This window comes from Aythya marila (genome assembly GCF_965140915.1).
Source record: "Aythya marila genome assembly, chromosome: 4".
NCBI lineage: Eukaryota > Metazoa > Chordata > Aves > Anseriformes > Anatidae > Aythya > Aythya marila.
Genome location: NC_139045.1, coordinates 47,291,910 through 47,580,267, shown reverse-complemented (window position 1 = coordinate 47,580,267; position 288,358 = coordinate 47,291,910). Strand labels below are relative to the sequence as shown.

Below are 288,358 nucleotides of genomic sequence, written 5' to 3'. Positions count from 1 at the left end.
GCTGAATAATGCAAGTATATTTAGAGGGGGGTTATGCTTAATGCTGCTCATTCTGTTGAAACTTGAAACACAAATACAGGACATCAGGCGTCATCGTTCTGTAGAGGTAAGTATCCTCAACTGCTACAGAACTAGAGAGCAGTGATAAGAGATATCCTGAGCATTGTGTTCAAATGGCTATTAACTGGGATAAAATGTCATAGAATGGTAGACTTGCTCATTGACATGAATACTTGCTCATACTTTAGTTTCCTTGATACTGTAATAAAGACCTTACTACTGTTTTCTAAGCTTTGTAGTGCCCTAGACTGTCTGTGCAACAGTTACCACTTTCAGGTATATGGCAGTGACTCCTAGAAATGGCATTCCAGCTGCTGTCTCCTTCTAAGCATTTACCTCCTTTAATACCAGATTATACCCAATCACAGATTTAAAACCTGAAAGCATGGCTGCACATCTTCCTCATAGTAGGTCTGGGGCTAGTCAAAAGAATATGTGATCCTTATTCCCTACATATCTGGCAAATTAAGTACGATAGTGCATGGACAACTGATGGGAATGCTGCTGAAATTAGTTGTCGTCTTCTCTTTGCTTGGCATTTGGTATTGTCATATCCAGTCTTCCATTTATAGCCATGAGATTTAAAATCCACAGTTTGATTAGTTAAGTTAATACTCATCAGAAATGCTGGAATGGCAGGTTGTAGGCAAACTATTTGTATTTAATATTTGCAGTACTAGCTGTAATGCTAAGGGCTTTGTGCAAATTAACAGTGAGTTATGACCATCAAGGGGTTGAAATTAAGTCCCAGATATTCTAAAAATAAAATAAGATGATCTTTCCCATGCTTCTGAAAAACATTTATGTTCTGCTTTAAAAATTACTCCAAAAATTAAGTGCTTCCAGAGGTGTTGACTTTTCTTTTAATGTAGGTTTGAGCTATTTACTCAGTACTGTTATTTGAGCTGTTATTGGATGAATAAATGCTCTTTTTCTATCTGTAAAGGTCATAGTTATTTAGTCTACCATACAAGTCAAGAGAAATATTTCAATTCCAGTGTTACCTTCTAGATGACTTGAGGTGTATCTAAAACCAGTATTCCTGCATTGGCATTCACTGGTGAATGCAAGGTTTATACCACTTTACAACAGGAGCATTTTCTCTGCTCTGTACCCTCTAGAACCTTGAACTGGGCCTTCCACAGCTCTGCTTTGGTCAAGTGATGTTTCTAGTTGACCTTAGAGTCATATTGTACAACATTTCATCCAGTTGGATTGGTGCTCACAAACGGAATGTTACCAGTGGCAGGCTTGCCTTGGAATCCTTTGTGTGGCACTTACAGTCAGGCACTGACTCTCTCAGATGAGACTATTGTCTTTGATTTTCTGGTTGGTGCTTGCAAAGCACTGAAAGGGGCTTATTTGTCTAGGCACCACCTTATGAAGGAAGGCCAGTTCTCACTTCAGAAACATGATTTAATGGTTACTTTCCATTGTGTGTTTTGCTGGGCTTACACAACAGGCCATAGTTGCTCAGATTAATATATGGTTTTCTGAAATGATAGCAAAATGGTCCAAGATAGATAAAGTAAATGGGATATGGTATCTAGGGGAAACTGAAAGGAAGCTTTTTTTTTTTTTTTTTTTTTTTTTTTTCCAGAAGGGGAATAGGAAGTGTAGGTGAGGGCTAGCACCAGAGAACTCAAAGATTAGCATAGGAAGAAAAAAACGAAACTTTACTCATGAAAAACTCACACTTAGATGTGTGAAACAAAGGCAACCTGATGAGGTTTGTGTTCCTCAGCTGTCCTAGCTAATTACAAGCCTATGAAATGTACTCACAGCATAAACAGTTTTTTTTCAACAGATTAGACCTAATTCATGTTAAACAGCTAATGGTTGAGGATTACGTGTTTCTCCAAATGGCAATTACTGTTACCACAGAAACTAACCTTTGCTGGAACTTTTTTCTTGATAAAAATATAGAAATAAGATTGGCAGAAAAGAATCCGAGCAATGGAAGACAAAAGTAAAACATGCTTGAACAGAAACAAGTAAGTAAAGCTTCAATACCAGTTGTTCTTCTAAAACAGTTTTTGTAATGAACTAAAAGGCCATTTTCTTGCCTCTAAATGGCCTGTGTATGCTACCTGAAGAAAATGTGTAGAAAGCACCAGACAGGAAGATGGCTTTTTAGATCTACCCTTTGATTCTAATGACACCTGCTAGGTCTGTGATCCCTGAAGAACAAAGATGCATCTTAAACTACTGATTTCTTTGTTCACCCTTTGTTTAGCTCAGTGATGTACTAAACGTCAAATTATAGGAAAGCTCTATTTCCTGCTATAATGGCAAGTGACATGCAGAGGAAGCTGTATACTGCTGTTTTGTTTACAATCTTAAACTCATGTGTTTTTTTGTAACTCCAGATCATCCATCAAGCTTGCATTTTATAGATTTTTAGTTTAAAACTCCTTAAACTTCAAAATATTTTTTTTTTTGTGCAAATAAGTTCTTGGTTAGTTTCCAGACATATTTGGCTACTGTCTAGACTTGCTTAAAAGGTGCCTTGCCAGAAGAATGAAAGTTAGACCAATAGACATGACTGGGATGCAAGTGTGGTTACAGCAAAGTGGTTGCTTTCTGATATGTTTTCCAGAGGGCTGGTCCAGTGCTGTGTCTTCTTACTTTCTTTCCACTGATGTCTTACTTTTCCAGTATTCAACCTGGCTGGCACAGATATTCAAGTACTAGTTCAGTCTGGTAAAAGGTTGAGGGTCTTGCAAGATAAGATAGTAGTAACTTCAGCCCCATCCATCAATAACATTTGAGTAAGAGGTAGAAAATCCCACTCCTGCTGTAGTCAAATTGTCTGGATTTACTTATTGGCTGTGCAGGAATTCATGCTGCAGACGAAGTCCAGCCCTTGGGTTAGCCACACTACACAGCTCCTTTCCAGACAGCAAGGCTTTTTTCCCAAACGTTGTTCTCTGCCTCCTTAACCTGATAAGATCTCCAAAGTCCCAGATGCTGTTTTTGTGGTCTTAAACTCATCCAGTATCCTGTTCTGAATATCACTGTTGCAGCTTAATAAAGTCAAATTCAGTGCTTACTGTGAGTGATTTCTTGTGTAATAAAACAAACTCCCTTACTTGAAATTTATGTTCCTGTACATATACTTCAATGCTTTCAGTATACTTTGTTTTCACCAGAGGTGGGATTAAAAACAACCCTTTCTAATTGAGAATAAATGCATTAACCCTGGTTATCAGAGTGAAGTTTCTACTAAGAATCTCTTTCCTTTCTATTTCCTAGGATGGATAGAAACTAGTATTATTCCGGTCTGTCAAAATGGCTAATCTGAGCTGTTGAACTATCTCAGTTCTTGGGTAACTGGTAAAATATCAGCTCAAGGGCTGCTGGGAGTAGAAGAGACCAAAAATACATAAGGAAGACATGACTATTTTTGACAATACAGCAGCGCGATAAATGAGTCTGTAGTTCACTACATCAAGTGAAACAGGATAAGTAAATGAGAGTCAAAGGATGATTTAATAGTGCTTTTTTTTTTTTTTTTTTTTTTTTGGTATGTACTAGGGTTAGGACCACATGGTCATTTAATCTGTGTTAGGAAAGCAGCTCTGCTTCTGGCAAGTTCAGCACTGAACAAAGGCAGCAGCTTTCAGAAAAGGTGTAATTTAGGGTGCTCACCAGTCTCCTTAGTATTGTACAAAAAGCTAAACCTTGGGAACATTACAAGCACTAAGCATAAGGACATGTTTTGCTTGTCAGCTGCTTCTTCTTCCCAGAGCAATTTTTCCTGTTTGTGCTGTTTTTATTGGCGTTAGAGTTAAGGTTTAATTCCAAAACAGCAAGGAGCATAAATAATCTTTGGGTTCTTATCCTCACTCAATCCAGTGAAAGCATTCACGTAATGGAAGGCATTTACAAGCCACTGCATTCACAATTTATATTGTTCTTCCCGTGCTGTTACTTAACTGATTCTGGAGGTGGTGATACATTTTTATCTGTTTCTTTTAACCACCCCCCAGCCAAAAAAAATTAAAAAATAATAAAAAAATAAAAATAAAAATAAAAATAAAAATAAAAATAAAAATAAAAATAAAAATAAAAATAAAAATAAAAATAAAAATAATGGTGTGGTAGCTGCCCAAGTTCTCCAGTAAAAATCTCAGGCTCCTTTTTTATTAGCTATTACCAGCGCACAATGAAAAAAAAAGATGGCAAGCTAAAATGATTATGGTGAGATACATGTAGTTGCTGGTGTGCAAATCAGACCTCCAATGCATTGTCTTAGCGTGTCATATTGGGTGATTAGATGTATTAGTTCTATTAGGGCATAATATTAGAGGAGACATAAGGAAAGAGTTCAAGAATGTTAATAGATAGGTGTTTTTCCCCGATTACTCCATGTTGGTATAAGAAGAAAGCATGAGTATGTTCAGTCTGACTGGGTTAGTAATGCGATGTTTTGAAAATGTGCCCTATTAAATGTGTCTAGGGCAGAATCATTGCCCTTGTTTTGATTAATACTTTTCTCCTTTATTCATGGGCCTTAGCATCCTAATTTACAGAGACAAGCAAAGAACTACTTCAGTAAAATAGCTAATTTGATCACAACACAGTGATGAATCAATTTAATGAAGCAAAGAGCATCCAGCTTTAGAGAAGTCCTTATAGAAAATAAGTGCCAATAACAGGCCTGGTTTACATGCATTTCATATATTTTTTTTTTTTTTCTGTTATCAGTTGGGCTGGAGGGACATGATTAGCCTCTTATTATTGTATAAGTTGATGTTGTTAAACTAGTCCAAAATTTCTGAAAGGCTAATCATGAACACTCTTTTTCAAACAGGAATGGCAATTTCAACTTTGTATTAAAAAAGCTCTTTGTGTTTGCTGTCCTGTATTAGCATCCAAATAAGTTTGTACTGTGTTTACCCAAGATAAATATGAGCATTTGCCTTAACTGCACAAATCAGACATGTTGATGTAGAGTTAGCATGGACTGACAAGACATCACTATATTTCTGTTTTCTGAAACATCTTGAAATCTTTCTTTGTCATGCTTTTGAGATATTTCTTTTCATGGTTCCTCCTCCTATACTCCATGTAGCTAGATTCCATTGGAGGTATTTTCCTTGTATTTTCTGCTTGCTCTTGTGGTCTTGCATGTTTGAGGCAGGAAAGGTTCAATCCAAAAAGTCTGGGACATTTCTTAAATGCATTGGTTGTAAAGACATACATCATCACCATCAGTCTCACTGAGAGAGTGTTTTTGTTCCATTATTGCTAAATGACATGATGACATGGAAGCCCCCTGACTGAACAATCTCTGCAGAAGGAGGTGAAAATACTTGCAGTGTGGTGGTTCTTGCACTGGTCTGTGACCAATAGGCAGAAATCAAATGTGTATGTTTTCAAAGGCTTGACAGCATCTACAGAAAGAGTTTTGTTTGGCTTTGTGTTTATGTTTTACTAGAGAGAGGACTTGCACATGACAAAGTTAAATTTGTGATTAAGTGTTGAAACAGTTTTACAGAAAAGTGTGCTTTGCTCATTAAGTCGAGACAAATTTATGGATGTGATGTCTTGTGCATGTTTGTAGCTTAGAAACAGAGGGATAGACCCTTTGTTCTTACAAATGATTGTAACATCATTATTTTAATGGAGTCAAGATCATTTATGTGAGCTGATCAGTCTCAAAATGTATTCACTGGAACTGTACCACCACCCCAAATGAGCATTTCTCTCCTCTTCCATTCCCATCTTGCTTGCACTACTGTTTGCATTTTGAGTTTCTCTGCTGTTTCCCTTCCCCACCTACAGCTGAGTATTGAAAAAAGACTACAAATTGCATAAAACTTACCGTACGTCTTGTTCCAAACCATCACCTGGAGGATGATTTAGAGACCTCAGAAAGAGCAGCATCATGGACACACTGAGAGTAATGAGATCAGAGCTGCATTGTTCTTTGCATTTTGATTGAGACTGCTCATTTATGGATGAAGGATTCAGCAGTAACAGAATTTGCACGACAGTTTTCCTGACTGTATCATTTCTGCCCGGAAGATGACACTGAGTGGAAAGCTTTCAAGGACAAAATGACTTCAGAACTTTTCTGAATATTTTATGTGAGAAAAAAAAAGTAGGAGTTAAAATTAGGTAATATTACACTGAACGATATGTCCAGAACATTAAGAAACAGTCTTTGTTCTTCCTGTCAGTAGTACCTGTTTGCATAGTAGCAGGACTTTGCTTCCTCTTTGTGAATGCTCAACATGTGGCTATTTTGACCATGTTCCATATATATGTACCTATTTATAATGGCACTATACCTGCTGGGATGATGTAGAAATTTTACCTAATTGTTTTTTCATTCTTCAGCAGACCCAATTTGGCCTGAGATGAAGTCTGCATTGCGTCAGTTTCACAGAGTGATTCTTTTCAGTTTCTTGGTGGGTGTTTAGGTCAGATTAAGTTAAGTAGGAAGCACAGATTTTTCACTTTTTTTTTTTTTTTTTTTTTTTTTCCCAAGTGAATTGAAACTTTGGGATTATGGAAGTCTGAGTTATTTATACATGTAAGTGGTGAAAAATCTGCATCCCCTATTCCTGCAAAAGTTTATCATTGGAGATATTACTGTTGAACACAAATTTTTACAAGTTGGTTTGGTGTCCTGCGCGTGCTCAGTTTCAGCACCTCAGCTGCAGATATCAGCAAAACATTAGGTAGTATTATACATAGCAGACTTTGCACGGAGTTCATTAACTTTAGATTGGATTTGTCAGCTCCTGCTACGTTACAAGCTTGAGCTGAGCATGGTAGTTGGAACATAAGTGTCTATCATTGGTCTTTGCAAAGTTAATTAATTTTTTTAATTAGCTAATCTGACAAATTAATTTAACGTGTTGTTTTCATTTGATTTATGCTGTTTTAAACAAGTTGATATTCTGGTGTTTATTATCTAAATATTTCTGCAAGCTTTTAATGTTTTCTTCTATGAATAGCTTATGTCATGCCATGACTACTTTGATTATGGGGTCAGGTAGAGATACGTGAAATTATTTTTGATTATTTTGACTCTTCCTAGATGGAAGTAGGACACTATCTCACTCCTCACAATAATCACTCAAGGCAAAGCAAGTAACTCAGTGCTAGCAGAGTTGTCCAAATAATTACAGTGCTCGAGCGACTTAAGTATTAATAATAACCCTGTCACCGCTTGACTGCAAAGAGTTGATCCTACAGTTTGAGGCTTTTGAGGAAAGAAAGGAACAGAAGCTAACCAAGGGAGAAAGAAAATGAATGCCCTGAAACTGTGAAAGGTGGTGTGCAGTCAGGGCTCTAATAAGAAACAAGATAGCAAATATAGCGATCTCATTAAAATCATCAATTACCTCCCACCAGTCTCTTGGCGCTGCCATTCTACTTGCAATTTTGCCATCTGCTTCCTTTGAGCAGGAAAAAACAGTTATCTCTTCCTATCCTTCAGAGGTGGGGAAGGGAAGGAAGGATTTTCGCTAAGCCATTTCTCCACTTCCCCTGATTTTGTGACTTTCACCCTGCCACACCAAAGCATTTAGAAGCAACTTGGGAATAATTGCCCAGCTCTGGTGTCACTGCAGTATTTCTGTTAATTCAGTGCAGTCAATGGATCTCTGGATCACCCAAGGGTGTTTGTTAATTTGTAAGTTTAGGAAGTTATTGTCAAAAATGTAATGAGTTAAATCTCTATGTTTTCCAGGGCCAACAAGAAAATCATGGTTTCTCTGATCTTTCTGTGAAACATGGTAACTTCATATTAGAGAATTACTGTTATTCTTACATTCAATATTTTTGTTTGTTTGTTTGTTTTCAGATACACCAACTAATTGAAATGGAAGAAGTGTTCTTCCTCATTGTTCAGTCTTTCAATTATATGATTTACTATGAAGATTCTTGTGTGAAAAAGTCCATGTTTTCTTTACGAGGCATTGTTGGCATGGCTCTCTGGTGGTATGGTAAGAAATGTGCTTCCGGCCAAAAGCTCTCACAATAGCTGCTGCTTCTTCATTTGTTGCACTTACTTGGTCGTAGTAACATTAAAATAATGAGAAAAAAAAATTAATCTGAATGTTGGCACGAACCTCTTTCTCCACTAAGTGTTTCTGTTTATTCTAAAGCCTTACAAGAGAACAGTTGGAACACTATTGCAAGCATGATTTGCGTGTTCTAAAATCAAGAACTGAAGGTTTCCATTACTGTTACTTCTTGTAATGCCTGTAGTGTTCAGAGAGACTCTGGGTCATGCCAAGGTCCCATCTACTCTGTCATCACTTTATCTTGTTTTAGAATTGGGCTTAGTGGCTGTGAGCCCTAGAGCTTGGGTGTGCTGTCCTCCAGTACCTCTTGCACAGTCAAATGATGTTATGTAATTTGGGGCAGATTATGATGTGCAAGTACCTTGCTTAACTGTAGAAATCTGGATTTCAGTTTAGAATTTGGGGTTTGGAAACAGTACACTACAAAACCTGAATGACTCTAGCAACGACTGCCTACATATAATAGCAACAGCTATTTATTATTTAAGATTTTACTGCAGCTATGGGCAGAAAAGGCAAGTAAAGTCAAGGCTTTGGATTAGGAATTCTGAAAACAAGGACTGGATGACCACTTAATTGTTTATGAGTGTGTATTTTAAGTCTTGCAGGACTGGGAAAAAGACTCTTCCAGTTACTGAGTTGTAACGAGAATTGTTGCAGTTTGGAGCTATCTTGTTATTTTAAAGGTATAATGATAGAAAATTTTCAAGGATATTTCAAGAGCTCCATTTCTAGCTGGATCTTGCTCAAATTGCAGCAATCAGTTGAGGGTTTTTATCAGTAAAGCTTAATGCTTTCTGGTCAGCTTTCTGGTTAGCATGTTCTGAAGAGCAGGGACCACAAAGTTCTTGCTTTTTCCAAGGCTGAGATGAGGGCTTGTAAAAGTAACAAAATTGTTATTGCTTTTTTCTGGGTACATGTTAGACATCTTGATGAAAGTGCAGCAAGCTTCCTGGTGGGGTTTGCTGTTACTAAAAGATAGCATTTGCTCTAGTAGAGCTTTCAAAGCTACAGTGCTAAACATGGGGCTCCCTGTTTTCTATTTTGCTGGGGGTATTTCAGAACTTTTCTCTTTTTAATTAAATACCTGGGTCACACTTGGAATCAGAAATAGGTTTCATGGTAAGCAGAACTGAAGAACTTTGTTGCTAAATGTTGCAGGAGCTATGCCGTTAAGGTGAAGTAGTAGCTGCAGAGGCAGATGGTTTCTGATATTTTTTCTTGGTTATCACTGGGATGTTGTTAGTGCAGGATTTTAGTTTAGAGATTTCTTCTGGTTTCAGGCTATACAGGCTGAAGTGCCTTGGTTGCGGCAGCCTGTAAAGCCAAAGGATAACACTTAACAAAGTGGTCTTTATTATAATTAATTTGGTACAATCTCTTGGACCATCTTTAAGGTCACAGGACTGCAGGTATGCATAGAGATTGGTGTTAGGTTTTTCCTCTTTCTGAAATGAGATGGAACTGAATGTTTCAGGTGGGCTGTGTGCAGACTGGCCAAGTTGGTTAAAGGATATTAGTTTAAAGGACAGGGTTAGGTTTTATTTCAGGAACTGAGGAACCTTGCTTAGGCACAGAAAAGCTTCCACTAGAAATATGTAGATATTGTGGGCTCAGTGTTTATATTTAAGTGGTGAAAGGTTTGTGTTGATAGAATTGACTGTGCTGTAATTAAAACTGAATCAGGTAAGGGTTAAGGTTTAACTTGAAATTTAAGGTTTGGGTCCACATGCTGATTTGGACCAGAATTAGGATGAGTGGCATTAACCACACCGTTATTTTGTAAGTCAGAAAAACAGCGGCAACAAAATTAGGAAATAATAGAGGCTTTCAACATTTGAGACCAAGGAGAGACATTGCTTCTCATTTGACATAAGACATGATAAACATGTCTGTCATAGGCTAGACTCCAGCTAATGTACGATAACTCCCTGGCACAGAGGGATCAGTTCCCTTCTTCCTTTGTATTGTTGTGCTGCATGGACTGTGCATGGTATGCCTTAACTGCCAGGTTGACGTTTACACTCTTTCCAAACTGTACAAACTGTAGGATTTGTACAGATGTTCTTCCCCCCTTTTTATTTCCTTTTTATTTATTTGTTTTTTCCCTCCTTATTCTGGGAAGGATAAGGATGAGAATTTGTTTCGTGTCTGCTGGATTCAGTCAGAGATTGCTTTTTAATGGAGAAGCTGAGTCAAGGATGGACAGCTGCATTTTGTTACATCCTGAGATTTTCTCCCTCACCCTGAGATTTCCTCCTGACGTGTAGTTGCTGTGGAGGAGGATGTTTGCATCTGAGCAAACAGGACATAAACCTGGACATTGCGTGGGTGTTGCTGGCATTTTTCTCTGCTATTTTGTCATCTGTGGGCAATTTGCTCTGGAAGAAAAAAAAAAAAAAAAAAAAAAAAAAAAGGGGACTGCTGAGAAATAAAGAAGTTAAAAACAGTTATCGGGAAAAGAAAAAAAAAAAATAAATCAGGTGTTCTCAGAGGAAAACTGAACCAGTCTGAAACAAAGAATTTCTGTCCCCTATACAGATTTCTTCACAATTATGTATTTTTTTGAGAGGCAAATTTCAGATCTGTTTATGTTAAAGAGAATTGGGAAGAAGGGTTGGTTGCAAAGTAAAAAAATTCTCTGCTACTGAGCAGTGGATTTGGGCAATATTCTCAACATCCAAGTCCTCTTCTAAATGTGGTTCCAAATTATACTTTTCAGCACTAGCACCCAAACCCACAAGGTTTTTTTTGTCTTTCGTGGAAGACTTGCAAGAGTCAGGCAAAGTGTTTGAGCTGTAACTTCCATCATACCACACTTCTTTTTAATTGTGTACTTCTTAATTGTGAGCCAGGGTTGCTGATGGGCTCCTAAATGGAATTAAATGCCCCAGAATGAGTCTGCATTCTTTTCATATCTGCAATTCCTCCACAGGAAAAGCTGCTAGTAAAATTCTGCAGGGAATGAAGAGAACAAATCTTTAAATTTTCCTATCTGGAAAAGAGGACGAAACGTAAGGCTTCCTGTGTCATTAAATTGGATACTTCAGGATTTCCTCTTGTCACACTTAGCATCCACCTTAGGCAGTTTGCTTTAACAAGCTCTGGAAACCCTAAAATTGAGGTGGAAATAGCAATTATGTCCAGAAGTGGAAGTTAACATATTCCCTGATTATCATTAGATTTGCTTTTAAAGTTCACCAGCTTAAACAACACTGGGGAAAAAATGCAGGGGAAATCTTCTTAAGTTCAGTTAAATATTTGAAGAAAGAAAATCCCATTTTTTTTATGCTTGATATACAAGGAAATGGAAATATATGTCCTCTCACGCTTAGAATGTTTATTTTCACCGTCCCAGAAAAGGCATCAATTGAATGCATTAATGTGAATTGACTGGGTGATTTATTAACTGCACTGGCCTGCAACCAGACCAGTTTTTCCCCCTGTTACAGGTTACATTAGGCATTGGGTCAGTCTTGGTTGTAACCTGGGCAGTCTGGCAAGATGTGCTCAACTCCTACTGCGGATGTGCTTCTCATCCCCACCTCAGACTGACAAATGAGCCCTCTCCCGTTGATCTGAGTAGTCCTGGACTTGCCCTTTATGCTGCTCATTTCTGGGGACCTTCGGTCAATGTGAAGTGGTCAGGGCATAACTCTCTGACTGTGCCTCTGTCTGCCACCTGAGCCAGTAAGCAGTGACGCAGCTGTGGCTTCCTCTGCATCTAGAGGTATTGTGGGCACATATCTAAGGGATGTTCTTCAGTGCATCAGCTAACACAGTAAAATGAAGTGAAACACACTGAAAAATGCAGATACTGACTTCTCTTTCTGAGCCATTAAAGAAATTTCTGTAGATGAGACTAGTAAGGAAGTGGCAAATGTTGAAAGAAAGATAGCTGCTGCTGTGGCAGGGCAGAAGGTGCAAGCTAGTATTGGTAAGTATCTAATAAAGGTACATATCAGATAACTTTGGTCAGAGCTAGGCTGAAACATGCATACTTCTTGCGATTCATGTTCCTAGCAATTATCAGTAATGATGTGTTGAAGCGCTATATTTTTCCCTTACAACTTTTCAATTTTAATTGTACAAGTACAGAAAAGGAAAATATTTATACTCAAGTAGCTGTCAGGTTCCTCTTGACTACTGTGTTAGAAGTCAAATGTCTGCTCTACAGGAATGGGCATAGTAGATGGTGTGGCAATTACTGTGTCAGCTGAGGTGCTAGAAACCAGCTGATGATCTGCTTTTCCAGATTTAATGTTTTTTCTCAGGGCATCTTTCAAGATGTCACTTTGAAGACATTGCACAATTACTGTTATCAAACCATTTATCTGTTTCTTAATGTGTGTGTTGATGCCTGGAAGCACAAGAACCTAATGCTTCCTATATTTAAAACAAAAACTGGCAGAGAATGTTGTAATAGAAGAAAGATGCTAGGAATCCAAGTGACAAAGCAAAACAGTGGAGAGAAAGAGCCCAAATGATTTGAAGGTAGCTGTGCAGAATTTGGCTTTTTATTCCTTTGGGTAAAGGAGCATTCTGGTGCTGTCCCCAAACCAGCAAGGGATGTGTATAGTGTACCTTGTTCTGCCTTGTTCTTACAGAAGGCAGAAAATGATTGGGATGAAAAAATAGACCGTGTTCTTGTTGCAGTCTCTATCTGATGTTGGGCAAGTTGTGCTAATATTGTAGGTGTTCAGTGAAGACCCACTTGCATTTGCTAGATGCCTGAGCAAATATTCTGAGGTCTGAATGACAGCTGTGGAGGACAGTCACAGCTGAAAGCTAGTGGATATGCTCTGTCTAAACTACTAAAAGAGCAGTAACAAGTTCTCCAAAGAAAAAGCACAGACACTTCACTCTGGATGCTGAAATAAGTGTGTTTATCAAATACCTTATATATGTATGTATATCTAATATCTCAAAGCTACCACTGTGCTTTGGCTCCTAAACTATAAAATATTTTTATGAACATGAAATGATTAATGATTATGGACCAGCTGGATGGTGTGGTGCTCATGCTATCAGAAAGATGGCAAGAAAATGGACACCTCAATATTCAAAGCAGATTTTGTAATGGTGGGCAGAAAAGCAGACCTGATGCCATGTACTGCAAAAATTACTATTAGGAAAAGAATATATATATATATATATAATATATATATTTATATATATATATTAAAGAGAAATATTCTGTGCACTGAACATGGCAAAGAAAATAACCCAGATTTGTGACATCAAGTAGGATTATGGTACATATAAAGAGAGGCCATACTGAAGTATTAGGGGTGGTCCACTTGTAACCTTCCCTGATTTTTCTGACTTTGTGTGATTCCAACAAAATTAGGAAAGAGTATGTTGTACTCTGAGTGCCAGTTAGGTATGAGCAAACCACCATTTGCAGATGAAACCTTTCCCCTGAATTATGGGATAATAAATGTAGCTAGATGCACCCTGTAACAGATTTTGCTACAAATAGAGATGCTGTTCTTTCTATTCCCAGATCTGCTTATTAATTACAGGTGTATTTCCTTTCCCTGTGCTCCTTATCATCTTATTTTTGACTGATGATCTGTGGAGACTTCATATGCATGAGTCCATGTGTCAGGAAGGAGAAGGTTTTGCCATAGCCAGGTACGTGAACTTATTTTCCCTACTTTCTGAGCACATCCAGGAAGTGTTCTTTTCACTGTGGGAGGATCACTGTGGGACAACTACTCCTTCTCTACGTTGACAAAATAAGTCAAAGCCCATCCCTGATGTCTAAACAAGCCTGAGATTTAACCAGAAAACCTACCAACTATTAATCCTGGGGAGATGAGAACCTGATTTCAAACACCACAAATGGTATAGAATAGCAGTCTTGAGTGCAGGGCAGAACTCCTAAGGCACAAGTATTCCATACACTGAGGACTGCAACCCATGAGCTGTTTGGAGGGTGGGGAAATATTTCAGTTTTCCTTTGAAAGAAAGTTGATGACTTGAGCCTTGAGATCTTGAAGGTGGTGGTTGGATGAGTTCAAGGTAAACTTGGCCTAGAAACCTTGTCAGAAGCTGAACAGAGGCTGCAGTAATCCCTATTTTGGAGGTCATTGCTACAGTGCAGGGAACTACACTGCTACAGTACATGGGAAATTCCTTGTACTGCCTTCCTTCTTAGTGTTTTCTCAGACCTAAATATTCACCAGCCAATGCTGTCCAGAGTGAGATTTATATACTCAGTAATTTGCTGTTGAGAGTGTCATACATTCTTTTGAGTAAAGCTAGCTCTCATTAACTTCGCTGAAAATCAAGCCCATTTATGTATATATATATATAATATTTTTTCTTAAGCATTTACCTTAAGGTCTAATGTAGAATGTCATTACGAGAATTACAGTATCATGTCCATCAGTTTGAAAAATGTATTGTGTAGAAATTTTCTTTCTTTTAATTGCTTGATGTTGAAATAGAAAATATATATAATCTCTCACAGATCTGAACCTTTGGGCTATTGTGCACAAAAGGAGCACAAAAGCATTAGTACACATTCGGAGCAAATGAAAATTTCATTATTCAAAGTATAGGCTTTCTGTGGGGCCTCTTACTGAGGAGATAAATATTTAGATCATTTGTGAGGAAAGTAGCAAAAAAGAGTACAGAACATATATTTGATTTGCAGGGTAAGGAAGTAGGCTTGTTAAAACTGTGCTGATTTATGTGCTTGCTTATTTTTTGCAAATGAGTTGGTCTGAACTGCCTGGGAAGACACTACAGAGGGTATCAGTCTTGCAGCTCAGCCCTGGCTGTCATTACAGGAACACCTACAGATCAGCTACTCAGCAGTGCCCAGGCTGAGTTGCAGAAACCGCTTCCCAGGCAGTGGGAGGGTAATTATGTTTCCAGCTGAGGCAAAAACTCCAGCCGAGATCAGTGCCCCTTCTGCATATTCTTAGATATGAGAGATGTCACAGTGGCACTGCATGTCCGCAAGCTTGAAAAGAGCCCCTGATTCAAGGAGCTGGCAGCTCAAGGAAACAAAACAGGTTGGTGTGTGAATCGCTGGCCCAGGCTGACACAGGCAACACGAAGGGTAGGGAGTTGAAGCAAGACGTTGCAGCTTGCCTGCCCATCATACTCCATCTTCCAGTGACCAGGGGATTGTAACCTATGAATGCATCCTGCATGCCATGACTGTTCCTGTAAACAAGGCTGAGACAAGTCATGCTTTTCACAGCGAGGACGAGTTTTCATCATTCTTTAGACCACATGGGATTGAAACATGTTGCATAGATGAGGAAAGCACCAAGCGCAAAATCACTTACTGTTCAAGATATGACACCTCTGGTTAAACTGCTCTCTCATGTTGGAAGAAGGTTCCAGGTTTTGCATGTGAATCAGCAGACTGAGCTGACTTTGTGTGCAGAAGTGCAATGTATGGAGTCCCATCTCCTTTCCTGTGTGCATGTGTGGTACAAGGCTTCCCTGTGATACTGTTGGGCTGGTGCTGAACAGCCCAGATCATGAGAAGACACTTTTCAAAAAGCAGCTATAGAATGTAGCAGGGACCGCAGAGGTGATGAATAATACTGGGGGTATTTTCCACTGAAATATTCTTTCCACTCTTGTGTTCCTTCTTTTTTTTCCTGCCCTTTTGAGAAGGCTTTATCATTGGAGTTGAATGCCCTGTACATTTTGTTGATGTTCTGGCATGGATATCAGTGTGTACACATTAGTATCTAGTGCTTGAGTTCTCCAACAGTAAAACTGAGATGATTATCTCTACTTTTCCCAAGTACCATTCTGAAGAACTTTAAGAATTTGAATGCACCTTGCTGGAAAACAAAACAAAATAAGCAAACAAAAAATAAACAAACAACAACAACAACAACAACAAAAAGCCTTGTAATTGTCAAGTGGTGACTTTCAGCCTGTGGTTTCTGGATACCCAAAGGTTTTTGAGATCTTTGTGCCTGCTTTGTGCCTGCTTCATGAAAGGTAGCTAAGGAAAGGCAGCGTCTTGTCAGTAGGGTTAATTTGACATTAAGAGCGAGGCACCTACACGGTTCAACATGTTTGGACTTAGTCAAGGAAGCATATGATGGATACACCTTTGAATTTGATTATGTATCTTGTGTGCACTTTCATGCATGAAAATTACTCTCTTAGTAATACTCTCTGTAGTAATACTTGGTGCAGAATCATTTTCGTGTTAGTAAGGCTAGTGTGATTATGTACATGTTATAGTGGAAATTTTGGCCAATGAGAAGCCTGGGCTTTTATGGACAACAGAAGAATAAAAGGTACACCAGGGAGGATGGGAAGTATGTACAAAGGCAGGAATGGACAGAGTAAGAGGGGTTCTGAACCCTCAAGGTTTGTGCACACAGGACAGGGTCTCTGGGCTGCCCATTATTTACATAGGCCACAGGTGCTTTGCAAAAGTGTATGTGCATGTGTGTTTGCCTTTGGGAAGACAATAAAGCAGCTGTCTACTGACAGTCCCATGCCTGAGTGCATAATGACCCTTTCAGGCCCCTACTCTGTGCCTGGCAGTGGCTAGTTCCACTTGCACGAGAGGAAAAGCTGTGAACTCAACTGTAGAGAACCGCAGGCCACCTTTCTCACAATGGCATGATCTTCCGCCCCCACAGAACCCAGGGAAGGCTAACCACATAAAGGCAGTGACTTGTGATATGATACAATTAGAGCTGGCTTTTCACCTTTGCTGATGTAACTGTTGTGATGGGGATTTGACTGCTTGTTTAAGAAAAGTTTCTGTGTGACAGTATTTCTCAGTGCTGTCAGTATTACAGCAGGTTGACTATCACGTACCAAGAGTTCCACTGGGGGTAGTTGGCTGACAATAAGCAGTGAGTAAAAGCAATGAAAAATTTCATAATGTTTTCCGTGTGTCTTTTGGAAATGGGGAACCCAGAAGGACTCACAGTTTCAGTGTTCAGGACCAGTTCTCATCAGCTCCCCTCACAAATAGTGTAGCTCTCTCGGGATAAAGAATGTGACTTTAGCTACAAAACAATCTTTGTGAAAAATTATGTACCATTTATTCAGTACTTTAGAAAGACTATTAAGCGTTGAGTTGTTGAATTCACATTAGTGTTGTAGTACATGGTTCTGAGTAACAGCATCTGTTTGATTTTCTACTTTGCACTGCTAACATGCTCAGCATGTTTCTCATTAATGGATTTTCTTTTCTTTTTCTAGCTGTACTTACATTCTTATTTGCCCACCATGCATGACAAGTTTATAAACCACCCACAGGGTGTTGAAGGAATTGACTCCTTTTTTTCCTCTTTCTTCATAGGGCTTTTTGTGAGCTTTTGGGGCTTGTTAGGTAATGTGGTTTTACCTTTGTGAGGAAATTGTCTTTGGTAACTTTTCCCACATACAGGTGAGCTGTGTGAGCTGATAAAATTAGCATACAGAGGAAAATATGCCACAGGTCCACAGTTTCTAGCCTGACTGCTGCACGGAATTCACAGAACAATGGAAAAAAAATCACAGAGGGAAAATTGAGAGCAGTGGGAAGAAGAGCTTTGAGCTTCCCATGATGTTTTATAGCGCCAGTAATGCCCAGATGTGAAGAGAGAGCCTCAGGGTTGTGTCTGCATGGGGGTCAGCAAAGCGGCTCTGGCAGAGACAAAATAACAGCTCTCATCTGAGACAATACGGACCTTATTCCTTGCAGGAGTTCGTGCAGTGTGGAGGCAACTGTAAAGAGCCTAGTGGAAGGATGTGCTCATGTCGTGCTTCCTTTTTCTGGTGAGAAATGCAGCCTTCCTGCAGCCTCTGTGCTCCTGCTGAGCCTGGTACCATATTTCACAGGGCAGTCACAGCATCTCCAGAAATTAACCACCTCTCTGCTCTCCGGGCAGTGTGTTACTAATGCTGTGATGCTTCCCAGCAATGGGCACAGCACCAGTTCCTGTCTGCACAGCTGATTTCCTAAGGCTCAGCTTGCTGAAGAGTACCCTGGTGCAAGGTGACTTGAGAACTAGTTTTAGAGTTGGGTGGCATCTCCTCTCACCTGAGAAGAAGAACCTCATGCTTGGTCCATCTGTGTCTCTCTCTGTCCCTGTCATTTTCCTTTTCTCCACATTGTTTGTTTAGCAACCCCGAGTGATGCATCTGCTGGCCAAACTCCAAAGCATTTTGAAAATCCATTGGAAATCCAGCTTATCCATGTGTAAATATACCAGTGTGTGAGAGTGGTAAAGGGAAGACAGCATGATTTTCTCCAAGTCTTAACCCTGACAGATCAGTATCTTTTTTTTTCCCGTGTTGCTCACTTTAAAAAAAAAAAAGTGAAGATTTCTCATGTGCTATGTCACATAATCCTATCTGCCAAGAACTTTGCCTCATAACAGTAGCAGCTATAAATGCATAGGAAATAAGTGCTGCAGATCTTGTCAGAGAAACCTCTCCTGATCTGTTAAAGAAAGATAGGTCTGTGAGGCAGATAATTAAAAGCCTGTTCTGGTGTCCAAGGTAGGCAATGGGAAGGCTTAACTGTTCATTAGAACTTTAACATCTACCGTTAAGTCTGTAGAGCAGCAAAATGTATTGTATTTTGTGATTTTTGACTTGGAGCTAAAGGATTTTTTTTTTTTTAAACCAGTCTTCACAGATCATGTGAGGCTTCCAAAAGTCTACTACAAGGCAAAACTCCTTTTGCCAGCTCGTTTTTTTTTGTGCTTGTGGGACAAAGAATAAAATGAAATGGGCCATATTGATATGCCTACTTCAGTGACTATAGGGACAGTTAAATATACAATTGATTTTAACTGTGTATTTCTAAGCAGTTTAAGAATGGAAAGCTTACTGCATCCTGCTCTGCAATTATTATATTTTTCCAGATAGCTGATGTGTCAGGAATGAGATGGACTCAATTTTAAGGCTTCAGGTTGATCTTAGCCACAAGGTATTCTGCTATTCAGAAGCCTGTGTGGAATCTAAGTCATATCTGGCATGACTTTACTGACTCATGTAGATTTAAAGCAGGCATTAGTTGGCCTCCAAGCATTTTAAAGCAGATAGGAGGACATCAGACTGAAGATATTGTGATAAAGCACATTAATATGTATATATAGCTCCAGTGCTTTAATTTTCCTTCCCTGAAAAATGCTTCTGTCTTTTCCACTTTATTTCATCCTATCTCTGTTTCTATGGATGTCAACAGCACAGTGCAATATAGGCAGAAATATCATATGTATACAATTTTGATGGGAGGAATTGTGATGAAGTTTACAAGCCAGTGGCATATAATACAGTCACAAGTCCAGTGTTTGGCATTCCTTCCCTGGTGCTTTTACCGGCAGAAAATACATAATCCACATACAAGCTTCTGTAATTGCAGGAAAGAGGACAGCAGTATGCTGTAACGTCTTTGAGTATCTTAGTACTCTGTGTCTGTTACCCTTACTGACACCATGAAGTCTGACTAGTCTAGCCTTTAAAAGTGCAAGTAACTGATGAAACTTCACTATCCTTTAAAGAAAGTCAACACTTCAAAGTCTGCTTTAGGAGACGCGGGGAACCTGTTTAATCAGAGATACTATCTTAACACTTCTTGAGTAAGAACATATTACATGCTTTGTTTTTCTCTGCCTTGTGAATCTGAAATACCCAGACTATTTCCAGAGCTGTTTTTCACCCTCTGATGACGTGAATCAAGGTGGTAGAAATATTCCCTTTTCCCTCTTTCGGAGTTTCAGTTTAAGAAGTTAACTGGTTATTCATCAAATTCAAATCCAATGGACTGAATGAGGGTACTGTATACACAGTAACTTAGCTTGTTGCTCATGCATAGATTTAAAAAATGAAGGCCATACTGCGTATTATGCCTAAATTGCTTTCTCATTGCTAAAGATGAAGCTGACGTTTTACTAAAATGAAGCTGATCATGCTACAGTTTTACACCATGCTCTCCTTTATGGTCAGGGTGTTGTCTACCACTCTGCTTACAAAATATTGTAGAAGAATATAACCTATTATTTCACAAGAAGGATTGGTGCATCTGTCTAATTTAATTAGATACATCCTGCACCCATTTACTCAGCTGAGATTTTCTGTTCGCAACTCTGGATGTGGTTATTTTGAAGAGCAGCAAAAGAAGTCATGATTATGCCCTTCTGGCCTGGAATGCTGTTCTTTGAGGATAAGGGACAGCATGATATTTAAGACCTCGGGAAACTTAAATGCTGTGTGTTCTCTGCTCACACTGCTTAGTACTTTCTTACTCAGAGACAAACTGAGTTGCTGTCACTGCAAATGCCATGCCACCTCATGTTTGGGGAGTTGTTTACTTCTTGCATCTATTCACAGCCTGCAATACAAGCCTACATTTATCCCTTCTATACTGTTTGAAAATGTACTTTTAAATGCATCATATGTGTGAATATTCTTATTTTTTCAGACAGGACTGAGCGTTGTTGAAAATTTAGCCTCATCAGATTAAAAGTTTGAATGAATAGTCACCAAAAAAAAAAATCCCTGTCAAACTTTGGTGCTTTCATGCACCACTTCACAGTCTTTGTTTTCTATTTGGGATTCTCATCTATTTGTAATGCAGAATTTTAACTTCTAAATTTAGTCCAACAAATCACAAAGGCTATTAAATTAATGTTTATTCTTTACTTTCAATCATGATTACTTAATTTCTCTTTAAGAAAACCAAATTACACAGACAGTTTGAAAGGGAGACCAGAATTCTGTTTTGAGAAGATAGTGTTGACAGATCAGCCTGCATGTGCAACCTAAGTATTGCAATATCCACATAGGCTATGAAAACGACTAGCCAAATATTATTAGATGAAGCAGTATTTATTCACTGAAAGAGGTTTTCTGACTTGCAAGTAAATCACCAAATATCAGAGTTTTGCTTCAAGTCTTTCCACAGTTTTCTGATGATTGTTTGGATTATTTTGAAAGTATAAATAGCTGGCTTCTTTTCCTAACTGATGTTTTAAATTTTTGCAGAATGAGAAGTGTGAAAATGGGGAAAAACATGATTGTCATTTACAAATACTAATAAGATCAGCAGATTAGTAGCACAACCATGGGCCAAGATGATTTGAGAATATATTTTCCCCTTTGTAACAAATTGGAATTAAAATGTGGTTTACCTTCTCAGAAATCAGCCAGGCAAAACACTGAGAAAAACAGCAAGTCCTTCCCTAGAGAGAATCATTCAAATCATCAATTTGTAACAAAATACCTGAGTTTTAACGAAACATGCATAATGAATTAGGCAAAATAATTGCCCAGTTCTAGGAACAAAGAGTCTGCCAAATAATATATATGTGGAGTTGGAATTTATGTAGAGAATTAATCTCAGTACAAGCAAATGGACTTTTTCATTTTTCCCCATTAATCTGCCAGTATCTTGCAGACAAATAAACTCTTTTTCAAGTATGACTATGCTTTTTAACCTGAGATGTTTCCTTTTCATATTGACCCACAAAATCCACTACTGTAAGTAAATGTAAGACATGAACTTTCTGCTTATACACGATAAGCATGTTAAAATCTTGATTTAGTTCACAGAAAAAAAAAAAAAAAAAAAAAGAAGAAGAAGAAGAAAAGAAAAACAAAACAAAACAAAACACCATTTTGACAAAATTTTCCTGCATTTCAGTTTTTGTTCAAGACAGCAAATTCAGAGAATAAAATATTTTATTTTTTTTTATGGCTAGAGAAACACTTTTGACCATGCAGTTTGTCTTTGTCTGTATAGGCTGCATAACTTTATCTCAAGGCTGTATGACTTAATCATAATTTAATCATTCATTTATCAGCCCTAGTGGTGTCTGATTGAGCTAAATTGGAGCATGGCTTGAAAAGCTGTGGAGGAACAGCCTCTCTGGAGGGGCTGAAGTAAAGCAGAGCAAACTGCCAAGACTGTGAGTTGCCAGGGAGCTGAAGGCAATCAGGCAGTGGGTAAAATTGACCAGGGACTTGGCTCCCAGTTTGAGGCATTGGCTGGGCTGGGCAGGTAGGTATTTTTTTAGTTTCTTGTAAAAATCCATAATTTTGACTGAAGTATTTGCATGTCAGCATCAAATTCAGCCACCAAAACCTGTTATGGCTTGTGTCCAGCAGTTATTATTCCTATAACAAAAATCAAACACAAGTGATTTGGGTAGAATAACTTTAAAATGTAAAATCACCTCTTTTTTTCTTTTTACTTCTTTTTTTTTCTTTCTTTCTTTTTTTTTTTTTTTTCTTTTTTTCTTTTTCCTTCTTTTGGATAATGAAATTCCCTCTCTGCTCTCTGAAAATGTGCTATGTTCTTGCTGCACGTGACCACCAGTCTGCTCAGCTGCAGTTCTTTAAACTACTGTGTGTGATGGTAAGTCACGTTGGGTGTGAGATAGGTTGCAGAGCCAGCTCTACCACCTCCTCACTGCTGAAAAGGCATAAAACATCTCAAAGACAAAATTTTATTGCTATTTTTGTCCTCTTCTTGACCATGGAATTACCTGAGTAGATGTCTGGGCAGTGGTAGCTAGGGGCACGTAGAGGTGCTTCTTGCTGCATAGACATTGACAAGCATCAGAGCCATAAAGTAATACGTATGGCACCAAAATCCTAGCTTAACTCCCTCCCCCCATTGCCTTTGAATGTACAGGCATTTCCTTATGTCATTTTACCTGCTGCATCAATTTCCACAGCTCCTAGCTTGTGGTTTGCCTTACACTTGTCTTTCCTCTTCTTCTATTCATTTAATGCAAATTTTAGCAAGCCAATTATTTTTAGCCAGTCTGACTTTCTTTCCTGAAAATGGACTTGTGCTTTTGGGTAGCGAGTTGAGTGTTTGTAAGTGACTATTACCATTACTTTCCTGTTTTCTTTTTTGAAACAGGTACAATTAAAACAGTAATATCTCTAGTATGTGTCTGGACTTCAGTATATGAAGATCTTGAATGTTGTGGCATATGCATGAAGGTTATTCAGGCTGTGAAACGTTCTTATGTATCTTTTACTGTGAAAAATATCCTTGATGAGTACTTTCTGTGTATGTCTTTGGGGGTGTCATTTTTCATTTGTTTTTTGTTGTTTGCCTTGAATTTTGGAAAGGATGCAGCTCTTCTGCCTGAGTTGCCCACTTTATTGGATCCTTTCCATAATCCCAAGCTCTTTCTGTGAAATCAGCTTCACTCTATCTGTACTTTATAAGACTAAGTGGCAGGGTTTCCATCAGAATGCCTCACTCATTTTCTTTGGTCTGTGTGTTTGGTGAAAAGTTCTTTGTTTAAATGAAATACAATCTATCACAGAAATGAAGTTCTGTCATGTACCATGTACTAGTAACCCCCTGTCTCTTGATTGGTTTTGTCTGATTTGCTGCTGGTAGGTATCTATTTGTTCCAATGAAACAGAAGTCAGCTTTGAAAGTAGTGAGCAAAATGAGTCAGAGCAGGTTTCAATAAAAACAGCTCATTATTATTTGGATTTTGTCCTATGCATAAAGAAACAGGATATAGCCAATAGCCTGCCCTGCTGGGTCTTTTTGCCTTTTGGCCTCTGAAATGCAACGGCTGCAGAGATGACTGGTGTCAGCTAATGAGCTTTACTCGCAGTCAGAGCTCAAATGGGAAAGAGAATTTGCTTTTTGCACCCGTGAGATTGTGTTTGGATCCATGCATGCACATACACGAGGTCTTTTGCTGGCAGGACATTTGGACATGAATGTGCATGTGTTATTATGTTGGTAACTGACTATAATGAGTAACTATTTGACATTTAGTTTTTAATAGGTTATTGTGATGGCAAACAGCTGCAAGAAAGATACAGAAGTGCACACAGCACTTGTCTAGCTGAAACACCATAGAGCTTATTATCAATATTCTTCCAGGTATGTGAGTGGTTCCTAGCCAGGACAAAGTTGCTGTTTCTTTCCTCCTTCTGTCCTGCACTATAATGCTTGGTGTGTAAATTTGTTGACTGTTACAGATTCCTCTAGCATTAAAGGAAATACCTAAATACATAAATGGACTGTCACCTGAATGTTTATGGAGGTAGGATGGTAGATTGTAATGTCTGTTTCGGAGAAGACACCTGTGCAGCATGTAACTGAATCTTGACAGAGATAGATCCTAACAAGAGCTATCGCATTACTAATCTTCATTTAATAAAAAGGCCTAAGCTTTTCTAAAAGCTTATTATCTGGGTACGTTAAGTGACATGGCTTGTATCTTCTTTTTGTCATCATACTCTCTGTAGCAATTGTGTGACAATTGCATATGTTGTTGGCTATGAGGACTGTTTTTGAGAAAGGGGTTTAAAAATCAATAAGGGCAGCTTACAAAGCCAGGCTTCAGTGGAATATGTTTTTCTTTTGAGGTTAAGAACTTGTAAAGATATAGATATTGTCCAATGATCACTTAAAGCAGAACTTTTAAATTTTAATTAAGGAAACAAAAGCAAGCAATGCAAAAGCAAACAGAATACAGTGATAGCCTCACCAGGGATTTTAAGACATTTATTAATGCATAATTTGCTTTACTCCCTTGATATTCTGCTGTTTTGGGATCATTTAATTTTAATGACCTGTTTTTTTCATGATTCCACAGTTGTGTTTACTTTTCTTGTCAGTTTAATTCTACAAATTAGTTTTGTTTGTTTTAATTTTATTTTTTAACAGCAGCTTATTTTCTATAACATTGTCTGTACCTTATGGCTCAAATTTTATCTGTTTGCTTTGTATTCTCAGCAGAATGGGAAAGCAGTGAACACTTAAGTGGAGCACCATGAATTTCTTGATTATGTTTCCAGATTTACAGGGTGTTTGGTAAGTGGTTTTGAACCATCTTATTACAAATGCCCATGACAGGTTCTATTTATGTTTTAAATGAGACATACAATGAAATATTCAGGTTTTGGAAGTAGACAAAATGGTCCTTTAATTCTTAGCAGTATAGTGATGAGTCAAATATTAATTAATATTGACAGTATTAATATTAATTAATATTAACAGTACATATACAGACATCACACATGATACCTTTTACTAGGCAACATACAGATGCCTAATGAGAAACAGCCCTTGCACCCAAAAGATCGCAATGGAAGGCAACAGGTAAATAGTGAAGAGAATACCAGAGGTATAAAGCCCAAAGCAGCACATCGGTGTAGTCTGTCCTGAGTGTGCAGAAAGGAGAAATATTGAGAAATCTTGTTTGTTTCTACTTGAAAAATGAAGAAGCACTGTGTTCTTTTTATTTGCCTTTTGGATTTTGAGCTCTTAAATGTGCTTTTGGAACTTCATCCAGATCCAGGAAAAGTGCAAAGCAGAATGTTTTTATTTCGAGTGTAAGAGATGTGGCATATTAAGGATTGAGGATTGACGTGGTGTATCACTCCTCCCACATCTATTGTTACTTGTCTGTTACTGTGGAGCAATGACAGTGCTGCTGAAAAACAATACATGTGCGCACCAAACAAACGGCAAACGGTGTGAGTTGCCATCTGTGGCATCTGCTGGTGTCTGATGCTCCTGCAGTCCCCTGGGCAAAAGAAATGAAAGTTGTTCTCTCAGCAGAATTTTGCTGTCAATCTGTACAACTGTACCTTTTAAGCTAAAGAAAGCAGTCAGTACCAGCTTCATGGAAACCTTTGTTACTGCCCATCTTTGTGGAAGGTCTAGAGTATGGGATAGAAGAACATTTCTAATACTGCATGAAGCAGTTTGTTACAGATGAGGACTGAAGAAAATGGCCAAAAATGCAGTTGGAGCCCTTGGCTGAACTATGGGGAGAGATGTTTTCCTTTCGTTTATGGAGCCAGGGTGCTGACAGCTTTAGAAGCACATGCCCAGAGAGATGAAACATTCATTATTTTCTCAGTGGAGAGGGGAGAAAAGAGGAAAAATAAAAGCAGACCCCAAGAGTGCTACCAAGTAGGAGATTAGAGTTATTTCTATGTGTCATCTGCTAGTCTGGCACATGTGGTTGAAGACTTGATTTCTTGTTAATCAAATAGCCAGGAAGGGCTGATAGCAGTTATCAGGTCCTGAACACCTGTAAGCATTGTCTAGTAGATCGGAGCAGAAATACTTCTCTGGAGGATTTTGTTCAGTCCTCAGAAAAGGCAAGTTTCTTTAAGCTCTTCTAAAGGTCTCTCTTCACCATGGCAGTCCCTGTCTGAAAATCTGGAAGAGCCCTGGTGTTGAGCAATGGTTTGGGAATGAGGCCTGGGGAGGAGACACAAGGTGCTTCACCTTTGGTGAACTCCTTGCTTCACCCCAACCGTCCTCTTCTACAGCATGTCCAGAGGGCAGAAGGAGGGAGTGTATGGTGAGGGGAAAAGAGGGGTTGCATGGGAACCAAAACTTAGGGGATTGTTAACAAATGGGAATTACTTCTAGGCAGTGCTGGGTAAGAGAGGGATGTGTATCATGCTACTGGCTGTTTGGTGACAACCAGAATAATTTGCTATCAATAGAACAGCCAGTGATCCTCTGTTTAGACTCCAACAGCTGTTGGAAAGCTCAGTATTTGCATACTGAGAGTGTTTGTTAAACCACAGCACAGAAAGGGTAAACCACATATGCTTACTGGCTTTCAGAAATTTCTCTATTAAAACTGTGAAGAGATAGCATAGAGGTAGGAAATCTTTGTTCCTCTTTTTATTCTCCACATTCACAGAAAATATCTCTAAGGTCATCTTCAAGACTGTAGGCTCTAAGCAAGCTCCCTGCCGACAGAGTGGCAAATAATCAGTTTTTGTAGTTTTCAGTCATTTTTTTCTGGTTCTCAACTGCTGCAGCAGATTCAGACCAGAGTGCTATACAGTGTTTAAATGCCAGAATGTATACAGTGTTTAGTTCTGTTTAATTCAAAATGATATAACAAACATTTTGATTCATCCCTGGAAACTGAAGTTTTCCTAATGCTAAGCCTAAAGTACACTGTCATGAGAAAGCAGGAGGCTAGAGAATTGTGATCACGGCTGCTATTTCCATGCCTTGCTCATCTGAGAAGTTATGGGTTGACAGATGTGGTATCTTTTCCCAGTCATTAGGGACTTTTCTTTCTCTCGATACAGAGTGATTTCTATAATTCACATACAAAATAAGGAAGGTGGTGGACTGTTTTTTTTTACTCTCATGCAAGTTGTCAGCTCAGATTTCCTTATCTCTGGCTATACAGCTACTTTATGAGCCATCATCACCAATGTGCTCTGTGCAACTGAGCACCTGCAAGCAGTATATGGGAGTTATTTAGTAGCTTTTTAGTATTAGTATCAGTTTATTTTCTGAAGAACAGTCCACAGAGTTTCACGTTCAATCAGATTGATGGCTGTATCAGAGGAAAGCAGTTGAGGCATGGTAAAGAAGAAAAGTTCTCAGGTGAAAGATAGGCCAGGAGGATTCTGCCACAGGCTTGCAACCACTTTGTACCATTCACCCAATGTTGGCAATGGAAATTAAAATATTCTCTCTGGCACAATCAGCACAGACAGAGGACTTGGCTGTAGCAGTTAGAGACAGCCACAAGGAGTAATTTCCTTAAGCTGAGTACCACTTATGGTCAAGATGAGCACGCCCGTCACTGATGGACAGAGAACTCACTAAATGAGTTGTCTGCTAAAGGAATCCTGAAGTGAGAACATCAGAGGAGCTTTCAGAAGACAGGTCTTCCTTTCTGTCTAGCATACCACCACAGACAAGTGAAAACTGCAGGAACTGTAACTGACAGAACCAGTTTGCTGTCACTGAAGATGGCAAGAAGAGGGGAAAGAATATTGCAATCAGTTATAGACTCACAGGCTGCAAATCCTGCCATTGCAGAAGTGGAATGGAAGAAGTTCTGGCTTCAGTTGCAGTGGTGATGTTGGACTTCTATTCCTGTGAAGGACAGTATAGTGTGAATTCATGTCAAGATTTTCAAAAGCAACTTGTGGGTAGGCAGTCTCCACAGTTTAAGAGCCTGCTGCAAGTATCTAAACCAATGCTGAGGGAAAAAAACACCTAAGCATGTTTAACAGTTAAAATTAAAAAAAAAAAAATAAATAATGGGTTTGCACTGTCATGGATGTGAACTTCTTCATCATGAATCATGTCAATAAAACTGTGGCAAATTCATGTTTACAGGACTCAGAATTTGGCAATTACAGAGCAATTTCTTAAAGAGGTGTAAAGAGTTTTCTTCACCATTCTATTTGATTTAGCAGACTTTACCTAGAAAACTGCTAATGTGACAGAAATTCCTTGGCCTTTTTATGTAATTCAGTACTTGAGATGTGATTTATTCTACAATAATCTGTGTCATTTGATATGTAATATCACACAGTTTAGGAAGAAAATAATATCCATTACTATGCACAATGGACTATGGAGAATCATGTTTGATCCAGTAAGTACACTTCAGTCTTGCTTGGTTTTCTCTAGTGTGTTATCAAAATTAGCAGTAAATCTACTTTCATATGAATGCTGAGAAGAAGGAGAAATGTATTACATTGCTTTTGGACTGCATTTGGATCCTGAGTTCTTGAGGTTCATGAAGACTGCCTACAATTTCATTTTTGGATGGGAATGGAAAAAGGTTTTGGTAGCATCTATTTTCTTTCTTTTTTACTTGCATGGACTGTTGAAAAATATACTTGGTGTCTTAGCTCCCAGTTTTCCTATATCCTCTCTTTGAAGTCTTTCCTGTCTTTTTGACTTTTTCCATAACCAAATGGAGTTTCTTGTTTGCAGTTACAGGGTCTTTAACTGCAGCCTACCTCGTCACAGACCTGTGTCATTACAGTTTTCTCAACACTTCCAGCCTCACCTCTTGTGCTTCTTTCATATTTTCAAGCTGTTTGGTTTACACTTTGTAAATATGAACATCTGCCAAATGCCTTCCCTCTGCAAAACATCTTATCCCAGAAACCATTTCCCTCTTTTATGCTTAATGCCAGTCCCTTTGTGCTCAGTTGCTTGTGTTATCTTCTGCATTGTTTCCTGTTCTTTATTCTTCATCCTGTCTTCATTTTGAAGTTAATGTCCCAATAGAGGTGAGTCACTACAAATAGGAGAGCTGAAATCCATCAAGTCCAAACCTGCCAACTCCTTCCATTATGGCAAAGCAAGGCTCACTAAACTGTACCTGATCTCACCCACTGGGGTAGGACTTTAGACTCTAATGTGTGTGCATTCATTTAGACTTGTCTCAGCTTTCTGCCTGTTATATATCTCTGCGTACATGCAGAAATTTAAGGTTAGCTTAGCCATTCCTTTTCTATACCCTCCTCCCCCCCAAAATAAATACGTTTTTTACAGATCTTGAAAGCCGATATCATCTTTTGCTTGAATGCTCGTCTCTCTGTGAAAGACATTTAAGATTTTAATATTTCTCAGGAAACAAATGTGTCCAGTGTAACCTATTTACAGTGATTTCCTTCATATCATAGTCTTTTTACTTCAAAAAAATAAAGCACTATAAAACATAATCACCCCAGTACAGTTTATACTTGGTTCCTTTTTCTTTTACTTCACAGATATGAGCAGGGGCAGAGCTGCACCAGAACAGAGGCAAGCCATGACACAAGGATGATGGCAGGGGAGGACCTCCCTGACAGGGGCACAACCCCATGCCAGCAATCAAGAAGAGCAGAGCTGGTCCAGTCCAGGGTCAGCCACAAACTGGAGACCTCCAGAGCAGCCTATAGCAATGAGGGAGGTCTGAAGTCAAGCCAAGAGGCCAAACCAGTGAAGCAAGGTCAGCAAAGCCAGGTATGACATAGCACAACTTCAGCACTGCTCAGACAGAGGCCTGGGCCTGAATTTACATGTGATTTCAGAGTGATTAGTTTGAGGTCGTTTGTACCTCACAAAATGCCACTAGGTTTTGGGAGGGAGGATTTCTTGTGTTTCTGTAGGGACATTATTACCCTGATCACACTTCATCTTTTTCATTAAAATAGAAACTGAGGCAATACAATATGTTTAGTATTTTATGCATACCTCTGTCATCTACTTACTTCTGTAAGGTACCTCTGATTCCAATCCAGTGCTTGTGTTAACATGACCTTTTTCCCATTCTGTGTAATTTCTTTTTAATGACAATAGAGGGCTCTTAACACAACCAATTTTGATTTCATATTATGTATCATAGGGAATGTTTTCTTTTGAACCTGTACTACCATCTCTTCCAGTAATTACTAAATCCCTTATACTTCTTTATTCCTGTATTTTTCCAAAGAGATGTTTTGAGTTCTACCTGTTTGTTGAGGTTTTGTTGAATATGAATGCAGTACAAATGTTTGTTCTGTGGAAGGATTCCCACTACTGGGGATCTAAGTTCAAATATCAGCAGTTTATTATTCTGTCTAAAGGGTCATACCCATGGAATTATAGAGGAAGAGAAATAAACTTAATAGTCTCAGTTTCTAGAGCCTGGATAGCAGTACCAAATTTGGTGACAACTTTGTTTTATAGCGGGTTTACTATGGCATATTACACATCTAGTTAGTATATAAAAATCAAGTAAAAACGCATAGATCTTAATAATAATTTAAAAAAACGCCATTCATTTGAACAAGTCAGTCCATTTGCACTCAGACTCTACTGTTTAAATGCTATCAGGCCCAAATTTAGGTGAAGAAATATATTTACAGATTTTAGTTAGGGATTTGGATTGGATGACTTGGATTTCCAAGTTATTTAACAATATTTGAGGCACTTAGCTAAAAGCAGAGTAGTACAAGAAGAAGCATGGATGGAATTTAGGCTCAAAAAGATGATGAATATGTGGGGATTGTAAGTGAGTAGGAATAATGTGTTCAGGAACAGGTTTTCATACCCTACATGCAGGGTGTAAAAACACACTAGACTCTGGAAACTCAGTACCTTACTTGTGACAAAAGATAATTGATTTTAACTCATTTTGAAAGTGGAAGGCGTATACTTATTTGTTTTTCATTGATTAAATTATAACTGTATCAGTAGTGCTTTGAGGTCTGTGGTCTTCTGAGCTGTGGGTTGTAACTCACAAATGCTTCTGGTTCCAAGGACAGCGAATTGCAAAGACAAGCAAGTACTGCCAAGATCTCTGTACTGATCTTATATAATAAAAATAAGAGCGTAACTAAGTACCAGATACTCTTGCTTTTGAATCAGTCACTTAGTGCTGATGAAAAAGTCAATTGGGTATGTCCTGAAAAGTCTGCTTGTGAGCATTCTGGGCATGTACAGTAGAAGAAGAAGAAACCTAGGTCTGCTCCTGCATTTATTGAAATAAATCAGTTGTTAGAACACCTCTTGCCTTGAACAGATATAAAAAAGACTTGGAGAGGGTTAAGGTAGGTCAGATTCTAAACCTGTCCTAAATAGCTGCTAATGTGGGCTTTCCTGTGTTCACAAAATGAGAGGAAATAAGAGCATCTCTTGAATACAACTCAGAATGGTAAGCCTTGGATTTTTATGGTTAAACTCTCAGCTACCAATTGAAGGTACCTTGATGTCTAAATGGCTGTATGGTTTTGAATCACATAACCAAATAGGTGGACTTCTCACTATTGCTACTGGAATCACAACAACAAAAAAGAAAGAGAGGAAAAAACAGTAAATGAAATAATTATCTAATCGTGGCAAGAATCATCAGGAATCTGGAGGATGAGATCTCTTCAGTGACATTGGATTACAATTATGCATTTTAATTAGAGGAAATGGGGAAAACGTTGATGGCTGTATTTTCAACTACGAAGTGTACTCCTAGCAAAATTGGAATACCTCATGAAATCCTGTCAGCTTGTACAAATTTCTCTGCCTTTTCTCTATATCCTTTCAGTTCCTCCCCCACAGGCTAATTACTTCATAAGGAACTGTTTGCAGAATGAAATGTTGCTTTTAAAAATACATTTTTTCTTTCACCATTTTGCATTTTATGTTATGCATAGTTCAGTGTCAGTGGGATGTTTTTGTTGCAGCATTCAGAGAACATTCTGAAATTCAGATTTAAAAAAGTAAACTTTATAGTTTATAAAAAACTTTAAAGACTATAAGTCTTTAAAGCTTAACTTCTGCTTTTAGCACAGGTGCGTGTCTAGGGAAGGCAAACCATTAAATGGATTATACTTCAGCATCCTTGCATAAAAGTGAAATGCTAAGGCTGTCTTGAGAATCACCACCTTGAGCCAGACAAACACCTGGGGACATTTTTATGCCTTCCTGGCATTTATTTTGAGCACGTTTTTCAGTGGGATGAATGCAAGCATACACATATATAAATATATTCTCAACAGTTTGATGAATCATTCAGAAGCACATGAAGATACAGGTTAGAAGGGACCTCTGGAAGTCATTTGATCCTTAGCTTTAATCAGAAAACATCTTTGGCAAAAGCTTTTGGGGAAAGAAAAAAAATACTGCAAAAAGAAATTGTCTCAATTATTAGCATATTAAATGTCACTCTACAACCAACACATGACATGACCTGCATGTCATGAAGCAGCCAACAGGGTTTATCCATTTAATTTGATTTTTAAAGAGCACAGTTTTACATGACAAAATACATGATTCAAATTGTATTTCTTTTTGCGGTGAAACAATATATCTTTCAGAGATTTGGTAGTTGTTCAGATCTAGAACCCAAAAGCAGAACAGATTATATTATCAGACCCTGGATATTTTTCACCAGAAATCTCTGCATTTGAATCGCATATATATGAGCTGTGCCATAAGCAAATGACAGTCCAGATAGAGCCGTATATGGTTTAGCTTTTTGCATAAGAATGGGGAGACATAGCTATAAACTTCAGGAATCCAGACAAGCCAAACTTGGACAGGTAAAATGGGTCTCATTTTCTTAATGTACAAGTGAAGGAAAAAGGACTGGATGGAAGAGATGCAGGAGCTGTGGAATACCTAGGATTCCATAAACCCTTTGTAATAGGGTTTTCAACAGAGCACAGCAGGGCAAGGCATCCATATTTTATTAGATCCTTTGAAAACGCCAGCCTAGCTATAACGCATTGTAAACAAAAAACTGCAAAATCAGAGTTCTTGCTGTGGCTTTTTCACACATTACTTCTTGGATATTTTCCTTATTTTATGGTAGCTCAAAAAGGTACAAAGTTTGTGGCAGCACACCTTGAGAAGTTGTCAGTTTTCCTTGACTCTGTAAATCTGTCAGGATTGGAAAGGTACTCCAGTTTACTTGAAGGACTGCAGTTAGATGAACAAGGATGCCTCCTAAGCACTAGGAAATGACCTTACTTGGTAATTGGTACCCAGAAATCCTCACAGGCTAACACACGGTGATGATCTAATCTTGTGGCAGATCTGCGAAGGCTGATCCTTCCCCTAACCTGCATGCCTCCTCGATTTCAGGAGCCTCACTGAGATGCTTCTGGGGTTCCTTTTGTATGTGTCGAGCTCTGTCAGACTGAAGAGGCCCTAACACCATTTTCTCTCCTGCTACTATTAAGTATGATTTATACCCCCCAAATGATAAACAAAACCAAATTGAGATAACCATAAAAAACATAACACAAATGCCATTTTTCATCATTTATTTCTCAAATTTTCACTCCTATTTATTTCCCAAGCTGCAACAACAATTAATATCACAGAATTAACAAGAAGGAAGGAACCAGAAAAGTGAGTGAAGAGAATGTGACTGAAGATGCTTTTGCCATTTGGAAGGGACTGGTTGGTGTTCAGAAAGTCCAAGTGGAAGTAATATGAGTACAACCATGTTGCAGGAAGCACGGCCGAAAGCACGACAGACACCAGTAGAGTCAGATCATGCTCCATTTTATTGCCCGAATAGCCTAACTTTTATAGAGAACTTAACAGGGGTGGACAGTGTTTCACACAAGATTATTGGTCAAAAGCACTCAGACAAACAGCTACAAGAAAACAACCCCACCTGCAAGAAAACAACCCCCTTGTGATTAGCAGTCACATAGACCTTGTCCTTGAGGCCAGCTACTGGTAACAATATTTTCCTGAATTCCTCAATTGGGCGATGTGGGAACACTGTCATGGGAACTTCTCATAGTTGCCCTGGTAGCTTGGTTTGCTCAGCTACAGCAAGCCATGGGATTTTTGCTGTTTCAAGAAATCCCTCAACACAACCACATGAAGACCTAGGAACAGGTAAGCTAGGTTCAAAATTTCAGACTGTATCTCCAATACTTGAGTTACTAAGTGTAATGGAATAACAAATTGACAAGTTCTAGAAACAGGCTTATGCTTCACCGAAGCACCTAAAAGCATAGTACCAAGAGTCCATTGCTAAACAGAAACAGAGTACAGTAAATCAGTAAGTGGATTTATTGGATTAGTTTGGCTTTTAGTGGAGGACTTTTTTTATAAATTTCATTAGGAGGTGTTTTGGCCTACAGATAAACATATTTCTTAATGCAACAGTAAATAAATATATTCTAAGGGAATAGTTTGGTCTGGGTGCCGCGAGGACCAGGTGCTCCCCACAGAGGCTGAGGGGTGTTGTGGGGCTGGCAGGGCAGGCTTCTCACCAGCCAGGGCCTTTCCCACTGCCCCCAGTCAGGGAGCTGGATGTGAAGCCAGGTTTGGCTGCGAGTCCATGTCATCAGAGAAGTTTATGGTAATGAGGCAGGTCTGAGATCAGGCTGGGAAGTCAGTCTGCAGGTTGGGGTTAGTGCCTGGACTGCTCGGGCCCATGCTAGGCCCAGGCAGTGCTGCGATGCAGTGAGTGCCATGGTTTCAGTGAAGGATGAACACTGGCAGTGTCAGAGCAGCTCCTGGTGTTGGCTGTGGTGTCCCCACATCTGTCTGAGAGCCTTTCTTCAGGGTCACCATTAGGAAGGGGGATGCCTTTGGCTGCATGGCTTGGAGCTGTCCTGAGCCCCAGCAGTCAAAACCCAAGGAAGGGGCATGTGCTCAGGGCCCTGCCAAGTCTCATGATCCCCACCGCTATCCAGCTCCATGGTCTAGCTGGATGCTACACTAGCAGTGATATTTTTGTTGTCTGATATCAGAAGAAAGTTGTAGACATTAGTAACAACTAGCCTTACAAGCTGAAATGTTACCATAAATATTGTTCAAACAACTCCGTTTTGGCCACTCTGAGAAATTCATAGAAGCAAATGAAGGAATGTTCTCCTCTCCATTGGTGAGTGTGGTATAATTGTGTCAGGGTACTGGGTATTGGTGGTATAATTGTGTCAGGGTACATAATTACATAGTTCTCTTTTTCCCTTACTTTGCAATAAAGGGAAGGTAATCCCATTTTAATCAGGTCTTTGCTGCAGCTCAGTTCAAGAGTGGTGAGTCATCACTCACTGCAGGGGGGTTGTCCCTGGCTTAAGCTGTTGACAAAGAAGGCTGAATTTTGCTTTCTTCTTGTATTAAAGTTCAGGTAGTATGCAAGTTGCTTATCTTTTTCCAAACAGAAACACCTTGACATTTTTTATTTTGTTAGAAATCCCTTACAAAACAGGAATTTCACATCCCAGTAAAGAAATTCTGCTAGGCATGAGTCTTTTAGAGAGTTCATAGCATGTTTCACTTAATCTCATCATTGCAGGGCTCTTCGAGATCCTCCATCATCAAATCTTGCTGGTTATTCATCCAATTTCCTTTCCGAACTGGCTTCCCCTCCACTTTAGCATGTTGACAATCTTGATCCTGGGGTGTCTGGTAGGTGGCAGCTGGCAAAATGGCATTGCTTTGGCCTCGCTGGGAATAGATGTCCCTGTGAATGATCTTCCTAGAGCAGAGCTGAAATTTAAAGGCTGCCTGAAAGCCTCTGCGAAAGTTTTCATTAAAGAAACCATAGATGATGGGGTTGATGCTGCTGTTGAAAAAAGCCAGCCAGTGAGCAAAAGGATAGATATAAATGTTGATGATCTGCAACTGGACATCTGACAGGTTGGCGTAGTCTGAGAGCATCATCAGAGTCCACAGGGGAAGCCAAGACAGGGTGAAAAGCAAAGCTACGATAATGAGCATTTTGATGACTTTTTGTTTCTTCTTAGACACGCTGTGTCGCTGCTCCTGGCTGTGCTTTCCCACTGTGGGCATTGCTGTGTTAAAGAGAGCAATGCCTATCCTAGCATACATGATAACAATGAGCAACAGGGGAGCAAGATAGATGTTGGCAAACAGAACCGTTGTATAGATCTTTCTCATTCCTGCATTAGGCCAGTTCTCCCGGCACCAATATACAGGGCGGGTTTCATTGCCATAGCCAAGGATCACCCTGAAATGCTTCTCTTCTTGTACCTGCAACATGACTGCAGAAGGACACATGATTGTGATGGCCAGAATCCAGATGACTGTTATAATAATGATTGCAGTTGAGATGGTCAGCTTCTGTTTAAATGGATAAACAATGCATCGAAACCTGCAGCAAAGACACCCAGGGGCATATATGGAGAAGATGTTTAGAGAAAGCTTAATTAAACAGGCAAATAAATTGTTTAAAAATCGCTTTTTTTTTTTTTTTAGAAGTATGGGTGGAATCATCCTGCATAAACCAGTGGAGTTGCATTTAATTGTTCCATTTAAGTATTTTGTTGAGAAAAACAATCTAAAAAAAAAAAAAAGTCAAATTTATTGTTAAAATTTCTTTGCTATGATCTGTCTCCTTATCAGCCTGCTGCTGCTGCTTCAGGTAACTGTGGCAGCAGGTACCAGTGCTTCTGTTATCTTTTCTATTAGCTTAGTAGCTGGGGAGCTAACCAACTCTAGGCAGCCAGGTATAGCCCAGGCGTACCATTTTTAAGAGATACCTGTTGAGGAACAAATTGCTGTGACTGCTCTTTAGACTTTGGCACACTTTTTTATTTATTTTTTTTACTTTTCTTTTCTAGATTTAGGAGCTAAACCAATTTAATCTATTGCAGGGTTGCATGAATTAATGAATCCACCTCAGTATGATTGTGTGGCCTGAGGAAGATGGAAGTGACAGTTTGCCATTTCTGCATCATCTTACCTGTCTACAGCAATTGCAACCAGAGTGAAGACAGAGGCAGAGACAGAGATTCCTTGGACCATCCCACTCATCTTGCAAACCATGCTCCCAAATGGCCATCCTGGAAGGAAACAGGCTATTGAAATTGCCTCCATTTCATTGCAGCACTTTTCTTATATGCATAAAAGGAAATTTTTGCCCCAGAACTAATATATTTATTTTGCTTTGGCAGGACATAGTAGGAGTTAGTGAGTCAAAAGTTATGTAAAAAAATGCTTTGCCAGATGCCTAGGTAAGTTTCTGATGTCCCAAAAAGCAGCAAAACAATATGTTGCTTTTCAACATCACATTAAAACAGGATGTCAAGATAAGAAAGGGGCTTGACCACTACAGTTGATTGCTCTCTTCATGTGGCTCATTGTATCCACTGAGTCTTCCTAACATATAACCTAGTTGTGGGATAATCCATTGCTAAAGATCCTGGTTGTGGAAATCAGCAAGGACAGCCCCCGTCAGAAGGTGTGTTAGAAGTTTGTCTTCCTCACCTGTTCCATCCCCTAACTTGAAATGCCTATGGAACTCCCTCAGAAATGGTAGCATGCAAGTGGGGCTACTGATTTCTCAGTTTAAGGTGAGCTTCGTGCTTTGTCACTAAACACGTTGCATAGTGAACCCCTTGAGCCCAACCTGCAAAATGAAGGCTTCACATTTCCCCCTAGCTTTCTCACTGGGGTTTCTATTCTGAATGCCAGGGACAGAATAAAAGAGCAATTTGTATTGGTCACTGTCACATGCACTTAACACTTGGGTTCCTCAGGGAGGACTCAGAAATTAAGGCAAATACCCCTCAAGCCCTTTTTGCTATATGGTGTGAACTGGCATACCTGCAATGATGTTGTCCAGGAGGGTGGTGGGCATACAGAAGATTCCCACTAGTAAATCACTGACAGCCAGGTTTAAGATGAAAAGATTTGTGACTGTACGCATGTGTTTACTCCGCAGAACAATATAGCAAACCACTCCGTTGCCAACCATACAAAGCAGGAAGATTAAGAGGTATGAGATGATGAAGACAGCTGCCACTGAAGGCTGATGAAGGTAGAAGTCCACGTAGGAGACGTTGCCTTCAAAGTAGAGGTACTTGTATGTCCCATTATAACTCAGCAGGTGAGGCCAATCAAATGAAGAATTTAAGTCCATTTTCTTACTCATGTTGTAATGTTCCTAGAAAGATATTTTCGAAAAGGTCATTATAGTATGTTTGAAATGGATTTGAGGAAATGTGACTACTTTGGAAATGCAGTGTGCTGAAATTCATGCAAAGCTGTATGTATACTCATCTCTCTGCACCTTACTTTAATGGTCCACGTTCTGCATCCCCATCTTCCCCAGATACTATTAGTTTGATTTTTACAATGCAGGCATATAAAAATGAACAGTAAGACTATTAAAGTTTTGTTTTTTTGTTTTTTTTTTTTGTTTTTTTTTTGTTTTTTTTTTTTTTCTTTCTGCAATCTCCATAAATGAAGTCCTTCCCTTCACAAAGAAGAAGAAAGCCAGACAGGATGTAAACAAGCCTATTGTGATGTGTCAAGTAAACAAAGAAACAACCTAAGCAGTTTATTTTAAGGAGAAAAAAAAAATCAGAATTCTTGAGAAATCCATTTATTCAACAGCTTGAGTAATCTAATGCTTAGGGGACAGTGAGGCTGCTGAGCCATTAAGAACAGTAATTAAATTAAAGCTTTCAGAAGGCACCAACTTTCTGCCTGAATGGTGGCAGGTGGATGATCTGGTCCGCATGGTGGCGGAGCTCAAGGAGGAGGTGGAGAGGTTGAGGGCCATCAGGGAGTATGAGCGGGAGATAGACTTCTGGAGTAACTCCCTGCAGGGCCTCAAGGGGAGGTGCCGAGGTGAGACTCCCCAAATGGGGGCGGACCCCCTGCCCTGTCCCCGTCGGGCAGAGGGAGGGGATCTGGGAGCTGAGGAGGAATGGAGACAGGTCCCTGCTCGACATCGCAGGCGATGCTCTCCCCTTCCGGCCCCACCTTCCCAGGTGCCCTTACACAACAGGTTTGAGGCCCTGGAGCTCGACAGACCAGTAGCTGAGGAAGAGGTAGCAAGTGTTCCCAGGAGGATGCCTGGGGCGAGGAGGTCGACTCCGCGCCTCAGGACTGCCTCCACAAAGAAAGACAGGAGGGTTATTGTTGTTGGTGACTCGATTCTTAGGGGAACAGAGGGCCCTATTTGTCGGCCTGACCCTACCCGTAGGGAAGTCTGCTGTCTCCCTGGGGCCAGGGTCAGGGACGTTGCCAGGAAGCTTCCTAACCTGGTACGCCCCTCTGATTATTACCCCCTTTTGATAGTCCAGGCGGGCAGTGATAACATCGAAGAGAGAAGCCTCAAGGCTATCAAAAGGGACTTTAGGGGAATGGGTCGGTTAGTGGATGGAGCGGGAGTGCAGGTGGTGTTTTCGTCCATCCCTATGGTGGCAGGGAGGGGTTCAGAGAGGACACGGAAAGCCCACCTGTTAAACACGTGGCTCCGGGGCTGGTGCCAACGCAGAAATTTTGGGTTTTTTGATCATGGGGCACTTTACTCAGCACCTGGCCTGATGGCCGCAGACGGGTCCCTATCTTTTAGGGGAAAAAGGATCCTGGGCCAGGAACTGGCAGGGCTCATTGAGAGGGCTTTAAACTAGGTAGGGCTGAGGCTAGGATTGTTGGGGCTGTGCCAGGGGGAACAATGGCAAGGCCGGAGGATAAGGCAATGGCCCAGCTGAAGTGCATCTACACCAATGCACGCAGCATGGGTAACAAACAGGAGGAGCTGGAAGCCATCGTGCGGCAGGCAGGCTACGACTTGGTTGCCATCACGGAGACGTGGTGGGACCAGTCTCATGACTGGAGTGCTGCAATGCCTGGCTATAAGCTCTATAGAAGGGACAGGCAGCATAGAAGGGGTGGTGGTGTGGCTCTCTATATTAGAGAGTCTTTCGAGGTTGTAGAACTCGAGGTTGGGAATGACAAGGTCGAGTCCCTTTGGGTTAGGATCGGCAGGGACAATAAGGCTAGTGTCCTGGTCGGGGTCTGCTATAGACCGCCGAACCAGGATGAGGAGATGGATGAGGAATTCTACAGGCAGCTGACAGAGGTTGCAAAATCATCAGCTCTTGTACTCGTGGGGGACTTCAACTTCCCCGACATATCCTGGAAGCACAACACAGCCCTGAGAAAGCAGTCTAGGAGGTTTCTGGAGAGCGTGGAAGATAGCTTCCTGACGCAGCTGGTTAGTGAGCCTACCAGGGGAGGTGCCCCGCTAGACCTTCTCTTCACAAACAGAGAAGGACTGGTGGAGGACGTGATCATCGGGAGCTGTCTCGGGCAGAGTGACCACGCAATGGTGGAGTTCACTATTCTTGGCGAGGCCAGGAAGGGGACCAGTAAAACCGCTGTATTGGACTTTCGGAGGGCTGACTTTGAACTGCTCAGGACACTGGTTGGTGGAGTCCCTTGGGAGGCGGTTCTGAAGGGCAGAGGGGTCCAGGAAGGCTGGGCGCTCTTCAAGAGGGAAGTCTTAATGGCGCAGGAACGGTCTGTTCCCACGTGCCCAAAGACGAGCTGGCGGGGAAGAAGACCGGCCTGGCTCAACAGAGAATTGTGGCTTGATCTTAGGAGGAAAAAGAGGGTTTATAAGCTTTGGAAAAGTGGGCAGGCCACTAAGGAGGACTTTAAAGAAGTAGCGAGGCTGTGCAGGGACAAAATTAGGAAGGCCAAAGCTCATCTGGAGCTCAATCTGGCTACTGCCGTTAAAGATAACAAAAAACGTTTCTATAAATACATCAACACAAAAAGGAGGACTAAGGAGAATCTCCATCCTTTACTGGATGCGGGGGGAAACTTAGTTACAAGAGATGAGGAAAAGGCGGAGGTGCTCAATGACTTCTTTGCCTCAGTCTTTAGCGGCAATACCGGTTGTTCTCTGGATACTCAGTACCCTGAGCTGGTGGAAGGGGATGGGGAGCAGGAAGTGGCCCTCATTATCCATGAAGAACTGGTTGGTGACCTGCTACGGCACTTAGATGTGCACAAGTCGATGGGGCCGGATGGGATCCACCCAAGGGTACTGAGGGAACTCGCAGAGGAGCTGGCCAAGCCACTGTCCATCATTTATCAACAGTCCTGGCTATCGGGGGAGGTCCCAATCGACTGGCGGCTAGCAAACGTGACGCCCATCTACAAGAAGGGCCGGAGGGCAGACCCGGGAAACTACAGGCCTGTCAGTTTGACCTCAGTGCCAGGGAAGCTCATGGAGCAGATCCTCCTGAGAGTCATCATGCAGCACTTGAAGGGGAAGCAGGCGATCAGGCCCAGTCAGCATGGCTTTATGAAAGGCAGGTCATGCCTGACGAACCTGATCTCCTTCTATGACAGAGTGACGCGCTGGGTGGATGAGGGAAAGGCTGTGGATGTGGTCTACCTTGACTTCAGCAAGGCTTTTGACACCGTCTCCCACAGCATTCTCCTCAAGAAACTGGCTGCTCTTGGCTTGGACTGGCGCACGCTTCGTTGGGTTAGAAACTGGCTGGATAGCCGGGCCCAAAGAGTCGTGGTGAATGGAGCCAAGTCCAGTTGGAGGCCAGTCACTAGTGGCGTCCCCCAGGGCTCGGTGCTGGGGCCGGTCCTCTTTAATATCTTCATCGATGATCTGGACGAGGGCATCGAGTGCACCCTCAGTAAGTTTGCAGATGACACCAAGTTAGGTGCGTGTGTCGATCTGCTTGAGGGTAGGAAAGCTCTGCAGGAGGATCTGGATAGGCTGCACCAATGGGCTGAGGTCAACTGCATGAAGTTCAACAAGGCCAAGTGCCGGGTCCTGCACCTGGGGCGCAATAACCCCAAGCAGAGCTACAGACTGGGAGAGGAATGGTTGGAAAGCTGCCAGGCAGAGAAGGACCTGGGAGTGATGGTGGACAGTCGGCTGAATATGAGCCAGCAGTGTGCTCAGGTGGCCAAGAAGGCCAACGGCATCCTGGCTTGTATCAGGAACAGCGTGACCAGCAGGGCTAGGGAGGTGATCGTCCCCCTGTACTCAGCTCTGGTGAGGCCGCACCTCGAGTACTGTGTTCAGTTTTGGGCCCCTCGCTACAAGAAGGACATGGAGGTGCTTGAGCGGGTGCAGAGAAGGGCGACGAAGCTGGTGAGGGGCCTGGAGAACAAGTCCTACGAGGAGCGGCTGAGGGAGCTGGGCTTGTTCAGCCTGGAGAAGAGGAGGCTCAGGGGCGACCTTATCGCTCTTTTTAGGTACCTCAAGGGAGGCTGTAGCGAGGTGGGGGTTGGCCTGTTCTCCCACGTGCCTGGTGACAGGACGAGGGGGAATGGGTTTAAGTTGAGCCAGGGGAGTTTTAGGCTAGATGTTAGGAAGAACTTCTTCACTGAAAGGGTTGTGAGGCATTGGAACAGGCTGCCCAGGGAAGTGGTGGAGTCACCATCCCTGGAAGTCTTCAAAAGACGTTTAGATGTAGAGCTTAGGGATATGGTTTAGTGGAGGGCTGTTAGCGTTAGGTTGAAGGTTGGACTCGATGACCTTGAGGTCTCTTCCAACCTAGAAATTCTGTGATTCTGTGATTCTGTGATTCTGTAATGTATCCAAACCCAATCCCATTTAACTGAAAAGAAGATGTTTATGTGTACAACTGATATTAGGCCACAAGTGATTTTGCTTTCCTGCTTACAATCTATGTAGATCAGGAGAAAAGTTGGGAAACACAGAATACTACTGTGCTTAAAATGTACTGAAGCATAAGATCTGTTTTCTAGCTCTGTTGCTGAATTTGTATGATTTGGGGGAATTCATTATCTCTTCATGTTGTGGTTTAATCATTAAAAAGCCTGGGTAATACTTTTCCCACATTAGGTATTCACTCTGTAAAGAAAATATCTTATTAGATTCGAGTATTACATTGCAGTTGGCAAAATCTACAGGCTTTTTCTTGGAGACACTTATTTTGAGGTCTGAACTCTCTTGAAATTGGTATCTTCTCTGTTTCAAGCCATAAGTATCTATATCTTTTGTGTTGTAGTAGCAATGTTTTTACTGGTGGGATGGTTCAAAAATAAGGGGTACAAGACTGCTTGGTATTGGTGCAAGAATCACTTTATCAGATACAGAATTTGTGTGCCTTGAACTTACTAACTTCCAAACATAACTCACTGAACTTAACTTTGTAGGCTACAAACTATTTTCTTGCCTTGTAAAACCTATAGCTCTACATGACACTGCACCAAAATTCTAAATCAAGTCTTAACCATGGCAAACTTTTAATGTGTTTATTATATATATGGCATAGAAATTGTATCAGCCTCCAGTAACAAGTCAGCACTGGCTTCTTGATGTTTACAGTTGTCACCAGGTAACATAACTTGCAAGAAGCATTTGAATATATTTTTCCATATTTATTTTATCTGCCAGATGGAGACTTTGAAACTTAGGTAAAGGGAGCAGGGAAAATGATCACGTTTCCATCTGCTGATGGCTTTTGGATGGCACTTAATTAAAATGGGTTCTGGGGTTATGTTTCTTAAATAGGTGTATTTATATAGATACCTAAAGGGGCAGAAGGAAGGAACTGTCCCTGACTTAAAAGAATAGCAAAACTAACTCCTGGCAAAAGGCACCAAATTAATGTGTGGGAGCAGGTAAGTTCAGAACACTTCCCAAAGTCTTCAGTATAAATGGCATTTAAATTGAGGCACAAGGATCCAAATCCTGATGAGGTTGTACATAAGGGAAGCAAAGTGCTGACTTTATCTCTTTTCTTATGAAAGAAAATTCAGAGCTGGCCCTTTTTTGTGCAACTATGGTTTCAGCTGCCTCCCCAGATTCCAAACGCTGAAGGTGGTTTTCCAGTATTTATGGAGTAACAAAAGAAGGTGATGTTCTGCTGTCATTTCTAGTAAAGCAGCCCTCTCCCCAGAAAAAGAAAATGAGTGTTAGGTAATGTTGCCAAAAAGATGGGATATTTTTCTTCATTCTTCTTGCTGGGTTTTACTTAAGACTTTCTAATTAAGATTCTGTCTCTGCCTGTTTTTCCCTGGTATATTTATTCACATCTGTTTGCCAGGACAGTATTGCAGTTTTTGTGTGTTTTTTTTTTTTTTTTTTAAATATATATTTTGCTTGTCAATGAAATTCAGCCACATCAAAACCTCTGTAAGTGCTTTACTTCCAGTAGCAAATGCAGTGAAAAAAAAATATTTATTCTGGTATGCCCCATGTTTGGAACAAACAGAGTAGTGGAAAAACAACAACAACAACAACAACAACAACAAACCACAACAATTTTATCGTATCTTCTGTCTTTTTAGAAGTCAGTAACAATACAATGCTTACAGTGGGTCTGTATTTTTATATATTCTTTATATATTTTAACAAATCAGTATATAGAAACTAGTCATACTAGTTGTGTGTTCTCTTTGGCTGCTCTTATGCAGAAAGACTGTATTTTTGATTTTTTTTTTTTAAATTTCAAAATAGTTTCAAAACAAATGAAAATATTTTTATTCAAATATTTAACGTACCTGATGTTTTAACTAGCCAGAGATCAGAGTCAGCTACTGTAGAAGGTTTATTAATGTCAATTTTATTATTCACTTAAGAAAGCAGTTACTAATGAATTTGCATACAAACATGCCCAAGATGAACAGTGAGAGCAGAATTCAAAAATAAACATTAGGCAATAGCTTACACCATTCATTTAGTCACAGATTTGGAGCTGTGCTTTATAAATCTCAGGAGATGCTATGTCACTGAAATCCCATTTAAAGCTCAGCATCTCTTGTGCTCCCTTTTGGCTCCCGACAAGAAATAGATTTATTGTTGCTCACTTTGCTCCTCTACCCCAGACAGCTTCTTAGGGTAGTAAAGTGCAGGAGGCCAAGCTCTCCGTACCCAGGGAGATGATGGAGATGACAGTCTGGATGAGAGGCAGTGGTTATAATATGTGCTTCCTTCACCAGGAAAGGCAGTGGAGTGACCTTTCTGCTTGGCATGGCTATTCTGGGTGAGGCCCAAACACGTACCGGCAATCTAAAATGCCAGCATTTGGCCTGTAGCTCTAAGTCATTTATAAGGCTGCCATCAACGGTATTAATCAAGTTAAAAATGCAAGGGTTCTTGGGTTCAGCCACTGTTATCCAATGTCCATTGCTGAGAATAAGTAAGAGTTTGGTTTAACAGTGGAGGTGTAATAGTTACGGAGCAGACGGTGCCATAATCTGACACTTGGTATTTGTTTGGAGCAAACAAAGCAACAGATGAAGGTCCTGTAGACTAATTGCTCCGTTTCACATAGTAAATACAAAAGTGTGAGAAAATGGGAGTTCTACTCTACACGGAGCAAGCACGAGACTAGTAGGTGTCACACACAGCTTTTGGGTTTGGCAAACAGTAGCTATCCAATCTCAACCAAAAGTTTGGAAACAGTCAGGCCCCTTGTCAATTCCCATCTAACAAAAATAGATGTGTGTTTGGCTTCTTTATTTTGTTGTTTTCTCTGAGGTTCTTTGGTCTTGGGAATGCAAAACCTTGAGGGTCATTCCTATGCAGTGGCAGGATTTTAATGAATTCAATTGAATTCCGTTCATTAATACAACTGAAATTATCCCTTTTCATATTAAAAGCATAATTTTAGAATACTTTACATATTAATTATTCTTTGGATGCTTTTCATGGATTTGGTCTCTTTTTGACAATGTGTTTATAAAGCAACCACTTTCAATCTTTTCAGTAAGGAACTCTGGAATAGTTTTTGTTTGTAACTGGTGAACGAGAAATTGCAAACAACCTCAAGGCACAATTGGAGTTGTGCCTATTTGTCTTACAGAGACTGATTACACAAATGAAACTTTGTACCACTGAAGCTGTACCAAATACAATGAACTTTCCATACAAATACTGTGTCTTACAGGAGATGGCAAAATACACAAATTTTTATTATATTCAAGCTGAGGGGGATAGGATTGGCTGAAAGAAGAAATGAAGGTAGTGCATTGTGTTTTAACAAGCTAAACAGACAGTGATAAATAATTGAGCGAGGTACAGAAGATAGCAGCACAAGTCATCTAAGAAAAGGGAAAAAGTAATGTAATGCATAAATATCATATGATGATAAATAAAAGCAATTTGCTTCCACATGGTAATTTGATAAGGGCACGGCCTCAGTACTTTATTTAATACGCCAGAGGAAAATCTGCAAAAAAATAAAGCAAGAGCCTCAACTATTGAAAAACTGCCCACGCATTGTTTTTAAAACATGCTAGAGTGATAACACTAGTGAAATGTCAATAACGTCCATAGACAAATATGCAGGATTAAGTCTGTGCAACCAGGAGAGTCTTATGCCATCAAATATGGAAAATTAATTTTCCTGTGTAACAATAACAATTCAAGGTAATTATGAAGTCAGTGTAATTACTTTTATGTTGACCACACAAGAATTCTGGCAACCATGGGAGCCAGCCAATACTGTTTCACTTCTGTGTACAACCATTTGTTTCTGTTATCCTAATTTGTGCATGTGTGAAATCTCATCACAGAATCCTCTGAGGGCTTAGAAGAGGAAAAAATGATAAGGAAACACTGAAGAACTTAAAGACAGACATTATGGAAAAAGAAAATGTACTGCGGTAAGTGCTAAAAAAAAGTGTTGTGTCTTTGTCCAGAGCTATACACTTAGTGATGGGTTAACTGCAGAAATTTCCTGGAGACCTTTTTCCTGGAAAATGAGAGCATCTCTGTTCTGCTGAAAAATGAGAAAGTCCTTTCAAAATACAGACACTGTGGGATGGCCAAAAAAAAAAAAAAAAAAAGCAAAAAAAAAAAAAGCACCTCATTCTATAAACACATTGAAAACAAAGGTAAGACTAGTGCACAGATTATCCTATACCTCAGTGGATCAGAAGTGTTACTGACAGAAGTCCAAACTGTTCTTGCCTATAAAAAACATGAGAAGGCCAATTATGGACATTATTAGTAGTGAGAATGGCAAATGGTCATAAAATCTTTGCCTTTACGACAAAAGATGTTTGGAGTAGGGGGAAAGACACCTATCAAGGCAATAGCAAGGAACAAGGTCTAATCGCCAACCAGTCACTTTGGCTGCATGTTACCATTTCATATGGAAAAAAGCCTAAGTTCAAAAAGCTGTTCAACAAGGGTAACTTACAGAGCAGTATTCAGTGAAGGAAAAAAAAAAAGTGAACAACCAGTTGCATGTCAATACTAGGTACAAGGATCTATGGTTTGTAGGAAGTTACTAGCTGAAAGTCAGGCAGTAGCAGCATGATACTGTAAAACAAGTACTCTATAGAGCATAAGTGTGACAATAGGTGACTAAACACAGGATTCCTTTGGTGTTGTTGATTACCTATGGCTCACTTGATCTGTTGCATGTAGATTTGGTCAATTTAATTCAATGCAGACTTGGACCAAGTGGAGGAAGTCTGGAAGAAAGCTACATAAAAGATCGAGGGGCTCAAAAGTACAACAGAGTGAAACAGTGGAAGTTATAGGGCCATTTCATCTAAAGAAAAATATTTACAAAGGGATATCACCACATCGTTTCATTTTATTAATGGCTTCAGAAGCACTTCATAGCATCTTACATTTCAAAAAGGTTGGATGTGAAGGGCATGAATCTGCAATACATTGTAAGCACGACTCGTCTTTCCCTTCTCTTTCGAAAGGAAGAAGTCCTCAACAACTGACCAAGTTCCAGCATGCAACGGGCAAAGCGCAGAAACTGTTCCCGATAAAACAGAGCATCTGGATTTGCCAAGTTAAATGGCACAAGTGTCTTTATCAAGAAAAGATTTCATTACAGAGTACAATTATTTTCTTGGAACTTGTTACAAAGTATGTTTTAACTTGATATTGCACTTAATGTCATTTTCCTCTACAAGCAGAAACGCTTAGTCTGTACTAATTCATAAATACCTTAGTCTTAATTCATAAATACCCTTAGAGTTTGTACATGCAATTCCAAATAGAGTCCTCTGGAAGTTAACATTTCCTTAACTTTTTCATACATCTTAATTTCACAGTCATTTGTACAAAATACATATGATTTTATCTCAAATTACATACTGAGTATGTCACAAGGAAAGGGCAGGCTTTCAGCTAAGAAAAAAGCTGTGATAGAGAAGACTAAAACCACCAAGTTACAGAAAATTAATTGAATCTTACTGCCATATACTTCCAAATGAGAAATTTGTTTCTCGTTGCATAAGTGGACAATTCCTGGGAGACATATCAAGCTTGAGATTGCATGCAGAGCTCTAATGAATGGGCTTGAACTGTCTGTCTTCTCCTAACAGTCATCTGGGAAATCTGAGTTGGGACCAAAGGAAATATTTTGTCAAAGATTTATTGGGTTTGCTGTTTTTTTTTCCTTAGTGTTGTTTTTCATCTTACTTTTTCTTGCCCTAATTACAAAGAGCAATGCTACCAGTAGGAGTGCCGTAATAGACAAAACTTAATTGCCAATTACTCATCCACTTAGGCAAGGATTATAAAACCCTTTGCCGAAAACCCAAATTCAAATGCAAATCAAAAGGATGGTATAGCAGGTGAGGCATTCACAGCAAGTTTGTTGTGTGTCTTGAGCACATCAAATTTTCACTTTTTCAAGTTTCTAGCATTCAAATACTGCACAGCTTAAATAAAATTACTTTTTCATTGCCACACTAAATGAAGAATATGAATGCTGAAAATCTGCCATAGGAAAGCCTTGCTCTAACCAACCATTTTCTGCCTTTTGCTATAAGGTGACCTAAGGCACCCATGTGCATTCCCTTTAAAAAATTCCCTTTACTTGTGACTTCCACCACTTTGCCCAGAAAGATTCCAGATGTGAAGTTCCCAGTTAGAGTACAGGTCAAACCTGGGATAAAAGCTGGTCAGTTAACTTGTTTGGCTTTTTTATCCATCATGAAGCTGCATGCCATGCCACGCAGGAGATAACAGGGACTCTTAGGATAAACACAGATACGGTGACAGGGCTTTTGTGTTAGCTGATATGGTTCTTGGTTACACAGTAAAATGTGATCACTTAATGCTTTGATAGCAAAGGCACACAGAGAAAGTATTTTCTGTGTACATGTTATATTTGATGGCTGTACATTACTTGTCCATCAATTCACGTATGGTAGAGTTTAGTTGAGCTAAGTTTAACTATTGCTTCTCATATCTCTGTTGCTTAATGCTTAGTCAGCCTTTAAGGTTCGGAGTTTGTAGTGTTTCCTCTTGATGTCTCACAGGCTGTTTTACATTTGAACTAAAACCTCAGCCAACTGTTCCCCAAAACAAGATTAAAGAAAGATTTCCCTCGTGTAGGCACATTTATCCAGCCACTTTATTAAGAAGTCTAGCAAGTCCTGAGATATATTAGCTCCCTTATACTTGGAAATGACTTTTGTCATTTTCTCAACTGTTCCCTTAAGACCACTCATATCCCCAGTCTCAGTCTTGAATTTATTTGCAGCCTCTTTGCAACTAAGGAGTCTTTTTACCCTTAGTCCTCTCCACTATCAGCAGGATGAGAAAAAAGGTTGACACTACCACTACTGTCAGCAGCACAGGAGAAAAAAAAAAAAATCAGGTAAGCACTCATTAAGTAAACTGCAGGGAAGCCACATAACCCATTCAGTACAGGACATAGCTTGCTTAGGATAAACACGACTTATGCCCAAGCCCTACATTGATAGCTAGGGAGTCAGAAGCCTAGCACATATGGGAGAGAATATGCCTAAGAGATGCAAAATAACTAATTGAAAGCTATCAGTTTGTATTGAGGCCAAGTTAAAGCACACACTTGGTGTGTTTTCTGTTATGCCATGATAGCATTCTCATCCTCTTGATGCAGTGTTATACAGAAAACAAGGATTTTAAAAATAGACCTTTGTAAGTTCCTGCAGTTTACCTGGTGCTTAGTACAAACACCTCTCTCACTCAAGAGATGACCCCTTCAGAGGAGTTCCCACCACCCCCAGCTGTTATCTAGGACTACCAAGAGGGGTGTTGGACTTACTATATGAATGGAATGAAGGTAATTCAAATCATGACTGCAGAAAGCAAGAAGTGTACACACTCCTTACCTTTGGTCAGAGACGTGCATTTAGTAGAGACATAATGAGATTCTCATTAAATTCAGTGGGTCTTTGGGGCTCTTAACAGAAAGTGCTGCAGAAAAAGACTAATATAGCAAGAGCAACATTCTCTGTGATCACCAGTGCACACATAGCAACCAAGTGCAGTTGTGTTAACAGTGTTGTGACAACAGGTAGCAAGCCTTTCTGATTGATCTCTTCTCCTTAGCTAAGAAGAACTGATCAGAGCTGTCCACTGCTCCTGCAAGTCAAACATAACATGCTTGGTGCCACCTGAATATTCCCCTCACAACTTGCTCTATTTGCCACATTTTTGTTAAGACATTACTTGAACTTAGAAGAGGGAAATAAGTCCCTCAAACACACTGGTAGAGAAGCTTTTGATAAAATAAAACTATTTTAAGTCCTCCTGAGGTCTAAGCAGCTTCCCATCCATGACGGGAAATTGGCTACGGAACCCAGTAAAAGTAGCCTGAACCAGTCTGAGCTCTTTCACTGGAAAGAGACTCCTGTGAACACTTAACAGTGAGTGTTTTAAATTAAGCTATACTAACAGATGAATACTCACCTCTAGGCTTTTTGCAATACTATGTTGCTACTGTCAGGAGATGTGCCTCCTAAATAACCAACTGTCAGGCACAGCAGCTGACTTATAACATCCCCAGACCTTCCATATGGGCTGAATGGTAAGCACAAGGCTGAATCATCTCATCTTATGTGCTGGTTGAGGCCTATTCTTTGCTCCTTCAGCCTATCAAATTCCTTATTTCCCAGCTCATAACAGAGTGACTGTGTTGCAGTTGAAAGACAGAGGTTCTAGTTCTGCCTCACATTTGATTATGAAATTATGAACTGTGTCCAAAACATCGTGTTTGATGATGTGGGGCTTGACATACCAGCACAGAGCAATCTTCCCTATTTCCGAGCATACAGCTTTCTCCAGTTGACAGTGTGCTTCCTAGATGTATTGAAGGCAGATTTCTCTTGCAGCCAAGTTTCACTGGTCCATGCAATGACATGGTACTCAAAGTGAAGCCTTTGGCCAGTAAAAAGGTTAACTACGCAGTTCAGTAGTCTAAGAAATGAAAAGCAATTTGTTCTACAAGTTTTTCAGCTGTCCATGTCCAATACTACTTTTTCCTGATGAGTTTTTCTGCTGATACATTGTAGTAAAAAAAACTCAGGATCTGATTGACAGCTGACAAGTTCCTCTTCCTCTAGCAAACAATGTAAAAAGCAGTGTTAAGTCACAAACCCTTACTCTGTGCAAACAAATTAAGAGGTTTAAGCTCAAAAATAGTGCTTGGGGCAGCTTTCTAAAGTGCTGTGTTGAATCCAAAGATACAAGCTTTTAAAACTAAACAGGATAGTGCTTATTATAAAACAAAAGCCTTGGACAATAGAAGTTAGCCATATTTATTACATCAGCTCATACCTGGCTTGTTGTAAGACACAGCTTGAAAAGATGCAAAAGGCACTTTTTTAAAAACGTATGTACTTTCCCATAAAATTAGTTTCTAGCTGGAATTTTAGAAGTGGAATGAAGCATCTTATCCTTCTCCACCTGCTTTATTCCCACCCAAGAACATGTGAGCTGCCAGTCAGCAGTCTGAACAAAAGCAATACTAATACAAATAGCACATCATCTTGGTGCCCTGCCCCGTATTATATCTGTACTTATTTTAAAAAACAAGCAAGAGCTGTAATTGATTTAAATCTCCTTTTGCATAGATGTGCTGTTGCATGATATAAGGTAGATATGAAAGCACACAGAGCCCTGTATCGGGAATATATTCCTTTCTTCCCTGTAGCTGAAAGACCTATCTAAATACAATACTCATGTAGGTGGTCTAATTAGTCTACCTGCAACAAACACATAGTTCATTTACAAATCTGCAGAACAGGCAAGAATTGAAGTCATCCTACACCTTCTCAGTGCCAACAGTTGGCTTTCAGTTAGCAAACCAACACATACGTCTTACCAGTTACTGTGAATAGTCACTGATAGATTAAACACCTGAATCATTCAGTGACTTGCTCTAATCCTTTGAATCCATTTATTCCTTCAAACACCACACAGTAAATTGCCTCAGTGAAAATAGGTACCAGAAACCACCAACAGATATACCTAATCCAAGTTAATCATGCAGGTGATTGGAGCTCCCCCTTTGAGCTCTAAAACTGTTGATTACGTTTTGCAACTGTACTGAGGACTCCATCAGAATTAGCTTGAGCTCACAGACAGAGTCCTCTCTACCTCTTAAAATAATTTTATCTGAGGAGTGATAACTGAAACTGAAATATAACAATTGCTTCTGCTTCACAAAAGAATAAATTGATCCTGTAAAAAGGCAGAGTTAAAAAAAAAAAAAAAAAAAAGATTCCCTCCCCCTGCCAAAGACTGAGTTTTCCATATCCTTTTGCACACTTGATGTTCACTCTGAATGCAGTTACACTGGTAGCACTAACAGCAGTGCAGCATGGACAAGTGCAGGTAGAACAACCAGAAAACTTGCTCCAAAATACTATAGCAGGCATGCAGCAACTTCATTCACAGCAAAGTAATTGTACCTGATTCCTGGCATCGAGAGCGACTAGACTCAGCACAGCAATTGTGAGCTAGCAGCACTGACAATTGCCCTGTGAAATATTTTCAGCCCTTTAAAACTGTCAGATATAGCCGGTCAGGGAAAATAACAGGTCCAGTTATACAAATGGCTTTAACTGCTGACCTTCTTCCCCAGGGGTGCTGTTAGTGGGAGCAGGCTTTTCTCCATAAAGCCCCAGAGCTGTGCACAAGGATTAAGTGGCTGCCACATGTAGGTATACACTTCCAGCAGCAGCTACACAGATGCTCCCCCTGCCCAGCCATCCCTGCTGGGGGTGGTGTGGGCATCCCCCACCTCCCTTTTGAGGCACAGAGCTGTTGGTGTCAGATCTCCACTGTCAAGCTCTGTACTCCAGCGTCCCAGTGCTGACCAGTACAAACTGCTCAGGATGGCTGCATCACCCTCCCTGGCACCAACTGAGGCAGGCACCACCAGCAGCCCCACGCAGCCCATGCCCCGTCCCCACCTCAGGCAGCAGCATCAGCGTTCCCCTGCACACACACACAAGACCTGTTGCTCCCACAGCGCTGGCAGCTCCACCTCAGCTCCCAGCTGAGCAGAGGGGAACATCCCAGCCCGAGTCCCAGCCAGCCCCCTGCCCAGGATCCCCCACTTACAGCAGGGAAAGCTCTGCAGCAGCCACCGGTGCAGAGCTGCGAGGAGAAAGGCTGCAGCCTCACAGCAGAGAGGGAACAGCCCCGGCAGTGCCTGGCAGATGCAGGGAGGAGGCAGAGAGAGAAGGAGGGACTGGAGAGAACAGCCCAAAGCCAGGCTGCTGAGCCCTGGGGCCAGGGGGCTGTCACCTGCAGCCATCGCTACCCCGGGGCAGTGAGGGTGCCTGCTTGGCACGTCAGGGCTGTGCTTCTTTATAGAGCCTCCTCCTGGTTTTTTTTAGGCATCATTTCCACTTGGAAAGCCCTTTAGCAGAGCTGGGGCTAACAATTGTCTCCCCAGGAGAGACCTAACTCTACCACCCCCAGCTATCACACCTGATGGGGCAGCAGCAATCTCTGAGCCATCTCTGATGCACTGAGCGCTCCTCAGCACAGCACCACACAGGCTCCTGTTCTACATGCTGAGCTCCAACATCTAGACCAACATCCCTCCTGAGATAAGGCAGGGTTAGCTTTTAAATCAAGAGTGGGAAACTGCGGGAAAGAATAACCTGTACTGTCCTGGTCAAACTAGTTGGGACATGGACTTTGGATTACAGTTTTTAGCTTTACTTCTTGCATTCCCTTCCCTGGGAAACTGAACTGCCCTTGAGCCCCATAGCCAAAGTGCCAGTACTTATCTCCCTGGGGCCACCACAGCTGCCTTCTTCCTTGGGAGTCCAAAGTAAGTCACAGGAAGGCCAAGGAGTGCTCTGATCTAGCACATAGAGCAAGAAATCCACCTCCAGGGTTCTGGCTTAGCCTTGGGGTAAAGGCCCTTACTCTGCTGTTAACTTTCAGGGGGTTCCTGGAGTGCCACACTATGGGGACAGGTAATAGAAAGGTGCCCTTTACACTGTACTCAGCTGAAGTGGATAATAGAAGCCTTGCCAGAGATCTGGAAAATAATGATCACTACTAAAATTCATTACCAAAATAAAAGTAGAACACTTCTGAGATCAATCACAATGACAAAAACTATCAGGCATGTTTTGAAATGAACATGTCCCAACCTTATTTACATAAGCTATCAGAAAGGAAGTAAGTATTCAGTGACATACTAACATGTACTTAACTAACAGAGACAGAACATACCAAAACTGGTCTGCAAAATAATAAAAAATAAAGGAAGGCTAAATCTAAGGACAAAAAGAAAAGCAGTGCTTCCACCACCATGGGTAGCCCCAAAGCACCCGCACAAGGACTCAAGTCAGCCCAACAACACTGCTCAGACCAAGGCAGAAAAGAAGAACAGCACTACAACATCCCTGCTACCAGGGCAGAAGAGCACTCACAGCACACTCCCTACTACAGTAAGAAGCCAGACCCCCCTCAGCCAAAGCTTAAATACAGCACTGGGACCAATGGGGAGGTGTGTGTGGGCAGCGGCGGCCCCAGGTGAGGCCGTCAGGGTGAAGGCCTGGATCAGCAGCCACAACCCAGCAGCTCTGACATCTCCCTGGTGGCTTCCTGGCAGTGCATGGGTGACACAAGCTGGAAGCATGCTTGGGACCGAAGGATGAGGTGGAAACATCATCCCAGTTTAGGAAGGGTCAAAGCGTCCTCTGTGCAGTGATGCACAGTGAAGGCGAGCAGCAAGAAACGCGTGTGTTAAATGTGCTGCTGACACCCTGCACATGGTGGTCTTTGTGATACACGCCGTAAGATCTCTGTGGTAAGTTCAGTCCTCTTTTCTTTCCTGATGGTAGGAAAGCACAGGCTACGGACTGAATGCTCACCACCTGACTTGCTTGCTTTCCCTCAAGGCAATCAACAACAGTTGAAATGAGAAGGGACCATTTCATGCAGTAAGTGGGGACAGCTGGTCAAGGAAGACCCTTTTTCAGCTTTTCCAGATCCCAGGCCCACCTCAAGCTCCAGGCTGACGCGATTTGCAGCCAGTGACATAGTTGGCTGCAGCAGAAATGAGAAGGTCTCTGAGAAGTTTGCCTGGCAATGGGAGCATCAGTCTCACACTCAGGTGTTTATGTTTTACTATATGCCTCAGGATAGATATCTCATGAGGCTTGTGACTGTTGAGGAGTCCCATCTAACCTGAGGAAGAAAATAATTCCCCTGAAATTTGAAAGACCTCTTTCTAAAGAAGCCTGTTCCACCAGGAAAAAAAAATAGAAGCATCCCTCTTCAGCTGTGAGTGCTGTTTTGTGTGTGTGTGTAACTCAGATGTGCCACTCTCAGGTTGGTGTCCCTGAGAGGTGCTCACACGCGATGGTGTGAATATTTGCTGTCTGTTCCTCAGAGTGGCTCACGAAGGGTTGATGCATTGCAGAGCTACCTTATGATCTAATTTCTTCTCCTAATCTGAAAACCTTTGTGTTGTTAAGGGGAAGTTGCCATGCAGGACACAAAGTATGCTTGGGTTTGCAGTTACTGAGGTGGCTTTGTTTTTGCTGGTCCTGAAGCAGCCTGGGACATTGCTGTTGCATGGGATGTGGTTGCAGATGCTCTTGATATCCTTAGAGGATAATTGTCTTCCCTTCTTGGGATATTAGAGCAATGGTTCCCAAAATAAATCCAGCTCAGGGTAAGTGCTGTTTTTTTTTTTTTTTTTTTGTTTTTGTTTTTTCCCAATACCAGTGTGTGCACACACACTTCAGCTCTTCAGCTGGGGTGCTTTTGGTCTACCACCAGACCCATTAGAGGGGGTTGCCTGTCCCCTCCAGCACAGTGTCCCAGGCATGTATGCAATCAGTGCGTGTTGTGTGAGGGATGGCTGAGAGGATGGGATGTCACTGGCAGATGAAATCATAAAAATGGTTACAGGCTTCATACTGAGCGTGAGGCCATGATTTAAGTTATAGCAGAGATTTGTGACTGCTTAGTCTGGGAGCTCATCGGGAAGAAATGTCAGGAAGTAAGGAAGCTCAGGGATTACAAACCCACCAAAAGCAGGAGTGATTATTAACTCAGCAGGATCTTAGGACAACATGACAGGAAGTATTTCTGATAGAGGTGGTGGCTTTGAGAGTTCCCCAGGATATTAGAAAGGACTTGAGGTGGGATAGTGTGTATTACTCAAAACTCACACATCCAGGAAAGGTGAATTTAAAGTCAAACTCACAGAGGTATTGCTGAAGGACTGAATGAGGACACTCTTTGTAGGAGAGAAACTGTAAGGAGCTCCCTGTTGTGCAGACTGTATGGCACATGCCGAGGCACAATCCCAGTTTTCTGTGTTCTTCAGTCTCAGAAGGAAAGAATGGGAAACACAGTGAAGATATTTACCTGCAAGAAAATATTGAAAAAGTACATGTTGGGTATAAGCTGGCAATGAGCAAATTTAGTAGGAAATTGGAAGTCTTTTCCATGGGAAAAACAGAAGCCAAAAGTACCCGAAGTGAGACTCTTGGGAAGCCGTCGTGGCACGGGGATATTTGGTGGGTGTCAGCAAACAGACTCTGACCTGTACAGGTGAAAAAGAGCTCGTAGTGGAAAGGTTTGTTTGAATGATATTTCAAAACCTGGAATGGCCGGCTCTTAAACTCTGTATGGCCTCACTGCCCTTTCTCTCCATCTTTTATTAGATGAGAATTTGCAAGGAAACTCTAAGGGGGATGACGTGGTACATGTAGCAAAGTGAGTCCAGAAGTTCAGGCAGGCTCAGCGGTGCGTGTACACGTGTGTTCAGGATGTAAGATGTGGGGCTATTTCAGAACAGCTGAGTTCGATCTGAGAGCCTTTAGACCTTCAGCATTTTACTTCATTACCCTGTTGTGACATTATGCTGGACGGCCTTGAAAAAAGGATTTGAGCTATAGGGATTTCAGTAGACAGTAGATTTCAGCTACTGTCTCAGAGGTGTGCAGACCTGGATGCTTCTAAGCATGTGTCAACATGTAGCATTAAAAAAAGCAGCCAGGCTGTTAAGGTGTTAGGTGTTCCTTCATTCCTGCCTTTGTGTCTTGCAACAAAAGATGCTTTATTTGCTCATCAAGGCTTAGAGGGGAATGACCACATTGAGGTTTTACACATAACCCCACTTCAAGCAGACCAACACTAGTCTGTAGGTTGTACATCTTTCTCTTGTTTGCAGAATGGATGCATCCTTCTCTGAGGGATGTGTCTTGTTCTCCCTTAGTCAGTACAAAACTTGACAAAAATTCAAGGCCAGAAACGGGCAGCACCTGGAGACTCCCTCTGTGGGGACACCCCCGTGGGTTCTAGCTGTGATCTGTTGGTGGGCCGTCGGCAATCGCTGCTTGGCAGCTTCAGGTGGTGGCAATTAATTTGAAACCTGATTCCTGTCCCCCCTGCAGGAAGATGAGCAGAAGCAGCCAGGTCTGGAGCTCCCGCAGGAGTTGTTGGAGTCCCCTGGGAGGAGCAGGAGGCCCTGGTGCTCCCAAGCATTGAATGAAATGCCTTGGTGGTTACTTTTTCTTGCCATGGTGCTGCTGCTGTGTTGCCCAGCTGCAGGCTGGTGCCAGCATAGCCCCAAGGGCATAGCCACAGTGTGGGGCTGGGGCAGCCGCCCCTTTGTGGTCCACTGGGCTTCGGGTCCTCCACGGCCCCAGAGGTGTCCCTAGCACAGCCCCTGCAGTGGGCCAGGCCCTGCTCACTGCTCTCTTCACATGCAGGTTTTGGCACGGATCCTCTCAGCTCCTGTGGGTGGATCAGGAGGCGCTGCTTGGCTTGTGGGGGCTGGCAGCTCCCAGCAGAAGCCAGGAGCTCCTGTCCTTTGCAGCCTGCTACAGCCATAAAGATGCTGCAGAGGGCTTGTGGGGGCTGGCAGCTCCCAGCAGAAGCCAGGAGCTCCTGTCCTTTGCAGCCTGCTACAGCCATAAAGATGCTGCAGAGGCCTTGTGCACCTTCCTGCCCAGTGTATGAGCCCTTCGTGATGCTGCAATCTAGCCAGGGGCTCTTGGCTCGGCTCTGTGCTGCAGGAGGGCATGGAACGGGAGGGAAGGGGACCGTGTCCCTGGGCCTGGCCCCAGAACTTGAAGGTTTCCCTGGGGCTGGCACCTGCCTGGTGGAGAGGGGCCTGAGTACTGTCCCCCCAGTACCTTCCTTCGGGGTCTTTCTTCTCCCAGAACAAACACTGTGTTTGTTTCTTCTTCACAGCTTTCAGAGCTGGCTGTGGGATGGACGGACACCCAGATGGCTGGGGCCTCTTGTGGGCACTGCTCATTGCTCTTTTGTGCTGTTAACTTTGCTGATCAGATGGGTTTTTGCACCAGAATCCCCTCTCATCCGCTCTTCTAAGTAAAACAGGGCTTTTCTGTTCCCCTGCTCTCATTCCTCCCTCCTTTCTCGTGTGTGGTGTGCTGCAGGGCCGTGGGGCAGGAGCTTCTCCCTCAGAGGCTGCACGGAGCACGGCTTCTGCCCTGAGCATCTCCAGCTCCGGGTACTTACAGTCCATGCTTGTGGAAGCGCTCTGGGCTGTGGACAAGGTCGTAAATCAATTGCTGTCATAACCAAAATATTAATATTGAATGTCCTAGTTGTGCACTGTATGGATATTGACAAATAAATTTGTGTTTATTGATCAGCTCACCCTGGGCAAGTGCAGCTCACTGTGCCTCTGGTTCCTGGACAGCTCCAGCCCTGGAACCCCAGCTCATGGAAGTCTCCAGCCCTGGGTGTCTCCTGGATGTCTCCAGGTAATTACAGCTTGTGCTTGTTACAACAGCCTGGGCTTTAGGCCAGTTTGTTAATCAATCGGTAATGCGATTGTGAGAATTTAATTTCATGGTGGTACGCTGCCTAGGTATTGACTAATTGGTTTTCATTTTATTTATTGGTTAATTAGCCCTGGACATATCTGTCTCCCTGTATCTCCCCCTTGTGGATGGCTCCAGCTTGTTAGCAGCTCCAGCAGGCTTTCTGCTGTAGATAAATAAACACAGCTCATACTTGTTAGCCCAATCTGGGCTTTAGATGAGGTCATATATCAATCACTTTTGTAACTTGAATATTAATATTGAATGGTGCAGTTGTGCTTTGTACAGAGATGGATTAACCTAGTTTGTATTGATCTGTTAGTCCTGGACATGGCTACAGTTGGTGGACATGTCCAGCCCTTGATGTGTTCAGTTTGTGCTTGTTGCAACAAGGGCTTTAGACAAGGTTGTAAATCAATCACTGTCACAGCTTTAACACTGCACGTGTTGTGTTTGTATGGTGTAAAGTACAGGCTTTGGTATATGGTTTGTGTTTTTTCTTCAATGAGCTTTTTGTGTCTACAGTTCATGGATGGCTCCAGCCCTGGTTGTCTCCCAGATATTTTCAGCTTGTTCCAGGTTCCAGCTTGATATCTTCTAGCTGTCTCCAGCTTGTTGCTGTTTCCAGCCCCATATCTCTTGGATCTTTCCAGCCCTTGAAGTCTCCTGGCTATCTCCAGCTTGTTTCTGGCTCAAGCTCTTTAGAACTTGTGCTTGTTTATTATTATTATTTTTTAAGTGCTCTTTTGACAAAGCTATAAATCAACAAGTCATAATTTGAATACTAATATGAACTGTCATAGTTTTCCAGAAATTGCCTAAATATTGCACAATTAAGGGGGTAACCATTCTGCATGGGGTACAATGAATGAGCAGTGGAAAGGGAAAGGCACCATTTTGCCCAGAGACTATTTTGAACACTTCGGCCTGGTGTGTGCTAGCATCCCAGACTTTGGGGACTGCCACGACTGGACCCCCCCCTCCATACACCCAACCCACCCCCCTCCCAAGTCTCCTCCAACCCACCCTCGAAGCCCCCCAGCCCCTGGGGTGTAAAGTTTGCCCCAGAAACAGCCGACATGGTCTCCCTTCCTGAGCCCAACCACACAGAAACTGGTCCATGCTGCACACTCCAAACCGAATCACCCGTTCTCCATCTCTGAGCCCCACAACCGGCCAAACGAGGCCGTTCTGAGCCCCCCAGCCATGGCACTGGGTTGGTGCATTGGGAACACGGAGGTGGGCCTGTGACAAAGGCTGGCACATACCCAGCACTGTGCCTCTAAGCCCCCGACCAGCCCAATGGGCCCTGTCCCCACCCCACATATGGGACTCTGGCTCTGTGATGTAGGCACCAGGGGGACTGTGGGGGGCTGCAGGGACCCCCACACCCCAGCTCCCACCTGCATGCATCTGCCCTGCCTGCATGGCTGGCCCCAGAACAGCTGACATGGGCTCCAGCCCTAAGCCCAACCTACAGCAGCTGTGCTCTGTGCCCAGCCCCAAACACACAGCTTGGTCTGTTTCTCTGAGCACCAAAACAACCGAAATGGACCTGGTTCTGAATCCCCAAAATGTGTGATTTCGCTTTCGTTCTCAATACCACGCAGCATCACACTGAGCCTGTTACAAAGGTTCGAGAAGGCACAACTTGGTCTCCATTTTGAGTCAAAAAATGATCCTGGTTTGAAGCCCCTAAAAGACAGTACTTAGTTTTCAAATTTGATCCCCAAAACAGGCCAAATGAGCCTGGTTCTGAGTCCCCAAAATGTAGCATTTAGCCTTCATTTGCAAGTTCCCATTGAGCCTGCTATAAAGGCTGAAGGGTGCACAACTAGTCTCCACTTTGAGCCAACAAATGATCCTGTTTCGAAGCTCCCAACAAATAGGACTTAGTCTCCATTTCTGAGCCCCCACGAAGTAGGACTTAGTCTTTTTTTTCAGTCCCCTGCAGCAGCTCTCTGAGCCTGTTATAAAGGCTGCAGAATGCATGACTTAGTCTCCATTTTGAACCACCAAGTGAGTCTGGTTTGAGGCCTCCAACATGTCGGACTTAGTCTTCATTTCTGAGCCTCAAAACTGGCCAAATGAACCTAGTTCTGAGTCTCAGGAAAGGAGGACTTAGTCTTTTTTTTTTCAAGGCCACACCTGCCACCACCACCCCCCCTCCCACAGGCCCCACTGTGAGCCTGTTATAAAGGCTGAATGATTTGTGACGGAGCCTCCATTTTGAGTCCCAACAGTGGCCAAATGAGCCTGGTTCTGAGTTCCCCAAAAATGTAGGACTTAGTTTTTGGTTTTGAGCTTCCACTGAGCCTTTTGCAAAGGCTGAAGACTACACAATTTTTGTCTCCATTTTGAGTGCCAAGGGTGGTTGATAGAGCCTGTTTTTGAGTCCTTCAGAAACACGTGCAACTTAAATTTCCATTTCAAGCCCTAAATTAACCAGTTTTGAAGCCCCCAAACCACAGGACTTGGTCTGTTTCTGAGCCTCCAAAGCAGCAAAATAGCCTGGATCTGAACCCCAAAAACGTAGGGCTTAGTCTCTATCTCCAAGCCCCCACAGCAGCCTGTGAGCCTGCTGCAAAGGCTGAGAGCTGTGGGGGCTAAGCCGCCATTTTGAGCCTTTTTCAGTTGAAACTGTATTTCTGGCAGTGCGAGGCATCGGTTGGAGGCATGCTGGGAAACACTTCCTTCCTTCAGGAGCTGAGACACCTCAACCTGAAGGAGAACTCATGCCTCTTTAATCTGCTGCTGCTACTTTAATTGTAATTGACTTAATCACACCACAGTTCATTCTGATTCAGGTACAGGATGTGATTTCTCTCTCAGAAAAGTCTTACAAAATTGAAATGCTCGTTGGGGGAAAAAACAGAAACCTACCTGGAGAGATGGAGGGACCTGGGGTTAGAAATACAAGGCAGGCTGAGCTAATTCAGCTCCTCAGACATTCAGCTGAAAACATTTCCAGCTTCTCCTGCCCATTTTTCTGAGCAGCCCTAGCAAACTTCAAAACAAACACAAATATAGGGCTTGTCTCTGGTATGTGTACTTGCAAAATGTAATTTCAAAGCTAAATACTGACATCTTACCTTATTTTTTTTTTCCCCCAGCTGAACATCCAGAAAGTATGTTGTCTTTAAAGAGTGAAGGATTATCCTCATTCGTAGTTCCAACATCCAATGTCCCTGCAGGCATGGTCTGTGCTCCTGTGCTCATTGTGACTGATCATCAAATACTGACAAGGCTTTCAGGTAGAATTTAAACCAGAAGTGTCATTCTACACATTTAGGAGCAGTCACCCCCAGTAACAATAGTGCCAGTTCTTTTTGAAACCATTTCTCCAGAAAGAAAAACTGGGATTCTTTCCTCAGTGTCTTCACAATATTAGGAAGATTTTCATTTCTTGTTCTTTTAAGTGTGATTTGGGTGCTTTATGAAAGTTAATATATGTCTTTAAAAGTAATGGATAGTCTGTAAGCAATATCTCAATACTTGTATGACAACTAAACATGTTAGTGAGGATACAGGCACACAGTGCAGAGCAATCGTATTTTATTGTAGCATTTGAAAGGGAACCTCCATCCAGTATCACAGGCTGCACTAATTACATGTTGATTTCATAGTTGTTTTCACCTGCATGTACCATGCCTTCCTTACAAACCAACCCACAGTGCCACATCAGCAGGTAAGATCTAACAGTTCTTCTTCTTCTTATATATTATTATTATATTATAAGATAATATTATTATCTTATTATTATATATTATAATACCTTATTATTTCTGCTTTGAGGGAGTGATGCAAAGGCAAATGTAAAGGTATTGACCCTTCATACATGTGGTCAAGGGGAATAAACACCTCACAAGGACAGGCTAACCACAAACTGCAGAGGACGTGTGATCCAGCAGCCTGGCAAGTGGGAATCGTGGTCTTTTGAAGTGTCACAGTTCTGAACAAGTAACGCCTCAGTACGTTTTTCTTCCACTAGTTTGTGGCATGGCAGTCACAGAGCAGTCTCCATGAAAAGGAAATATGCTGATTTGTATTCTGGAGAAATCCTCTAAATTGATCGAAACCGACTGCTCAGTCACTAGTCCTGTTCTCTCCTAGATCATTTAAGCAAGTCAGCTTGTCCCAGAATAGGAATTTGCTGTAACTCATTGCAGATGGAGTTCAAATGTGGCACTGTGTGACAGGAACATGCCAGAGTTCATGGAATTGATTCAAAGGAGAAAGCAGCCAGCAGCAGACCTGTTATTATTCACCTTTCTTCTTTTGTGTTCCAGTTTGGTCGATGCAACATTCAATTTCGCACCCACTATGAACTTCCCTTTCCCAATGAGGGCTGGCACCTCATCCCTCACAATGTCAGATCCTCTGCTTGATCCTTGCTGCTCCATCCTCAGGGAGATCACAGCCTCGTAGTGCCTCTCTGTTCTATCCCCCAGTGCATATATCTTGGAGAGGAAGAATATTTATTATGTTCTTGGGCACTTACTGTACAACATCATAGCTTATTTGTGTGTCCAGCTTGCTGGCTGCCTGCATGGGGCAATAAGAGGGGATGAACGCATCTGAACACTCCACGGAGCTCAGCAGAAATGGAATGTGTAGAGGATGAGATGAGGGTGTGTGTCCTCAGGAGGACAGGCTGGAGGAAGGTCTCAAGAAGAGGTCAGGAGATAGCCAGAGCTGTAAAAGGCATTTTGTAGCACCCAAAAAGGAAAGGCTAAGGCTCCTGTACATCCATTTTTGGCCTTAAACGTGCTTTTCATTTCACGTCCGAGAATCCTTTATGTGCCTGTGACTGCAGAGGCCTGGGGGAGCTGCATATATGTATCTGAAAGTTTACTTTTAATAGCATTGCTTTTAGTTTCTCCTTGATGGCGACTTGTTCCCCTTCCTAAGTGCATCAAGAGTCTTTGGAAACATTTGAAAGTGTTTAATATATTCTGAATGGCAGGGGAGATTAAGCAAGCCACTCAGGACTTTCAAAATGTGTTTACTTTGACTCAGAAAGCACTCTGACTTTAAAGAAATTTCCTCTTCTGTTGTCAGTGATTTTTAGTAGTACCCTTTTCCCAAGTCACAGGAACCTGAAAGTGTGTCAAATATAACTGCCAGAGAAAGACATGGTGAAGGCAGTTGCTTTTCCTCAGAAAAGAAGCATGAACTTCCACAGTGGGCACTGAAATACCTTGAGCCACTTGCACTGAGGTAAAATTTGTGGAGTACATAGTATAAAACAACTGTGCAATGAGAACTCAGTTCTGCATGTTCAGTTTTGTTAATTGTAAATAACAGAAATTTTGTAACAGGTTGTGAGGACACAACACATGGAGCAGAAAGACCATCAGGGAACAAACCACCTGATGCTTTCTTTGCTCATAGAGTTGTTCTTTAAAGAAGAACTAATCTTTGAGAAGGACTATCTCGAAGCATTCCTTTTTAACCACAGCCAGAATGAAGATGTTCCTAGTGCCTGTTCCTAGGAACTAGGTTTCTGAGGAACTAAAAGGGCAGCTTCAACCTGTGGCTTGAAGTTGAGTCTTAGAGTTGGGCTGTCTTTGAGTTTTTGTGTGAAGAGTCCTAAGTGTCTCCTAGAGGTGCTCTTGTCTGGGCTCTGGCAATCTGGCAGTGGCTTGGGACAAACTGAGCATAGGAAGCCCTGTGTATTACTTGCCTTAAACTCTGCAGAGCTGGTAAAGTAATTTGGGATTGGTGCAAGAATGTGAGAGTTCCTCTTGTACCCTGCTGAGGGCAACCATAGTGTAGAAGACTTGCTGTTTGGGTACAGGACCCAAGTAATGTGAAACACCCCAAATGTATATCGTTTACTTAAGTAAGCAATGAGAATTTGATTTCAGGAGCATCTGTGTAATCATCCTTATCTCAACCATATGTAATCTGAACATTCAATGCAAAGCAGTCATCCTGAAATGAGCTGAGACTTCCCCACAGAGTAAGTCACTTTTCTTCCTTTGTGTGTGTGTACACAGATTGATCACCCCTCTGATTTCAAAGGTGTTTCTCCTTTTACTTACAATGTGAAGCAAGGGTAAAATAACAGACTGAAATATCCTGCATTGAACCCCACAGAAAAGGTACATCTGTGAAATGAATACCAGGTGTCAAACAGAAAAGGCTTCTACTCTTTCTGAAGTGCTGCCTGCCTCTTCTTTGACAGTATCTCAGGCATTATATCTCCACTACTGTCATGTGTTCTGGTGTGTGGCTCCCACTGACCCCTTTGTAACCCATACACCCTGGTTTGAAATTTGGCTCAGCATGAGGGCAGCCAAATTCTTTTAAAATTGTGAGCAACTCTGTGTGCTGTAAGCATCACTGATGTGTGGGTTTTTGGCTCGACCCCCAAGGAAACAGTTTGTGGAAAAGCCTGAGAAGCCCCCCCCCGCCCTGGACTAATTGATGCATCTCTCAGTGAAATGCACAGCATCTGTGTGGGCTGAAAAAAATGGGACAAGAATAAAATGCAGTCTCCTCCCCCATTTTTTTTTTTTTTTAATCAAGTTTACTTGAGTACTGTGTGCAGTTCTGGGCACCACGGTACGAAAAGGACATTAAACTGTTGGAGAGTGTCCAGAGGAGGGCGACAAAGATGGTGAAGGGCCGAGAGGGGAAAAGGTATGAGGAGCAGCTGAGGTCACACTTATAGGCTTGGGGCATCAACCACCTCTCTGGGAAGTCTATTCTAGTGTTTGACAACGTTAGTGGTAAATAAATTTGTCCTAATGTCCAGTCTGAACCTCCTCTGGTGCAGCTTTGTGCCATTCCTGTGCATCCTGTTATCAGTTAGCAGGGAGAAGAGCACCTCCCTCTCTGCTTCACCTTCTCAGGAAGTTGTGGAGAGCAATGAGGTCATGAAAACAAGTGGCTTAAGAAGCCAGTTTCTCTGGTGTCTATGTAGAGATGAAGATCTCCCTTATCAAACTAGTTTTACTCTAGAAGTTCTACTTTGGATTTGCTTTTCTTGAAAATGGGCAACTGGAAATGGAGAAAAATGTTCATAAGTCTCTTAGGACAATCCCAAAATGACCTACTTCAAGCAGTGAAACCAGAGCATGGGGTACTATGAAGACAAGGCAGCTTTCCTTCCTTAACCTTCAGTGTGATGCTGTTGGACTATGTGCCTGCCCACAGATACAAAAACCCATGGAGCATCCCCACTTGCCCCTGTATCACACCATCTGCTGGTCACAGAGAAGTTGTGACGTTAGGTAATGCTAACTATACATGGAAGCCTGTACTTGTCAAGTGAGAAACAGCAATTATATCAAAGGATGCGTTCTTGCAGATATATGGTATCAAAACTGCTTAAAGGCAGATGGACCAGAAGGCTAGAACATGCACCTGTACTAAAATAACATGGGTGAGGTTTTTGTTTTGTTTTGTTTTTTAAGCCTTCAGTGGCTGGCTGCTGAAGTCCTCTCATCTACTCAGAAAACATTTCTAGCTAAAGGAGAGGAGAGCAGATGCCTCCTGTTCAGCAGATGCAGAATCTCTTAGATACCATTCCTCATAAAGCAAAGCCCAGGGTGTTACATGTTCCTGAGAAAAGTGTTGGAGCTGCTATCCGGACATATACACACGTACCAGGAAGACTCTGGATCACAGAATATTCACTCCTTCCTTTCCCCCAATTTCCCTACTTATTCCTCCGCAATGGTAAAAACAGGACATATTTTTAAAAATCAAAATTGTAAATCTTTTTCAATTTTTAATTTTCAAGGGAGTGAAGCTTTGGGATGTAAGTGTTCCTTCATTTTGCAAAAGGCAAACTAATGAAAAAAAAAAAAAGACCCTTCCATATGAAGCAAACCAAAGAAAGATTTGTTATGTTAAAGATTTTATTGCTACGTGCTCCCCAATACAACAAACAGGATCAGTAGTGTACACTTTAATGAAAGTGAAATTAGCTTGGTAGAAAAGAAAGCAAAAAGGTACAAGGATTATCTACACCCACACTGTATATATGTAGAAGATAAAGACAGAGAAAGAATTTGACATTTGGGAAATTTCCAAGGAATAAAACACACCCTATTTGTCTGTTTGAGGCTCAGGGATTGTCTGCACAATCTGTTTAATACTAATTTCTTTGACCTTCAAAAGCCTTGCAGAAAGGTAGCAGCAATTCTTTAGAGGTGTTGGGTCAATACTTTAGTGGATTAGATTATGCACATCACAATACAAGATGCGTCTTGCATGGCGACCCTATACTCCCCTGAACAGGATTCATCTACTTAAAAGTTTCATTTACCTTAGAAGTCTTCTGACAACAGTTTTCATCCTTACTTAATCGTAGCGATTCTGCATAATCACTACAGAAGTTTATTTCCAGAATTTAGCCTTTGGAGTCCTACTATTTTATAGGATGTTAGAGGTTCACAATCACTGTCCTTATAAATGGGTCAATCATGAGGACCTTTTATGGGGAGCCAAAAATTGCACATGAATCTTTCATAGCCTATTTAGAAATTAAAGATGCCTGTAACAAAAAAAAAAATAATAAAATGTCATAAGACTTTTTTTTTTTTTTTAAAGAATAAGATCAACAATTTCTCTACAGTAGTTTAGTTAGCTTAAATTTCTGTTCTATCCGTATGACATAGCATGTACAGGTATCTAGTTACATCTCTCTATTTTATCTTGGCAAAAAGAATAGTCAACTCCCCTTAGTGTAAATATTTAGTACATAAAATACTATCAAGAATTCAACTTTTAATAAATATCTTTAGTTCTCAATCCTATATACAAGTACTTTACAGCAACACACAGGAGAGAGTGTGATTGGGTGGACTGTGAACAAGATGGTTATTGACATAAATTACTAGTACATTATTGCAGTCAGATGCATTGTGGTTGTGGAGATTTTGAGGTGAACCATGCTGAAAAATAAATATCTCTCTCACCTTTAAATCAATGCTTCCAGTAGGCAAAAAAAAAAATCTATTTTAAGTCTTGCCACAGCTATTTCTTATTAGTGCCTATTCTACCACTGTGATGCTTTTTCAGCTTCATAAAAAACAACCGGATCATCTGGAAAACACAACTCATTTTTGACTTGTGAATATTACAGTACTTACAGTATATACATGGTTTCCTACACTGGTCTGACCTCGTAGGCAAAAGGAGACCAAAGGGACAGCACTGCTACTCCTAAACTGAAGCAGTGCCTGCTCAGCATGGGCCATGGGTGTCAGTGTTCATTTCACAGGCACATACAATTGTTTTCCCAACCTGTGACTAGAATTACACTAAAATTTCTAAATCTACTTTTAATGGGCAGGTGGCAATAAGTAGACTCATACCTTGAGGATCACACTTTTTTTCCCCCTATTTCAAAAGAAAGCATCACATTGTTGACATTAATAAAAACCAAACTCTTTCCTAGTTTCAGTAGATGTAATTCATATGAAAATGGAACTCCTCCTTTTATGACAATGCTGCTTAAAAAATCAACTTATGGAATGTAAATAAGGCAGTACTCAATGGCAGGCACCTAGCAATTGTCCAGAATGTAACATAGGTAAACAGTTGTCTGACAGCACAAAACTCTTAAAAATAATACTGATTTTCTGCAATATACAGTATTTACACAACAGCTGCAAATTTGCTCATACAATATCCATTTATATAGATAAATTAGCAAAACAAGTCTTATGGATTCGGTTGTTCCATTGCAAAAGTATTTTGTATAGTGTAAACGTTTGGTACCTCTTGTAGTGGGGCGTTTTCTATATGTGTTTAAAAACAAAAATAATGAGGTGAGTGCTGACATCAGGGCCGCTTTCCCTGTACTAGAACTTGACCAATGCCCTCAGCAACTTTTGCTCACTGTTAGGAATATTCTTTGGTGCTTTCCTCCAACGCATTCACGCTACCCAGATGACGCAGGATGGGAGGAGGATGGGAGCGACTAGAAAGTGAACCAGCACTTCTTGTTCTTTGTATTTACAAGGAAATGAGTTGATGATCTGCAGCGTCCTGCTCGTGGAAAGCAGCATGCACCATAGTGTCCAGAAGTAAAGAACTGAAACACAAAGCCAAACAAAGCCTCTTTCTGCTACTATCCTCCACGTGGCATTCACATTCATCTTTCCACAGTGGAGGACCTCGAAGGCCATCTCTTGTCAACCTGCTTCTCACCCTTCCGTGAGGTTCTCAATGAAGAAGGAGCACCCACCATGGTGTTATTAAGTGGCACCACAGGAACTGCTGCTGCCAAAGCAAGGGCGTTACGAGGGCCAAGACTGCTGCTGTTGGCAGGTGGCTGGTGTAGCAAAGCAAACAGCCTAGAAGTCTTGCTTGCCTCAGGAACTCTCCATCGCGGAAACTCAGCCCCTTTAGGCTTAGTGTTTGATGGGGAGATGCGTGTATCTGTGTCCTCTTCTGCAAAGCGAAGCCTGCCAAGAGAACTTCGCCCAGGCAGGAGCTCTGCATAGCGGGGCACTGACGGCGTTGGCATCACCAAAGCCCTAGGCAGGTCACTGTGATCGAACAGCGCTTCCTCTTCAGTCTCAGCAGCCTCGGTAAGGAATGGAGGTGGGAGGGTGCTGCTGCGCTTGCTGCAGGACTCACAGCAGAGCTTGTTGTAGCCAGGGATGGAACAGTACCGTGCAAGCACTTCCATCTGACAGAAGATAGATTTGTCTCCCATACAGGGTTCATCTGCAAAACAAATCCAATGCTGATTACAAACCCAGCACCGAAGAGTGCCTGGACGGAATTTAGATGGGCATTGATAAAGTTCTGCCCATGTTTCCAAAATGATGGGCTAGTCTGGTTATTGACATAAATTACTAGTACATTATTGCAGTCAGATGCATTGTGGTTGTGGAGATTTTGAGGTGAACCATGCTGAAAAATAAATATCTCTCTCACCTTTAAATCAACCCCATCCCCTAAAACTAACCCAACCCCTTCAAAGAGGCCTAGCTGGGAACAACAACAACAAAAAAAAATCATTGTTCACTCCGAAAATGCTGGATTCTGTGCACACCAGTCATGAGGAGAGGAAAGTCATGCTCTATTTCTGGAGGGCCACAGACAGCAATTTCCAATGATAACCTAATAACTCCCAAATACCCTACACTAGTTGTCATTCTACCCAGCCCAACTCACCTTCCCTTCTAGCCTAAGGACATTGCATATCAACAACATTAAAAACAATTAAATTTTCCCTTAAATAAATCCCAAGCAGTAACTCCTGGAGATGCCTTTTATATGATCTATTAAAATAAAATGTTAGATACATTTCTTAGTTTTTCAGTGTCCTAAACATAACTAGAGAACCAATGGAAAGCTCTTAACAGAAGTTCAGATGCCTTCAAGTTGTGCGTGGCATTCCTTTCAGCCAGAGGAAAAGATTTTAAAGAAGTCAAAGATGTACTGGAGGGTCTCAAAAATGTCAATGTTTCTTTGAGCGTTTGCTGGATATTTGTATTTGACACATAGAAATGCAGTGGTCATTGCAAGAATATGAAAAAGGAAAAATAAGGCTTTTATATTTAGCTAAGAGCACATCTGTATCCGGTCTTTTAAATGTACAAATTTTATGTTCTTAACCTGTTGTACCAGTACCTAAATCTGGTGCTGAGGCTCTAGCAGCAGTTCAGAAGCAGACCAGGAACATAGGAATGTGTAATACGTCACAGGACAGAAAACCAGCACTGAGGACAAGTGAGTTGCTCAGTGCATCCAGTAACTATTCAAATACCTTTGGAAGAGACCAGCAAAACAAAACATTCCCATTAACAGAATTTTCCTAAGATATCACAGTTTACTTGAAATAGTATTGATGGATTTTACTTAAAATAGAAGCATGCAAAATTATAATGTAAAAGGCCAAAAGCTAACCCCAACGATTGAGAGTATCTGTTCCATGTCTAGTCCTCAATTCATAGTTAGCAATTATGGAGTCAACATTTTAACGAGCAACAGATGCCATGTTTTGCCACTTATTAAGCTCTGAAATTAAATTAGCTTTCTGTCCTGTGATATTTTCTCACTGGTGTACAGATGCTGTCTCACCACATGTCAACAGTACGTTAGGCAACCGAGTTTTCCTATTTCAAAATATTAACTGTAGCCCAACCCCTCAATCAGTGTAAATCAGCTTAATTCCACTGAATTCAGTAAAATTACACACATCAGTGGGTTCGCGGGATGTTGTTTATAAATAGCAAATTATATGACTTCAGCACGTAATATAATTTTTTTCCTTGCTCCTAGTCCTGATGTGCTTCCTTGGACGGGTGTTTATTGGTTCTTGACAAACCTAGCATTAAATCTGCAGCTTTGCCTGGGAACGTATGTAGTCCATGGAGGCACTATAAGACTATTTTCAGCAGGAATTAGCATGGGAAATTCAAGGGCTGTATTCATAATTCATCTAAACTAGAAAAACTAATATTGAAACACAAATCTTTGCATCATATGTAAAGTAATAATTATGCCTTCATGGAAATGAAAGCACCTTATCTGGAAAATTATGGCAGTCACCTTATTAACGCACTGTGATTTATATCAATATGTAAGTGAAAGCAAACATTATGACCTAAAATGACAAACAAATCAAAAATTATTTTTGCCATTCCATAAATGCATCTTATTTAGTCCTGTTCTCTCATGGCTATTTTTTCTGGTATTGGTTTGCAATGGTTTAGATTTTGTGACTCACATGGTAGTGCAAAGATTTGGTTTTATACTTATCTACTTTCCGTAAATACAATCTTGGAGCTAGATACTCACATAATCCATTTTTTTTTAATTTTATTATTTTTTAGGTTAATTCTGCACAACCTAGTCAACCATTTCCTATTCAGTACTGAAGTGCTTGTATCCTTCTGCTGATGTTCACGGTAAAAATTCTCCTTTTCACAATTTGTTACTTGCTTCACGGTAGCTAAGAGTAGAAGACACAAGAAAGTGTATCGGCTCCCTAGGGAATTTTTAGAAGATGAAACTACTAGAATAGAATTTAAATTAACTCAAATTTTTCACATTAGATTCTAGATTTGACATATCTCTTAAAAAAGGCATCACCTTGACTGTACATCCAATGGGATGTTTGCTGACAGCATCCCATTGAGAAATCTTGCTTTGAGCTGGAAGTTGGTATTTAGGCTCTAAAATTTAAAACAGGAGGTGGGTACTTCTGCATGCATACCATATCACATCTGGCAAAGTAGGGCTTCCTCAAACAGAGTTCTTACATGAAGCTCATCAATTCGTGTCAGTACCACAAGATCAGTTTTTTAATTTGGGACAGATAAAAAGGAAATTTGATGGTAACATTTGCACAGCCACAGAAACATGACTGCTGCTCAGATTACTGCTATGGACCTGAAGAGTAAAATCTTGCCTCCTTTTTCCTTCTAGTCATAGAGAGTTAAGAAGAGTAAGTGAAATATCTATGGGAGGTGTCCTCATTTTTCTACACTACAAAACTCAGCTCCACTGAGGAAGAGCTGGTGACTCTTCTGTATGCAGACATGTTTTTTCATGAAATGAAAAAGAAAAGCTTTAACATAACATAAAAGGAATCACTCCAGCTATGAAAAATGTCCATCCCAGCTCCATTAAGATGAAATTCTCAGCAACTGTGCATTTATACGGTAAATCACTGGTCAAAAACACGTAATATAGACTAATGTTTTGCTAAGTCTAAAGCCCTGAAAATCAAAATAATAATCCAGGCTATACAGACTTAAAAATAAAGGTCTACCACACATTACATAAAGGGTTTATCTACATAAATGTTACAGAACACTATTTATATATTAGCTGCATTCCCCCAAAACATAGAGTGTGGTAGAAACCACATCAGAAGAGTGTGGCAAAAAAGATAGACTACTTGGTCTGAAAGAATACTGGCAGCTACTTAGTGCAGAGGTTGAAAATCCCAGTGCTTGGTAAAAGTTATGGCCCTAATCCCTGAGCAAAGTAGAGAGGTTTGTGCTCAAAGAGAAGAGTCTGGCTGAGGAACAAAATGCACAGGGCCCCTGTGGTTTTTTCAAAAGGATGAAGGACTTGGCTGGATGCAGCTGTACATGCCCTTGTAGTTAGCAGCATTTTCATAAAGCCCACATTGTGCTGTAGGTTTGCTACAGCAAGGCCAGGTAGATCATTGCATTTCCCTGGCCATTACTTCTTTTTTTAACAGCTATTGCAATGTGTGCTATGTCCTCTCTCTTGAGGAAATGAACCTAGGGCTTCAGAACCCTGTAAAGCACCCCCAGTGCCTACATGTGACCACAGAAATCCTTCATTCACCAGGGCATGTGAGATGGGGTCCATATTAAGTATCCAAAAAAATAAAAATAAAATAAGTATTAACCAAGATGATTCAACTGCAATTTGTAGAGGGTCTGTACAAGACCATCTATTGCTTACATTCCATATTAGTGAATCCTAGGTGTTGCAGGTCAGTGGCACTGAGTATTGCTGTGGGAGAACATAATACTCACATGGAGAAAAAAGACTGCATGATACTTAATTTTGAATGGCTGGAATTTAACAGTCTGTTACAGAAAATCCCAGGTGATACTTAAAGAACAAATTCTTTAAGCTAATGCTTAAAGCACAAGATCAAATTTACCTGAATAGTTTTTGAAGATGTAACCTTTATTTATTTTAGTTTCGGAAATGTTTCTATCACCAGTGAATAATCAGTCCTTAATAAAATTTGTTTCTAAAGTCACAGATAGTGATTTGCTCCCACCTAGTGGACCCACCATTTCTTAACAGTTCATCGCTCTGAGAATTATTTTCTCCTGAGTTCCTTCACTAGCAATAGCAGCAGAGAAAAAGAGCAAAGTAGAAACTTTTACCAGACTTGTGGCAAGCAGTTAAATTCAATCTGTGGGAGAGCATACTGCATGTTCTAAGAACTCGTACTCTAAAGAGTTACTAAATTACTAAATACTAATTACTAAAGAATTTTTTTCTACCAGCCAGTGGTCAGAGTATTAGGACTATCATGAGAGATTGAAAAAAACGAATAAATTGTATTATATTTTCATTTCCTTTCAATTGGCAGGGTTGTAAAACTCTTCCTGTGATCTAAAGGTCAAGCAGGGTCTTCTTTGGATTGACCTTCACCTTTGGCCCAATTTTTGCAAATGCAACTTAGGCTAACATATCTAAATGCCCTTATTTCAGCATGTTTACAAGAGAGAATAACCCTGGTGTGTGAGAAACACCAAACCCCCTGGAGTTAAGGTATCAATAATAGTCTGGACAACAGGGTGCCTCTAGCTGGAAAACAGCAGGGCAATCTCGAGTGAATGATGCATTATCTAGAATGCAAGAAGTGAATGGTGTTGTGTGGTTGTCACCTGACAGTGTAGGGTCTTTAAAATATGGCACAGTACAAACTTGGTGTGTACACTATGTCATTATAAGCATGGGCTCTGCCTTGTCTTCGAAACCTGTACATGGAAAGTTCACCAAGTAAAACTAAAGCTTTAGGTAGGATTAAATACAGGTCTAGTATTTTTCATTGGAATTTAATGAGTATGAAAAGTCTTAACCATCTCTATCCCAGAAAACTGTTATGCCCTGACATGCTGCCCTGAGACAGGGACTGTTACCCTCATCTGATGCAGTCATATTAAGCTGTTTGCTTACCATTACAGGGAGCGAGTTTACAAGTCCTCACTGATTCTGGCTTTTCTCCATCACAGTGGTCACCAGCACGGCATATGATCTGCCGGGTCTCAGTGCCCTCCCCACAAGTCACAGAACACTATGAGACAGACACAAGACAATTCAGGATATTTCACAGCAACATGCAATAGTTAATGTGTATAAAATAGCCCAAGGCTGTCTTTCACATTAGGCTATACATTCCAGTAGCTTGTTTTGAAAGCAGGCTTTAGTGAAGGGTGGCATAATGGAAAAATAAGCAAAGAAAGAGGATGGTATTTTCTGCAGTTCTTCCTTTCTGTAATGTTAAATTTATTATTAGAGCATATTATGAATTTTTCTACTTCGTCTTCTTATAGCCAATTCCTGATCTTGACAGTATAACAGAAAGAGAACACAAAGGGCATGGAATTCTAACTCAGTACCTGCTGAGTTAGCTGTAAAGTTCAGCTGTTTGTTCCAAAGACATCACAACAATACTGACAATTGCAGAAACTTTGAGATTCTACCACAGTCCAAGTTGGTCAAACAAACAAACAAACAAAAAAACCTATCTATAAAGCTGTCCTCAGAGTTAGGGAAATACAAAGTTGGAAAGTTGGAGAAAAACAAAATTTCAATATTTGTTTTGCAGGATTGTATATCTAATATTGTGGATGTTTTCCATGTTGGTTTCTAGGATGGCATTATCTGCTGCCAAATTTCATGTCTTGGAGAACTCTGACAAAGTGCAGTCAGGAGCTTTCACCCCAGGCCCAGCTCTGACATTGGAGGCACGAGGTGTTAGCAGAGGTATGGTATTTGCTCATGACTGCTGCTCACCTACCTCAGACCAGGGTCCAGCCTTCCACTGTGCGGGGCACGGTACACGGTTGCACGGCCTGCGACTCTCAGGGCGATCTCCACTGCAGTACTTGAAGTGGACAGAGCGATTTGCGCCATCATGGAGGGGTTGAATGCAACGCACAGTACGGATCTGGTAGCCTGAATTCCCACAGGTTTTTGTGCAGTATTCCCACTCATCTGCTGACCACCTGGAGTGTAAAAAGAACAAGATGCCATCAGAACTTTTACCCATTATCCAAACTGCTGCCAGCTCAGGCAGCCCTTAGCATGCAATTTTTTTTGGTGGTGAAACCACTCAGGTCAGTAACCAGTCTTACACAGACAGGAAAAACATCCAGAACACAGGAACTCCAATCTAGATAGCTATCGGATAGCATCCCAAATCTAACATGGGTTGATTTCCAAACCTACCACAGAAGGCAATCGTTTGTATCTTATCTCTAAGACACACTTACAGAGGCTGTGTGCATTCCTGAAGATTGCACATTCTACGAATGGGCTTTGGCTTTTTACTGGCTTCACAGAAGCTGCGATGAACCATTTTGTTATCACTTTTCCTGCGGCACCCGTATTTGGTATACTGGAACCCTGGAATATATTTCAGAAAAGTCAGGAAAAACAGGTTCTTGTTAGATTTTTTTGACTTAAATATAAGTTTTATGTTCTATTAAATGGTTTTACATGACATATATTTACAAGGTATTTAAACATGCTCACAGTTTGTTCAGTTTTCAAGCACTACATTGTTGCAGAGTGCTCTGTGAATGTTGTTTAAAACATGGCACTAGGGTAGGTTTTCAAGGCCAAAAGGGACTGTTAAGACCCTTTAGTCTAACCTCTGCATTGCACATACAGATTTTGGCAAAGAGACAGTAGAAATTACCTCCTTATTGTCAAGTGGCAGGTCACTGACTAACAAGGGAATAAATCCATGTCCCAAATCTTATTTTAGTGTTCTTGCTGCTGGATGACATCACCCACTCATTTGCTGTACAAAAGTCTTAAAGTGACTTAGAAATTTACATTCCCCGTTATTTGTATAGGAGTAGTGTGCATTCCATAAGTAAAGTGAACACTCAGTAGCATAAATGGCTGGGTTTGTACATCCAAAGAGGCTTTGGGTGCTGCATTTAAACACCTAAAAAGGACTTTTCTTTCTAGGCTGAAGCATTACACTTTTGAATAATCAGACACTTAAGATATTTTAAGATTGGCCACCCCAAATAACAAATAACAAGCTGTTTTTAAAAAGGAAGCCCAAGATTTTTAAAGCATTCACTTCCCCCACCTTCTACTCTTCTACTTTTGGTAATTTGTCATTTATTACTAGAATGTGCTACATCATCTGTTTACCTCCACCACAGGGTTTGGAGCACTGCGACCAACTCTTTAATGCCCACTCAAAAGTATCTATTTCCTCCTGTAGGACGTTGTTGCTGTTGATAGTTGGCACTGAATCCTCGTGAATGATGTATTTATAAGTCAGGCTAGATCTTGTGTCATTCTCCCGAGGAATGATCTATTAATAATCAAATGCAAACAGTGGTAGAAAACCAGAGCCATTATTTATTCTGTAGTGTAAAGAAACTATGGCCTTTTAAGGACACGTGGAAACTGCTGGTTAGCTAATTGGAAAAAAAAAAAAAAAGTAAAAGTCTTCTTTTATCTTCACAGTTAGAGCTAACAATAGTAAAATCAACAGAGAGCTGTTTAAAATGAGATGCCTTTCTAAACTAGCTTTCTAGGCTGGCCAAGTAGGACACCATCATCTGGGATGAAACGATGCAGTGGCCCAGTCATCTGCTTGGCAGGAGACCAGGGTTGGTCTCAAATACTGTTTGACGTGCAGTGACTTTTTTTGTCCACTGAAAGTGTCCCGTTGAAGTCAGAGACCACAATATTTGGCTTGTGACTGATACTTTACCACTGCATGAACAGGCAGCAGTTTACAAGGGAGGGTAACAGCTAGTGAGGAAAGGATTTCAGCCTGCCAGCTGACTCCTCAGCATATGTCTTTCTGACAGGCGTTAACACAGCAAAGTTTGTCTCAGCACAATCTCTGTGCTGACTGTGCACTTTTACAAAAGACAAAACCACCATGTTCCCACTGCTTGACATACAACCTACCAGCACAACCACTGCATCATGCAAAGGCCCATCAGTGTGAAGAGTTTCTATGTCATCTTCTATGTTGTATTCCCACTCCACGCCCAGGTCGATGAAAGATCGGGATCTGGCTTCCTCCCCTTTCCCATTCAGAATATAGTGTCCTGTAGCCTGGTTCTTAATTGCTGAAAGGATTGAAAAGAGTGGCAGTCGTGCCTTCCATCATAGCGTCTGCAATCGTAGTGGCTTATGTGAAACTTGATCGGAGATATTACAGAAAGCTTTTTACAAAAAACATACAAACAAACACTAGGAAATGCTATAGATGCATTCTCAGAAAAAGGCCCTCCAAGACCATCTCATTTAGCCTCCAAATTCCACTCTGATGATAGACACATTTGCATGTTTGATTCAATTTTAGACCTCCTTATCCATATGAGTTAGATACAGATACAGAGCTAGAGATGGACTGAAAAACTTCTTCCTGTGTAATAATACGCACATTTTCCATATTGGTTTAGTTCCCAGGAAGCACGGGTAGTAGCAAGAAACTCAGGTCAAATCTTCAGAGTTTCCCTTCCTCCACATTTGCATAAGACCAAACCAGCATCACTGGGAATACACACCTCAGGAGACTCTAAGTGCATTCCTTATATTCCTCGGGTTATAAAAATGACAGCTTTTTTCTGTATTTCACTGTCTTTTGCGTATGTATTTAAGAACCAGATGCTAAAATCAGTAAGCAAAGAGCTGAGGCATTTGAACTCCTGGGAAACTTACTGGTTTTGGGTTCCTGCAACACACCTTGGAAGTCATGTAGTGTGCAGGTTATTATTGTGCTCTGATGACAAGCCATTACATCAGAAATCTGAGAGGTGGGCTCTCATTTTTTCTTTTGCAGATCACCATAGAACATGATAAAATATATGCAGAAATCTCACATGTTCCTATGATTAATGAAACTACTTACTGCCAAATCAAAGCTATCCCCTGAAAGGTATGAGCAGGCTGTGCTTGGTCCACACAAATATCTTGGACCTCAAAACCCAGGAGTTTTTCTCTGACATTAGCACAGCCAAAACTATTGTCTCTTCTTTTTATTTTTTATTCTTTTTTCTTCTTCTTTTTTTTTTTTTTTTGGTAACTGACTTAACTTTGCCTAAAGAGTTTAAAATTCGGACAGTGCCTTCGCACAAAAAGAGCTGGCTAAAAGAATGTTAGAAACAATGAATGATCTCACCCCTCTAGTGTAAGCTAAAACTCCCTTAAGCATTAGGAAGTGGTAAGTAGCAAGACACAAGCTGATTAACAACAATATGGTATTTCTTACATAAGAAAAATCTCAAATGAAAGGGACTGCAATTATATGACAAGTTCTCCAGTCTTTCTTTCCATTAAAAATGCTGTTGCTTACAATCTGCAGCAAATAAGAATAATTAAAGATAGTGAATTTCATTCACAAAACAGAATGCATCTTTTTTTTCTTTTTTTTTTTTTTTTTTTACTCTGGCAGCGCCTGTTTAAATTTGAGCGATGACAGTCTTTTATTAGTAAGCATGCAAATTGGATCAGTTTAATATTTTGAAGAATTCAGATGAGAATTAAATTTGATTGCTAAGCTTATGCTGTTGAACTCAGTCCTCAACATGCAATTCTGAATGCACATATTTACCCTAAATACTTTAATTTGGTTATCTCATTTCTCAGGTTCTTTTGCATGACTGCCCCATGCTTCTCATCATGCCTCAAAGCCAAACCTGAGGAGAGAAACACTTACCAAGAAAGTGAGGAGAAGCCTCGTCTTCTTGGATAAACACATGTCGAGCACCAGGAGGGATATCAAACATCTTAAGGTACCCTTTGGCATGTGTAGTAGTCAATGGAGAAAGCAGAGGAGGAAATAAAAAGTAATAGCCATGGTTAGGAGCGCTCTACATCATCCAGCTTCTACTTGCAGAAGAGGGCATCCATCAACTGAGAAGCAGTGCCACAGAGAAACTGATCAAATAGTTTTGTAACATGTTTGGCAAGACTTCCTTGTGCTTTTCCTCTTTCAGGGAGAAAAGAGAAACCAGTTACAAATCTATTTGTCGCTGGATTAGCTACTCTCCTATAGGCCATAATGATTAACAATTCAGGCAAAAATATGTTTCCTATGTTTCTGAGCATACAAAGGAGAAAAACAAGATTATTTTTTTTTCCAGATCACCCATCAGCCAGACTGTTAGATTTGAATTTATTTACTGTACTGTTACATGTTTATGTCTTAAGTGTGCCTATTTACTTCTGAGACATCAACGACTCTGAAGAAAGTTGGATGTAGTACAGAGTGTATTATTGCTACACTTAAGGAAGGCCTTGTCTATGTGGAAGTTCATTACTGACAACTGTGAAATGTAAAATGAATCAATTCAAGTATTACTGCTGAGGTGAAAGGGCTGAACTCAACTCTCTATAGCTAAGAGTATGAAACAGTTCCCAAAGACAAGAATTCCTATTTTCAATTTTAATTATTTATCAGTCCAAACCACAAGTAATTAGTGTGATGTTAAACACGTACTACGGTAATTTAGGAAGACTAAAATCTGTCTTCAGAACCCGTCAACAGGCACTTCTATTTAAAGTTTTAAAGAAGAGCTACACAGGTACCAAAGTGAATGTATAATTAATTGGATGTAAGGATGTGAAACTCTGAGTTCATAGCATTTTCATATTCCTCTATTTTCCCTATAACACCTGCATATTTAATTATGATAAATCTTCTTGGATCCATTTTTAAAGAGCTGAATAAGTTTTTCCTCTGATTTGTACTCCACAATCCAATTTCCTGCTACCAAAGCAGTGTAGATGTGACAAGACTTGTAGTATTTGTGCATTGCAAACAGAAGATTTAGCATTTAAGTAACTGTTTCATCTGAGGGATTCTAAGACTAACCAATAAATGTGTAGTTTGCCATGCGTCTGACATAGTACTGCTGCTTGGATAACCAAAGAAAAGAAAATGAAGAACTATGAGTGTGTAAAATCATGGTCTTGGCTGATGAGTGAATGCAAAAGCAGCATTTGCTGACTTTTTTACTGACCATTTTTTGAGCATATGAAACAAAACTTTTGCCTGATTTTGTGTTATCTATCAACATCTAGATGAAGATGAGAACTATAGCAAGAACTCTCGAGTTGCCATGGATGTCGCTCTTTCTGCAAGCACATGGAACTTACCCAGAGTATTTTTAGACTCCTTTGTTTCAGAAAGGGAAATATTGCGAGCTCCTTTGGGCAATGTAAATGCTCCTCTTGTCTTCCCTTAAATAGAACGTCTGTAATTAGTGTTATGGGAGCCAAGCCCTGTTATTTCATTGACTACATTGTCAGCCAGATGGTCTTAACAAATATAAAGTAGAACTTACGTTCTGTGTTCAAAGGCATTTAAAGCAGTATTAGACACATCTAGCAAATTTTAATAGTCAATGAAAATTAGACCAGTGAAAATTCAGATAGGTGATTTTAAGTTGGATACTTGCAGATTTCATTTTCCAGAAACTTGAATTCTTTTTGGCATCTCTTGCTTAAATGTTTTCCTGTTGGAAGAGGTCAATTAGTCCTTTTAATGACTAGATTGCCAAAGTTACCATAAAACAATAAACATTTCACAAACACTTTCATCACTTTCATTAACATTTGGAAGTGGCTGATCAACAGCAGTCTTTCCTGAACCATATCCTAGCACTGTCTGTCACTTTGAATTGTAGTGCTTTCCAGGCACTGAGAACATTGTGAAAACATCCAGTCACACACTATCACCCCATAAGACAATGCAGTATTACTCAGGGCCCCCAGGCAAAAATGCTGAGACAGAGCATGATGAGGTCAATAGAACATTTTGCCCTCTGCTGGCCTCTCATTTGCCCTGTTATCTCCCAGGCAGTAAGCCAAACCACAGGCGTAGGTACACTGACTGCAAGCTGTGAGCTGCAAACCACTGCTATAGAAAATAGAAACCAGACTCATTAGAGAAAGCTCTTCCTGGACTGGATCCGAAGTTGTGACACGAATATTCCCTCTGCCCCCCAAACTACATTTTCATTTTTCTTAGTGAAAAAGATTAGAAACACACTTATAAGGCTGAGCACTTATTTCTCCTGATTACAGGAGGTGTTTTGTTTTGTTTTCAGAAAAGCATAGTAACTCCCAGCTCAAGAAATACACAGGTCTATACATGAGGCTTAAGTTATAGTCTTAAATTTGAGTAATTCTTACATTATTCTGTGTCTAATGCATCAGTCCCCCTGTCATCCCTTTCAGAAAGGTTCTCTACTGGCTCGGATAATTACAATCAGTAACCTTTTTCCAGTTGGTTTGTAATAATTACTAAGTATTTTCTGCAGAATATTTCATATATTTTATTTCCATTCACACAATAACTTGTCTTTGTCCAAGTTTAGTTTGGTTGCTCACTTACTGTCCAAAATTAGTTACCAATGCTGCAGCAATGCTTTCTTCATTGCAGCAGTTACCAGCCTCTGAACTGTTAAAGAAGATATTCACACTATCTGTCCCTAAGTCTTTCTCCACTCTGTCTTAAAGCACTTAGTTCTATCAAACAGGTATTACTGAAATAGCACCAAGTCATACATACTCATATCCCTGAGTAGCTTCCCTACACTGAAATAAAAGCAATAATAGGAAAGTCCTGAAATGCAAAATATTCTCAGCAAAATATACAAGATAATGCTGCCCTGGCTTAACAAATAACTGACTAAATATAAATTTCCGAGGAAGTCCAAGGAGATCTTAAATAATTATTGATGAGATGTGCTGCAATGTACTCCAGTCTAGTCTGAGCATTTTAACCAGCACATTCTTAGTTCAGAGCTGACAGAATGCTTTTATATGTTTCACTGGATGTCAGTTATACAACTCAAAAGATGACAGAAATGAGGGTTTCTTCCAAAATATTTTTATATTTGGTTCAGAATTAAGTTGAGCTTATTTTTCATTTGTTTATTTAACTAAAAGTCTGTAATTCGTGATGACTAATTTGATATGAGGATCTATATATTCGTATGCAAACAAGTTCTTAAAACTTGAGTTTAGGTTTGAGAATAAAAACTTGTGAAAAGCTTCAAAGGGAAAAAAAGTATTTCCTCTAGTCATCCTACATACAAAGTATGTTACACTTAGCATCAAGTAAAGTACCTTGATTTCTTCTGAATTGCACTGTTAAGAAGAATAGTTCATTTTTGTTTGGCAGAACTCGGTGTATCCCCACTTAACACAAACATTGTCTGTTTGGGCTTCAGCATTTACAAAGAACTAAACATGTTCTGCCTGGTGAGTGTTTCTGGATACACCAGACTTTCAAACTTTCTTCTAATTAGTCCTTCAAAAGACAGAAACATTCCAGTGTTTTAAAAGTTTAAAAGAACTAAATTTATAGGCAAGAAAATGCTATTCCTACCAAGCTTTTTGGGAGTGCGGGTAAAGGTTCCTTTCACAGTTCGGCAATGAGAGTTATCTCCGCCACAGACACCACACTTATCTTCAGCCTTATTGGAGCCAATTTCCTTGTCACAACCCACCTTCTGCAGAAAGAAGAGCAAAAAGAGACATGGCTTTATTGTAGGCTGTAAGTTTTTGTCATAGAGGGAGCAATCTCAAAATCAATGCATTCAGGAACTTGCCACCCAACACTGATCTATTTTATTTAAACACAAATTACTTGAAAACCTGGTGCCGCATGATGGTTTCCTAGGTGAAGAACAAGAACTGATTGTCATGTTATATCCACTCTACGTCAAGACTAGGAAAGATGGGAAAGATGGAAAAAAATATCTTTTCAGACAGGAAACTTAAGTGTAAATGAGGCAAATGAAACCATTAGTTGAAGAAAAGCGGAGTATTTGCATGGAACAGATTCATGCCACTGCTCTAATTTAATTTAAATTTCAAGTAATAATGAGGAATGTGATGCTGCAAATATTTAATTTCAAAACATCTGCAAAGTCTATCTCTGCACTATTTACAGAGTTCTGATTGCTGCTAAACAGAGTTGTTAGGTAACAGCACAGTTCAAATTCAGTGATGGTCTTGGGAAGGTGCCACTCACCACACATTCTCCACGAACACAAATGCTGTAGGGATCTTTATAGGAACAGCGAGTCCCATCATGTGCCAGCTGTTTCATATAAGCAACATCTCCTGTTTCTTTGGATTGGCAGTACAGGTGGCATCTCTTATTAGCTGCATAGCAGAGAAACAGAAGTAACTGCATAAGTTAACAGAAACCCAGATGAGCTTCAGAAAAACATCCCACTAAAGGCAGACAGAGAATAAGACAGAAAGGACCTTAAACAGACAGATGTGGGGAAAAACACACAGCAAGTTGCTTTTCTCTGAACTATGGGCCTATCGCTTTGAGATATTCTCAAAGAAATCAGTTCCCTTCCAAAGAGGCTCCTAGAATTGCATTCTCCAATACTCCGCATGTAGCTTCCACTTTGATCTTATTGGGAACAGGGCTGAATTTAGGAAATGATATCATATGAAAAGAACAGAGGGTATGGGTCTTTTAACTTTCTTTAGCCTTTTTGGAAGATACCAGCTGAATGTCGCTATCTGAATCTGACTCCCTAGACAAGCATATAAAGGGTTTCTCTGGAGATACCTGAGGAAAAAATGTCAGCAACTCAAAGCAGCTCTGAAACACCTTTCAGTGAGCTAAGAAACTTTGTGCTTGAGCTGTCCTCATTACTCAACGTAGTTACTGGGTTCAATTAGAGTTAGGAGTGAAGAATCAGGCTCTGGCTGCTGGACCCATACAAGAGTGGGAAAATACTACGAAAGGACTTCTCCAGTAGTGCCATTAGAACAAAATACTACTTCTGGTGCAAATTACTAGTAGTGGTAGCATTCATGTTTTGCACTCAAACAGACAAACAGCTGCATGGGAGAGAGGGCAGGAAGAGTCTTTCAGGACCTGAGCACAGCTTTCTACACTTGGCCCCAACAGTCATGGGCATTAAATGCAATGAGCACCCATCAACTATTCCAGCAGCTGCAAGCCTCAGCTTTCACACTGTGTTCTCACTAGGAAGAGGATGAAAGTTAGGGGAAGCTACCTGGGCTAGGGTTGGAGAAAGTACAGAAGTTTCAAAAATTTCTTTCTGGGCCATTCTTTTTTCCCACTTTTTAGTCTCAGCTATGCTCGCTCTTACCCCAGCTATTTCCAGTCTCTGCATGGTGACTGGAACGAGACTGCCACAAGCTCTGCAAGATTTGAGGACTGACTTGTAATAAACACAGAAAAACAGAACTTACAGTCGGGGTGTTCGTATGGCAGCCAGTGGTGTTTGCTGTTCTGATACTCAAAGTGGGAGTTGCGTTGCTGACACTGCTGCGCTCTGAAGTCCTCAAAGTGCTTTGGACACTCTTCTGTATTGCAGAGTTGAAACTCAAAATTGACACCAGCACAATCTTCACCTCCATTAATTGGCCTGTGAGGAGAAAACATTCAAGAGATTCTAAAACCCTCTGAACATTACTTCTTTTTTTTTCCTTCTACCTTAAAGTGAAATTCACACTCAATTGTAAGTAACAATTCAAAAAAAAAGGGAGTGTGAACTGACAGAAATGGAAACAGAGCAGTTACACTGCACGGATATGCACTTGCAATGTAACCTCCATGTTTGCCCAAACATCCCAAAGGCACGTGCTGAAATGCAGTAGCAATGCATGTGCACATGTATGCTGCCAATTGTTGATTTACAATTAGGGATCATCTAACAGTTTATCCTGCAGCTTGCTGAGCTTGCACACTATGTTCTCTTCACTCTTACACATCAGCTAAATCCTTCACGGGATGTTTTTCCACAGGCTTTCCTCTGGAAATTCTTGAATTCTCCAAAAATGATCCTGGCTCCCTGCAAAAAGCCATGTTTCAAGGGGCTTGAACAGAATGTGAAGTTTGGCAGACTCCATCCCAAAACATAAATGCCATTTCAGCCAACACCTACAATGATTACCAATCAATGTAACTACCACCAAGACAGAAGACCTACATTGGATTGTTGCACTGGCGTGTTCGGAAACGAACTCCAGTTCCACAGGTTCGTGAACAGGATCCGAATTTTGTCCAGGGTCCCCAGTTGCCATCCTGCTTCAACTGGTTAGCATTCTTCCACATGCAGTGACCTTTGTAGCACCACTGAGAGAAATAGGGCAAGGAAAACAGAAACCAAAACAAATGTATAATCACAGTAATGTTAAAAGTCCGCAGAGGTGAGCTCATGGGGCTAAGAAGGGATGCCTCAGAAAACAGATGGCAAACAGAGACTTTCCTGGGGACAAAGTGGGTGAGGGTCTCTGTACTCTGGGCCCTGCAGTGCCTGATCCCCCTCCTCAATAAGCAGCACTGCCACACCTGAGCCTGTATCCTTTCACCGGCAGATGCACAAAACATGTTATACTCTTTTCACTTGATTTAAATAATTCTTTGCTTCGTTTGAGTTGCTGCCATCTTTTTAAAGGAATTTTCATGTTCTCACTATTGTATCACAGGATGAAGTTCTTGATGAGGATTAGTAGTTTTTTTATTTTACTTTTTTTCCTAATACTGGTCAAATAAAACACTCATGCAAATAAGCTGGAACAGAGGGCTAGTCACTGGGCAGGGTATTTTTTTGCTGCTGGCTAGGGCATATCCAGATAGTATAAGTGGCTCTGTTTTACAAGGAATTTGTTAAACAAACATTTGCTTGAGTATAATTGTATAATTAAAAATGAATTAGAACCAGGACATTCACTAATGGGGATATTAAAAGGCAAAAATAAAAACTAATCCTAAGTCTACACAAACATTTACCCACAGGATGTCTGGACCACAAACACTAAGAAGAGTTTGGGATTAAATACTCCTGTCCTACAGTGACAGCATCATTTGCTGCCAGGGATTCTTAATGGTGCTTTATGGGCACTTTGCAGATGGGAGAAGAATCAGAAAAAAAAACAAAAAAAAAAAAACCATAACTAAAAGGCCACAGTAGAGGATGGGAGTGGGCTACACCTGAACTAAGGGCTAAGTGTCCTCAACCTCCAAGATTTAGTCTGTATTACAACCAGATTTGAACAGTTCACAGAACACCACAGTGGGAAAGCACAGCTCCTGCTTTTCCCTTCCTCTGGCTCCACCCAGGGGATGCTGGCCTATTTCCTATTTTCCCTTCGACCCGAATGAATGCAGTTGATTTTATTACTTTTACTACAAACACAGCAAAAATACAGTACTCACTTTCCCAGGGGCACATTCTGTCCCATCGAGTGGAGGCCCTTTCTTAGTCTTACAGAAGTACGGGTTATCTGGATGGCTGCACCACAACTGCTTGCATGGGTCAAACGTTCGGAACTGAAATGGAGAACATTTATGAGATGAAACTCAAAATTAGGTTACTGATACGTTTTGGATAAGGGTTCAATATCTACTACAGCTATCAGTAAGTAAAGTGTCTTCAGAAAGGGAACGGTAGTGCTTATTCCCTGCATCCCCTGGTCCTGAACTGGTAAGAAGATGGAAGGAGGAGGCCTCCAAAGTGGGAGGAAGATGATTTTTTTCCCTTCTTCCTCGGGATCACAGGCTTCATGCCACAAGTCTGTGTCTTGTTGACTGTGCTGCTGTCTACCTGACCATTAAACCAAATGACTCAGATGACTAGGTTTCACCCATAAATCTCTCTCTCCTCCTTGTATATCTGTTTAAACTACTACATTAACTGCTCTTCAACTGTGAGAAAATGCATATTTTGCAGCTATTACATAAGGCCAAACACCAACTTGCTGAACGAATGTTTGTCTTCACAATGACTGCCCTGGACATACCGCTGTGCACATTTTATAGCCAACACCAAAATCAAAGCGGCACTGTTCATCCATGGAATAATTGATGCCTGGCAGCTCAGGAAGCTTGGGCCAATCGTGTTCAAAAGGGTCATCGAGAAGACAGTCATAGGAGCTGTGGAAAAATGCACAGGAAAAAAATGCAAGAAAATAATAATTACTTTTTAAATCAGTAAGATTAAAGTATTTTTTCTTAGATGTCAATATTGGCAATATTCCTTTAACCTGTTTTCTGTCCTATTTATATATGGATATTATTCTCTGAAGTGCAGACAGTCCCTTATGTAAAAACACTGCCTTGCACAACGTGACTGGGCACTGGATGGGAAGATCCAACAGCAAAATCCCCACATTTGCTAGTGGAGCAGCATCTTAGTTCAGTACATATGGAATTTGTGCTTTATTTTCCTGTCACCAGAGGCAGAAAACAAACACTTCCAGTTCTTAGTGCCAAAATCTCTCAGTGTGCTCTGTTTCTCAGTATGCTCCTGCACGAGTCCAAAAACAAGGCCTAACACAAAGCCTGCTGGAGTCAACGGGAGCCTTTCCACTGACTTCATGGGGCTTTGAAGCAGGACAGTAGTCTGAGAACAGGCCCTGAAATCTATGGTATACTGCTGTTGCAGTGAGTCACAAGGAAGCCTACTGGAATGCCTTTGAATGCTGAATCCCTGTCTGGAAGCAGAGAGCAGCCCCCATCAGAGGATCCCATTCCGCAGTATCAGAAGCCCCCGTATCAGTGTGTTTATAACAAGGGGCTTCGCAGACAGAGGTCCCATTTATGACAGCTGTGTCTGCTCCTGGTGGGCCTCTCTTCTTTGCCATCTAATGGAGGGCCCCCCACTGGCCCCACATCCCAGGGAACTGCATAGACTTCTGTTCCCTTTAGTAAAACAACTAGATGAGTGCTGACAGGTCCTTACTGTATGTATCTTTTGAGTTCTTGGCCGCTGCATCTGGACCAGTGGTAACGATGAAAGGCAGCCTGCACCAAGGGAGCCATAACGCTCCCCATTGCTGTCTCATCCCCACATCTGTTCCCTTGACCATCGTGCTCCATTCCTAGTCTGAAACAAAGGATGGGTATAAGAGCTCCAGTAGTTTCTGCTTTGCAAATGGTAAAACAGCTGTAAAGAAAACAGTTTCTCATGCACACGTAATCATTCAAAATGAAATTGTTCTCTGCGTTCTAAAGATAGCACCTGCATTTCAAACAGATCTTCTTCTTCTATGAGGACTCGCTGAATACTCTTCCGTTTATACTTCATTTTATTTGTTAATACCAGAAATGAACTACTAGATGGTGATTTCTGCTTCCATTTCAGATAAAGGAAAACAACACTTCTGCTATTAGATATCAGTTCATTCAGACATTGAACTGTTTGTGTTAGTATACTCACTTATCTAAAGCACCTATTTATACTTAGAACTAATGTGGTTATCATGTTGCACATCCAAAGAGCTAATTAGGTTAACACATTAAATTTTGAAGTGTGTATCTGGTGCAGCTTAACATGGAAATGACTTGGTCATCTCAAATTCGTCTAAGTTCCTCCTATATTATTTCAACACTGGCAGAAAAAAAAAAACACAACAGTGAACTGAACAAGTACCTGCACTAATTAAGGAAGACAAAAAAGCAGAACCTCAGTGCTTGACATTAATTCACCCAGCAGCTAACAGAGATCTTTGCTTGATCAGTTATTCCCATTTTATCATTCTTTACAAAGTGCCAAATGAACACATTAGTACAGACCTTTTAAAATTAAACCAATTCAAATAAAAAGAAGATGGAACACCATTTTGCTGGTAATCTAATTCTATAATTTAGACTTACACGTGACCAGTTTCATGAGCAACAACAAAAGCTGACGAAAAGCCATCTTCATGGTTGAGAGTGCAGCTTCGAACCGGGTGACACATGCCAGTAACAGGAGCATACCCTATTGAGAGAAACCATGTCTGATTCTTTTACCCATTACATTTATTTTAAACTAGACACCTCAATAAATTTATTACCTTAGAAGAACCTAGAATTCTTTTTCTTTGTCAATTTTTCCTCTGTCTTTGCAATTACTGTCTGCAATTATTGTCTCTGCAATTACTGACAAACTAGGTTTGGTTCTGCAAATTATCTGGATTACTTCACGTACTCATGCTCTTATCACCAAAAATGTACAGGATTCCTGTTCAATTAAACATTAGAGCATTAGGCTGTTTTGATTGGTTGGTTGGTTGGTAGTTTTTTTGTTTGTTTGTTTGCATGTGTTCATAGTAGTACCTTCATTTGCATTCTGCTTCGTGCATATTGCGTACCTTTTCCTCAGTAAAAGATGAGATCTTTCTGAAGACAGGGAATTCTGCCTAACATCTCATCCTAACCAGTTTCACTCCAGGCATGCTAGTCCAGATCTGAGGGCAGACTCAGCACCCTTGCCTCATCCTGAAAGGTGAAGTGACTGAACACAGACATTTAAGACATCTCCAGCTGGACAGCCAGAACACGGTACATTTTTCATAAAACTATGTGGAGAAGCAGAAATGTACGTCAAACAGTAAGGGTTCACCAGCATAAAACTGAAAAGCCTTCTTGCTAAAGGGCATTTCTGACTGAAAACATGTCACTCTTACCATGTGCTAAGCAAAGACTGGTAAACTTTGGACATTTGACCTGAACGTACTACTGGTACCATATTAAATTATATATACTACGCTGCTTCTCCATGACTGGATAATGAATTGTGGCCTTTTCTTCTGAGACAAGTTGCAGGATTTGAGTCAAAGGCACAGAAGATAGGCACAGCAAGCACTAAAGGGGACTGTGGTAGCTGGCAGAAGGAATGGAACCAAAGAACCATTTGCAGCGCTGGAGCTGGGCATGTGGCTGAGGCACCAGGAGGAGCTGCAGGATTTCATTATGACAATCTCTGTGGACTGACACAGCGAACATGAGAGAGGAAGCAGAACTGCTAGTGGGCTTGTGGAAACTGAGGCATTAAAGACAGAGGGCCTGTTTGACTGTCTAATACTGCGTTTATTGTGGTGGAGGCCATTACACTTAGCTGGACAGCTTTGTTTCAGAAATTGCTCAATTTTCTAATCCTCTTTTCCACCTGCAAGCAAAGTAAGAAGCATACAAAACCACAATGTCTCAGTTAAGAGGAACCCTTGGTCCTACCGCAGACCACAGCACAAGTGATGAAACTGCTTGTTTGGTTTGGATAAATCATTACGAGGTGCATATTCTGCACTGTAACTATGTAAAAAACAAGGAAATAAAAAAGGGACCAGTTTGCAGAGCTGCACAGAACAGCAACATTTCAGAAGCCTCACCCTGACTTCTATTTTTCTGCACTGACAAGTCACACTGAATTTCTTTCCCATTATCCTTAGTTCCTTGAGTCATAAGGACTAATGCAGTATCAAACTATCTGGTACACTGTTGTAACAAAATAAAAGCAAAGTGGAATGCAAAGTGTATTGAGAGTTCCTAATATTCCCTGCATGCATTCACAAAACCACAAATTGTTTGATGAAAGTAAACAGCTATTTACTTACATCTGTAAGGTAAGAAACGCCTGCTGCTGCAGTTAGGTATAAACAGCAAGGTCTACCATGGCAAGGACTACTTGATTTTGAAAAAGTATGTAAAATGAAATAGAGGAAATAATTTCTCTCCAGAACACAGTAATGAGTACATGCTTACATGCTATGTGGGCCTTTCCTAAAGTTAGGATAGGAAACTGAAAGTTACTGAGTACATGCTTTCCTGAACAGGACCAAGTTTCAATATATAGTTTTAAAATGGAACACTTAAGTACTTGCTGAGCCAATGCCAATATTCCTTATTGTCTCAAGATCATATAATAATGCAATTTTATTATTTTTTTCTCCTTTTTTTTTTGGACAGGCACTAGACAAAGAAAAAAAAAAAAAGAAACAACAACAAAGCAAACCAAAAAAAAAAAAAAAAAAAAAAGCAAAAAAAAAAAAAAAAAGCTCCAGGTCAGCAGTGTTACCTTGCATACCAGCAGGCCCAAAATCTTGCCTGGTCAAAAAGATGGCATGATCGTGGTGCTCCGAATGATTGGGGTCTGACTTCTGCTGCTGATACGCCCAGCGACAAACATTTTCCAGACTTCTCGAGGGATTTCCCCTTTCAATCAAGCTAATGGACTGAAAAAGAAACACATTAGATCCGGGAGCTCCTAAAGGTAGGAAATTCAGGCAAGTTTTGATTTTCTTGGAGCACCAAACAGGTTTCTATTTCTTCTTCCCTATTTCCCTATCACTCTAACTAATGGTAGTCCTCTATCCTATGAGAAAAGACAAAACAAACAAAACAACAACAACAAAAAACAAGTACAGCTGGACATTGATCTATAACACAGAACTGATATTCCTTCTTGGCCTCATTGTCTTTGATCCCCAGGCAGAGCCAAAGGGGTGTGCATATGTAATAGTGCATCTTTAGGATATTTTTTGAGGACAATATAATGAGTATTTACATCATCTACAAACTAATGGCCTTTCTGTGTATGGCCTGTAACGTGCAGGAGAAAAACACAACATGATGTTAGCATTGAATAAGGACATTTTTATTTCCTTTGTTGGGACTTGCTTACATTCTTGACTGCCAGAAGACAACATGACTCGTTTGAGTTAAATGAGAGCACAGTGACAACATACACAGCCTGTACGGAGGAAGTGAATAATATAAACACAGAGGACAATGCCTCACAACTGGTGCAAAACCCTGTAGCGCCAGCAAATCTGTACTGATTAACACAGATTAACCATCTGGTTCTGTGAGATTTTTGCTACAGAGCATGCTTACAAGCTCAGTAGTTGAAAAGGAAGTGACCAAATTTAATTACAAGACCAACATCATATTGGTCTTTTGCCTTGCCCAAGTTCAAGGTCTAAGTTAAGTGGAAGGGATATGCAGCAGTAGCACTAAACAGCACTAGCAGTTTTCTCTCATCCTGAACAACTTAACAAGCATTTGTTTGAAAACTCTCTGAATGTATTTTACCAACAAAATAACATTGTTGTACAAGTACTATCCAGGGCAAAAAGCAGGGGAGTGTGCTATGACCCAGTAAAAGGAGTGTACACAACGAGAAAAGGAGATGGTTTCCCTAGCAGCCTGCTTGCAGGTGTGGCACCAGCAAGTTGTATTGGTCAGTCAAGATGATTGCTTCTACTAAACTGACTTCACTACCTAAGGTAATTCTTCCTGAGGGTAGAATTCAGGTTGCAAGCCCAAGCAGGCTGAGCTCTGCCAGGAGTGGGGCTGCAGTGGGTCAAGGTGCTCCCCACCTCCTCTCAGCCCATCCTTCAATAGCATCATCAGGGGCACATCAGCAGGACAGATCCAATCACTGCAACCTTGCATTTAAATTTAAACACAGATACTTAGTGACATTACAAAAGGAATACACTGGAAAAGTGTTCCACCTGACTGAATCTATCTAATATGACAAATATTTGGTTGCTGCAGTCTTTCAGCTTCTATGTGATAAATCAGCTGCAAAGTGACTCTGCAGCCGGTTGTGCACCTGCGTTACAGAAGGGACACCAATAATCAATCTCAGGTATAAGGGCACAAGCATATTTAGCACATGCCAAACAGGGAAGGCAGTTCTCTGCAACCAGTGGTTCAGTAGACCTCTGTCTCTGCACTTGTTCACATAGTTCCCATGGACTATGGTTACAAAGAAGGTAAATGTGAAGAACTGGGTCAGAGGCTTGCTTACCTTTGCGTACCCCAACATGATCATTCGGACCAATACAACATTTATATGAACACCCAGGGATTCATCATGGTAAATTTCATTCACCTGAGAAAATAAAAGGAAAACTTGAAAAAATCACCAATGATAGGGAATCTTCCAAGGCCATGTATCTGTCATTTCAAGTGCTTATATTACTACAGTCTTCTCAGAGAAGGATTCAAGACTGAAATCGTTTCCATGCAGTAAGAAATGTAGGCTACCCTTCCCGTCATCATATACCCCCTCACTGAGAAGTTTCTGAAGCATGTTTCAAGACTCCTCTCAAATATAATGGCCTTTGGAGCAGGGCCAATTGAAGAGTTGTTTGGGAAAAGAGAGAACTCAAACCCTGAAAATACTTATCTCAACACTCAATTTCACTTGTTTGATAAACATAATGAGGGAAATTAAGCTATTCCTGAAAGCAAGGTTATAGCAATGTGTTCATAGTCACTGAGGGATTTAAAAGCAGATAAGAGTTTGTTTTAACAACAGATAAAGCCATCACCATCCAGCCCGCATGGTCACCACCTCTGCTATGCCATCTGGCCACTGTAACTCTGGATGAATTCCCAATCCTGTTTCTATTTGCTTCGTCAACCATTTGTCTCTCTTCAATCAGTTTAAACACATGGGATGAGTATTTTAGTGGGAAGAATGAGAGCATATTTTTCATTTTGTAAAAGACTCTGCTGCCAGTAGCTCTCACTCAAGGAAATATGCCATTAACTTGAGCATAGGTTTGTCCTCAGAAAATACTTGAGGATTTGACTTTGAGCCATTTTTGCATTCTGAAGCTCTGGAATATTCAGACAATGACACGATCAATGAGGCTCCATTTCTGCACACATGTAGGCATGTGTTTAGCTTTAAAGATTTGAATAATACTCCTGATTCTAAATCAGTCTTAAAATTAATGGGCAAAGTGTTTCCAAATCCCAGAAATGCTTTGGAAGTTCTCATCTGAAAGTTTTACAGTCAACAGCGTTGCCAGAGACATAAACCCTGTAGTATACCTCACAGAGTAATGATATCTCCAAATACGCTTGATTTGTGCAAGTCAACACATTCCATTTAAAAAGTTCACCAACTGCATGAAAGCATGTAACATTTATGGGACCTGGAAAGACTTAGTACAATAAAAACAACTGCTAGCCTGAGAAAACACCCATACATAAGACAACCTCATGAGACATCAAAACTTATCCTCAAGGGCTGCAGAAAACACACAGGAAAGAGCAAAATTAAAAGCTCACAAGGTTCCCCCACAAAAAAGTCCATGGCACTGCACCAAACTAGGTTTGCAGAGGTCTACAATAAGACCTGTACACATCATTTAAAGACAGAATTTTGCTTTCAATGTTTTCAGTCTGGTTTCCAAATTAAATAAAGATTATACAGTAATTTCCTGTTAGTTCTAGTGTCTCAATAAATTTTGGCCCTTTCCAGTAACAGTTGCAAATAAAGATCTCAAAGAAATCAAATATGTAGAAGTTTCTGAAAATAAGCAGCTGATTGGAAATAACAATGCTAGTCCTGCTCCTATGGAAGCAAAGGCTGCATATCCTTTATCACACACACATGTGGAAGCCCAGATGATGCACAAGCACAGGAGCTCCTGATTTCTTCTAGCATGAGAGAAGCTTATATCCCATTAGAGAGCACAGCCATAGGACAGAAATCCAGAGGTAACATGGCAGTTCCACTGCTCCCTGAACAGATGAAATTTTTCACTGTGTTGTTTTGAAGACTTTAAGAAGCAGCTAATACTCATGCCCTATTTTTTAAAGATAAATTAGTACAAATGTAACCACATAATTTTAAAAAGAGTATTTGTAGATTTTTTTTTTTTTTTTTTTTTTTTAAAAAAAAAAGAAACAGAATTGTGCAGATGGGCCAGAAATTGTTCTTCTTGAGGACCTTCTTTGTGCCTGGGAAGGTGAGAAATGTCCTTACACCAGAGTATAAATTAGGGGACAAAAACATCTGCAGTTCATCACTGAAGTTACTTATTTCCATCAAAACAAAATAAATATTATATGATGGGTAATTGGTGAAAAATAAATACCACTGTTCAGAGTAAGGATGGTATATTTGAGCAGTATTTAGAGGTTATTTTTTTTTTAGTCATGCTAAACAGAACTTTCCCCTTCCCCTCAGGGAAAAAGGTCATTCTGAGTTGTCCAGACTGTGGGACCTGGCACAATGACTTCAGTCCATGGTTTTAAAAAATGCAATCCCTTTTAGGACCAACCAAGAACAGACTGTCAGCAGGATAGTTTTACAAGAAATGAGCACATAACTTAGACTGCCTGCCTTGTGAAGCAATTATACCAAAGTTCAATTATTCATCTCATATTTTCTCCTCAGTAATGCAATATTGTTGCTCCCACCAAAGTTTATGTCAGAAAAACGTTTACAATTTCCCTTGTGCCAAGAAGCAACAAGCTCCCCAGGAGTTACTTTCATAGAGACGTAAAGGGTCCAGGAATTGACCTGAAGATTCAAGTTTTCTTCAAGATTTCTCCACGACACCTTTTGTTTTACACCTCTCCCTGTGGACTGCTTCAGAAGGGTCCACCACAGGATTCCCATGAGGAAGCAGCAAGTTCATATATACTCTTGTGACCTAGATACAGGAAATTTTGGAAACCTGCAACCTTGCTAGAAGGCCACAAATCAAAATAAGCGCTGAAAAGTGTCAGTGTAGACTGCAGCACTTTCAGATTGTTGTAATTGCATCTACACTGTGGTTATACTGGCAAAACAAATTACATTCCAAGGTACTGGTACTGGTACAAAATGCATATATAAATCACGCCCCAGGAAACTCGATTTGTCTGATGTGAACTTGGGAAACACATCACAGATGTCCAACTGGCCATTCAGCCTCTGGTGTAGTATTTATGAGAAAAAAAAAACAGTTAGACTGAATTCAACAGTAATATACACATCAAGAAGTAAATCAGCGCTCTCACTGGGACAGCAGTGACAGCTGGAAGACTCCACATACAAAGTGGGTTAGTATCTGTTTACTGAGTGGATAAATAATTATTCAAGCAGACAAAATAAATGCACCTGGCAATGAACCCTACAGCTGCAGCAGAGAGCACTGGAAAAGGAAGATAACCACAAACCAAGGGACTTGAGGGTTTCTGTGGAAACTCACCTATGTTGACACAGTACCTGTGTCATGGGTGACCCCACATTCCCAAACTGATGTACTCATAAAACAGCAAAGGTGAAATTAAAGACACACCCGAGCCAGACTGTGCTCCCTAAAAGAAATGTGTCTGGATTCTTACTTGACACAGAAATTGCTGCCTCTTGACCTACAGCCAACCAATATTCCCTGGTTACATTGGGTGATTCCTCTGAGTACCTCCTGCAGCACAAGCTCATTCAAGGTAGCTGGCCTTTCAAATTTGGGACAGACAGAAAGCTGCAGCTGCACAGCAGCTTTTGTGCAGGTACCTGTGTGACATGATTTAGGTGTTCTTGCTCCAGCAGGGGGACTGGACTAGCTGATCTTTCAAGGTCCCTTCCAATCCCTAATATTCTGAGATTCTGTGATACCATGCAGTTCCTTTTTGGGGTTGCCCATGGACTGACCTCCATGGTCTGCAGGTGGGGGCTGTAAGCTAATCCACAGCAATCTGCTGGTATTTTCCTGCCTCTGCTCACTCACAGCAAGCTCTTCTCTGCTTACAACAGATCTTTCATTTGACTGTCCTTGGGTTTTGGAGACTGTAAAGCCTCAGTGACTCTGTTTCTGCCTTGATTAAACTACTTACATTTTTAACTTGTGCAGAGGAAAGTGCGTTTTTTTTTATTAGCATTCTAAACTGAAGGAGAGTCGAGTATTTATGAATGTAATGATCAATACCATCATCTGCTGTACTGTTTGCATCACTGGAAAGAAAATGTCTTGAAAATAAAGTCCATATTGGTCTACAGACCATCCACAGGTACAAACCACTAGATGAAAAGGCAAGGAATGAGCTGAGCTCTTTTGGTACACTTTTGCATGCCATTATACTTTAAATTAGATTAAAACTAACAAACTAATCATGCCATTATACTTTAAATTAGATTAAAACTAACAAACTAATAATACATAGAAGAAGTGAGTATGTAATGGTTGCATTCTATAGAAATAGCTCTCTAGCTAGTAACCTTGACACACACTGAGGTAAGTTAGAACCCTGCTGAAACTGTTTCTGTTAACGCTCATGGTTCTAGGACTAGAAGGTGTGGGACTTTGAAAGAGGCTGTCTTAGCCTCTTTAGTCCTGTAATAATGGGAGAGGGCCTGAGACATTCTCAAAGCCACCCAATTTAGCTCCACAGTGTGTAACCCAACAGCTGGATGTCAAACAAGAGCAAGGACTCTCAAACTCCTAAGAAAATGTCAGTATCTACAAAACAGGCTATTTGCCCATAAAGAATATCCTTCAGTGCTCACCATGATGTGGAAATGTGAGGAAATAAAGTAGAGAGATTCTTCTGAACTGTGCCTCTCTAGCACACCTGTTTTCCAAAGAAAGCCAGATTGGGAGATGACAGTTCAAAGGTTTCAAATGAGAGAACAGAAGCTGCCTCCTCCCCGTTCTCCTCTTCCAACTCAACACCCAACCCACAGCCTGGTCAGCAGTGAGACTCCTGCTGTGAGATTTTTGTAGGTATCCAGGTTCTACAAACACTCAGATGCGTAGGTCTGCAATACAAATAAGCCTCCTGGAATGTCACTCAGCAAAGGCAAAAGAATGGGCAGGAACAGTGATCAACTTGGGCTTTTCTGGCAACCTTTCCCTTATGATTATTTTCCCAGACTTTATTTTGTATAACATTTTTCTTCTCATTTCTTGTTTTCCCTGTGTGCTGTTTAAGTCTTGTAACAAAGTTGTTAAAATCTTGACAGAAATGACTAGATAGTCATTACATCTAAAAATGGTAACAGTCTTTACTGTAATTGAACTACAGCTTCTCATGGATGCAGTGTTTCAGCTTGCACCTGCTCTGTATGACACATACTCCAGTAGATGGAGCCATTGATGTATAAGAAAAGCATTTCAGTTCAGTTTATCAGTTCAGCTGTTTACAAAGCTAAATGATTTAAGAGTAAAAAGCCAATATTCTGAAATCCTCCTTAATGAAGTTTTACCACAGACAGGAAAAACAATTGAACAGATTATTTTCTGGAATTCATCTCCTCCCAACAATGCAGTGCTTTGATACATGCAAAGAACAAACATAAAGACAATGCTTTATAATACTTCAGCAATCAACAACTAGAATTATTAACTAGAATTAATTAGTTGGCCAACAACTAGAATTAAGACACAGGGGAGATGCCAACTTCAAAATACAATACTCAATGATTGCTTATTTCAAGATTCCTTTCCCAGTAAAAGAAAGATAAGACAATTGCTCAAAAATCATGTTTGTGTTGATATTCCATGAGATATCTGGTAAAAAAACACAATTCCCTGCAAAGTACTGTATCAAGGATATTTTGTTGCTCACAGGAATCATAACTTTTCATCTCAAACTTTCTGGATTCAAGTGTTAACTTACTTCCACGTTTGCCAAAAGTGCATTAACTCCCATTTCACATTCTTCAGCAATATAAATTATCTGTGCAGTTTAGCGTAGTCACAAGTTACTGCTCAGGGAAAATCTGGAATTAGCATTTCTGAAATGCTGCGAGTAAGAACAGTCCAGCAGATCTGCACAGAAAAATGCTGCAGATTACCTGCTACTTGATGCATGCTGTATTCAGTTGCCAGCATTAGCTCTTGTTTCCACACTGAACTGCAAAAAAAAGAATGAGCCCTGATCTGACTTTTCTCCTTTATCTGAGATAATAACATCCAGGCAAGTGATCATGTTAGAAATTAGAGAAAGTCAGAAGAGATCTCTCAATTAATGTGTTTGGGCCCCACTTCTAGCCAGACTGAATGAGAAAGACACTAAAATTCATGGTTATCCTATTTCTATTTTAAAAAATCTAAGTGAGATAAAGTGGATAGATCAAAAGCTGCAGGTATAGTGTGTGCATGGAGAACTATGGCAGAAGGTTTAGACATACCTGGCACTGTCTCCCTGATGAAGTTAATCATAAAGCTCCTATTGACTTCAGAAGTGAGCACTAAGCAGTCCTGACATTCACCTCCTTGAAATACTATTTGCACCAGAACTGAAATTAAATGTGGACATTTTTTCTGTGCTCAATTAGCAGTGTTAATGGGCAACAATCTAGAAGTATTATTTAGGAAGAAGGTGGTACCACAAACCTGCAGTGCTCTGTGGGTAGTGATTGCCAAAAGCAGAAGTCTGTCAAGCAGCTTGCAATTTGAGAATGAATGATGCATAAAGTATCACTCTACTAGCTAATTTTGGTTTATTCTCAAGAAGAAAAAATGGAATGGAAAGATGTAAATATTGACAAGTTCAAACGTGCATAGAACCCCCGAGTATAACCTGGTGTCTCTGTGTTATCTTTCTGGTCTAAATACTTTAATCCAGGGAAACTTTGTCTTAAGTAACCACCAAGGGAATAACAAAGGTCACTTTCCTAATACAGGAGACCTTGAATTTCAGATCTAACAAAACCAATGTTAAAACCCTCCAGCTTACAAAGATATGGCCTGGCTCTGGAGGGATCCACTGATTCAAGGGAGGCTGCCTGGCTCTGGGGCATGACTAGGGTGGGGGAACAAAAGGAGAGAGGGAGGAAGGAGAGCAAGGGGACAGTCTCGGTCCTGCAGTACCCCATTTCCCACTCCTCTGCCCATCTTTGCTCTATTTGCTTTCCCCCTGCAGATTCTCCAAGGGATGCACAACTGGGGATTATGAATGGTGCCAGTGCTATAGCAGGGTTTGGGAAACAGAGCCTAGAACCCCTCACATGCTCCTGGTAAAGGTGAGAACAAGAAAATAAATGTCAGTTGTGTCACCTCAAGAATTCAGCTGAAACTGCTCAGTACTGGCCAGGCCACAGAGCTAACAAAAACAACTCCAGGGCAATGACATTCTCTCAAGTGGGTGATTTAGCCATCAGCCCTTCTGGAAAGCAGGCTGTAAGTAACTTCAACAGTTTATGTTGTGAGATAATGGTACAGCGTCACCTACAAGCTAGACACCACACTAGATTTTTTTGTTTTGGAGTAGATGAGCCCACTGGGGCTTCTGACTTCCAGCTCTGTCCCTTAACAGCTGTTTTAGATGCATCTCTGATGCTGGCTTTTCCTCCCTGTTTCTAAAGCCAGAAGTACACATAAATATTGAATACAGGGAAACATTTCAGGCATTTCTTTAGCTGAAACTGAACCTCTGGCTCTGGAGCTCCCTGTGACATCTCAAGACCATGCAGTTCTTGGTTCTCAGCAAGCCACCTCTGGCACAGAGAGCAGTGTAGTTGTGTCAGCATGGCACTGCGCTCAGGATAACCAGTTGTGGCACAGGGTTGAATGAATGCAATTAATACTGCTTTTTTGCACTTGAGCTAAATAGTGTTACCTTTGCTGCCTGTGCATACTATTTTGAAGCTGATCTGGAGCTAATCTTGCACATACTGCATTACATATGGCAAAACAGCCCTTAATTTCCCTGCTTGGGAAGGCAAGTTAGACTCAGCAAGTTACCATCAGCCTTGCAAAATCCCCAAGAATGCTAGTAACATCACAAATTGTCTTCCTCCTCCCTTCCTATTTCTAGGAATAGTAAAAGATACAAGTTCAAATATGCAAAGTTCAGACCTTGAAACTTAACACTGCTAAATCCAAACCTAAACAATCTGAACCCAAAAGTCGGGTTCATTTATGTCATGCAAATTCAGCTGTGCTGAATTGTATCTGTTGATGTCAGCAGTGCAGCACTGGACTGCAACAGCTGCAGTCCGAGTGGCTGATGATCTTCTAGGAACAAGCAAAGGCTTGCTCATGTGCTTTCTAATTCCCTCAAGCCTAAAAAAGAAGCTTCTGCTAGCAACAAAGACACACAGTTACTAGACACGCATTCACAGCCACCAAAGCCTTGCTGTCAATTTCCTTCTGTCTCAGCGGTAATCCACAGAGCAGCCCAGGTTCAGCGGCTTGTTTCTCCTCAAAGATCTTAACACTCAGCTTCCTAACACACCCGAGTCAAAAGCCTTCTGTGTGCATGTCAGGGGAATGGAGGAAGTTATGATTGAATGCCTTGGGCTCCAAAACCAAATGCACAGACACTACTCAACAGACCCTTTTCATCAAATCAAGATTCTACAGCATCCATTTGCTTATTGTTAGAGAGCAACTCCTTATGCATGCTGAAATACCACTAAAACACTTAAGCTCCCAATTAGAGAAACAGTAGGAAAGGCGTCAGTCTGAACAAAGCGCCAGGTTGTAAACTTAGCAGACTGAATTCTGTTTTTCTGTTACAATGTGTGTGTTATGTCTGGAGTTTCTTATTCTAGATTTATAGCAGAGTATAATTCTATACAGAGTTGTTACAGTTCTACACAGAGTTTCACTGGAAAAGATATCAGCTGGTTTAAATTCTTACCAAGGAGATTTTTTTTTCCTGTCAAATTCTATGGATTAGATTTTTAAATTGCTAGTCGTCATTTTGGGAGCTCAAAAGGTGGAGCAGATTTTCAAAGGTGCTCTTGGAAAACTGAGACAGGACTGTGACAGGTGCCTGGTGTTGAGAACTGTTTTTTAAATGCACCTGGCTCTAAACATCTAAAAGGTAAATGGGGTCTTAATAACAGCGTAACTATAGGAACACTCCGATCCTGGCCCTACACTTCCTCCCCAGTATTTGAGAGATTTCCTCTGCACCTAGGCAGCACAGTTTTTCACACATGTAGGATTTGTGTTGTTGGCAGCACAGTTCATTATGAAGAGAGAGCTTATTTAGATGACTGAGGAGCTTATAAAGGGAGCCAAGAGACATTCTCTAGATACTGCAGTTCATTTTCAGTCTGAAACACAAGAGGTAACATTTTCAGCCTCAGCTTTCCATGCTTCAGCAGCAGCAATATGACACAACCATTGCATAGTGCACTAAAATAGGAGCTGTAAAGCTGCTCAAGGCAGGACATATTACAATACAAGCCATGTGAATCAAAGCTTGGACCAAACGGAGAGGGCATGGGAGAGAAGTAACGCCTTGACTATTCTGAGTGCAGTGTTATCATTTCTCTTTTACACGAGGTCTACTGCGAAGGTAGTGTCCAAGTCTAGCATACAGTGCAGAGTCTTGCCACTTGCTTTCTAATCACTTCATATTGTCACCGATCTCACCTCTTTCATGAACTTGTTAGGAGGAGATTTTCCCCTGGCCTGATTAGTGCAATGGGGTTGAGCATGTTATCCCGACAATCACCAGTCATCCCTCACATAATTCAGGCTTAAAAGAACTAAGTGAGAGGGTGAACCTCAGTTACTCTTTTTATGTGCAAGAACCAAAGAGAAGCTTCACTGCCTGCCATGGCAGTCAAAATAGTATTAAGTTTGGAGCAATTAAATAAATAGCAGAAAATGTGTAAGAAAAAATTTATCAGCACTAGCATATGAACTAACCATAAAACAAGGAATGAAGGCCAAATTCACGTTGGCTGTACCTCCTGAAGTGGAATGATGTGTACTCAGGAGAGGTGAGATTGTTCTTTTTTGATAAGGGAGAGTAGGTTTTTCTGATGCTTTGCACTAGTGAAAGGATTTAATTCTCTAATTCAGGAATGATGGTGGCTGGTGTGACGCAGAGGAAAGAGGATTTGTATGCCTTAAGAAATCATTTTGAAGTGACTTCCAGAAATAAAACGGTGAGTGAAAAAAACCCACATTGATTAATTTATATATTGATCAAATCATTATTAATTGTAAACCTGGTTTCCAAATCCTGTCTTTATCTTTTCTTCTTTCCTGGAAAACCTTATGACCCTCATAGCTTCTAAGATGGATTCATACACATCTGACATTGACATGCATTAAGGAAAGGCCAGCTGTTGCAAGGGATTACACATCTCCCTTTATATTCATTTCATACATATATATTTTAGATTTCCTAAGATGGAAAAAACAGAAAACATGAAAGCTTGAGCAATTCTAGTGTTCAGTTACGGTATACTACGTGACTTCTAATGTACAATGTGAACTGTGCTCTTCTGTATTGTGCATTTCCATAGAATCTGATAGTATCTTGCCACTAATTTTACAGCCTGAGATGTATATCTAGACAAAAAAATATTGCTAACTATAGGATTCACTATAAAAGAGTTCTGTGAGTTTGTTTCTTTAGATTTTATTTGGAGTTTCTATTCATATTGCCACAGCATTTAAGCAAAAGACTTAACTAGAGGGTTTGCTTTCTTTTTAAAGTGACATTTATTATTTAGAACAGTTCCTTGTTCTGCATGTTTATTCTTTAACCAGGTTTTCCTTCAAAACCGTGCTGCAGCAGAAGCTAGGAATTATTAAGGATATTAGAAGACCTCTTTCTTCCCACTGGTTTTCAACTATATCCTCTCACTGTATAAGTACAGTAGGAATAGACTCATGTCCAGAAGTCCTAATCCAGGTCTTTCACACAAAGTCCCCCTGAAACCAATGGCAATTTGTCAGACAAGTACATCTTTGCTATAGTTTTGTTGACTTTGAGTCAACAGGATAATTAAAGGTAAAAACCTTCAAAAACTTTAAAATAGTTTTGCAAGTTTACACTACTACTTTTTGAACTAGTAGTATTAGCAGAAGCAACAGCACTGTTAGTACAGTGATATGTGTAAGTTGACATATTCCAATTTAAAATCTTTTACTACTGTAAAATCATTTAAGTATTATACAAAGACCTAGTAGTAGATCTTTTTAAACAAAAAGTTTGCAGAACCTTCCTGCGTGAATAATCTCTCCTGGCAACACCTCCCCCACAAAGGCAATCTCATAGGATGCCAAAACTCTAATCCCCAAGGCATCTCCTGAAGAAATGGAGCCCAAACGCATGGTGTCACTGCCCTAGTTCTCTCGCTTTCCTCTGCTTGGGCAGTAAGAATGAAAATAAAATACTCAGGAGCACTGAACACTCCTGACATGTCTGCTTGGCCTGCTCCCAGAAAATCTAATTTACAGAATAAACATCTTGCTATCTGGAGTTCCTAAATGGCAGCGGACGTGGCTCATGTGCTAGAGAATATTCACACCCTCTTGTTTAGCCAAGGAGCAGAGAAAGAGTGTGAGAATAGAAGCTGTCTTGTGATGATGACTGCCTGCTAGATATCATTGCTGTGTTTATAACACAACTAACACAGGAGTTAACTAAGCTTGTAGAAGCCAAGAGCGTACCAGTTTAATCACTATCATGAACTCCTTCCAAGTGCACTCAAAAACACAGAGAATTTTGGCCAGTATGAGCTCACATCACCCAGAGGGCATCTATCAACCAAAACCTTTTATTGGGAGTGGCAATTCTATGCCTCATGTATGGGACAATATCTGCCATCATCCAACGAAACAGACATTTTTCTGTTTGGACTTGAGGTTTGGGAGAGGATATGGGCATGTTTCTGTTCTTAAATGACCCTCCTTTTTTTTAACCAAACCTCTTCTGCCAAAAGCATCAACAGAACTGTTAGTACCTGCCCTCTTTAGTTCTGTATAATCAAATTTTATGAAGGAAGGAGAATGTGACACAGCACATTACATGTTAAAAGGATACATACTAATAAGTCTCACAGAACTCATCAAGCTTTAGCTTAAAGAGAGTCTGTTTGCACACCTTGAGTTGTCGTGGTTTAAGTGTATGGGTTAGTGGAATTATTCCGTGTGACTCTGTAAGATGTACAAAGGACTCTGCTTTCACTGAGGGTCAAAGTTGACAAATTCTTGGAATTATCCTAGAATGTGCCCTAGAAAACTGATGAGCATCTTGAGAAGAAAGAAGCAAATCCAAGAGCAGACAAATTTATCATCTTTATATAGGTATCAAGCATGGTCTCCTGGATATTCCTGCAAGAATTTTAAAAAGCCTTTAACATTTCAAAACAAACAGTGCAGCACTGTGGAAGATACTCACTATGTTCATGAGGGTGAGGAGGTAGTTTTGAACATGTTCTTTGCCATGGAACCGGACGACAGAGTCGTCCACACCTAGCAGCACCTCAATGTTGTAGTCGTCATCTCCTGCATGCCTGCGTCGTCTCAGGGTTTCATTCAGTTGCTGCTCTACACTGCTGTACAGGGAACTCAGGTCTCCAAGGCCCCCAAGAAGAGACTCTACAATGAAATAGCAAGATATAAACATCTACTCCAATTCCACTTCAGAAACATCCCCCCGTATAACATCCTTGCCTCTACAGTCACCACTTTGGAAAAATAGATCAGGAAGATGGAAGAGGAGAGATTATTCTAGGTGCTTACAGGTAGGGGAAATCATCAGAGACACAATGAAAAATATCAATCACCATATGGTTCTATAATTTACTGCACAGTTCATTTCCAGCATAAAAACCATCCTTAAGTACAAGTTAGACCACATGCTTTACTTCCTAACCCAGAATTTCTCCCTTCCTTTTCTGCAACACATCAGGCATGTGTTACAGAGTGCCTGTGCAATACTTAACTTGTGGCCTTAGCGTCCTCACACCCAATCCCTCAAACATCTAAGCAAGAATTTATCTTTTTTTTTTCTTTTTTCTTTTTTTTTTCTTTCTAATAGTGTTTTAAAAAATAGATGTTTGAAAATCCTATCCTGTGAATATAAGAAGAATCCCTTGAAGACGTGGATCAATGGGCAGAGTTAAGAAGAATAATTTTGAATTGGCTTTTAAGGGGATATATTTAGTTTCTTGTATCTGAAGACTCAAAAGCTATTTCTTCCCCTCAGCACAATACAGCAAAACATTATCATGGATTTTTGTCAGGAAAAAGTCACAGCTGTAGGCTGCTTAATTCTTCCAAAAACCAAGCCAACACATCAACAGGCTCTAGGCAATAAACAACAATAAAGATGTCTGTTTGGAACATCTTGCATTGCAAATCTTTAGCTAAATACTGCAGTCCTCACTAGGAGTTGCATTATTCTTGAGTCTCTGGCTCTGCGACAGAGTCAGAGAGCATCACTGTTCCCCCAGGTCTTCCATTCAGGAGAAACAGACAATCCAGCCCTTAAACACACAGAGATCTTCCAGCTTTATGAACCCTGCAAAAGCAACTAGCTTCAAAAACACTGAAAGGAGAAGAAGGTTTTGCTGTCCACTAACACTGACTTGTATCAGAAGGGGGCATTTCCCCAAATGATGGCACAGCTTTCAAGCCCTATTTCTCTACACTGGAGCTGATGAAAGGCAAGGTTGCAAGTATGTGAAGTAGATCTTCACACGCTTTCCAGCAAGGCTCCCAGTAAACTGCATGCAGGTTTTGCTCATGGAAGGACAGCTGGACCAGGGCCAATGTTGCAAAATGTGCTGGGTGGCCACGATGAAATTTGTAATTCATCCTGAGCAGATTCAACAGCCAGCTCAATTAGCTGGGCAGCCTCTCCCTCCCAGGTACCACAGTGGTTCACAGCAACACATAAATAACTCTCCCCAAACCCCACATCAAATAGCAAGGTTGTCCCCAGTTGTTTTCAGAAGCTTAGCCCGTCACTGTGGGTGAGAGACCGGGTCTGCAAACAGCTTTACAATTCAACCACAAGTCCTCACACACTCAAGAATGCAAACCCTGTGATAGCACACAAGTGGGAAATTCATAGACAAGCTCCAATTCTAAAAATTGCTGCAGCTGGCAAAGCTGTGGAGCGCAGTGTCCAACGGAAATATACCAGCAATGTCATCATATCACTACACCCGCAGCATGAATGGAATAGCTTGAGATCACTTCAGAAAGAACCAACTATCTGCGCTGTGCAGCACCTTGGGTTTGGCTGTCACTTCCCTTACTAAATAGGTGGTTTTGTGGTTCAAAGAAAGAGGAGAATCTCTTTTTTGTGTACGTGTGAGTGGGCAGGAGGAGCCAGAAAGGATTTCTCCCCCCCTACACTCTAACATGGAGCTACTTGGTGCACACAGAAGGTACACTTAATATGCCAACATTTTCCATATACGTATCCAGAGAATTTTTTCATGTGCAATCCTAACAAAGCAAGAAAAAATAAACTCACTCTAGGAAGAAATCTATTGACATTTTTTGGTCCAGATTTGGGGGAAAAAAAAGTACCAGACACGTTTTGAAGCACTGAGCCTCCTGCCCCCTAAAATGCAACTTGCATACTTCTTTGTATTGAAGACCCCAGTCTCCCTCTAACTGGGCTGTGGTAAAAACAACCAACCAACAAACACCATTTCACTCACCCTGGCATGCAGCATTTTCCATGAAATGCACCAGGGCTTTTCTGGATATCAAGCAGTACCCACACTCTCTACATATTTTTCTGGTGCTAACTGGTTTTTAACTTTTTGTCTACTACTCCTGACGCTCGGTTGTCCAGTACTCCTTAACAGAGAACTGCTAACGAAGCACAACAACTGCCAGCTTTAAAGCTGATCTGAGCTACTTATCAGCCAATAATTAATTAGCCTCATCCTCTGAGCTGCCATTCCTCACATCTGTGCTGGGAAGCAAGGCTGGAAAAGATTCTTCACTGAGAGGGTGGTCGGGCGTTGGAACAGGCTCCCCAGGGAATTGGTCACAGCACCGAGCCTGCTGGAGTTCAAAAAGCATTTCGACAACACTCTCAAACACATGGTCTGATTTTTGGGTGGTCCTGCATGGAGCCAGGAGCTGGAATCAATGATCCTTGTGGGTTCCTTGCAGCTTGGGATATTCTATGGTTCACTGATTTCATAAGTCATCTCCCTGAACATGCTCACTTTAAAGTGCTGTACCCTCTTTGAAAAACCCCGGCTAGTAAAAGTGATTTATCTGTTCTCTCGTTTGCCTAGTTTCCATAGTCTAGCACTCCAGTGACTTAAGAGTTAAACAACCAGATAAAAACCCAGTTTATACATACTAAGGATAGCCCTGTTTACAAATGCTGCAACCTGCATCTGTTGCCAAACACTGTAGAGACTGTAAAGGCAAATAGGATGATGGCATGACACATGAGGGCGACAGCACGAAGTGAGAAGATGCCTGTGTTCCCATAACCCGCTCATTAAATCTACTCTGTTATTCATGATTCAGCTGAGTACTAGTGCACTTGTGGAAATTTTAAGAGCTCTCAGACTTGGTGAAGCTTTGCGTGGGACTGAAGACTGTTTGAAATACCCCAATCAACAGGAAGTGTTTTACCGTAATTGGATCATTCATTCTGGCTAATTCTAAAAAGCTATAGCAGACACAAAGGGAAGGAGGGTCACTAGACATCCTTTGTGAGCAGCACAGAAAGTGTCCTCAGATATGTCCTGTTCAGGAGACGGCACTGTTATTCTTAGAAATACAAAACATACGCATGTAATTTGGAACCTCCCAGGCAGGTGGACGCAGACAAACACATTACATTTTTGTGTCTGATCTGCTCTACAGAAAGCAGAAAGGTTGTCCAAGTTATTCACATTTGGTCTGTGCATTGCATTGTGCCAAATGAGACCCGTGACAAAGCCAAAACCTGTGTTTGCAGTAAAGTTTTAGTGAAAACCATCTTTTATCTCCTCTCAGTATTACTGAGAGCTTCCCTACATTGGAAAGGTGACTTTTTTAGAAGGCCCCTCTGATTCACAGTTCTTTGAAAAATTTTGATGTAAATGTCATTATGAAAGCTTCAGGAGGAGGAAACGTTATGGAAAAATGTTAATAGAGCCGTTTACTTTGCAGTATGATTGCTACAGCCAGGGAAGACCTCAGCATTCTCCATTCAGTTCTTTCTGTAGGTACTAACAAGTACTGGCAATCCAAGGCAGAGTTCAGCCTGAAGGCTTCTTGCACAAATCTTGATTAATGCAGAAACAAGATTGTTGTCTGTGGCTCAGCAAAGCTTTCACAGAGCCCCCATCAGTACTGCAATAAATAGCAAACACAACCACCTTTTTCCTTTCTAACCCCTTCTCCACAAACACAAAAGATATCTACACTGCAGGGAGCACATCATCTGCATAGATCTAACCAGGGGTGGTTTTGGCATTGAGATAAAACAGTTAACACGTAGCATAGCCCAGTAGATTTGCTAGCCAAGTGCTAGGGGAGTGCCTTTGGACCCCCCGCCCCCCCCCCACCACCTGCCCTTAGGAGCTGCTGTCAACAGCTAACGCAGAAATAAATCTTTCCTAACAAAACTCTTCCAGAGCACAGAGCAGGTAATTCAGACACAGTGAAGTGGGAGAAATAACCCCCCTTATTACGATGAGCGGGGAGTGGGAAGAGATCACAGCAATTCTTACTGAAATGAGTTATTTAGATTAATCATTTGAAGACAAAGGTCCTCTGCAGGTTAATCTACAAAGCCTACCGGGCAGCTTTGAATGCATTGTCTAGCACACTGAGGAGGCAGGGCTGTTGCTGGATGGCAATTCTTTGTTACGCACAGAGGAAACTAGTCTGTTTGTTTGCAGATTTGTGCTAGACAGACTAATCCTTCCTAATCTCATTCTGGAATTAGCTGGTTCATTATCTCTTCCTTTTTTTATTCTGCTAGTCACCTGCATCTTTTACTTCATGACTTTACCTGTCAGGAAAAGATTAGTCCATGCTCTTTCACCAAGTGAAATGGTTATGTAAACATTTGGGTAGCAAGACAAAACATACAAGATTGTATGCACATGTGCAGGTGTGTATTTTTATTTTATTTTATTTTTTCCACAGGACACATCAAAGCCTGTCTACCATGCATCATGCAGCAAAAATGAGGAGAGCAAAGAATGACATCTTTCTCCAGTCCAGCTGGGGTTTCTCTGCCAAGAAAAGGCAGGAGGAGTTCTGTGGATGTAGCGAATGAAGTAGTGGAAATGGAACAAGAACACACCAGAAGGGAATCACCCCCACATGCTTTGTCATCGCATTTTATTGAAAACCGCGGCTGCTAGCCTCGCCTTGTGCCACCTCTAGAGACTTGGAACCATGCTGCTGGAATCAGAAGGTAAGTTTCTGTCAAGCACACATATATCTACAGAGCCTCTCTTTGATCCCAGATGGGTGTGTTCAAAAAGACAACTCCTTTGCAGACCAATGAAGTCTGCCTCCCTTCCAGATCCTCTTTCAGAAACACCGAACACTTAACATAAACACCTACGTCAAGTCAGGCACAATTGTACCCCTCCTGAATGCTCTCCCATATTGAAAATAACATATATTCTGGGTCACAGAAAGAATCTGTTCACTTTTTCCTAGAGCATAACTTAGAAGAGTGAAACTATAGCTGTGTCCCTACTATATTAATTAAAGCTGTGATCTGCCCAAGTCCAATTTAATGAATGCTGTTATCAGTCAAACCTCTCTATACCTAAAGAGAACCCGAAGAGTTTTTCAAATGGAAGGTTCTTACAATATTATTTTATACTTTAAAATATGTGGGCTGAATTCTATGATACTTGCACTGCCTGGCAATGCCACTGAAATCAGCAGCATTTCTTTTACGTATCTGTGTACATACGTTCCTTATATATACTTGTTTAAGGAACAACAAGACACAGCTGGAATCACACACATTTCGCTTGGTGAAGTTGAGCTGAGTGTGACATACCAACACTTCACTCATTTTGAACCAGTACTAGAGACCTCAGCTAGCTGAGGCAAGAGAAAGAAAGCTTGAGCTGGACATGGTCAGACTGAGTGGGCAAGACTGTCATAACTTAACAGTGACCTACACCATTTAGGCATAGGTTTAATGCTTAGTATTAATAGCAGTGCTTTTAAAAGGAAAAGAGAATGAGCAGAGAAGAAAGAATTGCATTTCAGTGAGGATCCTAAGCATGAAAACAGTGATCAACATAGATGAGATCTAAGGAGAGAAAGGAAGTATGAGTGAAGATGCAACGGAGAGATCGGGGTCCTGCAAACATCTCAGTGAGGTTCTTCTGAGTTTGGTGAAGGCCCAGCAGTGGTGCCAGAGGAGGAGAGCTGTACGTCAGGGCACACTGGTAAAATTGTGTGTAAGGCCAGTGTGTGAGCTCCCATTGTGTCCCCACACCCACTGCTGCACAGCAGGTATGTGGGCCACACATTTAGACTCTAGGAGCAGGACGATGTCATGGAGTCAGCCATAAGTTTGAATTTCTTTTTGCCAAAATATTACAACCTACTGACAAATTTAGGAGAAGCAAGCACTCACTTGTCTAATTTACCTTTTCCTGAAAATACACTTGGCAGCAGAGTATAGGAGGCTCCACAAATTCATAATGAAAATAATAAGAAATCAGTTTGGAACAAATTGGGATCAATGTATATCCCTTCTTAACAGGTGTGTTAACACATAAAATGTCCCCCAAGACAGCTGTATTCTGTAGCAACAGCAACAACAAAAAACCATCCATTCATTATGCTATTTTCAAAGAAAGGAAACCAGGCCAACTCATAATATCATTTCTAAAGTTGCATTAAGTAGCCATTGCACATTTTTCTACTTGTTAAGGGCTGGACAACAGCCCTTAATATTTGCATGATTGCTTTCTCCCCTAGTTAGAGTTTCTTGAAACTCTGTATTTCCTTCAGCTCTCAAAACCTTTGCTAGCAGGGTGGAGACAGGCATTCACACTTAATTTTTTCTCTGACCCTTTTTCCCTGTCTCAATGCTCGAATCTTTCAGGCTGCTACAGAGCTTAGTCAAGTGCATTATTTTTCTCTGTTGAACTTCGGTGCGTCTGCAGGCAGGACAAAAACAGCTACAGCTTCTGGCTGACTTTGAGGGAAGGCCTTCAGTATCTTTGACCAACATGTCAAAAACAAACAAACAAACAAAGGTAAAACCAGGGCTTGATCACTGAAGAAACAAGCTGAAGATAACCTTTCACCATCTTGATCTTAGAGCGAGGTCAGTAAGAGGGAGATCTGATGATTGAAAAGCTCAGGTTGGAAAGGCCCTCTGGAGGCCACTCCGTCCAGCCTGTTGCTCAAAGCAGGGACAAATTCACAGTTCCAGCAGGCTGCCCAGAGACTCATCCAGGCAGTTTTGAAACTCTTGGTGGATGGAGGTTCCAGCACCTCTCTGGGCCCTGATCCAGGGAACCACCCTCCCAGGGAACAATTTTTTCCTAATATCTACTCTGATTTCCTATGTTCCAGCTTGTGCTTCTTGCCTCTTGTTCTTTTGTTACCCATTTCTGAGACGTCTTCCATATATATAACCCCTGTACCTAATGTTATTTCCAATTATTTACACATCAGTTGTCTTTTTCCAGGGGTCTATACAGCACTCAGACACGAGTGCCTTCAAGACATAAAAAAGTTGTCATTAAAAAGTTATTCAGTAGCTTCAAACCTATTAAAGACTGAGATTTTATCTAGATTTCAGCTATGCTGCATATACAACAGATTGTCTTCAGCAACTTGGTTTATACAAAAGCTCAGCTCCCATTTAAATGCACCAGTGAAACTCAGTCTGATTTAGAAGAATTTCAAGTATTACAGTGGATTTTTAACAGTTGCAAAACACACTTTGCTGACTACTTGGTTTGTTCCCTACCAACTACCTCTACAGAAAAATCTAGGATGTTGGTACCTTCCAAAACCTGATGCTTTAGACAGGGAACAAGAGATACCAGGAGGTGATGGCTCATCTGGGAATACAAGAATACCAGCTGGCTTCTGCAGAAAGTTTACCAAATAATTACCATGAGAAACAGCAGGCTGCTTATTTATAACAATTTATAATAATATATGCACTTCAGTCAATCTATGAAAGCCCATGATTTTTCTGCTTGTTAAGGCTTATCTTGAAGTTTGCCTTTTGAAAAGCCAGGGAACAAAAGAATCGTCACTTGGGCAAATGCTGGTTCCAAAATGATTATGATTTCTAACTTATTTCCCCACGAACTATGTAAAAATTATTTTATTTTTTGTGGCACTGCTGGTATACTCCATTTAATAGGGATCAGTGCTTGCAAAAGAAACCACCCAGATTGTCATGTGGAAAATATTATGGCAGGATGTTCTCATGAGATTCTGGGATGTGCTGAAAGTTGTGTGCTTTGATTTATTAGGTCCTTCAAAAAAAGTTCTATCAAGTTAACCACGCTCCCTTACCTTTTTTTGAAGAGTTGCATGAAATCACCTATTACTCTAGAAGAGTTAGAATGACTTTCTAACAATATCACAACCATTCTTTTCACATGCAAAGAGCCCATCTGTAAGCATCACTGCCCTGAACCCCCCTTCCCACACAAAACGCAAACACTGGGACTTGCAAACTTGACAGAGAGCCAGTTCCTTAATTTTGTTATTGTCTTTTTGGAATGTGTGTGCAAGTTTGTTGCTACTCTTCACTGCTTAATTGTTGCCAAAACTTTTGCTTGTTTGTTTTTGGGGGGCTCAGCTAAAGCGAGAGTTTGTATCTGCAACAAGTATTACCAAGCAAGCCAGACAAAAGAACTACATGGTAGCGTATGTGCTTCTAGAAGCTAATGGACACCCTGCAGGGTGTCCCTCTATGTTATGTCACAATAAATACTGTCGATTAAATTTTGATAACACTTAAACAAAAGCAGTTCTATTACTGCAGAAACATAGTGCGGAGGTACGGAGCAGAGAGAACCAGATTTAACCTTTTTCTTAAGGGAGACATAATCATTGCTCGAACATTAAAAAAAAAAAAAAACCAACAATGCAGAACAAAGCACAAGTCATTCCTCCTCTTCTCTGAAGACTTCTGTAAATTTGTTGGAAAAAGACCGATGGGCCTAGTAGAAAAGCAAGCTATCTGAAAATTACCTGGATGTGACTCCCAGTTGTGCTGCTCTGTCAACCACCCAACAAAACCAATGGGAAGCTCATACCACGTTCAGTCAATTCTGAATAGTACTGTTCAGGCAGGTGTTCAAAGGCATCTAAAACAAGTTGCAGTGGGAGCTAGGTATTTATCTGGCTTTTTTAAGTCCTACCCAAATAAACATGAAATGGTCATAATTGCCAGGCACTCTCAGATCATCAGGCTAAGAAGGTACATGGGTGAGATTTCCACTGTTTCCTGCTTTTCAGAGCTGCTGTCAGCACCATGTTAGACATGGCTGGGAAGAGAGACAGGTGCTGAAAAGTCTTAGAAGAGCAATGGGATTTTTCTTCATCGGAGGTCGATTTGTGCATGAATGACAGACCAAGTCTGAGAGGCACCAAGACGTAGAGGATAGTGAAGAAAACAGAGCTCCTGTGGGACCACCAAGGTGAGAACCTTTTCAATTAAAAAAAATGGCTTGAAATGCTCAACTTGCAATGGTCACGGTCTTATTGTCTGCACTGTGATAAGTGTAAAGATCTTTGCACAAAAATCAGCAGGTGAGAGCTGCGGCCCTATAGTAAATATAGCCCAGAATCTTTAAACACATAATTCCTCCAGGCTTTTTGGCTACTTTTTGACTGAAATTATATTAAATTCAAAAGTGAAGTAAAAACCCAGGGAAAGGCAAATACAAAAAATACAAATTACAAAATACTTATCTCTTAAAAAGAATGCAAATTTATTTGCATCCCAAAGCCTAACAGAGCCAAGAGGTACTGGAAATATATTTACATAAGATAATCTTCATATGAGGGTATCCAAAGGGATGGTGAAAATAAAAAGCTGGTCACACAGCACAAACACAAAAATAGCCTGAAAATACCAAAAACCTACAAAACCATAGGTATCACTTTACAGACTAAATAATACAGTGCTTAAATATTAACTGAAGATATTTAGGAGTTAAAGAATTAAGAAGAAAAACTCAGTAACATTGCCAACAAGATGCCAAGAAAATGAAGGCAGAGGAAAGCAAAATTAAAGAAATGACCACGCATCAGCTGTTCTTTCTACTGTATGTTATACACCTTGTATGTATCAAAGTGAGCATCTAACAATGTGACAAGCAAGGTTTGTTGATAGATGTCACATCTTGTAAAGCAAGCTAGCAGAACTGAAAAATCCTGACAGCAAGCTTTTTGAAACAGAAGCAACAAGAGTACTCATTCAAGAGTACATGCTGGAAACAATTGTTCTGAGTTTGATAATACTCAGATCTTCAGATTGCATGACAGGAAATGGAATTGGCATTTGTGGACCATTAGCAGAGGAGAAAGATGCTAGGGCATTTCTTAACAAAAATGGAGTGATAGGTAATTTAGAGCTCTTAGGAGTGAGGAGAGCCTAGGGGAAGTCTCGGAGAAAGAAACATCAACAAAATGGAAGAAAGACCTCCCAGCCTACAGGACGACTGCTTACACTTCCAAGCTAATGGTGACCCTAGTCTGATGAACTATCCTCTGAAATAAAAATAGCAGCTAATAGGTTCATACACAACTCCACTTGCACAGTACATTAACCACAGTGAGGAACTAAGGAAAAAAGAGAAAAAAATCCTGTGAATTCATATTCATTCTGGTTATCTTCCAACTTCCTCTGATGACTAAGTGAGCTGCCCCTTGGAGCACCAGCTCTGTTTATACCCTCTTCAGTGGGATCCTTAGAGTGACAATGGCTCAGAGAATTACAAACAAATGGGAATTAAAGGCAGGTCTGAATCTCTGGGTTGCAGAATTATTCATTAACTGCATGAGCTCAATGGGCCACAAACACAAATTATCATCTTACTTTATTGTTAGACTTCAAAGAGAAACGGAAATGAAAGTGCTGACTGACTCCATAAAATACTTGCTTCTTTGGTACCTTAGTAAATCTAGTTTCAGAATTCCAGGAAGGAAGGAAGATTTCCTGCACTATATTCCTTGTAAGCTCTGCAGAGTCAGCATTGCCCTGACACAGCAGGAATCATACCATCAGTGAAAATGTTTCTTAGCACTTGTTTACTTGACAGATTGATGCCAGCAGCACACTTAGGAGGCCATGCAGAACCACCAAATTCTGTATATATTTGAATTTGTTTAGAGCCAGCTTGGGATACATCTTCCAATGCAATCTGCTAGAATTTTACCCCCTAATTTTCTTGTCATCAACTCCCTACTTGGCACAAGGGTTTGCTAGAAATGTAGGTTATCCTTACCTGACAGCAAATATACACAAAACAAAGCTAGAAATTAAATGGAATTAAGGAAGCTATAATTAAGTATGTCTCAGTTTGAGTCAATTTTTAACTGTTTGTTTTCTGTCCTGTGACCAGAAACTGGTAATACCAAAATCAAAAGAAGAACTTTCTCCAGTAGTGAGTACTCTAGAACCGGATGGTGTGAGTTTGCTAGAGCGAGCTTACGCTTGATATGCTAACATTGCAACAGTTCTGTGTTCAGATGATTCCTGGTGAAAGCAATTTTAGATTCATCTGTGAACTTGCTATGCCATGGGACTTAGAAAGCATAAAAGAAGTGTTGCTAGAAATGCAAATGTCATTGTGAGGCTGTAGCACTTACAATCATACTAAGATAAGAAGCAGCTAGAAAACATTTGTGGGTGAGGGGTGCTGGCAGGCACAGTGCTATCGTAAATAATTGGATGTAAAAGTTATGGAATAAACCTGTAGCCTTTAGCTTGCAGAGCCAGAGTGAGTCTGGTTCATGTAAAGCAAGCAGGAGGCATACTTCTGAGGCATGCCAACTTGAAAGACAGGAGTTGTTTTTAGAAAAGAATGAGGTCCATAGCATGTGCCAGATCTGCACCAAAGAATGCCTATGAGATCATTTCTCAAAAGGCCTTCCTTCCATAGTCCTGACATGATATAAACTGTTTTGGTATTTACGCATGCTGGAAACTCCTTCAATACATTTTACAGCTTTAAGTAAAAACAGCTGTCACCACTCTGAATCTGCTGTTAGAAAATACCACAAAGACACACACACACGGCACTATGCAGGCTCTCCGACTTGCAAAAAAATAAAAAATAAAGTGCCACAGGTGCACTGGGATGTGAAATACAAGTCTACTCAGATACCTCAGGGTTTAGCAAAATGCTGTTAAAAAAATGCCGCATAAGTCTCAGAATCAAACTGAGCTCAATGTGAACATGCTGCCAGTCTTTGCTCAAGGACCGTTGGCTTCTGCTTTGGCAATCAGATGCTTAAGAGCACAGTAAAGACACTCTCCATATCCACTACCTCAGCAAAGAGGAGAAGTAATGCTAAAAATCCACAGCCTACTTTCTGTATAGCCCTGTGGCCTAGGGAATACATTAGCACCTTGCCTTGCCAGCACTAACACGAGATCACAGCTCTGCGTTAGCTTAACACGGACCTCAGGACTTGTCTGGCCTTGCCCTGGCTCATCTGCTCTTGACCTTATTTTTAGCTTGGTTTTAGCTGTGACAACGCACTGCCCATCAACAGATGACTGCTGCCTGGTTTGTCTAATGGCGACATTAAAGCTATCCAAATAGCCTGATGATTAATGGATAAATTGTTTTAGCTTCAACTTCCCCCTTCACTGTTACTATAAAGACTTATTCTATATATAGAAAAAAGCTAACAAATCGAAGTGATCATGGGATAACGATATCTGCAGACCTGTACCAAAGAGTTAGAGGCAGACTGCTTGACAACCTGTATCAGTGACATCAAGAGGGCCCATGACCAACAAGGAAAAAAAATCCACCATCAGCAGCAGAGGCCTCCAAGTAAGGAGCTCACACCACTGCAACTCAGAGCAGCGAAACACAGCAAGGGGGAGAAAACCAGCAAAAAAGGGGGTAGATGTTTGCAGGCTTCCATGTATTAGTTTTAGCTGCATTTTTTAAATAATTGGGTAATTTGAATTGCACATGGTAGTAGGATTGTTACTGTATTTGAAGTAACAGCTGTATTTTGACCAGGTTGTTAAAACATTAATTGGACTAACAGTAATTTTTAATTGTTTTGTACCCACACAGAAAGTGTATTCTGCTTGCCCATCATGATAACCTGAAAGAGAAGTAGAGCTACAGTGCCTGGGCACAGAGTCAACAGCGACAGAACAAACTGCTAATGGAGAAAGGTTCTCCCATCTTCCTGAAGGAATAGCAGGATCCCTCCAGTCACCTTCCAGAAAAGTAGCTTCCCCATTTAAAAGCTTAGCAACAAACTCCTGCTCTCCAAAAAAGAAGCTCTGACTAAAGAAGAGATTTATCCACCCACAAATCCCACAGCAATTATCCCTAGGAGAGGAAACAGTAGTTCATTTTAGTTTCCTTCATCAGAGAATGAGGTAAGGAAAATATATATGTAGTTTTGCTAGTCAAACTTTGGTGTCATTTTGAGTAGACATTCAGTGCACACTGGACTATGGCAGGCAGGCTGTTGGCATTGCCTAGCGGAGCTGGCAGCTAATATATTTAACTTGCACAAATGACCTCAGAGCAAGAAATGAAACTGAAGACTTGAATCAGGACAGATCAGGGGACATGAGAGGACTTTCTGGATGAGCTGTAACCTCTCTGAAGCAGTAAGAACTGCTTATTTATTATTCGACGTTGCTTAAGTCAAAATGACATTTATTCTCTTTTATTTCAACCATGGAATGTTCGATTTTCTTGTAAACTCAACTCACTGTTGAGGCTAACCTGACACATCCATGAAAGGACACGAGGTAGCCCTATGAGGACTGATCGTCACTGCTGCTTTAGACCTCCCACTGATCACTTCCAAGGTCACTACAGGCAGTGGCAGTTCTAAACCTCTTATGTGACAGAAGGCAGCAATAAAAGAAAAATTTTGCCATCAGGTTAAAACAAGAATCAAAAAAGCAGTAAATCCTATTTATAAATAGATAGCTGCAGGTGGCATGAAAAGGGGAAAAGCAAAAATCAGAAAAACAAGCCAACCGATTCCTTAGTCATAAAAGCCTAACACAATTCTTCTTGGAATAGACTTTCTTCGTGATTTTTCCTTATGTATCATTTTCCCTCATTAATGGGGCTCTTACATCTTCCCTTTTGTTGGACATCTAACTGCTTTGGTTGTTCATTTCGCTTCGATGAAGCGAGTGATGTATTTATATACAGTTGCTTAGTTTGAAATGCTTTGAAAGGAATTTGCTTCTAAACATGTGGAACCTGTTATTGCAACAGTAAATGTGTAACAGGAGCCTGGCGTGGCCTGTGCTCATCTGTACTCCCAACCACAGTCATTATCTGGACTGAGAAGCTCACTGTCTACTGTCAACAACAATTAAATTCTAATCATCTCTTTATCTGCCTTAAGCCTCTGAAAGTCTGCAAAGCCTGCTACAGTGGCCAGACAGAACAGCAAGACATCAGCTCCATTTGATAGGGCCTTCTTTGGAATGGGGAGGAGCGCCTTGCCAAAAGCAGGGAAGCAGTAAATAGACAAATTACTCTCATGGAAGGTGCTGAGCTTGGTAACTAACTAGAGGGCCTTGTATATGCCACCAACGTGCAATTGAATGGTCTACCTGAAAGTAAATAGCTCAGAATCTGTGCCATGACCAGCTTCCTAAATTACATAAAGTCATTGTAATGGAAGCCTGTCAGTTTGCCCCTTGCAAGGGGAAAGCTCTCTCATCAGCTCAGGAAAAAGTCTGTGTCATTTTCCAGGACAGCTTTTGTACTCTCTTGCCTACAGAGAAGCAGAAGGAATGATTCCCTCACTAAAATGCTTCAATAGAAGAGCTCCATGGCTATGCCTTACTAACACGGACTGAGCCAAAATTTCTATCCAGCTGGAGAGGAGAGCTGTGAAAAGCTGAAGATGATGCAGCTAAGCTTTTCCATTAATGCAATTACCAACAGTGAAAACACATCATAAAAATCCAAGGAAAAAATGTCAGTTGTGAAAAGGTGGGGCACGGTAACCTGCTACTTCAAAAATGCTGAAGTACAAGAACATTTCACACGGCAACACACTGGAAAACCCAGAATATACTTTTTCTTTTTTTTTTTTTCTGTATAAGAGACAAACACATTTCTCAGTAACTTGCACTGCTCTAAGTTGTAGAGCTTAGGGAAATGGTTTAGTGGGGACTGTTAGCGTTAGGTCAGAGGTTGGACTCGATGACCTTGAGGTCTCTTCCAACCTAGAAAATTCTGTGATTCTGTGAAGTTCTCTTGAACCTCTGAGTCCAAACAAACCACTCACACCACAAGGTTTTAAGAAATGACCTGCAAGTGCTGAGCATTCTCTGCTCTGCTGCAATAGCAACCTTTCCCTGATCCCTTATCCACCTGTACAGATAGAGCTATGAAGCCTGGGCAATGCAGTTGGAGGACACTGGCTGTAGTAGACCTTCAGTTTGATGCAATGAAACACCTGAAGTCTGAATGAGAATGAGAAGTGGAAGAGAGAAGAGATGAAGCTCTGTCAAAATGCCAAAGCTAGAAGCTTTGCAAATAAAGAAATGAAAGATTTCTCAACTTACCGGGATCAAAATAAGTTCTTCTTAGCTCCTGCATATTCATGTGTCCGCACAACAGCTATAGAAGGAATAGCTAGGCCTGTTTCCCTTTTGAACTAAAGGAACCTCTTTACAGGTATAAAAAGGAAAATTATTCTTCAACATCCTCAGTATCTCTTCTGATGTGGCTACAACAGATGGAGGGCTGCAAATTTTTCTTCAGACCATATCCAGGCATCAGCTGATACTGACCCAGACACACAGACATGACACTCATCTTTCTTTCTTACAGAAAGGCTGATTTGTCTGCAAGGGTAGCTTGGGTAGATTAGGTCATACATGTAAGGTCTTGGTCAGAATAAATGAGTGTCGCTGTGTATTATTATACTTCATATTTTGTTTCAGAAGATATATTTAATGTTGGCTTTTTAACAAATCGGCACTAGCAGAAGTGATATCATATTAAAAATGAGGTCGAATACGTGATATCCATGCAGACAGCCTACATGGTTATCCAGCAGTGTAGGAGGTAATCATACCACAGATTAGGAAAAAATACCATGTTTGACCAATAATTTTCCACTTTCATCACACTTCAGATTTAGACTTCGTTCTTGTGCTAGTGAAATCGATGAAAAGGATTCAGCTTCAATTCTAAGAGAAACTGTTTACTCTTAAGAAAAATAAGAATGAGAAAAACATTCAGCTAAATCTGAGGAGCTGAAAGGACAAAATATTGAACCTAAATACTGAAAAAGATTTTCTCATAATTTATGGTAATATGGACCACAGGAGCATTAAGCAAGCACTGTGGGTTGGCTTCACACCTTCTTGCATTCTTATTTTAAAATGCAACTTGACCAGGGCTTAAAGTTACACTCAGGTAAATGTTGCAAACAGTGCTTTTAACTGTTGCATTCAAGTCATGGTGAATGAAAAAGTTATTCTAAAAGCAAGATACAATAACAACTAAGGAGACAAAGTTAAAATGCTAAAGCATTTCTGCTACAGATAAAAACTGCTAATCATACTTAGTCGCTAATTTATTAAAAAGACAGGAAAGGCAAGAAAAAGCGGTAACATCCATTTGACAAACTATAAAACAATGGCATGGGAAGTGCATTATAGGGTTTTATTCAATATCTCTCCTGTTCAATCTTTGTCCCTTTTTCCTTGCTTTTCAGTTAATTCTATAAAAAGTGTTGAGACACCACTTCGTGTGCCTTGCTGGGAAACTCCAGGTCACAGATGGGCACTTCCTGCCTCAGCAATGAACCTCATCTCCCGAAGCTAGATGTGCCACTGCTTTACCAATCACAGCCCCACGACAGAGCGTTTTTCCAGAGGACATTTCAGGGAACAGCACTCACTTCATGACTCCAAGCACGCTTTAGTGCAGCCAAAAGCCAAGGAGGTGAACATAATGGGCAGACTCAGCTGTTAGATGGCTTATGCAGAGATAAACATTTAAAGGAGACAGAAGACAGGAATTCACAGTATTCAGTTGGATAAAAGGAATAACTGAGTGTACGACTGGAAAAGAATGTGGGAGAATATTATGGGCCCGTATTACCAAAACAAAGAGAACTTCAAACACCTTTCTGATGATACCATGAGTCACGAATTACTCCAGTGTTCAACAATGGGTCATTTCCTTCCAGTGCCTTACTACCTAGTTACTTGTTAATGTAGCTGAAAGCATAATTGTCCTGAATTGTTCAGTTGTCACTAAGTGGATTCCAGCCTTCTGACATTACAAAGCCCAACAGCTGTTTTCTGGAGTCTGGCCTTTCCACCAGCCCATGCACCTGCAGTGATACCAGCTGAAGTCCAAGGCAAGGTTCCTCCACTGCTAGCAACCAACTGCCAGACAGCATCAAAAGCCAGCATTTAGATAAAGGTTTGTATGCGTGACAGGTTGCTGAAGGGACACAAAGCTGTTTGCTCCAAGCATGTACCCCAGCAGATTACAACAGATTGCAACTGGGGATGATCTTGGCAAAGGGTTCCCAGCAGCAGCTGGAGCGTGGCAATTTCTGTTTTAAAGTCCCCAGCAAACCTTGATTTTGGCAAATGTTAAAGGCTGTGGATCTACTTGACAGCCTGGTAACTTCCATGTAAAGACTCCTGATGTGTTTGGATGACAGATCAAAACACACAGGGGCTACCTAAGATACAAAGTGGTGCATTTCAACATCTGAACCATCTTATCTTCTAGTAAGTGCTGCACATCATCATCGCATCATAACAAAGAAACTACATAAAGGAAGTTATCTTTCTTAAACAGCACCATCTAATACACACACACACCTGTATACACAATACATATATAGAGATATGTTAGAATATAATGTTTAGATATTAAGGTGTACAAAATGGAGATTTTGAGGATGGTTTCATTTGCCCACCAACCCCTATGTCAAGCTGAAATACTTTTTTTTATTATTATTTTTATTTTTATGTAACTTGTACACAAGAACTGTCTGGAATGATTTAGACTGAATCATTTTTCAACAGCAACTGTAAGGTTTGATTTGGTAAAAAATATATGAGGTGGGGGATTATATGTATATTCCAGATAGCCTTTCTGGCTTTTGGAAAGTTCTGATTCTTCATTACAAACTAACATCCAATGTCACACATACACACTAATGCAGATTTTGTGAAACCATGGCACGTCAATCAAAGCCTCCCCAAGAGATTAATTCTCTGTAAGAGAAAACTTGAAAACTGGAAGGGCTAAAAAGGGGAGGGAGCTCTCCTGAATTAGAAGCCAGTTGTCGATCTCACAATTCCTAATGAAGCAGAACCTCTCCTGCCCAACTATGGCTATAATTATATACACTGCGACCCAACAGTGCTATACTTACAAAAAGCATACAGTTTGACGTTACATACATACTGATGTCCCAGTATGGTCAGTAAGGAAAGAGCAAATAGGCAGCTTATGAATTTTAATTTTGATTGTAATACTACAAAACTGGTTTACAAAAAGAAGAGAATCCCCCATTAGCCTTCTTGTTTCCTTTCAGGGAAGGGAAAAATCTGCAAGGCCCAAAACACCATGGCCTCAGCAACTGGAACAGAAATTATTTCATTATGGATTCATTACTCTTCGATACTTTCCTTTTTTCATATAGATTCTTACACAAAGAGGCACTTTTTTTTTTTTTCCTTCCATCTCACCAAATTCCTATTAGTGAGCCAACCTTGACTGTACCTCGCACAGATGTATTATGAATATAACTCCCAGTGTTTCCACACAGGATATTTTGATCATTCCCTTCTCTTTCCCCCCAACCCAATCCCATCCAAAATAGCACAGAGCCATAAATTCTCCCGTTCTGACCTCCATCTCTTTCTGGCCTGAAAGACAGTGCCATCTCCGTTTGCTTGAAAAAGCAATAACTAAACTCAGTTTTTCAGATAAGTTCATTTCTGCACTGCGTGTGCTGTCCAACAGTGAAGGGGAAGTATGCTGAAAACACATTCTGTATGAGATTACTATACACATTGTTAACTTTTTATGCTCAGAACTGATTTTCTGCCTCCTGACACTTGCAGTTTGATTTTAAGACTGCTCGGATAACACCATACCTTTCCAACAGTTACATTCAAATTAACATTGAGGGAATCTCACCCTAATGCGTGAGTATCCACAGTGCCATTTATTTGTGGAATGGCATTTAAGAAACATTTCTTGCCCTGTATACCTCTTAAATAGCACTCCCTCTGTGTGAAGCTGTTCTTTGAAGCCAAGGAATTTCCCTATTAAAGGAGAGTTGCCAACTCTCCCTCTTTGGCAAGAAGGGTCCCATTCTTGCGCCTCTCTCGATTTCCTGTACAGTATGCTTTAATGAGCCCTGCAGTCTGGTGGAAAGCTAACAAAGACAGTGAAAAAAAAATCAATAATAATAATAATAATGGATAACCTGAGATGGGAGAAGATTTAGGAAGAGTTTTCCATGGAATATACAATGAGTCTGACTAGACATATGACAAAAAGGGACAACTCGCCACAAATGACTAAATGCTACAGAGAAAAAAGCCCCAGTGTGCAAACTGCTTGGGGTGGGCAGAGGTGAAGAAGGGAAACAAAGATGGCTAACACATCACAAGAGCTGTTTCAAAGTGTACAGAAATGATGTCTTGGTCTTAAGTATATACGTTTCACTTTATCAGATGGTCTGGTAACAGTCCTAAACTGAATGAGGCTGGTTGAGATGTCCAAGTCATATCAAGGTGAAGACTCCTGAGGATTATCTCTGATTTGCAGGAACAGGAGGTCCACATTTGACCACGTTTTACAGTCAAATTTGGTGCTGAATTTTTAGTCTTCGTTTTGCCAGTTTTAGATACATAAAAGGAACTCTTAAGCTAATGTTAATCAGTAACTTTTCATATTTTTTAAACAAAATTACAAAGAAAAACTACTTAGTCAAATATTATTTGTCTTGCAGAAATACTTCACAAATACGAGCTACAAAGACAATCCGAGGCACCAAAAGAAATTAACGGCATGGTTTATGGAAAGCTGAAGCAGGTGTTGGAAGAGAACACAAGGTATTTAGAGGATAGTTTCTTTCTGCACAGCCAAATATCCTGATAGCTTGCGCAACTGAGTTACATCATTGGACATGTTTAACAGTACAGCAAAAAGTCCTGATAAATTTTGTGGTTAGTAAAGCACGGTGTCACACATAAAGTGACAAAAAGCCATGTGTCACATGTAAAAGTAATAGAAGACGTGTAGAGAAATCTAACAACATACATTGATTAGGCAGATACTGGCAGCTGACATTCACTGCTGATAATTACAGAGTAGCTCAGAGGAGAAAAGTGAACACAGTGAACACATATGCACAGGAGTGACCTGTGTATAGCCAAAAAGAAGCTTGAGCATCAGGTACTTGGTCCACACACCCACACTGCAGCTGGTTGGATGTAATTGCCCAGAGCACAGATGTAGGACTCTCACTACCAGTCACTTCACTGGGCAGCTCTTCCCCCATTCAGCAGCACTACTTGCTTTTAAGAGCACTCCACCTTTCGACTCATACTGGAACTTGGAGACCTGATCTATCAAAATGCAACAGCTGACTATTCCATCCCCGCCCCTCACCTTCCAAGTGCTGACACGGGCTCTGCCTCGTTGCCTTTCCAGACTCTGAGCCATCTCAGACATAGTCCCCTACTGCATTTGCAGAGACCACTGCAAAAGCAAGAATCTTACCTTGCACTTTATCCCATCTAACAAGTATCTACACTGTCACTTCCAACAAGAGCATGCTTCTTTTTCAACTGTCCAGCAGTGAAATTGAGGAAGAAAAAGCAGAGTTGTGCCTCTCCTAGTACATTTAACAGTGATGTCAATCAGTCGCTTTTTCACAAGGGTTTAGAGAAACACAGAAATAGAAAAGCCTTTTAATTTGCACACACATATACTCTTCTCTAGGAATTCTTCTGGGAATGTTAGCCCAGTTTTTAATCTTCAATTAAATTCTAAATAATAGACTGGTATATGAAAAATCTCCTGTGTTTCCAGGCAGTTGCATATTAACGTAGATGCAAGCAATGGACTGTCAAACCATATACCATAAAGGTGGCCTATATTTGGAGTGATGAGCAATGTTAGATTTAAAAGTGAACTGAGATTCTAAGTTACAGGAAACTCATTTTTTTCTGTTTTGATTTAAAAGTTACTTTAATAAGTGGTAATTCTTGATCTTGGAAAATATTTACCTTGAGTGAGTAAGGCAGATAATGAACTTAAAAAGGTCCATATGACATTTCTGCTCTTTGTTTTGAAGAATTCACATAATTTCAGCACTGTCATCCACAAATCCAGACTCCAGCTTGGATTCAATTACTGACACAAAAACAAGTTTATCCCTACTCTGGATTCAGATTTGATAGTGCGGTTGCACTAGATCCCCAAAGGAAGATGGCAGCATGAGTAACGTAAGAGTAACAACCAAAGCCAGAAGAAAACTGTTTAAAATGATGAAACAACAGAATCAGACAATGTAGCAGATGCGTAAAAGTGGCATAATTGCAAAAAATACCAATTAAGAAAAAAATCTAAGTGTTGATCACAGATAGTAGTCCTCTTTTCCTTGCCACATGGAAGTTTAACCATTTTTCAAAATTCCACTGGCATAAATATAAAGCAAATGCTCCAACTATAAACTATCACTGAATGCTGTTGAACTCTGGTTCCTGCTTTTTTTCCATGAATGCACTGTAAGTTAGCATTCCAAGACTAACAAATGTCTCCAAATCCAAGCTATTTTCCAAACACCATGATACTGTCCAAAATAATGGCAAAAATGTATATGAAGCCATTCTCCTCGAATGCTACATAAAAAGAGGAAAGGGGTGCACCAACAAAACATGCTGATCTGCACATGCAAGGTATTGGGTTTAATCAAGACAACAAAAAAGCTTCAGTAAACAACTAAGCAAAAACTTTATTCTATTTCTGAACTGAAAAACAATATCAAAATCAGCTCTCAGCTATGCCAGCTGAAATTCGATGTAACCATTAGTGAGAAAGGCAGTGCAATTTGGAGGACCTGGGACTCAGGCAGTTTGGATTGGGTTTTAAGCTCTGCCACTGATTGCGGAGCAGTCTCTCCCTGACCTCGGATATCAACTTACCCGCTTCTAAAGTTGGGGTAATAATTTGCAGTGTCCTTGAAAATCCTACCCGAAGTGTAATTATTATAACAATCCTAAATTAACCTTTTTAGAAGGTGGTGAGAGCAGCTTATTTTGTCTCAAGGAAGTGAACGGTTTCATGGAGGCTCTTTTTGTCCAACTTGTTGTCCAGCTTTTCCAAGGAAAAATGGAAAAGAGAGTTTCCTTTTATAAAGAAAAAAAGAGACCTAATATGGAACAGGGAACACTTGCTAAGAGGAAAATGACTGAAGCCTTTTCCTTGTCGAGACAGCTCCCTGCCCAGCAAAGGAATTGGCTTTCCTTCTAGGAAGCTGGCTTTCCTTACTTCAGAAAGCCGGCTACTGCCTCGGTTTCCCTCACATTAGAGCCAGAATCCTGTCTTTCCCCCTTGCAGTAGCTTGAAATGGGCCAGGAAACTGTTCGCTTAATGTAGAAAATGGAAAAGAGGGCAAATGTCCACCTCCTAAGGGAGAGACAGATGTTTTTGGCTTGAGGATAACGTACCAAGAACATTGTACTGCTTAGAAGAAGACCAGATCTCAGTCACTGGACATGTGCTTTTTTTTTTTTTTTTTCTTGTAAAGTCACTCAACAAAATCTTCCTGCTACTGCTGTCTCTCATTTCACCAACACCCCCGGCTCACTCGAGTCCCGGAGGTTCACACACACACATACCTGCCTCTCCATTCTCTGGGTTGATATGCTACTGCTAAGTCAGCAGTACCAATAGGGACTGGGGTTGGGATGGGACGGTACATTTGTTAAACACTAAGACACTTGAGGTCCAAAGGTCCCTGCTATTTATGCCAAACAAGTAAAATCTCAGTCTTCTGATTTATTGTGTGAATACATTTATGAACACCTGTGTGTGTGGACAAACGCTTGTTCTCTATAGGGCATTCTGTCCCTAAAAGGGACCTTAAAGACTTGAGGCAAGTAGAGCATAGAGATACAAGCTGCTGGAACGTGCCCCCGGCTACCAGAGTGTTACAAAAACTGTGTGATGCCCACAAGGTATGGGGATAAACAAAGAGGGTTCGAAATGCTCTACTGGGTGACATGCTGACAGCCTGTAATGACAGCTGTTAGTATTCCTCATGGTGCGAGTCAGATGGAGGTGTGTTTTTATCGAGTAACTTAAAGCGCTTATGTTTAAATATTTAGAAAACCTGATTTCAGTGGCACATAAACGTCGTTGCAAAATCATTCCACATGCTTAAGTTCTTTCACACTGTTTCTAAAGTTATTGCAGTCTGTTCAGACTGTGATGCGGAATAATGGTGAAAAGCGGACAAAATAGGGAAATATATAATTGCACACTACCTGACAGAACACTTGAGTGAGAAACAAACAAACAATAAAAACAAATAAACAAACAAGAAAACAAACAAACAAAAAGAATTTACAGGACCTGTAAACATCATGCTTTTGCTTCACCAAGTGTTACTTGCTTTGAGTAAAAGGCAAACCCAGTGACTGTTTTGTGAGACTCGAGACAAAACTTGGACCATGTTGTAGTCTCCTTGTGAAGAAAGGTTTTCTGGCTATCTGCGGGATGACACCACAGTAAACACAGAGATGAGCAGAAGCAACCTCTATGTTCAATTGGAAATAGATTTCCATTTTGTAATTCTCACCTATGAGCCCTCAAGACAAACTTAATTCTGGAGGTAATTGCTTATTGATCTTCCCTCTTAGGAGATAATCCCCAAACAAACGTTATTTGTACATCTAACAAATTAAGGATTAACCTTCAAGCAATGAAATAATTCCACAAATAAATAGGTCATTTCTCTTAGGTTAATAAAGGACAGAAAGAATCAAGGAGACAAAAGCTAACATGAAGCAGCAGAAATTTTAAAACTTCACCCAAACAGCAAGCAGCAGTCAGGGTAGCCTTGTCCACAGAAGTCTATCTTCTGTCTTAGTAACACAACACTTTACATTTCTTCTTGACTGTAACACAAAGAGCTTTAAAGAACAAAAAGAATAAAATACCTTCTCCTACAGATGTTGTAGAAATTCTGAACACCAGAGAAAAGGAAGAAGAGTTCAGAAGCCTATTTGTACTCATTACCATCAGGCTTCAATTTGTTCCTGCTATAATTCTGAGTCCAGTGACTACTGTAAGCAATCCCCAAGTCCTCTTCTCCAAAGCTGCTTCCTGTCAAGGCAGCGCAGCCTGTACATGTGGTTGTACATGTGGTTGGCCCAGTCTAGGTGCAGGTTTTGTCTTTTGCCTTTGTTGCACTTGATGAAGTTTCCCGCAGCCCAATTCTCCAGCCTGTCTGAAGCCCCCGTAAGAGTAACGGATCCCCTTGCTTGGTGTCCCTCTGAATTTACTGAAGCTGATTTCTCTACCATCACCCCAGCAGTGTCTACAATACCTTTCTCTAAGAATCTCCACTGGACTTTGTATAGGCTCATAATGATAAAGTACAATGTCCTAGTCTGAAAGAATGGCTTCTACTGTTCAGTACAACACCAGTCACTATAATGTACTCTGGTATACTGGTTGCATTTGTGACATCTATTAAGTATATTCCATTTGTTCCTCTTACCTTTGACATCAACATTATTGTGGGAAGTAAGTGGTATACATGTACATTTAGTAAATACCAAATGAAATGGGAAAAAAAAAATGAAATGAGATGAACAACTACTTGGGAATTTTTTTTTAATTTTTTTTTTGTGACTTGAGATATCCTACTCTCTTGATGGTACATACCTTAAACAGGATTTCTTTTCACCGTTATAATGCTATTTTCAATTCCCTTTCAGTATTTCAAACATTTTAAACTCAGACTCATGTATTTCATCAGTTGTATCACAACAGTTTTTTCCATCCAGTCTAAGTCCAATTTTAGAAAATCAGTACACTGCCAGTTCAGTGTCTTACTATGGAAGGAATTAAGTCAACAAAGTGAGGTCATTCTAAGTCAAAGGGAAGTTACCCACAAATCATACTATGTATATTCACTATCAAACCTTCTAATTTTTTAAAACTAAATAATTAGTTTGCGTTCTTAAGCCCCAGCTCTTCATTCATTCATACAGAATTTCTAGGTTGGAAGAGACCTCAAGATCATCGAGTCCAACCTCTGATCTAACACTAACAAGTCCTCCACTAAACCATATCCCTAAGCTCTACATCTAAACGTCTTTTAAAGACCTCCAGGGATGGTGACTCAACTACTTCCCTGGGCAGCCCATTCCAATGCCTAACAACCCTTTCGGTAAAGAAGTTCTTCCTAACATCCAACCTAAAACTCCCCTGGTGCAACTTTAGCCCATTCCCCCTCGTCCTGTCACCAGGCACATGGGAGAACAGACCAACCCCCACCTCATTCATTCTAATAAAACTCCTCCCATGTTAACAGACACTCTTACAAGGGCCATACAAATCTATACTGGGAGCTGCGCACATCAAGATATTCATTTATACCTGGACAAGGTAATAGACAGCAAGGCAACAAAGTTTTCTGAATCCTAAAGCAGTCACATCTAAAGCTAAATGAAGAACTTACATGGATTGCAAAATACAGAGTTATTAGGAAATGCTGACAGCTGAGAATAAACTCAGTGAAACATGCACACGCAGTGTCATTACCTATGGTGTCTCAGAAAAGGGACGCTAAACCCAATGCATAGAGTTCTCTGAAAATGACTTTGATCAACTGAGAATGTGAAAACACACCAATTGTTACAAAAAGGCACAGAAGCAAACCACAATTGCCACTGCACAAACCCACACCCTGGGCACTGCACACAGGCATCCATCTGTACTGCCATCTCCAGGGGTGAAAAGCTGTGAAGAGATAGCGGCAGCCACAGGTAAGGAACTGCTTGCAAACTGAGATAAACTAAACTATTTTCCTCTGGACTGGTAAAGAGATAATGAGGAGTGACAAGCAAGATCAATATAATAATATTCTCCTAACACAGGAAATCAGATGGATCAAATGAAATGGACAGGTAGCAGGATTAAAATGAGCAAAAGTGCTCCACAGCATCTAATTGAATTGTTTAAGTCATCATTGCATGAAAAGGTCAGAAGGAATTAAACAAATTAAGGTAGGAACGATCCAGGGGTGGCTGGCATATATGGCACCCTGGAAAACCTAACACTGCTGAAGGATCCAAGGATGGCTTCATCTGAATGCTATTCCTATGCACTGTCTTTCCATCAGCTCCTGGCCAATGTCATGGACAGGTTACTGAACTGAAAAGCTCTTTAACTCTGGATGGACAATCTTCTGTTCCTGTAAATACATGATTCAGTGTATGTTACTCTATCACTGTGAACGCCCAGCTTCATCAATGTTTTCCAGTTGTAGCCACTACGGTTCAGCAGTTCTTCCATATTAAGCAAAAAAAAAAAAAAAGGATTTTTTTTATATTAATGCAGACTTCTTAGGCTTTAAAAATGAAGGAAGGGCAGCTCGAGACAGAACTCTGGGTTTACAAGGAGCACTACATCTGATGAACAGCTGTGAATGAACCTGGCATGGCAAAGATTCAAGAATACAACTGCTTAGCTTTTTAAGTCCTATAGATAAAGCCAATGAATAACCTGAGGGAGACGATGCTTTTCTCCACTGCTTCCTCCCTCTTCCCCCTCAAATGCCACAAGTTATTCTTTACACAGGAACAAACATTAAGGCATCCTAACTATGTGGTATTAAAACGCCTGGCCAAGAAACAGAGATTTGGTTTTTAGTGCCTATTGAATTTCTTTCACTACCAGCAATTAGCCTGGAGAAGGAAAGAGAATCCATCTGCTCGCTGCAGTGCTACTAAGAAGTTCCTAATAACGATGCAGATGTTTCCAAATAGAAAGTGGATGGGATGCCCAGATGTCTTTCATTGTCATATTTTTCCAAGCAGCCTGACAAATCTCAGATGTAAAAAATAAATATGAATGATGCGTCTGTCTCGCCAGCAAAAATAAAAAGCATGTTTGACACAAAAAGCAAACAAAGCAGATCTGAAGAGGTCAGAGCTTCACCGGTCTCTGTCCAATTAAGTTAGCACATAATCAGCCACCGAAATGTTGCATGGCATTACGAGAACTGAACTGCTGGTCACTTTGATACCAAATTCCTTTAATTGATTTATTTCACCTTGTGTTCCCTATTAATGAGCAACTGTTAACTACAGGAAGACATCTTTTTTTTTTTTTTTCCTCTAGTAGTTAATGTTCTGAGCATCAGAAATTTGGAATCTCTCAAGTGCTGGACGTAATGAGAATATATCATTATTCATTCTTGGCAGGGAAACTCTGCAAACTGATTAAGAAAGAGAACTTGAAACAAACTGAGAGTCAACCCCATGAAAGCAAATTGAGAAATACCATTAAAATAGCAAAGCACAGATATAAAGGCATCTGTTTGCAAATTCACTTGTGATTAGTGATAACATAATAATAATAAAAAAAGCCATTTATTTGGCTTTGGAAGAACCTAAGCAGAACAGAGTTATACAGCACTGCCAAGGACAAATAGTTATTGTAGTTAATTACATAGTTTTTGAATACTTAATGAACATTGGTTAAAACTGAGAGTTTAAAAAAAAAAAAAAGTGAACTGGGTTTCTGTCTGCGTCACAGCTCTAAGAAAGAAATCAACAAAAGTTCTGATGCTATTAATTATACAACCTGTGATGATATTAAATACACTGTATTTTCAACCCACCGAGCATTCTGAGCATACTTAAATATATTTTTCAAGGAATTTTCAAAACAGCTTTTGCCACAGATCAAATTAAAGCAACAGACACACCTCAAAGTAATCTCAGTCTAGAAGTACCAGGTCAATTTTCCAGAAATGCCAAACTGAGCTTTGGTGAAAAATAAAGGAAGCTAAAACAGGTTACCGGGAGAAAACACCAGGTGAGAATGAAACACCGTGAGGAAAATTTACAAGCGTGCTATAGCTGGCACCTGAAATTCGGATCAGCTCAGTACCAACACTGCTTCCATATGAAAAGGGTCATGTGTGTAAAGAGAGCAACAGACATTACTTACAATCTGGAGAAAATCAAGTGCGTGACATTTGACTCTCCCAAATACATGGGTGCAAAGGACCAAGTATTTTGGACATATGCATCAGGAAATGTTCAACAACATGATTAAGTTAAGCTTGATATGTGTACTCAATGTTACGAGAAAACCTGGAAGATATTGATGTTGACTTTAACCCTTGAAAGCTCGGGAAGCAGTTTGACTTAACCTGAATACTTTTCCCCCTATGGCATGGAGTATTTTCCAAGCAGAAGGAAGCTTGCTAACCATCCTTGGCAGGTGTCCCCAGACTCTACTAGTTCAGGTATTGCTGGCAGAGGCAGCAGCACCCAGCTCTGGCCTGGATGGCTCGTGCAACCCAGCTTGGCTGGCTTGCATATAAGGTTTTCAAGTAGGCTGTGGTACACACACCGCAGTTCGTACATACCGTTGAGGAAATAAAAAACTCCAGTTCTGCTCCAGGATTGCTTCAAAAAGAACTGGTCTTGCAGAAAAAAATGCTGAAGGCCTCCTTTCCATTCTAAGCAAGTTAAAGAAAATGAAGATGCTTTATACAGGTACTTGAAAAAGACGTAAATGAAAAATAGGGACAAAAAAAGTATCAATTACTAAATGCATTTTATATTCTAAGAAGGTAACATTGACTTGATTTAAAATGTGTTCTTTGTTGTGTTTTCAACTACTTTCAGTTGTGAACATCCTAAGTTCTCAAATTCTCAAAAAAATGATATTGTTACTTTCACGATTTTTTTTCAGTGATCCAAAATCTTCCCCATGGGAAAATCACTTCTTAACAACCTAAACTTCAAAAACATGTTAATAAAGTGGCAATTATTTCTTTTATTCGAGCTTCTTTGGGAAACTGGCTTCTCTGGGACTCATTCTTTGCTCTCCCTTGAGAAGCTTTTCCGGTTAACTCCCCCACGTCAAAACATGACAATAAATGTCCCAATCACCCTGTCACTATGCAGCACTAAGTAGTGAGAGCAGAACAGCTCTAAGCAGCAGGGTGAAGACCAGATCCATCCTTGAAGTAACCAAGCCTATGCATGTCATTGCCAGTTCCTGCTATGAAAAGTTTGTGAAGAATCAGACTTTATTCAGCTATCTGAAAAAGAGAGGGACAGAAAGACCGGCTTTGCTTCTGACAGGACAGTTGTGGGGGGGGGGTTGTGTTTTTTTTTTTTTTTTTTTTTTTTCTTTAAGGGACAAACCACCTCAAAACCACAACTTCCTCAGGGCCAGTCATCGTTCTTGGCAACGCTGGCCTTTTTTTTTTTTTTTTTTTTATTCTTTCTTTCCAGCAAGGACTGCAATATTCATCCAGATATTCATTCAGATATTCATTCATGGAGAACCACTGTGGTTCTCCTCACGCCACTTTCCCAAGGAACCTCGTCAGCAGCAGCTGCTGTTCCCCAGAGCCTTCTCTAATCTATGTGCTTTGATATCTCTTTCTCAAAAGGGCTGAGCTGCTAGGAGAGGCAGAGTTGGTATGACTCAGCATGCCCTGCCGGACAAAGGAGCCTTCGATTTTGAGAACATTTGCTCCCAGCACTTCTGTATTGGCTGGGCATGCAAGCCCTTAGCCAGAACTGTTGTTATCCTGCACATGCTGAGTAGCAGTCTGGCCAGTTTTGCATGGTAGGTGGACGGTGTCTCCTACATATCTGGTTCGAATTGGGCCCTAAAGGCTTTTCCTGAATCATTAGCTCATTCCCACTTGGTCAATTGTTGCAGACACAAATGGTGGACTGCCGGAACCAACATCCTAAAAAGTAAAATCCCTGAGTATCTGTTTGTGTGGATCCTCTCAATTAGAAGGATAACTAACACTTTGCACAAATTTGAAACACATTCCAGAAGAGATGGAATCAAAGGAAACAGTATCTACTACATCAGTAAACTATTACCACCTTTACATAAAAGGGAAAAACAAACCCAAAAACTTCAGGCCAACATGATTAATAAGATGCTCCAAGGCAGGAAATAGCCACAAACCTGTCTCTGACCGTCACACCATTCTTTGACTTTCAAAAATAATTAACAGAGTTACTACCTGTTCTTTAACATTACTAACAGGTTTATCATTGAGGAAGTAAAAGCCCAACTACATTTTTTCCTGAACAAAAGCACTTTCTATTACTTACTCCTACCATCAAGGCAACAAACAACCATGTTATATGGAGGTCTCAAATGCTTTTGAATACACAGGTCACACTAATTTGGACCACTGCATTTAATTCTGTAAGACAATTTCATTAACACAGGACTGTGGCAAATGGTAACCCTTTTTAGCTTAGCTGCTCCATGATTCACAGTCTACTGGCAGCCTTTACAAAGACACAAGCAGAATTTCTCCTGCTGTCCATTAGGATAAAAGCAGCAAGCAAAAACAAAGTTTTATTCGGGAAAAATATCCAAACTGTTCTGGTCCTGCAGCAAGTAAAAAGTTAGGTAAAGAGCCAGAATCCGTCCAATTTTAGCAATAGCTGATCAGTTCCCAAGCAGAAACAGACACCAGAGCAGCTGTCCATGCACTGAAGTTAAGAAAGACCAGAAACAAGGTCTTGAAGGTTTATGTCCATTGGGTCTATGGAACTGTTTGAAGTGGATGAGCAGGTACACCACCTCACACTTAGATAGCTATGCTTTAATACACAGCATGTTCTCTGTACACTTTCTTGTAAAAGAAGGTGGGGAGAAAAAGAGCATTTAAAGGTATACAAAAGGCCTGGGTTAGATTAAGACATGTTTAAGAACTGAGCAAGATTTTTTTTGGCAGTGCGCCTATCCCAACACACCCCAGAGAACCGTGCAATGGAGAAGCACATGGGAGTCCTTCACACTTCCCCTGCTCCCAGAGCATGGCTGGTGCCAACCTGGCCCCGCAGTACTTCATCTGTCCTTTGGTCTGGCCCAGCTAAACGAGCCCCTCAGTGCAGCCCGTACCCACATCGCACCCTTCCCTGCTGTCCCTGGAGGATAAAAGTACATGAATCCAAGGTGCCTGGTTAGGTAGGCCAGGCAGAAATATGGGAGAAGAAGGAAAATCTTACTGTTCCTTGCCACCTGATGGACTGAGTTGTTTGCCATTAACAACAGAAGTGAGAGCTTTTCCTTGTACAAGTCATGCATGAGCAAATACTTGAGTATGAGAAAGGCCTCTGAACTGTGTCACGTGCTAAGCGGGCACAATTATTCTTTCTCGACTTACAGAGGGCGATAAGAAAGGGTCAGAAAAGTGAGCGTCAACTCTACCTTCATTAGTCTCAGGAGTCATTTAGCTACTTTATCTTGGCCTGGGATAAACCTGCTCTCTGGCATGCATGTCACTAACTTTGCAGCTAAAGCAGCCTGTGTTTTATCTGTAGGAAGTGCTGAGATTCCAAAGGATACAAACAGCCCCACCGAGACATACCAGAGCCTTCACTTGCATCTCTCCCGAAATGTTCTCATTTTTCCAGGGAATTTTTAAAAAATGGCACTGCCAGTCACACTAGAAAGGAAAGCACACAAACAGAAAGCTTTCCTTAGCTATTCCTAACAGCACAAGCCAATAAACCTCTTCCTCACGCACCCTGCTTTCTTCCCAAACCACACAGTATTTGATGGAGTCTAACCCAGATTTCCCACAGGTCAGCCCCTCCCCGTCATTACCGCAGGAGAAGCCAACTTCCCTCAGATAGCAATTTTCTCTTTTCCAACTCAAACTGCAGACTCAGACTTGTGTGTCTTTCAGTAACCTCCAGAATCCTATCTTGACATTCTTATCCCATGTTATTGGAATACTCAGAAGAATTATTAGACAAGGCATTCTGGAAAAAAATAAATTAATTAAAAAACACTGTTTTCACAGCAAACAACAGCTGGGTCATGCTGTTACTTCGTTATGTTTTACTGTTGCATTTTGGAAAGATTTACGTATTTCTGTAAACCAGAAATGGATCTGAAGAAACTCAGTCCACTGGGAGCAAAATTAACTACGAGGATGTTCTCACGTTAGTCGTTTCTGTGCGCATTCCGATCAGCTTCAGTTGCCCAATGCTGTGTCACCCCGCATAAGACAAACAAGATTACTTACTCATCTACATAGTGCTTTAGAAGAACAAACAGAAGCAGTCAGTGAACTCTGAAGGGCATCGATGCTAAACACACAGTACTGCAAGAATTACTGCGCTTGAACCCCATGTGGCTTGAACCCCATGAGGAAACCGGAGGAAAGGTTCTACCGAAAGGAGGAGCATCGGCTGCCAGCCAGTCTCTGGGAACCTTCAAAATTGCTCAAAGTACACCTGAGATCAGTTTTCCTTCTTATGCAACATGACGATGTAATATCCAGAAATTTTTGGAGATTTTAACTGAAGTTGCCTAGTTTCCCCTAGGTTTGGATTCTTACCTATGTCTGTATTTCTAAAATCTTTGTAGAATATACTGAGGAACAAACCAGCTGACATGAGATATCTCACAATGGGAAAAAATGCAGTAACTCCATAAACTTCAGAGGGAAAAAATCCAGCACTGGTCATGTGGTATGAAAAGTACAATTTTGTATTGCACTACAAACTGCTATATTCTCATTATTTGTCCCATAAAAGACATAGGCTGAAAAATCGACCTGCAGAACTTAGACTGATTAAAAAAGAGCATTTTCTTTAGGTGAAGGAGAGTGTCTTGGTGCTTTCATAGTATCCCGTTTCAGTACTAAATTTGTATGATGCACATGTAAAACACATAAACAAGCACAAGCCCCCGCGAGCTGTAGGAGGATTCATTTCCTCATGTTCCTGACCTCTAATTCACATAAACTCATCTTGATAAGGCAGCCCTTCTGCTTCCAATTAGCGTGTTTTCTCAGGCAACAACTGTCCGGGTACATATGCTGAGGTTCAGTGAAGCTCCTCCTTTTTAACCCAGTTGTAGAGCTCGAGGTGAAGGGCTGGGGAAGGGCAGATGACTGGCCGGAGCTGGCAGAACAAATCCCACATACACCACTGGGTAGCCCGACCCTCACCCCCCTGCTCTCATTGTTATCTTACCTAGCCAACTTCAAAGCATTTTTAACTCTCCCATGTGCATCTTTCTTATCAAACTCAATTGAAACAAGCTACTTTGCATCTGAACTAGGGAACTCGGTTCTGCAGTGCTGTCCAGCACTTGGAGTTTATCTATATCAATATTATCCTTTCCTTCGTAAGGGTGGTCCTTACTTTGGTGTGACTTCACCTTAGAAATTGCTGTGAGAATATCATCTGTAATCCAAACAGGCTCCCCTCGCATGGGAACTGTTGTTTACAGAATATTTAAAAAAAACTCTGCTGTCCATTACCACCACCATTTGTCAAATGTTATCTTCTTCCTGTGTAATTTGGGTGCATGTGTAATTTTTATTGGGAAGCTGCACAATCCTCGGAATGGCTGCATGTACTGATCTTTCTCTTTTTTCATTTTTCCCTTCATACAGATTTGTGTGCGCTTTACTATTCTGGCTTTGGGTGCCTGTGGTGGGAATCAAGCCTTTATCCTTGGTTTTATTTAAGAATAATTTTCCTTTGTTATTGCCAAGAACTGAAGACGACTTAAACAGATGGATGTCCCTACTCCCATCGTCAGGAGGTAAGCGTAACCTCCCTCAGAGAGACAGAGTATATAAGTCACTTTCTAGCACCTTTTAATCCATTCCTGCTCAAGTTTTTTTTTCTCAAAAAAGTTTTACAAGCTTTTATTCAGCTCTAAAAAGTCTGGGTTTTCTTTCACTCATACACATTTCAGAGCAAACAGGATAAAGCCTGCACAGCAGAGACCAGGGATCGTATATCTATTTATAATTTTCTTAATTATCTTGCTACCTTGAAAGGTCTCTTTCCCCAAGCTGTGCATGGCTCTGAGCCTCTTTGTCACAGCCTTGCTGACAAGCAGAGCGGCAGCTCTAAAGCAGGGCACTTAATTAATATAATTTCTTGAATGTACCTGGAATACAATTTCAATACATCTCACTATGTCTTATCAATCTTTAAAAAATGAGGAAAAATATTTATAGTACATGTTTCTATTCCTTGCTTTGCCACAAATCTCCTGTTTGGTTACAGTAGATAATTTTCTCTGCGAGTTAGCTACTACCTACATGTACAAATATTTTTCATCCCTGCTAATGTATCATTATAATTAAAGCAAATGCTTTATGTATATTAACACAATCTTTAATGTATAGCAATTGTTCAATCAATTTTGAAAAGGCAAGGCTGGACGGTGACTATACCAGGAAACATCCAGCTACCTCACTGCGTACTGAACTTCTAGACACAGTGATAATTTCTTCTCAAAAACTTGTTGTTGGATGATAGGTCGTGAATATTAGTCATAATTAGAGAAACTCCAACTACATATTAGGGGAAAAATTGTAATGAGGGTAACCAAACACTGGAACAGGAGCCTGGATAGGTTTTGGCATCTCCTTCTTGGGAGATTTTTTATTTATTTATTTATTTTTAAAAAAGAAACAATTACTGAGCTGCTATGCCTTGATCCTATGAACTTTTGAGCTACAGAGGACAAACAGATAAATGCACCAGGGAAACTGAGAGGCATCTCAGAAGACAGCATCTAATGAACAGCCTACAAACAAGCACCTTAATTTTCCTCCATTCACGTCAGAAACTTTGGATGTTCACATAAAGCAAGAACTGTTTTTGTTTATTTGTTGATTTTTTTTAATTTATTTTTTTTAAGCTAGGTGTAAATAGCCTGCACACATGAAGACACGAGTGTTCATCACTGAACTCTGGCAACAGGATGCTAAATTGCAGTGCCCACCACATTAGTGGAAATACACCAAGTCCACTAGCTCAGCCTGAGAGGAAAAACATCTCACTAACTCAACTCTGCACCCAACTGTCTGGTTTCCCTATGTGTCTCTGATGACAGATACCACTAAAAAAGAGGAAAAAACAGGAAATACTAAATCCAAGACACTTTCCAAGAACAAGATAAATCCCAAATTCCATCTGAGGACAAGTGGGCCAAGCCCAACTGTAAACTTTGAGGACACAGAAAGCAGGTCTGAAGCCTAATCAAGGGCTAGACACCCATACCTCAGTATGAAAGCATACAGAGGATGGACATCCTGGGTCATAATCACCAGGAGCATTCTGGGTTGAGACCAAAGCAATGGTGGCTCTGTAGAACCCACTCAGCTTCTTAGTTGTATTTGCACTTAGCAGTTGACTCCACATTTGTACCAACACTGATATCCATGCAAGTGAGGTTAAATCTACTTCAGGTTATGCTTAAGCAGGATGAGACTACACTTCTGTCTGCAGTGCAAACACACCCACTCAAACCCTTGGAGAGGGCTCTAATTCCATTGCAGACAAAGGTATTTCTTGTCTACTTCTATTTCTAGATGTGCTTGATGCTTTTTTCATTATTTTTCCTCCCACTCTTCCTCCTCCATAGATCCTCTCTCTTTTTCCCCCCACATATTGTAAATACATCCATCACCATTACTCATTTTCCTTTGTACCACATGGTGCTGCTCCTGTTTGAAAAACTACTTTGTTGACTACCTTTCCCTTTGATTAAGCCAACTGTTACCTGAGCAGCTCTGGTTAAAGAGAAAGGATGTCTTCAGATGAAGATATACAGAGGTTATTGCCACCAATACCGCTTACAGAAGAATTCTTATATGGTAACATGTTACAAACAAAACGTGTTGTACTGAGTCTCCACAGAAATCACTTCCATCTTTCCCATTATTGTGCTACAAGCTTGTGTTGTGTGCTGTGCAGTATCTAAAATATCCTCCATCAGAACACAGGTCATGAGAAATTCTGCTAAGAAAGGCTTTAGACACCTTCTGGCACAACGGTTCTAAGAATTTCTAATGTGCCTGGGGAAGTGCTCAGGGAGGTCTCTGAAGCAAGCAATAGTCTTCCTATTCTTTTACCTTCTTTTCCAGGGTCTCATTCCCCAGCAACCAGGAGCAATTCCCAAATCATTTCTTCCTCCTACATGTTTCCCACCTGGGACAAAGACACTTGAACCCAGTGCCATGGCAACCCCATCAGCCACACAAGCACTTTGGTTCTTTAGGGAAAATGAAAATTCTGAAAGGAAGCTGGGAGATAAAGGCTCCTATTCCTTGTTTCCCACTGTTAGGAAGTAATTACAAAAATACTTTAATCTGAAGTGCTCTCTGGGTGAATAGGTTGTCATTTAAAAAAATACTACAATGTGAAAGGGAAAATAAAATTGGAAAACTTTGAGCACATTAACATGCTGTGTAAATTCCAAGCTAAAAGGTTGGTTGTCATCATTATACTATATAAAAAGAAAGTGCATGGAAAAAATAATAAATGAATGAACAGGAGGAAAGATAAATCAAACTCTTTGTGATCAGCTCAAATAGAATATGATCCAAAACCTGCCTCATCAGCCCACTGACGTAAATCTGAGTCTTCTCACTGACTCCACTGGACTTGGATCAGGCTTTTACATTCTTGAGAAATACGATTTGGATTTTATTTTTCCCATAATCCTGATCCTGATTCAGAAGAGCTTGCAAAGAAGGCCTCCTGTGTGCAAATTTGATTCTAGTTCTTCAGTTCTTTGCTTGTTTCTATTGTTTCTTGAATGCTTTCAAGGAACAAAGTTAATGATCGCACATCTCAGTGATGTTTGTCAGCTTATTAAGAAAGGAGGACAGATTCTATTCATCCTGTCCAGACAGAATGATATCATTATTATGCTTTCAAAGCCTTCCAGCTCAGGTCTGTCCAGAGAGCAGTTCTTTCCATTCCTAAGTGAAACAGTATTTTGGTGATAAAATCTTAAAAGATTTATTTAAATAACGTTTTAACATGACAGTCTCATATATTCCTGTTGTTTTGTTTTGTTTTTTTCAGTTTTGTATGCATAGCTTGCTCCCCCTCTTCCCCCCTGAACCTTCACCCCTCTACGTAAAATCTTTTTATCTTTGTTTATTTTTGCCCTTAAGAATAAGTGTTTTTTCTTTAACAAACATTATTTGGGAACAACACTCATGACGTGAACACTGATCTTGAGTACCTGTAGTATTCAACTAAAATGAGAATCACAGATGTTCAGTATCTTTAGGATCAAGACTTATATTACTGGGGAAGTGGAGCTCACAAAATGTCATCCCAGGGCAATCTAATATGGAAAAGCCGTTAAGAGACAATCAGGCATATTTACACCCATGAAGAACTCTAGAGATCGTCCTGCTCTATGATAGGATTTCCAGACTATACCTAAACAGACGCTCATCTCAAATGCTTAAAAACAAATTTCAAGTGCCTTTAAAAAAAGTTTCAGAAGCCGTACTCCCTCCTACTGGTCCAGCAGACTTCTTACTGAGCATCAGCACTCACACAGCAAGCAGAACATTTTCTGCTCCCCAGCAACCCTGCCAAGTAACCAAATGCTAGAGCAGAACGTGTGCTTGGTGGCATCCTGCAAGATGCTGCCCCACAAGGTACGTCTGCATTAACCAAGTCACAGAGCTTTCCGTATGGCTGATACAGGATATCAACTACTTACGTATTTTCAGAAACAGTGTGGAGCCTTGCACAAACCACCTTCAAGATAAAGTACCAGACATGGATAATGCCAACGTAGTCATATTTAGGAACAGAATTATTCTCTAAGCAGCTTATTCATTTCAACTTAAGAGTAACCGGTAAGTTAAAGATGGTAACCCATTATAGCTCAAACTACATGTAGGAGCTGCCCCTTTTTCCACCTGCCAGAGTAATGGATGGTCAGAGGCTGCTGGCTGTGGAAATCATACCTCTTCCTCTCTTTGTTTGTCATCTTTGTCATTTATCTCCTTTTCTAAAGCTGAAAAGATTCATTAAGATTCTGGGCTATAAAGTCCCCACTGTCAATAAATGCATTTCTGGGATGCCTTTTTCCCCTAGCACAAGCCAGAGGAAAGCATGCTACATTAAATGGAAATTTCTGTGAAACTCAGAAATCCACATATTCCTTCTAAACCTAATTAGGAGGTCCTCTGCAGTCTCAGCAGCCTGTCTCAACTCATTGACACTAGCTGTAAGCATGTACTTCTTCATTCATATTCTGCTACCAGGTGCACGGTAGTTGATTCTACGTCCCTTCTGAACACTGATACAAATTTTCAGTCATTTTCTCAAATTCAAACAAAAAAAAACCACAGGACGGTACATGTATTCTGCATATATGGTATGGAAATTCTTGTTCCAGGTCAAGATGACATTAAACATTATAAACTGACCAGTTTATACATGGTTTTCTGTGTAACTCATCTGACCCAGTTGTTCGCAAGGAAGAATAGTTAAGCCTCTTTCCTATTCCCAGGGGAGAAATCCACTTGATGTTTCTTGATGCTGTATCACTTCCTCCCATATTAAAGTGGTTTTCAATGGCTAGGACTTCCCAGGGGAGGCCTTGGCTACCATCCTGCTGAAGAGGAAAAGCTTCCGCTGTCCAGCAGCACTAACCAGAATTAACTGGCTCAGAATTTCAAAGCAGCAAACTGGCGCACCCAGTGCAGTGGAGACTACAGGTACCAATTCATTTTGATTTTTTTTTTGTACTTATGTTAACACGAACTGTTGGGGTCATCCTACTAAATTCCATGTGAGTGCCTTCGTTGCCTCACATTAGCAGAAGGAAAATCAGGCTCTGACAAATAAAGCAGGAAAAAATCCATTGAATTAGCAGACAGATTATCCATGAAATAAAAATAAACACTCCATGAAATAGAAATAAAACACTCCTGCCACCAGGCTGTCAAAAAATGGAGAAATTATCCACATTTCCCTGATCTCACAGGGTGAGGGTGTAGGCAAATGGGGCATTTTCTAAGCATAAAACAACAACAAAACCTGCCTGCCATATGGCAGATAAACATCATTCCTTAAACCTGTGAGTTAATGCAGTTAATTGAAAACGATCACTCCACAAAGCAAACGATGAAAACAACACAGTGGTGCACAGCAGCCATCATTCCCTAAAGAGGCTATAGATAGCCATGGATACGGTAAGTTGGAATCAGCACCGGGTGCTGCTTCGAGGGTAAGATTACTTTGCTGCATAAGGGGGAACGCTAACCCCACAGTATCCAATAGCTTGAGGCATCCTAATATCTTCTCCAGAAAGCCAGATTTATGGTTCCCACCTTTCCAAGAAAGCTCACTGAAATTTTATCACAAATAATCGTAATAAAAACAGGAAAGAGAGGTAGATAGATCATACATGTCTATCTGTTTCTAAGAGGACACAGTACATGAACTGATAAAAACTCCACTACATTGCAATCACTGCTAATATCTTGATCTTAAGCTGGTAATATTTTTGACTTAGAATTCCTAACCTCATTCTATCTGTTTGTTTGAAAAACCGTCCAACAAACTCCCAAATGTTATAAAATCCTGCAGGAATACCAGATGTCTTGTGAGACTGAAAGCCTCTTCTGTATAGCTGGGGTTGAAAGCTTTTATGGTAATAGTATCTTACAAATAAAACTGACTTCTTTTAGAGGGAACACAATGCAGTATATCCTATTTCATTGTGGTAGAGGGATTTTACACAATGTTTCCCACTTCACTGATAACAACAATTTTATGTACTTTTTTATCTTAATATCTAGTTTGTTGAGTCATCTGTCATCTATTACTAAAACTTGGATTCTCATCTGTGTTGGCTAAAGATGCGGCTGAACTTCTAAACTGCCAGCAGACTGTACTCTTCATTTCTGCCTCTGGCCTGAGTGGAGGACAGGGGCAGGAGAGATCGAGAAAGATTTTCATGAATCTGTATGAGCTAGACTGATTAAACACGGCTGTTTCACAGTGGTATAATATGCAGATGTATTTCCTGAACTCAAATGTGCATAAAAGCTCTAAGCTGTCAAAAGTAAGTTAGAAAGATTTCCTGCGAACTTGAGTAATGTTTACTAATTATTTAGTTAGAAGAGCTGCTATGTTAACCCATCATGTGGGCCACGCATTTCCTCGGGCTCCACAGGCTTCAGCAGCTTGCTTTTACCTTGGTATTTGCATCTCAAAGAAGCATTTTGAAGACATAAGGGTAAAGCCAATATAACTTACTGCTTTCCTGTGCCTACTCCCTGCCAAGATGGAACTACCAAACAACAGTGTAGACGAGGATCCAGTTTACCTTATACAACTAAGGATAACAGTGTAATAAGGATCAGTCTTGGCACTATTGGGAATAGCTATAACTGGGTATAGCTAGTAATTATGAAATTAAAAATTATGAAGTTAAAAGCAGAGAAATCATTCCAGCCAAAAAGAAACCAGAAGGGAAAATTTGGCAGCCTCCATCTAACATCTTTCAATGAAAACCAGGAAAGATTGAACAGGCTTGCAGTTTTCACAGCAGACTGGAAAGTGGCTTACATCCTGGCACCATGAAAAGGAGACCTTTAGAGAGATTTGAAAATTACAGATCAGTGGAAGCTCACCTCTGGAAGAAAACTTATTTAACACATAAGAAACCCTCTTGGGAGAAAGTTCAAGATACCAATAGCAACTGAAACACCTACAGCATTCTCACAAAAGCCCAGGCATATCATTCTCTTATCTACGCCAGGATTAGCAAGGGAGTCAGCATTCTTATACATGGACTGTCGAGAGGTTCTCTGACCACTTTGGATCTGCAAATGAGCTGTGTAGGAAGTACACTGAACTGTCTGGCAGGGCAAAAATCAAGGGGAGTTTTTCTGTGTATATTACCGATTAGAAAGGATGCTAAAAGTGTACTATAAAGACACTTTACCAAGACTTGCAAGCTTGTTCTAGCTCACAGGGACAGGTAAGGACATGATGTTTTCAGTCAGCTCACAGTAAAGGAATTGATCGGCAAAACTGACATTGTGGTGGATTCTGTACACATAGAAACTAAAAAGTCCATATAACATTGGTTCTTTGGTAGTGGAAATTCCTTTGCGTTAGGTCAAGCGTTACCTGGGAATATAACTTTTTGGAATGGAATAGTCTGGGTGTCTTAGAGGAACAGAGCTCTTTTAAAATATTTTAAAATAGATCTGCTATGAGGCACCCCCCCACTCTCACCACTCCCCTTTTCCTACCCCAATAAGCTGCGTGTTCTACAGGACTGGGCCATACCTTGACATCACCAGGCACTTTCACCTAGGTATAGTTACGTGTGTGAGTCATCCAGGAATCTGTGGCTGTTACTTCTAGGAACTTCAAATTCAAAACACATCAATCAACAAGTCAGTTGCAAACACAGTGGTAGGCAAGTGGGCGAACAAAAGTTTTCCTTGGTTTTGCATTACAAATTATAGGAGAAAGGGGAGGGAAGAGAATATCTTGCAGATGGCCAGGAAGCAAATGCTAATATATCAGTCACAGAAAGAATGACAAAGTGATAGCTTTGGTGGAGCTCCCTCATCAGAAGACTTTACATCAGGCAAGCTGAAATACAGAAACATTTGTGTAGTACATCAGTAAAGCACCTACCAGAATTTACCACGAACACAGACTGCTGGATCATACCATAATCGAAGGTTTCAGCTTGTTCATTTTTGCCAGGAGCGAACAAGTTGGTAGCCCAGGATCTGCACCGCCCAGCTCTCTACAGCACCAACCAGGCTTCAGAGTGCTCCCAGAAACATCACGCTGCACTCAGCTGTTTCAGTACAAGACTGACAAGCCTTGTACTCCAGTGGCAGACACAAGCAACTCTTCTCTCCTATCCTCCATTTCCATCTGAAGCAAAAAGCTGTACCTTTTTCAGAATCATCCAGTGGCATAGCAAGTTCCCTTAGTCTGGGAAGCATGTCTATGTATCTTGATCAAGTTCTGCTTCATTTCATGATGCTTCTTTTTCACTGAATGCCCTCCAGATATCCACATCTGCCTTTGTGGTTCTTGGTTCCCCTTGCCAAGAAAGGCTCTGTTATGTACTGCATAGATCTTTTCCAGACAAATGCTAAAATAACAACGCTCAGCATCATAGAAACAGATCTCCTTTGCCAAAGGATGGAATAAAATGATCCACAAGGAACAGCCTGAACTTCTTGATCACCAAGAAATCAGCTACAGACACAAGGCTTTGACACTAAGAGGATCACGACTAGTCACAAAAAGGTAGCTGCTGTTCTTAAGTGCTCCCACTGACCAAACAAGAGAAAATGAAAAAAAAAAAAAAACAAAAACAAAAACAACAGAAAGCATTAAGACCCTCAAGACACTGACTGCATGCCAAACAACATTCAGAGACTCTCAGGCAGGACTCATCATTCACTGTCTCCTTAATCTACATATATTATGAATCACGATTTACAAATTCTTCCACAGAGCTGTGAATACTTTGCCTCAGCTATCACATGTTCCAGTTAACCTTCCTCATGTCACAGCTACCTGAAATTTGCAAAGGCTTCTGTGAGTTCAAAGCATGTACAAATAAAGCCTGTGAGCACATGAAAAATTGTAGAGGAACAAGATGTTGTGTTGACCAAAGCAGACCCAGAAGCTCCATCATCAAAAACATACTGTGGTGTGACCGGTCTGACTCTGCAAGCCTAACCGACAAGGTGGTTTCAAGGTAGAAACGTAGCACTGAACCCATTGTCATTGTAAAAGCTTTTTTGGCATTGTTCAGTCAATCATATGACAGAGGTGCATGAGCAATGTTTGAATGACCTCATTTGGGTACCAAAAGCAAAGTACCTTTGACAGCACAGAGCTCAGAGAAAAGCTAGGTCGATTAGCCTGCATGGTACAGACTGCTGCTGGTCTCCGGGCCTGCTGTGATATTGCCATGCCGTACCGCTGTCAGCAGCGTGGTCTTGCCTTCTGATGAGGTAACAGAAATGTTACAGGATTTTATTTGAAATGGCTGGCAATTCCTACCTCTTTTTCAGAAACAGGACTACAAAAACACACCAAATAATTTAAGTCCCTAAGGACTGATGATGAGGAAGTGCTCACTACTGTCCATTTAATGTTTGTATCAAGTTCTAATTCTGGTGTTGTATTTGTTCTCAAACCCTTTTAAGTTGCAAGAACATATGAACACAAGGAAGTACAAAGAGGAATCTGAGAAGCTAAGAGATGCTGAAAGAAGGTAAACTACTGAAAGGGAGACGAGCTGCTCTTTAATCCATAGCATCAAAAAAATTCTACATTTACTACGCAATGCAATGGCTTGTAAGGATTTGTAGAAAATAAAAAAGGAAGGAAAAAACATGCAATGGAATGGATTGAACCACATGGTAATTATTCTCAGGTGGATCAACCGATCAACCATATGACCTTTAAGACCCAGCAGAACTCTTGGATATGTCAAAGGATATATTTGATCAAGACAATTGCTTTCAAACGGTATTAATTGCAGCCAGTAGTAGTAGGAAAACAGTTATCAGTCACTGGCACAATTTAGCTATGCTTGGAAATAAATAAGACCCAGATTTTAAACAGAAGTTGTACAGACAAGCAAGCCTTAATAACAACGTAGAATATTGAAGTCATGTGAGCATTTCTATTAACACGTCATGTCCCACAACACCATAACAAATTAGGCAGAGCTCAGACTAGTTTCAGCTGACATCTGTACAAACTTTGCCCTTGGCTTAAGGAGCAAAAAAAAACAACAAGCATTTTGCAGCATTTCTTGAAGAGAACACCACATGGCTAGGTTCTGACCTCCTAGATGCATGCACAAGTGCTGCTCTTGGCAGAGGAACTGTGTACCTGACACTGATGTCATATTTCATCAAAATATTTAAACACTGTCTTTTCAAACAGCTCGGTCAAAACTGCCTCTTTCAAAAGCTACAGTAGGCTACAGTTACCTGGAAGGGATTTGTAAACAAGCACACAGGTGTACTGTACCTTCTCTGTGGACATCGGGGAGCATATCAGCGGTGTGCTGCACTACAGCTGATCGCCTGTACACCATATGGATTCTTCCCTTTTCCTCTTCCATTTGTTTTCCTCTTTCCAAAGGCTCAATGAAGTATTCATCCTTATCAGTTCTTATCATTCCAGCCTGGTGAGGAAGAGAGAAAGCATACACATAAGTCACTTGAGAGCCCAAAGGCCTGGCCTGATGCTTTAAAAACAAATCTCAAGAGGAGTGAAGTATAAAACACTCAGCATATTCCTGTACTGTAAGAATCAAATTACTGCTGGGAACTTTGGTAGTTCCTCTGGACTCCTGGCCAGAGGAGATATCCTCTGCATTCTGACGCTGTTCATCTGCCTGAGGCCCATGTTCAGAGGCATTAAGTTAAAATCTTGTATGGGTATGATAGACATTACCCCTTCAAAAACACAACCAAGACCAAAGTCACATAGGAGTTTATCACTTGCACATTATACACAGTTAATTTGTAACCCATGTACAGTATGCTGAGCACTGTGTGCTGCAAATCCTAAACTCGGAGGTATTCTGAACCTCTCATGGCTCAGACCCTTCATTTTACTTAATTAAAATCAGTAGAAGCCATATGGTTTCCTACTTAAACACATATTGCTAGGTCCTGTAACCATGTAGCCATTGATGATCCTTCAGACTATTTTCTTTTTATGTCTTCCGCCTGAAAAAGCTGTGCAACAGGTTTACAGAGAAGGCAGATTGATCCTGGTGGTTACCACAATTACACTCAGAGTAGTCACACCTGCCTAAATCCAGTGTAAGGGAAGAGAGACTCAAGCTCAGGAGGGAAAATTTCTTTTCAGTATTTGAATATAAATCCCAGTAAATAACGGAGAAGGAAATCTGGCAACACGCTCAAGGAAACAGTCACTTAGGAAACCCTTAGTAAAGGCCTTCAACTCTGAAGCTGTCTTGAAGAGCAGTACGACTGCACTCATTCCGACACAGCCAGTAAAAGTGGGAACATCACAAAGGGTGAAAATCAGGTACACAGCATTTGAAGAAATACAGTGGAAAACACCAATGGGATACACATTTTGAGCAATCTGCAAGCTGATTTCAAAGGTATTAACTTACAAAACATGAACCTGACTATAAAATGCAGCAGAGCAATTACTGACAATTACCCATCTGGCCTTATTTTTATACAATGCTGTTCTCCTCACAAGGAAATGATATAGGGATGGCTCTCAGGGCACTTCTCCTCCATCTCCACCAGATCCTCCTGACGTGTGTGCCTGTCCCTTTGTCAAGGGAGGGGACAGGAAGAGACGATTCTGCAGCCCTGTCCTTGTCCATTATGGCTGTTCCCTGCTGAGGGGCAGAGGAGGTGGCAGTGAGGGCAGAGTGGGACTGCAGGGTGCCAGAGTCATTTTCTGCACAAACTTACATAATTTGTCAGACATAAGTAGACAGAATTATGAAAGTATATAACAGCGCATTAAAATGAATATTTTAATCAAGGTATCCAAAATGGCACAAAGGGTATTGCACCACAAGCTTTCCATGCTCCGTGCCTTTTCTTACATCTGTGTACTTTTTCAGTCAATAAACTTCTTCAAATATTAGCTAAACTGCATAAATCTAAATACCATATTTTCCCTTTCTTTTCATTACATGAATAGCAATGAGAAGTGAGATCTTTGGTATAAATAACTCAGGTTAGCATCACAAGTCAGTTTTTCATGTAAGTACACATAATTAGACTGGGAATTAACAAGGCTCCTTAGCATGTTAACGGCTTATTTGCTTGGCATTTCTCTAAGCAGAACTAAGTTTTGTATGCACAGTTGCTATGTTACTGATGTAAGACCTTATCTTAGCATAAAGACTTTTTGGTTAAAAAAAAAAAAAAAAAAAAAAAAAACGAGAAAAGAAGGAAAAAAGTGCTCTATGAAGCTGCTGCCTATGAGTTGAATGTAGTTCTATCCAAAGTCCTTGGTGAGGAAGTGAAGCTTGGCTTCACTTTCCAGCTTTAATGTATATACTTGTCATCTGCGTTAAATCTGCAGAGCCTACAATTGTATTTTTGAGAATGGGTGTGCCTTTCTGTGAAAGGAATATAAGGATAATCTGCAAGCATCAAGTACAGTTTCCATTTTTACAGCTCTCCATAAAACACTCTGACAGACCTAAGACATTGCACACACCCCCCTCCCCTTAAGCCGCAAGTCATTATCTTCTACTGAAAAGGCTCCTACTAACTTCACAGATACTGGTAACCCTGCTGTATTAATATCAGATAGAAACAGTGGCTATTTTACAAGTCTAATTACTAATTAATAAGAGAAGTACCCCAAGTGAACAACCTATTTCACTTAATCCTGCTAAACTAATCATGGTTCATGAGAAAAAAATGCAAATTGAAGAAGTATATACTTTGAGATTAACAGCATGCACAAAGATCCCTTTCCCTGCAAAGGCATCTGGCAGAAAAGACTAGCATCTAAATCTACAAAGCACAGGGCTGCTTGTTATCTGGCACAATTGCTGCAGCACACGATTTTTCTGTAGAAGATGCAGCGCAGTCTCTTTTGCCTTGGCACATATCTGGAATCACACACAGGATCAGGTCATGCCCCTTTTCCTCGCTAGATGCCACTTCAATCAAAGGGTAGAGGTTTCTTTTAGACTTTCTTTTTTTTTTTTAACCAGTTGTTAGAGATGAGTATTTATGCAGACAGACTGCTTATCTCTACCTGTTGTTCAGTCTCATGGAAGAGGATAACTCCATTAATTTCAGTGGACTGGAAATCCTTTGAGGAGCTTCAGGCCCACAATCACAAATGAACATGATGCAATTGCTCTGCAAAATTTGCAAATGGAGCTAAAAGGCCGGATTTCAGACTGGTCACCAGCAACGTGGGTTTCCTAGAGAACGATAACTCCCACAGATCCAGAGCAAGGCCAATGACCTGACCTCCAGTACAAGTCACAACCTCCGCCTGGCGCAGCAGAGAAGTTAATTAAAAATACACAGCGTCAAATGGCTCACAGAGGCTGAAGGCAGCATGCACAGACCATTTACCACATGCAGCGTTGTGCTTTTTGGAAGAACGGTGTTCCCCACAGTCCCAAGAGAGAAAGGAAGAATTACAGTGGAAAGCAGGCAATTGTGGCTTTGTCGTCAGAGGGCCAAACCTAAAGGGCTGAGGAAGGAAAACTGAATGTGGATTAAAAAAAAAAAAAATAAAAAAAAAAAGTTACATTAACAGGAACACATTTGGTTTTTATTCAACAACATAACTCACTGACTTTCTTCCTCATCCCTTCCACACTTCTCAGCCTTGTTTTATACTCTGCTTCATTTGCAGGCTTGATTTTTTATCACTGGTGTGAAAGTTCAATATGTTTTTTCATCTACTTTTGACTACAAAATTTACCCAGTTTTGAGATACTCATCCTTGCTGTGTTTTACTACTACAACAAACAGTGTAAATACTAACACGCTCTGTCTGACACTGAGTACACAGTAGTTAAAATTACTATCATGGCATTATGTTACACAGCACACTCCAACAGCCAACACATTTTTATAAATAACCTTTTTTTTCCTTTCATTGGAAAATGAAGCGTAGAACCAACAGGAACAGTTTTGGTCCATTTTAACAGCCTACACCAAAGTGTGAATGCAAAATCCATCTTTCTTTCCATTCCATTTTTTTCTCCAAAATTTCATCAATAAAGAGTTTTAAGTTTTCCAAATGAATGGAGAAAGAGGGGCATAAGCAGGCATTACATTTCCAAGTGAATCTTCACTGTAAACTCTACTGTCAACCCAGCATTTCCTTCCCCACCAGCCAGAAAAGCAAGCAGGTGTTTAGAGCACATATTTTTAAAGGCTCACTTGGAGAAAAGATTGTGGTGGATTTTCAAGAAAGAAGTATGTAGTGGAATTTTTTTTTCCACAAAAGCACATTTATGGAGCAATACAGGAAAGCACAGTCTGAAATCTTGGAATGCTATTAATTTTACTACTTTTTCTTACAAATTAGTAATGTTCAACATTTCCATCAACCGAAGGATGCAGTTGGAAATCTGTGCTTCTGTGAAGTTTATCTAGAACTGTCCTCACTAGTCTAAACAAGAACACAACAAAGCTACCAAAAGCAAAAAGAAGCCTTTGTGGCACAGGGACTGAGAAGGCCTGGAAATAAACCCGCCTGTTCTCAGCACTACTTCAACCCTGACTGAGACTTGGGGAAGTGGATTAATTTCTCAGCCTTTTCCAGACTCACTTCTCCTGCTTTTAAAAGGGCAGCAAATACCCCTCCACTGAAAGGTCCCACAGGGGAAACAGGCTCGAGTTCTGTTTAGCACCTTCTCTGCACCCCCACTGCTGCCTAATATCTATAATTTTGTCTTCAGCCGGCTCCTGACCAGTAACCCACATCATCCCTGCAACTCTCCTCGCCGCCCTCCCCAGTCCAGAAGTAATGGTGCATAGCGAACCGAGGGAAAGCCTTTCTGCCGAATTAAGCAGATGCAGGAGCAGGTCCCATCTGAGTTCGTAATAAAAGGTGCCTGGGAGCAAGGCCAAATCCAGTGTGGCACAGGCAGCCCACCCAGGAGGATTTCCCAGAGGACAGTAGAGGACATGTTCTTACTGGAAGATCCTGATAAAACAAAACCTGGAAAACTGGGGGATTTTTTTTCAAATGCAAAAAGACACAGACGATAATAATAAGGGAATTACAAATGATATAAAGCCTTGAGAAACTAGCCCACAAAGGCAGGTTAAATAAGGAGTCGCTGAGCCAAAATCAACAGCATTTAAGGGGGAACATGATTCTGTATAAATATGCATAGGGTATTAGCTGCAAGAGAGGAAAGAACCATTCATTCAGAGCAGTACAACAGACAACTGTAGAGTGACCCTTAAGAATGGATACATTTAACTTCAATATTTGAGTAAACATTACGGGTGGGATTTTCAAAAGTATTTTAGGAAGTTAAATGCCCCATTTCTAGTGGTTTGCAAGGAGGGCAAGTCATTTAATTCTCAGGTGTGTTTTGAAAAGCCCACCCTCAAATGTCAGAAAGTGAAAGCATTTGTTCAGCAAGGCAGCCGAGTCACAGTATTGGCCATTATCAAATCAAGTGCTCCTAATACTCACTCCTGAGCTTTACCGGAGAGTAGGAAATGATTTGAGTTCTTAAAACCTACAGTGCATTTATTTTACAAAATAAACCCATGACAGTATCCCCATCCCACCTATCATTTCAGGGTGAATACCTAGAGGTCAGTTCTTGGTGCCACTTCTTGACACTCACTTCTTGATGCCAGTCTCCGCTGCCCACCTCTGTTTGCAAGTTGGTTCTTTTTTTTTTTTCTTCTAATTGTCTTCACCTACTGGAGAAATGGTGTTTCCAAAAATGAAAGCCACAGCTTTTTTTTCCTCATGCAAATCCCCCTACAAAACACTCATTTGCCAAATTGCCCATGAAAAAAGTAGGACAAAAATTACGTTAAAAGTAGTGCCATTATGTTAAAAGTAGTGCTAAGACCTCTATTGTTGCACTCATCAATAGCGTCTCATTGTTCCCACCTCCTGCCCTACCTGCATTGGTTCCCTGCCACCTCTCACTGAAATCTGTAAGTTCTTCCAAGCAGGAGTTGCCTTCACATGCTGCGTTGCTACACCGTCTAGCATGGAAGGATACCTGACCTGGTGTAGATGCTGATCTACACCAAATACACTACAGGCACACTGTCAATAGAAAACAAGTATTACAACCACCTGCGTATAAATACTTGGAAAGAGCACAGAATCTTTAATGGGAAACACCAAACAACTGAAATGATTCAAGGAGTCCATGTTTAGAGCAGATCCAAGTAGGCATACTGTGCTACCAGCCTCCATCGGATCTTCTAACTGCTTCAGCACATACTGCTTTCTTGCTAATTCCACGTGCAGAGCATTTGGTGAACTGGGAATGTGAATGAAGGGAGGTCGGTACAAGGAGTCGAGCTCCAGGAGAGTCAAGCACCAGTTCACAGATTTTCCTGGATCTCATACAGCAGTGGCCACCGTGGGCTCCAAGGGAAAGAGCAGGGAAAGCAAAACACAACACGGTGCCTCTTCCCTAGAGCAACCCAGGAGCTTTCTAAGCAGGAACCCAGGCCTGATGCAATACCCCGTGCTGCAGGAGGTGAGCAGTTCCCTGGTAGCAGCAGGGCCAGCACAACCACAGCTATGCAGCGCTGGCCTGCCTACATGCTCCTTCCAACTCCGTTTCCTTAGAGAGGCCGCACCACTTAACCTAAGCAGCAAGGAGCACTTAGAGGGGAGCAGGGTGACCGTACTGTGCTGCTCATCAGAAAACACCGGTGTATTGATCACCAAGAGCGTGAGCAGAGGTTTCAGTGACCAAGTGTCATATAAACCCCTCCTGGGAAAGAGTTCACTCTTGCTTTTTCTCTACAAGTCTCCAGCTAGAGCAGCTATTGGCGGCATTCCCATCCGGCCATGCTCAGCAGAGACAGCTGACTCCTGAAGGACATAAACCTGCAAGCTTTAGGTTTCAATCAGAAGGGCTCAAAGTTAGAGAAAAAAAAATAATAAAAAAAAATAATATATATATATATATATATTAAAGGATACAAGTGGGAGAAGTCTTCAGTTTTTCAGTTTGGGCTGTAAAGGTTCAGGACGCATTTCCCAACACTGTTTGTAAATGAGTTGCTACTGGAAACTGAAGCCAGTATCACGGACATCTTCCTGCTCTGCTCTTGAGGAAGACATCTGGACACCAGCATCGTGATCACCAGGAGCACTACATACTTTCAGCCTCAGGGGTTTTTGTGCCGCCCACTTTGGTATCACTAACACTACATACTTTTAAGTAGAAAATGAATTCAGCTACAATGAACTGTAGCTGAATTCAAACCAGTTTAACTATTTTTCCATTGACTTTAAGGCCAGTGAATACATAATATATTGATCACTTTCAGTGAAGAATGCTTTCATCCTCATGTTTTTGTGGTTTTACTGTTATTTTCATCTATGAATCCACTTACCTCCACAATATTAGATTTCAGCTGTTATCTGTATTTTGAAAACCCTGGAGTTGCATGCATTTTTTCTAAGACATAACGAATCTGCCACAGCAAAGGTATAATACCATTTATGTTCTGAACTTGCCCCTAGTGCCTTTGTACTATGCAGAAGTAATTTTTAAAATGTTGACATGATACTCTGGGGAACAGAGGCATTAATTAGCAGCCGTTTCTCCCAGGCCAGATTTGAACAGTGAGGGAACTGAACACATGAGGCTGCCTTAAGAAAGCCAGAAATATAATATTGAAGTATTTACAGATTGTGACATGGCTGCTCCCAGACCAATGCGGCATGCGTGGGAGTCAAGTGTAGAGTAAGAGCACTGATATTGTCAAGCTGCTTTGAAAGGCTGTTCGCATTAGGTTTCTCTCTCCCCCTCTCCCTCTTTTCTTTCTCTCTCTTAATTTTTTTTTTTTTTTTTTTTTTTTTTTTACTTAGGTGAGAAAGAAAAGATCACATTCTTAAATGTCCCTCTCAAGAACAGAGTATTTCTCACACTATACCTGCTCTCTGTGCTCAATTCAGACTTCTCTAACCAACTCCTTTGTCTCCAGGCTTGTTCGAGACTTAAAACCTCTATTTTTATTATATTTTTTTTATTATTATTTTGTCCTTTATCCTCTCCCTACTAGAAGCTAGGAGCAATATGTAAATATTCTTCTGGCAGTTAATTGGGATTACATCTTTAGTCAAAGTTTTTTACCAGTTGAGGACAAACAGCACTGCATTGTATTGGATACAGCAGGTCTAATAGATTAGAGTTAGCTCTGGAGACTGGATGCAAATACCTGTTCAGTGGTGCACTTGGTGCTCAAGTGGGTCTTCAGCAGATAAACATCAAATGCCACTCTCTTGTGATGATACTGAGTATACAAACACAAGCCATGCAATGCTGACTAGCTTCGTATTCCTCTGTATGAGCTCACACTCCTTGATTAAATGCTTTATTGTCTGCTTTCAACGGCTTTCATGAAGACCCAGAGCTTTGCACTATACAGTGAACAGAGAGATAAAATCCTTCCTGGTATCCTAAAATCAAATGTTTACCTACTCAGTGTAGCTTTCTCACCACTATTATATAGGCTTTTAGCAAAATGGCAACTGCTCCAGCTGAATACACATTGCAGACCTACTTTATCTGTACCCGAGGCAGAAAACTTTGTGATCTAAAAAAGTCAGTCATCCAATATATAATTGATTACACTGCACCATGAGGGATACATGATCAATAGAGCTTCACTGTGTTTTGCTACATAACAATCTTCATTTGTATTACAGGCATCTTTTATCCAGCTTAGGATCCTTATACTCTTCTGTAATATAAAGAGCAACTTAGAAATACCACATACTGTGTTCGTAGTGTGAAGATTTCAAAGAGGAGAGATTAAAAGCTTACAAAATTGAATTTTACCATCATGTTCAAGGCTCTGCTTTCATCTCTAAATGGAGTGGGCTGTCAATAATAAAAGAAGCAGATTAAAAAGCAGGTTGGAGTTGCTCAGCAGAAGGAGGCTGCCTGTATGAAGTCAGGCTGCGGTAACAGTCCTCGATAAGAAATGCTCAGACCATGAAGAAAAAGATCAAGCACAGGGATCTGAGGATGCAAAAGTCACCTTCCCTCTGGAGGAAAGTTTCAACTTTGGACCCTTCAGTAGCTTACAGTTGCAAATATGGAGTAATGAGAAGAAGCTACTCAGTTGGACTCTGCCTAGGAGGGAAGTGGAAATGAGAAGGTAACAGCTCTCACTGCAGCACACAGGGAAGCAGCCACGTGCAAAAGAGCCAGGACAGTTACCTTCCAGCCCAAGGACAGCTAAAAATTCAGTGGGAAAGGGGAAAACTGCCTGCACAATCAGCTTCCCCTGTTTTTGGGGAGACCATGCTAAGGAAGATGACCCATCTGTTTGATTAAAAGAGTAAGATCTAAATCCAATGTGAGGATAGTAGTGGGGACATCAGGAAACACACTGACGTGTTGTCTGTAAAAAGTATGATAGGACTTTTGGAGCCCACAACTGTTCAGATCAATTGCCATCTGAGTGGGAGCAAAGGGACTATTAGCTACCCAAGGTCAGGAGAGTAGGGCCCAAATATTTATAGAACTGCCTAAGTACATACTTCACTGTTTGGCAAGCTTGTGTGACAGCTATCAAGTGTGCAGCTTGTCTTCAAGAGCTGACAAACCTGCTTAGGAGGCAGTTCCTCCATCATTCTGACATCTGTCCTTAAAAACAGGGGAAGGAAACTCTTCTTTCACATGACAAATACACAACCTCTTAGGCAGGGTATCAAGTCCATGCTACATATCAGCCCTCCTGTCTCACCTTGCATGCGTCTTACCTCCAAAAATCAAGGTGTTTCTTCAAGTAGAACAGTACAGGCAAACAGACTCTTCAGACATCCTCTCATTGAATGAGAGAGAAATAAGACACCAACAAAAAGCAAGCCAAAGAAAGAATAAAGACAAATGTTGACATACTGCTCAAGCGTGCAAAAATACAAAAAAAAAGTATTAGTCCTTCCCCATTCCCTCTGGAGATTTCTCCAAATCTTTATATTTTTTCCTTCAAAGCATTTGATGGGGTAGGAAGGAGGCTTTATTTGTCTGAGAGAAGATGAGTATCATTCTCTTGTATGAGTGCCAACAGTGTTGCTATCTAGCAAAAAGGGACACTGCATATGCCAAGTCTAGTTTGCCTTCCACCAGCATCACCTAAGAGTAACCAAGCTGGAAACCCGACACTTCGGTTTCCTATGCAGTAAAACAAATGAATCCATCACCGTGCACATGCCCTAGAAACGAAACGCAGAAATATGCACAGCATTCATAAGTGTCAGAATTGGAACATCTGGATCTATTCTCACTTCGAGCCACAAATTGCTTGTTCGGCTCTTAACAAAATCTCTTAACACATTCTCCACACGTGATAAGTTAAATGAGTGCTGCTTGTGCCAACCCAAGTAGTTTGAGCTAGCGTCCTCATTTGTTTCACCTACCACTGATGCTGATGAAGCCAGAACCACAGCAGAAGGACTCAGAACAGTTGCACATATGGAACTCAATGAAAAGTGAACCAACACAAAGCTGCTACCTTAAAAATGCTTTCTTCTGACTACTGTATCCAAAAACGTGGAAAATGTTTCCAGGGCTCTCCCCCCACCCCTTTTATTTCTCCCTTTTTCCCGGTTGGACAATCGCAGGTGGCTGACAGCTCTATCCTGCCGCTAACTAAATAGAAGCCCTATTGAAAAGCATCAAGAGCTCTGTGTTCCCTCAATTTAATATCCCAGCACCCGCCAAGCAGACACTGCATCCTGCCAAGACAAACATATGGGACTTGGCAAAAGGGGAGGGGGGCAGTTTCTGGAGACAGCCCTCCAGTCTAAACTTCTTAAGGAGTCGATATAAACATGCTTTTATAAAAAAGGTGCTGCCTCGTCTAAAAACACAGATTCAGCGCAAAAACACTGCTACCTTTCACCCTCTCTGTTAGTTTAAGGTGTGTTCAGTTCAATGACTGTGCAAAACCTGCGTCACAGCTACCTGCTGCTCGCTTTTTTAATCCAAAGACGAAAACTTTTTGGAGCCGCACTGAACACTGGTTGATTTATTGGAAGAAAAATAAAAGCAAAGAAGGATGCTTTGCCTGCAGCACATTTCCCTTTGCCCGCCTCCACCAAAACAGAGCTACGGTAGGTGGGAATTGATTATAAGTTTCCTACATGTGTAGCTCTTCAATGCACTGTGCGGATATTATTTCTCATGCCACATGACATGCAGATTTTGTCAAGAATCAACTGATCCTCCAGGTTTCTTTAAGAACATTTAAGGTAAGAAGAGTGACATTTTCTAGAAATTTCTCCAGTTGCACAGTTCACCCAATGATGCCCCTCTTCAGTTCACAAGTACTAACTGAAGTGTTATTTTCCAGAATGTCTTTGTGCACCACAAACACATCCATTTTGGTAAGAGCGCACAGCAAAACACATCACACCACATTACCTCGTGCTAGCTCAGCGTTACGACAAGTACAGGCGGTTGCCTCGTGGTACGTGGCTGGTGGTGTCTTCTTTGAGCCTCTGCTGTGGACAGGCACCTGATCTCAAAATTTGGGCAGACCAGCTAACCTGCAAACCTGAGAGGCCTACATGCACCCCTTGCTGTGCAGACAGGGACCCATATGCCCAGGCATGGAGACAGGCTGGGGAGGATGACATTTTGAGAAGCTTAAGGACATAAACACAGAAAGGTGCAACCGTTCACATAGATACATCAGGGCTACGCACACAACGTGGCAGGATAATTCCCCTGGCTTGTGAATTGACTCACTTCCCCTGGCTTCTGTCAGTGGGCATGACTCTAGATTCCCGCAAGGAGGCAGGAATTGGGCTGGGATTCTGACAAGTCCTCCTGGTGGATGTGGTGCTGATGGCTGGCCTTAGCTTTTTTGCAAGAGTCCCTTCTGTCTGCTTGGCCCATCACACCACAGCCATGCACCGCTGACCATGGGGAAAGGCCAACCAGCTCCTGACAAAAGCAGAGACAAAAAGCAGCGGGCATGAGGCACTGCAGTACAAGCAGGCCACTCCTGACACCAGCTTTTGATGGGGCAGTTCAGCGAGGTGCTTTACCTGATCATAGGTGCTGTATAAAAAATCACAACAAGTATCACACCTATTAAATAAACACAGGAGGACAAGCCACTAATCCTTGCTGGAATAGCTGCATATCACTGACAGACACAGCCAAGTCCTGACACCACAGGAAAAGGGACACAAATTTTAGCTAAAGAATGTACCATACAAGTAAAACAGTAATAGCAATTTTAAAAATTCATATCAGAATAAATACTACCACTGAAGAAGACAGGCAAATAGAAGCACATTTGTATAGCACCATGGCTTCATTTATTAAACTAGCACAGAATCACATATAACTGATACCAAAAAACATGTCCATTATCTGCAAGGGCTAAAATCTGTGGCAGAATGCCTACAGATACATTTCTGACCACACAGATGTATTTTCCTGCTAGATAAAAGATTTTGTGGATAAAGCCTTTCTTCCCTTCCCAAAGTATAATTGTTTTGTAGTCACCGTCTCCTAACACCCTTACAGCGCAAGTCATAAATCTCAGTTTGGTGAGACTTGTGTGGATAGTTGGAGTTAAGTAACTTAATGCATACACGAGTCCCATTACTTATGTACAAAATACATTTGGCAAAATAGCATATAGCTCCCCTTCTGTTCATAATGCTACTGGGATCTCCCTAATACCTACCTACCTACTTCTTGCTCTTTTTCCATTTATTTTACCTCTAGTCACTGCTTGCATAGATCAACATAGCTCTTTGTCAAAATAAAGTGAGAGCAATCAAATATCACACCTTTTATTCTATTTATGACATTGCTCAATAATTTAGACTGACTGATCCATATTACTGTACTGCAATGTACTGCCTTGATCTGATATGTTAGCTAGATACACAGCCTCACTCCTCCATGCTGATTGAGCAGGTCTTTCCATCAGACATTTGCTGGTGCAGGTGAAAACATGATGTACCGAGGTTGTGACAATACCACTAGAAATACACTGCCACCGCATGCAGTGGTTGTGAGCGGAGCAAGACAGACAGATCGAGGCGGTCTCCAAAGGAATTAGCGAGCCCAGGCGATGCAGAAGCACAGCCCAGTAAGTTTCCTACCTTGGTGAGGGCACGGGCTGGGCTGCCCCAGGGACTTGCAGCGGGTGGCACAGAGCTCAGGCTGCCACCCGTGCTCTGGCAGAGCCCACCCCTCAGGCACGTCAGGGGATCCAGGCCCCTGCCGAGGTCCGTCTTGCGGGGCTGGCAGGGAAGGGGGAAAGCCGTCCAAAAGGACATATTTCTCTTGCTGCACATCTTCTGCATGTTAAAGTATTTATGGCCTCGACATACTTGGCATATAAAAAAATACTACACATTAGAAGAATGCTGGAAAAAAGTAATATGGCAGTGCTCTGTACATTTTGAGAAACAGATGTTATTGACACAATAGCTGGGTGCCTACAGAGGGAGGGAAGGAGGAGGGTTGCACATGAAATCTGTTCGCACCATGGATGGGCCTCCAGTCCCCACATACCCCTCCGAGGCTTCCTGGGCTCTAGGCAGGCAGTGAGGCAACACATCCACACTTGCTGGCTTCTTCAGGACTGACCCCTTTGAGCTATTTCTCGTATAGCAACAGGAATTCAACAAGCAACTTTTCCTATTTCAATGATCAATGTCATATAAAAATCACTGTTATATCAAGTCTTATCTTTGCAGAACTCCCCGCAGTACATTTCAGAATTAAAGCGAGCTCTTGCATCATTTTGCTCTCGGTTCTTGAAGGCTACTAAACGCAGACAGCAAAGAGAAGGGTAAGATTTTTTAATTAAGATAGTTCATAGAGTAAGATAGCATTTCTTTTAAAATATTGGAGATGCTTTTGAATCAAATTAAATAATCAAACAGTACCTGCCGCTCAGGTATCATAACAAGCTGAATTATTCAGTTAATCATTTAATAGTAGTTTTTCAAAAGCAAAAACATCTGCAGCTACAAGGAAAAATATTACTTGTTCGACTAAATATCAGGATGAAAACTCAAAACCAGGATGAAAACATGGGAATATTTACTATCCTCTTACAAACAATGGACATGATTTAGGAATAAGAAATTAAGATAATTAAGATTTAAAGATGATAGGGGGCCCGGAGCATCTTCCTTATGAGGAAAGGCTGAGAGACCTGGGTCTGTTCAGCCTGGAGAAATTAAGACTGAGAGGGGATCTCATCAATGTGTATAAATACCTGAGGTGGAGGGGACAGAGGGATTTGGCCAACCTCTTTTCAGTGGTTTGTGGGGTCAGGACTAGGGGCAATGGCCACAAGACAGAGCGCAGGAAGTTCCGCACAAACGTGCAAAAGAACTTCTTCACGGTGAGGGTGACGGAGCACTGGAACAGGCTGCCCAGGGAGGTTGTGGAGTCTCCTTCTCTGGAGATATTCAAGGCCTGTCTGGATGCCTATCTGGGCAGCCTGCTGTAAGGAACCTGCTTTGGCAGCAGGGTTGGACCCGATGATCTTTCAAGGTCCCTTCCAACCCTTTCAATTCTGTGATTCTGTGATAGCATGCATACTAAAATACCAATGTCAAGCTGACCAGAAACAATATACTGATTTCCTTAACTAAAAGTGGAGTTCTTCCTGTGGTTAATAAACTAATTTTCAATAAATACATGTTATGTTCTTCATTTAAACACATCCAGGGCACTCTATGTAATCTGATAATTTAAACGTCATTTTAAGTTTATAATCTAATTTAATGCTGTCCTGTGAAAAACTGCATAGACAAAAGCCATGCACAACTGACCGTTTTGCAATTTAGTACAGAAGGAGGAAGTAGGAATAGAAGGAAGAGATCATTATCTCTGAACAGTCCATTGATAAAGCAAAGGAAGAAATAAAGACAGAGGACAGAGAATTGAGCTGCGTGAATTTGGATCAGAATCATGCACATCTTTCATATCTGTTTTTAAAAATGAGATAATCATTCAGTGCCATGCCAAACAGGAATAGTAAGTTTGAACCAAGACAGGCGTGTCTCTAAACCCCACAGCTTGGTGCAATTGGAGGCCTTGGCTGCTGGTGAGAGTCTCTTGGCAATGCCTGTGACCTACCAGGCTGGACTGTAAAAATTAACTGATGTTCCCACAGAAATCTGCAACCACATTTAAAACGTATGCAGCTTAGAACTACTCCATGTCTATGTCTGCATCTGATGTGAGAGCAGAATCTTCCCACAATTTCTGCGTCCTTCTCTGCAGAACAGAAGCTCTCAACACTCTCATTGATGCATCGCTATAAGGAGCAAAACACATACAGGAGATCCACAGAGCTAACCAACAGTCTGTTGAATTTGCACAGAAGAAAAGAAGATGGCAATATATTACTGGGTCATTGCGCAGGACTAAAATTAAGCTTTTTAGTCTCCTCTATAAACATACATAGGAAAATTCCTTTATGCTGAAATTTCTCATGCTTGGTTTTAATCCAAATGTTGGGTTTCTTTTTCCCCCCTTTCAAAAAGCCTAAGAAAAAAAATCAATGGAACTCCTTAAGAGTTATATGAAAGCAAAAAGAAAAAACAAACTTTGATTTTATGTGGAAAAATGTGTCTCTATTTTTTGTTCTTGGAAAGCCTACACAGATTCATTTTAACGGCGCAAAACTGGCATGCAAAATGCTTTGTCCTTAAAGAAGGAATTGTGGTTTTAAAATATCAGTTATTAAAAACTGAAAAGTATGCGTGGAACACACTCAGCACAGTCAGGCATCTCCCTGAGCACAGCATATCTCTGTGGAAATATTTACGGAGCACAAGTTTTTATCTTTGTGGCAAATACAGCTCTATGCTAGTACCTATTTTATGGTGAAAGGCTATTTGCAATGGCAAAATTCACTTCTGTGAAAGCAGCTTGAAGTAGGTGTATGACAACAGATGCTCAGGCCCATTGCGCCAGTAAGTTTTGTATGCGCGAGGTTGACAGTGCTTGCTGTAAATTTGGTGTTTTCTCCACTCCTGGAGTCATGGCATTACATAAGAGTCATAGCTTCCTTCAAAAAGTGGAAAGAAAAACAAAAAGCAAGGACATTTGATAGCTTTCAAAGAAGGAAGTAAGAGCTCCAAATCAAGTGCTGAATACTCCAAAACTACATAGAAAATGAAAAGAAAACCGTAATATTAACATCTCATGATCTGGAGAACAGAAATGGGGACACCTGAGGTCAGCAGCACACGCCTGTTACGGCACACACCAGCAATATTTGTCTGTCTGCTGCCTGTACGCATTAGCCAGGAATGATGCCACAGAGCTATCAGCAGGTACCAGCATCCCAGATGCACAGTAACACACAAATTACTGCAGCGAGCAATGCTGAGGGATCTGTGTGGTCCACCTGCCCACACAGCAGTCACGAGTGAGCTGACCAGGTCCCACACTGCCATTTTCCTCCCACCCCAGCTCCCATCTGGCAGCTCTCCTCCTGCACCCCATTACAGGCCGCTGCGCCTGCTGGCTGTCTAGGGAGGCTCAGAAGGAATGATGATGTGATTCAAACACACTCTTGTCACTGATATATGTGTTATCACATCAACGAGTGTCTGCCTGTTCTGCCGCTTACCTGCACGTGTGTTTGCAGACCTGCAAATTTGTGCTTTTGCCTCTTCTTGAGAAAGCCCAAGTCATGCAATGAGTTTCACGTCACAGAGCATTCAACACCATGGAAGACAAAGCCATTTGAGGTGCTCCAACACTGACATCACATCTCTAATGTTCTAAGACATGAAGTATCTCAAGCCCTAACACACACCCAGCATGAATCCTAAGACCACACCTCCCACGTGGCACCCGTCAAATTCCAGCAGAAGGGTACTCCAGGTGACCTCACAGACCCCTCCTGACTTCTCTGCTGTATTTACTAAGTAGAAACTTATTTTTTTCATCATCTTCACTGATTTTAGAGATATGCATTCTCATACAGAGACTTTCCTGTGGGCTGCTTTCTGCATAGTTGGCTGTAGTTTCTCTACCCATGGATCTGTTTTCTTCTGTGGGTCATTTTCAGAAACAGTACAGAATAATAATTACATAGCTCTAGACAAGACTAAAGGTAATGAACTCTGATAACTCACATGCTCCTGAGAAAATGGATAGATACTGGAGAGCTTGGTTCAACCTTAACGATTTCCATTTCCACAAATATCAGCTTACACGGTTTGCTAATTTACGTTGTAAGGAGCACATAAATGAGCTTTGCAAAGCACTTGGCCTTTCACCAGGGTCAGCTTGGCTGCACTCACTTGTCCTTTGCTACATGGGTCTCAGTGCTACTGGCAAGCTATCAACACAGATAACAAAGACTGTCCCTATATAAAAGGCTCTCCAAGATAATAGAAAATTTTGTCAAAACTAAGGTGAAATGCAGAGATCTCCTTAGACAGTTACTGTTTTTCTTAACCAAAGAGAAGAAACAGCAAATTGATGTATTTTTCTCTGAATGGAAATACTCTGTTGATCAAAATCTAGGAAGTGCCATTTCAAAGTACTGAAACGCCAAAGCTAGCAATACTTACAACAGGCTCATTCTTTTCAATTGGTTCTACATCTTTTTGCAAAATAACACCATGCTAAAATCTCCCAAAGGAAAAGCAATTTTAGACATTAGCAATTTAGTCAGGTATGAAACATGAAATGCAAATGACTGATTTGTGTAAGGCTAGAAAGTTAATTTACTGCTGCACCGATACTGCTTTAAAAAAAAAAAAAAGTCAATTTATTAAAGTTATCAAGCAGATTGCAAAAGTAGTCTGTGAAAACTAGGTATCAGTTATAAATCTAAGTGAAGCAAATATTTCGCCCCATTAACAAGAACAATAGTGTTTTAGTTTTATCCATCATTTCAAGAAACTCCCGATGAAGCACGGGGTCAGGAGGTCGAAGTGACTAACTTTTATTCCCATAACTCTTTCAGAGCCTGGATCAGAGAGTGACGACTAGAATTCCAGCCTGACCTTCCACATTAAGGTACGAACTTGTAATACAGATGACTAGTTCCTAGAGCAGACAAACCCATCTTGCCCGCTTTCCGCTTTTTCCTTTTTCTTTCAGTAATGCTGCATTGTATTTTCTGTCCTGTCTTGCTTCTTCTTGCCTTTGCAAACCTCAGACCATGCAGCTCTGAGGTCAAATTCCAGATACAAGTAAGTACGGTGCTGAATAAACAAGGAACATCAAAAAAAGGCATTACTGAATATGGCTTCTGTATCTCTACCCTGCAAAATGCAGTTTCAAATTCAGTACAAACACTACAGTCAGTAAGAACTTTGAGAGGTTACAAGGATTAAGTTTTGAGAACATTGACTATTTCAGTATCTATTTACCTTTTTTTTTTTTTTTATTTTACTCAGACATACTTTACTGCATGTGATATGTGAAGGCAGAATGTGAATGAGTGCCCAATTCATGTGTACTATGCGTGTTATCAAGGGTCCACAGAAGTCACACAATCTGTTTTTTATTACTGAAACCATAAAAAAGGGTTGTACTTACTAATTTTAATAAGCTTGGGCTATTTTATAAACTGTTAGCTGTGAGTCTCCAGGAATAAAAAAAAATTAAAAAGCTTATGTTACTTTGGTAACAAAAAGCAAAAACCCAGAAAGGAAATTATTTGTCAAACTGCTTTAAAAACACTGTTTTGTGAAAATACATAGCCAAGACTAAAGGGTGTGATTCAGTAACAGCTACAAAACAGATATGCAGAGCAGCACCAGCCACTGGTGATTCGTTTCAGGCCATTTTTAACCACCTACACTAAGGACATTATCATTTAACTGAGCTCAGATGCACTCACTGGTACGTCTCCACCTCCCCAAATGTGGGTCTATCTTCTACATGCTAAATACAGAATGTAGTACTGGATACTCCTCCTTGTTTACTTTTGAGTAGGTCTTCATACGTTAAATAGAAGGTATCGCTAAAGCAGCAGTACCTAGAGCAGAGCAAATGCAAACACGGGCAATATGTAAATCCCCATTTTTCAGCTTCACAGCACGTTTCAGTCTGCCCTTGTAGTTACTGTTTCTGCTCTTATGTCTCATGAGATAGGACAAACTGGGGAGCATTATACTGACTTACACACAGCAGCTTGAGCCTCTAAATCTATTGTTTAGAATCTATCAATTACACTTAAAACTGCTCCACCTTAAGGAATATTTTTGCGAACTCAGAAGTAAGCCAGAAGTAAAAGTCTAGAAGTTTTGGCAATCAAAGCTGGGACATTTTAGTTTAACAAAAAGTTGGAGCTTTTTCATGCACACTTTCTCCAGATTCATGTTCTTAAATCCCTTTCTAGAGCAGGTTATCTGAGGAAGACACCCCTATCTTCAGGATTATCAAAACCAGAGCATCTCCTTGTGCTGCAGCACACGAGCAATCCTTGGCCCATTTGGTGTCAACACTTCTGCCCATCCTGTGGCCAAGGTAAGAGTTGCATCACCTGGTGCAGCAACAGCTCATGCAGACATTTGCTCCCCTCTGATTCTTCACTCAGACAAAGAGGCTTGCCAGTTTGTTATACACAGACCTCCTGGAACTGCAACTTTCTACAATCAGATGAAATGTTCTTCAAAGTCAGTTGAACAATTAGGCCTTTCTGTGCATTCCAGTCAAGGCTGTTTTCTAGTTTCCAACCTGCTTTCTTTTTTTCTCTGGTATCATAAAACACTTATTTTCACTCTCTTCAAATACACTTTCATGCAGGACATTATGTTCACTGCTGCTGCTATGGCAAAAGACATACAGAAAAGCCTAAAAAAAAAGTCAATGGTAGTGCCTAAAAGACACAAAAATAAACAGTTTGGGCACCAGTCATCTTATCCACGCTTAATTGAAGGATGAGGAATTATGCAGAAACGTCAAATAGAAGGGAGTGATTCCACTTTCAGTCTTCCTTTCAATTATTTACTATCCTGCTGCTGCTTTCTGCTGACAGGACAATTGAGACCTTGTTTTATAAGACAAGTATCAAAACTCTGTTTTCAGTCTCCAAAAAGTGTCCTATATAGATGCTTCCTCATTATGAACCCCTTCCAAATAAAAAAAAAAAAAAAAAAAAAGCTAAACCACCCTCACCTTTTTTGAATTGATATAGTTGAAGGGAGAAGACTGCAGAAGACCTCTGGAAACTGACTTCCTCCAAAACCTACAGAAAAGCACGATATGGTACTAACAAGACACTGAAAGCAAGCCTTTCCCCTGAATGTAGCAGAAGGAAAACACCTTGTTCCTAAGACACCAGGGAAGAAACGTCTTCCCTCTTCTCCTCTTAAGTGCAGCCAGGGCTGCAGATCCCACACAGACCAGGAGGTTGATTTTCAGCATGAAGCATTTATCCATAAAAATTCTCAATTCAGGTATAAGAAAGGCTTATTGACCTTCCAAGTGGCTATTGCAGCTTACCAGTTAGGTGAGAAAAGAATCAGAACTTGTGCGGATTTGGAAAGAGGCTTTGCCCACAGGATAGGCTCTCTCTGCTAACAACCAAGAAAATCTCCTTTTTGTCTCCAGCTGCAAAGGGATTGCTGGTACCAAAACTTTTCTAACAGTTAAAATTGGGTGATCCTTTAACATGTGAAAAACACATTTGCTCTGCTAAGCCTCTAGGCATTTACTAAATGGAGTCATGCTTCAGGAAATAGGGTTGTCCCCCTTTGAGGTGCCAGCAGATGGTGAAGGCTTTCAGTTCTTATTAAGGTCAGCCACAGCAGAGCAGGGGCTCAGAAATGCAGTCAAAACATTTTAACAGACATTTATTACAATTTATGTGGACTTTATGAAACTTTTAAAAGACAAATGGAAAGGCAGCAATAGCAATTGTGAATATAAATCAAGGGAACCGACGCAGTGCGATAAAGGAAGCCCTATGTATTCACAAATGTTTTTTTCTGTCTGTTTCCCTTAATTTTTCTCCCAGACCCACAACACCTGTTTCACAAGCAGTCTTAGTCTCTAATCTTTTACGCTACTGTCAGTCTTCTGCACTGCTGGTGCACCTAACTTCCCGTGCAGTACAAGGATGAAAACAATCCTACCTGAAATGGAATCCTTCAGTAACACTTTGGGAAGGTATTCAAATAAAAAGGTCTTTCTCTAGATAAAGATATATTTGATACAGTCGCTTATGGATAAAACAACACATTCTTGCAAAAGATACAGGCAGAAGAGAGACAAGACAGCTGGGTTGGGCAAAAGCCCAACACCATCTCAAAACCTCAAAGTGTTGGTAACTTGAAGAGCAGTGTGCTGGAAGCTGTTCCCTTATTCATTCCAACCTTCTTTCATACTGCAAGGAAGCATCTGCAGAAGGGACTCCCAGGAGGACAATATCCTTTCAGCCTGCCAAGGAAAAGGCACACGAATGCCAGCACCTTGTATACCACCATACCCTACAATCACTCCATCCACAGCCCCACTCATTCTGGTAATCTTTCAGAGGGAGCTGGAGATGAAGGAAAGCAGCGGGCTGACTACATATGCAGTCTCTCAATACGGTCCCATGAGAAGTTTGCAGTTTTTATCCCTGCTATGTTCTGAGTTTTGCCCGGGACTGAAGAAAGGAGCTCCAGGTAAGGAAGAGAAAACAGGAAAGTTTGGAGGCAGCAGGCCAACAAGGCAGGATATTCCCAAGGCTGTTTTACTTCTGGAGCACATTTTTTCACTCTAATGCCATCGGAAGAACAGGGCAAACCTCAGACAATCTTGGCCCTCAGGTCTCTGTGTCAAGCTCTGGGTCAGGAAAAATAATACAGAAGTCTTGTAACCACTGCTGCCCTGAGGTGACATGAAATACAGAGGCAAAAATATCATTTTGACCTAATTTAGTTATTTATTAGAATTTATCATCAATTCTGAAAAAAAAAAAAAAAAAGTGCCTGGACAGTCATTCCTGCCATTTGCAGATGACTGCTCCCAAAGAAGCCTGGTGTGCCAAGGAATTATTTTAGTCCAGTAGGAAGAAAATACCACAGGTGAGCAAGCAGTTCCTGAAACACAGAACCTGCACAAGGCCATCATCAGGACATCACAATCTGCTGGCACAGAGGTGCTGACGGAAAGGTATTCTTGACACAGGACTATTTCCAAAAAGGTGCTGCAAGACACGCATGCAGTGGTGTCTGTGAACACGCATGTGTAGCCCTTGCCTGTTATACTCCCTGTTTCCACCCTGAATTGCACACACACCATGAAGGATCATCATAGCTTCCCAGCTATCTCATTTTGTGAGCAAAGTATGGGTCGTTCCTAACAGCAGTGCCTCTGACAGCAGCAGCATGCTCCAGCAGCCAAAGGCTCCCACTGCAGCACTTGGGTCATTTGGCTGCAGCCTCCCTGCAGCGAGGAGATGTGTCCCTGAGTCCTGTTCTGTCACAGAAAGTAGCAGATGGCATGGGAAGACTACCCAAGCACACATCCTACAGTACCCTTCCATCGCTACTGGTACTGAGGAGGCTAGAAAGTCTCTTTTGGGATGCTAAAGCAAGCCACAGCTAAACCCTGAAAGCTTAAGTGAACCTCTTGCAATATCTGGAAGCAGCACAAGTAAGTCTCAACCCAACCTCACTTTTCAGCTATACACAAGCTAATCACAAATGACAGCAAAAGTTTATTTACTAGAGTGATCGATACTCATGGAATAAACACTGATGAAACGAGCACTGAATCTCACTTGGTTGCTACTCACAAAACAGGTTATTTAGAAAAGCAAATGCCATGTTGAGGAAACTCAAAATGGGGAGTTGAGGACCCTGACACTGATGCGATGCCAAAGTCAGTGCTGGTGAGGCCACCTCCATCACACCCACTGCTTCCTCCGGTGTGAGGTGCTCAGCACCCGCACACGCTCCACCTGGTCTCTGCAGAGTCGGGGGAAGTCCAGACTCAAGAGCAGACTCAGTGGTATTCTGAGGGTGAAATGAAGGGAGACTGTTTTTGTTTAATTACACCAAAATAATGGCAACTTTTTTTTTTCCTTCTGCATAGCACGCATACCAAAAAAATGCTAGTATACGCATACTCTAAATGTAAGGGCAAAGAAGCAGTTTAGCAAAATTTATTTTCTGTCAAGTTTAGCTCAAGAAGGGCTGTAAAACCATAACTGTTCTGTAGGGACACACTGTTGGCATACAAACTCAAAACTGTCCAAATTATGCACGGGAGATGTTTATTTTCACATATTCATAGTCACAAACAAGCATCCCTTTCATACCTTAACCGCTTTCTCGTCTCTGAGAGCCACTCTATCAGTGCAACGAAGAGTAAGTAAAGACAGATGATAAGAACGCAGTCATTCTGCTTTACAACACACACAGCACCTCCAGACGGGTACACACAGAATTAAAATATATTTTAGACAGACTTCCTTCCCTTAATATGCCACATGGAAACATTCAAAAATAAACTAATAAACTAAGATAATAAAGGCTATTCCCAAGTTTTACTGCTACGCTGCCCTCAAATATCAAAAAGGTTTTTCTCTCTAAAATATTCATACATGCACAACTGCAAGCACGTGCCCACACATTCACCCTCAAACACTCCAGTAAGGAAGCTGGAAGTAAGCAGAAGGCACAAAGCAGACCCCACAGCCTTACTGGAACAGGGCAGGGGAATTGAGTGGGGAAGGAATTCAAGAACAATTAAAGCACCAAAAGATGGGAACGGAAATTGAGCAATACATTTGTACTTAAAATAGGATCTTTTCTGATAAAGCAATGAAGTTTCTCCCACAAGAAGTCTAGGAAGCACGCTTGTGATGTAATGCTTGTGTTCAATGTAAAAAACATGTAACGAAGCCCGGGATCTTGGTAACATATAAAGTGATTTTAATCAAAGCAGGCTGGGACAGTGCTTTAGAATTAAGACAGAGACATACACAATATTACCTAGTAGGTTTAAACACAGTTTAAAACTGCTATCTTGAACTTGTTCGTGTGGCTGAATGGACTACACTGAAGCCAAATACATATAGCATTAGCTGATGTATTCAGGCATGTTTTACCTGGCTAATAACATGGAAAGATTCATAAATACATTCCTTTTCAGAAGGACGTGCTGGTAAGTACGAAAAAGCTCCTTTCTCAATCAAAAATAACCTTAAGTACCATTAAAGCAGACAGCTTTGTAAAGTTGGCTGTTTTTAAGTGAGCACTGGGTTTTTCTTCCCCTTTTTCCTGCTCAAGCATCACTCACACCATGGCATAGCCGAAGAAGGAACTTCAAGCATTTAAGCTTTGGATAGCTCATAGAGAAGGCTGTCAAGACCCTTGGAAAAAAGAAATAGCAGTGTCAAGTACACTGCTGACACTAATACCAGTGCCCATATGACAGCGGTGCTGCACATGGACCCTGGCTTGGGCTCTGTAGGAACCACGTAGGCACCAGAGGCCCAGCGTTTTGTCAGGAATCACGAGGCCCCATTCTGAGCACGGAATGACTGAAGTTAAAGTGATGAGGGGAAGGACTGGGTTACTTCAAAGGTAACCTTCAACTATCCCACTCAGGTCTGCCTACAGTCCCAGATCTTGCTCTTTCCTTCTCCATCTAAGAAATCACACAGGAGAAGGCTACAGGAGATGGGAAAAAAAAAAAAAAAACAAAAAAAAAAAAAAAACAAAAAAAAACCTCAAATTTGTCTATGATCCCTTTCTCAGAAGGAATGTTTTTTTAAGGTTCTGATTCATCCTCCAAAGCTCAAGAGATCTGTGATCTCTCTGCAGTCCCCTCTCTCTTTGTCACGGCAGCAGTTCTCTCTGCTGCATCATCAGTTGGACAGACAGGGACCAGGGATGTGTAATATACTTCAGTGGTTTTTTTGCATTTTGGTTTTAACCTAATCTGCCCACGCTCCCATTTTTTTTTTTTTTCTTATGGGGGATTCTTCTCAGCACCTTTTGCAGAGGGCAGAGGAAGCAGATAGGGGTGCTTCTGCCCCTTTCCATGTAGGAGGAAAACAGCTCTTGTAGGAGGGATTTCTTCAGGTCAGTGAGACTGCCGGGCCTTTCGCTTTTGTGCTCCATTTTAAAAACACACGCCATCTTTTTCCATTTGGAAAACCTATTACCCAAACTGATCGCATATTTCCGTGCTATGAAAGATATTTGTGCAGCTCCTTATATCCTGGCCTAACTTGATCTGCATTAAGTCCATAGCAATACTACTGTATGTCGATTCAGTTTTTCCTATGACCACGCAATTCTTGGAACAACAGGGAGAGAGAACTGCAACCCATAGGAAAATGATCATTTCAGAGGAGGACTTAGCGGGTGAATCAGCCCTGAAAACATGAAGCATACAACAAAGTGGAAACTCTGAGCACAACCCTTTTTACTATGTACAGTAAGCACAGAGCATGGAGGTTTCCCCATTTCACCATCCTCGAACAGGCAGGCAGGAAGGTGGTATGAGCTTCCAAAACTACCTGCTGAAGCAAAGAGGTTAGTTAGCCTTGCACCTCCGAAAAAAAAAGAGCTTTCATTTTACTTGGGTTTGATTTTACTTTGGTATTAGGCTGAGGTAACAGTCCCAATGTACAGGGAGGTGAGGCGGAGAGGGATTCCTGGTGCTTGGAAAGCCTCAGGTCTCCTCCCCACTCTCTCATCTGGTTCTGTCTCTTTTTGCAGATGCTCTCCCAGCGATTCATGCATCTACCTACAGTATCTATAATCTTGAGGACAATGCAGGCACTTATTTGGCATTTTCCTCCCACAGAAGAAAGTTCACAAAAATTAGTTCTGTTGAGGGCTTTGGAAGAAGAAAAAGGTACATCTTGCATGGGAAAAGGGAATTTGTTCTAAGCAAGAATGGGCCACCTGTAAGACAGGAGAGGATGACACACATGGGCTGAGGCAAACCCATTGTTGGCCCAAATCCAACCCCATTAGAAAAACTTGTAAAATCAAACAAGAAGTGAATGGAGCTTGAGAAAACACCAGCATAAACTCTGACTATATTACACATGGTAAGGATGAAGTACCAGCTTGTTTTGAGTGACAGCCTCAAGGAGACACAAACTAGGAATATAACAAATCTTCCACACTGTATTATTTGGCACTACATCAACATTTTACTTCCATCACTATCACTTCCCTTCTCTATACTCCTACCCTCAGTGTTTTATGCAAGAAGCCTTAAATCCTGAATGGACAACATGATGGCACTGCATTTTTCCAAGTTTCTGAACTTTGAGAAATCTTTTTTACTGGGGATTACTGTGTCTGAAAAGGCTGCATCAGCCTCTGGGAAGTGCTGCGTACTGGAGGGGTGACAGGGACGAGCTCCAAGCCCAGCCTGACGGCGACTGACCGAGACTACCAGACCACGGCCGTCAATCCGAAGAGGCAGCTGCAACGTATCAAGCCCAGTTAATAAGTCTGCAGGGCTGCCAAGTACAGCAAAATGTAAGTGGTAAGAACAGGCATGGCAGGTCAAGGGAGTTCACGGCAGGGATGTAATTACTGTGGGAAGCAGGCGATACAGCAGGTAGCACGAATGTAAAAACATGAAGTTGGGTTGACACTGCTGCCGTCTGCACGGAGCAGCGCACGGTTCCATCTCCCTGTAGCTGTTTGTTTTGTTTCCCTGTGTTTCATGCTCCCTGAAGGTGCCGGATTGCCAGATGTCCACTCAGCCACAGCGGAAGTGCACAACTTCCCCTGCTGCCCTCAGGGAGGAGAGACTGCTAGGAGAGACCTCGAGGGGCCTGGGGACACATCCTGACCCTCCCAAGAGCACCCACACCCACGCCTCCCACCACATGCTCACTGCCATCGTGCTGAGGCTCTGCACTCGAGGCGCTCTCATGATCCCAGCAGCAAACACAGCACACACAGCCCTGCTTGATGATGGGTCCCTAATAACATCCTTCTTAAAGACACTGGTATTAAGCAGAAGAACTTCCCACATGCTGTAACCAGATGCTCCTCAGTAATTCATTTGCCTCCAAAATGCTTTTCCAATATGCTGAGAGTAAAGGATCACCAGCTCCTAGAAAGCCAGTTCTTCATTTAGTAACGTAACCTCACCAGTGTGGAGGAAATCACGTTGAAACAATACATTAGTGCCAATACGTGAACAAGAAACCCGCCTTTACTCAAGACTTGGTGGAACAATGGGTAATAAAAAGCATTTGAAACAAATCAAAACACTGAAACTGCTTAGATCTAAGTATGCACTTAACCACCTGCCTTAACTTCTGCATATTTTATGGGTTTCCCTGAATGAGACTTAAGTCTTTGTGCAAGTCTCTCTAGCCTGAATATCTCCAGCACATTTGCCAAAGGAAACCAACTGTGTGCATCTCTGCACATTCTTCCATTCAAATACTTCAAACACTTTAAAACCAGTAACGTAAAGAATGCCAAAACCACCAAGGGTAGGAAACTCTCATTAGCTTCCTTTCATGAAGGGTGAAATTCAGGCACAAAGTTAAAGACTAACATTTAAGTTGTTCCTCCTTTCAAGAGATCTGTGCTAGGGGACTGTAATGTCAAATATTCAAGTTGTTCCTCCTTTCAAGAGATCTGTGCTAGGGGACTGTAATGTCAAATATTCAAAACCAAACACTCAGGATATACTGAGACTCCCAAAATACCAACAGCTAAACATAAACTTGCATAAAAGTATTGATTTGTAACAGCTTCAAAGACATACACAAGTTCCTTCATGCTTTGACATCCTCACAAAAAAGGGATGACAATAAGGGAGGAATTATCTGTCACAAATAATGACAGATCCTGACAGTTTGCCTGTCTTTAAGGATTCCCCCTGTTCAACAGCTGCACTTGAGAAGACAGGTAGACTACTGAAGACCTCCCATTTGCAAACAGTCATTCTTTCAAATGAGAGTATGCAGCCCTGGACCTGAAGGCTGACTGATAAAGCAAGTCAGATTTTGCTTGGTAGTCAACAATCAAAAATCTAGCATACTGTGTCTGGCCCTTTCATTTAAAGCAAGTAAGCTTAATGCTCAAGTAACAAAAGGAAGACATTCACACTTTTCTGGCATTACATAATAAAAATATAAGCTAGATCACAACTCAAACAAGTAGACATATGTCCATAAAGACAGATCCTATAGTGTAAGTGCAATCTAATGCATCACATACCAACAGCTGTTAGGATTTTGTTACAAAAGGAAGAAAGCTAATTGAGAAATTCAAGTCGTTCTTTAAAACAAAAGGCAGAGACTTACTTAGAAGTCTCTGCTTTCTTATTTCTAAACATAAAGTCTGCTGTGTTCTCCTTATTTACAGTCTCAAACATCTGTAGTGGTTGTTTGAAGCTCATCATTTTCTGCATTTTCCACAGCAGCACTGTACCAGGCACAAGCAATATGTGAAACTGCCTTGTGTGAAATCTGCTTTGAACTGATTTACTTCCACCTGCTTTAACATCTTGCAATTATTTTCCCACTTTTCTAAACCACATGCTGCTCTAGAAACATACTTCCTTAGCAACAAAATTACAAGGCCAGAAACTTCAGTAACTCTTGAGCAGTTAACTACTCAAAACCCTTAAGCCCTTGTAGCATCTTAGAACAGGAAACTTACCGTGTAAATCAGACACCAGAAGGCTGCCCTGCATATGCTCACCTGGGAGCAGATTAACTTCAGCTACTCTGCTTGGGTGTATACATTAATTATTAATTACTAATTAATAAATTAATTACATTAAATTACTAATTTAAATTAGTAGAGATACACAAAACCCATTCCCACAGTTATCGAGATGAGAAGGCACCATTAATGCCGCCTGTCAAGCTGACTGGAATATATGAAGCTGTTTGTGACTGTGCACAATCTGATCTTTATAAGGAGGACAGAAGAGAAGATGCAGCTCAGATGTAAATAGGAGGGGGCTGTGCAACTTGTGCAGGTGAGCTGGAACCCTTCATAACCCTGACTCCCCTTGCTAAATCCATGCCTGACGGGCCAGACAGAAGAGCACCGAGGTGACATGTTGTACAGGAACTGAAAGGAAGGAAAAGCAGGCAGGAGACAGAATGAAAAACAGGAATGCAAGAATTGAACTGTGAATGTGTGAGGGAAGGAGACACGGCCCACAAGCTCTGTTTGGGTAAATGGAGCCTCCTTCCTGGCCCTGCCAAGCCCCTGCGGTGGTACGTCCTTCCAGTGCTGCAACACGTTCTGCCTCTGCACATTTACTAAGCCAAAGCCAAATAAAGAAAAGGCAAAGGATCAACAAGTGGACTTAAGTCTAGGCTGCTGCCTGTGAAACTGATTTCATCATCTGCAGATCAAAGTTATTAAGAGCTTTTCTTCTTTTACCCTTCTCTGATAAGAGATCACAGGCTTCAGTTTCTCAAGCCCACAGAGCCAAAGGGTGCTGTTATTTTCAGCTGATGAATGTAAGAATGATACAAGAGTAAACTAGAAAAAGCATTAGGTTTTTCATCAACACTCTTCCCTTCCCAGTGCCAGATCACCAGTGCTGCACTACAACAGCACCATCTTAACTTCAAAAGGCTGCCACTGCAGAGCAAGCTTCATACAGAAGAGACAAAATTACTGTGGTGAGCTACAAACTACACAGTCCTCCTGACCTGAGACAAGCCAGGACTCCTCCAGGTGCTGTCTAGACTCTGGGAAGGATGATTTTGCTTGATGTCTGCAACTCAGTTACAAGTTTTGCTACAACTAGGGCAAATATTTGACAAACTCTATACATAGTTTGACAACAAGTACTGCTATTGTGATGAAAATAACTGGAGAAATATACCCTAGAAACCCGAGGAAACACCAGCTTTCTTAAACACAGCACTACCCTTACAACATCAAAGTTAGAATGAGCCTTACAAAGCCATCCATCCTGAGTTTTACCGACGGAAATTAAGAAGTGCTACTTTGCAGGGTTTCTTTTATTATCATACTTTGTCAGTCACATTTCATAACATTTGTCAGTTACTCACAAATACATTTTTTTCAACGCAGTAATGAAAACGAAGGGCGACTTCTACATGACTAATTAAGTGTTCTTTTGCCATGACAAGTGCACGCACATGCATGTGATTTTTGTAACAAAGTTATTTTCAAGGGATATTAAACAGATGTGAAGATAGGAATTTGCAAAACTTATGGCATGCAGATGACTTTTACTGCAAAAGCAGATATGTAAACTGCTTCATAACAAAAGTGTTCATGTATCTTGGTTTTTAAACCTAAGTTTAGATTCAGGAAGAGACATGGACAAAACCTTGCTGTACTGGTGTAAATGCCAGTAATTCTGTGTATTTGAAATCAAGGAATAAAAATTGAGCACTGCTGTGTTCCTCATAACCTCACACAGCTAGTGCTGACAGCAAACCCTAAACAATATGAAATTGAGCACTCTTTATGAAGTATAGGTTAATGCAATACATAATTTTGCCCAACTATAAGCAAGTGTCTTAAGAGCCATAATTAAAAATCTCCTCATGCACAAAATAAAATTTATCAGGGCTTTTGCTAACTGGTGGCAAGCCAAGTGCTCTTCATCTGTCACTGATGATAACAAAACTGCTTTATAAGCTACACACCAAGTGAATTGCAACCATAGTGATTCCTTTTTCTTTTTCCCAAAAGGTAACAACCTAGCTGGCTACACTGGCAAGCATCTAAATTCCTCTGAAGTCGAAAATAAATCTTTCAAATAGACACATGGCCCTAGAATTTCTCACTGTTGTTCCAGTTTCTGTTAAGCCATATCATCTCACCCTTCACATCTTGAGGATACACTGAGGATCAAATATTCTAGCTTGGTTGAGAGAGGCATAGTACAGCAGCAGAGAAGCCAGAAATGCTAACTTCAAGCTATTTCTGCTAACCTTGGAGCTGGTGGGAGAAAAAAAGCCAACAGAAATCCCATCAATCTTGAGGATTATTTATTTCACACGCACTTGCTTAGAGCTCCTAAAGACTGCGACAACAGCTAGGTGAAGGAAGCAAGCAAAAGCTCTCCAAAAAAGATACTTTCCAGTACATGATCTGTTCTCATTACAGTTGCCCAAAACATGGAGCAGTAAAGCCACTGCAGCAGCTCTCTGCCAGCCCAGCAGCCCCCTGGCAGCAACGTGAAATGCAGCACAGCAGCTCAAGTGGCAGCTGAAGTCTGGTCCTGGCAAGAGGGGTGCATAAGCAGGCAGGTCAGGGAGCAGTCCTAGCAACACAGTTTGCCACAGACAACTCACCATGTCTGTGCTCTGATGGTGGTTTCCAACCCTGCTGTGTGGTGGGTGGCTCAGGGGCTTGAAGAAGCCCCACAAAGACTGTACAGGACAGCTTGGGTTGAGATGACAAGAAACAACAGAGAGTCAGGAGCATTTATACACACTCCTCCTCAACAAAAAGCACATTTTCTCCTAGTTCAGTTCCTAATACATTGGAAAGCACCTGAGGGGCTTCTCCTGGGTGCTGTGGCAATATGACACACAACTCAGAAACCTCCTGCACTTTATTTAGGATCCTTTTGGTACCTGTTAGCTGCTTCTTAAATATGTGGAAGTTTGTGAAGACAGTAACTACCTCATTTCAGTTAACTGAAAGCACGCCACAAAGCAGCTTGTCAGCCACATGGCGATCTCTGCCGATGTTGCTGTACCCCTTAATCTAATTCCATTTAATCCAATTTGTTGTCTTAAAGTGCTCTGTCACTTAACGCAAGAACTTCATTCAGGATTACTGCTAAAATACAGCTCTCGGGCCAATGGTCTCATTCATCATGAGAGCTGCGTCTGAGGCTCTATCTGTCCAGGCAGATGTCTGCATGATCTCTGTAAACACAGCACACTGTCAACAGATTCCACTTAAAAAAAAAAAAAACTGCCAGTAGCTGATAACCTCAGATGTAAACACCACCAGTTTTGTTTTGTTTTTCTTCAAGTAAGGAAAGTCAAGGAGTTTTGGTTGTGCATAGCCCTAAGTGTTGAATCAGGAGTTTAAGACATTTATGTGGATGCTCATACAGTGAGTGCTTTACCTGAAATAAATTATGTACAGCAGAGGCACGCTGCAGAAGCTGGGAGCTTTGCTAGCCAGCACTTATCATAAAATGGAATCAAATCATTAACAGCTCTGGCATGTGACAGGAAGGGGGAAACCTAGTTCCAAGAAGGGATTCTTGTTGCAGACTTGTTCATATGATTCCTCTCCTGAATAGCAGTAGAGTAACCACTACATTAATCTTCCTGGATGTTGCAGTCATGTTCCACCATTGCTCCTGCTACTTAAAGAGTACAAGGTAAGTATTGTTAGCTTTCTTTACCGCATGATTGAATTAACGAATGGTATGTGTACTCAATATATTCCCAGTCTTTCAATATGGGATTTGTGTACCAAGCCAGTCATTGCATCTGCTGAAGCCACAATCAAATATCACGCGTTTTTAACTAATGCGGCAGTCAGGCTGGCACAGTTTTGAGAACAAAACATTTATAGATGTGAACCAGTTGATTCTCATGATACCTTCAGAGAAAAACAGAACTGCATGTAAAAATAAATAAATAAATAAATAAATGTTTATTTTATTAATAAGCCCTTTCAAATTTCAATCTGTTGCTATTCTTGGGCTACAGGGCAGCATGCAAATTTGCTGCCCAAGAAGCAAACAGTGATGATTTCGACACCAGATTCTATGCTCACTCACCAAAAGATCTTATTTTAAATGTTAAAATACCTTCATTATTCATTTTCCCATTTGTAACACCTCATGAAAGTAAAAAGGAAAACCAACAAATAGCAGGTTTGATTTCTTTTCTCTCATCGCGCCAACATTATGGACTTCATTCAAACTCCAAGCAATTATCCCAGAGTAAAGCAAAAGACTATATGCATAAATGTATACTGAGGCATTTTCTAAGGGATTTAAGAAAGGAAGCTTTTAAAATGGTATCATTAGCGCTGTGTACTCAAAAGCAATAAAAGCTGTGTGCAAAGTGCTAAAACACCTGACATGAACACCACTGAAGAAGCCTTACCAGACCATCACAATTGCTAATTGCAACAGAAGCTCCAGGGATGTCAGTTATGTCTCCCACGTATGCGCAGTTGGTCCACAGTGGCTCTCTTTTCCATAACCTCTCTGTAGCAGTTCCAGTCTGACTCGTGTTACCAGCATCGTTTCCATTTCCAGTTTCCACAGAGTCTTCATACCACTCCACTACCGCCTCGGGAGCCACTAAATGAGTGTTGGGTTTCAGCCGGAGATGGAATTCCCTTCCAAATGCAGTGACGTTAAAATACAGCTGTTTGGGGCTTTGGGATACCTCCCGCGTTGATCTTCTTTGATGGCTTGCAGAGAGTATATTGGAGATATAGCTTCCATCTGCATTGGTACTAATTGGAATCACTAACCCATACGGTCTTGGTCTGCTTTTTGGTAATTCTGCCAAGAGAAATACCCCAAAACAAACTACAATTAGAACAAGAACATGGAACGAGCCTTAAGACTGAATGCAGAGCTGCAGAAGTGTATGTCAACAGAGCAAAGAGTGATGCAAGGATGCAACAAGCTGTTAGTCAGACTGCCATGGGTAACATTCAAGCAGAAAACACTCCAGCAACAGCCAATTTATTATACAACATACAACTACTGAGTTTTTAGGCCTAACATCAAATGCAGTGCATGTTGGATCCCTCCTACTCATACCTCCACTTCCAGTATTCCCAATTTAGGATTCCTGTTAGAGCTACTCTAAAGCACTCCACTGACAGGTTCAGCTGGAGACCAATACAAACCTTTGCATAATTTTTAAAACAACGGGAGCCAATGTCACCACACCAATGTGCATTAGATGATGTGCTAGATAGTTACTCTGGATATAAACCAACCAATCTAACGTAGGCGAATGGAAAATACGCATAGCTGCTCTCTTTATTTACCACGCTCGAGCTTATAAGATCTTCACTTGGGTACCTTACAGCAAGGCCTTTAACACTTGGAACACATTAATTGTTATCATAAAAATGCTTTGCACAATCACATAAACACACAGAGGAGATGTAAGAAAGAAGTGTATTTACAGATCATCATGTTATCACAGTGATCATTAGACAGGAAGGACATTTCAACCTTAGGAAAAGCATGTGGACCATGCCAAGGTGGATGAACACAAGGAGCTGTGCCCAGGTACACACCTCAAATAAACACACACCACAGATGCTAGGATACACATTAAGCACATGCAAAATATCCTCCATATGCCAAATTTTTCAAGAAGCAGGTCTTTCATGACTCTATTTTCATAAAACTTGCAGAGAAAACCCTGAAATATTCATTTATATTTATCTGGGGATTTTCATGGGGTTTAGGTTTGCTTAACAGCCAAAGAAGAGGCAGCAACCCTTCTGAAATCTCTTGTAAGAAATTCCCTACAACTCCATCATACACCTTAAACGGACTTGTTTGCCCCTGCATTGACACCTCTGTTAAGACACTCAAAATCAAGGGGCATGTTTGGTATATAACTGCAATTCGTGTACACATTTATGCAGTCCCAGAAAATTGGAACACAGACAAGAATCCAGTAAGTATCACATACTGCCGATAAATTATATCAGTTAGAAGTAGTAAAAGCAGCAACTTTTCCCTCTGTAGATCTCCTCTAATAAATCTCCATACCCAGCAACTTGCTATTCCCCTTCCTCTTTGCATAACTTGAGCAATGGAGTTCAAAAGCAGCAGATGAGCTTTTTTTTTTTTTTTTTTTTTAAGTTACAAATTTCTATCTAAATCTTGCATCTTCCTGCAATACACAAAAGCTATAAAAACAGCAGAACAACTCTTGTCGTCTGCCTAAAGAAATCCTAAGGTAATACTATAGTAGCTCAAGGGCATGACCCTCAGCTAAGGCAATGTGCCCTAAACACATGGTATGTTTCCAAGGATAGGGCATTGCTGTAATTACCTCTGATCACTCTCCTATCATTTTGGCCTGATTACTACAGGTCAAATCAAGATTCCTATCTAATTAGCAGCAACAGTAGCTGACTTGTAAACTTTCCACTGGGTTCTGAATTTGCCTACGTGTATATAATATATGTAAATACAATACTTAAGAAAAAAAAGGGGGGAAAAAAGCCCCTTTCTGTCTTTCTGTGTAGTCCCTTACCACATCATCCTGAAAATAGCATTCTTAGTGCTTAAGAGAAATCTCTTTTGGTCAGAGAAAGGTCTTCTGCTGTTATCGCTTATCATGCATCAGGGGACACACACACGTTTCCCATTGTCCTAAGGTAATTTTACACCACTGTAAAACAAGTTTATCTTTTCTGTGAGACCTTTGTAACCTGGGATTAATCAGGATATTCTGTGTCCGATTTTCATGCTGTAAAAGGAGAAGGAGACATTCCCAGGCCAGGCCAAGCTGTGGACCAAAATGTTGCTGAAAGCTGCACCAAAGCTGAAGTCTTACTACATTTTATTATACTACGTCAGAGTGAAAAAGACATTCAGGACAGAATTATTCCCTAGATCTTCTTCTCCTGAGAGAAGTAGCTAAAGCAGTATTAGAGTGATACTACTGATACCTTTTGTATTACAGAACTCCAGGATTGAGTAGCTCAGAGGGTACCAAAAAGTACCACTGAGAATTCCTCCAATAAATATAACAAAATGAATTAAATTTTATCCATTCCCAGAGTGAATTGCACTTTAACTGAAAATTAATAGATAAAAAGCTCAGTACCTAATTCATCTCTCCCAGAAGCAGTGGCTGCTTATTTTAAGAGACTTTTGTAGGAAAACATTTCCAATAGCTTCATATGGCTGTTTTTTCTCCAGTTTCCTTTTGTTCCAGTTACTGAGGGACTTGACAGAAAGATAATGTGTAGTTACAGTGGAAGGTATAGACATATATATTTCTGTGCTATGAGAATCTTTATATAACATATAAATACTATATCCCAGGTGAGAGGAAAGTTCTTTATCATTTTTAAGTTTCTTGTTCTGAAAACTTACTCTGTGTCCCACTGCTAGCAGTAACGGTGTGTTTCTCAGTAGCAGTGAACTCAGCCTTTTTTTTTGCCATACTCCTACAAGATTAGGTTCTAAAACTGGTATCCTAATTAGGATATTATCCTTAGGATAATTCCCATTTTAATCACTGGGAATACTGAGTCGGGCTTGCTAACCCTCCTCCTTAGAGATGGTAACAAATTAAAACTCTACACTCATTTTTTATTAATTAGACATCAGGCCAAGAGCAGGAGACAGAGCCGCTGGGTTGTATATCCTAACTGGGTCAAAGCTAAATTCCAGATCCTCACACTCCCTGAGCTTCAGTGATGAGATTTCATTCACAGACTGACATTACTGCTTTTACCTCACTGAGATTCTTCACAGTTTTTCTTCCTTTTCCCCCCCTTCTCAAAGTAGGGCATACAATGCCAGAGACCACAGTTCCAGTGATCAAATTCTTTGTTCACTGTACAATTCAGAAGTTGCTTTGCACATCTTGCAGCAGTATCCACAGATTTCTTCTTGCAGGGGCACAAAAAAAAAAAAAAAAAAAAAGATATTTTTGCTAATAACAAGAACAGACAGCTAGCCACAAGAAGGTAGGAACAAAGGGTGGAAAATAAGAATTGTCAAGCTTTTGAGTCAGCAAAAGCCCTGTCCAGAGTCTCTAAACACAAAGCTAGAAAAAGAAATGCTTTTTGTTCAAAGGCAATTAAAATTAAATGTGACATGACTGAAGACATCTAAAATCCTCCACTGACTTCTATTACTCTTTTTTCCACAGACTCTATGGTCTTAGGAAACTCTATGCCAGCTGTAGGTGTTCCCTTTCCTTTGCTAAAATTTCAGTCACTCTCTACTGCTAATTCAGAATTTACAGGAATGACTGGAGAAGAACACAGAGAAACAGAAAAAGCACTTAACCTCAAGTTTTCTTCCTTTTTTCATCTGGCTTTTAACTGCTGTTCCAGTTGCACAATGTTTAAATTGAAAGGAAACACTTGTGAAAGAACATCACATTCTTTCATTGTGTGCCAAAACATAATTAGTTAGAGAATGCCTCTGAAGAAGTCTATCCATAATTTTTTCCCCCAAATACACATGAAACTGAAGAATTAACACCACTGGCTCACAGTAGTTGTCTCTGCACTGTAAAACTGTTGGATAATTGAGGTTCAAAGCCCTTTTTTTTTTTTTTTTAATCAACTGTATTTAGAAGAGCAATTTTTGGCAAAAGATTTTTGAAGTACATTGATCAAAAATTGTGCATTTGGATGTCAAAAGCAGAATTCCAAATTCATAAATATCCACTTAAGCAAGATTTCAAAAGCATAGTCTAAATAGAAATCAGTGGAATCAGCAGAAAAGCAGGAATTTCTGAAACTCCAGACAAATTATTTCCATGTCTAGACTCAGCTACACAACTTTGAAGACATTACTTCTCTTCTTTTAACAAATACTGAAATGCCATTTAACATTCATTATTCGGATGGGGTTTTTGCTCACACTGCATGCAAATAAGTGTAGATAACTGGACTCTCCATGTTCCAGCCTTTTGCACTGCAGAGGACCAGATGCCACAAAGGAAGTAATTTTCTGATTGTAGGGGCTCCTTCACCCATTACCTGTGAATTCAGGTCCACTAACTCAAGTGCTGGCAGCATAATTTTTTTTTCCAAACATTTTCTGTGCTGTGGCAATGAGATGAATTGCTATGTTCAGTAACTACCTGCCACATCACATTGCTAGGATATATTTCAATCACAAATAGCAATGCGTAAACCCACAAAATTATATCAAAAGCACAACTGTTTTGGCAAAGATGATGCTGTGGCTGGGCACTGCACAAGGAAACAAATGTGCAGGAACTCCTGATAACACTGGGCTGCATGCCAAGACCCAGACTCGCCCAGACTGCCAAGATGATGATGAGACAGCAACCGTCAGCTTCCAGAGCTCCCTTTTCTTTTGGAGGATCCATCTGAACATGGGTTGTAGAGTCAGGAAGATCAGCAACCTTGGCAAAAAGCTTGGAGCTAACCTAACACCTCAAGAGCATTGCTGCACCTTCATCTTCTGAATGCAATTCAAAAACTTTGTTGCAATTGGATGACTGGATGTCAAAACCATTCAGCTTTCCAACAGAAGCACTGGGACATAAAATACTACCTGCTACTGCAGGAGTTAAAAGGGCAGTACATAAGTGAAAAGACTGTCATGAGTTCCTGTGTTTTGAGAGATTACCCTTCCATTCCACAGATAACCATAATGGGATGAGCACAGAGCTGCTTCAATTACTTAGCCAAGTGCTGCTCAATAACAAGAAAGGATGGTGCTGTAACAAAACCAGACAATTCCAGCAGGGGTTTCATCATCAGCCTTCATCCTTGGTTGGTGGTTTCCAGAAATGAAGTAGTTGTTCTGGTCCCTCTCTTCAAACGACCAGAATCAATCCCAAGCTATCGTTCACTCTGTATTTGACTGCCTTTAGGTGGCAGAAATGTCCAAATAAAAAGACAGACAAAGGGGGAGGATGGACTTCTAGAGGATTTTCCCACAGTTTTGCACTTAAACAGGGATGAAGCTATGCAGCATACATCGGTGCTAGACATTGCGAGTTGGATGAATAAAAGCAAGGGACTGCAAGAATCCAGGCTCACACGGCATACACTTCTCTTTGGTGTCCTCATTCCTTTCCTTCACTGTCAACTTGTCCCAGGAATACAGGCAACTCAAGAAATTCTTCACGATGTTTTCACAGCAAAGTCCCTTGGCACAACACCAGTGAGCTTCTTTTGTCCAGGCTCCGGGGCAGCCTGGCCCTACTTTTTCCAGGTTAGACATCAGAGAGTTTTCTTCCAAAAGCAGCACAGAGCAGTGCTGAGGCTCTGCTGTGTGGGAGGCTGAGAGGCACGAAAAGTGAAGAGGTAGCACCAACCTGAGTGCCAGCATCTTCAGGGCTTACTATTTCACCAGTGACAACAGTAAGGTTTCCTCTTGACAGTTTCCAGGCATTTGCAGTACATTATGCATTAATGCAGTTAATTAAGCTCGGGTAACTCCCTATCTATATAATACATTCTGTACTAGCTTAAAAAAAAAAAAAATCCTATACGCTTTAATTTGTCCTAAGTGACTTTCCAGGCTACAAAAAAAGATTAGCTGCTGACAGCAGCCAGCCCTGGGCCAAATCAAAATATACAACACCAATGCAAAGTGACACTTAATAGGGACTTAAAAGTAGGACGGCCCATTTGGAGGCAATCCTAATGCAGGTTTTACTGTAGTCATTAAACCTCTAAACTGAGTAGGCCATGCTTTTTCAATCAGAATTTACAGGATAAAACATTACTTTAAATATTAACAGTTAAAAAACACAAAGCAGAGGACATATCCCAATGTCTGTGTTTACTAGACAGTTCTGCTTTCAAAATACACATTTTCCCTCAGCAAAATGTTATCAGTGGCTCAAAAGCCAGTGCTAGTCATAGGCAACCTGGTCTTGGTAAGACACAGAACTCTCCACCATGCTGGACTGGACAAAAAGCCAACAAGATGCCGTGCAGTTGTGCTGAGGAGACACAGCAAGCTCTCCCTTGCTAGGCACCAACCAACACTGAGACCCATCCTAAGGAGGCCCTGTGATGCTGAACCACACCAGGGGATATTTGAGTCCACAGACCTGTGGATCTGTGAGCAGACAGACCCTCCAGCCCACGTCCATCCCATCTTCAGCTGCCCCTCCTCAGGCAGAGGAGGGTGAGATCACATCAACTGCATGGGCTCCGCTGCGCCCTGAGAGCTGTGCCCGGAGCCTGTCCCACTGGCAGCATGCAGCCCTGTCCCTGTCCCTGGGGAGCTTTGTCTGTGGGCCTGATTCATCCTCTGCTGTGCAACATCACCTCTCTCCCGTGGTTCCTGCATGCCTCAAAGGTTCCCAGACTACAGCAACACTGGGACCGTGAAAGAAAGAAAACACTCAAAGGGAAAAAAGTACTTTTCCAGGTTAAAGAATTTCATCTGATGTACTGTATAATTTAAAAGATGCATTCCTGTATAGCTTATGGTTTCTGAAATTCAAATACAATCCATTTCTCATGGAAACGACCAGAAATAAAACACAGGATCAGCATACCACTGGAAAAAAAGTTTGTTTGCCAGCTAGGTTTAAATGTACCTAACTGTCTCAACTCCCATTATTCACTGATCACAGTGGAAATCAACCTAAGCCCGTAAGGAAAACAGTGCCAGAACTGAAATTGAGACAAAACCTCCAGAATTTAGACAAATACTTGAAACTCTTTTCTGAGCAAAACCTCAGATCAAAACCTGAACCGAAACCTCAAAATTGGAAGTCTGATGGCAACTGGAAATAGAATTGCGTAAGGTCCCTTCCCACGGCTACCGCTCCTCTCATTGAAAAGCTCCAGAGCACTGTAAAGACACTAGCGCTTGACAACAACTCTGGCCAAATGCTGAAGAGGCTCCTTGCACAACCAGGTGAACTACAGGGCAGGTGAAATGGCACACCCTCACTCTGACACTCAGAGAGAGAACACTGACTGCGGCATCGTTCCATAACCTCTTCCATCCCAAACAGCACTAAATTATCTGTTAGTTTAAATCAACACAGATTTACAACAATTTCATTGTGTGCACGTGCTCCTAATTATACGAAGCTTCCAGTTTGTTTTTTGTTTGTTTGTATGAAAGAGTCAGGCTTAAAATTGCAATACGAAGTACCCCATGGGCACTGATGAGCACGTTTCATTTCAGTACTCTCATTCATCATGGATGTCAAAGCCGATGCTACGCTTCCTTACGTGTGTATCAGTTTATAAAGCAACTACCACCATCGATTGGGCTTGCAGCCAGCACACTCTGCCATTAACAAAATACACAGAGACCTCGGCATGAAACAAATTTTTCCCAACTAAAGGATGAATGCTTCCAGTACAGAAGAAAAGTGGTACAAAGACTTGGACTGCCCTGGCCAAATGGAGTAGACATTTCCTCCTTGATTCAGAAAGACAGAAATGAAAACAGTGTCTGACCCAGAGCGCCATGGCATTCAGAGAACTAGTTTAAGCATGCTGCAATTCTGAACTTTTGTTGTTTTCTTTTTAAAAAGGGAAGCATGGAGTTATTGGGATGCAAAAGCTTGTAATGAGAGGCATGCGAATTCAAGTCATGCCACAGCAGTGTGAAACTACAAATGCTCCTGGGTGGTAATGGTGTGGGGATACACAAGGGAATGCTTGCCTGCATACAGATCATTTCTCCAGAAAATCTACTAGTTTGTTGAGTTTACTTTTTTCATATTTTTTTCAATAACAGCAATAATAGTTAAAAAGACTTACCTATTTGGATCTGTTGCTCTTTACTAGCCTGCAGAAGAGAAGAGACACATGCACAAAGTCGTTAGTGTGATTACAATGCAACGTGTGACAGATGAATGGTTCTAGAAGGCTGAAAAATTATTTGCTTTGCATTGCACCATTTTTTGCAATTCTACTTTTGGTTTTCAGGGATGGCACTTTTCCTCAGCCGAACAAACAGCTGTTTCCACCAATATACTAACAGAGCCCTTCATAAGTCTAGCATAAATCGAGCAGCTAAGGAATCCTGATTCTGAATGAGCCATTCTATCTACCGTGCAGCCAAGTAAGTTCGGCGGCCAAAAAAAGATTTTAAGGTCATTACAGGGGACAAGTCCTGCGGGGCAGCAGGGCAGGCGTGTTGACACTTCTCCTTCGGCGCTTTGCCAGGGGAGTGCGAAAGCCAACAGCAGGGACGGGGCCACCAGCGTGGGCCCGGGGCTCGGCGAGCTGTCCCCGGAGCTCCGGTGAGCAGGGGACGAGCTGCTCTCTGCAGCGCTGGGGATGCTCCGCTCCGAGCTGGCTGCCGGAGAGCCGGGGAGCGCGCTGCGCACGGCGGAGGAAGGGAAAAGCCGCGCTCGGGACGAGAGAAGGGACAGAGCGGGCAGGAAGCGCTCCCCAGCGGCCCCTCCGGGCCGGGGCTGCCGGAGGGACCCCGGGGTGCGGGCAGAGCCCGGGAGGGGAGCGAAGCGCCGGAGCCCGACGGCGTCCCCCGGCTCTCCGCCGCCCGGCTCGGCTGGGCACGGCTCGGCTGGCCGCCCCGCCGCCACTCACCTGCCGGCCGGCTGCAGCGCGGAGCCCCAGGAGCGCGGCTGCCGCTACCCACAGGGGCAGGAGCACCATCACGAGCCGGCGGCCCGCCGCCCGGCGCGCTCTTCCCCCTCCGGCCGCCTCCTCGCTGTCCGCGCCGCTTCCCCTCCTTCCCCTCTCGCCCCCGGCTCCCGCCTCGGCCGGCCCCCGGCGGCAGCCGGGCGGGTTGGGCTGGGCTGGGCTGGGCTGGGCGCTGCGGGCCCGCGCCGCCTCCTGTTGCTCGCTGCGCCCTGCCTGCGCCGCGCATCGCGACCTGCGGCGCTAATAAAGCCGCACCGGCCCCCGAGCGCGGCTCCGCCTTCGGCGCAGCCCCGCACACCCACGGCGGGGCCCAGAGCCCCGGCTCGGCTCGGCCCGGCCCCGGGCTGCACCTGAGGCGGGCGGGCCCCGGCCGCGCTCCGCTCCCCCTCCGGCAGCGCCGCTGAGGAGCGGGACCCCCTCCTCCCCGGCCGCACAAAACTCGGCACAGCCCGCATGGACAGCGAGCCCCAAGGGGAAACGGGCCAAAAGCTCGACAAGCGGCTTGTCTTTGTAAGGAGCCAAGGTGAAACGCCCCTGCGGTACTCGAAAGGAGGACTGAAATTTGCCAGACTCAGGATTATCTCCTGCAGCTAGAGATGGGTAACACGGGAACAGCTGGATCCAAATTAAAATCGTCCTGTTCTGACAGACCTTTAGGATAACAAGTCCCATTTCCTACTCATGGGAAACTCATGACTGACCAAAGTGAGCCTGCTGGCCTCCAGCTAGCACAAACTATCTGAAGGTTTTCGGAATAAATGTGTGAAAGCCTAACCATAATAATCATCTATTTTAAATCGAGCTGCTTGTCAGAATCCATCACATCTACATGAGAAAGCAAGTACTGGTTCTCCTAAACCCAAGTTGCCTCATAGCAGCATGTAAGAGAGCCAGACCTGCAGCCTTTGACTAATTCAAGCCTGTGCCAGGCTGTGGAGCAGCCCTGCTGCCCCAGAGAAAACAGTTCCCCAACTGCACCCACTTTTCTCATTCAGGAAACAAAACAAAACCAATTTTCCAAGAAAGTGGAAATCTAATGCCTGTTATTACCAAAACCATTTCTGTACACAAGGAAATGAGGAAACGCACAGCAGCCTGCTGCAATCAGCCCACTGTAACTGGGCACATGCACACTGCACAAGAGCCACTTTTTGGAAAGACCACAATCAGAAAGCTGAGATCCTGTAAATGCCAGCTACGTAATTATCCATTAAAATTGTCAGTCACAACTGACAGTTCAGAAATGCCAAGCTAATGCTTTCTTTCCTCCACAATATTATGTGCCATTCCCTTAACACACGGCTGTTTGACATTTTATTTCCCTCACTGATGTTAGTTATGTGACCTCAGGCCTTACTCATTGTACATTATTCAAACCCTGAAAACCACTGCATTGATTTCCTTGTGGGTTTATCTGCACCACAACATACCTGAGTGCTTCGCAAGCCATCCATTTTCTGTGGTGAATTTAAGGACCAGCACAATCTATTTTGCAGTTAGGCTAATTACAGGAGCAATTCCCGACTGGATCTCTTTCTCCCATTTTATCTAGCAATCTGAAGTTCCAAGCCAAGTTCTTTCTGACAGTTTTACAAATGCACAAGGTCAGGTTCCCCATAGTGGGGAATACCTGTGAGGAACTGGTGAGGGTGATGCCTTCTGCAGGAGAACCAGTTCTGATTGCTCCCTGTCACCCAGGCGCTGGACGGGGCACTGCTGAGCAGAAAGCTGCGACACAGTGCACACCAACAGCCAAACTTCAGGCATTTTGTAATGTGATCCTAAACATGGTCTTTCAATAAAGTTGGGTGTCCTAGGTAGTTTCACTTGCCTTTCTCAATTAGCTAAAAACATTTCTAAATACCAAAGAAATATAAAAATACATCAAAGACAGATCTGGAGACCAGAGCAGATATTCTGTTCTGCTGTTTTTGAGAGCAAAGAACCAAGGTTTGACGGACTTATAACAGAGCAACAATAAGGTGTTAAAATGACATCTTATCAGGTATCTCTAATATGAAATAAGACTGAGTATCACAAATATACAAACGTAAATCAACTTCCCAAAATTGTCTTAATTTGTTAAAGACATTTTTCATCTCTAACAGCACAGTTGGGACATACCATTATCAAAGAAATCATATATTAGACGAAGTATACATAAATACATACATTTTTTGTGTATGTGTGCACATAAATATTTGCATCTTAAAAATCCGTTACATATTTGCAGTTCTAAAATTCTTCCTGCTAACACTACATCAGATAGGCTTTCTGTGTTTGTGCAGTTTCTGTGGATGCACTGCACTTACAGTTACAAATATTATATGAATCTGAGATTAAGCTCTGAAGCAAAGAGGAACAGAAAACTAAAGTTTTGTATGGGGCCCGATTCTGGAGCGTGAAGAGCACAGCAGTATTTGAATAGCAAGAATAATATTTATGGGAGCAAGCACTCAATGCTGAAGTAAAATGTGGTATTACCTGATTAAAATGGCTCCAGGACATGGTTTCTATGAAATCTCCTCGCTTCTCACAGCAGAAGAGCCTGCAACAAAACAATTTCAAAGCAAGTTTTACTTGGAACATTAACTCAAACAGAGAAACCTTAAAGAACAATATTCCCTATATGAAACCAAGAAATGAACCATAGTTTTTTCACTCCTGTTTAATATCAGCTTTCAAATATTAACATATTTTGAGACAAGCCCCTGGTAAACCTGAGTATAACATCTGTGAATAAATCCATAACCTAGACAAATCACTTTCTCTTCACTGAGCATGTACTCACATGTTGTCTAATATTCCGTTTTGCAGTGACATTTCCTGAAATTTAGGAATAAAGTTCTTCTCCACATTATAATTTATTGACTTTCTGACCTACTATGTTCTTTGCCAGTCTGTAAGTTGACGACCTCTCTCAATAGTGGCCAGTTTGGAAAGCATTAATTCTATTCTTTCCAAGATAGACATATTACTAAAAATTAGCCAGGGATAAAACAAGCTGCTTATTTAAGATGACAGAGACATCTACTTTGAATGTCTGTTTTAGAAAGCTAAAAATATTTTCTAAGCATTGTGCAGATGGTTGCCTATTTCCATAGGAGTAGCAGGCCATGGAGGACATCTTTCTAGAGCAAATGTTATTGCTGGCTGGTTCAGAAAAAAGGCATAAGATCATCTAGAGAAGGTAGTTACAGTTTCATTTCCCTTCTTTGTCTCCTGCCACAACCTGAAGATCACAACTCTTACACAATGCTCGGACTTTTCTCTTTTGTTTCATCTTTACCATTAAAAGCAGTGTTTGCTCTTAACATCCAAATACCAGCTCTGCTGAAATTCAGCTTTTTTGTCAAAGTCTAATTTGGGTTCTCCTTTACTCTGAGGCATGTCCTGATCTACGTGTAACAAAGGGCATGATCCTCAGCGAAACAGGGAGACAAGCCCCAGACTGTGCTCCCATGGAACCAGAGTACCTGTGCAACTCCTCTGTAGCCTGCACCAGGTAAGTGCTGTGGGCAGAGCTGGCCACAGGCAATGGATTGCAGAGCGTGCAGGAGGGCACCCTCTTTGGCTTGTGCTCATTTCCAAGGTTCCTCATGGCTCTCAGCCTGCAATTCTCTCACTGAGAAAAGCTGTAGCCCTCCTCAGTAAGACTGCACCCCTCGTGCTTATAAACTCAGTGTTAGTGTGGATTAATTTTTCCTCCCTAAGCTCAACAACGACCTCATCAGATTTTCAGTCTGCTAAAAGTTTGCTTAATGAAAAGTAGAGTTTATTTTTACTTTTTTCAAATTAGAGACACAGGAGGCCTAAAGCGCAATCTCAAAACCTAAGGCAGTATAAATCACTTTCTTAGAACAGGATACATCTGAAAAGAACGCCTGCGCCTCATTTTTAAAATACGTTACTATTTGCATTTCAGTAATGCCTGAGGTCCTATTCATGGGCTGGAGCCCCATTGTAACAGGCATTGTGAGTGCACACAATAAAAAGGCCACGCACAAAGACCTTTCAGTCTAAGGACTGTAGTCATACTACTGCAAAAAAAAATACAAACCCCAAAAGCCAGGGGTATACAAGAACAAAATTTTAAGTTCTTATACAGAAACCCATCTCTTGCTGCAGGTTTGTACAATTAGTCTTACAACTGTCCTCATGCAGCAGGGTCTCAGCTGCAGCTGATGTATCTTTTTCTGCTCTGCAGGCAATTTGTCAGGATCATTCAGACAACAAAGGTGCCAGAAGCAGCTCCAGACCTTGTCACTACCATCACACAGGAGTGTTAATATTGACATTAAATTCCAAAAGACTACCTCCTCTCTGGCTCCTTGACATGACAACCCTAGTCATGCAGCCCACAGCTGCAAGAGCCATTTTTGCTGAGATGCCACATTTAATATTACAGCCTAAAGTGCCACCCAACCACTCCTGTGCTTTGATTTCCAAAACTGCACAAGAAGCTTTTTTGGATATTACACTTTTCATCTGTTTACCAGGGTGTCAGACAAGAATTGCCAGACAGCACTTGAAATGGAAGCACTTTATAAATGAAAATGGCTATAGTTTCCCCTTCATGGTGCATTACATTTGGGAATATTAAACCATGCAACTGTATTTAATTGTTTTAAATACACTATTAATCTAGCAGATTGTTAAATGAAGAAGCATAGTAGACCTATTATTTTTAACAAAGCAGCGTAAGATTTACAGTCAAGATTTAACCACAGGACATAGGAAACTGGAGAGAAAAATGTAAGACATGAAAATTACAGTTGTAAAATATGTTATGAAAAATAAAAAGTAGTAGAAGCATAAGAGGCAGTACTTGTGACAACTTCATATACTAGACACATTCCATAAAATTGTTCCTATTTTAAGGTGGTTCATTTTCAAATGATGTGTGCCAAACAAAATGCAATTAAAACCGCCTCAAATCCTCAAAAGAAATGAATAAACAAATACCCATAAATCACGCTAAAAACAATCAGACCAAACTTTCAATGGCCTGTGGTATTGATACAGAAACCTGTGGTTCTGGTGTTGCAAGAGGTTCCTGGAAGCGCTGAGGCAGTGACCCTCACAAGTTGCATAGACTCCGATAGGGCCAAAGGCCCATTAAATACTTCTGCTTAAGTTAAGTCCTCAGAAGAAAATACAGATGGAAAATACTTTATCATCCTGTACAGTTAGTGCATTTAATATGTGGTTTGCATGTGCTCTGCCTTAAAAACCCTAGCGAATTGCCCATACATAAGGATTTTACTTACTTAAATTATACCTGTATGCTGGAGGTATGGAAACTGTTGTGTGTTATCCGTGCTTATTTTCATTAGCATTTTTCTGGTTGTGGAAATTCCCGATTTATGATTTTATACATACTCCCTTGTGGACAGCGGGGAGCTGTGTAATCTCCTTGTGTATATAGACACATGATATACACATATAGTGCTCAGCCCCACTGGCTGGATGCACTAAGATGGACACTCACACAACTCGGTAATTTTTCCACTGACATGAGAGAAATAGCAGTTATTGGCTTCTGGGAATCAGCCCTCCAGGGTCTTAAAAAGGGATTATATTTTACAGAGGTTGCTCTCCCACCCCCCTGCCCCCCCTCGTTTCCCCTTCATATATTCAATTGACTGAGCAGAACAGTGCCTTCTACTGGCAAGTGCGCAGCCTGAGGACTTAAGTAACGCAGCAAATGTCCAATCCATTCCTTGAAATCTCCATTGCAAAATGTGAGAGATGCTATAACTCTTATGACCACAGAGTGGCTGTTCTTTCCATACCATTTGTTGTAAGTGAAAGTGTGACAGCATGTTTAAGTTTCTGGAATTGTCAAAGTAAACCTTTCTGCTAGGGCAGCCAACCAGGCTCGAGGAACTGGATTTCAGTAACATTTAATTCCCAGGGCTTCATAACCAATGAAGGTCATAAGTAATGAAAGTATGACAAATGTTGCAGTCCTAAGATAAGCCTTTAGGCACTAACATTCATTATTTCTGTAGCCAAGCACTGCCCCAAAAGACATATATTGAGTATATGAAAATACTAGTATTTTTAAGCAAAAGTGATTAGCAGCATTTTACAAAAACAGCACATAAAACAATCACTGGACAGAACAAGGAATACATTCTCAGTATAGGAGCAGGTAAAGATAAACTTGCCATAAGAAGAGAGAGGACAGAGAAGGGGAAGACATGAAAGAGTTTAAAGTCCTCTAAGAATTCTGTGAAAAGCAGTGCCATCAATGCTAGTTTACTATAGAAGAAAATTATGCTGGGAGATGTTCTTTGAGTGCAGCGTCTACCCTGCCACAGAGATACATCCCAATTTTAAATCTCCTTATGGGCAAGAGATTTACAGACAATCCCTCAAATGTCTCTTTCTTTCAAGAAATTTGTGTACAGCTGAAGCAACTGTGCTGAATACAGTGCTGGCCCTTCCCTAGCCATTACCAATAATCAACATAAGACTTGTTCCCACTGAAGAAGGAAGATACTCACCTACCTACCATGCTGCTGAGAAGAGTGACTGCAGCTTCTCATTTTACACAACTTTTTACTTATCATTTGTGCACGTCCATGTAATTTATTTTGAATCAATCCCAAACCCTAAAAGCACACACTGCATAAATTTAATTTGTGGCAGGCCAGACATGCTGTTGATTGACAACAAGAATACCATAACACCTTCCAATAAAGGCCATATACTCCATCAAGCCCCTTGATTCGTGAGTAATCCCATAAAGCCATAAGATTAGCCAGAATATAGCCAGACCAGCATCTTGCCTTATTGCATGTACCCCTTCTGTTGGCTTCATGAACTCAACACTCTTCCCTTGTAACTTGTTAACAAGTGCTTTGGTTTCAGTCACATTCTTACAGAAATTTTGGAGGAGATGGGTAGCTGCACAGAGAGAAGTGAATAATTTTTCAGTACTCTGACTCCTTTTCTGCCATGGATTCACACACACACACAAAAAGTTTCCATAAGGAGAGACGGAGGGTTCACACTTAGGCATTCCCCTACCTCTCAGAAACACAATGATGATTCTAGCTTTTCACCCTAAAACCAGATAAGACAAAAGCAGCACCACAGAAATAATAAAATGAAATATAAAAATCAATAATATCTTGTTGAAAGACTGTTCCTAAACCAAGCCACTGAGAATTTCTGATTCAGCTCTAATTTGAAGCTGCCTACGCCAAAGCGTTATGATGTTATCTTACTACCTCACAAAACACTACAAGTCAGTCATGTCAGTAGTTTTTGTTATTTCCATTTCCTTGATTCTATTACAAAAGGTCATTCTATGTCATAAGAATAAAAATAACAGCTTGAGGATGGTTGCCAGTAGTGCCTTCTTTTGTAAGCATTTTAATAATGACCACAGTTGGAACCCAAGAGACACCACTGTTCCTGTAAACTGCCAATAGCTCAAAGGGCATTTTAACTAGGACCATGTGAAATTTCAGGCTATCTCCCGTCCCCTACACATCAGCTTCAGAGTATATTATGCCAGCACTTATAAAGAAAAGAGGCAAGTACTTTATGCTGCTACCTTTGCATTGAATGCATTTTGCATCTTAGTTGTTCTCTCTAAAGCTGAAAGAAAATTAGAATAAGCTCCAAGTCAGTTTTAATTCTTTTCTATTAATTCTCCCCACAGTTAGGATGAATGATTCCATATACAACCTCCATGTAGACTCAGCGTATAAAGTACTCACCTAGAGTGAATGTCAAATTGCCTGCAGTTCTGGGGAGGGCTGCTAGAGCTCTGAAGAGCTAGCACATTTTCAGTGTTAAGTGATTCAGACAACTGTCCACTCGCTGCATGGTGGCGGTGTTGGGTAGCTGACACCTGGAACAGTGTGAAGTTTGTAAATGCATACTCAGGACGAAGTCAGCTTTCTCATCAGGTGCTTTAAATGCTTAAGGTTAGTTTCCATTAAAGAACCACCCCACTTCTTCCCAGCGTTCAGTAGGCAGGAGCTGTGTTACTGCACATACATATGCCATTCATCTCATCAATATCACACACAAACTACTTTCATCTGTTAATCATTTGAACTACAATTCTCTCCAGAAGGAATCACTGAGAAAACGAGGAATTAAAATCTCCTTCAGTCAAGTATCGCATCTAAAGCACTTATCTATGCCATCATACATACTCAAGTCAATAACACCAGTAAAAAGCCGAACCACGATCCTGTGATAACGAGTGTGGAAAATAAAGGAGCTGTCACTATGGATACAATGGCAGAAGCAGATGAATACTGTTATTTCTGGACAACCCCAGTTCTAGATGAAAGCAGGAAAATTGTCTAGTGCAAATAAATATAACAAAACCACAGGACAAAGTTCTTGCTGTAAATCTTGTAGATATTGACCCATACAATAGGTTTCACATACAAGAACACAGCCTAGATCAAAACCGGATGAAAAATTAAAAAGAGAAGAAAGGCTTCAGAGCTGTTAGCACATCTGGCCACTTCTAGCAGAATCTAGGCATAAATTCGAAACAGCATATCAGAGTAAATACTTTTGTATATATTGTTGGCATAGGAGAACCTTCAGTAATATAGGTAGGTTCAAGCAGAAAGTTGAAATGCAAGTATTATTTTTACAGTGTGTACGTGTTGCATATACACACCTATCTAATCACTTTCTTGTTAACTCTTTTAATTGACAGAAGATACTAGTAAGCTTCTGTTTTCAATGAACATACGCGACTACATTGGAAATACATAATTTTTATTCAGAAAGCCTCACGCAGGCTCTAAAACTGCTAGAACTTTCTAGGTGTTGTTACTAAAGAGTTTGCGAAGACTACCGAAGTTCAACACTCTTAAATCTTGATGAGTTTTACTTTTAAATTTGCAGTGGAGACGAGTCTTTCTGAAAGTTCTTCTTGAATCATTATGACTGAAATATGGAATGAGTGTTCATATTTACTGCTTAGCAGTCTATTTGTAATAATAACGGGCCTTAAGCCAGAAGTACTGCCCCTACTACTGGTTGATTTATTGGATTTTTTTTCCTCTCTAATATAGGCAGGCTTATAATAGGACAAGAAAATGCTATTTTGCACTTGGAATTTTTCATCATTGTTGTTTTTGTGCCAACTTAGACATTGCACTGTGAATGTTATGTAGACCAGATGGTGAAGTCACAGTCCATCTCTAGCACTGTATTAGATGCATATTTTATCTAAATAGACAGTTTTATACACAAAATCACTGAACTCACTCTAGTACATATTCTACACTGCACACTGACCCCAGTGCACATGGAAGGCTAGCACAGGCAGGATTTTCAAAGAAGTTGAAAGAGGTTTGACCTCAGGCTCATTTAAGTGCCATACTCAGTTAGTGCTGAGGCCATCACGACAGAGACACCCAGCTTCCTTATGCCCTCCTGAAAATCCCAGCCATGAGCTTCCATTTCTTACACTGTGTAAGCAGATCATTCAAATTCATGGCACTTCATGGGAAAGTATACAAGTAGGCAAGTATTGCCACTTTAACTTGAATTTGCTGGGACACTTCCAAATCACTTCCATTTCCAGGAGGAATTAAAACAGGTGCTTTGTCTCTGCAAAGCAGCTTAAGCTAAAATCCTGATACCACTTGCTGCTCTCATATGGGGTCATGGTCGTTAAATATTTAAGCCAAAACAACAAGAAGTTGAGATGAGAGAGCAGCAATGTTTAAGCAAATAAACTTCAGCCTCTCTGGACTGCACTTCTCCACTTTCTCTTCATGAGGATCCAACTGCTTTAAGAGATCATCAAAAACACAAGGGACACCTCCAAATACTGTTTAAAAACCATGAGAACTGAGCTTCTGACCTTACCTAGGGTCGTCTTACCATGTCAAGGCTGGGGTTATTTCCAGGGCAGCATGTGAGAGCTTTCACTGCAGCTGCTTGAATAGTACTTTGCCTGTGGATTAATGGATGGCTTAGACTTCTCATTCTTACTAGCCTTTACAATTCAGGAGAACACACAGAGGATTTCTTCTGAAACAGCTGAAGTAAAAAGACAAAAGTAAGCTAACCTCCTGACCTGTAAAATAACCTTGTAGGGAAATCTATTCAATATAGCTGCTCACTGTTTCTGGGAAAAGGAAGAGAAAGGCTTTGCAAGAGGAAACAATAACTTGTATACTGTTTAAGAGGGGAAACTACCACAGCAACCTGTTTCTAATGAATTTACATAGCATAGAGGCGAGAGTATATCCAACAAGGACCAAGCTGTGATAAAGAGTACTGCAAATAAGGATTTAACAGATTTAAAGCAAAGGACTTCAACTGTCCTTACTGGCATTTAAACCAAGGAAGCACTCCAGTGACATGCAGAAGCAGCTTTTTTTGAAGACAAACTTCTTCCTTCATCAGTGGCCTTCTGTTTTTAAACCTCTATCTAATTAATATTTATTCACTTGAGTAGGTCCATAATAAATACTGCAAATAACATGCTTAAAGGAAAGTGAGAGCAGTTCAGGGTTCCTAAGGAACACAGAGCTCCCCGCAAAATTTCGTTTTCTGAACCTCATATCTGTTCTGAGAGATATTATGAGATTAAAAAAAAAAAAAAAAAACACACCAGAAAATTCTATTCACTGGCAATGTGATAGCAATGCAATTCAAAATGCAGGAACAGAAAATGGCAAATAAAAATATGGCAACATAGCAACAACTGAACACGTGAGACCAAATGCCCCATATTTTGCCTCTGTGTGTCCAATAGCCAAGGAACACTGAATTAATAGAGCAAATTTATATAGAGAATGCTTTCCCAGCTGTCAGGCTGAGGAAAGGCAGTGAAAAGAGAGTGATTCTGAAGCAGCATTTGCACTTAAGTATGACATCTCACAGGCCCACCTGCCTGAACATCCACACTCTGGTGGGAGTGTAACACTCAGGCAAAGGCAGTCAGTAGTTCATGTGCAAAGCACACACCAATATTTCAGCTCAATTTCTAAGCAATTTCTAGCAGAAGTTCTAATCCCATGTACCAAAGAAGAGGGATGAAAAGTATCTGAAAAAAAATAAACAAAAGGAGCTACAAAATCCAGTGTTCACCATCAAATCCAGATATAAAAACAGCGTTGTGCTGACAGTCAAACAGTATGAATACATTCTGAAGCATCTTTTTTAAATCAGATGATTGCTGTATGCAGATTTACTTGAATTATTCCCCTCCCCCCCTTTCTGGATTTTTGAAGTGCAGCACATTCCCTTCCATATGATAACAATATGGAAAAACAACCCCCTCCACCCCCTCCTCAAAAAAAAAGTTATTTACTCCATTTTACTCCATTAATTTGTTTTGCACACATTCATCCAGTCTGGATTACTTACTTTTATTGGCCCCTGGTTACAGGAAATGCCCTACAGCATTGTCTGACTCAGCAACATCCAACATAATTAAAAAAAATAATAATAAAAAATGGCAAAACATCTGAAGAATAAAAAAAAAAATCACGTTTACTTATGTCAAATATAACTTCTAATAGGACATCATTCTATCAAGATCAGCAATAATTAAGGGGCATCAATCTGTCCTTTTTCCATCTTTATTTCACAAACAGCACTCAGACAGCAGGAAGTGATTACAAAGTCTGGGAGACTTACTGTTCAGGGGAGATCAAAAGCTAACATGTACCTGTTACTAATACACGAAAAGCTTGCTGGATCCTTACCTCCATAAACATTTCTCCATAAAATCCCATTCAGATCTTAAGTATTTCACAAGTGAAATCTCAATTTTGCAATATCTAAACAGTGCAGCATTTTTACCTGATGCCAAAGACATTAGTGCATTAGGCTTACAACTCACTAGACTTTATCTGCATTTCTTCCTAGCAGTTTCATTTAAGTTCAAGCAGTTTTGTTTAAGTTCAAAGTGCTACTAAAACAACTAGAAAGAAGAGACCTCGCTTTTAAATATAGCCCTAATCTCAAAAACTGTCTTGTAATGTTCTTATTTCTCCATTCTGCTGAGAGAACATGAGAGAAACAGGAGAGAAAAGAATGGATATAAATACAAGTAATTGCCCAAGCACTGGAACTAATCAAGCCTGATTTCCTGCAGGTTCACATCACATGCTTGCGTGTACTGATTGCAGCTTTTCCTTTGACTGTAAATGTAAAAAGGCTCTATCTCAAGTCCGTTCTTGTGTGCAGTTATGTGTGAACTTGCACAGCAGCCCTTCTCTTATACTGTATCACTTGTAGAAACTTCATTATTTCTGATACCTGTATTGATTTATTAGATTCAGCTGGGTTCAGACAAAGAATTCAGAAGTTGTGCAGGAACATGAATAAGCATGAGCTCAAAAGGAGCCCAAACATTCTTCAGTGTTTAGTGGACTTTCTTAAGTAATAATGAAGAAAGCATGATTAAATCATATTGCTACATTTAAAACTGCTTCCTCGGATGATTCTTTACCTCAGTTTCCCATATTAAATTTAATATCTTAGGTTTCCCAGTGTACATTCTTCAGTTTCTCTTCAGCTCCACATTCAGCCGAGCAGATTTTGACTTCAGGACAAATTATAGGAGGAGGTCCAAAACTCAAGTGTCATATTCAGCCTCATTCAGATAAGCCCATCACCTAAGGAAATTAAAGACAACTTTACAATAATATCAGTAATTGCTGCCATCCATCTGTTTCACTCACTGCCATCATCATTCACCTAGATTTCCCTTGTCATCTCCAGAGCAATAACATAATGCCCTTTATTGAATATATGAGTCATCAGACTTTAAGAACTTGGATCCTTATTAGCAAAGAACTTCATCTTAAAGTAAAAAAATAAATAAAATAAAATAAAATAAAATTTCAATGGCAGAAAAAGGGCTTAGCCTATCACTATTCTATATAAAATACCATAGGAAAGCTCTCATCTAATGATTCTTCTAAAGCATCAACAGCTTGCAACATACACAATGATCCTTTGTCTATTCTATTTATTTGCTATTTGCTCCCTGCTGCTTTGTTGGAAGAGACATTTGCTATCATTGTGAAACATGGGTTTCATTCTACACTCTACTAGTACTCACCACTCACCAATTCTACATTCAAAACAGAACAAGTGCTGCCATGGTGAATTGAAATGCTACCAAATGCTTGATGTCTCTCTCAAGTTTTCTGCATTTAGGGAATAGTTTTTGCTGTGTTTCTATTTGTTCAAACAGAAATGAAACTAACTCAAACACACGGTGAGGCTGGAGGAAGAAGCTTACAAAGCATATAGACTTCAGAACCATCCAACTTCACTTGCACAAAACATAACAAAAAAAAATCAGTGTTTCAGTGTTCCCCTAGTTGTTTTAGCTTGCTGTGGAAAATGCTTCTTAATTTTAGCAACACCAGGGGCTACTATGCTCCCTTTCACTTACTACTTACACAAACCACAGAGTAGGATACACCAGGCAAGTATCTGAGCCCTTCAGTCTTGTTCTTGCAACGTAATAGCATCAGAGCAAACTTAGCTAATTAGATTGTCCAGCTCCAACTGCTGGAGCATGTTCAATACTACCCAGCAAGTGTATTGCAAAGAGACAAGAGGTAATGAAGGAAGGGAGCAAGGACAGAAAGGGTTACAGACAGCCGGGCACATGGTGAAGGAAGAGAAAGACAAATATTTCAGTAGTCTGTTTAGTAGGGGGTGCGATCAGATACCTACTTGCTCAGCCAGGCAAAGCAAGAAGAGTTAGCGCTTCTGAGTGGGAACTGCTACCTGATGCATCCTTTTCATTCTGCATCAGAACAGAGGTCTTAGCTGGAAATAAAGAAAGCAGCTGCTGTAAAATTTTCTTGATGTATATAAAATAGCAAACAACATGCCTTTCAGTCATCTCAGTGTCAGCAAGTCTCACAGGACATGGTGTTTCTAACTGTCCCAGATGAAATACAAGCATAGACTTTCAAATTTACTTAAATAAAAATCAAAATACTTTCTGAACTTCAGGCTTATGTGTTACAACTTGAATATTTAAAACCCGTGATTGCAAAGCCTAAAAATCAAGAACATAGAATTCTAAAAGATGATGGGACATCTCAGTACATTTTAGTCTCAGTATGTTTTAGGTTATTTTTGAACCGTTTTGGCTCAAGCAACTGTGCATTTCACTGACTTCTCTTTTAAATTCAGTGGTACATTGTCCCCAGTCTTTTACAAATGGTAAAGAACTGCTTCTAAGTGTCCCAAGTACTCTCCCTCAACAGCTTTTTCTTCTTTCAGTAGTGATTTCTTCAATCCATTTTGATTGCTTTTATTTCACGAAAGCCATGTCAAATTAATGGAGACCAATTCTGGAGGACCACATGGGAGCAGACAATGGAAGAAATTTGTATACCATCATTCTTAGACTCAAAGCCTTGAACCTAACGTCCTAAATCACATATTCTTCTCCTCCAGCTTAGATTACAAAAGTAAAAGGAATAACTATTATCACTTCGTTTTATATCATAAATACCATAGCTAGTTTTAATTCCCCTTGTAATTTGGCAAATGCTTGCAAAGTATTTGAGCTTACACACAGTCCTCCAAGGCAAAGGAAAACCATCAAGTGATATGCTGTCAAACAGTTAATTACCTCCAAAATCATAATTTCTATCTTCAGTTCAACTTTCTTATTATCAGCTGAATCTCTTTAATTGTTTCAGCTCCTAGAGCTCCCACTCATCTTGCTGTAGCACAGTTTGGAGAGACTTGTTCTGACAAATATTTGCTTTCCATATAAACATGCTGTAATTTACTCTCCTCTTGCTCTTATTTTGACAAGCCAAATTAATCCAATGTGTTAATTTGCTTGCTGTAAGGCCAGTTTTTCAAACATCAGCTAAGCCTCCTAACTGTTTGTTTGTTTGTTAAAAAATAAAAAAATAAAAAAAAGCAAAACAAAACACTCTTTTACTTGAGGTTGGAACCATCTGGGCTCTTGTCAGCACTGGAAACTACAGAATGTGCAGCAGTGGCTTGGTGAAGGTTTACCTGAAATTTAAAGAACAGATTCTCTGATGGAACTGCAGGTCTACACAGATCAGCATTCAAGCAAGAACCTTTTCCTTTTCAAGAGTTTTTCAAGAGTTTTCACACCATCTCATATACACACACAAAACAACAACAACAACAAAACACCTTAAAACTCCCTCATACACCTCAGCTTTTCAGTCTGAGATGACTGTCAATAGGTCTGCTAACTCTACTTTACAAATGGACTCTTTTGCTTCGTAATTCTTATGGGCTATCTCCGAGCTTTTTTCTGAGCCTGCTTTCACAATCTCTTTTCACAATTCACAATTTTCACTTTTTCACAATCTCTTGTGAAAGCAAACAAAAAAATCCAAGATATTATACATGCAACGGTGGAGCCTGGCTCTTTCCTGCATGTAGAGACAACGGAAATAGAGTGCACAAAGCATGAACAACGTGAACATCTATAAAAGTATCTGTACTTCATGGAATAACTAACAAGTGTCATGGTCATTGTCTCCCTTTCTTGCCTTGAATTTCTCCTGATCTGTAAACCTCAGGGCATAACTAAAATAACACATTCATTGATTATGCCCTTTTGAATTGAGTTCATCCACTAGAATATACAATGCAGACTTCCGCAAGACCATTATCTAGAGGTAAGAGTCCCATCACTTGGAGTCACCTCACCTCATCTCTCTTCCCCTTTATTCTTCCCTCTTCTATAACTACATGCATGTTCTGGAGAAACTGAGACATTAAATTATGCTTCTCCTGAAAGTTAATCCTGCTGCCTCCAAACACTTTATCTTTTCTTGAAAGTAAATATTTTTGGTTCCATATACAGATGGCCCTGATCCTGAAGTTTCCTGAGCACACACAGTTTTCTGACTGAAACCAGAAAGATGCCTCCTCTTTTCAATGCACAAGAATGAATGCAATGCAGCACTGTATCCAAAGTAGCTTCACGTTAACTCCGTTTTAGGTAGAAGTCCAGCTGTAGCAACATAAAGACTAGATAAATCAGTCTGAGCTGAGGTTCAGACTCTGGTGCCGAGATTGCTCAGAGCATCACACTTATCCAGCTTAAAACTAGCTCAGGAATCTTTACAATACCTTGCAGTCAATTCTGTGACCACAGCTTATGCATTCCCTTCTAGACATACAAGGAATTTCTTATTACAGTGGTTTAGGGAAATAGACTACTAACCAGCCCCTTATGTCTTACAGATTGCTACAACATGCAAAAGTCGTGCAAAAAATGACTTTTGGTGGTGATTCACACGGGTTGGCATACTTCAAGCTTTATTTGAATCTCAGGATCTACTGAATCTGACACCTGAAAAGCAAATATAATAAAAACTGCAGGATTTTATCTATTTTGCTTTACAGCTGTGCAGAGCTACATATTTCATACGATTTACACAGCAAAACCACTCATCAGCCCAGGGCATTTAAAAGGTCTTCAAGTATTGGACCAAGTTTCTAAAAAAAGCTTTGCTAAGTTGAGACCATAAAGAAATCTGAATGCAGTATATATATGATTCGTGGTTTAATTGTGAATATTTTGTGTAGTTCTAGTTACTACCAACAAGTGGTGCAGGATAACATTTCATTTTACATAAACCAGATTCTGTAGAGATACGAAGAGTCAAATGTTCAAAGAATTTCTCTTACAAACAGATGAACTTGAAATTGTGCACACAGACTCCTCAGCCACCTTTGTATATCAAACTGAATCAGTAAATGTCTAATATACAAATACAACTTCTGCTAGTGTAAAAAGAATAATAAAATAAAAGGTCCAGATGCAAATTTGGCCTATGGCCAAGCAAATGATGCTGCATGTTCAGCTGACCAGTGAAAATGGAAGAAGCAAACATTTTCATAGTTAACTAATATGCTGGCTTTGATAAGCTTGCCCAAAGACTAGTCTTGAGAACTGGCTGAAAAACAGATCATGAAATTTTGGGTTCCAAACATATGATGAGTACAAAATCAGCAGACAAATTTGTACACAACTGCTCACCTGAACACCGGACCATTATGACAAATGTCCCTTGCATCTGTTGAATCCTAGTGGTAAATTTCCACAGGATTTTGAATTTTACCTTGCTAGCATAAACAATAGCAAAGTGTCCTTCCCCAAATTCTTTCCTGCTCCTATATAAATGTAATATTCCCATAGATGGCAACTTTGCATTTTTGTACAACTGAGAAAGCAGTAACCTGCAGTTTAATGGGTCAGGAAACGAGGGCAAGAAAATCCTCATACACTTCTCAAGGAATAAGTTTCTTTTCTCTCAAATGACAGAACTATCTCAGTAGGTTTGTAAAACATTGGTGGTATCTGCCTTGGGCTGGGAGAGAGCACCGGTACATCAGATTATAAGAAAGAAAGTCAGCTTTGTAAAAAATCATGAGCAGTAGACCAATTACCCTAATTTCAACCACATCTAAGATAAATAGGAACAAGATTCCACAACCTCTCTGGGCAACCTGTGCCTGTGCACTGTCATCCACACCGTTTATAAAAAATAAAAAGTGTTTCCTGATGTTCAGATAGACCCTCTTGTATTTCAGTTTGTGCCCATTGCCTCTTTTCTTATCACTGGTCACCACAGAAAAGAGCCTGGTTCCATCTTCTTCACACCATCCTTTCAGGTATTTATATACATTGGTAAGATCCCCCCAGCCTTCTCTTTATGCTAAGCAGTCTCTTATTTACCAACTCTGCATCTTCACATTTTGGTCGTTTTACCAAGGACGCAGTGACACAAGATGTTTAATGAGACACCACCTGGAACTTACCCTGTAAAAACAACAGAAATGCAGCTTTTGAATACTCTGGCTTGGGCAGCATTACAGTTTACCTCCAAAAGGAGCTGGTGTCTTTTCTTAATGATTTGGTTCATATGTACCACACGGCTTCTCCAGTCAGAAGCTCTGGCAAGGCACCTGGGGATGATGTAAAAGCTACCTTCCTTGGTCTACTTTGCTAGGAGTGAGCTGTCTCCCTTTGATAAGGGGCAGAGTGGAAAGCAGTAAACAGGAACCTCTTAAACTCACCTCAGCAGGAGCTGGTAGAGGTCAAGAATCACAGTCCTGCTACTACTAAAGCCCTTCAATTACTGTCCAATGTGTGGACATACATAGCATATGTGTGAAGTGATTTAGTGGTTGCTCTGTTTTGCCTACTGAGTCACTGTTCTATATTTAACACCTTACTGTATAAAACACTTTGGGATACCTCAAGTATGACAGGCTCCATGCAAAATTAAATTCTACCTTAAATCTTCCTGGAAAAGCACCCCACTCCCCAGTTCTTAGAGTACTAATTTTCTTCTCGTTGCTCAAATCCTCCTGTAGGCAAATATATTTTAATGGTTCAGAAGAGAGACCTGTGGTTCCTTCCTTTGCACCAAGGATTTGACTGTACTGCTTACTTTGACATGTTTGGTCTCCACCTGCATTTCACATAGTTACACTGTTCAGCTGCAGCAAATTACTCGGCTGCCAGTCAAAACCCCAAAGAAATGAAGTTATGGTTTGGCATCAAGATAAGTGGTGAACATAAAAAAACTGTGACAGTGTGCAGAAACACTATCCCTTCAACCAGCTACAGTAAAAAAGAAACCAGCATTGAAAATATCCTGAAATATTCTGGACTGACAATCACATTTGTCTAATAAAATATTTGTCTTTTTGCCCAAAATAGCCTCTAAAATAACTGAGGAATAAGAGCTGCCTTTATACCTCGTTGCTGGAAACCAAATTGAGCCCACTTGGTGGGGCCAGTCCAAAGACTGTAGCAGGCAACAGGAGGCTGTTAACAGCCCTGGACTTCGACTTACTTTCTTGATTGCTTTTAAGTGCTGACAGTGCAGTGATGTTTTATTCTCATTTTTATTTGTGCTGTAATATCATTCACAGTTCTCCTCTTGTCCCAGCCCAGCATATTTGCATTTTTTTCATCTAAGCTTCCACTGATGTTATCCATCTGCACTTGTTTGTATCCAGCTGGCCCTTGATAACTGCAACTGCCCACCCTGGATGAGTCAGCAACTCATCAGTTACATACTGCTCTTTTTCAGATTACTTTTCCAAGTATCCATGTGGTTATTTAGGTTAACACCACTATACCTAAACCAGAGCATTCAAATTTTGTATACCATTATACAGGAGGACAGAAGCTCAGGTAGTATAAACTAGCATAGTTCCTTAGAAAACAATGGGTTTCTACCAGGCAGTGTCTGACCTCTTCAAGGAGTTAAGAACCTTTAAGGGGTATTAAAGGTCTTTAGAATCCTAGAAAACAGTTTAAAAAAAAAAAAAAAAAAAAGTTATTGCAGCTAGAAGAAACAACAGGAAAAGAGGCACTGAGTGAAAAGAAGTACAGGAGGAAAGAACACTTCTCCACTTCTCCGTAGGCCTTCAAAAAAGCTAACTTCTGGAAAACCTTCTGCTGATTGGTACAGCTGATTGGTACAAAGAAGACCTGGCCCTCTTGGCTTTCATCTCTTATTTAAAAGAATCTCTTTAAGGTGAGAAGGTTTCCTGCCAGTTACCATACAACCCAAAGTATATTTTTGTGAAATTATTATAGCAGAGTCCAAACCCTTCCTCTTCTTGGAGATTCACATTTTGCCTACCATCTGCCATTAGTAGAAGAAAGGTCTTTGTTTGTTTGTTTGTTTAATGAAAACATAGACTTCATACAGTCCTCTAAAAGGAATACTTCGTCTAGGAATATATCTTACAAGGACAATATTAGTATCTAGGAAAATATTTTCCAGTATCTCCCAGTGACTGGAAAACTTCAAAACATATGTACTAAAACCCCAGAGCTCCAGCATTTGTCTAAGTAATGATTTTTGCCTTCAACATTTTGTGAAGGGAAAACTTACTTCTGTTCATTATTTTAAATTGGAGAGGTCTCTGTCTCACATTAAGGGTGGCTGTTATTGCATTCCTATTAATCTCTTTCCATACGCTACTGCCAACATTAATTCTTCATTCCTTCTCCTGGCCCTCTTTTTCACTATTTAACATTCATGCAGGCTCTTGTGTGGGCATTAAACTTGGACACAAAACACAGACGCACAAAATGATTCTCTAGATTGATTTTCTTTTTTCTAATCTGAGCTATTAGGGCAGACTCACGTCATGCAGAAGCCTCAAGCTAGCTAGAAGAGGTCACTCAACCACCTTAAACTCCTATGTAACTCCGGCACAAGTACCACACGCTAGAGATCTGTCACTATAGGCTAGATTTGAAAGTTCTTCATCTTCACAATGGCCACCGGCTGTTAAGGGAAATCAACATATGGACAACTAAGACCTCTTGGAAATCTATTACATGTAAGCTAAATGACTGAAAAGTCCTTTTTTTCTCCCTAATTTACTACAGAAGCAGGATCTATTTTATTACTGTCTGAACATACGTGCTTCCTTAATACATCTTGATCTCCTCACACAATTTTAACCAAAATTTGGCAGATGAATAGAGATCTGCAAGATAACTAGGTTCTTGCAAATTTTGTAACATAGGCAGTAAGGTAAAGGAGAAAGACCAACTGTCCTGAAAGAAAAGCTGCAACATCACCTCACAGGGAAAGGAGTCCTAAAAACCTCCCAACCACTGGCAAAGCTTCAGTTCAAGCATCTTCTTAGCCTCCGAAATCAGTCACCAGTGAGACAAAAAATTTGTTAGAACACCAGGCTTGTGATGCTTGCAGAACTACTTAATTAATGATAAATTCACAGACAGAACAACTGGTGAGCCAGTTTTCCTGTGGTTGTGACTCATATGTTTATCCTCAAGCATTTGGCTGCATGTCCCTGATACAGAGTATGCTTCAAGGTAAACACTATGCTGAAATCTTACTGTATCCCTATTTATATATATATATTCTTACATATACATAAGTCTCCCTTTTTTGTTTCTACTTACAGGCTTAGTTATAACCTCTTCACAGAGAAAAACAACAGCCTACTTTAAGAAAAAAAAATCACTAAACTAAAAGTGGTGTGGTTGTTTAATGCAGATCCAGATGCAGATTTTAGAAACCCTCTAATTGGATTCTGGGGCACACCGCTGATTTTAAATATACTTTAGTTACTTCTTTTTATTTACTGTATCATATCCTTTAGTTACTGTATGCACTGATTGTACAGTGTAGTTTATAATGGGAGTTTATAAAACTTACTACATTGGTTTTCAAAATCACATTGAATCATCCTTCCTGAAAGAATTAGAATCATCAGTCTGCTTTTTCTTTAGAATTATAATGAAGATACTTGAATTACTGTTTGCATTTTAAAAACCCCAAAAGATAGCATTTGGATTTTAGTCACTAGAGGGAAGGATTTAATTTCAGTGAATGTCTGTAATCTTAAAAAATGAAGATACAGAAGACCACATCAAGAGAATGGAATGCAAAAGTAACTCAACATATAATAGATTGTGCTGGGCTTTCCTGATCATCATGACTGAAGAATATAATTTTAGTGCTTTCAATAACCATATTTCTCAAGTGTTGTTAAAAGGAGCATTCAACTCTTCCCTACAATGTAGCTACTGCATGAGGAAAAAGTATTATATTCCAGGCTAAATCCAGTGTAAAGCTGGAACCATCTCCCATAGTCGTATTTGAAAAGCTCAGGAATGAATTGAAAAAGAGGAGTGTCTTCTGCCTAGTGAGGTATCTGTCTGCTTTTCTCCTGAACAGCTGTGTTTCGTCTATGTAGCTGAATAATAGATAACAGAAGTCACTGTCCACTTAATTTAGCTCATCACTGCTGAATAGGAATGACTCTATACAAGTCTACTTCTCATACACCGCAAGCGACTCCCCAGAACTCTGCCTACAAATCTGTGTTCCTTAACATTTCTCCTGAATTTACCACCCAACAAAAAGAAAGGACAAGGATCTCCCCTTTACTGTCATTTTCACAAAACCTGCATGTTAGGTTCTGTTGATAAAAGACAGGCACAATAATTTTCTTACAACGTCAACATCGTTTCAGCATCTTTCTGCATCCTAATAGTACATGCGGCAAGGCCAAATCTTGTTTATGACAAAGACAACAGCTATAAACAACTCAAGTACTGCAGTCAAATGCTCAAAGGACATAAACTTACACTTCATCACTCATCTTCAGCCACTCTGTTTGTCCTGAAGCTTTCTTCCTTGGAAGATGAGACACTATTTTTAGCAGACTAAGTGAAAATATAGCTTAACTTCTTTAAACAACAACACAAACATAAAAAAGGCCCAGTGGAGGCCTTCTACTTGAACGATGCTACAAAGATTTCTTTCTCTATTTTCCACTCTACTCTAAAGCCTTGATATAAATTGTTTCTTCTTTAGATAGCAACATTAAGCCACATTAAATTTTGTCAAATCTAATGTATCTAATGTTGTTTCTTTTCCATGGGAGAAATCTATGTGTTTAAGAAACATTTTTTTTTTAATTGCATCAACACACACACAAAACAAACAAACAAAAAAATAACAAAATCACAACAACAAGGGATTCTCCCTCACATGCACTAACTGGGTGAACTTCCAGTCTCTCAACCACCTCTATGGATTTCAAGGCAACTGTCTGAATTTGGCTGAGAATAGAATTTAGGATCCAAGACTGAGGTTTCCTCAGTTATTTACTAAAATACACTTCTCTGAGCCATGACGTGTTTCCCATTTTTCCCCCATGCATACAAATAAATGATACCTACTTTGAGATACTGAAGAAGAAAAGAAAAATCTCCTTCGGTCATTGAATTAGGGACCTACATGAGGTACAAGTTAGGTTTTCCCATTAGGGCTTTTATTCACTCCCAGGCATATGCCATCTCAGCAGGCCACCACAGACTAGACAGAAACATGAACTCCCTACTATCATACTGTTGATGTTGGCTGTCAGGCTACCATGAAACCAGCTCCACAGGAAAGTCTAATATTTGAACTTTTCACTCTTATTTCATTTTATTAGACAGCAGCGAAGGTTAGCTTTGTAAAAAAAAAAAAAAGGCTGAGCTAAAAACTTGAAATGCTGGCATTTGGAATGTAGCATTTTTACCCTGCTCCTTATTAGAAATGGCCTTTCCAAACAGATCTGTTTTTTTTTTTTTTTTTTAATGATTATTTCTGATGGACAATTCTAAACTTGCTGAACACACAGGTAGAGGTCTCTGTTTTCTAGAGTGAAGCTGTAAGCATAAAAAGACTCCACACAGGACAAATCTCAGCATATTTTTCTGGACTTTACTGTAATTCATACTGTAATGCACAACTGAAGTGCAGAGCTGGCACTAACTTTTGGAGACTTGCATGACAATGGAAATTCAACTCCACTCCTCTGAACACTGGCTTGAAGAACCTAACCTACATACAATGTTGTTCATACGATGACATAATGTGCTCATTAAAGAGACATACACAGGTTCCCTGAAAGAAGGCCCCGTTTCGGAAGTAATAAAGAAAAGTGAATATTCATAACTACAGTCTGGGACAGTAGAAAGAAAGTTTACAACCAAGCTCTTTAACATATACTGTATTTCAAAATAGGCATCTAAAATCAGAAGTCACTTTTAATAATCTTTGGAGAGATGCTTAATGTTTCTACAATACAGTTTAGCCTAAGCACTGAGTATATTTTAGTGGAGCAACGATGCAAACCACATACAAAGAAACACTTCCCAAATGAAATCTACAGAGATTCTGTCTTGACTACTCAGATAAATGTTGAATAAGAGCCTGAACATAAATTTGTATTAAATACTAGAGGTATTCACCATAGACAGATGAAGGAAAGCAGGATGAATACTATCAACATGTGTTTACACTTACAAATATCCCAGGAGCAAAAGTACAAAAAAAAAATAAATCAATTAAGCCTTACTGACTTGAAATCTTGTCCTAGTGACTTTAGTGACTAGTGTCACTTTAGTGACTAGTGTCACCACCACAGTGTTTAAAACAGGAGCTCCAAATTGATCATATACATATGATCATATATAATATATATATATGATCATATAAAAAAATATATATATATATTATTATTTTTTTCAAAAAAGAGTTGGATGTTTTTTCAGTTTCAATTCTGGTTAAAGCTTGCTCTTAGACTGAAATTCTAACTTAGGGCTACAATTTAGTGAGAAGGAGCTGCAATGAAAATGCAAATACAAACCTGCATGTCAGTAAGTGATATATTTTAATTAGGCATTATCCTATGCCTAAAGTTCTGATAAAATTTACAACTACCTTTCCAGGAAACTAGTTTTCATTACTTAAGTGCAAAGCTGGCCTGTCATTACCTCACATATATGCACTACAACATGCTCTGCATTTTAAAATAGGATGTGTCAAATACTCGAGATAAAATCACAATGTTGGGTGCAATCCAATCTATGAAGTGAAATTTACCACATTTACATTTAGTACTAAAACCATTACTTATGAAAATCCTAAATTGAAAACACTGCTTTAGAAAAGCGGGCATTAATTGTAGCAGTTGATTAGGGAGTCTTGGTAGGGTCTGCTTTTTGAAATGAATGGTCCTGGTTTACACTGCTGTGACAGCAAGACCCTTATGCTAACTCACAACAGGCATCATTCAGGAAGATCTGACAGCAGACTAAGGTCTTCTGGCTTACACCAACCATACAAAGGGGTACACACAAACTTATGGGGACAATCGTTGACTTATGTCAACCAAATGTCCATGCATAGACCAGACATAAGCAACCAGCTTGGTTTGCTAGTGTTAAGTACCTCACAATTTCCTATTGAAATTAATACAGAAAGATATGGTGCCAATCCTTTCGAAAACTTTTTCTACAAATCAGAGTCTAACTTTATTCTCCACAGTAGCTAAAGTCTCTTCACTTCTCACCAAACTAGAGATTATTTAAAGCACCTAATGCCCAGTGTGAAAGTGATTCAGCTGCTTCTGCAAATCGTGCCTTTAAAGGCACTCAATTATCCAGTCAATTATCAGAACAAAAGATAGGATGTTACAAGAGAGATATTTTGTCTCATGTCTCTCTGTGAGGGTGGTTCCAAAAACAGCACCAATGATGGCTGGAATTAATTTGGTCAAGATGGCGATAGTTTTCTGAAACTGGAAGAAGCCAAGAGAGGACAAAGGCATGTCTGATTACAATTCTGCCTGAAAAACTGCCAAATCTGTTACAAATCTTGTCCCTCGGGTTACTTATTCTGTAAAAACGGCAAAAAAATGGCAAGTCAGATGCACTGCTTCTTTTTTATTGCTTCAGTCACAAATCAAAACTTCCTTCTCTCTCCTTCTGTTCTCCCTCCTTCCTTTCTCCTCTACCTTGGTCAGCAGCTGTATTGTACACAGGATAAGTTCCCAAAGCCAAGATTCTTCATTTTGGACTGGAAAAATAGTGTCTGCGCTGATTAATGAGACATTGAAAAACTTACCTGGTGACTTTGTGTGCATGTGACTTTCCTGCTGCATCCTGTTCCAGCATTACAAGAGCTATCGCTTAGCAATTCACCACAACAGAAGACATTCCTGTCCCTGGGGGAGAGGCTACTTGAAAGCCCTTTTGCATGTCTGGACATGAGATGCTTTTCACCCATTTTACAATCTGTTATGGAGAAAGGAAATAAATTGTTCAATAGTACAAACACCTACAGAAAATGTCACTTATTAATATAACCTGTGAATTCTGTTTTTTAGGAAGACGATGTATGTTATCATGCTTTCTGGGAAGCACTGAACCTGTGTGCTGCTGTTAGGCAGCACTAGGGTATGAAGAATTGGAAGTTGATGCAAGTCATGTTTAGACATAGAAGTGAAATGCAAGCAATCTACATAAGCAAAGGGAAAGCTGTAGAGATGCACTATCATCACAAACTTTCAACTTAGTAATTTTTAGTGGCTTTGAAAACTCCATCAATACATGACATTAGGCAAATTTATAAAAAATCATTTTCTTTTCTCAACTCTTGAGCACAAGAAGATTGCAAAACTTAATAACTTGGGAATAAGCAATGAAGCAGAGAATGCACTATTAAACTTGGCTTTCCTCAGAGACAAGATCTCCTGCTGTTTTATTCTTTTTCTTCTCTAATGGGAACATTCAAAACCAAACTGTATCAAATGAACACAAGTCAGTGATTTAACTCTAGACTTTTTGCTCTGTTCCTTGAGCTGTTATAATTCGGCAATGCCAAACTCCATCTTTTAAGAAGATGACCCTTAAGGGTTAGTTTTTGCCAAGTCAGTGCAAGTGCTCACCTCACCTCAGAACCAAAACTCAGAGAGGGCCAACAAAGAATCAAGAGCAGTCATCACAGGTGGAAAAAACATCCTTATACAGTCCTTATACAGTCACAGACACTTGGAAGATTCAGTCCAGTTCTCACCAAAACTGTGTTTCTATCATGAAAACTGTTACTGTAACTTGAACCAATTTGAAGGCAGTCTCTGAAGGGAAGTCAGTGACTGAATTGGAATGGATCCACTTCTAGTCTCTCTGCCCTAAGGAGAGGGAGAAACATTTTTAAGTTCAAGCAAACACTACAAAGCAGAGCGACTAATTTAACTGTTGCAATCCTGCAACACACCAGTAGACTCACTTTAAAATACATTTAAAATTGAGTCTAAACACAAAAGTAGAAAAAGTAGCATAAGTATGGGAAGTAAGCAATAATTTCTCTAAATGCATTGGGTAAATTATAGCTTTGCCACATAAGAGGTAGAGCAAAGCGGTTCTACCTAAAAGGCCAAGCAGGGTTCAGTTTAAAGACCAGGCTGTTGACTTGAAGAAATGCTCCCTCCAGCCCATGCGTGATAGATTACTTCCCTCCCTGTCTAAGGTCTGGGCAGGGGTGAAGAAAAAGCTGCACACATTCACCAGCGTTACATGAGTAACAGTCTACAGCTCCATCAAACTGTTCTACAGCTCGGTAAGAGGCTTGAGATTTCAGCTCAATGCGAGGAGTAGCCAGTGAAACAGACGTTTACGTTTTGCTTCCAGGTTCAAACTTGTCAGCATGGGGGAACAGCTCGTGCTGTTGAGTGCAGAGAGCTGAGTCAGCTACTAATTTCTGGACAAAACCCTTGTTGGAGATAAGAGACTCTATGCTTTCATTGTGGTACTGCAGAAGGGCAGTGTAACAAATTACTTCTGTCCTCAATCATATGTAGCATAACAACATTATCATTACAATTGCCAGGTGACATCTACTTTCACAGTGGCTTACTGAACGGCAAGCAGTAGATTTCAATGAAATAAGGTGGCTACTACATAGCCTAAGGTACTGCTGTGTATTTCATAGTAATATTTTGTAATAGGAGGGCCCTATACACTATGCAGAGATGCAAATGAGTATAATTAATATTCAACACTTCCAGAAAAAAATCAAACTGTTAAACCAAAGTACACAAATCTTTCCAAATACCTGCCATGACGCATCTGGTAGCCTCTCCTCTGTGTGTGTTTTTAGAAGTACTACTGCAAATGGGAAGGTACGTATTGCTGCATAACAAATAATTGCACCCTTTGGTTTCAAGACAAATTATAGCCATATGTTAGTTGCTGGCCTCCTGAATTGTTAATGGCATGTACTGGAAGGCCAAAAGAGATGAGAATCACTTAGACATAGCAAAACTTAGAGATGGTCTTCATGTTTCTTTCAGTCTGCTGGATACTTCTCAGGGTATAAGAACATTTCAAGTGCAAAGCTTAGCCTCAGGACAACACAGATGTTCTGAGCAACTTATAGCATCCAGTTCTGATCAGTAATTAACTTACGTTCATCAGAAACCTACTTTAACATAGCAAAGAGATATGAACACAGATTTAACCATGTCTGAAGACAGCAACAGATGGTTATTCACCTGAATTAGCACCATGGTTGGAGGTGCGAGCCAAAACTATGCCTCTATTGTACAAGATACTGTATGTAAACAACTTAAAAGAGACACTCCTGGGCCTGCAAATCTTAGAGGTAAAATACACAGAAAAGAAAGAAACTGGAATTAGAGATGCACAGTTTAACTAAGTGATCTAGTGCCAGGGAGCTGGCATAGTAATCTAGCTCTCAATCCACATCCATCTGGTTTTCCAATTGCTGTTCCTCCAGAAAGGTGTCTTATCAGTAGAAAAAACAAGCATGTTATTTTCTTTTTTTTTTTTTTCTTCTTGGAAGAGAATAGTCATTGGAAGTTCATGTACACAGGTCACTGAATAAAAGCAAATTACTCTGAGTTCAAGTGACTTTTCCTGAAATGTCACAGCAGCTCATTCTCGGAAACTACTGATAACAGACTGACAGTGCAGGCATTGGGAAGAACTGAGTGTATCTACAGTAAAAGAAATACTGACCAACATTTCATCACACCATCTAAAGGAAAGTGAGCCTCAAAAGGCCACACTAGTTGCATAAGAGACTTAATGTCCACAGACTAGTAGTGAAGGAGCCACTGTCACATTCTGGTTGCTTTTGAAAGCAGAGCTCCAAACTATCAGAAATGATGAGAGGAACAATGATGTTATGATCCATCACTATACAACTTTGGAGAGGAAAACAGCCCTTCTTCCCAGCTCAAATGACCTGGGGAAATTCTTTAAAAAAATTTACATATTTCAGGGGACAAAAGAAGATATGTTATCTGAGCAAATGGTCTTCAAATGAAACGTGGACTCACATGGACAAAACTGAAACTATCTGGGCATTTCATGAAGCAGGCCTGATGTAACAATAAGGCAAATACACTAGGTTGCTTCAGGATGCTGGTTGTGATATGGAGAGAACTGCATTTGCAGAGGTTCATTCTAATCCCATGACAGATTTCAGCTCTGTTACTGTGCTACCCTGCTCTGCCTGGACCTCCCATTAAAGTTACTCGGATGAACCAAGCACACAGAGTGACCAAAATGCCAAACACAAAGAAAAGTCTGCTCTAAATAAAACACTTCAGCATACTTTAACCACTTACACTAACAAACCCAGATGTTCCCCCAAATTGGACCCTCACCGAGTACACCATCTTTCTATTCCTGTTTTAACTGTGGTTTACTACTTGGAACTGAGAAGTGGTTCGTTCTGAAGAATGTAGTCTTAAATGGAGACTGTGCATTTTTTTAAGTGTATGTTTCTGTTTGGAAAGAAAAGCTTCAGTAAATGAGGTGAGTCACATAATGGAGAAGCACTTATCAAATGGCTAAATTGATTAGACCACAGCACGAAAGAGCAACACAGCTGAAAATAGCCAACATGCAGAGTAAATAGGAAACCTCTTTGGGCTGTTTGACATTGTGGTCTGCTTGTGGAGCCAGTTAATAAACCTAGGGGCTGGGAATGCATTATCCAAACTCTGACCCCAGCTAAGTATAATTATTTGAACAATACAAACTGGAAATAGACTTAATCTAAAATAGTTTTGCATGAGATAAAAAAGGATTCATAGTTCATAAAGCACGTCCTCTGTAATGAACAGGCACTGCTTTCTCAAAAGCACTATAATCAGCAGCTTCAAGCTGCTCAGCAGCTTTTTCGTTCAAAGATGGTGCTATTTAACCTACTTGGCAGCATGCTACTTTTAAGCATAGCAATCTAAAGACATTATTACATTTATCTGCACCTTTCTTCTTTCCCATATGTCTGTACATCAATTGTTTCAATCACTTCAAGCATTTTTAGAACAATATTTCCAGCATGTAATAAAATTGAGGAATCCCTCTATTAACTTGGTATGATTTCACAAATATATAGCTTATGTATAAAACAGTATTTATAGAAAATACAACATATTTTTTCTACCTAGCCTTAACATGTCAAAGTTTTGTCATGCAACTGCATAGTAAAAAGGCATTTGCTTAAACGTTTTAAGACAACCACTTAAAATGCACTCAACTTGGTATGTTTAAAACTGCATTCTACTCTTATTAACATTTTTATACCACTTTAACCCCATTAAATTCAGGACAGTTATTCCACTAAAAGGTGCCCACCTTTTTTCAGTTTGAGTTTCAAGTTCCAGGCTGCTGAATGGTTCATTTGCAGGACCACGTTATTTTAGGAAGAGGAAAAATCCAGTATGAACAAAAGACAATGAGAAAGTCAGGCACTCGGTCCACAGAAAACCGCTTCAGTTGCCCTATAACAGACAAAAGATAGGATTAGCAAAAGCTAAAGAAATTATCTGCAGCTGTACACCTTTCCCCAAGGCAGCATCTAAACCACCTACAGGATATCCATTGAAACCATTTCTCACAGTTCAGAAAATCTGCAGTGGTTTCATGCTCTTACAGTCTTTTATTTCCTTCTTTACTTCTGATGTTGCAGTGATACAATCCTGCACTGAAATCAAGTGTCTGTTCTCCAATAGCAACCTTTTCCTTGTTCTACGATGAGCTCTTTTAGTCACAACAGCTATATCCTATAAAACAGTGCACCCAAGTATTTCAACACCTGTTAAAGTCTATTGCTATGTTACCAGAGACAGACAAATTTATGGAAATGTTAGTCACAGAGAATAAGAAAAAAAAGTCTTGTCACATAGAATGTGACAAAGATACAATCTATATCATTGCATCCCACTGTGGTTTAAACTTTCCACAGTACAAAGAATTACATTCCACACTGGAACAAGAATTCTTCTAGTTCCATTCAATAATATATGTCTCAGTACTCCATCCTCCTTGACAGATTTGTTGAGTCTACTTTGCAATGGAGTTAAGCACTCAGTTCTTGATCTCATGCATATGAATGGATACTAAACATTGTCTTTGTTCTAAATCAGGAGACACGATGACTTCAAGCTAATACTCAAAAGATCTCTCTGGCCTCTGTATGAACAATTTCCTCTTTTACTTTCCCCCACTGCCTGCTGACACCAATGGATCTGAAGGCAAAGAAAGAAACATTTAAATATCACTTATTAGCAAGCATTCTGCAATCTGCTTTGACAAAAGGGCAGAGGTTAAGGGCCTAATGGTTGCTATATTTTCCCACTGCAAGAAACTAATTATTTATATTTTTTAAAAGCTTGTGTTTGTTTTCATGTTGGTCAAAAGACAACAGTTCAGCCTGATACATGTGATCTGAAGAATCAAGAAGAAACAGACTGAAGAATCAAGCAGGTACCTTCCTTATTTAGAAAGTAAGAAATGGAACTTCTATGTTAAGTTTTGAATGAAAAACTGCTCTATCCAACAACCCTACATGGAAAGTCACTTGAATCTTCAAGTGGGTTTCAAAAGGATTAGTTACCTTTCCAGCTTTTATATTCATCTTTTTATTGCTCTCAGAATCACCATAAATCAACAGATGGATGTCATCAACGTATGCAGTATGTAAAACATCATAAAAACCTAGCTAATTTTGCAAGGAAGGAGGTGCCAGAAGACTAATACTACAGCCAGGGACACGGTTCCGGTACATCAGGAATCAGTTCCAGGGCACCACTCCAGGCTGTTCTAACTCCAAATGAGTGCTGTAAAACAAGTAATACATCAACTGTCTAAAATGCTTATCAGTGTCTGAAAATTGAGAAAGAACTGGAGAGTAAAATTTGCATATCACCTCATAACAATACCTTCTAATTTTGAGGGGGAAGCGATGGCAAAGATTATTTGAGAATTGTAGCTTTTAGTGTTATGAAAAAAGGGCCTGGTTTGATTCACTGCTATATGATTTATTGCCACACCTGGCAATATAGGGCTAAGGAATTTTATGGGCAAGGAAATGCCACTTGATGCTTTTATAATTAAAAAGAACAATGTTTAGATAGTTTACATGATGTGACAATTTTCTTTGTGAACATTTACTTAAGACCTTGTGCCAGGAACACTGAGGAGACTACATTCAAAATTAAAAAACATATTCCTTTGGACCCTCACTGCTATGATTTAAATCATCCTGAACAGTTCACAGAGACTAAGATAGGATTTTACATTCCCACTGCTCACCTCTATGAAATTATTAGAGGTAGAAAAGTTCTTTTTCAGAAATAGTAATGAGACCAAAGGTTTCTGAGCATGTGTGTCCACGGAGGCTGATTTGCTCCAGGAAGATGAAATGTTTCACATATTTTATAATTGCATCTTAAAGCTGGAGGTTGAGAGGAAGTTAGCTACAGTAAGGGCGATACCTCCAAGTCAAGTCAAAAAAGCTAGGCTGAATTGTCCCAGTGGAACCTGCTTTGCACACAGCACCTTCAAAACTCTGTCCCCAACTGTAATTGTTAAGTCCCTGAAAACATAGCTACAAGATCTTTAGAAAATCTAACTGAATGTGCCAGAAAACCACATGCCACTGCTTAGGATCCAGTGACATAAGTACAATTTGCTACCATCCAAGTGCACAAATGCTATTTCCTTTGTCCTCTTGAATGAACCAAATTAAACAACAGAAACATTCCCTGATCACCACTAATCTAACTACCTATGAGTTTCTAGGTTTACCAATTGTTGTTTTATTCTCACAGGACAGTTTCTCCTGAGCCATACTTATTATTAGAGACAAAACCAGCCTGATGTTGCTGTAGAAAATAAGCCTAGAAATAGAGTGTAACAATTAACGTAATTAATGTAAATGACTAGATGTTAAACTAAGACTTAACAGAAAATTAAAATGTATGAGAATGAAGACTATTTCAACTCCATTCTGCCTAGATACTTTGTGGGAAAGAAGATAATAGCAGAGTATTATTTAGATTTTTGGGCATCCTTTGCTAAAGTCCTTCTTGAAGAAAAGCTGGAAAAAAAAGGAAGCAAGAGGTAAATTTTTTTAATGTGGTCAGAAGATAATAACAATTTTGTGATTTTTTGTGCTCTTTAATTTATCTGTTAAAAACCTGAAAGAAGATACTCAGCCAATACTGTTATTTTGTTATTTGGATGTGCAACGTAAAATAAGATTTCTGTTTAAAACAAGTCAGAGTAACTTGGAACTGTGAAATAACCCTCCACTATCAGCAGGAGGACAACTATCTGAAGACAAGGATATGTATCATACTGAAGAATTGCCATAACACAATTCTAAATCAATTTATTTAATTAATTATGATATAAAAACCTAAGAACTACCTGGAGTAGATAAGACCAAGCTAGTGAACTCCTTAAATATATAAATGAAAGAGGAAATACCTGAAGAGGGAAAATGGACTCCTGAGAAAGCTGAATAGGCTGACTGGGAGAGGCAGAGAGCAAAGAAACACAATACTTACCTGATAAACTTGGAGAAGAAACATTTTTTTTCTTCAGAGGGAATGCAAGACCTTGACCTGTTTATGTTCATTCTCTGTTTCTTCAAAGAACTTTACAGTATCTTGCTTAGCTTTCTGTAAAGAGTAACAACTCATCGTGACACGATAACAATTTAATGCATTTAATTCAGCTTTTCTCTATTCCTCTGAACACTTAAATAACTTGTTTCTAAAATCAATGTTATATTCCCCTAGGGAATTCCCTAGCTTGTTTGTCCCCGGAAGAGAGATGCCCAAAAGAACAGATCACAAAAGAGTGGTTTCTAAAGGAAGGCACCCATTGAACTCTGGTTTATCCTTGAAAGGCTAAGAAGGTCTGTTTCTGTGCAAAAAGTCAGAGAGTTCACCACTTCAAATGTACAGAACTAAAGCAAAGCCAAAATAGTTTCTGCTATTACCTAAGCTTTTTTTTCTTTTTTAATGTTATTCTGCATATACATCTACCAGAGACAGCACAGCACTGAAAGGAATGAAGATGTGGGCTTTTTTTTTCTATGTATAAGCTCAGTTACATCACTTGCCTTTGCTGCACTAGCTTTCCTTTGCTGTTCTCTGTCTTGGTAAGCAGGCATGCAGAAGCGAGGCAGAGAATTCTTGTCCTGAGTGTGCACAGGTTTAACATCATTGGGTTCTTAATCACTGGTTCTTAATCACTGGTCCTTTGGATGCTTCTGTAATGGCCATTATAACAGTGAAAGACACTGGCACCTTCTGAGCAATTTTATGTCTGTGCTTACGATCGCTGCTTCTACAGAAGCATAGGCAGTGTTGGACCAACCTCATACTTCTGCTGTTGACAGAGGTGCTGTGGACTGTAAAGAACCTGAAACCAGAGTACTTATTAACAACGTTAATTGTTTAGCCAAGACAGTGTTTTATCTGGACAGAACTTGGCCCTTAAATTTTTGCAGGTTTGGGGAAAAATCCAGATTAACTGAAGCAGTTTGAGCTGTTAGACAGAATTCATGCTTCTAATTTCTATAATTCACAGTAATAGGCCTCTTTAGGTTTTCAATTTTTGGCTAAGTTCTTTTAATGAGACTCAAGTTGGATCTGTATAGGTCTCACATCTTAAAATATTTAAAAAAAAACACACCATATAGACATCTTATTAATTTTAAGGAGAAAGAAAAAAAGAAGAAAAAAAAAAAAAAGCATTTGTTAAAACAACAAGCCCCAAAACTTGCATTAATATAACAAAAATGTAAACATTTGAAGGAAGATATACATTATCCTAATGAATATATCTTTTATATACTGTCAAAGCATCATCTTTCATCTGGGTTTTCCTATTAGGATGATGGGGAGGTGTGCTGAAGTGATAAGACTGTGGAGTTTACTCTGGATATATTAAGAATGCACACTGACCAAAAGCAATCAGTGAAGAATTTGACCAAACATTTAACTGACAATAAATCTTGAAAAGTTTGGCTAAGGAGCGATGTGCTTGGATGAAAAAGCGTGCATTCAATGCTGACTTTTGTGGAGGTCAATGGCAGAGAAATCTGTTTTTTAATGTCAGTTTTCAGAAAAGAAAATTATCTTAGTAAGCTGAAGAGTTGAGTGGAAAATTAGATCATCACAAAATCACAGCAGAGTCAAGATCTCTAGAGGTCCCTTCCAGCCCCTAGTCCAGCTCCATGTAGAATCATCTAGAGTCAGTTGCTCAGGACTTTGTCCAGTTCAGCTATGACAAGATGAATGAAAAAAAAATTAACACCCAATTCCACAGTTATGCTAAATAATCAGATACCTTGTGATCAATGCAGAAAATCAGAAAGAACTTATCAACAGGAGTAAAGCAAGGCAAAGCTTCAAGTTTAAGATCTGAAACCACGCTACTAAAAATCATTACAGTAACTAACAACTGAATTTTCATGCTTCTCTTTGAAGGGTGTTTAAGAGCAGAGAATATCAAAGGGAACAGAAGCATCAGGGAGTGAAACATGAAAAGGCAGAGACATTTAATTAGAAAAGAATCAAAATGAGGAGATGAAAAGAAAAAGCCCAAGAAACACAAAAATTTATGATGGAGACAAGTGTTACTTCCAAAATGATTTCTACTGGAAATATTAAAACTTAATGTAAGTTTTCTGAATGGCCCCTACAGCATTATTTGTAACTCATGGGCAGAGTTTTCTTAAGTCTTCAACATCTGACTTCATTCAGATTCCACTAAAACACAGACATTGTCTCAGCAACTCCAGACCAAAAGAAATTAGAGAAGACAAAACAAACACAGGCACTACTGAACCCTGATACCTGAAAACTCTGAAATTTGCAATACTTTTCTCAGGGTCTGCTTATGGCAGCACTGGCCTATTGAATTAATGTATTATATATGTCAGTAGCAGACTACTTTCATTCTCATCAGACTGGAAAGGACTCACTTGTTCTTAGTCATGTATTATGTTTAGTTGCAACCTTATCCAGAGTGAGTGGAATATTTAATGAAAACATCCTGTCATTCAAACTGGGCGTTGCTTAAAGATTCAGAGCACTGTCACAGTTTCTATTAACTAAGCACTTCTACAACAGCAAAAGGAGGTTGGCATTGGGATTGCTATTTCTATAAAGATTTCAGTGTTTATGCTTTTAATGATTCACTCTCCTAACTAAATAAAAGCAACTCTTGTCGAGGTTCACTTGCAATCATGAACACTCAGAGCTGTATGTTAATATACTAGAGAACTCAGATAAAAGATAGTAATTTCTGTCAATTTTGGTTTCACGCTGTCAGTGAATGGATTCCTGACTGCTCCTGCATCTTTGTTTTCCTTTCCATTTTGGTGATTATTTCAGATATCCTTGCACTAGCTCTGCAAAACTAGGTTGAATTCCACTGGTAAAAATTCAAAGAGAAACAATATTGTGAGCAATTCCCCTCCTTTCTTTTCCTACCAAGGCCCTCTGTATTTTGAGTTACTCTGATAGCTGAATTTGGATTCAATCCACTTAACTTCAGTAAATTCTGGATTTTTTTTTTTCTTTCCCAGATCTACTGGCTTCCTCCACCCCGACTGAGATCACTATTACTACACATACTCTCATGCACTGGTATATCACTTTTTATATCACAGTGCATATGTTTTTGTATTGCCATAAACTAAAGGAAGACAGCCCAAGCCAGTCAGAAGACAAAGATAGCACAATCAATACAACAGTACACTCTAGATCAACACTGCCTAGAGTTGCTGAGGCAGCTTTGCTGCTCCTACCTCTTTCCTTAACACAAGACACATTTGATTTTCTCTCATTTCTATCGTCAGCAACGATTTCTTCTCCTACTTTAATCATTTAAAAGAAAAGCTCTAATGCTTCCATCAATTCAGAACAAAAGAAAGCAGAGATAATCTGGCCACATTTGCTCTTCTCACAAGAAAGGCAGAAACCAAAAAACAGATTATTTCTTGTTGTGGAAGGACACAAGACAACTACTGTGCAGGGCCTGGGATGATGCCAGTAGCAGAGTCCCTTTGCAGCAGCTGACTGAAGCCTAAGGATGGAAAAGGGACAAAGATGAACATGCCCCGACTGTCCTACACTTTACAGAAGTATTTTACTATGTAACCTGCAAAGTGCTTTCTGTCCCAAGATAACATCCCTCCATGACTCCTCTACAGCAGCTGTAGGCAAACTTCATATATCCCATCCACAACTCCCAACCCACTAATAACACAAAATCACTTATATTAAACAATTTTTTAACTACTAGTCCTTTATTATCTCTAAGTCAGAATTAGCCAAGTGGAATCAAATAACTTGTTTTCCTAGTCCCCTGATAATGCTGGCTGTTACTAATGTTGTTCACAATATATTCTCCAGACAAAAGAAGGCAACCACTCTTCAGCACACATACCTTAGAATTAAACTTAGGATAAAGCTGAGATGTAAGAGTCCTCAATAACACTACGTTACAGACATTGTTTGTAGCCATCAAATTATGTAGCCTGTCAGCAAATCTAACCTCAGCATTTCCTTTTATTCTATGATGCTTAAGTCAGCTCCTCAACATGCCTAAGATGTTTAGTGGGCATTTTTTCAAAGCCCACCGTCTTTTTACTATATCAGGTAACTCTTTGCTTTCATCACCTACGAAAGGATGAAAAAAAAAAAAAAAAAAAAAGTAAGCAAGGATTGCTTTACGTGTATCACTCACATCCCATCTAGGATTTATCCTTTCCAGACCAGCTAGGTAATTATATGTTTAAATTCTCTTTCACCCACTCTTCCAAGTATTTATAAATCCTGCTCTCCTGGCTGTACCCCAGCAATACAGAACAGAAGTAGTCTCTACAGGTTTCGTTGCACTTCTCTTTTGTAACTCATTCTGTCACTTACTCCTCTTGGCCATGCTCTGGAAGTGAATTTAGACTCAGCCACAGTAATCACCTCAGAGCCTCGGTGGTCTGAGCATCAAAACACAGCTATGCATGGCTGTATGAGACATGAAAAAAATATTTTTCTATTAATACATAAATGACTCTGTCCTGATCGTTATTAGTACCAAAGAATTTCACTCTTTGTCTGACAGCCAAAGCAGAAGTGACACCTCCATTTTTCCACTGTAACAATCCAATCATCAGCCTTACATTTTGACTGCTCCTGAAACGAGTTATTGCTCTGCATAAGTTAAGTAGGCTCCTGCTGTTGCTGTTTGTTAATTATTGTCAGTTTGTTTCTGGAAAAATATTGTGCTGTCCAACTATAAATGTATCAAAGAAGTGTTTTACTAAGGTCTCCCCATAGAATCAAATAATTTAATAAAGTAACAGACAGGAAGGATGAAAAAGAGCCCTTGGGGGGCTGATCAGCTTAGATAGAGCCAAGATCTTCACCAGTTTCAGCAGTTTAAAATTAGAACTTTCCAATTTTAAGGACGGCTGTACAATATTCTGAAATTTAGCACTTAATTGGAATTCCTTTTCCCAGGAGGCCAATTCCAGCCTGTTACTCTTTTTTCATACTACTGCTTTCTTTTAATAGGTCTAAATGTGCTCCTACTAAAAGCCCGGGCAAAACTCCAAAAGGGTTCTAACAATGAAGACGCAGACAAAATAAGAAACACCTTTAAGCAACCAACACGTTAAAAAATTTCTTTTTCCAAGAGATTCCTCTCTCTGATGTATTCTAAGATAAGGGATTGAGCTTGTTAGGTTTGGAAGATTCTTCACCATATTGCCTTTCAAAATAAATGGGGGAGTGGGGAGGGGCAGGCACAGAAAGGCAGAAGGGTTTAACTCAGAAGAAGCCTGAGATGGTAAGAAAGATGGAAGTACCATAACAGAAGTTATCACACATAAATACCCTTTCTAGAATTTTTACTATTGTAAACGTATCATTTCCCCACCATTTGTGCTTCTCCCTTTCCACTTCTTTCTTGCAGCACCTGATTCTCATTTTTCTTCGGTCAGTTCCTTCAGTCTTCCATTCACACTCCATATGTTTCTTTCCTAGGCTTGTTCGTTGCCCTCTCTTCTCCACTTTTACCCTCTTTTGCCATCTTCTGCCATTAGATTATTACCTTCTCAATCTGTGTTACTCTAGTCATCCTCTTAACTGAAATTCAATACCCTTTCTGAACTGGAAAATAGACTTCCAAATGCATGGTATCTGGGTGGTTTTGAAGTTGGGCAGAAACACCTTCACATTTAGACAGTTCAGAGAGAGCATTATCATTTTGCACAGATAAGGCAGTGCTTTCAGTGGTGCCTACTGGCTTTGTTTTCCTTTACATTATCTAAATTAAACCATGCAGTACGGAATGTCAGTGCGTGGAAATGATGTACACATTTGGAGTATGTTAAGTGATAGTATGAAAACAAAAATAAGGGAACATTGGCTTCTGGACACCCAAAGCCTCTGACTCAGGAGGGAGAATGGCTGATGTTCTCACACCATTGCTCCAAGGAGAGCAATCAATTCCTGGGATAGCAAGGTAGAAAGGAACATGGATAAGAGGAGGAATTGCCCAAATAAAATAAAAGATGAATTCAGTGCTTTTGCAAATAAAACTATCACAGTGCACACAAATGTAAAAGAAAAGAAACTCCAAGGCAGAGCACAGAAAATGCCAAGCTAGAACTGACATAAGCCTGTAAGTGCAAACCACAGCATCCAACTTGATCACAGCTCCAAGATGCTCTGCCAAGAGCACCAGCTTTCCTGCTTGAACCAGGAAACTAGGCAGAACTGTGGAAACCATGTATGCATGACTTACTGCTTTCCCTTTTCCATTTCTGGAGTTATCTGCTAGTACAGGTATTGTGCTTTTGCATACCACGGAGGATTATCGCCTTCTCTCTCCACGCACTCTTCCCTTCCCACCAGTGAGAACCATTTCCTGAAATCCTGAGGCGGAAGATTTTTGCACTCTGATTCCATCTATTGACATTTCTTATATTTCTTCCTGGAACAAAGAGAAACATAGTCCATATATTAGAACTTACACAATTTTTAAACAGTAATGTCTCTGAAGCATGGTAGTATGTTTTCAGTTTGCTGAGCACAGCTCTGCTCTTAAACCCTAGTTTGGACTGAGGTATGGATATACCCAAAGTGTCTCACTCTGGCCTTTCAAAATATTTAAGTCAAGAAACTACTTGGCAGTTGTTTTGTCAGAGAAAAAAAAACAACAACCCTTTACAGTTTCTCCATCTCATTGTTTCACCTGGCAATTTCCCTTTTGACTTTGTTCCTTCTATCCTCCCACTCCCTGACCTGCCACTTCACAACTATTGCACGTGAACTGTCTAAATTTAAAGCATCTGTCTATTACAAGCAAGGAAAATATATTGAAATTAATGTTTTGTTTGGGAATTTTGTTTTTGTCTGTGGTAACCAATTACAAAATCATCTCCAACAAAAATACCTACTTGTGTTTTCTCCATTAAAATCAGTTGTATATTCCTCCAATGCAGAATGTAATGAAATAAGTCAGAAGTATGAGCCTATGAATCATTTCCAGCATGCTGGCCTTTCTCCTTTATGGAATTAGTTAAAATAATTGTATTTATTGATTCCTTAAAGCCTTTTGGTAATAAATGGGCTAATTCTGTGCTATGTCTTTCAGTTTTTATTACAATGATGTAAAACATCTTCTTTTTTCCATTTTGGAAGATTTGGGGATAGGCACTGAGTTAAGTACAAGAAAAGTAAAGAAAAAAAGAAGAAACAACTAAACAGAACACATCAATGCATAAAGCAGTTTTCTCGGCAATTTCTGTAGGGTAATTCTATTTAAACTGGTAATTGATCATATGCTATCCGTACATGCCGCTTTTTAACAGTTAAGTGCATTTTAAAACAAATGCTATGGTCTCCAGTGACTTGCTGCTATACAAATCAAATCCATGGCTGCTGGCTACAGGACAGGGAAATTCAAACCATGTGACAAGGCCTTTTCTACATTTTATTGCTTTTTTTTTTTTTTTTTTTTAACCTTGTGTTTATATTATGTACCTCTCTGAAGTAAGTACAACTTGCCTTAGTATGAGAACTGTGTTTTGTCATCAATAGACTTCACCAATTTTTAAAATAATGTCACACATTTAATTTGATGAATTAGGATTGATGATAACTGGAATTACATATGAGCTAAGATGAGTAAAGAGTTCAACAGCACTGCATATTTGACAGACTCTCTTCATAAAACATAAGAAAACAGTAAGTATCAAAGTAATTGGTACATCTGTTAAGACACTCAGCTAGTCTACATCAAGAAAAATTCACTGACTTTAGTAGAGTGATGCTAGTATACATTACTTGATTATTTACATCATCGTTTTTGCTATTTGGGAAAGAATTGTTGCTGGGTTATTATTCTAGGTCTTTTATATGCTCATTTCTACAAAAATGCAAGAGTCCAATATTTTTCATCTTATTGTTACGCATTTTAATGTGACCTCGTAGCCTTCTATGAAGGCATCACCAGCTGGGTAGATGGGGGCAGAGCAGTGACTTTAGCAAGGCTTTTGATACTGTCTCCCATGACATCCTACTAGCAAAGCTGAGAAAGTGGGGGATAGATGAGTGGACGGCAAGATAGGTTGAGAACTGGCTGACTGGCCGAGCTCAGAGGGTGGTGATCGGTGGTGCAGAGTCTGGCTGGAGACCTGTGGCTAGTGGTGTTCCCCAGGGGTCGGTGCTGGGTCCAGTCTTGTTCAACATCTTCGTCGACGACTTTGGTGAGGGAATAGTGTCCACCCTCAGCAAGTACGCCAATGATATAAAGCTGGGAGGAGTGGCCGACATGCCAGAAGGCTGTGCTGCCATTCAGCGAGACCTGGACCGGCTGGAGAGATGGGTAGAAAGAAACAAAATGAGGTTTAATAAGAGCAAGTGTAGAGTCCTGCACCTGGGAAGGAACAACCACATGTATCAGTAGAGGCTGGGGGACGACCAGCTGGAGAGGAGCTCTGAGGAGAAGGACCTGGGGGTCCTGGTGGACGACAGGTTGACCATGAGCCAGCAGTGTGCCCTTGTGGCCAAGAGGGCTAATGGGATCCTGGCATGCATTAAAAGGAACGTGGCAAGCAGGTCAAGGGAGGTGATCCCCTCCCTCTACTCTGCCCTGGTCAGGCCTCACCTGGAGTACTGTGGCCAGTTCTGGGCTCCCCGGCACAAAAAAGACAGGGATCTCTTGGAAAGAGTCCAGTGGAGGGCAACAAAGATGGAGCATCTCCCCTCTGAGGAAAGACTGAGAGACCTGGGCCTGTTCAGCCTTGAGAAGACTGAGAAGGGATCTTATTAATGTGACTGAGAAGGGATCTCATTAATGTTTACAAGTATCTTAAGTGTGGGAGACGGAGGGATTTGGCCAACCTCTTTTCAGTGGTTTGTGGGGTCAGGACTAGGGGCAATGGCCACAAAATGGAGCCCAGGAAGTTCCGCACCAACATGCAAAAGAACTTCTTCACGGTGAGGGTGACAGAGCACTGGAACAGGCTGCCCAGGGAGGTTGTGGAGTCTCCTTCTCTGGAGATATTTAAGGCCTGTGTGGATGCCTACCTGGGCAACCTGCTCTAGGCAACCTACTTTGGCAGGGGGGTTGGACCCAGTGATCTCTTGAGGTCACTTCCAACCCCTACAATTCTGTGATTATGTTATTTCTCGAGCATTTTCCACTTTGCCTGTAAAAGAATATGACTGAAACAACACTGTAGCTGAGAGCAAAAGCATTTCTGCTAAAATACATATTGACTTCAGCACAAGCTGAGATTATGCATCAGTGCTTGGAAGAAATTACTCTTGGCAGCTCCTGTAATATTTGGTACTGTTCCTAGCACCTCAGTGCCTGGGCTAATGTAATTAGAGGTCATGCAATCAGCAAAAGCACTTAGAAGAGAATGCACATGCTGCAGGTCAGACACAGAATGGACACCACAACTTTCTAAAGGCACAGGAAGGTAGATAGAACCATGTAGCTTTAACATCTTGCAGGGAAATCTCAGACTTCCATGTTAAATGCAGACATTTGAAATCTGGCCATGGAAAGTGAGTCAAAAGCCCACAAGTCTGAGCCCCATGTTGACACAACAGGAACTGCTGTCTGGACTGACAGATGACACTAGGAACTGGAGCTAATGCCTGTTTTCAAGAGATCCTCCTTGTATCTCACTGCTTATTTGGAGGAACTAACACGTAATCACTCACCTGGGGTACAGAAGGAACACCAAGGGCTCACGTTATTATGTGAAAGACCCAGGGAAAATAAGACAATTAGCTAAGCAATGTAAACACAATTAGCATTCTAATTTCAAGTTCCCTGCTGAAGGCTTAGCAAAGTAACCGAACAAACACGGTGAACAAGTTTAAGTTTGTGAAACTCTGCATTTAAAAGGCATTGCAGGAGACAGAGCAACCAACCCTCAAACCCAGGGACTCACTGAAAGCAATTAGTTCAGCCAGCTGAAAAAAAAAAATAAAAATCTTTCACTCCCTCCATGTCCCAGAGCCTTTTCAACAGAGAGTCAGCATTGAGCAAGACTACTCAGAACTCTAGTCGCTCTAACAAAGAGCACTGTGGTGTTCACAAGTCCTTATCTACCTGGCCTCAAATAATTCCCCAAGCCACCAACTAGCTGGTGGTTACAGAACTGAAGGAGGGCTGATCCTGTTAGACTAGGTCAGCTGCCACTTTCTCAGGAGTCCTTCCAAGAAATTAGAGGGTACAACAGAGGCGAGTTAGCAGGAACATTACCTCCAGGAGATTTCTGTGAGAGAGCCAAACCGCTCTAGAGACTCCTGTAGAAATCACTACGGGAGATCCACAATGACCACGGGAGATCTCAGGACTTCTAGTGGCTCTGAGTGTGAGGCTCTCAGTCTAGGACATAAAAGTTTTATCTCCTTGTGATTTTAAGTCTTGCTATAACTGCTCCTGAAAGCTTGTTCAAAATGAATACTAGAGATTATTGATGTTTGGTCAGAAGCAGGAAACCTTCTCTGAAACTGACCGGCAGCATTAAGGGACTAGCCTGTAGATTGTATAGCTGAGGCACAGGAATTTGAACAAAAAGTGTTCTTACTGCCAAAGATCTCTTTATATACGAAGTCCCTGCTAGTGCTGTCCCATAACAAGTTCTCCTGCTAAGTCAGAGTGCTCGAAAGGAGATTGCCTCTGCCTGCAAGGATATTTGCTGCAGTGCCCCTCGGGGAGCGTTTACTCCTCTTAGAAGGGCACATGAGTCATGTTTAAAGCTGTCATAAATTTGCTGTAACAAAATGGGATCCAGAAGGAACCGATTAATCACAAAATAAGCTTTATCGTAGAAAATATGGAACCATGAGTAACAGAGAAGTTTCCTTGGAGTCTGCATTTCTTTCCACCATCCAGACAGTTGAGCTACGTCATTCAGGAACAGCACTTAACTGAACTTCACCACACTGAAAAGACGATGACTTTCTGATTCTTATAATAACATATGCAACAGTGATTATTACTTTTTTTTTTTTTTTTAAGAAAAAACAACTCCAAGCACTTAAACTTCTACCAACTTCCGGAAGATGAATCATCTCAAGGAAAATTACTGAAATTTAGAAGAGCAGTATCAGATGTCATAAGATCCCAAACACCGCATCACACTTACCCATCTAATCTTTTACTAAAAGTGATTTCTTGTTACCTTTAATACTACTGTTACAAAAGCATCTAACCACACAGAAAATTTTCTCATACCAATCAGAGCAAGGTTTACATTTATAAATACCGTTTCTTGAGAGAGCTGCCTGAAGACCTTTATAGGATAAGTAGACTTTTTCTGCAAAGTTGCTCTTTTTCAGGTTTGACCAGCTCCCTAGTTGCTACTTTTGCATCTGTTTTTCATCTAAAAATAAAATTAGGGAAATGTACATTGATTAAAACTGTATTATCAAAAATACTGTGGCTTTTAAAAAATCTCCTTGTTTATAAATTAGCATTATTTAAGTATACACAGAATAACTCATTAAAAACCAACAACTTTATTTTCACAGTGATTGCCTTTTCATATCTAATGATTTTTCAAAATAAAATAAAATAAAATCTGCTTGTTTGGCAACACTTAAAATATCTGCCCCTTGAATTTCTCCTTATACCTTTCCTAATAAGGTCAAAGATGTGTTGAGAAGTTGCTTTGGATCTCCTCATGCAGGTTAGAAGCAAATCTGCAATAATTCCTAAAATTCACTGTATTACACTATATATTGTCTTCGTTTTGTTCACTGTCCAGTGATATATGCTGAGAAGTCTGTATGAAGTAAAGGCATTCAACGTCAATTCATGCAAAGTGTATTATAAGAAATGAATGAATAAACACAAATTGTCTGAGCAACAGTAAGATTTCAAAAGCACCCTGTGTGAGCCGAACGCTGATCCCACTGGCTTAAATGAGAGGAAGACTAGGCTGAGGTTGAGTGCTTTGGAAATCCCATCCATACTTCTTTACCATGACATCCAAATTTTGTTGGAAAAACATATCACAAATGCCTATCAAAACAAGAATAAAAGAATACATTCCATGTTACAAGGATGTAAGGAAAGAGATTTTTAAGTCTGAAAAGAAATAGGCATAACATAAATTTGGATACCCAGATTGGAAGAAGGGTCAGATTTTTGTTTGTTTGTAATTGGTATTGTTTTTAAATGATGGATTCTGGAGAATATTAGAATTCATACCTGAATCTATGCTGAAAGTATTTTTGTAATTTGAAAGCCAAAAATATCCTACTGCCAAGACCTGTAAAATGCTTTAAAAAAAAAAAAAAAAAGAGAGAGAGAGAGAGAGAAAAGAATGAAAGAAAAAAGAAAAAGCACCTTCCAAATGGAATTCACAATTCCCATGGGTAGGTGATCATCAGCTCCAATTAGTCCCTGGCAAAGGAGTCTGAGCAAGAGTGATAGACTCGATGCATCCAAAAATGTTTAGTCTAGACTAAACCACGCTGGAATTCTCCACAGACTAGACCTCAGCCCTCTGGATCCTGGACAGCCATCTATATTGGCTGCAAACAACAACACAGCCGGGATCCTATTCCAGACTTCACTCCCCCTCTCCCTATCTAGTCTTGCTGCTATTCTCCACCCCCACCACACACACCTTCTTAGGATGTCCAGGCAACAAGCTAAAAAGCTGTTGACTGTTGCAAGTATTGTAAGCCTGGTTAATGAGTATAGGTAATTCTCTCCTCTAATCATCTGTACAGTAAGCACGTGAGCCAAACTCAAAATAATAAAACCAGAAAAACATGTTCATCTGCTAGACAGCAGCCAGAATCGACTGTTGCCAAAAAGAAAAGAGTCTGGAGCTGCTCTTTATAAAATTTTGTCAGCACAATTAATTCTGAAATATGCTCTGAAAATGTGGAACATGGCCCATATGTCACAGCTTCTCTTGTGTATTTCAAGTCTTATTGAGAGGTTCTGCATATAAACTCAGTGCTTTCATCTACAAACCTTGCTTTCCCATGCAAAGGATTCAGCCAGTAGTTAAGAATTTCCTCCTTTCTCAAACTGTGGAATAAGGGCAGTTTCCTGAACAGAAATGATCCCCCTTAAGCGAAGAACTCCTTTACTGCCATCTTTTCAGCGACACACTTCTCAAGGACACCCTTGTGGCTCTGCAGATCCACAGAGGACTTGCTTTCAGCTCTGCAAGACCAGGCAGGCTCCTCTTCACTGCCAGTTTAGGGCAGCTGTGGCTGAACAAGAAGCCAGGTTAGTCTCTCGGACTCCTCAAAGCACAGTAACACAGTCTACTTTCTACCTTTCCTTACTTGGCATCTCAGTGATAGATTTTTCCCCTTAGTCTGATGTCTACCTGCAGCAACAATGAGATAATGGTGAAGATTTTTTTTTTTCTTTCTTTATGCTAGAAATTGGCCACTGGCATTAGCAAAGGTGATTTGGCATAAACAGCATATTTCCATTTAAGTCAGGAACAGTTTGCCTGTTCCTCCAGCAAAGCGAAGAAGTGACAAGCACATGTGAATACACAAAGTAAATAACAGTTATTTAGTCATGCTGCTTGAATCACACTAGACACAGCTCCAAGTTTTCCATTGCATTCTCCCATGATCCCAAGTCCAACTTAATGATCACCAAACTTTGCAGAAGTTCAGAGCTTGATTCAGGTCCAGATCTGAAATCTACAGCAGAAGCCCATCATCACCAAGTTTTCCTAAAAGAAAAGCCTACATTAACTTATTCTTCTTACTTAATTCTTGCCTCTGCAGGCACTTAAAATTTAAGAAATGAAAGGAGCAGAAACATAAAGAATTAGATCATCTTGTCATCCATTCCCTGCATTTTTGTTATGAAGGGCCATCCTGGCTGACTGTCCAAAAGCATTCAAAATAACCTGAAAAAGAGGAGAGTGCAGAGAAAGGACATCTGGAAGGCAGAAAGGAAGAGTAGCTTCAAAACGCAGCTTTTGGTAAAGCTCACATTCAAAACATCCAAAACGCAAAGGAAGAATGAACATTTCCCTGTGCTGGTCTAGCCAGCTGTAGAGAAGACTTCTCAGCCAGCTATTCAGGCGTGCTCAGCCCCATGTAAATAGTAGAACGACATCCAGCAGGAGGTATGGAGCAAGGAGCTTTCTGGAAAGCCACTGAAATGCCTACATGTTCACTGGAAATCTAACAAGTCCTTTGTGAACAAACCCAACAGAACAGTAGGAAAAAGAGCTCATTATTTCCTTTCCACTGAGATCAACCAGGTAGGTAAAACAGAACGGACAATTAGATCAGGCTGAGATATACGACTGACTCCAAACAAAGGACCTGGGGAGAACTGAGGGGTCTGGGAGCCAAATCTGCCAGCCAAAATACCCAGAGATGAGCTGCTATCTAGCTTTTATCTATACCTACTCAGGACTCAGGAAGTTAATTTTCCTGTAAACTCCAAGAACGACCCAGTCTGCTAAATAATCCCAGACTGGTGCTTTACACATCAGCAAGACTGTGCACTTCACAAAAAGCAATGGTCAGAACCTTCTTGAAAAAGGATGGAAGGAAGGAGTAACAGCCAATATCACAAATTATACAACAGGAATAATCACTTAAATATCTGGTCAGCAGGCTGGTGGTTTTAACAGGAGTGTTAGGTCAGCGCTGAGCATTTTGGATTTTTTCCTTTGTGAGGCAACTGACATCATATTCGTTGGATACACATAATTAATTGTACCTGCACTATCCATGAATGTCATCTGTGATGATTTTCCAAGATTTTACATTAAAGGAATCAGATTTTAAAACATAAACTGAAGTATCAGTAGGTTCTTAACAGTCTATATCTTTAAAGGAGCACAAACATTAGCTCTTACAAATGGGAGCTTTACATTTTCAGAAATAAACTAAACTGTTCTAAGCACTACTGTAACACTTTATTTATATCCACACTAAAGAAGCAATGAAAATAGTGTGGTTTTAGACAGACCAAATTTCAAAGCTACGTAAAATAAAACAAAACTAAACCACTGCACAAGAACAGCATTATGACCACAGTCTTATGAAAGAGCTTTGGGACTGAATAGGTGAAACTGCCTTTAACGAAAACAAACCAGTTGTGGTGATAGTAGCATAATGCTGCATGTCATTCTTGACCTGATTTCCTTAGGCTGCTTTCATTCTGCTGAAACATTCTGGATTGAATTACACCAAATAGAAATTATTCTTATTTACACACAGGTGAAATCTATTTATAAATCCGCAGAGTCTGAGGGTAAGACAATGCAGAACTTTCTGAAAGAATCCATTTGTTTTTTTAAATGGCACTTTTTTAACATATGAGGATATCTAATGTATAAAATATTTCTTCAACATGCTTAGTATTAAAGTATATGCTTGCACCCTGAATGTGAGCATTTTGAGAAGTTCAGTATTCCTATGCTATTCTAAGCTTTTCAAATTGAGACTCTGATTAATTATAGAAGTCGCAGGAAAACAAGCCTGAATCCAATTTCAGAATGTTGAATGGATGCACTGACTTACCTTACAGGAGGCATTTAACAGCTCATGTGAAAAAAGATGGTACCAGGTGGACCCAGAGGAATCACAGTTAAACAAGCAGCCATCTCTAATTACAGTATCACAGCAGTTACCCACCACTTTCTCTAGTGAAGCCAGACCAGATGTGTAGAGGAATTCTCCTGAGATTTCAGAGTCCTTGCTGGAAAAAAATACATCTTGAAACAATCAGACAAAGGACTACAACTCTGATGTAAAGATAACTATTGGCAAATTAAGTGTATTAGTTAAACAAACTTTCCTAAGGAAACAATATTTAGTTTGCTTAGACTTAAATGCTTATCCACTCACCCCAAGCCAGAACAGACAGCTTCTATAGATTAGCAGTTACCACATTTTTTAGGATAGGCTCTGACTTCTTTTTTGTACTAGCACTGTTCCCTGACTCCTGCTCACACCTACACTCACATAACCCATGGCTGGCCTTAAGCTTCTAAAACATCAGTTACCAATGTATGACTACTTAAAATGTCAAACAAATAAACAAACAACAAACAAACAAACAAAGCAAATGACCCTCTGCACCACTTTCTTTTCAAGCTGTCCTTGCCCAACTTCCCATCCTGTGTACTGGGAAGAAAATACTACACTTCTCATGGCTGCCTGAGAAGAAAGGACTTTTCAAGAGGGAGACAGAAAAGCTGGGAAGGGGAGGACATAGGCCAGTTGGAATTCCCCTGGAGCTCTCCAGCCTCCTCTGCAGCCTCTCTCCTCCTTTTCTCCATAAACTCTTCCCGCTCTGTCCAGGGCTCTCCAGTTCTTCCCTCTCTAGCTGTTTCAGAAATGGACAGAGTCTCTTAAAATTTGTACGCAAATTAGTGCACACACGAAAAATGATACTGGTATCCACGGTGCAGTACTGAAGTTGCACAGAAGACACTTTTCTAAATGTGTTTTTCATCCATGTGCTCCTCCCATTTGAAAACATTCAATAGCTGCCACTATAATGACAACGGAGTTGTGCCTAAATAGTCACACATTCATTCATACAGTATCTTGTACTTCATAGTTCTAGAAATAATACAGGTTACAGATCATCTTTTCACGTATATAAAGACTCCATTTAACATGTTTAGCTTTGTGGCTGCTGCAATAGGGGCAGGGTGTCAGGAAAGGCTGTCTTCACTATAGGCTAGGCGACCTTGGACAGGTCATTAAATTTGCGTACCTCACTTATCTGCCTATAAATGGAGAGACTTCTACCAAATTCAAAGAGACCTTTGTGAGACTGCTACATAGCTACTAAATGTAATATTAGTGTTACTGAATTGAAAGGATAAGAAGAGATCAATTTGCACATAAATCCTCCAACCTCTCTACAACAGCATCAATCCTGAAGATGTACACAGAGTTCAAATAATTTAACAGCTGGAACCCATGTCAGCCAGAAAAGCCAAACCAAAATGGCAAAAAGCTCTTTTGAAGTCCAATGGAATTTAGGAAACCAGAAAGGCTACTCCTGTTATGCTTCCAAGTCTGTCAAAACCAGGAATTGTTCGAAATCCTGTTCACCAGTAATTTCCAGAATGATTTCTCACTGAATAGATTTATGTAAGTCTAATCCAGAGTGAATTCCTAAATTATACCTTTATAATATATATAACAAAAATAAAAATAGCTTGAAATTTGCCAAAAGCTTTAGAATTGCATTTTCCATGAGGCAGCCTGAACATCCAGAACATCATGAATGACTGTTGTTGTGAAACGTTTAGAAACTTAAATTAAGATTTGCTGAAACTGGTCACATATTATTTAGTGAGGTTTCATGATTGGGTGGCTCTATGCATTGCTACGAGGAATGACGAGAGTCACATTTATCAAACAGCACAGTACTACAGCAGAAGGTTTTTTTATGGAGGTTTTTTTTTTTTTTAAACAAGTATCCACATACACCAGCATACATACAAGGAACATCACTGGGATTTACCAGTGAAGAAATGATCATAGATTCTCTCATATTTTTTGGACTAACATTTCCTAATGAAGATAACTATTTACCTTTCCCTTCAGGTTTTCTTATGATAACATCTGCGTCATTCACACAGGCCTTGGAAGGGCCTTATTAGCTTCTTTGAACTTAAGACTTGCATGAATTTTCATCTTTCAGGACTGTAACTTCACCTATCTTCTTTACTAATATTCACTATAGTCTAGGCCTAGTATATTCTCTAGCAAAGAGGCTGAAACATCATTTCCTATATGTGTATCTTGAGAACAAGGCAAGACTGCTGGAACAATCATGTGAGATGACCCAAATAGCATATTGTCTAGGTCTAAGAGCTGATATTCTTTTTGTTTTTTTTTTCTCCTGAAGCGAAAAGTCACTCAACAACTCTTTTTGTAAAAGAACTAATTTCCATATTTTTGTATATATTTATCTTCATATGCCTGGCATGGAGCATAAAAAATTAAAAATTGGATTTTCTCTATAGCCCTGGCACAGCTTTTTTTGTCCTAGCTCTGATTCAGAGCTACCACAGTCAGACAGCCTACATGCAGACAATGACATTAACTGTCTTATTTCAATAATATTTCCAAACATACAGAAACAAACAAACAAACAAAAAAAACACGCAGATGAAGAGCCTTTCTCCCCTCTTCATCTAGTACAGAAACATTCTTGCTGTGAGGTTTGGATAAATGCCAGTTCTTTTTGATTAAAACACAACCACTGACAACAACAGAAGAACTTTTAAAAGAAGAACTGTTATCTGACTATAGCTAGCAACACGCTGCATGCTAAACATTCTGGAAATGTACATCTTAGCAGCACTGCTATCTGATCTTTCTAAGTGATATTTTTGTGTCAACAATGTAGAAAATGGGGATTAAAGTATAGATTTATTTTTTTTTTCTCACCAAGGATTCTCAAAATGGTATGCTCATCTAGCTATTTCTCCAAACTTCACATAAGCTTTCATTGCATTAAAAAATGAGAAGTCTTTTCATATATTTTCAAATATCTGTATTTTCTTACACAAGAGAAAACAGAGCTAAGTTGCTACTAGTTTAAAGTTGATTGTGGAGAGTCTCAATATATCCCAAACTGTGCAGTGAAACCAGTGTTTTAAGCCCTTTGTTTTTGACTTCAGGCAGCCTGGGCTTTTAAACAAAGACTTGTGACTTTAATACGAAACCATTAAAGGATCCATATTTTCATGGAAATCAAATGAGAGAGCTGCTGAAAGCTCTTGTCTGATTATTCAGATCTAACTGCACAGCTATGGAATATCATCCCTTCCCAAACTAGCACATCTAGTCTTATTTTCAATAAGAACTGACATGAGGGGTTCCGTCCTTGGGAAGATTAATTGGACTGATTGGTAGTAAGCAATAGCTGGTCATGATTTCCTCTACTTTCACTATGATTCCGATTTATTTTACTATTCCTAGTACTAGATATTCAAATCAACATTACTCAACAGCACGCACCCAAGAAAAAACATTTCCTTTTTAAGAGCTGAGCAAGGTGAAATCTGTCAGTTTTTCTAATGACATCTTCTACAAGTTATAAATCAAACAGAGGGAATAGTGACACCCAGTGGATAGATGTATGAAGGAACTACCATTCTGAACCACATTCCATTTCCTTTCAGTATGGTTTAGATAGCTCTTCATTCTAAAACCACAACTCCAACCAACTGGTTTAATAAACAGATTAAATATTTTGAAGTCTAGCACATGTTGATCAAATCTTACTCTGCTGCTGGATAAAACATTAAAAGTTTGATTTCTAATACAGCTCCCCCCCAGTATTACCGTGAAATCCATTGCTAGCAAAAGATGATAAAGATACTACGGGGGAAGAGACAACACCTGTTTTGTACCTGCTTGATGTGTTCAGCTTACAAGGACACATTAACAAGATGTAATTTAAAATAAAGCAACCTTAGAGTGGCACTTCTATGCAGATGGCACCACAGCTACGTTCAGTCAAAAAAACCTTGATGTAGATTTTGTCTAGAGACAACATCCTTGGCATTGTTAACATCCCTGGTATCAGCAGGGGGATTAGTTCAGTAACTACATCCTAAACAAAATTGTGTCTGGAGATGCTTACCACCAAAAAAGAACATGCAGTTCTTTATTTGCATTTTTTTAAAGACAGATCATATTAAGTTCCTCATGCCTGAAGGCGCTTTAAAGTTCAAGCTGATGCTTATAAAACTTGGCAGATTTACACCTCTGAAACCTGGCGCCTTGCAATGTGACAGCATGAACTTGACCCTTGCTGCTGCTGTACCCTACCCTACATTCACCAGAAGAGGAGGGGAGGGAGGGTAGATAACATTACAAGCCCAGTTATCTGTCTCTTTTTCTCTCTTCCAACTGCCAAACACAACGGGTGATTTCCATGATGTGGATACTCTATCATTAGAAAAACATCTTAAAGCTTCAAACAAATTTCACAAGACCACAAATATCTATCACTCGCTATCACTGCAGATAGAACAAGAAGTCACTGCCGATGAAGGTCTTGGGCATTCACTTCAGTGACTTCTGAGTAAGATTCTGAACTTTCCTTCAAACAATGACAGGCTCACGCAGCGTAGCCATTAACTTTCTTAATATATTTAAAGTATTTCCAGGGCTGAGGTTTATGGCTAGTTTAAAGCAGGCTGCAGACTCCTGATGACTCCTGCGATGCGGACCACATTGTTGTCAATATGCAAATACAAACCACAGTATCTGAACATCATTATACTGAGTATATATACAGGTTTGCATCTTGCAGCATACATCTGTATCTCCTTGAATGTATGGCTGATTGAAACGACTATTCATTGCAGTAAACAATGATTAATTCATTAAGAGCTGAATCTTGACCATGCCATTTTAGCAGCTGAACAGAGCTGCCTATTACGTGCATGGCAGGTACCCACACAGCAGGCTTGTCTGAGCTGGAGCACAACTTAATCTTAAGACTGTAAGACAGAGAAAAAACATCCCCCTTATGGTGAACCATTCCAACAGTCATCAAAACATCAGTAAGGATGCAAACTATCTGTGAATAAGAAGCTGCCAGACTGAAGTCTCACTCACTCCCTTCTCTGATAGACTATTTCATTATTCCATATAGAAACCCAACAGAAATGGCATGTAACCTGTGCTTCATGCCAACACGTTTTTCTGTTTCCTTTTACTGCTGTGGAAACGCCAAACTACTAGGAAGTCTGTAGCCAAGCATCTCTTTCAATGCACTGAAATATAAAGCTCCCTCCTGTCTGAGAGTCATATGCCATGCATATGGATTCCTAACATACAGTGCCTCCAAAAATTAGTGCCAGATTCCATGCAATAAACACTCCCAGATGCAGAAGTCTCAGATGATACCATGAGAAATGAGAAGCAAACAAATGAAGAAGCCCACTGATGCCTCTTCATTAACAAATCTAGCAAAGCAACACACACAGGATAGCCTTAAACTACTACAGACCAATGCAGTGATGCAATTAACAGCTTTGCAACTGTGCACGCTATGTTTGTCAACACACAGCTAACTGCTTATCTCATGGATGCCAAGGGAAAATCCTGATAGCATTTTTTTAATGTTATTTGCACCACAGAAATGTCAGTTCACTTATAAACTGGCTGATAATAAGAAATGAGATTTCTGACAGCCATGTAAACAGCAAGTCATGGATTTTATTTTATGTGAGTTAAAAAAAAAAGTGGAGCTTTTTGTTTCTTCTGTTCTGTTTAAATCTATTCTGTAGTTTATAGGGTGCCTTAGCAGGAAAAAGGTCAGAGAAAATAAGATTTAATTCAGGGAACTGGTTCGTTCTCACAGAGCATTTTACAGAATGGAGCAGCAAAAAAAAATTGAATAGTAATTCTCAAAAGACAACGATGTAATATGCTTGCACTTGCTGATGAGTATCTCAAGAATCTAATCCTTTAGGAGGAAAAAATATTTTTTTTTTCTGGCTGAACTTAAGTGGTTATTAAGCACTATGGGATCCATCACTCAAAATGATATTTTTCACACTGATTTTGCTTCATTTAAAGCAAAGAATGCAAAGTATTTAATCTCTGTTGGACTAAATAACCTCATTTATTGTAAGATTTCCCAAGTTCATCAGCAAATTTCTTAACCCATATCTATGACAATGCTAGTGAAAGCACTAACTCTTGCAAAACTATAATGCACTGGCTAAGAGGTAACCGAGTTTGCTCATATGCCTTTGCTTCAACCTTGAAGACCATGTCTGAATACTTACTAAGGGAGCAAGTACTTCCTATCATGTCATATTTCCCAACAACTCAAAGTTTATTCCACAAAGTGTGAGCTTACCATATGGATTCCCTGTAAGAGAAGGACTTAATTTACAACAAGCCAGTGGAAATGAAATCAGAGTTCCCTATATTTCGTTGTTGCAAAAGGTAAGAAAAAGGCATCCATGCAGGATTCACTTACGGCTCAGAAATGGTCCTGGGGACAAGTCTCTTCCAACAACCTTCCCTAAGTTCTCCTGTGTTCTAGTAAAGGGCATAAGATTCTTTGACAGGGTTTAGCCATCAGTTCTTCCCTAAGACAGCTCAAGTACATGTTTGAGTTGGAGCACACATACATATTTTTTAACCTAAACAGGACACTTCCAACCATGCAGTATTTTTTGGCTTGTTTCCAGAAAAAAAACAAACTACCAGTCCATCCATACTCCTATTCCCACTCTTCTTTTGAACCTCCTGGTTCAGCTCATTCAAATTGAGAGGTGGAATCAAGGTCTCAAAGTTGTAATATATTTCATAAAAATTAACAGCTGATACAGCAGAAACCCTATTAATTCCCCAAGAAAAGCAAAGCTGGGTATTTTTTATTCTGCATGACACTCACCAATAAGCCAGTTGGCAAGTGATAGTTTCCAGATAAGCTACAGCATATGCCATCTCTCACTTAGATGGTACTGCAAAACAGATCATCAGATGTTGGAAAGGAGCAAAGTGGTAGGATATTGGTATGAGAAAAAGCAGGTGAGAGGGCAGAATGGCCATGCAGAATTTTGAGAATAAGCTGTGGGTTTTGCAGTGCTGGAACAATATGGGTAAACGGAAAAAGGGAAAATGTGGTGGGAGGGAGCTGTGAGGGACCACTGCATGTGTATGTCCAGATAATATTGGATACAAACCTTTATGAAATCAAGACTCATTAGCTTTGCTGCTCATTAACAACTTGTTTTGTATGGCAATTGAACACAGACTCAAAACTGTCCTCACCCATTATCTTCTACTGTTTATAAATATCAATCATTAAAAAATGCCTTAGTTAACCTTTGCAAGTTTTCCCCATGTTTTTTGTAAACAAGACTCCCCATCTGGTCTCTTGATCACTTAGGACAGCAAAAAAAGACAGACAGGGTATGAAACAAGCACTGAGATCTTACAAGTGCAATTCTACTAAACAAAACAGGTGCTAAAAAAGAGTATTTGGTGGCTTCCTGTCTATGGAGTTTCTTGCAAGTTAAGATGATCAAACTGAATACAAACCAAATTTGTGTCCAACTACCAGGTCCTCAAACCACGGACTCAAATCCTCATGTTTGATTCCTGGTTGTAAACCAAAGGAAACTAATGATCACACCTTCCAGTAACGCTAACTGCAAGCCCACTGCTTTCACAGTACCCTCACAGTAACTCCTGAACAATTGCGGTTCTCTGGTGGGTTGCAGAGGTGCACCTGTCTGGAACTTTCTAATAATTCAGACTCAAGCCCTCAAGAAAAATTACAAACAAGATCACATTATTCCTAATTAAATTATGTGAATAAAATCAGTATTTTTGTCTGAACCAGAGATACCTTCAAGGCTTAGGTAAGTGCAGTGGCACTTCACAACTCCCTGTATGTTAAAGCTGATCTTCACTCTTAAGTGAGTTCCACAATGATTTTTATTTTTTATTTTTCAAAGTATAACAACTTAGGGCTTTCTTGCTGGTTTCCTTTAAAGGCAGATTCTTGCCTATGTCAAAAGAACTTGACTATCTTTTGTCTTCTTTTCAGTTTTAATATTTTTGAAGAAGGTTACGCAAGCGAACAAACAAAAGCCACACCAAAACCACTGTGATCTGCTTCCCCATGTAAACAAGGCAAATTCTGTAATTTTTCAAGACAGACACTTTAGCAGAGCAATCAGAACTACTGAAAAAAAAAAAAAGAAAGAAAGAAAAAACGAAAAGAAAAAAAAAAAAGAAAAAACACACCACTCTTAACTGTAAGTAACAGCTAAACAGTAAGAATGGGGAAGGAATCATTTGCACACCACTGCAGTTGCCAACCAAAAGCAAGAACACCGTGCTAGACTGCAAAGTACTGTGGTGAGACATAAATTTACACCCAAAACATGGGTTACACTAAGCTTATCCCTTAAGTGCTATACCTGACAAACGATATACAGTTGCTCAGCACAGGCCTCTGCCCTGCCAGGTGAGGTTTCACAGGATTTCGATATGAAGCAGCGCTCACCAAAGCCTTAGTACCAGAACAAGTTGTTCTGTGTTTCTGCAGCTCTTCATTCATTTCAGGGGATGACTTCTGATTTCAAAGAAAGTGAAGAATCAGGTTTGAATCTGTTTGATTTGCTCCTATAAATGCTGGCAGACAAAAATACTAGCATACCTGCAGAAGCACTCATCTCCCTAAAACTGGGACATTTCCAAGCCATTGTGTTCATTCAAAAGATATTCTTAATGTTCCCATTTGGAACCCAAAAAGACAGGCAAATGTGTTCCATAACTGTAAAATGCTGAAGTTTCAGTACTGAGTGACTAAGGCACATTGGAAAAGTTTACAAATGAAACCAATTCTGCTCAGGTTTGCTAGCCATGCTTCCACACTGCTACCTTCTCCAAGAACTTCAACACATGGTAATGAAAGGAGATGAAGGAAAAACAACCTTGACCAAATTCAAAAAGCAATAAAAGAAGCTCCATTTTAACTATGTAATACCTGGAAAATATGCTTTATACTGGTATTTGACACAAACAGCTGTGACAATTAAGTGTTTGCTTATAGTTATGCAAATGCAGAAGTGCCATCCTGACTACTGATGCTTTTGAGAAAAAAGGTGAGCAATATATTGCCAGCATAGACAAAAACACCATACATGCACACACTCATCTGCCTTATTAAATTATTGCTGTACTCATCTCTGTGGAGTTGAGGCTTTCTAGGCCTAATGAACAAAAGCTTACAACAAAGATCAAAACAATTCTCCTTCTGCTTCTCCTGACAATTATGTAAGAAAGCAGCCAGCACATTGCATTGCATCTCATTCCAGAAGAACTTCTGTCTCCCAAAATATGAGATCCACAAAGCACTTCTCCCTCTTTGAATGAAACGGCAGATCAGAAAAGATCATCACAGCATTCCCTTTCAGCCTCTTTTACTAAAAATGGTAAAGAGTAACTATGCAGGCTTCTTGGGTATGTTAGTCAGTGATGAGAAGAAAAAATAGTAGTCATTTCCTCACAACCTCCACTCAAACCCTGATGTGATTTTAAGCCTGTAGCTTCCTATTCTCCCCAGACAGATATGTCTGTACTGTTAGTAGAACCATTCCCCTTACAGTTTGGAGGATATTCAAATTCAGGAAAAACAAACCAGTTCTAGATTTCTAGTTATGATACTACTAAATCTGAATTTACTTTTGGTTTCTAAAAACAGATGAACTTACTGCTGTTAAATTTATGTTCAGATACTGTTAATACCAAGAAAACCCTCTTATCTGAAAAAAAAAAAAAAAAGATAGTTACTTTCTTAACTGAAAAATAAAGTAACAATTTAAAAGCAAACTAAGTGCTTTCAAACAGCGATGTCTTTTTTTGTTGTTGTCGTTTGTTGGAGAAAACATCAATTACTGACTGTATACGCATAAAAACAAACAAAGAATAACAGGCTTTTCAAGGTAACCTGACTTAAAGTTCTGGCAGTTTAATCTAAATCAGTACTGTGTCCTAGAGCTTAAAAGTGTGATTTTAAACAAGTTTCAGAAAACACAGTGTACAAATATGCTCTTAATTTTTTGGCTCTAGTCTTGCAAGCATTCATGCATATTTATGAAGTTGTATGCATGGATAAATCACTCAGTTCAAGCCATCAGCCTGTGCAGAAGTCAGGAACTGCTCCATCAAAATGGAAATGATTGTTTAAGAGAATATCTTTCGGGCAGTTAAGATTGTGGAAAAGCATCTTTGTGAATTATGTGACGGGCAGGAGTCACGATCAAGCACTGCAAAGCCCAAGTCTGTACATGTCTCTTAACAAGGGAAACTTGTCTGTGGTGTGAGTGAGGCTCTCCAAGTAAGATTTAGCTGCAATAAATATGTGGAGTTCAGTTGCTTATCTTAGGTTGTCCAGACTTTAATAGCCTGGAAATACATAAACCAGTTTTGCAAGTTTTCAAGTGAAAATTCCAGTACTGGTTGTGTTTCAGCCTGGCTGGCAATCTCTCCAATACAGATTCTTTTATCTGTTTTAATAGCTTGAGTTTCAGCTGAAATCTGGAATTTTAAAAGCATATACAGACTTCTTAAATTTCTGATTTAAAATCATAAAGCACTTGGATTTGGGTGTGATTATAGTGATGACAAGAAACACACAAAACTCATCTATTTACCAGTACTTGTTCCTGTCCCTATTTCTTTCCTTCCAACCTATGCTTCAAGACAGACGTATTTCTTTACCTTAACACTGTATTGTTAGTTCCTACTATAAATACTTTCAACAAGCTGAAAATATATCATACTCCAAGACCTATCAACAGAACGACAATACTTTGAATACAGGTCTAATATAAACTGACAGAGCATTCTACGTTAAAATTTTTTAAGTATCCTTAAGGACAAAAATAAAAATTCCGCAAAATAGGATTCTAGTGGGTCAGAAGAAATGATTTCCAAATGATATGCTATCGTATTAAAATATTTAATTCCAATAACATACTTACCATACACCCTCCGTAGATTATAGAATGGTCGAACCGAAAGCTCTCATTTTCTTTCCTTCTGCTTAGATGCAGAGTTTCTTGTGAAGTGATTTCTGGTCAACAGAAGAAGTATTGTATATAAACTGATGCAAGAAATGTGATGAACTGAGGGAGTTCTTTACATACTTCTTGTACGCTCTTTTTGGTATTGGGCTCTTTTTTTCCGTGTAGAAACGAAGTTCACAGTGGAGATTTTTATTGCATTTGCTGTAGGGATAACATTAAGGTGTTTGGGTTTTGATGTTTATCCATTTAAATAAAGCATTCTCACACAGGATATCATTTTTCATTTTGAAACCTAAGCAGACAACAATTAAGAACAAAGGAAGATTTTCTGTTGCTAATCAGAGAGGAGTAGGAGAGAAAAAGCCATCTGGGAAAAAAAAAAGAAAATAAAAAAAAGGCAGCATTAAAGTGCTTAGGGTAAACAGTGAATAAACCTATTTTATAAAATTAAACTGCAACTGGGGCAACTCTCACCTACCTGAGGCAATCTAGCAGGTAAGGCACAAGGAAAGAGGGAGGCACAAAATAGGACAACGTGGGCTTGAGTATTCGGAAGCAAACAAGATAAAATCATTACAGAGGGCTTATATTACAAAATCTATATGGCAAAGACTGTTTACATTCCTGAATATAATGCCCAGATTAAAAATATCAACTGTTAAAGAAACTGATGACCCTAGAGAGAAGAATTAGTGTTTTCTAATAGCCATTGATTTGAAGAGAATTTTAAAGGGGTGCTGCACTTATATGAAAGTAGAGATACTCATATGGCACAAAAATGTTATTGGCTGGGCCAGAAGGGCTTCTTCAGCAATAACAAATGCTTGGCAGCAAACAGCGGTGCACCACTCCAGGCATCAAAATGTAACTGTTAGCACATGCAACTGGGACAACCAGCACTTCCTACTGTATGTGAAAGGTACTGCTTGGAAGGTGTTGCTCTTGCTTTCTTTTTGAGACATACTGTCCTGAATTTTGGGTTTAGTACAGGCAACCGTCCTCAGAATGCTCTGCCCCTACTTGAAATACTTGTCGAGAATAAAGGTTTTCAAGAGATTTGGTTTAAAGATGTGGCAATGAACACCACACTGGAAATTAAGGGTTACAACTCATTTTTTAAAACCTGAATCTTATTTAGCTGTCCTACGTAAGCCCATTTGAAAATCCTGGAACCAACAACAGATGCCTAAAGCTCTTGCAAATGCCAGCACATGATGCTGGTTTGGCAGAACTGCAGGCAAACAATGTGAATTCAGGTCTTTCCCCAAGCTGCACAAGAAAGAAGGAAACTTGTGTTTGTTTACTTTTTTAAATTTTTTGTTTTGTTTTGTTTCCCTTTACTGCTGATATCTAGATTTTAGAAATCTAAAAGTGCATACCCGAAGATCCGATTGCTGAAAGGAGAGCAAACTCCACTGTTTGTTCTTACACTTGCAGTTAGTAGAAACAATTCTAACAATGAGGACATAGCAGCACAGACTTCACTGTGGTGCCTCCAGCACTTCAATCCCACCTGTACTTGCAGCGGAGGTACATGAATAGCCCAGGACCTTGCAGTACACAGACAAAAATCTTCTGGAAGTTAACCCTGTTTTCTGCTGTCACAAATTGCCTGGAGGTCCCAGTTTGACTCCTTTACTGAATGACATCTAGCAAGATACCCAAGAACAGGTATAGTGAAGGGAGACAGGAGAAACAATACTTTTTCCTCTTCCTTCCATTTGAATCCTAAAAATGCTATATTTAAGCAATGGAATCAGTATCTCAGCTTGATTTTATTAAGATATTAACATTATTTTTATTTTGTTAAAACAAGCATCTGAACTATTCCCCCTCAGGTGTCAGAATTGCTATGTTTTCTAGGTTGTCAATATCCAGCGTGGCATTTCTGGAGTAGTTCCAATAAAACCTCAATTTCACTGGACAAAATCTCCTCAGGAAGAAATGAATTCCTGCCCACAGCTGAGCCTTAGCTAAGACTTAGATCCCATACTGCATTTGTTTGTTTCACTTTCTAATAATTAATAACCTGATGTTTTGGTTTAGAAACCAAAACTCTAGAAAGCTGCAAATCATAAGGAAGAATACACTTCATGATTCTGATTTGTCCTTAACTTTTCTCTTTTACCACTCTTATGCCCATTTGTCAAACGGTAAGGTGCCTTCCAACTTCAGAGTGTACACATATCTCCTTTGGCCCTGCAAACTCCTTCCTCTGCTTACTGAGCTTGCAGCAGAGTTGGAGGCATTGAACAGTGCTGAGATTTAAAACCACATATCCAGAGATAAGGCTAGTATCTTCCAAACAAAAAGCACTGGTTTCCAAGAGAGGCCGCTGTCTCAGTATCACAGCTTTAATCTTTGAAAATTAGGATCTTGTTAAGTAGTAGGGACCAGGCAGATTCCTAGGATTTTCATCTATGAATTGATTTTGGTTTTACTTTATTTTTGATAATACTTTAAGACTGCAAGGACAAAGGAATATTAGACTATCTTTCAAGAATTATTTTTAACAGGATTAATTCTACAGCAAAGACGTTGAAGGACTTATTCTTTGTTATACACTTCCCATATGCAAAATTAGTTAGGGATAATTATAAAAATAATAACCTTTGCCTTAGATAAAGAGTGTCAATGAAAAATACACCAATGAAAAAGCTTAGTAAGTGAAACTCCATAGTAACTGGCTTTGCTTTTAGAATTACAAAGTTGACTTAGTGGACAAATCAAGAGACACATAACATTTTTAATGGTAAAATGCCTACAGCACCAGTAGCAGCTGAATCAATTTACCTATCCACAACTCAAACAGGCAGATTTGCCCATTTTATGCCTGCCACCAAGAGCAATGGCTTCCATTAAAGCCAGCAAAGGGTCCATGCCCATTCTTCACCCACTGTGAATGCAGACAGTCATTAGAAAATAATATAGAATTATAAAATCAATGAGAATGGTGCTACAGATGCCGAATGACAATATCAAGCTCAAAGATTTTCATGTTTCTGGTGTGCAAGCCGAGCTACTGGGTAGAAGACTAAGGCCTTACCAACCTATTCACAACCACAGATGGACTCAGGGTCATATGCAGAATGTATTTCAAGGGCTGATACACATCTCCCAGAAATTCCTTCTTGGTCCTCTATACTGATCTGTATGGGTCATCACATCTTAGCCCCTCCTAATGGTGTCTTTTCAGCATATAACATAAAGAATATCAATCATTATCACTATGTGAGCAATTTTGCTTGTATTTTTCCCCAGTAGAAAAATGATATTTGACTTTTTGGGTTTGACAGCATTGCAACATCCATGAGAAAACAAACAAACAAACAACAAAAACAACAAAACCTGTATGTTTTTACCATATAAAATACATCGCAGGGAATTTTCATCTCTTGAACATTTCTGAACCCTCTTCCCAGTGGTCACCTCATGTTGGCTAATACCACAATGCAAGAGCAGAACAGTTTCACATCTTTATGTGCAGCAATAAGTTCACAGGAGAGGATATACATTCCTTAATTTGCTAATGGCCCATAATGCTTTCTTACTTGGCAAATTTTCTTCTTTCTCTGTGTTCTTACATTTACAAGGAGAATGACTGCTTTTTGCTTAAGCAAAGTCCAGCAGACTATACACTGACTAAACCATTCACATTCAGCTGAAGCCTTCTGCAATGTTTTCTCCTCCCCAGGACAGTGCTTTCCACTGCTGAGATAAGATTAAAATAATAATAATAATAATAATGTATTGCATTGGAATGTAAAAATAAATTACCTCCTAAACTTATACCATAGAAAAGTTACTATCAGGGCATGCACTTCCCCTGTTTCTCTCATCTCTTCAAGACTGCAAGATTTTGGAATGATTTCAACAACAAACATTATAATAATGAAGTTGTCATACTGCAGAAGGAGAACCACTGAACTGATATGATAATGCTTACTCTCCTGTGGACTACTAAGATTATTACCAAAAGAATTTCTAATTATGTTGACAATATTCAGAGGTCACATAATATTAAGATATCGGCATTATTTTTCCTTTATAATTTCAACCATCCAAAAACAAGCACATGGCCAGTCTCACATGACTCATAATTTGTCAGTTTTGACTAGTCCATGAACAAATTTAGGACAAACACATACACCTACACTCTTCAGGGTACACTGAGAGATGAAAATCACAGACCGTGCTTTTTTTCATGATTCATGAAAAAGAGGTCAGTAGGAAAATAGAGTACTTTTTGACTCAGACTCTTCAAAAATCCATCAGCAACCAAAGATGTCCTGCAACACAGAATCCAAGTATTCTCTTTATTGCAGAAATATGAATTAGTAGTCTTAACTGACCAGGCAAAACAGTGCATTTCAACACAACAGCTAAAATCTTACTGTACCTTTGGAAAAAAATGTTTCAGCTTCAGACTTACTGGCCAGCTCCTTTCATCTCTGACCCAGAAGGCACAATGCCACGATGTGGTAGCTTCCAGAAAAAACTGCAGAAGCGATAAATCAGTCCATCAGGATTCCAGGAAAACACATTTTACTCAGTAAATAGCACCTTTTGCAAGCCTTCATTTAAAGTACAAAGCTGTCCCCTTTGAAAATACGTAGTATACACAAGTTATGCATGCATGCACCAAAAGAAGCGTTCAGAGGAACTTGCCAAATTGCACTAGAAAATACATCTGACATAATTACTGAGCAAAGCCATCTTAAATTTATCTTAGCAGCATAGTGCGTAGAATACATCCAGTGTCTTCTCTGTGCGTAACCCTTCCACCTGCTTCTCATCTATCAGGGACTCTGTGTGTATTTGACAGTATAGGAAAGAATGAAGAGCAGCCAATGCAGGCCTTGTTTTCAGCTATCTTGGCAATCACAGCAAAAACCCAAGACCTCAAGAAATGTTCCTTTGTTACAATTTGAGGACCACTATTCATCTATAAAGCAGAAGATGGACTATGCAATAATCTCAGAATCTGTTTTACAAATCTATTCTTGCATATGTGAGCACCAAACAAAGTAGCAAAACAAAGATAATAAATTAACATTAACTGAAAAAAATCTCAATATAAGCATTTTCAAGATCTGAGTCAAGGAAATATGGGGTGGAAGAGACCAAACCTAGCCTTCTCACCCCATTGCATGCATGGCTCTCCTGAAAAAGATGTCTGTTCATCTGGTGAGCCCACGGCTCAGCTCAGTTGCAGCAGTGGATGTGGCAGAGCTATACGCTCCCACTTACCCACTGTGAGGCTGGGGGAAGAAGCAGGAAACTCATGGGGAACAACTGAACCTAAAGCCAGAGCTGCCCAGTATAACCTCCCTAAAAAAGCTTCGCCTGAAGTCATGATATGGCTCCAGGGCGTTCCTCTGGTCAGGACTGCTACAGAAATTCTACATAATCTGCCCCTTGTGCTTTAGAAGAGCCAACCTTCTCAACTCACATCCACTCCAAAAGGAAGTCTTGACTCCCACGTGATTTCACAGCTATAAAGCAACAAAATCACTGGCATAAATTTGATTGACGAGTAAAAAATCGTCTCTGTTAAGCAATGGGGCCCTTTAGACCAAGAGGTTAGCAGGACTATCCACTCACAAGTAAGCACTCAGCACTGTAGGTGCAATTTTCCACTGGAATACAGGTATTGTGTCCTCAGGGAGTAAAAGGAGCCTAATACACATCTTACGTGGTGCCTGGCAGCTGCTAGAAAGCACACAAGTATCAACTCTCCCTGATGCAAATAGTTAGAGAGCACAGAAGGAAATGTAAATAAACAATCCTTGAAAAGCTACCCTAAATGCAGCAAAAAATTATATATATATATTTTATGCAGAAACTGGTGCCAATCCACAAGAGTTTCCCTTTCAGCAATTGCCAGGATAAATTTCCCCTTTGGGCAGACTGTCTGAAATCTGAGCCCATCATGAATGAGAATGTGCAGCTTTACTTTAGAGCACACTGAAAAGAAAAAAAGAAAAAAACACAAAAAAACAGAATTCTGTCCAGGGAAATTAATCATTCTCAGCACCTTTGCAGATACAGTCTATCCCTTTAGCGCTGACCTACATACTGTGCAGACTATGTTTCAAAACAATCTGACATTTAAATCAAATATGCCTAACTTCCCGCTCCCTCCCTTCATTCCCAGTGCATGAATGACCGATTGACCGGCTGCCCTTCGAGCAACGTTACTTAGCAGTGCTCCAGGACACTCAGAGTCTCCTCTGGATTTTCTGCACCACAGTTAGGATTGTCCTGAACTGGAAACTGTAGCTATCCAGCGTGAAGTTTCAGACACACAGGACCTCTGTCCAGAGAGAACTCCTTGACTTCTGCTCAAGCAGAAGTAGTCTGCTAGCCATCTATTTTAAATAAATAAATAAATAAATAAAATTCTGCCATCGGTGTTTTTCTTTACATAGACTGAATCCCAAACCATTTACCAGGCACAAGTGATACTAAAAGACAGTTAATTTCAGAAAGTGTCTTATAACAAGCTGTGTAGTACCTTTTTTGAAAGCCCGCTTCTACTAATTTCAATTTAACTTATGCTAAGGACACTCACTTTAAAAAGGTAAAAAAGCATTGGCTGTACTTTACAAAACATTCACTTAGGAAGATACTTAGAGCTAAATAATTGTCATTACTATCAGATGAATGCAGCACTGCCCAAGCCCAGTTCTAATGAACATGACTGCAGGATCAGTGTAGTTGAAATGGACCAATGCAGGTCATCCAGTCTCTGCTCAAAGGTGGATCAACTAGAGCCTGTAGCTCAGGACCACGTGCAGTCAGGTTTTGAACCATGCATTAGGGTGGAGACTCCACACTCTTGAAGCAACCTGTTGTGAGAATGCTCAACATCATTTTTTATTTGTTTAAACAGAATTTTATGTATCTCGCTTTGCACCTCCATCACCATGCTGGTGATGCTATTCCTAACACAGCCCAGGATACTTCTTTGCTGCGAGCGTGCATCGCTGACTTAAGCGTAACTTGTTTTCATTACAAATTACCATGGAGATCAATGGAAGATATTAGGCAGGCTCTAATAAAACACATTCTGTTCACTTTTTGATAGAATTTATCAGTGTGATTTTGAATTGGCCCATTTTTTAGGGATACCGTGTCCCTATTTCAACTGGGGAGACACCACTGAAAGCCTCAGTCCTTCAGGCTTTGAGATTCTGAAGTGGGATCTCTAAAACAGAGATCCAAAAATAAGTTGCTCCTCTTAAAATACTGTATGATTACTCTTCAGTTTCATTGTAATAGTCTAACAGGTACTCATCACAGGGCCAAAAAAACCTTCACAAAGAGGAAACCAGATACCAAGTGAAGCAGAGATACAACCTTATTTTCCAAAATCATTCTAGTTACATAAAATAATAACCACATAGAGTACGTTAAGTAAGAAGAGGTTGATCCAGTTACATTTTCACCAGATAAAAACTGTACAAGTACAAGCAATATAGCTAGTAGTCTGGAATTAGCTGCATTGATCACTTCTGTAGCTTTTGCCATGCTGTACTCATCTTATTAAAGTGCTACTCCCTGTAGAGAAATTAGATCTATACACTGGATTCTATTAGTTGTGAATGTATTATGGTGGTGCGCACACACTCATGATTTTTGGTTTGCTAAAATTGTGTTTTTCCTGCAAAAGCTCTGCATTAAATACCTCCAGTAACCATTTCCAGACCCCTTGGAGGAATACTGCTCCAGTTATCTCACCCACACCTCAGACAGAGACTACACCACTTCCCTTCTGTGTACAGCCCTGCATTTGTGCCTGAGAAGCAAAGGGGGTGAATGAGTCCCGTAGCCATGTACCACTCACCACCCAGACATTTTTCCTCTGCCACTTGGACAGCAGCCACCATATGAACCAGTCTCCCCTTCCAGCTGTTTGGGGGTTTCTGGGAACAAAGCCATCCACACCACACTTGCCACCCGCATGGGTGGGCTAAGGAAGACATACCCTGTGCCTTTTTTTTCTTACTTCCTGCTGATCCTTAGGCAGTCTTAATTTATCTAACTAAAAGCTACTGCTACCAAGGCTTCTGGCATGAATTTCAAGTGAGGGACCATACCAGATGAGCCAGTAGTTCCTGCAAGGTGAGTCCACACACTTCAGCATGAGCTTATGTTCAATTAGACCAAATAACAAACTCAGGCTAATGCTCAAAACAATGGTGCCACACCTACCTGCTTTTGTATAGCTTCCTTCAGAACAGGGCTTGTGCAGAGAACTTCACCATGCAGCATAAAACTACTGCAAAACAAGAACAAATTTTCTGGTTAAACCAAAGCAGACATGATTAAGAAAACCTTTCCTGATGAACAGTAATAAGTAGAAGATAACAGGCACAGACCCAGGTTAACTAAACTAACAGAATGGCTGTTCTTGATTTCAGAGAATGGCAAGTATCAGCAGGTTTTGTTTTTTATTTTCAGTTTTTCAAACTAACACATAAAAAGGCTACTGCTTTAAAAAGCAAACACTATGCCTTAAGCGTTTTTTTAACAGTGAAGCAGTGAAGCAGAACAAGCCTCAGTAATTTCTGTTCCAAACCAGCACATAACAGTACTTACAGCTCTGGTTATACCCACATATAGGGATGATATATCACAGCACATGAAGAGTCTTCTTTCATCTAGGAGTCTCTATGAATCGGACAGTAAAATTTAATATATTTATGTTTTAATACATGCCCACATGCAATGTGAAACAAATATCATCTTAGCAACAAGAAAAGCACAGAATTAGTGGGGAGAAAGGCACAGTCCTGGTAAATCACTTCTTTCTCCTTTCAAACAGTTAACTGCAAAATGTATAAAACTGAAGCACATAAAAATGGCATGTAGCAAACAGTAAAACATAATGGAAGTTTAACTGTTAAATGAATAATAACTCCAGCCAATGTGGCTATGATTTCATGCTTTTCCACTGTAAAAAAGAGGAATCTGTCCACATTTCATAACTCCAGAGGGAACGAGTTCCACATTTTCAGGATTGCACAGAGTAGGAAGCGAGTCACCCCCTCACTTGAGGCACTCATCACTGCAAGGAAAAACTAGTGTGCCACAGCTGCACTCCACCAGACTGCTTAAGATAGTGGCAACTTGGGAAACAGGAAAAAGTCACACCATGCCACAGTGCTAGGTCTAATGAAGAATATCTTTTCCAAAACACTTGTGCAGAAGTTGAATACAGCATTGCATGCCATGGCATAAATTATGGCTCTGCTTTTGGTTTTCCAGAACTGCCAGATGAAGCAACCCATATTATCATGGCTCAGATCCTCTTTTTTACAGCCTCTTCACAGTGTAAATCCAGCTACTAGGCAACCACAAGTTAAACCTGATGAAGGAGTTGATCCGGCTGAAATATTTTCCATGAAACTTCTGTGAGGAGATGCAAGGAGACTGCAGGAACAAGAATGAGAAGACACAGTGATGCCACTACCTGCTTTCCTAGCAATGCTCCCAAATATTTGCATGCTCTTAGTGACACGAGGCTTGCTCAGAACAGCCAGGTCATTGCCATTTTTGGCTCTGGAGGCACACAGCTCTATCAGCATGGTGCTGCAGGGAACTAGAGGTCCAAAACTAGTTACCCTCCTTTCTGCTTTTATTACATTTTGTCATAGAAACACCTGTCTGCACTGGAAGTGCGCAATATCCACTTCTCACACCCCATTAAGCAGGACAAAAAGATGTATTGATGAAACTAAGACCTTGGAGAGAGTTTGTGCTTCAATACAGTTTAGTATCCTGCCAGCTCTTTTCACATGGGCAATGTGCTAAGGAAAGGATTTGCTCTAAATGACCACCAATGTCATTATTCAGAGAGAGAAGAGAATTCACAAATCTGGAGCCTGTGCCTATTGCTCCAGTCACCCAGACTCTCTCTCTCAGTTATAATTTTATTGTTCTTCTTTTTCTTCTGTTTTTTTTACACCACTGCTTTTGAATTTACTATGGAAAAATGCCTGTTCCTTTACTTTTAACTTTCAGAGATAACTGCTTAAAGGGTGAATTTTGCTTTATCCCAGGAGACTGTGTCCTTTCTTGTCCTCTAGCCTTCCACAAAAGGAAAGCATTAACTGAAGTCCTAGCAGTCAGACCAAGACCAATGCTTTGGGAAAGCTATTTCATTCCTTTTGTTTAACTACTATTAAAAAAATGTGTGGTACACTCCATCTGCAGTCCCACAAGAAGTTGGTTTATTTGTTACTCTCTTCCAGATTTAGTAGAATGAAGAACATCTCTGTGGCAGCACAGTGTTATAAAGCGGGAGATTTAGGGGGGTGAAAACACATGACTGCATAGACCTAGTGCATATCACAGATTCCTGAGTTGCTCAGTGAACATTTCAGAGAGCCACACCACTAGACCTTGATAAAAAGGATCTGCTGCAAAAAATGCTCCTAGTTGTGCAGACAGTGACCAAGCAGATAAAGCCTGAAAAGTATGATGTGCTATGTGTAACATGTGTTCTATTAAATAACCTAGGATGAAAGCATAATAAAATTAATTTCTATAAAACTTTATGATTTTAATAGTTTCAGTTACTAAGTTCAGTTCTCTGGAGACTTGGCAGCCTTTCCTGGAATAGAGGCTGTGACATCTGAAACCTCTTTTGTTTCTTTTCTTTTCTTTTTTTTTTTAAACATAGCTATTTGCAATTATTAATGAATACTGGCCAAAGATGATATTTAAAATTAACCCTGAGATCCTGGGACTGTCTGATGATCAAAAACCAAAGCAGGGTGCTTCAGTCTTCCAGACAGAGTACCATCTAATCCTGTTTTAATAACTGGATTTCACTGCATTAACATATTACATTGCATCAACCTATCGATTGCTGACAGACTCCAAGAGCACAACAGAAAGGATTCCTACTGCAATATTTCACAGGAATTTTCCACAGGCTTTATCAAAACATTTGTGTTTTCATTCTAGTGGTATCTGCACTCATATCTTTCTTTAATTACAAATTACCTGCTCTTTGCAGAGAGTCCAAGCACTTTTGACCTCACAAATGCAGAGCATTTTGATTAAAAAAAATAAATAAATAAAATAAAAAATAAAAATACACAGTGCTTCTACTTTTTTTTTTTTTTTTTTTTTTTTCTCAGCAGTTCAGACGTCTGGAACAACTGCACATTCTAACACTTTTGAAAGGAGATTCTGCCTCATGTAATAGCTAAAGGAATGTTCCACTGTCATTGCTGGGGAGGATGCAGATGGCTTTAATGCATTAAAAAAATATATAAAAAAACGTTTTTTGATGGTTTTTGATGAAGTCACCTAAAAAACTCATGTTTGTGTTTGTGTTTTAATCTGCAGGCAATGCAGTTGTGCCTAAGCTATTTATAGCAGATCTCCCCAGCAGCAAAAGGGACCAAATGTTACATGGATTGTAACCAATAGAAATCCATTAAGAAACTGAGTTTTTAGCAAGGAAATTTTTGTTTTCCTAAGCCCTTCTTTAGTCAACAATGTCAAATAGGAGGTTAAAAGTGTTTTCGAGTATGCCATTAAGATTCACAGAACACTGTAATCAACTCAGCAGAGCATTCAGTGACTTGTTGCAAATGGCAGATTCTCAGGTATCTCAGTACAGGTCACGCAGCTCAGGCAGCCAGACTTGAGGGAACTGAGTACAAGGCTGGATTCAGCCCGCATGTGGGCCAGATTCAGCAAGGGCTCAAGGGTTGAGATAAGGACAGGGAGATCGCTCAACAGTTATTGTGACAGGCAAAAGAGACTCAGAGTGGGGAGACAGTAAGATTTATTGCCTATTACTAACAAGCTAGAGAAGTAAGAAACAAAGGAAAGAAACCAAAAATGCCTTCCCTCCATCTACTGTGGTCTCCTCTATGGGCTGCAGCATGGAACCTTGCTCCACTGTGGTACACCATGGGCTGCAGGGGGACAGCCTGCTCCACCATGGTCCTCACCACAGGCCACAGGGGAACTTCTGCTCTGGTGCCTGGAGCACCCCTACCCTTCCTTCTTCACCAACCTTGGTGCCTACAAGGCTGTTCCTCTCTCTCTCCCAGCTGCTGTTCCCAGCACTTTTTCCCCCTGTCTTAAATATGCTCTCACAGAGGTGCTAACAACATTGCTTACTGGCCCAGCTCTGGCCAGCGGCAGGGCCCTTAGCTAACATGGGGCAGCTTCTGGATTCTTCTCACAGAAGCCACCCCTATGGCCCCCTGCTACCAAAAGCTTGCCACATACACCCACTACATTAAGTGCTGCCTACAAAGGAGAGGAGGTGAGAAGCCTGCAGTTTCCATCCTGCTTGAAAACTGTAGTCTCAGCATCCTACTTGGAGGAGCTTCTACACTCTATCTCTTGTCCTTGGCCTCTGGCATCAGCAGTACATTGAATATTTGGAATTTTTTCTTCATAATCATGTTATATGAAAAAGAAATGACTAATTTGATGATCTTGTGCAGCATGTAAACAAAGAAAGAAAAAAAACTCAGAATGACAAGTCACAGGGCTTCGAGCCTTCTACAAGCACTGGAAAATGCTTTTCAACATCCCACAAAAGACAAATAAAGAAGGACCAAAAGCTGTAAATATAACGATTTAAATACTTATTTTCTTCATAGCTCACCTAAAAGGGCAATCACAACAATAAAACAGAAAATAATGTAGAAATCTTTATCCTATAGTATCCTGCAAATCTTGCGGGCATGCCTTTGTTTACTCAACACCATAAAATTTACTACATAGGCCATGTGTTGGCAACCTTTCAGGGAGCACCTTTGCTAAATATTCTAAAGTTATGAGGAGGTACTGGGTCTGAGAGTAACAGCAGCATGCATGAGAGAGGGGTAGACAGTGCCACAATCCATATTTGATCTGCCATTCAAGCTCCTGGTTCATGTTAGAGAAAAGCAGGACTGCTGACAGCTCACATGTTCGCAATACTTTTGATAAAAAGGGCCTTTTAGCGAGTAGCTGGGGATGTGGTTTTAGTAAAGACAAGCAAAGACATGGTTCTTCGTACTCAGAAGCAAACCTCCTTCAGGTTACCCAGTCCAAATAAAATACAAATAAATAGACTGCTGTGCAGAAGTCTCTCCCAAGTGTAGCAAAAAAAAACAAAAAACAAAAAACAAAAAACAAAGGTTTTGGAGGCAGGGATATGAGATTGAGACTATACTAGGCATAGGCTACATAATCCAGCAAGGACAGTAATAACATCACTATGGGGCAAGGCTTCTGGCTGGCACAGAGAGTGCTACGCTGACTTCTATACAACTTTGTGCACTAGCATCCAACTACTGGCTGCTTTGGACTTGGATGCACAAAAACTTGATTCTGTAGCCCCCCAACAAAACTCCCACCACTTCACTGGGATTTTGCTTTGTGCAAGGAATGTGCAAAGTCTCCCAATGTCACTCTGTGGCTTTATGGAAAATTATTTATTCTCTTTGTGAACAGCCAGTCTGAATTTCTTAAGAAGCAGAGAAACAGATTATTTATATTAACTTGCAAATAAGCTCCATTAACCACCTGAAGACATAATGTGAGTGCAATTACTAAGAAGCAACCAACATCATCTCCCTCAGGTCTTGAAAGATTTTTGAAGATCCCCCCCACCAGCTCACAGCTCTGATCTAGCTCCATGACGGCTCACAACTAAAAGGCACTCTTTGACATAGTGCCAGGGGTGTGTGGGTAAAAGAGAGATATCAACAGAACTGGAATTAGCTCTGCTATGACTTTCCTCTAATTTCCAGCAATAAGATCAGGCCCTGTACTACTTGGCAAAGTGTGTTTCTGGGCACTGTGTGCCAAAGCATGGTGCCACCTGAGCTGGCCCCATATTAGCCGTTACAAAAATATCATTATCATATTTTCCAGCTTTACTATAGCTGATTCTAAGAGCAGCTAAGTTTCCACATGACACAAATTATACTTTTTGTTCATGTATTGCCAGTCCTTGCAAACTGTACAATTGACAGCGTAAGTATTTAAGCAACTTCGAAAGGCATTATTTGCTGTAAATCGTTTAATGTTTTATGTCAGGTAATATACAAGTAGTTTGCATGGAAGAAGCTTGTATTTCCTATAGCCAAAGGCTGACAAGGAAATTACTATTTATAAATTGACAAGAGGCATTCTTCCTATATATCTGAGGAAAATCAGTACAATATAAAGACCAATCCCATAATACGTACTATTGATACATGCCCAGCCTATATTGGAGCTGACCAAAAAATGAACATATATACCTCATTTCTGTCAGTTTGTGTCTTCAAGTTGCCTTTCATAACTTATTCCATACGCCCAAATCAAGTGAACATGCTGAGAAATATGAGAAAATAGAAAGGAAATTCAGCCTCAAAGAAACATAGAAACAAACTTTCCTATCAGACTCACATATGAGAGTTGTAGTGTTTTGCTTTTTCAACACTTTCCCTATCTGCTATCCTGGACACATCTGTTAAAAAATAAAAAAATAAAAAAAAATAAAAAATGCACACCTGAGGACTGAAGAAATCACTAAAGAGCACAGCCCTATTTGCAGTGAAAGAAAAATGCCTTACTCCTTTATAGCTGACCATGCTCTTCAAAGGTCACATTTCCAACAAACCTTGAACCTCTGGTTGACTCCACTTTTTGGAGGACGCTAAATAAGATCAAGAAATTTAGTTTTTTATATTAAAAGTGTTTAAGACAGCCCAACGTCCTATTAAAGGAAGTGGAAAACTGCTGACTTTGGATGAGATAAAACAGCAGTTTTCATCATGGCTCATTGCTGAGGAACATCTTGCAGTCATCAAACAGAGAGGGGAGGGAGACTTCATCCTTTGACTACTCTGTCTGCCTTCAGAAGGCTTCAACTTCCTGTCCTAAACTGCTGTGTAGTCTCACATTCTTGTTTTGTTCCAGCCCTAATGTCTGCAGTGAAAAACTGGTTGCTGGCAGTTCTACCACAGGTGGAAGCACCACAGACCACACCTGAACAGCAACGTCAATGAGGATGTGATCCAGTATCGTATCTCAGGGAACATAAGCTGGGATCTTTCAGGTTGAAAGTTGTTACACAAATACACACTACTATGACCAGTGCCTAATTTCAAATGGAACATATTTTTCTAAGTAACTGAATCACCAGGGAATGCTGGAATTAAATCAGAACATGAGATTCCTGTCATGTCTGCCAATCCTAGTAGCAATCGGACTGAGGGCCACATTTGGCATAGAGAAGGATTGTTTTTCAGGCTGATAATAGCACCACAGTGAAAACTAAAATTGATCCATCAAATGAAAATCTGGCAATGGCTATTGTGGCCCTGGTAGAAAACAAAAGTCTTCATGGTCTGTGAATACAACACATGCTGAAAAAAGGCAAACAAGTTTATGCTTTATCCCATCTTGAGTTCTGACATTGAAAACAAAAGATCTCCCATGTTCTCATTTGAAGAGACAGAAGGGAAGAAAAAGGGCTGAAGAAGTAACATATAAACAAAATTGGGACCCGTTCTGATAATAGATGAATAATTGATTCAGAATTTGAGTATTCTGCAGAGATGAAAAGCATATGAGTTGGTAACCTAAGATTTAATTTATGACTTTTTACTGGCATACCGGCAATGACTGAAGAAGCCACACAATTTGCTACCATTGTACAACAGAGCATGTGAAATAATATTGCAAGGATAACATGCCCATTATTTCCTAGCTGGATGGCTGCATGCAGTGTTGTAGGAATCTGCATACAACCACAGTAGAAATTCATAATTGATTTTACAGTACTGTTTGAACATTGGTTTCTCCAGAAGCATGAAAAGAAAAGAACACGATACAGACATGCCCGGGTGGAAATCCTACAGTTTGGCTTACTATGAACTTGTAATATATGAAAATGAACTATAGAAAATGAGGTGTAGGTATGAGAAAGTATGGTTTAGGCAAACTCATTCTACTTTACATTTACGATGCATTAGGAGGATACATGCTGTGAGTTCTGGTGCTTCTTTCTTCTCATTGACACCTGTGTCTCAGTTTTAAGATGAGCCATTCCCAGGGGCCTCCTCCAGTCAGCCATCTTGCTTTGGAAACAAATGTCACAGTAAAAGATGCAGCACACTGCAGTTCATTTCCAGGTATGTTTGTAGCATTGGTGACATTAAACTGAATAAGGGCAGGCAGAGAAGTGCTGTATGGCTGGCTTACAGATATCATAGCCATGTGATCTCAGTTGTGTTGAGTTTCCAAGATGTGGAGTGCCAGATTTCCCTCTTGCATCTATCTTTGATCTACTTTAGACAGCTGAAAGCCTGACTGTGAAGTGTAGCAATGCTTAAGATACAGTTGTCACTGACAGTTTCTTCTTTTCATCTTGAAGTCCTAAGGCTTGAAAGTCCAAAGTCTGAAGTTTGAAGTGGGCGCTGTCAAAGCTACAAAACAACATTTTGATCTTGTTTTTCTCTTGCACAGTCAGGGCAATGCTAGATTCCACTGACATTTGGCCTTGTCCAATTCTACATTCCCTTGGACATAAGGAAGGCATTGACTTCAGCTGTCAAAATATACAGATGGTGCTGCCCAAATGCTTCAGCCAAAGGCATTGTGAGGAAGAAAGCATAGATAAGTAATTGTGTTTCTTCACTCACATCCTAGCACAAGAAAAATGCACATCCAAACACACTAGCTCTTATTCTGGAACAGATTATTAACATCGTTTAAATATTCAGAAAGTGATACAGCACAAATGCTTTACAAAATGAGCTTAATGAAGATACATGTTTGGTCACAGCTGCTGCTAAGACTAGACTGGAAGGAATCCAAATAAACAGGAGGAAGTGAGAGCGTAAGTAAATTACAAGGAGATATCAAGAGCTTCTTCTGTAGAGAAGTCCCAGCCTTGAAATCCAAAATATTTAATCCTAACTATGAATGATGCTTCTAGACCCATGGGAGGTATCTATCAGTAGACACCTTGGAGTCTTTGTGGACCAACAAAGGGACATCGCACCTTTTCTGTGTCCATCTTGAATTGAAACTATGTTGTGCTTAACAGGCACATTAACCATAAACATTTCAGGGTTGGTACACAGAAAATTCTCTCTTGGAGTTAGACAATTTTCAGAATCAAGCAGAATGTTACTGAAATTTGTACAGATGGAGTGTAGCGTATCATGTGTGGAAGGACTGGGGTCTATCTTGTTAGACATAATAGGACTTCATTCATTATGGATGAAAAGATTCAGATCTTACAGATTCTTACTGTTATGTAAGATCAGTTTAGTTATAGTTTAGGCAAATTCACAGGACCTGCAGAATAGTAAATTAGACTATTGAGACATCCTAACTAGTGAATTTGAAAGAGCTGTTGGAGTATCTGTACACTTCCTCCTTACCTATGTTTCACATCGGTAAAACAAACAATTTTAATTGTAAAAAGTAATAAGCAGAAACTGGTGTTAGCTAATATAAAAATATTTGGGCTATCAATTCTTATCAAGGCATGAGCTGATCGCCATCCGGGATCAGAAAGAAATCCCTTCTGCTCCAACCCTGCCACAGCTATAGTATTAAATAATTAACAGTATTCTGAAGGAAAGAAGATTAGCACCTTGCTTTAAAGAATCCAGTGATATCTTCTGTCAGAAATGGGATATCAGGCCAGATGGACAATTATCTGCTCTACTAAGTTACAACTTCTGCTCTGAATAAAAAAGTGTTGTTCAACAGAAATTCTGAAATTTTACTGGGTTTGGTGCCATATGAATCACTAACCACTTTAACCACTGATATTAAGTGGTTTTATTATATTCTGTAGCTCCTGGGATATTTCAAAGTCAGAATCTCTTCTGTCATCCTCACTAATCACCACTGCCTAACTAGGGATCTCTGTCTGCCACAGTGAAGCAGTAGAAAGATTCCATAGGATGTATAGCCTTGGTATGAAGCCTTCAAAAATCTGTCTGGATTACAGCACAGTAATTTTGCAGCCCATATGCTCCAAATAAAGAGCCTGAATTGTCTAACAGATAAACGTTGCTTTTTTTCTTTTCTCTCTTTTTTTTTTTTTTTTTTTTTGAAACGAGATGCTCATGTCAAAGAACTTAAAGAGAATGAGAGAGCAAGTATTCAGCCCACATTAAATTATTTTGGCAACAAAACTGATGAAGAAAAACACAATAAAAATGCTGCAAAGAACTTTTCCAAATGTTTCTTTGAAAGAACTTGTACACAGCCAAGAAATGTTGGTTCCACACCAGACTCCTATGCCAATCTCTTCTTTCTTTCATTTCTTTTTATTTTCTAAAGATTTTACTGGCACCTTTGAATTTTTAAGTTATTATAAGATAGAGAGCATCCCTTGCCAATGACATTTTGTCTGTAACTCTGAAAAGTTTTATTGTTTTCTCACCTTTCTAAAGTATTGTAGGGTGGGTGTAAGATCTTCGGACCTTGCATGATTTAACAGTTGTGGGACTCTACTAATAGTCTGATATGGCAGTGAAACTGTTAACAGCTTAATTGTCTACAGAGACTGCAAAGGAAGAATGGGCAGAAGTTACCCTGTTAGACAAGAAAAACATATTGCTGAAAGCCTCATGATTGCTCATCTGCACTGGATAATAAGGAAATCAACTGCAGGCCTGGTATCCAAACAAATATTAGAAATTGCTTTAAAATTTCAGATCTATATTTTTAAGATTGGCAGAAGGTTTGGTAAAGTTGATTCTTCTAAGCATCATCTTGCAGAAGTTACTGCCAATTGTCACCTATTTACATCACGTTGCATAAACTTTAGACAATTGAAAGGAGCAACTACAGGTTACAAAAAGGTAAAGTGAAACTAAACACTAACATGTTAAGTTTGCTTTTGTCTGCTTAAATTCTTCCTGAATGTTCATTTGCAGAACATGCAATGAAAATGATGTTTAATGGTTTTTTTGAACCTTACTAATACTATGGTTTATTAGAACGTGTTTGATTTTGTCCTAACAACACTCACCTTTCAGCTTGTATAGAATGGGACAGGAGTTTTCAAGCTGCATTTGATTCTGGGAAAACTATTTTCTGTTATTTAGCACAAAATAAATATCTGTGTCCTGCTATTTTATTTGAAAAAAAAATGTTACCAGAAAAACGCTTGTTAAGTATTCAAATAATGTCACGTAACCCAAAACTTTACTGAGATTCTAGTGGGTTTGGAAACCTCCAAAGAGTTCTGGGTTCTATGTTGTTTATAGTAGGCTATAAAATGTACACAATACCAAGAAAGAAGTTGTGTTAACTTTTCTCCAATGTGTTAGATGAGTACAAGGCAAGCAGAAATTCATTTCAGATAATGAAGTCACAGCACGCTGGATATGCACTTAACTATATCAACACAAACCAGTGCTGCTACCTTTTAGATGAGGGATGAGTTGCCATGGTGCATCTTTAAGATGGGGAATACCTGGGAGTCTTGTGACTCATTTTGTGATTTGTACAGCCAAAGCAAACCAAATGCAGAAAAAAAATACCTTGTCTACCACCCTTGAGCTACTGTATGCCAATTGCTTTTGGTAGTTGTGTTTACCAGTCTGTAAAGCCTGAGAAAACTGAGTATGCCTTGTTTGAAATTGTTAGCCATCCTACTTTACAGGATGGAAGACAACGTTCCCTTGAGACTGGACTCAAAGCAGTGGAATTCCCCTCCCTACCCCCAATTAATCGCAGAAGTGCAACAAAATGACATCTTTTAGGGTTAGGAAAAAATCTTTTTAACCAAACAAATCCTATTGTTTGTTTGAATCTTGCGGTTTCATGATTCTGGCTGGAGTTTGGGGACAGTAATAATACCGTAGGATCTAAATCAGTAAGTTGGCCTGTTTTGAGGTTGTTCTTGTGAGGGCTCTGCGAGGCCTCTAACCATAGATGTCTAGCAAATAGAGATGCCTATTGCAAAGCAGAAACTCTTTCACAAAATACCTCAAAGATTAAGAATGCTTTTATTAACACCCTATGTCCCAGTTTGAAGTCAGGCTCTCTCCACTATCAGAAATGACAGCACAGTTGCATAGTAATTGACAGAAACCGCTCTAGAAGCCTCAATGTTGCAAGTTAATATGGTAATTGTATCAATTCAGCATCTATTAAAATCTAACTTCTAATTATGCAGTAACATAAACTTCTGAAACATACTGCATAAAACTTGCTGTTTACATATGATAATTTAATTGATTTACACAGGTTCTTCAGGCAAAACCACATAAGACCCTAAGCAAACTGATGCTTTTTGAATAGATTTTTTTTTAAGATATATTGTGTGCTTCACAAAATACATTTGCTAGTTCTACACAACTTATAAACCACAGAAAAGACAAGTAAGTGTTTTAACCAAAGAAGATGTTTAGACTCAGCTCTTACTCCTCCTAAACAACAGCCTAGCTAATACCCACTTGGATGTAAAGTGGAAGCAGCACAAGCACCACTTTATCCAGGAATCGCATTATTTGCTTCTTTCGCTTTTATTACAGTTGTCCAAAAATGAAACTTTCTGGTTTGAAGCAAGCAAAATAGCCACTTCAATTCTAGTATTTGCATCCCATTATATGTAGCTATTTCAGTATACACATAACACATGAATAAAGAAATCAGAAAATATTAGAAAATATTACCTAGTACAATCAAATACACTGGCTCTGGATCTACTAGTAGGGTACTGGAAGAGTACTGACAGCCCCTGAATGTAATGACCTCCAATACTATCTTACAGAAGAGGAATGGGATAGCCTTTGCCTAAGCTGTGCCTCCATAAGCATATAGCATGAAGAGAGGGGAGTGAGCAATGAGGCAGCACTAGGTGGAAGCTACAGCCAGACAGGAACCATTTGTAGTGCTGATGAGCGTGGAATTATCACACACACCTCAAGATAACCACATTGCCTGAGAACATGTGAGAACAGAGCACACATCCTGTTCTCAGCCACAAGCCCTAACCAGCACCCTGAAGAGATACCTTGAAGGAATTTTGTTGTTTTTGTTGTTGTTGTTTTTAATGGAAAATATTGCCATATAAAAGTAGTTAAAAAAAAAAAAGCAGCGCAAGAAGATGGTACACATGAGCACGATAAATACTAATGAAATTACTAGCAGTTGCATTATGCAAACATTAATGCAGCTAATAAAGAGCTCGAGGCTGCTACTCCTCAAAACATGCTTATTTTTCTAAAGACTTGTTAGTTTTGGAAGCATTTACCATGCCTGTTGTATTTTTCTGAAACAGAACAACATTTACTCTATCCTTTTTTTGGATGAGACACAGAATAACAATCCCAAGTAGGTGTGGCCATTAAAAATCATCTGCTATCTTTGGCAAGAGTGTGGAGTGCCGGCTCCAGCAATCAACCCGGGTCTCCAGTGAGGAAAGAATAATTCTCTCTTATCCACTTCCCAGGTTATTACAGATACTGCGTTGTCTCTGGCTGATGTTTATTTGTATCATTCCATTCATGATACAACCACACTGACATACGTCATCTTTGGTTCTCTCTCATCTCCAACGACAGCTTCGCTGACTGGCTGCACTGAGCGGGGACAGGAATTACTTGAGAACGCTGCTCTGTGGTGCCTTTCCAGATATGTCTGCTTCACGGCGTTTGACACTGCTCGAAACAAAAAGTTTCCACAGAGCTTCCAAAGCTTCAGTGCTAAGTGCTCACTACTTAATACTGCCATTTTATAAGCACAGAGATAAACGTCTAGGTCTCGTCACTTGGTTTATCTTGTTTCATGTCTGCTTACAGAATCATCAATGCTATTCTGTACACATTCTTTCCCTGATCTGGCAAAACACAAACCCAGTATATCTAGGCTGCCATAATCTGTGGAAGGAGTGAGCTCTCCTAATCATGTCCATTCAGACACTTACTCTAGTCCTTTTAAATTAAAAAGCTGCTTCTAACTTCATCAACGCTGTCTCAGAGAATTCATTTCAGTCATTTTGATTATCACAGCACAGCCTACATGCCTCAGAAGCACGCTGGCCGCTTGGCATTCAGTGGGATTAACCTGTGTGGACTTTTCTTTTACAAATATCCTTGTGAACTTCACTCAAATTTACTTCACTCAGGTTCCCACCTCTAAATACACTGGTCAGTGAATTTAGCCAGCCCCAAAATCAGTTACTAGTGCTAAGGAAACACAGGAAAAACATCAGGAAATGGAGAAGTTCTGGAACAAAAGCCTATGACCGGGTAGCTAATTGCTACTGTGCTAATTCTAATTGAAGCTTAATAAAAGGCTTGAATAAATACTCAATTTTTGATGAAAATTTTAACTCTTAGACAGCATTTTACATCATTTTCAAATGTAGAAATGGTTTGTTAAGCTTGATATCAACACATATAAGAAGAAATGCAAAGCACTTGTCTCTACTCATGAGCTGTTCCCTCCCTTTTCAATACATATGAAAGTGCTCTTGTTTATTTCCATCTTTCGTTTCCCCTCCTTCCGTTGTTTTTAGCTCCTCTGGCCATAGATTTTCTCATATAATCTATAGGTCTAACCCTCAGGCAGATTCTTTGCCCTGCTGAACTCAAGTCACAGAAATATACTGACTCCACACTTCTCTCTTTCCTTATTAGCTGACATACTCTTTTTTTAAAATAATTAATTTGTTTTACAAAGGCCTGTAAATTACAGCTCTTCACAGAATCCCCCTCAAAGTAAAATGCAAGTGCTGTAAATAACTGTTACTGGTGAAATACTCATTTAAAAGGTAAAACCTTGGCTGCCTTTTAGACCACGATAGTTTTCCTTCCTTGCAACAAAATTTAGGTGCTGTGTTCCTTCTGGAGAGTGGTGAAAACACTGTGCTGTGGAAGGATGAAAATATCTTTTCTGGCTGAGCTAACTGCTTCTGTAGACTACTTTTGCTAAATGTTCTAGCAGAGGTTAGAAAACTGCTTGGAATGGCTTGGAAGTTTTGCTCTACGTTAGAGACATTAGGTAAAAACAAATCACTTCAGGATAATAAGAGAAATATTTATATTGAAACATGAAACATTTGTTTAGAAACAAAAATTACAATTTAAAATTGACTGACACTTAAGTTTACTTACATATTTTTAGGAGGAAGCATATTTTTGTTAAATCATTCATAGCCAGGTGTGCCTTATCAAGCAATGTAGTAGTGTATATTCACTGGCAGAAGAGAAATCTTTAAAGCCTACTTAAGTCACATGGATTTTTCTGTACTCCAGAAAATGGGAGTACATGGAGTCTAAAACATCTGAAAACCTAGAAAATAGGGAGGAATTAAAGACCAGTTTTATTTTATCCCTGCTTTAATGACATCATGATCCACTATAGGGATCTGCCAGGTTCTCTGCCTTTGTCAGAGCTCAAACAGGATATCGAAATGATGGCAGCCACAGAGCTGAAACTAATTCTACTTCACGTTTGCACATCTTGCATTTACATGAGCTGCACTAAACAGGTTGTGCTTGCACTACGTTTTGTAGTAAAATACAACTCATTCACCCCAGGAGGAACTCCACTGCTCCAGCTGCACACTCAACAACAGCTCTAGTGTAGCCTGCTACTTCAGCTCCCCTCTCCTGATGCCAACAGTAAACCCAGCAAACACTACCCTCCCTGCTAAAAAGCAACTTGGCACAAAGTCCTCCATACAGCCAGAAATGGTTTACTCAACAGAGTAAACTCAGCACTGAGTTAGGTCTACAGATCCACTAAGATTTACACACAGTTTCCCCTTCTTCAGACCTGGGCACACTCTGATAGCTAACTCCACCATACAGAAACAAAATCACTCTTTATAGTGACTCACAGCTGTTCTGTCAGTGAAAGCACCAGACAGGGTGTTACTTAGCACAGCTAAGTTCTGTGCAGCAAAATAATTGGAGTAAAATTCCCCTTTTCCCTATCGGTTCTTTTCTCCACCACTGATCACACATGCAAGAAGAACATGTAGGTGCAAGTGCTTCTCCTCCAAATGTCTTCTGTCACACCGCTCATTTTTTGCCTGGCTACGTGCTCATCTCATGACTCCCTTCCACCTGAGACAACTGGTCTCCTTCCACTCTTCCTACTGCATCTTCTAGTGTATCCCTTCTCCCACCTGAACAAATATCTGCCAGCATAATTTATTTTCACCTTGGAAATAGTCAGAATATATATGGAATTATCTGCTTTTCTAAAGTGACTCAGTCAGGAAGTCGATCTTGGACACATCAAATATAGACTGAATATAGACTGTAAGTAACAGTGCTGCTTTTACAGCTGAAGAGGAGACACCACCAAATCCTTCTGGAGCTACCCTGTTCTTGTGCTTCTCACCTCAGCATGAAGGCTGAAGAGATCTGAGTTATAATTTGGATAACTGGCTAAGTACCTGAAAGTTTAATGTCTTACTGAAGTTGCAATCCCGAAAAATCTTTTGCGAATTGCCCATTGTTTATCCATGGGTGAATACATGGATAGAAACAAGTAGAGATTTACTTAGTAGGAGATTTTTTCAACACACTTACTTTGTTCTTCTAATAAATACAACAGAGAGCATCCCTAGACCAACCAAAGTAATTTTTAAGTCAAATCAGTTCACTGAGTTAGCATTCAATCTATTTTGGAGACACTAGACTATTTTTACTGGGGAGGAATCACATGTACATAACGAAGACCCCGTTTTAATGCAGCGCATCTGAAAGATCTTGGAGAAAGTGAGTTACAATTGTACTTCCCAGTAGAAGCAACAGTTGCAGTCAGGCTTTCTTGATGCTACAAAACAGAACCTTTAGTAGTATGTGATTTAGTAACACTGTGAGCATGTTGTTAAACGCTCACAGTATCTTTATACTCTAAATAACCATTAGTAATAGCACCATTCAAGTCAGCATTTCTTTGCAATTCCTTTAGGTAAAACAGAAGACATTTCTTCCTAAGAAACAGGTCTTCTCTTTCAAAACATCAAAATAGTCAGTCATTCACTTTATATTTGTGTACTGTTAATTTAACGTGGATCTTCTCTTTCATGAATATTATATACAACAATGTACTGAGAATGCTAAGCATTTAGACATGAAATATTTTATCAGCAAAGCAACAGATCAGATCTAACTTAGCTCGATATTGGCCAAGAATCACAATAGATCTATGCCTACTTAAAAGAAACACTTAATTTGATAGCTCAGCTCAGTTTCTTACTTTGTACTTCACTCAAATTAGTAACACCCTTGGCACCAGTATTTGCAGAAGGGCCAGGAACATAGCTAAGCTATCAGAGTCCTCCTGCTATCAGGTTCTTCAGTTCAGGACTCGGGTATGGAGGTGCTGGGATTTCAACAGAAATTTGGCTACCTTTGGCAAACCGAAGTGATAGGGAAACAACTCCCGTTTCCCAAGATATCAATTCAACCTAAAACTGATACCTGAGAAATGGAATCCAGTGCAGTCTGGACTAAGTAGTATGAACTATTATGTAGACTCAGAGACAAACGGGAAATTAGATAAAATGAGAGAGGAAACGAATCATTTACAATCACAGTAATATGTTTTGATTGCACAAAGAATCCCTGCAGTACTAAGTAGGAGACCTAAAGGTGATGAAGAGGAGACACAAAAGTGGTACAGAATCAGATCTGAGGCTGAAATTTCAATTCTCTTAGGATACGGGACTGCTATCAACTGAAAATACCTGCAGCAATGTGTCCTTTTGTTGAATATTTAAATTCTGCTACATAACCAGCACTCAGTGATAAGATGATCTAGGGTTAGTCATCGTAGATGAAAATACCAATTTCATTCAGAAACAGGAACCTTTCTTTCAGGTGAGGATTTATATCTTGTTGTGTATTTTCAAATTTTAGTTAACATCGTATGTAGAGATTCACTTATCCTTCATAATCATTAAGCCATGTAAGTAAAAACTCTGAACTGAACTTTTCAGTGACCAGAATGCATTATACATTCACATTAGCATCACATAATTAATGAGGTTCTAAATATATTTTCACAATGATTAATCATTTTCTTAATAAAGTATTTAAACTTACAGCTGCCAATCCAAGCTGTTCCTCGGTGAAAACTGGAATGACAATTAAAATATGGAATAGCAGGTTAATTAAAAGTATTAGTTAAAAAAAAGGAATGCATAAGAAAAATGCCTCCATTACATTTTGCAATGGAAAACAACTGATTTATTAAACTGTTGTCTGCAATCAGTGAACTAAATGCTTGTTATTGTTATATTTGTATGCTGGTCCATCACAACTCGTTTGTATTCTTAGAATCAAAGGGTAAAACAAGCATGCCCACTTTGCAAGTTCACTCTCCTCCACTTGGTTTTCTTAATTGTGAATTAACTAGTTTTTGGACTAAGGTAAATAAACATAATAAATGGAATGATGGAAACATACTCCTTGCTCCTGCAAAGGAGACTAACGTCATCTAAAAGCTAGTATATCACTAACATCTATCTATCTTGAGTGGTAAGCCAATTCAGTAGTTTGACTTTCTTGCAAACTTGGCAGCAAAAACGTGCTGTGCAAATATTTTTTCTATTCAGATTACGCTGTTTGAATATACCAAGGGCAAGTGAGGCCTTCACAGAAGTAGTCAATAATATCTTTAATTCTAAATTAACTTCATTTATATATATTAACATAATGAAAAAAAAAATCTTTTAAATGGCTCTTCTGAAAAACAAATGCTTTTTAATTGCACTCTAGTGTTATCAGGCACATTGTTCCTAGATAAATTGTGGCATGTCAAAGGAAACACACTCCTAACATACTGCCTGGAATGCCTGCCTTAATGCTCCTTTGGGCACGGGTGCCCTCTTCTGGACATTGCCTCTGGATTAAAAACTGAAGCTCTGGTCTCTGGCAAAAACCTCCCCAAATTGTGCTTCAGGAAAAAATGGCTAATAGTTTGCAGCAGCTGGCTCACAAGAGCATACTGAACACACTTCACAAACAGTGTTTTTGAGAAAAGGTGCAGTGGGGTGCAACAAAATATGTGGAAAGTGGCTTGTTTAAATTTGAAAAATACTGTAAGCCTGACAGAACGCTACAGATGCAACTCCATAGCAGAAGCTGAGTGCACATCTGTATCTGCTAATGTACCTGCATTAGAGTTAAGTACAGGTGCAATGGGTTAAAAAAATAAAAAAAAAAAAAAGAAGAAAAAAGAAAACCAAGCAGAAGTGATTTCAGTGTGCTCAGACTGCAAAGGATGTGGCCAGAATATCTAGCAAGTTCAAGTATTTTACTTAGACTTAAAAACATGTGTTTGTCTTCTTTTCTGCAACGACCAAAATTCCCTCCTCGTAATAGCTACAAGCAAGCCAGAACTGACCCACACAGAAAAAATGGAAGTAATACTTTCTTCAAAGATTTACTGAAACACACAGAAATACATTGTCCTCAGCTAGCCCTCATAGAAAAGTCCCCTTTCCCATCAGTGTTTTTTCTTCTTCCCTTAAATTTTGGAGGGAGAGCTATACGAGCCACTGGAATGAACTGAGAGCAAATCTGTTTTGGGAACGGATTACAAAAATTAAAGTTAATCCAAACCACAAAGAAGTCCAGTGAGGGTATATGTTGGGGTATGATGCTCTTTCCTCTTTTTGAATTTAAACTGGAAACTTTACTAGTTCGCATTTAACTTTCAGGTGCAAGATATTCAATTTATAGAGAAACACTGTTCACTTAGAGCACTTCTTCAACCTCATTTCAAACCCCATGAATGATATAAGATAGCCTGAATCCTTCAGGAATTATTTCTACACATCAGGAAAAATCTCAGAAGGCCAATTAATCACCACCCAGGAGGAATCTTTAAGCACAATGAGTACACTCCCTCCCATTATTTCCAATCCCACCACTTACCAAAATACACTTCCTGGGTTGGTTCAATTTCAGCAAAGAATGATGTGAAATGTATAGGTCAAGCACCAAGTTTTATCTAGAAACAAAGTATAAGGATTTAATTAGAGGGCTTAAAATTAAAAGGCCTATGAAAGCTATATTTTTCACTACACTGGCAGTATGAAAAATTTGAAAAAAATTATAGTAGTAGTTTTGATTACTGAAAATAAATTTATTTGTCAAAGATAGCGAAATACTTGATTCAATTAGAAATTTCATACCTCATTTACAAGGTAAGTGTCTGAAAAAGCAATCTGAGAAGGCATTTCCAAGTCATTAGAAAGAAAGCACTATGCAAAAGGTTGTCAACAAACATTATTCTAAAATCAATTCTTAGAATGAAAAAAAAAAACAAACATAAATTTATGATATATTTTGAAACTGCAATTTTACCTTGAGATTCTGGATAGCGAGCATCCCCTCCACAGAATGGGACAGTTCAGACGAACAACAGCAACGCACTCAACTGATATTGATTTCACTGGCCTACATTTAGGGAAACTCTGCTGAATGCAAACTCAGTGAGGCTGCACTGTGATTTTATTTGACTTGCTCCAGATTTATCTTGGTATGAATGAAAGAAGCTTGCCTGTTTTACTTGAAGTGCATTATATAAGCAGATAAACCATTTACAGCATCCAACAAAATGGTTTGGAATTACTGAAAGGTGATTTATTTTAACTCTCTGGTATCACAGGGTGTTTCTATTGCATGGCAGCATCAGTCATTAATGAAGAAAAAAATCTGGCTTAGCTGAACAATGAACTCAGTAACTGAAAAGTGAAGTCAGTAAGCAAAGATGCATTGAAAATCTTGCAGCTAAACCACAGAAATGATCTGCTGGGAGAGATGGTTGGCAGGTATTTTGGTAGTTAACATTTACTGTTAAACTTCTACAGAATAAGGCTGTATTTAAAAATGAATGCCACATCCAATATCAACATGAGATCCTACTACAGTACAATTAAAAATTATAATTTTTCCTTTTACAGACAGGAAATCACTACCAGATCAGCAGCATAACCACCGATTTTCTTAAAGATAGCACATATATAGGGCAACCAGCAAGAGCCAGATCCTTTCTTCATAATGAGTAACACATTTCATGACGTTCCTTCAGATGACAGACGGGAAAAAAGCCCAGCAGTTTACTGCCTTCTGTACATCCTGTACATAAAATACTCCTTTGTGACCTCTTTCTTCATACTCAAATGCCTTTTATTCTCTCTCCTCTCCTGCCAAAGGCACTTAATACTCCAATATTTTCAATCACTTCTGTCATCATTTCGCTTTGGTGACAGAATCACCACTACATGCAAATACAACAAAAGGATTGATTGGAGGGTTTGTTTTACCAGATGACTGAGATGCCATCCGCATGTAGATTTACATATCTATTTGGCGTACTCATTTCTTTAAAAGCAACACGAAAGGAGTGTGGAAGTTTTTCTTCCTCCTATTTCATTTACACAATGATGACAACAAAAGAACGGAACATTCCAGATAGGAATTGAATACATGCTAAAAATCAGAATAAAGCTTCTATACGTAAGAACTAAGGCTCTCAGGTTCCAGTGGGCAAAAAAATTTATGTTGCCTTAAGCTTGCACTCAATAGACTTGATTAGGATTTCCACCCTAGAGAAAGAAGATACAATGTATAGAAGATTTGGAGCAAACACTATGCCCCTTCCAGTTGGAGGCCCCTAGGAATCCTGATCTGGTTAAGTCTTACAGTAGGTGATCTTCATTTCACTTGGTGCTGATTTGATATACTCCAACTGATCTGCTAAGTTCCCTTTTTGCAGCGTAGAGACCAGTGTAGACACAGGAGGACACACAACAGGCAAAGGCAGAACAACAAAGGTTTAAGCATAAGAAGTGCACTCACAATGCTCCTAGCAGTCCTTCTGTGTAGCTCAGGAGTACTACGTGCAGCTCTCCTACTTCCAACTGGCACCTGTCCTGGCTGCTGCGTACAGCCAAGGTACAGGAAGCACACAGGGATTTAAAGACAGCTCTCCCAGTTTGTACCAACTTGAGGCCTGTGCCTGTGGGTTTGGATTACAATGGGAGTCACATTCATGTATTCTAGTTATACATGAAACTGCAAAGCACTTCAAAATATTTGCAAAACATCTATTTCCAGAGTTTGCTCATTCCTACAGTAATGCAGAGCTGCAGCGCAAAACAGTGCCTTTCTTCAAAATGGAAATGCTTGGCTTTTAACACAACACAGTGGAAAAAGATTCATTGCCATTCTTGTGTGTAAATTTAAAAGAATCCCAAGCAGCCATCAGGAGGTCTGGAAACACATAAACTATGAACGAATACGCTTTATAATTGCAAAAGGAGGTAAGAAGCAAAAGAAACCATTGATTTGGGAGCGTGTGTATATCTGTAAGAGTGTATTCAGGCACCAGATTTGCTTAGTACACTGGTATTTTTAACCCTCATTTAATGCCAAAACATGTTTTTCCTAGCAGGGATAGAACTTAGCCACCCCCTGGAAAGTGCTATTAAAAATAGCAACACCTCTTCTCAGAAGAACGCCAGAATGTCCAACTGATATGTTTGCCTGAGCAGTCAGATGTAACTAATGATGAAATTAATTCATCTCAGGTATAACAGCAGGAACTGTAATAAGATAAAAAAATGGCCAAACATTTCAAGGTCAACATGGACTTTTTCAGAGCTTTACAAACAACTTCTCCCACTACCCAGGCCTTCTCACACAAATACACACTACTTGCTATCTTCTTCTTTTCTCTTTTTTAAAAGAGTTTTTTAAAAAGATAGACAACTACAAAGTACAAGGGTTAAAGCTCTTACAGCTTAAAGATTTAACATTCATACAAAAATGACAAAGAAGCAAGTCAAAAGAGACAACATAGCTAGGATAAAGGACTGCAAAACATCTACACACTACAAACCTAAGCACCAGGGAAAATGAAGCAAACAGTCCCTGCAAGCTTGTCAGAAAAGATTTTTCAGAAAAATCACTGCAAGTTTGTAAACTGTTAGTGCTGACCCTGAGGACTGAAATCCTAACGTGGACTTGATGAGAAGTGAATGTTTCTGTAGGTCTGAGGGCTCTGTAGCAATACCACTGTCTCTGGAAGTTTGTGCTCCTGTGTACACCTGGCTGTGGCTGCTCAAGTCTGATTTCATGACTTTTGTCCTTAGACACATCTTCTGCCTTGGGTATGAATGCACATTCATAACTCTTGATCTCTTTTGCTGCATGTCACTTGCACACATCATCACTGGTTTGAAAAGCAGCAGTAAGGGAAATTAAAAATCAGCTAAATCTGCCTGTTGTTTGAAATCCCAGTCTGACTTTGACCAGCCATGGGAAAGAAACTAACAAACAAAAAGCAACTGAAATGCTACAACTTAGCTCTAAGTAAGAAAAGGTTCTTTCTTTCCCAGGTTGCCTATGAGTTTCTGATCAGTACAACCACTCCACGTTACAGGTTGCATCTTCAAATAAGCACATTTTTTTCTCAGTTTCAGCCATTAATTCTGCTGGCTGAAGGATGGAACTAGCAGTTTTCCAATTAGTGGTGATGCTGAATAGTCATCACTGCTGGCTCCATTCTGATGAGTGGAAATGGCTAAGCTTCTAACACTACTCAAGTACCCAACAGGTTGATTCTCACTACAAATGCATAAAAATAACACACAGCTAAAAACTACCTCTTGTTAGGAAGATGCAGCAAAATCACAGAACCAAATAGATATAATATTGTTCAAGAACTCATCTCTTATATCCAAGTATTTCATTTTCTTTTATTAGATATTTCCTATTTGGTCATTTTGGCTTTTGATTCAGGAGTATGACATTATGCACTGCCTCACACCGAGTGATCAGTTTGAGAGTGATGCCCGTGCATCTGCAAACTTTGGCAAGAAAACACTATATGAACAATGCCCCAGCAAGGTTCAGGAAACCAACCCTAACAAGGCAGTTTTGATGCAACCATCTTCTCTGGGGAAGAAAAGCTCAGCTACAAGCTAAACTAAGCTGTAACATCCAGCCTCTGAGCCAGAGGGAAGTACCTGGCTCTTTTTATTTAACTGCATAGACTCAGCCAGAGGGTGTAACCTTTCCAGCTGTGTCAAAGTCTGTGTCAGAGCCGGCTTTCTGGGTTTCAATCCAGGTATCATAGGATAGTTCTGGCTGTAAGATAAGCTTGTAAGTTTTCTGGCAATATTTGCCCCACAGGCTATGTGTGTAACTAGGCGCTTGCATACTGGCACTGGCTTACTATTACATTAAAACAGCATAAAAAAGAAACAAACAAAAAAGATTAAAAAACTAACAAACAAACAAAAATCACAGAACTTATAAGCAACTGTACCTCAGGCACATCATTCCATAATGAGAAACATTTTTTTTTTTTTTAGATTTAAAACCCCACAATTCACATTTGGAGAGCACAGGATCTGTCAGTCAGGGCAATGGGATAATAAAACTACTAATACAATTCTCAGCCAAGGGAAAGGGCAAATAGGAGGAAAAGAAAATTAAGAGTAGCTTTCTTTTACAAGCTTTTACTATATCTGAAATCTTTCTGGTAACTAGCAGTGAATGAGGAGGATAGGGATCTCTTCCTGCTTCTCAACAATGTGTGCCCAATTCTCCTCCTCTTTCAGCTTTTTGAAAAACATGAGTTCTGTGCAAACAATATGAATAACTGCATATGGAAGAGTGAGGAAGAGCATTTGATGTCTAAAAGGACTCTGTGGAGAGACATTTACTTATTCTATTTCTTGAAAAGTCATATGAGGCAACTCAGTTAAATCACCCCTCCACCCACGTTGCAGCATATGGCAGAAGAGCCTTCCTGTCTAGGGAAGAATTCATTTCATGTTTCCTAACCTGAGGCTTTTAATGTGGAATTTACCCAAGAGTGGGTTCTTTTTGTGGACTTGAGAAGAGGCAAATGCTTTGAGTACAGATGGCAAATGTGAGCTAAATACAGAAAACACCAAAATATTAAGGATTCTTTGGTGAAGAGAAGCAGCACAGAAAATACAGTGCCTTCCCTCACATCTGCTATCTCCAGAATGTTTGGATGCATGAAAAATCATAACAGATAGCTGGACTTAAGCAAGCTTAGACAAATCTTACCTCTGTATATCATTTCAATTGAAAGTTATTAGATAGTGCTGGATTTGGGGTTAACCCTTCTTAATAGGCAGGTAGGGGAAAATCAACAAACCTAATTCATAGTGCATATCCCTACCTTACATGATGCTATCTTCAGATTTTAAAAACAACTTCGCTGTTTGGTTCGAAGTCACAAGGATCCATGCAAAGATTTAATACTCAAAAGAGGAGAAAAATTGGCGCTATGTTTTTTCAACTTGCCAAGCTGAAGGAATGTTATTGAAGACTCTCTTACATAAATGTTCCTTGACCTCTGAATGAACCAACAGGTCTTAAAAACTGCATTAAGCAAAGCAAATTCCCATAGCAAATAAAACATTTAGCCAAGCGCATCAGATTTTGCTCTCCACAGCACAAAGAAAACTCCAAGACCAGGAATGGCAAGTTAACATTTCCTGTTTGGGTCTAAACGAGTCCAAAAGACTGGTGGTGAACGGACGCCAGTATCTAGGCTTTAGAATTGGAATATACCATACTGAGTCCTGAGTTCTTTCACTGCTGGCCAACAAAATGTACTACTACTTTGCTTAGCAATAAGGATGGATTGGTTCTTCTTCCTCTTGACAAAGATGTCAGCGTATGTTATAGCCTAATGGAGTCTGAAGAGTTAGAGAAACAAGAAAAAGGAACTCCAGAACTTTGGCCAAAACAAGAGCAGACTGTGTTTTCTTCAGCCAAGCCTCACATATATGAGGAGAACCAACAGGTACCACTGAAGACAGATATCCTCAAGATAAGGAAGCATTATATTTGTCTAAATATTACAAATTCACCTATAACTTGTACGACCCCCAAGAACACACTTAACTGCTATGAACTCCACAAATTTGAGTCAAAATTTAAAGGATAATTACTACATACAGTCGAGATGTAGCTAAAGCTGATGGTTATCTGTAGAAGCAGTTTAAGATAAGTGTGGAACATCATCCAGATAACTGATAAACAACCTATTGCTTCTCAAACAAGTCAGCACAAGAAAAGGCACCCTACTACACAAGGCTGGATATGCAAACAGCTTAGGAACAAAAAAAGAGAACAAATACCACAAGCATGATAGAGCTCATTATATATGTTTAGTTATCCTTTTGAACATGAGTATATGGGATGACTGTTCTCTTGCAGGAAGTCTGTAGCACATTACTAGTGGGCTACACAAATACGCTCAACCTTTCTAGAGAGATTCCTGTCCTAAGTATCCTCTGAATGGCCCACAGAAAACACTACCCAAGGCAAGGCAACATTCAGCCACCTTCAGCAGAAAACCATACTTTGTTCCATAACTTCCTGACCTACTCGCCATGTTCATTCCAAGTCCCTTCACTACAGCATGTCCAAGAGCTTCATTGAGTACATAAACCCCTGAACATCAATTATCCAGTGCACTGAGGCAGAACTGCCAAGAATAAAACAGTCTGTGGTCGTTTTACATTGCACCATAACACATACATACACAGGGATAAAGAATACATCACAGACAACTTTAATAGTGTGATTTAAACTCAACTCTGCAAACCAGGAAAGTTTGTTGTTGTTTTTGTTTGAAACAGTTTTTGGCAAATACACGTGTATCCTTAAGTTACATTATTTTGTCAGGTCCTGAATAAAGTACAAATTCATCACATGGTCTATTAAATAAAAAAAAAAATATGTGTAGATATCAATTTCATATTGTGATTTGAAGATCACCTCTTCCTTTTCTTTAAATAGTACAGTGCTAATAAAACAAGAACAGGTTATGCTGAGAAGGGAATTTTAAAGTAGGCAGAATCACCTAGGTTCTTTTATGACATGCCAGATTGACAACATCAGTCATTGCTCAGACACAGAAGTTCACCATTTAACGTATGCTACAATTCTAACAGCAAACCTCCAGTCAGCCAGAAAGGGGATGGAGTGGCAATGATTTAATACTGAACTTGTGCCAAAACATCTTGAGTGAGTCTGGGAAGAGGAAAAAGCTGTAAGAACCTAAGGAAGCTTTATACCAATTTAATTTTGTCTCCAGTGAATACTATGCTTCTGTTTAAAAAAATAATTAAAAAAGAAAGTAAAAACCTGTACCTGGATCATTCATAAACATACAAAAACTGAAGGAGGGCCAAACCTCACGTTGACATCTAGATGTGGATTTTCAAGACAAAAACAGATTATAACCACTACTGCAAAAATAACTGCCATATCTTTGTTTTTTCTTTTCCTTAATGTGTATCAAAACACATTAAATTCACCATAATGCTTGAAGGTGAAGAACTGTTGGAGGGTTTCTCATAAGAGACAGCAACAGTGTTTCATGGTTTAGCTAGACAGTGACTTTGGCTAGGCAGCAAGTAATAGGAGCTGTGTGAGCGTGTGAATTTGCTGTCAGACTAAACTGCTTAAATGAGGCAGGCAGCTACCATCACTAACTAACACAGAAGCCTGTTCATGGATACTCCACTGACCAGAAAAGAGCTCAGTATCCATTAGCTGTTCAGCTGTAGTCTTCAAATAGCTTTACTTGCTCTCTCTGTTATCTGGAGGACATTGCAGTCAGAGGCATTGTCTTGTGGACCTGAGAAAATTTACGGATGAGTTTTGCTAAGACATCTCTTTATGCCTCTGCTCTGGGGAAACACTATCAGTTGATTCACTACCATTAAGATGAACATAACCCACAGGAACTCTGATGCAATTATCTTTAAAACATTTGAATCGAGCCTCTTGGTGTTCAGGCAAATAATGTTTACAGGTTTATGTGGCCTGACACTTCACCTGATACTTCTCATACAAAGATAATTTTATAAGCCATGGAAAGAATGTATAGGAGTGGGTGAGAGATGCTTTACTTCTGGCATAAGTAGTTGGTGTACCATTGCTTTAAATCTCATTCATGCATGTGTTTTTTACTAAAACAGATTAACTTGAAATTACAGTGGCAGTATTCTTCCATTTCTATTGTGGGATCTCTACCCTGGGATAAATTTATAGAAGAATAACCTTCACTCATGAAGAAGAAAGTTTGGATCTTAAGTGCTTCCACAGAAGCGCCTCACATAAGCGTGGATGGGTATAACCCTAGAATTAATTGCACATACTATCTGATAACCATGCATACTTTGCTTCAGTTCAAACGTTCAAGTTTTTAGTCCAGAAAATAACATAACCTAGATTAAACCTGGGGCATAACCTGGCTTAACTGTATTCACATGAAACATGACAGTAAAGGGAAGCAGTCCAGTGAGCAAACCTCAGTGACATCAACTCCAAACTCCATTCTTTTGTCTCCTGTTACCTCTTGTGGCAAGATTAAGGTAGGTACATTAATACATTTTATAAACTCATATTGCAGTGATACGGATGAGCCAATCTACAGCAATAGTTACATGTTTCAGGAGGCGAATTCATGTTGCATACAACATTAATGAATTCTCTGATTAAATTCCTTCAAGCAAAACTCTCTCCTGTACTTTAAAAAAAAAAAAATAGTAGTTCTTTTTAGTCAGATTTGGTTTCCAGTGTTCAGTGGACTCCTCTGACATGGAATAGAACTTGCTTATGGCTGTCCTCACAGTGTGAACACAAAAATCATAAATGAAACTTTCATTGCTACATTATTTAAGTAGCTTTGTGTTTACTTCCTACACAAATCTCTCATGGCATCAGAATCAGGCCTCTGATGTTGACTTTTGAATAGTAAACACAAAAGCCAATTTATTGATCTTACTATTCCATTCATTTGAATGGTTACCTTAATGGTGAGAATAACTGATCCGAAGGGTATGGGAAAGGGTTAAGCACTGACGTTTCATAGAATCAAATAACTGGAGGGTTGAAATGACTGAACATGTGCAGCCAATTTGAACACTTATATTAGAAAACAATAACGGGAAAATTACACACGCAGCTCACAAGAACTGGAGCGTGCAGTTCCCACTTGGAAGTCGTCAGCATATTTATTCTGTCTTATGCAGAAATATGAACTGCACGTCAAATATTTCTCAAGAAATATTCCAAAGGAAATGCTGACTACACACACAACTACTGTGTCATAGCATGGATGTCTTCTCCCAGGACAACATATCATATTCCACTGTGACTTGTACGTTAGGAATCTTGAACTGCCTTTATTTCTTAGAACTATATCTAAGATCAGAGCAAAGTGGGACAGGAAGAACGCAACCTCCTGATTCACTAGTTCCTATCAAGCAAACACTTTTATTTGCTGTTTGTATAAATCTCTTAGGATTAAACACTACAAG

The 288,358-nt window shown here is 40.2% G+C and overlaps 2 protein-coding genes across 3 annotated transcripts; both read right to left on the bottom strand.

The window, feature by feature from the left end:
* Nucleotides 1-35,586: 35,586 nt before the first annotated feature.
* Nucleotides 35,587-38,209, bottom strand: NPFFR2 (neuropeptide FF receptor 2; the record flags this gene model as incomplete). The annotated part of the gene is made up of 3 exons (XM_082760060.1): nucleotides 35,587-36,427; nucleotides 37,019-37,118; nucleotides 37,882-38,209. 3 exons carry the CDS (start codon nucleotides 38,207-38,209, stop codon nucleotides 35,587-35,589), a joined length of 1,269 nt encoding a protein of 422 aa, XP_082616186.1.
* A 28,761-nt stretch (nucleotides 38,210-66,970) lies between these two features.
* Nucleotides 66,971-201,213, bottom strand: ADAMTS3 (ADAM metallopeptidase with thrombospondin type 1 motif 3). Of its 2 annotated transcripts, XM_082759722.1 has the most exons (24): nucleotides 201,140-201,213; nucleotides 198,997-199,130; nucleotides 193,745-193,808; nucleotides 190,412-190,439; nucleotides 182,071-182,477; nucleotides 149,351-149,507; nucleotides 105,449-105,648; nucleotides 93,375-93,458; nucleotides 91,635-91,791; nucleotides 89,453-89,558; nucleotides 88,539-88,682; nucleotides 87,598-87,730; nucleotides 87,014-87,127; nucleotides 85,785-85,930; nucleotides 85,045-85,220; nucleotides 83,834-83,967; nucleotides 83,186-83,309; nucleotides 79,505-79,585; nucleotides 77,749-77,912; nucleotides 76,975-77,140; nucleotides 76,077-76,209; nucleotides 75,602-75,809; nucleotides 74,758-74,875; nucleotides 66,971-69,795 (listed from the first exon to the last, which is right to left on the bottom strand). In XM_082759722.1, the coding sequence occupies exons 1-24, from the start codon at nucleotides 201,140-201,142 to the stop codon at nucleotides 69,218-69,220; spliced, it is 3,759 nt and encodes a 1,252-aa protein (XP_082615848.1). In that variant the 5' UTR covers nucleotides 201,143-201,213; the 3' UTR covers nucleotides 66,971-69,217. The 2 variants fall into 2 exon arrangements, with proteins under 2 accessions (XP_082615848.1, XP_082615849.1); XM_082759723.1 differs by lacking the exons at nucleotides 193,745-193,808; nucleotides 198,997-199,130; nucleotides 201,140-201,213 and adding an exon at nucleotides 191,204-191,420.
* Between the last annotated feature and the right edge of the window lie 87,145 nt (nucleotides 201,214-288,358).

What these genes read in the sequence shown, in the direction of transcription:
- ADAMTS3 (XM_082759722.1), bottom strand. An exon ending in CCTGGAGCCATTTTAATCAG is followed by an intron (nt 190,440 to 193,744) that starts GTAATACCACAT and finishes TCTCTTCTGCAG; the next exon opens with GCTAGTAAAGAGCAACAGAT. An exon ending in TCATGTTGGGGTACGCAAAG is followed by an intron (nt 91,792 to 93,374) that starts GTAAGCAAGCCT and finishes TTTCTTTTTCAG; the next exon opens with TCCATTAGCTTGATTGAAAG.